Source organism: Schistocerca americana, chromosome 3, assembly GCF_021461395.2.
Source record: "Schistocerca americana isolate TAMUIC-IGC-003095 chromosome 3, iqSchAmer2.1, whole genome shotgun sequence".
In the NCBI taxonomy this organism is placed as follows: domain Eukaryota; kingdom Metazoa; phylum Arthropoda; class Insecta; order Orthoptera; family Acrididae; genus Schistocerca; species Schistocerca americana.
This window is the reverse complement of record NC_060121.1, coordinates 162534885-162823242: the sequence shown is the minus strand read 5'-3', so window position 1 is coordinate 162823242 and position 288358 is coordinate 162534885. Positions and strand designations below refer to the sequence as shown.

General features: G+C 41.4%; 1 protein-coding gene across 1 annotated transcript; it reads right to left on the bottom strand.

The window, feature by feature from the left end:
• Positions 1-77712: 77712 nt before the first annotated feature.
• On the bottom strand, positions 77713-92737 carry LOC124606823 (S-phase kinase-associated protein 1). The gene is made up of 4 exons (XM_047138892.1): positions 92613-92737; positions 92396-92498; positions 83816-84024; positions 77713-78311 (listed from the first exon to the last, which is right to left on the bottom strand). The coding sequence occupies exons 2-4, from the start codon at positions 92496-92498 to the stop codon at positions 78135-78137; spliced, it is 489 nt and encodes a 162-aa protein (XP_046994848.1). The 5' UTR covers positions 92613-92737; the 3' UTR covers positions 77713-78134.
• Positions 92738-288358: the final 195621 nt, after the last annotated feature.

Below are 288358 nucleotides of genomic sequence, written 5' to 3'. Positions count from 1 at the left end.
GCACCAGAGAGAGATTTTTCCGTTCACAGTGCATATCACCTTTCTGCCTTGTGTTATAATGATGGTATACCTCATTTGTTTCATATTCAGAGGAGTTGAGAAGAGTGTAAGTCATGAGTGAGAGGAGATATTGTGAGGTAGTGGTTAATATACCTAACTGTTTAAAGAGATTTCAACATGAGGTTCTTGGAGGGACACTACAAATAATTTGGACTACTTTTTTCTGGCTTCCAAAAAATTTTTTTGAAAGTGGTGAGTTGCCCCAAAAGATTATTCCATAGCACATCACTGAATGAAAGTAGCTAAAATACGCAGACTTTGATACGTTGATGCCTCCAATTTTGGAGATTATTCATATGGCAAATGTTGCTGAGCTAAGCTTTTTTAGTGTTTGCTGTATGTGGAATTCCCAGTTGAGACAGTTATCTATGTGAACGCCTAGGAACTTTGTGTACTGAACGCTCTGCAACTGTTGGCTCTCGTGTGCAGTGTTAATCCCTTCTGGGCTTATGTAACTGGATTGGAACTGCATGTAATTTGTTTTGCTGAGGTTTATTGCTAGAGAATTTGCCGTGAACCAGTTCAGAGCATTTGTAAGTGCTTGGTTGGCATTTAACTCTACGTCAGTGGAGGTTTTGCTGGCTGTCACTATACTTGTGTCATCGGCAAACATTGTGAAGTTGCTACCACCATTTGAGGACAGGAGTAGGTCATTAATATATATAATAAATAGGAGGGGACCAAGGACTGACCCTTGTGGAACTCCATGATGTACTGTTCCCCAGTCAGACTCTACCTCTCCTACTTGTAGATTGTTAACACCTAATACTATTTTTTGTTGTCTGTCTTCTAGATATGATCTGAGCCAGTTACCCATTTGTCCACGGATTCCATATTGGGCTGCTTTTCCTAAAAGTACTGTGTGATTGACGCAGTCGAAAGCCTTAGTCAGGTCACAGAATATGCCAACGGGTAATTTTTTCTTGTCAAGGCATTCTAAAACATTATTTGTAAGTGCGTAAATTGCTTCAGTTGTAGATACGCCTAATCTGAAACCAAATTGTTGTTTACTAATTAGTGCAAATTTTTCAAGGTGACTCACAATCCTGACATATATTAATTTTTCAAAGACTTTAGAAACTGCTGTTACAAGAGAGATAGGATGATAGTTGGAAACATCTGTGGGATCACCTTTTTTGTAGAGGGGCTTCACAGTAACATACTTCATTATGTCAAGGAAGGTACCTTGATTTAGAGAGGAATTGAATATATGAGCTAGAACTTTAGAGAGTTGATTACAGCTGGCTTTTAGCAGTTTGCTGGAAATATTGTCTACACCCGACGAATTTTTACTTTTTAGAGACATTATGGTTTTTTTTTACTTCTTGCACGGTTATAGGGGCCATATCTATCATGTCTATAGAGTTAGGGAAAAGTTCTTTCAGAGTTTTTATTGCCTTTTCTGAAGAGCCTTTGCATTCTGTTTTCTTAGCAACAGTTAAAAAGTGCTCATTAAAGATTTTAGCTACAATACCTTGATTTTGAACTAGCTTACCTTCATTGTTAAGAGCAATATTTTGGGTCTTGTTGGGATAATTTGCACCAGTCTCATTTCGTATCACTTCCCATATAGTTTTGGTTTTATTAGTGGAGTTATTAATTTTTGAGCACAGATACATACTTTTTGATTTCAGAATGACTTTGTTCAATATTTTACAGTATTTTTTATAGTTATTTAAAAGGTTAGGGTCATCTGATTTTTTTGAGCCAATGTACAACTCTCGCTCTCTTTTGCAAGAAATCCTAATTCCAGTGGTAATCCAAGGCTTGTTGGTGGATTTTTTAGTATGGGTTTTATATATTCTTTTGGGAAGGTACTTTCAAATATTAGAGCCACTTCATTACTGAAAAGGTTGTTTTTGGAATTGGCATTTTCTACATTACATACTGGACTCCAGTCTACGTTTTGGAGATGTGATTTAAAGATCTCAATAGTTTCATCAGTAGATTTCCTAGTAATTTTCCAGTTGGGACCACTATTAATCTCACAAATACTTGAATTGTTAATGGTGAGTCTTTGTCCATCATGATCAGAGAGACCATTCAGAACTTGCCTGAGAGCTATATCATCAATCTTGGTTATGTCAATAAATACATTATCAATTAATGATTTTGTTCGTGAAGTCATTCTGGTGGGAAAATTTACAACAGAAGCAAGATTATATGAGGACATCAAGTTCTCAATATCTACTCTGTCTCTGGAGTTTGTTAGGAAATTTGCATTGAAGTCTCCAACAACTATGACATCTCTATTGAGTTTAAATACGTGTATTAAGAGTGTTTCTAACTGTTTCAAAAAAATGGTTAAGTTACCTGAAGGTGCCCTGTATAAAGCTACTACTGCTATATAAGAGTTATTTAAAGCCAGCTCTATGGCACACGCTTCAAACTGTTGATCTGTACAAAAATTCAGCACATTAGTTACACTACATGTGATGCTGTTTCTGACATAGATCGCTACTCCACCTTTCTCTATAAGTTTCCTACAGTAAGATGTTGCTAAGCAGTAATTATCTATAGCAAGTTTTTCAATATCTGACATAACATGGTGCTCACTAAAGCACAGAACATGGGCACAATCTATACCTTGTGGCTCCTGGATATTAATTAAGAGTTCATTAATCTTGTTGCTCAGGCTACATATGTTTTGATGGTAAATAGTCAGATTTTGATTTCCAGAACCACTTATACATTTATCCCTGTTTGTGTTGTCCTCATCATTTCATCATCGTCATGAAAGTGGCGAAACTGGGCTGAGAAAAGGTTAGGAATTTGTACGGGCGCTGATACCCACACAGTTGAGCACCCCACAAACCAAACATCATCATCATCATCATCATCATCAGTAGCCATGCCATCCATATACCACATCTGCTGCAATCATTGCACTGTTTTTTGTGTTGTTATGATAACCAGACAGCTGTCCACCAGAATGAATAGCAACCAACCAACAGTGGCCAAGAATAAAGTTGACTACCCAGTGGCACAACATGCAGCTAAGCACAAAATTCTCAACATAAATGGTGGCTTCACACCCCGGGCCATCTGGATCCTTCCCTCCACCACCATCTTTTCTGTAATACACAGATGTGAGCTATCTTTGCAAGACATCCTCCGCTCCTGCAACCCTCCTGGCACACTAATGTTCTAATGTTCAACCTATGTTAGCACACTGTCTCCACTCTCTCCATCCAACATTCTCGCCTTCCTCTGTCCAGTTATGCCTCCCAATCCATGTCTCCACATCACCTTCAGTGTGTACTGTACCCACCAGCTCCAGTACTCATTATCATATGCCTAGCATGTGCATTTGCCACCCCTCCCTCCTGTATTCATAGCCAGAAAACTTGCTGCTCCATCCACCATTCGCTATGCAACCCCAACCCCTCTCCCTGCCTTCTGCATATCTCTCCCCTTTACTTACCCCACCAGACACATCCCCCACCAACCCTAGACCACCTGCTGAAATGTAATCCCAGCATGTGCACACTAGCTCAATAAAGGGTTTATTCTTGAAGGGTATATTCTTTCTCTTTTTGTGTGTGTGTGTGTGTGTGTGTGTGTGTGTGTGTGTGTGTGTGTGTGTGTTGATGAATCAATGCTTCTGCTATTCAGTGAGTGGTCTTCTTGACTCCTAAATTATTTACATAAGAATAGAGCACTGGAGAGCATTTTCAAGTGTGAAATGCAAATGTTTTCATGATTTCTTTTAATGTTCATTTTTACTGTGTTCTTTATTGATCTGGAATATCCTCAGAAAACAGACAAAAATAAAGACCAAGCGGAGCAGGTCTTGGTCAGTTAGTTAAATATAATATAAAGTACATAAAAAGGTAGAAAGATTTGTCATTGTCTGACTAAGCAGTTGTCTGTGCAACATCTAAGGAAGTGTAATTCACCCATGAAAGAGGTAACTTACAAAACCCTCATCCTACCTATTTCTTAATACTGTTCATCAGACAGGGACACATACTTAGTGGTATCAGCAAAAGAGATAGAAAAGGACTCAAAGAAGACCTGCATGACTCATTACGGGCACGTTAATTTGTTGAGAAAGTGTCACAGAAATGATCAACGGGCTGCAGTGGGAGACATTACAGCAGTGATGTTGTGTGCTAAAAATACCAAGAGCCCACACTCAAAAAGAGTCAAGAAACAAATTACTTCTTCTGACACGCGCCTTGTGTAATGACCAAAAACAGTAAAATTACAGGAACACAAACTTATGTAGATGGGTACTGGTAATCTTTGTCTGCTTACCACTTGCAAGTGAAACAGGATAGAAGAGAATGGAAAGGATGTGATACTGGGACATTATGTATTTTCTGCCAAATCATGTGTGCAGGCTTATGGAGCACAAATTAGATGTAGCAGGTTGCAGGTATCGATGTAATCGATATTGATTATTATTCTTCACACTAACTGCAACATTGTTTGATGAGGATGAGGACCCCACTCATATCCGTGTGTAAAGAACAAATATGGCCAGCTGCTCAGACTGCAAAGGCTGATGCCACTATGAATTTCTGGGAGAAACCTTATTATATCTAAGTGAGAGCTGATGGAAGCAAGCAGGATAAATTACTAGGTCCATTCCATATGTCCATACCATACAGCTGCCATCTGCATCGATAAGGCAACCAACTTGATCGTTTGCTTGTGTTGAAATACTATATCTTCCATTAAGGGCTGCAACTGCATGTACAATTTCTTGTTTAATGTTCCTCTCCTTGCCACACAGTAAAAATTTTATACCAAATTGCCATATTAACAAGATTATTTTAAAGGAGTAATGTTATGTATAGGTTTTGTTGCAATTCATAATATTAGGAACATATTTTAAGGAGCAACAATGTTAATTATTAATCATTATGCAAAGTTCTGGCAAGTTAGATAATGGAATATCTAATAGGTCTTCCTAGAGAAAAGTGAGGTTTCAACAGTATATCGTGTAAATGCCCGAAGTGACCATTTAATCACATAAATATAGCAGATTATTGTTCTATTTTTAACAGTGTTTATGTGACATTGCCTTTTCAATAAAGACTTTAAAATTGTGAAGTTACATGCCATAACCAAAATGTTAATGTACAAGATTTTTGTTTGCCAGTTTATATCCTTGGTTATATTATAAATGTATGAATTGTTTCTGAAAAAAATATTAAATATTTTACTGAGAATTACAAATTTTTCGTATGAAACAAATTTCTGTCTATGTTAGCAACATGTGTTGTGATGTAAAAATAATTATAATTGTTGTGGCCAAAGAGGACACACACACAGAGTTGTTATTATTATTATTATTATTATTATTATTATTATTATATGTATGGATATAAATTAGTAGCGCCTGCCTGAAACTGTTTATACATTAAAATTATAGAAACTGTCCAACAGAATAGAAGGAACAGTCAAGAAGAAAAATTAAGATTCCCAGCCAATACTGTACAACCAATTCTTTATTCAAACTCAGAATACATTAATGACTTTCATGGGAATCATAGTCCACATGAATCTGAACGATACACAAAATTAATTAGTTCCTGAACAAGTTCCATAAGGGAAACTGTGAAATCACTAACACATATGCACTTTCTCAATTGTAATTTTTTTAACAATATAAAGAATGATAGATTGCTGTTTACATGTTATGTTGCAAACACTCACAACAAAAAGACTGTTACACATTTAGCTTTTAGCTAAAGCCTTCTTCAGAAAAGGGAACACATGCATATTCATTCATGCAAGCAAGCACACCTCATGCACACAACTTCCATGCCAGGCAGCACAGATGGAATGTGTTTCCATTGTTTGTAATTTTTTAACATTCACATGAATTTTACATAACTCTGTATTTATAAGATGATAAATTATTTTATATCTGAACAATGTTATGTTCATGATAGATTCTTCTATTTACGAATAGGTGAATTTCTTAAAATATTAATGTTATATGATAATTACGATTTGATTTCAGAAATTACACAAAAGTTTACAGTTTATTCTAAAATGGCAAACAAAAATATTCCTCCCTTCCCCAAATTTATCATTTCAATAGTTAAATAAAACAACATTTCATAATAAAACTATCTGTTCCTTGCCGGCTGGAGTGGCCGTGCGGTCCTCGGCGCTACAGTTTGGAACCGAGCGACCGCTACGGTCACAGGTTCGAATCCTGCCTCGGGCATGGATGTGTGTGATGTCCTTAGGTTAGTTAGGTTTAAATAGTTCTAAGTTCTAGGCAACTGATGACCTCAGAAGTTAAGTCGCATAGTGCTCAGAGCCATTTGATTTATCTGTTCCTTGACAATAACTGAGTTTAATTGTGCAAATAATTTGATAACACAGTTATGATGCATAACAATGATAGTCAAAGTCCTGTAGGACATATGTCAATGATTGTAATTATTGAGAGTTCTGCCTAATAAGCTCACTAGTTAGGCTGCACAGGCAGTGACATTCCAGGTGTTCCAGGATGAGTCTCATTAACTGCAATTAATTGAAGTTAGCACATGTTCTACGTTCAACTGGTGGTATACTGTCACTGAATCACACAGTCCAGTTAGGCCACAGTATGAGTGCTTGGCTGCTCATAGTGGTGCCTCCACGTTGCAAATAGTACATCCTGGAGTGACTCCATGACTGGAAATGGTTGCTCTGGCACCAGACAGTCACTTAAGTACAGACCTGGCAGATGGACACTCACTCGGTGCTTGGTGGACGTGTGACCAGTGCAAGTACAGTAATATGTTGAATGTAGTGCTACCGGCAGTGCTGTGTTCACCAAGGGTGGCAATGCTGGTGCCAAAGGTTCTCATGAAGCCAGTCAAAGGCAGCTTGCAAATACTTTGTCTGGTCGGTGTGTGTTAACCGACCGCTGTACTCTGAAGGGGAAAAAATATATATATATATATATGACAACACCAAAAACTAATTGATGTCAAGTAATGATATTTTTGGAACACATTTGTCCATTTGTCTAGGTATCATATTTAGGTGATCAACATTGCAAGATCACAGGCTAAGTGTGAGATAATCCATTGCAAATGTGAAATGCTGGACATTAATAACTAGTGTAATTGCCAGAATGTTGAATGTAAACATGCATGTGTTTACAGATGTCGGATGTCAGTTTGTGGGATGGATTTCCATGCCTGTTGCATTGGATCGGTCAATACAGGGACAGTTAATGCTGCTAGTGGATGACACTGGAGTTGTTGTTCAACAAAGTCCCATATATTCGATTGGAGACAGATTTGGTATCGAGAAGGTCAAGGCAACATGTCGATACACTGTGGAGCATGGTGGGTTACAACAGCAGTATGTGGGAGAGCGTTATCCTGCTGGAAACACCCCCTGGAATTCTGTTAATGAGTGGCAGCACAACTAGTTGAATTACCAGACTGATTACAAATTTGCAGTCAGGGTGCACAGGATAATCATGAGAGTCCTCTTGCTGTCACACAAAATCATACCCCAGACCATAACTCCAGGTCGTGTGTCTAGGCCACTGACAGGCTGTTTGCAGGTGCTCACCTGACCTCCTTCTAACCAAGGCATGGCCATCACTGGCACAAACCAGCTTTCAACAGAAAATACATCAGACCTCCAACCTGTCCTCCAATGATCTTTTGCTTGACACCACTTAACTTGTAAATTGTGGCAGTTTGCAGTCAGTGGAATGCATGCGCTATAGGGCATTTGTCTCACAACTGTCCTTTAAGTAACCTGTTTGTAACAGTTTGTTGTGTCAATGTTGTATCAACTGCTGTCCATACTGCTGCTGCAGAAGCAGTACGATGTACCAGAGCCATCCACTGAAGACGATGGCCTTCCCTCTCAGTAGTGCTACGTTCTTGTCGGAGCCCAGTATTCTAATGACTCTACATTCTCATGACCACCATTGCCAGTAATCATGTACAGCGGCTACATTCCTGCTAAGTCTTTCTGCAGTATCACAGAAGAAACATCCAGCTTCTCATAGCCCTATTACATGACCTCATTTAAACTCACTGAGGTGTTAATAATGGCATCTTTGTAGCCTTAAAAGCATTATTGACTAACATCAACTCATGACATCTATTCTCTAAGGTAATTAATGCTCACAACCATTACAATGAGTATTTAAAGAAAACTCGACTTTCACCCTCATAGTGGTATGATGAGGCATGAAATTAGAACACACTTCATCTTTCAGATGTAGAAATGCCTACCAACTTTAATTTATGGTGCACAACTCCTTCTTGGTATTGTGATTTAGTTTTCCATCAGTGTATTTATTGACATGCAGCATATGCCAGTTCGTCTTACGAGGTCTCTCAGTAGACACCTGTTACTACAGCATTCAGTCCACAGTGGCCGTCTGCTGGGTAATGGTTATCCTAGGATGGCATGGAAATAACACACTTATGGGTTTTTGGAGGACACCAGTATTATCAAATTATTTGTGCCATTAAAACTGGGTATTATCAAGGAACAGATAGTTTTATTATGAAATGTTTTTATTAAAGTATTTAAATGACAAATTTGTATCTGGAGAGAACGCTTTCTGTTTTATCATTTTAGAATAAACTGTAATACTTTCGTGCAAAGTGTAACACCAAATCATAATTTTGAATGTTACATTATAAGAAATAAGTAGAAGGATCTATCACGGACATAATATTGTTCAGATATAAAATCACTCTTGCTCCTTCTGCAGTCTGCACACATCTCACTACCCTACGGCTCCTACCCTGTGACCGTCCCCACTGCAAGACTTACCCTATGCGCCCTCCTACCACCACCTATAATAGCCCTGTAACTGGCAAAACATACACTATCAAAGGGAGAGCCACCTGCGAAATGACACATCATATACCAGCTGTTATGTAAACGCTCGTTTGGCCTTCTACATCAGCATGAGTACCACCAAATTATCAATTATGATGAATGGGCATAGGCAGACAGTGTATACTGGCAACTCACAATATCCTGTTGCAGAGCACATTCTACAACATGACATTCATGACCTCAGCGCCTGTTGCATCACATGCGCCATGTGGATTCTTTCCCCAGACACCAGTTTCTCAGAATTCCGCAGATAGCAACCAGCACTACAACATGTCCTTGGCTCTTGCCACGCACCTGGCCTTATTTTATGTTAATTTCTTCCATATCAGCATTTCTTCACGGTGACTATTCTTTGCTTCACTACATTTTAGTTTTCTACATCTTTCATTGTCTTTGCAACCCATTTTTCATGGCCCCTCTCCCACCTCTGTTACGTACAATGTGCATAGCTTTTCACTCTTATTAACTCGTACATGATGTTTAAGCAGTAATTTCTGTCTGCATGTTACCCTGTCTTCCACCTTTAAGCTCTCAGGTTTTCAAATCTCGTTCAATATCCGATGCAGTCCCCAACAATCAGTCTTTCCTTCTCATCCTGTATGGTAAGTCTCCCCTGAACTGCGGATCTGGGTGACTTTCCCGAAATCTACCCTTTTCATAGACCTCTCCAGTCCTTTTCCTTCGCCCTTCTTCCTTCCCCTTCTGCCTGAAGAAGGAGCCATTGGCTCCAAAAGCTTACCGCATCTGGCTGCAATAACTATGACTCACTTAAGGTAGCCATATGCCTCGTCATCCGGCGAAGTACATTTGCTTACTCGAGAAACTCGTAGTGGGAGTAACTGTGACGACGTTAAGGTGGACTTACAGTGGCATATCGGTTCTGTAGGACTGGCCAGAGCAAGAATGATAAACTGCTAAAGACATGGGAGCAGCCGACAGGAGTAACTATGACTCTCTTTAACAGTCTTCAAGTGCGTGTCCTGCTGCCATTTGGTGAGCAGATTTTTTATGTATCTAATTAAATAATTTTGTCAATAATTGATTGTTTTTCGTTTTATATTAGCCCACGTGGCCACCATTCCTTCTTATTTAACCTCTTGTAAGTTTCTGTTGTCGTCTGTATTGTTCAAACTGTCGTCTGTTTTCTACCTTATGTGCTAATCCATTCCCCGATAACTGAATGGTTAGTGTGACAGACCCTTAGCCCGGGTTCGATTCCCAGCTGGGTCGGGGATTTTCTCCGCTCAGGGGCTGGGTGTTGTGTTGTCTTAATCATCATTTCATCCCCATCCAGCGCGCAAGTCACCCAATGTCGTGTCGTGTCGTGTGTAATAAGACCTGCACCAAGGCGACCGGACCTGCCCCGTAAGGGGCCTCCCGGCCAATGATGCCAAACTCTCATTTCCATTTCCATTCGTTCATTTACATGTATCACCAAGATTAATCAACACTTTGCCCCTACATCTTTTCTAATACTGATTGTAGTGCTTGTAGATGGGTCCATTTTTACTTGCATGTAACAATTCCATTGTTATTTACGATTTAGCATACAATAATTTACGGTTCACTACACTGCGTGGCCTTCTCCCGATCGTCTTTTGCCGATTTATTCGCAAATTTGACAGCTATTTTTTTCCCACCATCCACTTATCTTGTTTATACGTAATTATTTCACGTTTTTCTGCGTTTGTTTTTCGGCAAACCGTTCTGATCAACTTTTATTGTCGTCTCTTACATCATTTTAATTGCCAAGGTTAGTAGTTTACATTTTCTCCTATGACTTTCGCTTTCTGTTTACCCAGTTTCTCAAATTTCGCCTGTTTTCACGACTTTCCCGATCTCTTATTAACGACTTTCGCACACATTTTTCCGAATTTTCTCCTTGTTCTTCTACCGTTTTTCTATCTTTTCCACCCTCTGCTTATTTATGTTTTATATTTTTGCTAGTCCCACGATTTCTAACTCTCCAAACTGTCCTCTCTTGCCATGATGAATCCCATCTCATATTACATCCGTTCTTTTCGAAAACATGCTTTTGCGCTATCAAAATTAAGGTCCCATATTCTGTTTCTTGAAACCTGCTTGTCCCTTGGAGTTACTCCAAAAGGCCTAACACTGAGAGTCCCTGTTGCTAGATGCAATCATACCCCACGCGAGGCTCTTTTACAGTTTCAAATACAGCAATCTCTTGCTCTTACATGGCTGGTCTGTGACCTATATGCCTCATCAGCAAATTTCCACTCTACCAGACTTCTCTCCTTCTATAAAATCCTGCAATTATCTGCCCCTCATGTTTCTTTGAATGGTATCAACTGCCAGGCCAACTTCAATCTGCAACAACATGCCAGACTTCACACCAAAAAGCTACCCCATCTTCTCCTAAACTACCTGAACAGTTGTATTTGCCTTCCTGTCCCTCTGCAGCTCCCTAAACAGCCACACCATCAACCACCACCTCTCTCCTACACACCGAGCTTGGCCAACCTCCTTAAAATCCCGTGGCCTTGCCTTCACCATTGCCTCCCAGTCCACAAATAACCCATAATCCCAAGAACCAGTCACAACAGTACAGTGTCCTTAACCTATCATCTAAAGTACTCTCCCCTCCTGCATTATTTGTATTATCAAAGGGCCTCACTTTCAGCCCTAAACCTGCATTTGATCATGCTGCCTTGGTGAAGGACCTACTTTCTTTCACACGTAATATCCATTGGAAATATCACTTTGCAACCCAATCCCAAAACTTTTCCAACAACAAACTTGACACAGAACCCTGCCATGAACAGTTCAGACTACAAGCCCAACTTGATCCACCACCACTACCTCAAAATCATCCCTTGCAAGCTTTCCAAGAATTCCTCATATGCAGCATTGCTTCACAACCCTTTCTCAAGTTTCTACAGCATGACCCTAACCTGTCCTTTGCAGAACTGCAGGCTCTACATTCCCTAAAAGCTGATGACTCCATCATTATCCTCCCAGCAGACAAAGGACCTATCATTGTAGCGCTTGACTGAAAGGAGTATGTTAGTGAAGGTCCACACCAGCTGCCTGACACCTCTACATACAGCGTCTGCCATCAGGATCCCATCCCTGTGTTTCAAACTACCCTCCCTCCTTAAAATCTCAGGCCCCTCACAAGGACAAACACCTCAATCCATATATCTTCTCACCCCACCTGAAACACACATCCCCATCCCCACCTTTTACCTTCTTCCTAAGATCCACAAACCCAATCATCCTGGCCATCCTATAGTTGCTGGCTTCAAAGCTCCCACTGACTGATACCTGCTTTAGTTGCTCAACACCTGCAACCCATAGTACAAAGACTCCCCTCCTACATCAAAGATACCAATCATCGTCTAAAATCCTTGCTTGTCACCATTGATGCCTCTATACCAGCATCCCCCACATACATGGTCTATCTGCTTCTGAACATTTCCTCAGTCAGTGCCCACATCCTTCATACTCACCTTAATCAACTTTATGCTTACCGACAACTACTTCACCTTTGAGGGGAAGACATACAAATAGATCATGAGTACAACCGTGGGAACGAGCATGACTCATTCCTATGTCAATCTTTTGATGGGTCACTTGGAGGGGGCTTTCCTGTGATCCATAAGTCTTCAGCTACTGTTTTGGGTTAGATACGTTGATGATGTCATGGTGAGGCTGACCTGCTAAAATTAGAGGAATCTCTGAATACCTTCTCCCAATTAAATTTCACATGGTCTTGTTCCAAATCCCAAGCCACTTTCCTTTATGTTGATCTTGTCCTCACCAAAGGCCAGCTACACACTTCTGCCCACATTAAACCTACCAACAATCAACAGCACTTACATTTTGACACTTGCCACCCTTTCCATGTCAAACATTCCCTCCCATACAGCCTTGGTATCCGAGGCAGACATATTTGTTCAAATGCAGACTCTTTACAGCTATACACCACCATTCTCACTGCAGCCTTCAATGCACATAATTACCCCACCAGCCTAGTTAAAAAGCAGATTTCCTGGCTATCACATCCAATCCTGGTACTGCTGATCCCTCCACAAAACTTCAGAGCACACCATTGGTGACTCAGTATTATCATGGTCTGGAATGCGCTAATCAGCTACTTTGACAGGGCCATAACTTCCTAAAATCATGCCTTGAAATGAGGTCCATTCTTTTCTGTTGCCCTCTCAATCTCCGCAATATTCTTGTCAGACCCTATGCTCCTTCTGCACCCATCTCCCTATCCTATGACTCCTACCCCTGTGACAGTCCCCCCTGCAAGACATCCTATGCACCCTCCTACCACCACTTACAATAGCCCTGTAACTGGCAAAACATATACTATCAAAGGGAGAGTCATATGTGAAATGGCACATGTCATATACCAGCTATTGTGTAAACACTGTTTGGCCTACCAAATTATCAATTAGGATGAACTGGCATTGGCAGAGGGTGTATACTGGCAACTCGCAATATTCTGTTGCAGAGCACACTCCACAACATGACATTCATAACCTCTGCACCTCTTTCATCACATGCGCCATGTGGATTCTTCCCCAACCAGTTTCTCAGAACTCTGTTGGTGGAAACTAGCACTACAATATGTTCTCGGTTCTCGCCACCCCCCTGGCCTTCATTTATGTTAATTTCTCCCATCTCATCATTTTTTCACTGTAACTACTCTTTGCTTCACTCTGTTTTAGCTCTCTGCATCTTTCATTGTCTTTCCAATCTATTTTTTACTGCCCACCTCTGTCACATACAATACGCATAGCTTTTAACTCTTATTAACTCATGCATGGTGTTTAAGCAGTATTTTCTGTCTGCATATTACACTGTCCTCCACATTTATGATCTCAGGTTTTCAAATCTCATCTAATGCAGTCCCCAACAATCAGGCTTTCCCTCTCATTATGTACGGTAAGTCTCCCCTGACCCATGGTTCCTGAAATCTACCATTTTTCCTAGATCCCTCCAGTCCTTTTCCTTCACCCTTCTTCCTTCCCCTTCAACCCATCTGCCTGAAGAAGGAGTGACTCCGAAAGCTTGCCAATTAGAACAGTCTTGTATGTATATGTTCTGCCGCCAATCTGTTTAATACTTCATTATGTACACCTTGATGCACACCTTGGTGTAGAACCTGTTGCCAGTGATGTGGAAGGTGTAGTATACCGTTAGCAGAGCCTGTTCTGTTGATGGTGTGAATGGAGCAGTCTAAAGTTATTGTGATTCTCATGTACGACTGTGATGGTGTTATCCTAACGCATTATGTTCCTCCATGGCAGACCATCAATGCACAGTATTACTGTTCATTTTTGGAGCATCACCTGCAACCAGCTTTGCAAAACAAGTGGCAACACTTTCTGTGCAACCCACCCATCATTTTGCAAGACAATGTGTGGGCGCATACAGCGCAAGCTGTGGCTGCTCTGTTCAGTTGATGGGACTGGGAAGTACTTGTACCATCCACCATACTCCCCGGACTTAAGTCCTTATGTTTTTTTTTTATTCTGAAGATGAAGTAACCTCTTCATAGCAACTGTTCCAGAGATTCGACAGGCAGTAGACCGCGCCCTTCGCACCATCAACATAAGAGGCTCTGCTAACAGTATACTACGCCTTCCACATTGCTGGCAACAGTTTCTACACAGTGCTGGTGATTTCTTTGAAGGACAGTAACAGATGCAAAAATGTAACTCTTTTGTATTGGTTGTGCATAAATAGTTGCCAATATTTAAGTTTCAACCCTCATATTTGAGGTGTGTATCTCTTCATTGCTACTTGTTTCCACCTGGAAGAAAACCTGGGCTCTTCATATCTCAGGAGTTAATCATCAGATTAATCAAACCTAATAAATGATGCCAAAATGAACATGTACTTACTAACTTGTTCATTTGTACCCCAAAGTTGACACTGTTGCTTATATAGCTTTTTAACAATTGAATTATGGAATCATTCATTGTTTCAAACAGTAACTTTTAATTTTACAATTAAAATTTGCCACGCATGTAGCTGTGTGTTCTAAGGCGCCTTGCCACGGTTCATGCGGCTACCCAGTCGGAGGTTCAAGTCCTCCATCTGACATGTGTGTGTGTGTGTGTGTGTGTGTGTGTGTGTGTGTGTGTGTGTGTGTGTGTGTGTGTGTGTGTTGCCTGCGAAAGGTAAAGGTTCCGAGTTCGAGTCTCGGTCTGGCACACAGTTTTAATCTGCAAGGAGTTTCAAAGTATAAGATGGTTACTGTTGAAATTTGATCAATTTGTTCACTAACACATCCACCACATTCAAATATTATTTGTTAGGAGCTAAAACAATAAGTATCTATTATGTTATACTGGAGCTCGTTTGATGCCTTAGTACTAAACATTCATGCAAACACCAGTTTTCTCTCCCAACAGATGCGAGTGTACAGTAGTGTATAAACTTCCCATGTGACTAGTATTTGTCATTATAGTTAATCTTTGAAGTTAGTCATATAGACGATTCCATGCCTCTCTTGACAGTTAACTTTTCAGCCTTCCACACTTGTAGGCTATCCTGTATAGATTTGTTTTATGCGGAAATAAATGTTCAGTTCTGCCAGATACCACATAATTGGTGACCCCAATGTGATCATGAGTTATAAGATTTGTTGAAACAACTGGGGCGACTGCAGTTACAATGTGTTGCAATGCCAGAAGCAAATATTGAATTGTATTGTGACCTATCTGGAGTGAAAGCACATCCATTCGTGCCACAACACTTTCAAGCACAAGCAATTGCATCAGTAGATATTCTGGTATATCCAGGAGTACAAGCTACTATTAGATTGGTCAAACAAAGTTTCATCTGCCCTGGAATGCATGCAGACTGCAAAACATTTGTCAAGCAGTGCATTGCATGTCAGAGGAACAAGATCACACAGCATATCAGAGCACTGCTAGGTGCATTTCTGCTGCCGAATCAACATTTTGAACATGTGCACATTGGTATCATAGGCCCGCTGACGTTGTAGAAGGCTACAATTATTGTCTTACAATTGTGAGCCAATTTACCAGGTGACCTGAAGCATTCCCCCATGAAGGACATCACGGCTGAAACCATGGCACAGATATTTTTTCACAGTTTGATCACCTGTTTTGGCATATCACTATGGATTACCGCAGACAGGAACAACAATTCAAAGCCTAACTTTTCAGAGCATTAGCTACATTATTAGGCATGAAGAGTATACACACCACAGTCTATCATCCTGCATCAAATGATATAGCTGAATGCCTGCATCGCCAACTGAAAGCAGTTCTGTGATGTCACGGGACACAGAATTGGATGGAGGCAGTATCTATCTTACCTCTCATGAGATAAGCCTCTACATCCTTACATTTGTCCTCCAGCCATCCCTGCTCAGCCATTCTGCACTTCCTGTTGATCTAATTTTTGATATGTTTGTATTCCTTTTTGCCTGCTTCACTTACTGCATTTTTATATTTTCTCCTTCCATCAATTAAATTCAATATTTCTTCTGTTACCCTAAGATTTCTACTAGCCCTTGTCTTTTTACCCACCTGATCCTCTGCTGCCTTCACTATTTCATTCCTCAAAGCTACTCATTCTTCTTCTACTGTATCTCTTCCCCCCGTCCGCCCCTGGTAGCTGAGTGGTCAGCGCGACGGAATGTCATACCTAATGGCCCACTCAATTCCCGGCTGGGTCGGAGATTTTCTCCGCTCAGGGACTGGGTGTTGTGTTGTCCTTATCATCATCATTTCATCCCCATCGACACGCATGTAGCCAAAGTGGCATCAACTCGAAAAACTTGCACCAGGATAAAGGTCTACCCTACGGGAGGCCCTAGCCACACGGCATTTCCATTTTTTTCTTTCCCCCACTCCTGTCAATTGTTCCCTTATGCTCTCCCTGAAACTCTGTACAACCTCTGGTCCTTTCAGTTTATTCAGGTCCCATCTCCTTAAATTCCCACCTTTTTGCAGTTTCTTCAGTTTTAATCTACAGTTCATAACCAATAGATTGTGGTCAGAGTCCACATCTGCCCCTGGAAATGTCTTACAATTTAAAATCTGATTCCTAAATCTCTGTCTTACCATTATATAATCTATCTGAAACCTTTTAGTATCTCCAGGGTTCTTCCATGGATACAACCTTCTTTCATGATTCTTGAACCAAGTGTTAGCTATGATTAAGTTATGCTCTGTGCAAAATTCTACCAGGCGGCTTCCTCTTTCATTTCTTAGCCCCAATCCATATTCACCTATTATGTTTCCTTCTCTTCCTTTTCCTACTGTCGAATTCCAGTCACCCATGACTATTAAATTTTCGTCTCCCTTCACTACCTGAATAATTTCTTTTATCTCATCATACATTTCATCAATTTCTTCATCATCTGCAGAGCTAGTTGGCATATAAACTTGTACTAATGTAGTAGGCGTGGGCTTCGTGTCTATCTTGGCCACAATAATGCGTTCACTATGCTGTTTGTAGTAGCTTAACCGCACTCCTATTTTTTTATTCATTATTAAACCTACTCCTGCATTACCCCTATTTGATTTTGTATTTATAACCCTGTATTCACCTGACCAAAAGTCTTGTTCCTCCTGCCACTGAACTTCACTAATTCCCACTATATCTAACTTTAACCTATCCATTTACCTTTTTAAATTTTCTAACCTACCTGCCCGATTAAGGGATCTGACATTCCACGCTCCGATCCGTAGAACGCCAGTTTTCTTTCTCTTGATAACCACGTCCTCTTGAGTAGTCCCTGCCCGGAGATCCGAATGGCGGACTATTTTACCTCCGGAATATTTTACCCAAGAGGACGCCATCATCATTTAATCATACAGTAAAGCTGCATGCCCTCGGGAAAAATTACGGCTGTAGTTTCCCCTTGCTTTCAGCCATTCGCAGTACCAGCACAGCAAGGCCGTTTTGGTTAGTGTTGCAAGGCAAGATCAGTCAATCATCCAGACCGTTACCCCTGCAACTACTGAAAAGGCTGCTGCCCCTCTTCAGGAACCACATGTTTGTCTAGACTCTCAACAGATACCCCTCTGTTGTGGTTGCACCTACGGTACGGCTATCTGTATCGTTGAGGCACGCAAGCCTCCCCACCAACGGCAAGGTCCATGGTTCATGGGGGGTTCATGGTTAATCAAAACGAAAGTCATTTGGAAGGACATTTTATATACATTAAATTTAATAAAAACTGATTCCTCAGTAAAATGCAGTAAAACTCTATTTTTTGTGAAAATTGTGCCAGATAATTTTCTAATGAAAAACAATGTTTATACTCCTTGGATTATGGACATAATTCAAAATCAATCTAAAAGCTATGGCAGCAGAGCTAGTGTACGGGCAAACATTACGTCTGCCAGGAGGATTCTTGCACAGCATGGCAGACGATACTGTCGATGCATCAGATTTTGCTGCTTGATTACCAAAGAACATACGCCAGCTTAGACCAACAGCACACAGAAGTCAGGCTGGGAGATGGTCATTTGTGTCTGCAGAACTTGAGAACAGCACACATGTTTTCTGACACAATGATGCAGTATGTAAGCTGTTGCAGCCACCATACAGCAGACCTTATCCAGTGATTAGCAGAGGTGGTCACACATTCCACATTAGAATAGATGGTATGCCTGCCAGCATCACACTAGACCAATTCAAGCCTGCATTTTTCAATGTATTGGACGCAGCAAGGACTACAGGAAGCAAGTGAGAAGATAAGAATGTAGCACCAGATAATGTCCCCGTACTCCACAGCCAACATTAGACACTATGGTCACCAGGCACCTCGGAGAAGAAACTGATGCTTAAGACTGGTACCTCACATCCTGCTGGAACCACTGGCTCGAGTGGCACAATGCCAGGTTTCAGGAAAGCAGTGATAAAGTGTGCAGGGCGACAGATGAAGTTTAATCTGCAATATTATTAACACTAGGGGAGAGACATGTAGCATCTTATTTTGTTCCTGCAGACACGAGTGTACAGTGGTGTATAAACATTCTATGTGACTAGTATTTGTCATTATAGTTACTCTTTGGAGTTAGTGATATAGACAATTCCATGTCTCTCTTGATAGTTAACTGTTCAGCCTTCCACTCTTGTAAGCTATCCTGTATAGACGTGTTTTATGTGGAAATAAATGTTTAATTCTGACAGATACCACAAATCTAATTAAAAAAGGTCTGCGAAATATCCAATACTTTCACTTTTTCAAATATTTTACGGACAGTTTCTATTTCCTTACTAGATTTGTATTATATGTGACATGTAATATATGTGCTAAGAGTGCTCTTTCCGACACATTTGACCAAAAATTGAGGTTGTATATGCTTGACATCATCAAATTAGGGCTGATCTATGTTAATGTAGAAACAGAAGTACAACTTCAAACAGCCAAAGTCACTGTTGTACAACATTTATTGTAATGACCGATTTCAGCAAACTACATTGCCCTCATAAGAGCTGTAAATCACAGATTAACATATTCAAGCACACTGGGATCAAGTTGTAAAGGGGCATAAGACAATTTTGCATAAACATGGACTATACCATGGAATGTAACATACCTTCTGCAGTACATTTCACTGAATCTCTATCAACTGCATATTTGTATTCATAGAACAATACTTCATGAACATGAGAACAATAGTATATCAGCAAGCCAAACATAAAATAACTATTACATAAAACAATGTACATATTGCAATGATTATACAAGCTCATGTTCATACATTAGCAGAATGAGATTCTAAAGTAAACATCACAGACATTTACAACAATTATAATTTTTGGGACAATGCTGTTTGTTCCATTTGTCCTTGTCAGTTCCTATTACATACTTAGACCTTGAGCACTATGCTAGCATATAATAGCATATGATAGCTTAATACTGAGTGAAGTGTGTATAGCATTGTTAGCTGCAACAGACGGAAGATGTGCTTTGTTGGTGCTGCACATTTTAGTGATTTTTATCAAGGTAAACTCATGCTGGAGTGTTCTTCAGCAGGCCTGTGCTGGAGTGTGCACAGAATCAGCTAAGTCAAAAATCTGTGCAATGGGCGTGATTATTTATATATAGAAGCTGACTTAGGGATTTTTATTTGTACGAGACCATCATGTACAAGATTGTATGCCAATTTAAAGTTCTTGTTTCACATATTTTACTGTTCACATCATTTCTGCATAAAGTTTCATTGACTGTGTCAGTACTCATTTGTATTCTGTTATACTGTGAATTTTTGAACATTCACAAGTGCTGTGGTAAACTCGTACTTTTCTCATCAATTGCAGGTGTAAACTTAATTGTGCTCTTTTAAAATTTTTGAGAACAGTAAGCCTGTCCTCATTCAGAAGAGTCATTCTCTAATTTCATTGTACAATTACATGAGAAATAGGTTATTTTGAGAATTTTCAGACACTTAGAAAACTATATTTTCATAAGTTATCGGTACAAGTGTTTTGGATATGTACTTTTGTTTTGTAGGAAACAAGCGCTTGTGGATCACAGTTCTACCAAAACATATATCACCCCTAAACTTCACTGTATATCAATGAAAATAAATGTGCATTTCTGAGAATTTTTGGAAGCTACCATTGTCCTCTGCATAATCTATGAGCAATTTGTAACAAATCAGCATTTGTGATTTCGTTACTTTAGCAGATTTTCTAACTAACACATTGTGTTACATCTAATCTTCTCTTAAAGCAGCCCTATATATTATCTGTATTTATCATAAATTAACTCTGTTTCTGAGTATGCTAACAACTGTAATTAACCTCAAAATGTTTTAAGAAACTAGAATTTTTACCACAGGTTTTTGTGTTGCATTAAAAGAAATCTCATTTTGTGTATTTGCATCAATTGTTATATGGAATTAGCAACTTTCTAGCTCAAGATATCAAAAGATAATCATCAGGATTAATTTGATGTTATTTGTTCACTGCCTTATAATACATTGCACCAACCAAAATGCAGCCCTACTGTGAATGCCGTTCTCAAACATGGGATGAGTTGGTTGATGTTCATAAGCAACTAGAAATTGTCAAACTATTGGCAGCTGCTGCAAACATGGGATGAGTTGGTTGACATTCATAAGCAACTGGAAATTGCCCTGACTACTGTCAAACGATTGAGGGCTGCTGCAAATCTGTATGCTGGAAGAGCTACTAAGAGTCGTGTACATCCTGTACCAGGGGTACCTTAAGTACTATCCTCTCCATGAATACTGTCTCCTCTGCAGAAAGTACAGGATCTATCATTACTCATCCACTTGACTGCGAGTGGTGTGTCAATGGTAGATCTAGGCATTCTGTACAGGGTGGACAGTGAGATTCACTTCACCCATTTAGGGGAAACCTGTTTTGTCTGGTGTCAGAAGGAGGCAGACACAAAAAGGTAGGGGTCTATTAATTGTCGGTAGTTCAGATGTATTGCGAATAATGGTACCCCTTAGGGAAATGGCAGCAAGAAACAGGAAATGCCATCAGGTGCACTGTTTGTGTATGCCTGAGACTCTCATTCAAAATGAAGAGACTTATTCTGGCAGCCATTGAGGGAACAGGGTGGAACCAACTGCAGGTTGCCTGCTGTCTGGGGTCAGAAATCATTCTTGGGTCATTCCAGTGACTGGCAAAAAAGGTTGAGTACACCAGCCTTGTGCATGGAGTTTCAACGAAGCTCACAATTTGCAGCATTGTCCACAGAACTGATCATGGCTGTTCGGTTCAGAGTCAAGTGGAAGGACTGAACCAAAGACTTCGAAAGTTCTGTTACAAGCTAGGCTGCAACTTCCTGGACTTGCAACATAGGGTTGAGAACTGTAGCGTCCCCCCAAATGGGTCAGGTGTGCACTACACATCACAGGCTGCTACTCAGGTAGCTGGCTGTATGTGGTGTGCACACAAAGGTTTTTTTAGAGTAGGTGGTTCTCCATTCAATCCAGATAACAAAAGCTATCAGAAACCCAGAAGAGTCAGTGTAAGATGAAAAGAAATGCCTCCCACAGGTGAGATTATTAAAATCCTAATGGTAAACTGACGAAGCATTCATCACAGAGTGCTAGTGTTTAAAGTGCTCATGAAAAGCAATGAAGTTCACATGATACTATACAGGAAACTTGTTGAAACCTATAACTGATAGTAGTGAGCTTTTTGGGGAAATTTTAAGTATATATCAAAAGGAAAGGCTAATGGGAAATGGAGATGGTATATTTGTCACAGTTGACAAGAAACTCAAATCCACCCATGAAGAAATTGCAGCTGCATGTGAGATTGTTTGAGCAAGACTCAATATCAAAGGTGGTCAAAAACTGGTAACTGGATCCTTCTATCACAAACGAGACTCATCTCCTGATGTAGGTAAAAACTTTAGAGAAAACCTCAGTCTACTTGTGCGTAGGCTCCCCAATTGTACTGTGATCATTGGTGAAGACTTTAATCATCCAACAATTAAATGAAAAAATTACAGTTTTGGTAGTAGTGGGTGTGATTAGACATCCTCTGAAACTTCACTAATGCCTTCTCTGAAAATAACCTAAAATATATAGTTAGGAACCATGCTGATGATGGAAATATATTGGGTCTAATGGCAACAAATGGACCTGATCTCTCTGAAGACATGAATATCAAAACTGATATCAGTGACCATGACATGGTTGTGGCAACAATGATTATCAAAGTCGAAAGGACAGCTAAAACAAGCAGAAAGATATATATGGTCAGTGAACTAGATAAAAAAAAACAGTAGTGTCATATCTCAATGAGGAACTTGAAACTTTCAGCACAGATCAGGAGCATGTAGAGGAACTCTGGCTTAATTTTAAATTAATAGTTGACCATGCACTGAATAGATATGTACTCAGTAGAACAGTTCATAATGGGAGGGAGCCTCCATAATATACAGTCACTGTAAAGAAACTTCTAAAGAAACAGAGATTACTGCATAACAGATGTAAAACAAAGTGTAGGGCTACAGATAGAGAGATGCTGAATGAAAAGCATTTTGCTTTCAGGCGAGAAATGCGTGATGAGTTTAATGACTACTGTAGCAGAATATTGTCAAGTGATCTTTCACAGAACCCAAAGAAATTTTGGTTGTATGTAAAGGCTGCTAGTGGCACCAAAGTTAGTGTCCAGTCTCTAGTGAATGAGACAGGAACTGAAACTGATGGTAGCAAAGCAAAAGCTGAAATGCTTAACTCCATTTTCAAATGTTCCTTTACAAAGGAAAACAAAGGAGAACTGTCCCAGTTTAATCACTGTAGCACTGAAAAGATGAATGAAATAAGTATTAGTGTCAGTGGTGTTAAGAAACAGCTAAAATGGTTAAAATTGAACAAAGCTGCAGGGTCCGACAGAATCCCTGTCAGGTTCTATACTGAATCTGCAGCAGAGTTAGCCCATCTTCTAGTTATAATCTATTGTAGAGCCCTCAAACAAAAAACTATGCCCAGGTCTTTGAAAAAAGGCACAGGTCACATCCATCTAAAAGAAGGGTAGTAAAAGCGATCCACAAAACTATTGTTCCAATATCCTTGATATTGATTTGTTGTAGAATCTTAGAGCATATTCTGAGCTCAAACATAATCAGGTATCTTGAACAGCATGACCTCCCCAATGCCAGCCAGCATGGATTTTGAAAACATCAATCATGTGAAACCCAACTCGCACTTTTATCACACAATCAAGGCATTCAGACAATCATTTTTCCTGCACTCCATACATGAATGGAACAAGAAGTTCTAGTAACTGGTACAATGGGACATACCTCTTCCTTGCACCTCATGGTGATTTGCAGAGTACAGATGTAGATGTAGCAAACTACATGTCCCTGTTTGTATGGCTGTTATGACTGTAACATCTTGTTCATGGTTTTTGTGAGTAGAATAATTGATTATATTACATAGTATGTTTTTTTTGTATTACATAGCAAGTTACAGGATTATGCTGTTTACTACTGTGCTCTTGTCATCTGTGTCTTTCACACCAAGACCTCGAGCATCTTGCTAGTAACTAAATGTCGAGTTATATGTTGATAGTGTAAATATTGTGAGCCAGCTAAGTGATTTCACTGTATGGCTCCTGTAATTATGAGGATGTTTTTGTTGTAGCTATGAGTGGAACACTTGATGTTCCCTTTGTAGTTTCCTTCATCTTTATTCAACTACACTAAGGTACCAAAAAACAGTGTATGGTTGTCAATGTCTTACACTTCCTGCATATTATAACATGTACATTTCTCCAGAATGAGATTTTCACTCTGCAGTGGAGTGTGCACTGATATGAAACTTCCTAGCAGATTAAAACTGTGTGCCCGACCGAGACTCGAACTCGGGACCTTTGCCTTTCGCGGGCAAGTGCTCTACCATCTGAGCTACCAAAGCACGACTCACGCCCGGTACTCACAGCTTCTGTAAAGTTTGGAATGTTCCCGACCGAGACTCGAACTCGGGACCTTTGCCTTTCGCGGGCAAGTGCTCTACCATCTGAGCTACCGAAGCACGACTCACGCCCGGTACTCACAGCTTCTGTAAAGTTTGGAATGTAGGAGGCGAGGTACTGGCAGAAGTAAAGCTGTGAGTACCGGGCGTGAGTCGTGCTTCGGTAACTCAGATGGTAGAGCACTTGCCCGCGAAAGGCAAAGGTCCCGAGTTCGAGTCTCGGTCGGGCACACAGTTTTAATCTGCCAGGAAGTTTCATGTACATTTCTATTGTATCTGTTTTTATAATATGCCATATGGCTGGCTTCACTATTTGTGTATTAAATGATATATTGAAGGTACAATGCTTCCTGTTCTGTTTCTAAGGTGGTTTTAAATGTTATATAAGTTAATTTAAAATTATTACACCCAAATAATTGTAGCATACTCTGATTTGGACTGTGTAACATTCTTGGATCATTGGTTTGCCTTTATTCTTTATATGACATGATGTATTTTTTTGTTTGCAACTACTGCCACAGTGCCACCTGGTGACTAGTTGTAATATCTGTTTGTTTACTTGAGAATCTCAGTCTTCTTTCTGTTAATGTACAAACATGAGCTATGTGCATTGTTTTATGTAACAGTTATTTTACACTTGATTTGCTGATATACTATTGTCCTCATGTTCATGAAGTGACACAATATAATATGCACATGATCAAGATTCAGTGAAATGTACTGCATAATGTATGTTATATTCCATGGTATAGTCCACGTTTATGTAAACCTGTATTACACACCTTTACATTCCAGAGTGTCACATACCAAGTTTTTTTTTATAACTGCAAAATAATTCTTCCATAATATAAAATGGGGTGTCCAGGACATGCTTCTTTAAATTGGTTTTAAACAATGATTCACAATTTTGCAAAGTAATGCACTATTTTGGGTGCTTCTTTATACCAGACATATTCGTTGCATGAATCAGAATGATTTGCAGACTTCAGTTATGCTGATACAGAAAATTTCATTCAAAGTTATCAAACTTCATGTAGTCAAGAGCAAATTCTATCATGCTTAGCTGTGAAATTTGCAAAATGTGACTTTTACTGCTGTATTTCCTAAAATACTATAAATGATTGTGCATATAACTCAAACAATGGAAAATCTGTGATGCAGTAACAACAGCATGAATTAGGATAGATTGCTACTCGACATGTGGAGGAAAGATTGAGGATAAGGTAGGCACATTTAAAAGTAGACTGTGAATATTATTCAGCTTGGACAAAGTCCTTCACCAGATGTAGAAAGACACATGTTCAAACAGGCACAACTCGCATACACATGGGAACTGCCATTTTCAGGCACTGAAATCCCACTGTCTAGCTGAATAATATCCAACACTCTGCTGTTGAATATGCGTATCTGCTGCTCAATGTCTCCTCTGTGCAATTCCTACAGTTAACTATATCCTGCTAGCTGTTTTAAAGCACACATGTTACGTCTTACTGAAGCAGGCAAAGTGCTGACACCATAATTAGGGACCAAGTGATCTTCATTCTTCACCTCTAGTATCATGGAATGATTCATCAGTCACTTAAATACCTAACCCAGTTTCTTTTACAGCCATTATGTAGCTTTGTGTCCACTGCATTCGAAAAACGAAGTGATAAAAGGTACTTTTTATTGCTGCCAATAAATAACAGAAGACTGATTCCCAATTTTGATATACCAAAGTGAATTTCAATAATAATAATAATAATAATAATAATAATAAAATCTTGTACTGAAGTTCCTTTGTTATGTCTACTTTTAAATGAGCCTGCCTGCCTATTGCTCAATGCCTCGTCTATGTGATGAGCAGCAGTCTATCATAATTCATATTGTTGTTATTTAATTATAGACAGGTAGTCTATTATTTGATTTAGGAGAATCCTTGACAGCTCTTCAGGAAATACATCAATAAGTCAGTTTTTGCAAATTTTGCAACAAAGAAGAAGAAAGAGAGAGAGAGAGAGAGAGAGAGAGAGAGAGAGAGAGAGAGAGAGAATGTGATGTCATCTTTTTTATTCCCTGTGGAGCACGTTTCCAGCTTCTTTTTCTGTCTGATGGAGCATTCTCATTCTTCTTATAAACTGTCATTTGCCTTCTGTGAGTATCATCTTCTGTTATGTTTATAAACCTCTCCCCCTCTCCAGATTCTAACAACCTCACTGCTCAACTTACTGCAGTTCTCTGGTTACTAATTTTGATGATTCTGTTCCATTGATTCATTGAGATGCTTAAGATCTTCCATCCTGCTAACAATTAAGTCAATGTGATACAACCATATACACCACAGATAAAAGACACCAATGGCTCTAAGCCTTCACAAGTACAATGGTGTTTTTCCATGATGTTCAGCATCATTATTGAGGGGCCTGAAGATTATGAATTGTACCATGGAAACCAGTTGTAATTAACAAATAACTAGTACATAAAGCGGAAAGTATTATCATTATTGCATTTAAGATAAGTGTCTTGCTTTTTTTATAACTTTACATAATTCTGGTGTCCACATTTTAAACCATTTCTTACTTCTTATTTTTTCTTTTTTCTTAAATTGTCATCAGCTGCTTTCTTAAGTGCAGTTTATATATTTTCCCACTCCTCCTCTATATCTTCCACTTGTTCTTTGTGCTCTAGTTCTTGATTAAGTTTCCTCCGATACAGATCTCACATGCTGTATTCACTTAGTAGATATACTTTGTAGATTTCTTACTTCATCTTTTCTTCTGTCAACTTTTTGCTCTTTCCCCATTTGGTGTACATATCTATTTGAGATATCAAAAAGAAACTGTGAGAGCCTATGTCATACACTATTTAAGGATATAATTTCTCAATCACTACCAATAACACTATGGTTAAAATACATGGAAATAATCTGCATAAAGAAATTTTTGTAATTTAAGGCATTTCAAGAACATGTGGAGAACTAACAGGCAGCTGTGACTGAAGTGTTACAACCTCAGTTTAAAGCCATCATTCCCCCTTTTCTTAGTAAACATATTATAAACATATTACCTTTTTCTAAACCTCACTGTTTGAAAAGTTATTTGTAGTTAAAGTCTTTGTATTCCAGATTGTTCCATTACTTAACCAGTGATTATTTTCAAAATTCGGTCCCATGGTTTCCTCTCCCTCATTTTTATGATTTCAAAAATGCCCACTCTCACAAGAAAAACTTGTTACATTGCTATTTACTTTATCTAGAAAATTTTACAAGGTGTACAACTTTGCTTCCACGGTTTTTTCCCCAACATTTGAGGCTTTAATGGAACTAATTGGTTACACATGTATCATTCAAAGTATTTTACATCGCTGACCACTACTTTCTCCCATCTTTTGGGCAGTGTACGAATCCCGTGTCGAAAAAATTGTTAATCTTTTGAAGCGATCCACAAATCGATCCAATTTGGGACTTCTTCTTGACATCAGAAGTGTTGGTCAGCCAGGCCATGCACCATTGATCTAAACAGGTGATAGTCAGAGGCAGTAATGTCTGGAGAATACGATGGGTGGGGTAGGACTTCCCATTTTAACGTTTCCAAGTACGTTTTGACCTCTTTTGCAATGTGGGGTTGAGCATTGTCATGGTGTAAAATCACTTTATTGTACCTCTTGCTGTATTGTGGCCATTTTTCTCTTAATTCTCTACTCAAACACATTAATTGCATTTGATAATGAGCACTTGTGTTTGTTTCACTTGGTTTTAACACCTCATAGGACACGACGCTGAGTTGGTCCCACCAAATGCAGAGCACGATCTTGGAGCCATGAATATCCAGTTCAGCTGTCGATGTGGAAGCATGGCTGGGATATCCCCATGATTTTTTGTGTTTAGGGTTATCGTAATGAATCCATTTTTCGTCCCTGCTCACAATGTGTTGCAGAAATCCCTTCTGTTTTTGCCTCTGAATCGACTGTTCACAAACACACGAACGCCGTTCAACGTCTCTTGGTTTAAGCTCACATGGGACCCAAGTTCCTTCTTTCTGAATCACGCCCATAGCCTTGAAACATTTTGAAAATCCTTGCTGTGTCACTCCCACTAATCATGGCAATTCTTCTTGAGTTTGTCGCAAGTCTCACTCAGCAATGTCTCCATTTCTGCATCTTCAAAAACTTATCTCTTCCACCACTATGCTGGTCTACGATGTTAAAATCACCATTCTTCAAGGGTTGAAACCACTCACAACACATTCTTTCACTAATAGCGTCCTTACCACATGTATATGAGAGCATTTGATGAGACTCAGCCACTGTTTTCTTCATATTGAAACAAAACAGTGAAACCTCCCACAAATGACAAGAATTGGGCTCATAATTTGACATTTTCAATCAAGAACAAATTTATGATGCAGACACAAATCAACTAATGTTTGAATGAGGTTACGTTGACCAAGGTCCAAGCTAACTGCCTGATGTCTGCAATCTGTTTCTTTCAACTGCTACTTACCATTGTCACCACCTATCGGCAAATGGCGGAAGCAAAGTTGTACACCTTGTATATTTTAGTCATTTTTGGTGGTATTTATGAATTCCCACAAGAGCATACATACAATCACATTATAGTTCCTATAATTCTGTCAAATTCCCCATTACCCAACCCATAGTTACACAGGCTTACTCCTTTGCTCAAAAAAGGCAAACAAGATGAATTGGGCAACTATAGGCCAATCTCACTGTTACCAATTTTCTCAAAAATATTTGAAAGAGCTGCATGTGATCAGATTGAAAATCACAATTCATCTAACAGCATTATCTTAGGCAATCAATATGGTTTCAGAAAAGGCCGCAGCACAATCCATGCAATAAATGAATTAGTCACAAAAGTCAGCAGATGTCTTGATGATAGAATGTGTGTGTCAGGCATCTTTTGTGACCTGTCTAAAGCCTTCGACACAGTAAATCATGACCTGCTTCTCCAAAAATTGGCACACTATGGTTTTCAAGGCAAATCTCTTAGCTGGATGTCATCATACTTGGCAAACAGAAAACAAAGAGTACTTATTAACATCAATGGCAAGAAATTTCTCTCTGGCTGGAAAAACACTCAATTAGGTGTTCCACAAGGCTCAATATTAGGGCCACTGCTTTTTCTATATTATATTAATGATATGCCATGTCAGGTCCAGTCTGATACTATCCTCTATGCAGATGACTCAACAGCTGTAGTCTGTTGTAAAAGTGAGGTAGACCTAATTCGTCATATTGAACAAACACTTGGGGAAGTGGAGGCATGGGTCAAAAACAATAACTTGACATTAAATTTTACGAAAACAGAAATTGTTCATTTTACCACAAAACAATCTGCACAGTCTATAAGTGAAATAAGGTATATGGACAAAAAATTAGAGACTGCAGACTGTGTCAAATTCCTTGGCGTGTTAGTCAATAAAAACCTGTTATGGAGTCGCCATGTGGATAACATACTGGGTCGACTGAATAGCCTTGTATATATTATGAATATCTTGTATAGTATTACTGATTTAGCTGTAAGAAAAACTGTATATAATGCATATTTTGTTTCAGTCATTAGGTATAGTATAATTTTCTGGGGGTCTGAAAAAACAAATTTACTTAGAGCTTTTAGACTACAAAAAAGAATCATCCGAGCAATGGTGGGAGCAAAACCAAAGCAACACTGCAAACCTTTATTTGTAAAACTGGATCTAATGAGCATTCCAAGCATATACATCTATGAAACTCTCACTTTCACGAAAAGAAACCCACAACTTTTTGAGGGCAACTTCTTCTTGCATCAATATGATACAAGACATAAAACGAGCTACATGTTACCTACCCACCGTTTAAAATCATATGAAAAAACCCCATACTATATGGGCATGAAATTTGTAAATAAAATATGGAAAGATATGGATGACCCAAATATAAAAGGCACCAAAAGAGACCTGGAAAAATATCTGAAAGATAAATGTTACTATAGTGTAGAAGATTTCATGAATGGTAACAATGCATTATAATTGTAATTAAAATACCTCTTTGAAGATGTTACACCATGTATATTATTAGTTTATTGTCTATTTTTAGTATTGTTATATATAGTGTAAAAACTGACAAGTCACCTATGTCACAATCTTTGATTGTATAAGGCATGTTATGTGATAATAAAAATTGAATTGAATTGAATTGAATTGCTCATTATAATTTCATGTCCACTAATTTTGCTTTCTTTTAAGATAATATCCATAAGATTAAAACAGATTTCGAGTTTTTTTACTATGCAGTTCTATAATTAGATGTGAATTCTATAAGTAGATGTGCAAGATAATGATTCAAGCAGCTGCCTTTTATTTATCAAAACATGAACATTGAAGTGTCAAAACCAGTCAATGCCAGATGTTAAATTGCAAACATCTATTTAAATACCTTTTGTGAGCTTCCTTCAGTCTTTCGTATCCTATAGCAAAATGGTTAACATCTTACACTCACTTCCAATGAAAAACTTCTTATAGGTCAGCTAAAGTGTATTATTGTGTTGTGATTCACTCTGCAATTAATTAGCAATCTGCAAACAACATATAAATTGTATGTGTGAATATCTACTACATGCAGTTACAATGTTCCCAAATTTGAAGATGAAATTTGTCAGGTGGCATGTAGTACATACTGTTAAGATGTGTGAAGTGTATGTACTGGCCAGTGATATGTCAACTATATAAATCCACTGTAGAAGCTGATCACCATAACATTTCAGGCAAGCAAGAAAAGATTTCAAGTTGATCTCTACAGTCTTGTATTCATCATTTAACAATCAGGTTACTACACCAAAGAATACTTACTTGAATATCGGAGAGCAATACAGAGTTATTGAGTAGGAGTAAGGAACCTACCTACAGGAACAGAAAAAGAAAAGAAGTAACTGACATAGCATTTGGGTCCATCTCAGTGGATACTTATCTCTAAAAAAAAATGGTTCAAATGGCTCTGAGTACTATGGGACTCAACTGCTGAGGTCATTAGTCCCCTAGAACTTAGAACTAGTTAAACCTAACTAACCTAAGGTCATCACAAACATCCATGCCCAAGGCAGGATTCAAACCTGCGACCGTAGCGGTCTTGCGGTTCCAGACTGCAGCGCCTTTAACCGCACGGCCACTTCGGCCGGCCAATACTTATCTCTAACAATGGCAAATGGCAATAGAGCCATCCTTATCTGGTCACATGTATATTAAGTTTGGAGTGAAATGGGTGCTAAACAGACCATTACCTATAAACATCCTAGGAAGACTGACTGGGACTTGTATAGAAACATCTAAACTCATTGTTGTTGTTGTTGTTGTGGTCTTCAGTCCTGAGACTGGTTTGATGCAGCTCTCCATGCTACTCTATCCTGTGCAAGCTTTTTCATCTCCCAGTACCTACTGCAACCTACATCCTTCTGAATCTGCTTAGTGTATTCATCTCTTGGTCTCCCTCTACGATTTTTACCCTCCACGCTGCCCTCCAATACTAAATTGGTGATCCCTTGATGCCTCAGAACATGTCCTATCAACTGATCCCTTCTTCTGGTCAAGTTGTGCCACAAACTTCTCTTCTCTCCAATCCTATTCAATACTTCCTCATTAGTTATGTGATCTACCCATCTAATCTTCAGCATTCTTCTGTGGCACCACATTTCGAAAGCTTCTATTCTCTTCTTGTCCAAATTATTTATCGTCCATGTTTCACTTCCATACATGGCTACACTCCATAGAAATACTTTCAGAAATGACTTCCTGACACTTAAATCAATACTGGATGTTAACAAATTTCTCTTCTTCAGAAACGCTTTCCTTGCCATTGCCAGCCTACATTTTATATCCTCTCTACTTCGACCATCATTAGTTATTTTGCTCCCCAAATAGCAAAACTCCTTTACTACTTTAAGTGCCTCATTTCCTAATCTAATTCCCTCAGCATCACCCGACTTAATTACACTACATTCAATTACTCTAAACTCATACTTATCTGAATTTAAATTTTCAGTAAGAAAAGCAGCAGATTTAGAGGAATGGCAGATGAAGTGATGTCTGCCATCATGATCTTATACTAAGAAAACTGCCCATCACCAAGAAATGCACAAACAGGAATGTAGTTTTGTGGAACATTTAACCATAGTGCCAGTAGTGCTAGTGTTTGTTTTCAATACAGTCCAGAGACAGGTAGTGCTATTTTCATTGTTTTCTACAAGAAGTGGCTAGCAACCACAGTTTATTCGACAATCAGCCGCCTTTAGTGAATTAGCAGTCTAGTTGAAAGTTGATTAACTCTCTACAGTAAATTGATTTCTTAGGATGGATAGGATGTGTGACTGCTGTGTACGGACGCAGGAGGAGCTGGCCACTGTTCGCGAACAGCTGAACGTGTTGATGGTTGTGGTCAGCCGTCTTCAGGCTGCTGTCTTGGAGTGTAGCGGCAGTGGGGAGTCTGGTGCGTCGCATGGTACACCCCAGGTGTTACGTGCTTCACCCACTGTCCCTGCTGTCAAGACATCTTCGCAGGTACCAGGCGCAGTTGGGCCACCCTCTCCCCAAGGGGAGTGGCGGGTTCAGCGGCGTTCGCGGCGCACGAGGCGGAGGGTCAATGTGAAGGCTGGCTCTGTGGCATTGCCCATTGGGAGCTCCAACGTTAGGCGGGTGATGGAGCCCCTTAGGGAAATAGCGGAAAGGTCGGGGAAGAAGGCCAGTGTTCACTCTGTCTGGTTGCCGGGGGGTCTCTTCAGACATGTGGAGGAGGCCCTGCCGGCGGCGATAGAGAGCACTGGGTGCACCCGACTGCAAATTGTTGCTCATGTCGGCACCAATGACTCCTGCTGTCTGGGTTCAGAGGTCATCCTCAGTTCATACAGGTGATTGGCGGAATTGGTGAAGGCGGAAAGCCTTGTTCACGGGGTGGAATCAGAGCTAACTATTTGTAGTATCGTTCCCAGAACCGATCGCGGTCCTCTGGTTTGGAGCCGAGTGGAAGGCTTAAACCAGAGGCTCAGACGATTCTGCGGAGATCTGGGGTACAAATTTCTCGACCTCCGCTGTTAGGTGGAGAAATGTAGGGTCTCCCTGAATAGGTCAGGCGTGCACTACACGCCAGAAGTGGCTACAAGTGTAGCGGAGTACATGTGGAGTGCACATGTGGGTTTTTTAGGTTAGAGAATTCCCTCCCTTGGCCCGAAAAGACGCCTCCTGAGACGCAGCAAGGTAGGAGTAGGCATAATGCAACAGGGAATAACAATATTAATGTGCTAATAGTAAACTGCAGGAGCGTCTATAGAAAGGTCCCAGAACTGCTCTCATTAATATACGGTCACAACGCCCATATAGTACTAGGGACAGAAAGTTGGCTGAAACCAGATGTAAACAGTAATGAAATCCTAAACTCAGATTGGAATGTATACTGCAGAGACGGGCTGGACAGTGAAGGGGGAGGCGTGTTTATAGCGATAAGAAGTGCAATAGTATCGAAGGAAATTGACGGAGATCCGAAATGTGAAATAATTTGGGTGAAGGTCATGGTTAAAGCAGGCTCAGACATGGTAATTGGATGTCTCTATAGGCCCCCTGGCTCAGCAGCTGTTGTGGCTGAGCACCTGAAGGATAATTTGGAAAATATTTCGAGTAGATTTCCCCACCATTTTATAGTTTTGGGTGGAGATTTTAATTTGCCGGATATAGACTGGGAGACTCAAAAGTTCATAATGGGTGGCAGGGACAAAGAATCCAGTGAAATTTTTTAAAATGCTTTATCTGAAAACTACCTTGATCAGTTAAACAGAGAACCAACTCATGGCGATAACATATTAGACCTTCTGGTGACTAACAGACCCGAACTATTTGAAACAGTTAACGCAGAACAGGGAATCAGTGATCATAAAGCGGTTACTGCATCGATGATTTCAGCTGTAAATAGAAATATTAAAAAAGGTAGGAAGATTTTTCTGTTTAGCAAAAGTGACAAAAAGCAGATTTCAGAGTACTTGACGGCTCAACACAAAAGTTTTGTCTCAAGTACAGATAGTGTTGAGGATCAGTGGATAAAGTTCAAAACCATCGTACAATATGCGTTAGATGAGTATGTGCCAAGCAAGATCGTGAGAGATGGAAAAGAGCCACCGTGGTACAACAACCGAGTTAGAAAACTGCTGTGGAAGCAAAGGGAACTTCACAGCAAACATATACATAGCCAAAACCTTGCAGACAAACAAATAGTATGCGAAGCGAAATGTAGTGTGAGGAGGGCTATGCGAGAGGCGTTCAATGAATTCGAAAGTAAAGTTCTATGTACTGACTTGGCAGAAAACCCTAAGAAATTTTGGTCTTATGTCAAAGCGGTAGGTGGATCAAAACAGAATGTCCAGACACTCTTTGACCAAAATGGTACTGAAACAGAGGATGTCAGACTAAAGGCCGAAATACTAAATGTCTTTTTCTGAAGCTGTTTCACAGAGGAAGACTGCACTGTAGTTCCTTCTCTAGATTGTCGCACAGATGACAAAATGGTAGATATCGAAATAGACAACAGAGGGATAGAGATACAATTAAAATTGCTCAAAAGAGGAAAGGCCGCTGGACCTGATGGGATACCAGTTCGATTTTACACAGAGTACGCGAAAGAACTTGCCCCCCTTCTTGCAGCGGTGTACTGTAGGTCTCTAGAAGAGCGTAGCATTCCAAAGGATTGGAAAAGGGCACAGGTAATCCCCATTTTCAAGAAGGGATGTCGAACAGATGTGCAGAACTATAGACCTATATCTCTAACGTCGTTCAGTTGTAGAATTTTGGAACACATATTATGTTCGAGTATAATGACTTTTCTGGAGACTAGAAATCTACTCTGTAGGAATCAGCATGGGTTTAGAAAAAGACGGTCATGTGAAACCCAGCTCGCACTATTCGTCCACGAGACTCAGAGGGCCATAGACACGGGTTCACAGGTAGGTGCCGTGTTTCTTGACTTCTGCAAGGCGTTCGATACAGTTCCCCACAGTCGTTTAATGAACAAAGTAAGAGCACATGGACTATCAGACCAATTATGTGATTGGATTGAAGAGTTCCTAGATATCAGAACACAGCATGTCATTCTCAATGGAGAGAAGTCTTCCGAAGTAAGAGTGATTTCAGGTGTGCCGCAGGGGAGTGTCATAGGACCATTGCTATTCACAATATACATAAATGACCTTGTGGATGACAGAAGTTCACTGAGGCTTTTTGCAGATGATGCTGTGGTGTATCGAGAGGTTGTAACAATGGAAAATTGTACTGAAATGCAGGAGGATCTGCAGCGAATTGACGCATGGTGCAGAGAATGGCAATTGAATCTCAATGTAGACAAGTGTAATGTGCTGCGAATACATAGAAAGATAGATCCCTTATCATTTAGCTACAAAATAGCAGGTCAGCAACTGGAAGCAGTTAATTCCATAAATTATCTGGGAGTACGCATTAGGAGTGATTTAAAATTGAATGATCATATAAAGCTAATCGTCGGTAAAGCAGATGCCAGACTGAGATTCATTGGAAGAATCCTAAGGAAATGCAATCCGAAAACAAAGGAAGTAGGTTACAGTACGCTTGTTCGCCCACTGCTTGAATACTGCTCAGCAGTGTGGGATCCGTACCAGATAGGGTTGATAGAAGGGATAGAGAAGATCCAACAGAGAGCAGTGCACTTCGTTACAGGATCATTTAGTAATTGCGAAAGCATTACGGAGATGATAGATAAACTCCAGTGGAAGACTCTGCAGGAGAGACGCTCAGTAGCTCGGTACGGGCTTTTGTTGAAGTTTCGAGAACATACCTTCACCGAAGAGTCAAACAGTATATTGCTCCCTCCTACGTATATCTCGCGAAGAGACTATGAGGATAAAATCAGAGAGATTAGAGCCCACACAGAAGCATACCGACAATCCTTCTTTCCACGATCAATATGAGACTGGAATAGAAGGGAGAACCGATAGAGGTACTCAGGGTACCCTCCGCCACACACCGTCAGGTGGCTTGCGGAGTATGGATGTAGATGTAGATGTAGATGTAGAACATTTATCTCGAACTGCAAACAAAGCAAGTAAGGAGAATGTTTAATACTGTAAGAAGGAATAGACAATGGGTAAAATATGGGGAGATACTTGCAGAATACAATCTTGTTCTTAAGTAAGCAAAACAATCATTTTGGAAGCTATTCTGTCAGGAGGTGGAAGGTTCAGCTGTCAGGGCCAGACTTCATAAAACTCTCACAAACGTACCAACAAATCCAGGAGTAAGGAGGACTGTGAATATACAAGGACAGTGCATGAGACCTTGGGTGTGCTCTCCAAGACTCACTTCCCTCAACACACTCAAACAGATGATACAGACCAAGATTCAGTCCCTGTGAAGTGCTGGTGTACAGATCACAAATGGGAGAACTCAGAACCTACCAGAATATGTGTTGACTTCAAGAAAATCCAGTGGGCAGTGGGAACATTTCAACTGTTCAAGTCATGAGGTCCAAACAGAATTTTTCTGGCTCTACTGCAACAAGCAAGAGTGAGATTAATCAGACTCATATGCCAACTGTTTGGAGTCAACCTAGCAACAGGAGTCATTGCTATTGCTAGGAGGAGGAAGAAGTTTGTTTTCACTCTTAAGTTGGGGAGAACTGATCATACCAGTGCCAAGGTTAAGGATATGAGACCAATCAGTCTGTCTTCCTTTCTTTTAAAGACGTTAGGAAAATTGGTTAATATGTATGTTATGGGAAGGAGGGTAAGTCAGGTTCCTCTACATGAAAAATAACATGCAGATCAACCAGGAAAATCATGCGAAACAGCACTTCACTTTACCATCTTTCTGGGAAGGTAGAAAAAGCTCCACCCTTTCAGGAAACTGCTTTCTGCATCTTCCTGGGTATGAGGTGGCTTTTAGCAATACATGCTTTGATTTCATGGTTAGAGTTGGAGAAGACCAGGACATTAAGATCGCTATATGTAGGTGGATTAAGACAATGATGAATGGACAAAAGGTAAAAGCCACCCTTATGGATGTGATAGTGGTGATCAACACTATCAGAGGGTGTATGCAAGGTGGGGTTTTGTCCCCAATACTGTGGAACCTAGTGATGAATGAACTGATTAAGAATTTAAATGCTAGGTGTTACTTTGGCCAAGGATACAGAGACAACTTAGTCATGGTAATACATGACAAACTAGAACAATGGCACATTGCACTCTGAACATTGTACAAAGCTGCTCTAGGAAACAGGATCTGAGGGGCAGTCCTGCTAAAGCTGTTGTAGTGCCATACACAAGGAAGGACATCCAGGACACACATTGGAACCTTAACCTCTTCAAAGAATTTCTACCAGTGGAGGGGTTCGTAAAGTACCTAGGGGTAGGGTGACCAGACGTCCGGGTTAATCCGAACATGTCCTCCTTTTTAGCTCTTTGTCCGGGGTCCAGGAGGATTTTTACAGTGTCTGGCTTTTTTGCAAAGTTGAGCGTAATACAGCTAAATTTACAATTTGTCCTGTTCTATTGCTCTTTTCTTAAGTACTTTAACTATTGGCACAGCCTTCATGATAAACGCGTACGAAGGCGGTGTTAGTAGGTAGCACCAGGATCGTCGATGTTATCATTGATCTACCTATGAGCGAATGCAAATATCGATTATTTAAAATTTTCATTGGGTATCTTCACTTTGTATTGCCTTGGCTTCCTGTCATGCACGTGTGATTTGTGAGTGTAATTCTTAACCGAGTGAGTTACGTAAAATATTTGGCTATGCCTAAACAAAAGTGTACATTTTCTGATGTCCTTTCTTGCAAATATCTGGCTTTAAGAAAGGGGGAAATGAATTTGAAGTGGAATGTAAGATATGTGGAGCTGGAACATACATCTCAGTGGCCAATAAAGGTAAGAAATAACTCAACAGATTAACTGTCATGGTTTTATTTCATTGTTTCATAGTCATTCAATTTATTTGTATTTGGAAGGTTAAAGTGGAGTTTACATGTCATCAGCTGCTGCTTGAATTGTAGATGTTGGTAGCGGTGCATCGAATGAAGGGAGGTGAATGGTCTTACGTTTTTCGCTTTGTAAGCAATTCCGTGTTGTTGACATAACAAAACAATTGATGCCACACTGTCACCACACTCAATGTTTTTAATTTTTTTTATATTGCTCAGTTAACCACCACCTGACCATCAGTAACCATCAACTACTAGTTTTACCGGTAATTCCCAGCAGTCACGTGACTTGTCCAAAGCTGACGGGTGGTATCCTCATCTGCAGTTGACCCGTTTGATGTGTCCTCTTTTTTCTTCCTTTGTCCTCCTTTTTGAAGCTGTTTGTCCTCCTTTTTAAACAATTGCATCTGGTCACCCTGCCTAGGGGTAAGCCTGGATGTGAAACTAACATAGCCCCTTACATATTGAATAAAAGTTCTAAGGCATCTACATCTACATGATTACTCTGCAATTCACACTTAAGTGCCTGGCGGATAATTCATTGAATCATTTTCATACTACTTCTCTACCATTCCACTCTTGAATGGTGCATGGTGAAAAGGAACACCTAAATCTTTCCGTTCGAGCTCTGATTTCTCTTATTTTATTATGATGTTCAATTCTCCCTACGTAAGTGTGTGTCAACAAAATATTTTCGCATTCGGAAGAGAAAGTTAGTGATTGAAAATTTGTAAATACACTCCTGGAAATTGAAATAAGAACACCGTGAATTCATTGTCCCAGGAAGGGGAAACTTTATTGACACATTCCTATGGTCAGATACATCACATGATCACACTGACAGAACCACAGGCACATAGACACAGGCAACAGAGCATGCACAATGTCGGCACTAGTACAGTGTATATCCACCTTTCGCAGCAATGCAGGCTGCTATTCTCCCATGGAGACGATCGTAGAGATGCTGGATGTAGTCCTGTGGAACAGCTTGCCATGCCATTTCCACCTGGCGCCTCAGTTGGACCAGCGTTCGTGCTGGACGTGCAGACCGCGTGAGATGACGCTTCATCCAGTCCCAAACATGCTCAATGGGGGACAGATCCGGAGATCTTGCTGGCCAGGGTAGTTGACTTACACCTTCTAGAGCACGTTGGGTGGCACGGGATACATGCGGACGTGCATTGTCCTATTGGAACAGCAAGTTCCCTTGCCGGTCTAGGAATGGTAGAACGATGGGTTCGATGACGGTTTGGATGTACCGTGCACTATTCAGTGTCCCCTCGATGATCACCAGTGGTGTACGGCCAGTGTAGGAGATCGCTCCCCACACCATGATGCCGAGTGTTGGCCCTGTGTGCCTCGGTCGCATGCAGTCCTGATTGTGGCGCTCACCTGCACGGCGCCAAACACGCATACGACCATCATTGGCACCAAGGCAGAAGCGACTCTCATCGCTGAAGACGACACGTCTCCATTCGTCCCTCCATTCACGCCTGTCGTGACACCACTGGAGGCGGGCTGCACGATGTTGGGGCGTGAGCGGAAGACGGCCTAACGGTGTGCGGGACCGTAGCCCAGCTTCATGGAGACGGTTGCGAATGGTCCTCGGCGATACCCCAGGAGCAACAGTGTCCCTAATTTGCTGGGAAGTGGCGGTGCGGTCCCCTATGGCACTGCGTAGGATCCTACGGTCTTGGCGTGCATCCGTGCGTCGCTGCGGTCCGGTCCCAGGTCGACAGGCACGTGCACCTTCCGCCGACCACTGGCGACAACATCGATGTACTGTGGAGACCTCACGCCCCACGTGTTGAGCAATTCGGCGGTACGTCCACCTCCCGCCTCCCGCATGCCCACTATACGCCCTCGCTCAAAGTCCGTCAACTGCACATACGGTTCACGTCCACGCTGTCGCGGCATGCTACCAGTGTTAAAGACTGCGATGGAGCTCCGTCTGCCACGGCAAACTGGCTGACACTGACGGCGGCGGTGCACAAATGCTGCGCAGCTAGCGCCATTCGACGGCCAACACCGCGGTTCCTGGTGTGTCCGCTGTGCCGTGCGTGTGATCATTGCTTGTACAGCCCTCTCGCAGTGTCCGGAGCAAGTATGGTGGGTCTGACACACCGGTGTCAATGTGTTCTTTTTTCCATTTCCAGGAGTGTAAATCTCACCTCAAAGAAAACTGCCTTTGTTTCAGTGACTCCCACCCCAACTCACGTATCATATCAGTGACACTCTCAACCCTATTGCTAGATAATACGAAATGAGCTGCCCTTCTTTGTACTTTTTCAGTATCCTCTGTCAATCCTACCTGGTAAGGATCCCACACTGAGCAGCAATATTCCAGCAGAGGGTGGACAAGTGCTCTGTAGGCTGTCTCTTCAGTGGGTTTGTCCCATCTTCTAAGGGTTCTGCCAACAAAGTACAATGTTTGTTTCGTCTTCCCCACAATATTAGTGGTCTTTCCAATTTAAGTTGCTCGTAATGTTAATTCCTGGGTATTTAGTCGAATTGACAGCCCTTAGATTTGTGGGATTTATTCTATACCCAAAATTTATTGGATTTCTTTAGTACCCATGTGGATGACCTCACACTTTTCTTCATTTAGTGCCAATTGCCACTTTTCGCACTATACAGAAATTCTCTCTAGATCATTTTGTAATTGGAAATGATCATCTGATGATTTTACTAGATGGTAAATCACAGTGTCATCTGCAAACAATCTAAGGGGGCTGCTCAGATTATCACCTAGATTGTTTATGTAAATCACGAACAGCAGAGAGCCTACGACACTACCTTGTGGAACGCCAGATATCATTTCTGTTCTACTCAGTGATTTACTGTCTATCACTATGAAGTGTGACCTCTCTGAGAGGAAATCATGAATCCAATCACACAACTGAGATGATACTACATAAGCACGGAATTTGATTAATAGTCACTTGTGAGGAATGGTATCAAAAGCCTTCTGGAAATCTAGGAATATGGGAATCCGTGTTGGTTATGTATCAATAAGTCATTTTCTTCAAGGTGATTCATAATGTTCGAGTACAGTATATGCTCCACAATCCTACTGCAAATTGAGGCCAGTGATATGGGTCTGTAATTCAATGGGTTACTCCTATTTCCTTTCTTGAATATTCGTGCAACCTGTGCTATTGTCCAGTCTTTAGGAACAGACCTTTCGTTGAGTGAGTGGTTGTATATGATTGCTAAGAAAGGTGCTATTGTGTCTACATACTCTGAAAGGAACCTGACTGGTATACCATCTGGACCGGAAGACTTGCCTTTCTTACGGGATTTGAGTTGCTTTGCAACACCTAAGATATCTACTTTTGTGTCACTCATGCTAACAGCTGTTCTGGTTTCAAATTCTGTTCTGGTTTCAAATTCTGGAATATTTACTTTGTCTTCTTTCATGAAGGAATGATGGAAAACTGTATTTAGTAACTCTGGTTTAGTGGCACCATCATTGGTAACATTTCCATTGATATCGTGCAGTGACAGTATTGACTGTTTTTTGCCACTGATGTACTTTGCATATGACCAGAATCTCTTTCTGGTTTTCTACCGTATTTTGAGACAATGTTTCATTGTGGAAACTATTAAAAGCATCTCGCATTGACATCTGCCCTAAATTTCGAGCTTCCGTGAAACTTAGCCAGTCTTGGGGTTTTGCCTTCTTCCTAATTTGGCATGCTTTTTTTGTTGCTTCTGCAACAGTGTTCTGACGTGTTTTGTGTACCGTGGTGGATCAGTCCCATCTCTTATTAACTTGTGTGGTATGAATCTACCTATTGCTGTCGATACTGTATCGTTGAATTTGAGCCATATCTGGTCTACACTTACATAATTAGCTTGGAAGAAATGGAGACTCTCTCTTAGGAAGGCATCATGTGAATTTTTATCTGCTGTTTTAAATAGATATATTTTGCATTTATTTCTAGTGGTTCTGGTTGATATGGTTTTGAGCATCGCTACAATGACCTTGTGTTCACTGATGCCTGTATCCATCATGACACTCTCTATTAGATCAGGATTATTTGTGGCTAAGGGGTCAAGTGTGTTTTTGCAACAATTTACAATTCACGAGGGCTCATGAACTAATTGTTCAAAGTAATTATCAGAGGAAGCATTTAGTACAATTTTGGAAGATGTTTTCTGTCTACCACCAGCTTTGAACATGTATTTTCGCCAAAAAATCGAGGGTAAACTGAAGTCTCCACCAATTATAACTGTATGAGTGGGGTACTTATTTGTAATGAGATTCAAGTTGCTCTCATGTGCACTAGAAGGGCCTGTGGTAGAAGCTGTGGTCTAAACCCCAGGAGCATGTACTGGACACACACCTCTGTAATAAGACTCATGATAATTTATGGGGCTACAGTATGGTGTAATAAAGTAGAACAGAAGGAGTCTGTTAAAGAGCTGGGGGAGGTGCAGAGATTGGCCTGCCTAGCCATAAGAGCAGAATTAATGGCACAGCTCAGAAGGAGTTCAAGCTGGATATGCATGCACTACATTTTTGGTTTACAACAATGGAGGCAGCAGCAAGGACATGAGGATTAAAAACTGGAAACCTTTAGGAGGTCCAGAATCCCAAACTAACTATAATGAATGTGGTAAATATAGAAATTATTGAGGAAATGTTCAATGACTTTGCAGTAGCTTCAAGCTTTCAGTGCAACAATGGGAAGTATGGAGCAGTGGAAGAAGGAAACATGATACTGTTCTGGAGACATGGTCTGGTTTACTGACATATGGGAAACAGATAAAGGTAATGGAGCCAGTGTATACATGGTACAGCCTGGACTAGAAAGCATAATCTCTGTAGGGAAGCTGGCGACCGTATTGTGGTTGGAGATTTTCACTGTCATAGTGTGCATGAAGGAGAATCTAAATAGAAAATTCAGAATGGACTGTAGCAATATTATGAAAAGGATAGTCCCCACTCACCATATGGTGGAGATGCTGAGTTGCACACAGGTACAACAAAAAGACAGTCGGAAAGTGAGCTTTCGGCCAACAAGGCCTTCATAAAAAATTAAAACTTGACAAATCCCCCTCTCCCCTCCCGACTGCACCTATCTGTCCTATCCTCCTCCCACCTTGTCCCTGTACACTCACACAAGCAACGCTTTACAGTATTCCACCCCTACCCTACTATCTGCTTGATAACTGTAGGCGGAACGTTTACTTAATTTGCAGAATTATTTTCTGGGTTTGTGGAGCTAAAGTCAATGCAGTATTAAGCGCTTCCCAGATGGTCAATAATACTGATAATATTTCCCAGTTGCACAATAATATTGACTGTCTAGGAGTCGGACATTCATTGAGAATGGAGTGCTTGCTAGCAGATGCTTTGGAAGGATTGGTTTGTGGGGGAAGGCTGAGAGGAAGAAGGAGATACAAGATGATAGATGACATGAAGGGAAGAGGAACTTATGCAGACCTGAAGAGGATGGCAGAAGACTGGACAGCCTGGAGGGCTACCGTGTGAAAACCTGCCTTTTGGTAGAACACTGATGATGATGATGATGATTATGTCTAGGAGTGAGATTGAGATGTTGCATAGTAATATTGAGAACATCAAAACTTTGGAAATATATTGCACAGCCTGAAAATATTGTGCAGTCTGTGGGCTGTACTGACAATCTCCTCAACAGTCTCTCACATGCTATACAGACCAAGAAGATTACGTTTGTCATTACTGTGTGACAAATGAGTTCAAAGCAAGATGAAAGAGCATTGTTATTAGAGAGCATCATATTATATACATCACTGCCAGCACTGTGGGATGTTAAGGCAGATGACTACAAAAACAAAAAATATAGGAAATGGCCATGAAGGAAATTTAAAAAAAATTAATTAATGAAAAGTTATATATATAGCTATTTATCTCTGTGTCTAGGTTACTTACCCAACTATAATACTTCTGTGCACATATTATTGCACAACACATTTCCATAAATCAATCTGAAATACTGTAAGATGGAACTGCACTTGCAAATTTCAAGTCTTTGAAATAATTGGCCGTACAACTTACTGAAGTGTAATACATAAGCACAGACTTGGTGAAACTGCATCTCACTGCAGTATTTTGTTTTTTGATGATGGGGATATGGATGTCTGCAAAAATTTATCTGGCAAAATGAAAGGGAGTTGGTTAAGTGCCTATGTATGGGGCTGCCAATTTATGAAGAGAATCATTTCCAGCAATGTATCAAATCTTGAACCATCAGCACACAAAAAGTTATGACAACTTTTGTTTTCATTCAACCTCAATTTTCTCCAAAGGCATCCTCAAGTGATCTTTGATGTTTCTTGAACAAATATTTCATCCACCTTCTTTTCTGCTTGCAACAAAGCAGCAGTGTCTTTATCGTCCAACATTCTGACCCACGTATACTGTACAATATAACTGACAGTGTTACTGAGCAGTCTAGGGAGAACATACTGTGCAATATTATTGACTGTCCCAGGACCACTTTATTGTGAAAACTTCTTCAAAGATTTTGAAATTGTTAATTACTTTCCCAGAAAATTTGTTGCTTAATGCTACTTGTGAGGGAAAAATATTCCAAAGTGAATGCAATGTACACAGCCATAAATATCACTCAATGCAGATTCTATCCCTGGCTAAGATTCTGAGTGGGACTGCATACCTGGTGTGCATGGCCACTAACTTTCCAACCTGTATTTAACAGTTCATCAAGTGACCCACAAGCCATGCTAAGTATGAAATTAAAAATCACTGCCCATTTTCATAAAAACAGTCTCATAAATATTTAATAACCAGTAGTCCATTTCACATCCTATGATATTGTTACATCCAGGTATTTGTATTAGTTGACCAACTCCAATTCTGATTTGTTGATGTTGTAGTCATGGAGTATTACTTTTTTGTGTTTTGTGAAGTGTACAATTTCAAATTTCAAGATATTTAAAAAAAGTTGCCAATCTTTGCACCACTTTAAAATTTTATCAGGCTCTGACTGTTAAGCTGTGCAGCTTTTTTTAGATAGCACTTCATTATAAATTTCTGTGAGTTTTACTAATACTTTTTGCCAGGTCATTAAAAAAACCACAATGAACACCAAAAGGTCCCAAAACATTTCCCGCAGGACAAGCTTGAAATTTTTTCTACTTCTGTTGATGACTCTCCATACAAGATAACTTCCAGCATCATTACAACCAAGAAATCCTCTATCCGGTCTCAAGTTTTATTTGACAATCCATGTAATTTTTCTTCTTTTAACAAACATTGATGTGATATCAAGTAAAATGCTTTCTAGAAATAATAATAATATAAAAATACTGCATCCACATGACTGCTTTGATCCACAGCTTTCAGGATGAGCAGGAATAGAGTGAGTTGGGTTTGACGTTAGTGATGTTTTTGAAATCTATCCTGGTTAGCTTGGAGGAGGTCATGTGTTTCAGGTATCTCATTATATTTTAGCTCAGACAATCTACGTAACTATGACAAAGGGCAGGTTGTTATAGCCTGATGTCTGAAAATGAGCATCTCAGAAACAGTGAAGCTAGTCAGCTGTTTGTATGCTACAATCCTGAGCATCTATGGAAAGTGGTTGCAGGGAAGTGAAACCACAAGTCAGTTGCAAGTTGCTGGACATCTGTGCCTCAATGAAACTTGTCCAGGAAATAGGGTTCTGTAGTTAGACCTATGGTAATTTATGGGGCTACATTATGGTGTAATAAAGTAGAACGAAGGTGTCTGATAAGGAGCTTGGGGAGATGCAGAGATAGATCTGCGTAACCATAAGAAGAGGAATTAGCAGCACACCCACTGCTGGCTACAAGAGCTTGCACACTCTGCAGAGATAGATGCAGGCCATTTGTGACAGATTACAATGGAAATGCATGCACAAGCATTTTGAAGCACACAGTTTAATGCACATTGTTGAACAACGAGATCTTCAGCAGATGATCATCATTATGACTGCATAGGATCATTGAAACTAGCCCACAGATCAATGAAAAAATGTCACCTGATGGAATGAATCATGTTATTTTTACATCAGGTCAGTGGTAATCTCTGGATATGCCATCATCCAGGTGAACAGCTGCTTGAAACATGCGACTCATCACAGATGCAGGCCAATGGGGACAGTATTACGTAACAAGGGACAATCTCCTGAGCATCTTGATCAGCAACTACACATTTTAACCATTTCTTAACTTCCCCTTCCTATGCTCTGGGCCTGGTCTATTAAAAAATATAATATATGTATATACAGGGTGTTACAAAAAGGTACGGCCAAACTTTCAAAAAACATTCCTCACACTCAAATAAAGAAAAGATGTTATGTGGACATGTGTCCGGAAACGCTTAATTTCCATGTTAGAGCTCATTTTAGTTTCGTCAGTATGTACTGTACTTCCTCGATTCACCGCCAGTTGGCCCAATTGAAGGAAGGTAATGTTGACTTCGGTGCTTGTGTTGACATGCGACTCATTGCTCTTCGGTACTAGCATCAAGCACATCAGTACATAGCATCAACAGGTTAGTGTTCATCTCGAACAAATGCGGAGTTGACAGATGCCCATTTGATGTGTGGATTAGCATGGGGCAATAGCCGTGGCGTGGTACATTTGTATCGAGACAGATTTCCAGAATGAAGGCGTCCCGACAGGAAGACGTTCGAAGCAATTGATCAGCATCTTAGGGAGCATGGAACATTCCAGCCTATGACTCGTGACTGGGGAAGACCTAGAACGATGAGGACACCTGCAATGGATGAGGCAATTCTTCGTGCAGTTGACGATAACCCTAATGTCAGCGTCAGAGAAGTTGCTGCTGTACAAGGTAACATTGACCACATCACTGTATGGAGAGTGCTACGAGAGAACCAGTTGTTTCCGTACCATGTACAGCGTGTGCAGGCACTATCAGCAGCTGATTGGCCTCCACGGGTACACTTCTGCGAATGGTTCATCCAACAATGTGTCAATCCTCATTTCAGTGCAAGTGTTCTCTTTACAGATGAGGCTTCATTCCAATGTGATCAAATTGTAAATTTTCACAATCAACATGTGTGGGCTGACGAGAATCTGCACGCAATTGTGCAAGCACGTCACTAACACAGATTTTCTGTGAACGTTTGGGCAGGCATTGTTGGTGATGTCTTGATTGCGCCCCATGTTCTTCCACCTACGCTCAGTGGAGCACGTTATCATGATTTCATACGGGACACTCTACCTGTGTTGCTAGAACATGTGCCTTTACAAGTATGACACAACATGTGGTTCATGCACGATGGAGCTCCTGCACATTTCAGTCGAAGTGTTCGTACGCTTCTCAACAACAGATTCGGTGACCGATGGATTGGTAGAGGCGGACCAATTCCATGGCCTCCACGCTCTCCTGACCTCAACCTTCTTGACTTTCATTTATGGGGGCATTTGAAAGCTCTTGTCTACGCAACCTCAGTACCAAATGTAGAGACTCTTTGTGCTCGTATTGTGGATGGCTGTGATACAATACGCCATTCTCCATGGCTCCATCAGCGCATCAGGGATTCCATGCGACGGGGGGTGGATGCATGTATCCTCGCTAACGGAGGACATTTTGAACATTTCCTGTAACATAATGTTTGAAGTTACGCTGGTACATTCTGTTGCTGTGTGTTTCCATTCCATGATTAATGTGATTTGAAGAGAAGTAATAAAATGAGCTCTAACATGGAAAGTAAGCATTTCCGGACACATGTCCACATAACATATTTTCTTTCTTTGTGTGTGAGGAATGTTTCCTGAAAGTTTGGCCGTACCTTTTTGTAACACCCTGTATATTGCCCGCTGCTGTCATTTTTTTACTAAAAAAATATGCGGCCTCACTTAAGGTGTTAGCTACCTACTTCACTCACTAACTTTCCAACCTGTATTTAACAGTTCATCAAGTGATCCACAAGTCACCAGTTGTGGACTGTGAAGTTGCTATTTGCCTCCAGCTCTTCCTGAGGTACTACTGGAAAACTGTCATCAGTCAAATACTACTTACTTCTTGCTTAGAACTAAGGATAGGGGAGGAATCAATATTAATGGTTTCCCTACTACTGATTAACATCACAAATTTGCAATGTGACTGGATCAGTTCACATCAGTCCAACTTTCCTACAGTTACAAATTCCACTTCTCTGTGGATCCAGGCACTGCATGTAATTTCTTCATCAATAGTTAGTTTTGCATTAGTAAAGTTTTCGAAATCTATGCTGGCTGGCTTGGAGGAGGTCATGCTGTTTCAGATGGCCATACTGTTTGAGATATCTCATTATATCTCTAGGAAATAGGATCTAAGGGTCATTCCTATGAAAGCTGATTGTGTACTGTTCACAAGGAAGCATACCCAGGATACACTATGGCATCTTATGCTCTTCAGTGAATTTCTACCCATAGAAATGTCAGTTAAGTACCTAGGGGTAGCCCTGGATGTGAAACTAACACAGCCCCTCACATAACACAGAGGCAAAAGGTGCTCTTATGTGCATTAGAAGGGCTGCAGTAGAAACTGTGGTCTAAACTCCAGGAGCATGTACCTATACACACCTCTGTAATAAGACCTATGATAATTTATGGGGCTACAGTATGGTGTAATAAAGGAGGACAGAAGGTGTCGGGTAAGGAGCTTGGGGAGGTGCAGAGATGGATCTGTGTAACCATAACAGGCAGAATTAGCAGCACAGAGAGAGATGTGGACGATTTGTGATAGATTATGATGGCATTGAATGCCTAGCATTTTAGAGCACACAGTTTAATGCACATTGTTGCACATGAAGACCCAGTAACATCATCATTATGACTGCACAGGATCTTCAAAATTGACCCATAGATCAATGAGAACATGTCACCTGATGGAATGAATCATGTTATTTTTATATCCAGACAAAGAGCTACTCGAAACATGCACCTCATCACGGATGCAGACCGATGGGGACAGTATTATGTGACGAGGGACATCTACAGGGCGTGTGGTAGTAACCAAAAGCAGGGTGACAGCTGTGGCAGATGTTAACATTATTGCTGACCACTAGTATCCCTTTGTGCTTGATGCCATTACTGACTGCAGTGGCATCTTCCAGCAGGATAACTGTCCATGCCGCTAGGTCAGAATCATTACACAGTGATTTGAGGCGCACAACAACAAACTTGTGTTGATGTCTTGTCCATCAAATATGCCTGATCTGGACTGCACGGAACACAGACAGGGCGCTATCAGTTGCCAGCTCCCCACCTACAAAACGACGGTCCACACCTTATAAAAACTGCATGACTTCTGCATAGACTTCTGGTGACACACACCTTAGGAACCCCGCCATGAACCTGTCAAGTCCATGCTGTAGTCCCTCCCAATGGAAGATCAACACACTATTAAGGAGGTTGTTCAGTTGTTTTATCTTGCTAAGTAAAGGAACGTTTGAAAATATTTGCATTTCTGCTTCCACTGAGGGTATGGGCACTAGCTTTGTGCCACTGACAACCTTTACACGTGAAAGAGATTTTTTGAGTTTTGTTACTTTCATGCTCCATGGATCACTTACACAGTTAATCATATTGATGTGGATTGAGTCATTTTTTCACATTCCTATTACATATCCACAATTGGCTACATGCTGACTATTTACAAGATTTTTTTAAAATATAGATATGAGTTTTTAATTCATACTACCGTGTTTTTCAGAATAGGAGTTTTCCAGGAGAAACTTTTTCACTTTGTTATAAAAATTAACTTTCCTGTCTGTCAGACATCTTGTATCATTACCTAAGTAACCAAAAATTTTGATTGCACTATTGCACCTCCCTTTTTGAGCAAAGATGAGTTGTGATATTGCAGTTAGATACATCATTGATTCTTTTCAACTGCAACAGATTTACAACAAACTTCATGAGCAAATAAATATAGTGTGAGACAATAGTATCCAGTGAGGCATTAGGAGATTTTTCATTGAGATTCTGCAACAATATATGTTAAAGGCTTAATGATGGCCAAACACATTTCACTAAGCATCACTACTTCTTAATATAGCCAGAAACCTAATACTTAATATAACCATAAACCTAATTCTTAATTAAACTAATTTTTAATTAATTGATTAATGTTTTTCAAAGCAAACATGTCACAGGTGATTTATTCCAGGCAATGTAATCTACAAAAAATTTTTCACAACAGCTGCTTCTGGTAACTCAGACACTCCATGTGTGATGGCCCAAAATTTTCTGGGATATTACACTGTCCTCTGTACATAATTACACTGTCCTCTGTACATAATGAAGAATTATGCAATGTCATAACTTTATATCATGTGCTGTAATAATTGTATTGTTTTAGTATGTTGATATGTGGGAGGGAAGGCACAGCCTTTGTGGTCAGACAGATGACCTGTAAAGTAATGAAAAAAATACATTTGGTGCTTGGAGCCACGGAGAAGTGGCACCAAAGAAATTTGTAACTGAAGGAATGTCAGACTGACATGAATTGAACCAGTCACATTCCAAATTTATGATGTTAATCAGCAGTGGGCAAACCATTAATGATCGATTCCTCCCTTGTCCTTAGTTCTAAGCAGGAAGTAAATAGTGTTTCACTGAAGATGGTTTTCCAGTAGTACCTCTGGAAGTGCTGGGAATGAACAGCAATTTCACAGTCCACAATTGCTGGCCTGTGGATCCCTGGATGAACTGTTAAATACAGATAGGTAAGTTAGTGAGTGAAGCACAGAGTATAGGAAGGGGAATTTAACAAATGGTTCAAATGTCTAGATGCCGATCAAGGAAGGAAAAGAAAATCATATTTTCATTACAGGCATACTATCATTACAGTGTGGAAACGCTGTAACAAATATGTATGAAAATGCTGCTAGCAGAATTGGGGTTTGAGGGGGTTTTGCTGCTCAGTTCCTATTTAAGCTAGGAACGTGTAGTAAAAAGTTTTTAGTTTTATCTGGATCAGTGGCCATTTGTGTAGCCATTCAAGCATCTGTCTTACTGTAGCTATGTTGCAGTATATTAAGCAAAGTCTGAATGACAAACGGGAGCTGGCATCCAGGCCAGTTGTGTGGATTGATTAATGCCTATTGCAAAAGATTTTAATTGGACTGAAACTAATGCTCAGCTAATGGCACTATTTGTGTGTACACTGTCCAATTTTACATGCAAAAACAGTCACCCTTAAATAACTTCAGGCTGGAGTGAGATTCACGGGTCAAATTTAGTCTTCCAGTGTATCAGACCTCCATTGAAGATGAGTTGTATCCATCTGAAAAAATCTTGTTTTTTTTTATGGTCAAAAAACATGTTTTTGTGTGTATTTTATATGGACTACTTCTATGTTTCAAACTAGTCAAATTGGTGCAAATTTTGTAACAAAGTAGACAAAAACATGTAATTAATGATCTTCCTGTTTTGTGAAATCTTTATCCATTGCCATGATATAGCAATCTAAAACCGCACAAAAAATCCAGTTTTATACAAAGCGCACATACCAAGACAGTTTAAAGTGATACAGATGATAATAAAAAATATATTCTTGTTGTAATCATAAGAAGCTTTTGCAAAAATCTTTCATAATTTAGATTTTACATGCAAAAAATCAAGCATTTGCACATGAAACAGTATCTTATAGAAATGCATTGCATTTTAAGCACTACATTTGGATATGATAAAAAAAGCTGGTTAGTACAGTTGATTAAAATTGCATTGTTTATATGTTAAAGATTTTATTGACCAGTGGCTTGAAATCATAAAAAAATCTTTGGACATACAAAATAATGCATGAACCAAACCAGAGTTATATCCAGCCATGTACAAAATGATATACTGTTTGAGTGAACATTTAAAACTTTATCAATGACCATGCAGAAAATTTAACAAACCCAAATATTGCTACAAAAATATATATCAGAAAAAAGGTCATCTTATTTCATAGAATAGAAAATGTTTTACTGCATTTTCTTCAAAAACTACTATGCTATCTAGTAGAAAATTTATTTTCAGACATAATACACTTAAGTTTGTCCATTTTTGTACAGGATTGAATAAATTGATAGTATTTTGTCATGCCTATGTTGTTTCACAGTTGTTCTGCAAATTTCAGCCAATCACACCCATACTCAATCCAGCTCGATGTTGCAACACTTCACACCTACATTATTCACGAGTTTTTCTAGCAGTGCTTTCTTAACTTTCAATTTTTATTACTACGTAAATGATGATAAAAATTTTAAGTTAAGCGATAATAAGAAGATGTATGCTTTTAATCGTTTATTATTTGTTGCACAAATTGTTCAGCTTGCAATGCAGAACACTTTTAAGTAAGTTTTTCTATGTAAAAAGATCATATCGTGAATTTACCTATTTTATATAAACCATTTACGTACATTACTGCCATAAGCTTTGCACAGTATTTAATATTTCTTTCAGTATTGTTATTTGTATTAAGTATTTATTGTTATTAATCATACATCAGTGTATACAGTCTCATGCATTAAAATTTCTGGCATGGATAGGTTCTAAGGGTGTGGTGGGGAGGGGAGGATGCTAAAATTTTTTTTTTTTTAATTTCTGGGAGGGGGGGGGGATGACTTTTCCCTAAGGGCACCATCTCTTCGCCAAACCCATCCCTTGTTACATGTACAGTGAGAGGTGTAAGAACAAATAAGACACAAATATATGTGTTTCTGGAAAGTGGTTGCATTCCTACAATAGGAAGTATCCAAGAGTGGGGGTGCTTGCATTCTAAACTTTAATGACCTATTGTTTCATCTTGCACAACACGAAAAATGCCATGTTGGATGACATGATGGCACAGTTCATGTTATACAACATGACATCACATTACTTTATTTGAGATGTTGCATTAAATTACGCAACACAGGTACTAATACCAACAAGTAACAAAAGGGGAATATGTCTTGAAGTTTTGATTTAAATGTCTTTGAAGCTGCCATGTAAGCCATGTAAGTTGAAAAGCCAGTTCCTTTCTTTTACATCCCTAACTCAGCCAAGGATATATTCATCTATTTGTGCTATGACAGGAGCATTTTAATTCTTGTTTTAGTGTGCCCCATTTGTAGTGTAGTTTAAGTAATGTGAAGATATTTTAACGACACTTATCATGCAGACCACATGCATGTGCAGGGAGCCAGAAGGAAGGCAGATAAAACACAAAATGTTACAATGGGCAATCTTCCAGATCGGACTTGTGCTATGAGTGGAAGAGCTGGAAGAGGACGTTTTCTCACACTGTAGCGAGGAATATAACAAAACAATCAGAAAACAAAAACAAAAGGCTGCCCTACGATACCTCAGTAATACCAACACATATTTATCTCACAACACTGAAAAACAAGGAACAGATAGAAATATTGACGCACCAGTACAAAAAACACAAAAAGATACAACACCTGTTAACAGTTAACTAGGTCAGAACACATTACTAAAATTACATTCAGAATATGACTCTAGCAAATGCCCATCATTCATAAAGCCAATATGTTTTACATATGGTGGGAGTACACACAGCACTGACACACAGGGAAATAGCCACAAACAAAACACTCAGTAGCCAAATAACCTCCAGATAGGCAAACAGTATTACAAAAAGAGATACTGAAAGTCTAACGCTAAATCTAGCAAATAATATAGTTAAAAGTACTTCATCCACATGCAATTCCCAGCGTACACAAACAATAGAGGAAGACAAAAATAATGTAATTTATAATGATAATCTTGAGAGTAACTTACACATAAATAGGATAGAAACTAGAGAAAGTTTACAGACTCCTCTGCGTCTGGTGATATGCCTCAATCAACCAGAAGCGAAATAATATATTTTGCTACAACCGAGCAGACTGACAGATGTGAAGATCTTACAACTAGACTGCAATAGGAGCTCAATGGTTGGAATGGAACTGAGTAATTTTCCAAACAAATACAGGCAGATATAATCTGTCTCCAATAGCCATCTATCCATAGCAGGACACTTCCAGGCCTTCCCAAAAATGTCATAATTATCAGGACCCAAATTGCCAAGGCTGAAACTGTAATGGTGAACACAAATTTAAATTGTACAATCACAAAAATAACACAACTTTGCTCTGAACATCTAGCCACAGCTGAAATTATGCAAGGACAAGATTCTTGGATTATCATATCCATGTATCCACAGTATTCATATGACATAAAGCCTTATGCTGACCAAATAAGAGATATAGCACAATTGTCAGGGACAAAAGGTTACTCATACTTAGTGACATCAATGCACTGTTGACTCTATGGCACGCAGACAGGAAAAATAGGGGACAAATCATAGTTGACTCAATAAATGAATCCAGCCTCACTGTTCAAAACAAAGCAGAACAATCGCCTACATACTGCAATAACACAGGAGGAACCAGTAATATTGACATCTCACAAGCAAATGCAGTCATATATGTCAACAAATGGAACTTAACAGAAAATGCCACACACAGTGACCACACACCATACTCATACACACAAACATGAACACACAAACTTCACATCAACAAAAATTATGACTTCTTCTAAACAAGGGATATGGTTGAAGAATTTTCCCTCCATACAGTCAATGGCAGCATAAAGAGCATGTTCTGACAGACCTGCTTCAAAAATCACAACTGTAAGCTATGTCAAAGTTCAACCATTCACCAAAACAGAAACTCCTCTGGTCCACTGAATTAACAAAACTAATGAAAGACACTGGAGACAAAAGGAAACATTAACAAAAAGCAAAAACAGCACAAGAGAGGGAGGTAAGATTGAAATTATATCACAGCAAAAATACAAAAACAAATTATACAAGACCATATAGGATCGCTGGAAAACATTTTGTCACAAATTAGCTACAAAACAATACATTAGGGAAACTATTTAAACCTCAAACAGATAAGGTAAAGACACTGACAGTACTGGCAACTCACATGGCACTACTATAAGGAGCTGGAGATGTTCAGCAGAGTATCTTCTGAGCAATCCTCTCCCTGATGATCAAAAGGCAAATAACCAGCAACATCACACAGACTTACGAAGACAGATGGATGACACCTACACAAATGGGCCCCTTACAGTCCCATTTGCCCAAGAAGAGGTACCGTTAGCAATAAAACAATTAAAGAATAAGAAGACTCCCAGCCCAGATAGCATACACTCAGAAACACTAAAAAATACTGTTACACAGGTCATCCCATTTCTAATGGAGCTACTGAATGAAGCACTGCTGCAAGGTAGGGTCCATCCATGCCATGTGGAAAACAGCAAACATAGTAATTATCAAAAAGTCAGTGGATCAGAATCCAACAGACCCAATGACTTCCAAGGCCCATCTTCCTCTTGACAACTTTGGCTAAGGTGCAAGAGAGGTTCCTGTGTAATTGCTTACAGTCACAGAGGATGCTCTTTGGTCTTAGTCCACATCAGTATGTTTTTTGACTAAAATTTCCAATAGACAATGCAGTTAACTGCACATTGGAAATAATACAGGACACACAAGAAAAATACACAGTAGCAATAACAATAGTTACAGCAGGCACCTTGGACAATCTCTGGTGGCCTGCCTTGTCTGCAAGGCTACGAGAGATGCAGGCACAACAGTATTATACAATAGCTTACTTGACCACTGCAAAGATAGGGTTGTGCAATGGCAAGCACAAACACATAAAGTTATTTAGAAAATAACAAAAGGATGTCCACAAGGCTCAACCTGTGGGCCAATTTTCTGGGATATTGCCACAGAACTACTCTTAAACGATAGCAGTCTATGCTGATGACTTGTTGGCAGTAATAACTGCAAACTCAGGTATGCAATTTGAAAGCAAGGCTACACAACTCCTTATAAAAATAAGTGAATGTGCAGCCATAACAAGCTCACAATCGTGGCAAACAAGCCAGTACATTTGCTCAATGGCAGAAGACCAGACAGCCTGGAGAACTACCATGTGAAAACCTGCCTTTTGACAGAACACTGATGATGAGTGATATATTGTGTGTGTTTTCGCAAGTCAATTTTTTTTTCAATATTTGACATTTCTTGGTAAAAGATTGTTTGGGGTAGTTAGCAGTGCATTTAAGAATTATGATTTGTGTCTTGATATTTGTATTTAAGTTTTAATTAGGAAATGGAAGGTGATCAAAAAAGATGTTTGCCCAGCTAATGGCAGGATAGGAACAGTTAAAACAGGAACTGAATCGAAGACAGGAACAATTAAAAAGAGACAAAATAAATGAAATACTGAAAAGTAACCAGGAAAAGCTCAGTGCTCAAACTGAAGGTTTATGAGAGGGTACACAAACTGAGTTCCCCTCCAGCAGAATCACATGATGGACTCTCAGGATATTGCAATACGGTTATTTTTAAATGATGTAATGGAACAGAAATATGATAAATGTGATAAGATGATCAGTAATTTTAAAATCTGTAAGGAGAACAAACATTTTCACAAATAGCGAAGTATAGAAATCAACTGAATTGCAAGAACAAATTAAAGGCTTAGGGTTTGTTGTCAATACAAAACTGGAAAAAAAACCTCTCAAAAATGGGTAAGCGAGAAGGTTAAACAGGCTACTATTCCTTTAAAAGAAGTTAGTTTTATGAGCAGGGTGAAACACACAATAATTAATTGAATTCAGTTAGTGCGTGCTTTGTAGCTGCAACTCCATGCAGTAAATATACGAGTAAACATAATAGTAATAATAATAATAACAATAATAATAATAATGGGAGGGCCTATTTTGGGGTCCTCAGCACCCATCTGGCACATACCCAGGTGGCAGATAGGGAAATGCCCGGCAGATATGCAGGGAATGTGAGAAATAAAATACCACCCATGGACTGAAATGACAACCAAAATCCATGCTACGTCTGATTTGGAGCAAGTGGCAGTATGGTCAGCGTCTGTTCACCAAGAGGTGTGGCTGCAACATGTGCTCCAAGAACTGACAATCCCTGGTTCTAACAAACCTAGTGGGCAACCACTGGACACCACTGCTTACAAGCAACCACAGCTCGTGCAAGTAATAACAGCAATACCCCAGGTGGTAACCAATCCATCCGCGCAGTCTAGGGGACCCGAGCTTCAAAGAATACAGAGTAAATTGGAGTTCTCTGACAAACTCCCACTCAAGACAACAACATACTTAGGGACTCTCAACTCCCATACATCCTGTAAAGCTGTACAACCTAGTGATAGAACTCGACAGACAGAAGATTCTAATCCTTGTGCTCCAGGAGACACATATCACAGATGAAGACACCATGGATTATGGCAAATACCGCATCTTCAAAAGCAAAACTGACAAGCGCATTGCCAAAGGTGCTCCACTACTGGGGATGGCCTTCATGGTTCACAAGACCATAGTCGAATCCATACAAGAAGTTACACCAGTAAACAACCAACTGATGACTATGCAGGTTCAGTGCGTCAACAAAAAGTACACACTGATCAACGTCCATGCCCCCACTAACCAGAGTAACAAGAAAGACCCACAGGACACAGAAAAATTCAGGTTGACCCTTGAGAAAGTGATGTCCATAGTCCCCAGAGATGATGTCAAACTCCTCCTGGGCGACTTTAATGCACAGATAGACAGAGAAAAATGACACAGGAAAACAGTCAGAAATTATCCACTGCATAAATTTACTAACAAAAATGGCACATGACTCATAGAACTCTGCCAACAGAACAACCTCAAGCTTATGCCAATATCCCTCAGAAAAGACCCTAGAAAACAGAAAACCTGGCACTCACCAGTTTAGCAGTTAGGTGAGTTCCAAATCGACCATGTGCCAGTCTCGTACCCACTACAGAAAGAGATCCACAATATGCAGGTACGCAGGGGAGCCAACATCGATTCGGATCATTACCTCACATGTGTCACAGTCAAATTTGCCCCAAAGAGAAGTCTCAGTAAGAAAACCCCCTTACCAAAATTTCACACAAAGAAGATCACAGAATATGGAGTGAAAGAAACCTGGGAAAAAGAACATGTAAATGACTGGCAAAATTTCCACTGAAAAATCACAGAAAAAAGCACAAGCCCTCATTCTCCTGAAGAAGAACACCAAACACCCTTGGTGGGACACCAACTGTGAGAATGCACTCATCACTAGGAAAGTTGCATACCAGAAATAAAATAGCAAAAAATACCCAGGAAATGAGAAGGTATTGAATAGAATTGGCGATAAGAGGAGTTTGTGGCATAACTTGACTAGAAGAAGGGATCGGTTGGTAGGACATATTCTGAGGCATCAAGGGATCACCAATTTAGTATTGGAGGGGAGCATGGACGGTAAAAATTTTAGAGGGAGACCAAGAGATGAATACACTAAGCAGATTCAGAAAGATGTAGGTTGCAGTAGTTACTGCAAGATGAAGAATCTTGTACAGGATATAATAGCATGGAGAGCTGGATCAAACCAGTCTCAGGACTGAAGACCACAACAACAACTCAGGATATTTACAGGCTTTCAACGAAACACGAAAAACAACCACAAAAATTATCAGACAACCCAAGAGAAAATTCATGAAAGAACATTTGGACTCCATAGAGGACAACTTTGGTAACTACAACATAAGACTTCTACAGGGCATTTGCAGGACAAATCCAAGGATACACGCCCCCAAACCCCTGCTTCAGGAAAAGTGATGGAAAATTGGCACTGACAAATAAGGATAACTGCAAGGTGCTGGCACAGTATTTCTCAGAACTTCTAAATTGCCCGGAACCCACAGAGAGATTCATAAAGGAAGAACCGACAGAAAAGCACACAGATTCATAACCCCCGACACAAGAGGAGGTCTACAGACACGTTCTCAAACTCAAAAACAACAGAACATCTGGCTGAACTACCAAAAACCATCGGACCTAACTCACACAGATTATCACAGACATCTGGACATCAGAAAAGCTGCCAGACGACTGGAAATGCATCGTGATTCATCCAACACATAAACAAGGTGACTGCACAGATGTGAACAATTACAGGGGCATTTCTCTGCTACAAGTCACATACAAGATCCTTTCAGTATGCCACAGGACCAGCTGGAACACAAAATTGGCGAGTACCAGATGGACTTCTGACCTGGTCGCTCCCGCACAGAAAAAAATCTTAAATTTGAAAACTATGCTGAAAATCAAAGCCCTCAGAAATACACCAGTCATATGAACTTCCATTGACTATAAGAAAGTGTATGACTCTGTTGACTGCCAGTCATTATTTAACATCCTATATGAACAAGCTTTGGACAACAAGACACTGTGACAAATCAAAAATACACATACTACATCAAAAGTGAAATTTAGGGGGGAAATCTCTGAACCCTTTGAGATCACGACAGGTGTGCATCAAAGTGATTGTCTCTCACCTCTCATCTTCAACCTAATGTTGGACAAAGTCATTAAGGAATATGAAAAAAAGCTTAAATTACAAGGATAATGGAAGCCAGTGCGACTAGGATGAACTGGAAGTTGGCTGTTTAGCATTCACGGACAACCTGGCACTACTTGCAGACAATGAAACCACAGCAATGAGGAAGGTAGAAGAGTGTGTAGAAAAAGTAGGGCTACAGATCTCCTTCCAAGAAACAGAGTTCTTCTGCACGAAATTCAACATACTGAATTTAAACACAAAATATGGCAAGATCAACAGAGTAACACATTTTAAATACCTAGGGGAAGTGCTCAAACCGACAGGAAAGGAGAAAATCATGCAGAACACCAGGTTACTGGAGGTGAAGAGAGCCTTATACAACACACAACAAAAAATGTGTGTCCACCTCCATCAAAATTCGTCACTACAATACTGTAATCTAACCTGGGATGCTATATGCCTGTGAGACACTGACACTACACACAAAGGGTGACCTAAGAAGATCCTCACACAGGAAAGAAAAATTATAAGGAAAGTTATTGGATCAAAACTCACTCCACAGACACCACAGAGAAGCTGTCCAACCTTGCAGCGGACATCAGAGGAAGGCAACTAAAATTTTACAGCCTCATCAGCAGACTCTCTCAGATCAGACTCACCAACAGAATCCTCAGATATATACAGAGGCTGAAAATCACTATACCTCGGATAGCACAAGTCAAAATTGAAATGGAAGAAGCACAGGTAGATTCAGTGGACATCACAGACGAAAGCATCTATAGACACAAAATGCACAATTGGGAAGTATGTCAGAGAAGACAGCACCTAAAGCTCAGAGACCAAAGTAGACCAAAGAAAGGAAAACAGCCTTTAGCGAACGAATGAAAGAGTACTGGAAGAACAGGAAGAACAAGTAGCCAAATGCTTTGTGTGGTCTGATAATGGCCTGTAATGTGTGTAATAAATAATAATAATAATAACAATAATGGGAGGGCCCATACCACAATCCATAGATCACAAGACTCCTATGATAATACAGAAATCATTACAGCCCATAGCAAAAAACTTGACTGGGTACAGAATATAGTTTGGAATAAAGAATGGCATAAACCATTTTCCTCATTTTACACCAAAAAGAGAAACACAAACTGTAATATATTTTAGTTATTTCAGGGAACTTTATATACAATTTGAAATAACCACTGGAGAATTAGCATTGTAATCACTCTAAAGAACGAGATGCAGCTCAATTGAAAAGTTTAAAAAAATTATAGAAGATTTTTCCAGATCTCTCAAGGCTAAATATTGGTCTAAGAATGCTCAAAGGGAACTTAGAATTATTTATTCCACAAAGATATAATGACTGTTTGGGGTGGTTACCACAGCTTCATGGAGTACCAACTTAATCCGGCTTTTTATTTAGGTGAACTCGTTAGTTTCCTTAATTTAATAGACGTATTTACAAGATTAACAGATTGATTTAGGAAACAGCTTGTAGGTGAAAAGTGAACCATTATTAGAGTTGTTTTATTGATTAAACCAAAAAAGAATTCCAGAGAGAGAAAAGAAACACCCCATTCAAAGGATATTCAGAATTATAGAAGTACATGGCCCAGTCAGAATAATGTGACCACTGCCTACGTTTGACATCAATGTAAAATAACCACACACAAATGGCAGGTGGCAGCACTAGCAGTGAAGGGTCCATAAAGTGCGTTCGGGAGGGAAAGAGGCAGGTGACACGGTAAACTATGCAGTCATCATAACGTAGAAACTGAGCGATTTATCTGACGTCCTAAAGGGCATGATCACAGGCTTTCAGGCAAAGGTTAGATACCTTTCTGAAATGGCTAACTTAGTAAACTGTTTGCATGCCACTGTGCATAAAGTACACAAGGCATGGCAAAATGAAGATATCCAAAACAAGTGCTGAGGCAACTAAGGTGGGCCATAGATGGTGGGGGTGAATGACAGCTATGGAGATGTGGGTGGGCAAACAGACTTGCAACTTCTGACTAACCAGACAAAGCTAGGAGCTACCAGCAGTGTCTCCTCAATGACTGACTCAATGACTGCTCAGTGAATGTTGTTGCATGTGGGCCTCCGCAGCAGATGCCTGGTTCATGCACCCATGTTGGCTGCTGTTAATTACTGACAAAGGCTGGAATTTGCACACCAAAGCTGCAACTGGATGTCCACTTAGTAGTGGCTAGTGGGCTTTCCATGTGAATCATATTTTACACTCTATTGGACAGATTGCCATGTATGGCGTGAGACACTTGAAAGTAAACAACCTGCAACCATGAGAGAGCATTATGGTCTAGAGAATGTTTGCATGGAATTCCCTGCGTGATCTCATCATTCTGGAAGGCAAAATGGATCAACACAAGTATGCATCTGCCCTTGGGGACCATGTCCACCCCTACATGCAGATTGTTTCTCCTTGGCATGATGGCATCTATCAGCAGGACAATGCAACATGTCACACAGCTTGCAGTGTACGTGCGTATTTTGAGTAGCACCAGGATGAGATTACTGTAATCCCCTGGCCACCAAACTAACTGGATTAAAACCCAGTTGAGAATTTGTGGTACCACCTCGATCGCACTGTCTGTGCCATAGATCCTCAGTCAAGAAACTTAGCGCAGCTTGCCATGGCATGGGGACGGAGCACATGTTTAAAGATCACACTTATTTTTTCTTGAATACCTTGAAAACCACAGCTTCTAGTGAAAATGTTCCCTAGCACAAAATTAAACTATTCTAAATTTCCTACAAAAAAGTCCTGTTCACTTTTACTCTAGGATTAGCAGTTTCCACATTGCTAGGGATGGGAAAGATGGTAAATTATTAAAAATTGGGTTCTAAAAGCAAAAAATTATTGTTTGTTGCTAAATAATGTGGGTGAAGAACAAATATTAAACGTGTATACTAGTTCTAAGTAGAACCATAATAAATGGGTTAAATTGTGTTTTGGGGGTGAAAGGCAGGGGTAGATATCAGCATGAAGGTACCAGATTCAGGTCATACACTTAACCCTCCTTCATACATCTGCAAAGTAAAGAGAAAACAGACAATTCTTTCTCTTGCACTGTGCCAAAAAAAAGTAACTACACAGTATTTCACAAAGTTATACCAACTATTGCACAGCTCGCCTAATGAATCACTGGCAACATAATGCCTAAACACTCCCTGAGGAGTGTGTGTTAACACTACGGTGAATACAGATATATGAGATGCTGATAGTACAAACACAAGGAAAGCATATAGACAGATTCTATGGAAATCTATGCACACTGTTGTGCACTGCTGCTGGAGAAATTGATTCTTAGTTATCCAGTTGTATCTGTCTTCCATAAAAGGTGACTTCCTCCAACACAAGTTCTAATCACTTTTTAGTTTACAGACAACACTGTATCTGCTCAGCAAATCCTGTCCAGTTCTCTTAGAGAAGTAGACATAATAACTTCACAGCTCTTGTAGTGTTGTGGAAAATAAACATGATGGCCCCCTCCCCTGAATGGTCTGCGCACTATGTCACCAGTAATTCATAAGGTGAGCTGAGGAAGGGTCATATAACTTTGTGGAATACCATGCAGCTGTTTTTTCATGATGTAGTGCAGAAGAGGGGCTGAGAATTGCCTGCTTGCATTTTGTTCTGCAGACCAATGAAGGAGGGGAATGCATGATCACAATCTGGCACCCTACCTTCCCTCACATTTCAAACCTCCTCCCCCACCTTTCCACCCTGTTACATACCCACAACACAATTAATTCATTAACACCATTCTACTGCACTTAGATGTGGTACACAGATTTAATATTATTGCAGCCTACATTAAAACTTTGGCTGAGTTGTCTCGTGCCCTTCTTGACAAACACCACAATATTAATTCTGACACTGTCAAACTTCATGTCAATGCTCGCCCCTATGTTACTTTATCTGTTAGTGAGAACATCGCCACATTTTTTTGGGACATGACCCAGTATCTTGCACAATCAGACTTTCATCTGTTTGGTCCCATGAAGAAATTTCTGGCCAGCCAATGCTTTGTGACAGATGCAGAAGTGAACTCATCAGCCCAAAGATGGATGTACGCCATACAAATGGACTTCTACAAAGAGGACATATTGAAACTGGTGCCACAATGAGAAAAATGTCTTCAGAACGTCATTGACTATGTAGAAAAGTAGCTAAAAGATATAAGTTCATTTGGTGATTTTTTTTTGTTGCCTATTAAACTTTTTGGCAATAAGGTTATTGTCCATTAGTTTATGATCTTCCCTCATAACATATTAGATATATATTCATAGTAGTAGGAAAAACTCATTGCACGGAATAGTCATCACTAAGACAAGAAATTGGTTAAGAATGTAACCAACTTCATTTAACAATCAACATTAATTTCATACCATCAAAACATTACTTTTAATGATCTGTGATTCTTCCATTACTCGTGACACAGAAAGTATTAATAAGAGAGACAAAATGAATATGACCTTTTTTGTAAGAAATCCAGTGTAGTTTAACTTTATACTGGGAAACATTTTTATTAGATGCTGTGGTTTTTCAAGATTGTCAAGCAAAGCATAAAAAAGTGCTTGCACCCCATCTGCACACTCACACCCTACTGGCCAGACTTCTTAATATGTTGTTCATGACACTCCCATCTACCACTGCACAAAGATTTGTGACTACATGAATTTTTCCCCCCAGTTGACATTTTCTGGTCTTCATTAACTGAGCTAATAGTTTACACTTTGAGGAGACATGTAACATCACGCATATGTAGGCAAACTAATCTATCACTGAGAACTAGTACAAGGTAAGGTGATTTGCTTGCAAAGCTGTCTGGCCTCAGCATGAACAGAACAATGTGGCCTGGCAGGCCACCACAGCCGCTCCAGGCAAGCCATGTGCATTAGCATAGGACCAGATGTGGGGAAAATCCTGAAACAGGGAATTTGGATGGCTGTTACTCACATGTCCTTTGCACAGGAGATGCTCCGGAAAAGGGCAGAGTGTCAGAAAATCTTAAAGAGGCTCAGTTACAGCTCTCTGACATTCGACAATGACTCACAGTTATATATTAGCACAAATCAGAATACATCTGCAATCTCCGAAAACTGAGGCACGTTCGAAGACACAACAAACCTTTGAAATAACAATTTTTAATTGCTTCATGTGATTTCAACAAACAGTACCTCAGATGATAGAACATTGAATTCTCCTCATTTATACAGAAAATGAATGTAGCATAAATACCTCATATTTTTTTTATACTTCTGTTTCTATTAACAAATACTTTACTAGTTCCCCAGTAACATGATTTAAATGTTGATTACAAGTGCTATTAAAAATAAACTGTACTAATTAAAAAGTGGTCAGTCGCTTGTGCTAGCCGACATGACTATTGTAAAGGGTGTGAAAAGACTCTTCTGTCAAGCAGGCATAAACAATTGTTTAAACAATGCTTACCAGTAATCTGTAGTCATTTAATACGAGCACACATGTGCAAGAATACTGGCTGGCTTATTTATTTATGAACCAACTATTACTTATACATTGAAGCACCAAAGAAGTTGGTACAGGCATGCGTGTTCAAATACAGAAATATGTAAACAGGCAGAATACGGTGCTGTGGACATCAGCACCTATATAAGATAACAAGTGTCTGGCACAGTTGTTAGTCGGTTACTGATGCTACAATGGCAGATTATCAAGATGCAAGTGAGTTTGAACATGGCATTATATTTGGCACACGAGCAATGGGACATGGCATTCCGATGTAACGATGAAGTGGGGATTTCCTCCAAGACCATTTCACGAATGTACCGTGTTTATCAGGAATCCGGAAAAACATCAAATCTCCGACATTGCTGTTGCTGGAAAAACATCCTGCAAGAATGGGGCCAATAACAACTGCAGAGAATCGTTCAACATGACAGAAGTGCAACCCTTTCGTAAATTCCTGCAGACTTCAATGCTGAGCCGTCAACAAGTGCCAGCATGCGAACCATTCAATAAAACATCATTGATATGGAGACAGCCTTATGGATCCATAGACCCTGGATGTCAGCAGCAGACTGTCCAAGCTAGTAGAGGCTCTGTAATTGTGTGGGGTGTGTGCTGTTGGAGTCATATGGGTCCCTGATAGGTCTCTAGATATGACTGTCAGGTAACATGTACATAAGCATCCTGTCTTATCCCCTGCATCCATTCATGTCCATTACACATTCCAATGGACTTTCATAATTCCAGCAGGACAATGTGACACCCCACACGTCCAAAATTACTACAGAGCGGCTCCAGGAACACTCTTCTGAGTTTAAACACTTCCACTGGCCACCAAACACCCCAGACATGAACATTATTGAGCATGTCTGGAATGCCTTGCAATGTACTGTTCCGGAGAGATCGCCACTCCCTCGTACTTTTAATGATTTATGGGCAATCCTGCAGGATTCATGCTGTTAATTCCCTCCGCACTACATCAGACATTAGTCGAGTCCTTGCCATGTCGTGTTGTAGCACTTCTGCATGCTTGCGGGGGCTCCACACGATTGGCAGGAGTACCACTTTCTTTGGCTCTTCAGTGTATTTATTGTAAAAGATATGAGTGTAACATATTGTTTACATTTCTTTATTTAAATATTGTCGTAATATATTAGTTTAGTCTGAGAAGTGGTCAACTGGAAACACATCACGCCTGTAGAGCTTGAGAACTATGTATTCTTGGTGGGAATGGCCTTCACCCAATGAGAGTTGGTCAGTGGTGGAACACTGCTGGAGTCAAGTGGAGATTGGGATTTCTCAAGTGAAGAGCTCAAGGGTACTATTCTAGACACCTTATGTTGAGTGCTGGAAGGAGCCAGACCCTACCTGTGGTAACGAGTGCGATTTGATTGTGGAGGTGTTTGATTCTTGGCAGTGAATGGGCTGCTGTCCTACTTCTGAAGGGACTTTATTATTCGAGAGGTCTGAATGTACTCTAGAGTAGGACTACCTTTTTCTACTTGCAATACAGAACTGCACATAGAAAAAGAGTATGAGTTACTGTTCTTTGTACCGTATGGGGTAATTTGTGTATTGTCATAAACTCTGAACTATTTTGAACTGGTAAATCTTTCATGTATTGCGATCATCAAATAGAACTAGTTTTTGTGAGTCTTTGATGACTATTTAGTTTGGGGAATTTGTTACCATTATCGTAATGCCCTCAACGTAACTTTACTGCATTTCATAAGGGTATTTTCTATCTGTATTTTGATTGATTATTGTAGAACCACTTCCCATTTATTTTTTACGATGTTAGAATGGAACCCTTTTTCTTAAATTATGCACTTAATTTTATTTTGTTTTTGTTAACTCACAATTCTAGCCAATGCATAGACTATTTTGACTGCAGGATTACAGCTAAATGTTATTATTTGCAAGCCACGAAAGCAGATATGCGTGGCTCAACCCTATGACAACATCGAGCTATTCTTTTAAACAGAGCCATGCATAGCCCAAATACTTAAAGTATGAGCAACTACAGGAAAAGAAATAGAAGGTTTGCTCATATGGGATGCTGCTTAGGAATAGCAGCTACTCCTTCAGGATCTGAATCTAATCCCTTTTAGAATTACAATTGTAATTCTAACACTTCACAATATTCGGTGATCCAGGTCACAGGCACCTGGAGGAACATAATTTTCAGCAGGAGAATTTAAGTTAGGCAGTGACTGTTTAGTGCGAATTATTGTAGGAGCAAAATTGTCTAATTTCTGTAAGGCAAAATAAAATTTCTGTAAGTGGCAATCTGATCATTATGAATGATTCTAAAAGTAGATAAAAGTGTGTCATTGTGGACTAGAAAAGAAGAGGGTACTGAACAATGAAACATGCCCTGTTGCAACAGTGGTTGGTAAACAAGTGAAAATCCTGCTATAATATGGCGCAATCACAAACAAAGAAATTGGGCCTGACAGTTGTAGCAGCAATGGATAAGAGACATTCCTGGCTCCAGTTTGTATTTGTTTAAGAATGGTAAGCAGTGAGTCTTTCGTGTCAAATGGCTCCAACAATTAATTATACTTTTGCTTACAAGTTGATCATAGGAGAAGATTGCCATTTGGAAATTTGTGGGAAGTTCCTATGGGACCAACCTGCTGAAGTAATCAGTCCCTAGGCTTACACACTACTTAATCTAACTACACTAAGGACAATACACGCACCTTTGCCTGAGGGAGGACTCGAACCTTCGACGGGGGGAGCTGCGCAAACTGTGCCAGGCGCCTTAGACCGCGCAAGAAGATTGCCATGATAAAGTTCCTAAATGGATGTATTTGCACATCAACAGGGGACTTGTTTTAATGCTTGTAAGTGAAGTGCAATGCATTTGCTCACAAGTTCAGTTATCTGGTAGGAAGCTGATAATGAAAATGGGATAGCCGTAGTAACTTTCCAAAGACTATTCCATGGAATGAATTTTCTTACTACTAGATACAGAAATGTAATATGGGATTATAGTAAGTGGTGGAATGCCTTTTTACAAGACTAATAGAACAATACAAAAGATGAATACTGAAAGAAATTAGAATTGTTATTTTACCCACAAAAATCAGTAAAAGAGCCCAAGTGTTATCCATACAGTAACCAGAAGAAACTTAATAAATATATCCTCAATGAAGATGAAAACTATATGAAAATACGTAGACTGTTAAAGGAGGATATAATGTGACGGTCCAAATTTTTTTGGGACATCAAGACTTCTGAATCATACCGTCTCCCATACATAATTATGAACAATGTCACAACTTTGTACCTTCTGTTTAGTAATTGTTATAGAAGGAGGAAGGACACAACCTTTGTGATCAGGCAGACGACCTGTGAAATGTTGAAGAAGGTACAGGCAATGCTCAGATCCACAGAGCAGCAGCTCTAGCCTCAAAATAAACAAGACGGAGCCCAGCCACCAGGAGTCTTGATTTTCTTGTTGGAAATTACATAATGTTATTGGACAGTGGAAACACTGTTTACTTTATCAAGGAATAGAAATTGTTGGGTTGGTGAATGTTAACAGTTCACGTAGAGCAATCTGAAGTAGAACCAGACAAAATAACTGTTATGGCAGAAAATACTGGACCTGTCAATGAACTTAGAACTGAAAGATACTATAAAAATTTTGTCAGTTTCGATGACATTTGTAGCTGTAGAAAAATTGGATTTACATGATTTGAACCACTCACATTCTAAATGTGTAAAGTTGGAGGTAATCAACTTATTCCATGTTCATAGTTCTAAACAGGAAGTGAACAGTTTAGTTAGCGTAAGTGCTTCATTTCTTATAGGGAATTAGTACGTTTTTGCTCAACAGATTAAAAGATCGTTATTTGTTCACTGTCCTGTAATACATTTCACCAACTAGAATGCAGCCCCACTGTGAATGCTGTTCTCGAACATGGAATGAGTTGGTCAACATTCGTAAGCAGCTGTGGTACCAGTACCAAAGGTACATCAAGTACTGTCCTCTCCTGGAACCCTGTCTCCTCTGCAGAAAGTATGAGATCTGTCATTACTTGTCCACTTGACCACAAATGGCACTTCAATGGTAGAACAAGACATCCTGCACAGGGTGGATTGAGACCAGGGAGGACCGTTATACCAATCCCCCTAACCAACAAATTTGAGTTGCTGCCTCTCACTCAAACTGCAAACGAGCCAGTTTTGGGAAAACTTTTTTCCAGTGTCAAGAGGATGCAAATGGAAAAAGGTGGGTGACTATCAATCGTCGGTAGTCAAACATACAACAAATGGTAGTACCCCTTAAGGAAATGGCAACAAGGGCCAGAAAAGACACTAGGTGCACTCATTATGTATGCCTGTCAGCCTCATTAAACATGTTTAAGAGGCTATTTCAGCAGTCATTGAGGACACAGGGTGCAATCAACTGCAGATTTTGGCACACGTTGGAACAAATGATGCCTATCATCTGGAATCCATGGTCATACTTTGATCATTTCAGTGACTGGCAGTGAAGGTTGAGAAGACCAGCCTCGTGCACGGAGTTTCAGCAAAGCTCACAATTTGTAATGTTGTCCCCAGAACTGATCGCGGCCCCTTGGTTCTGAGTCTAGTAGAAGGACTAAACCAGGGACTTCAAACCTGTGACAAGCTAGGCTGCTGCTAGTTACTGAACTTGTACCATAGGATTGAGAACTGTAGGGCCCCCAAATGGGGTCAGGTGTGCATTACACATCAGAGGCAGCTAGTCAGATAGCTGATGGTAAGGGGTCCACACAAGATCTTTTTAGATTAGATGACTCTCCACTCAGTCCAGATAATGATAGCTGTAGTAAACCCAGACATATCAGTGTAATACCAAAACAAATGCTTTCCTGAGCAGTAAAATCCTAGTGTTTGGTTGCCAAAACATTTGTAACAAAGAGCCAGAGCTTTCTTGAAAAGCAATGGACCTGTTTGAAACCTGAAATTGATAGTGAGATTTTTGGGAAAACTAAGTGTATATCAAAAGGATAGGCTAGTGGGAAATGGAGGTAGTTTATTCATCACAGTAGACCAAAACTCATGTCCACCAAGGTGGAAATTGAAGCTGCTTGTGATACGGTCTGGGCAAGACTCAGTATCAGGGGTGGTCATACAAAGACAACTGGATCCTACCACCCACCACTCATCTCTGATGTAACCAAAAATTTCAATGACAACCTCAGTTTGCTTGTACTTAAGTTCTCAAATCATATTATAATCATCAGTGGAGACTTTAATCATCCAACAATCAATTGAGAAAAGTACAGCTTTGTTAGTGGTGGGTGTGATAAGGCATCCTGTGAAGCATTACTAGATGCCTTCTCCTGAAACTGGCTTGAACAGGTAAGTTTGAAACCCCACTCATGATGGGAATACATTGGATCTACTGGCAACAAACAGACCTGACCTCCTTGAGGATGTCCACATCAAAATTGGTATTAATGATCATGTCACTGCTGAGGCAACAATGAATACCAAAGTACAAAAGTTAACTAAAACAAGCAGGAAGATATACGCATACAGCGAACTATGTTAATGTCATCTCTCAATGAAGAACTTTAAAGTTTCAGCACAGAGCAGGAGCATGTAGAGGAACTCCAGCTGAAGTTCAAAAGAATAGTTGACCATAACTGGACAGATATGTATCCAGTAGAACAGTTTGTAACAGGAAGCATCCTCCATGGTATACAGGAACTGTAAAAGAAACTTCGAAAGAAACAGATTACTGCATAGTAGGTGTAAAACAAAGTGTAGGGTATAGATAGAGATGCTGAGTGAAATGTGTTTGGCCATCAAGAGAGTAACATGTGATGCCTTCATGACTACCATAGCAGAATATTGTCAAATAATATTTCACAAAACTGAAAGATATTTTGGTCATATGTGAAGTCTGTTAGGGACACCAAAGTTAGTGTCCAGTCTGTAATGCAAGAGACAGGAACTGAATTTGACAGTAGCAAAGCAAAAGCTGAAATGCTTCATTCCATTTTTAAATGTTCCTTTACAAAGGAAAACAAAGAGAATTGCCCCATTTTTTAACCCTCACTCTAGTGATAAAATGAGTGAAATAAGTATTTCTGTCACTGATGTTAAGAAACAGCTGAGAGTGTTAAAACTGAACAAAGCTCCAGGCTCTAATGTAATCCTTATCAGCTTCTATACTGTAATCATTATAGATCCCTTGAACAAAAAAACACCCAGTAGTTGGAAGAAAGCACAGGTCACACCCATCTATGATGACAGTAGAAGTAATCCAAAAAAAACTACTGCACAATATCATTGACATCAATTTGTTGTAGAATCTTAGACCATGTTTTGAGCTCACACATAATGATGTACCTTGAACATAATGGTCTCATTCGTAACAACCAGCATAAATTCCACAAACATTGGTAATGTGAAACCCACCTCACTTTTCTCACATGACATGTAGGCTCTGTATCAACACAGTTCCGAAAAGCATTTTACTGTACCAAAACTATGCTTATTGTCAAAAGTGAAGCCATATGTTGTATCAAGTGAAATTAGTGACTGGATTGAAGACTGGTAGGAAGGACACACTATGTTATCTTGGATAGAGAGTTATAGTCAGAGTGCATCCCCCCCCCCCCCCCCCCCCCCCCAGGTAAGTGTGTTGGGACCCTTGCTGCTGATAGATATTTAAGACCTTGCAGACAATAGTAACCTAGCCTTTTTGCAGGTGATGCAGTTATAGTGAAGTACTACCTGAAAGAAGCTGCATAAATATGGAGTGATTTAAAAGTGGTGCAAAGATTGGCATTTTGCTTTAATGTTCAAAAATGTAAAATTTTGCACTTCACAAAATGAAAAAAATAGTAGTTTATGACTATAATATCAATGACTCATTTTTGGAATCAGCCAACTCATACAAGTACCTGCATGTAACAATTTATAGGGATATGAAACGGGATGACCACATAGGTCAGTCATGGGTAAAGCAGGTGGAAGACTTCATTTTATTGGTAGAATACTGGGGAAGTGCTATCAGGAGATTGCAAACAAATCACTCGTGTGGCCTGTTTTACAATACCACTCAAGTTAGTAGACAAGTACCAAAAAGGACTAACAGGATAAATGACGCCGTGGCTATATAAAGCCCACCCTGCTGTCCGATTCATTCAGTGTGAATAGTTTCATTCAGTGCATGCTGCAGATATGTTTAGTGTTCCCGACTTTAGTGTCTAGTGGACTATTTTACATGACTATATTTTCTTCGTTTACTTTAGTCTCTTAATGTACTGTGAATTAAGTTTGCAATGAATAAATTTGTTACCAAAAAGGCACACTTGGAAGTTGTTGATATTGTGATATTTTAAGTCAACCTCCAACAATTACTGTGTCGCCAATTGCTTCGTCGTCTTCAGGCAAGAACTGTTCACAGCCGAAACCTGGACAATCCAGTAAGGGAAGATCATTTCAGAAGTCTTGGTTGATCAAATACACACGGCTAGAATATCAAGCATCTACCGAAAAAAAAAGGAGGATGCATTTGCTTCTGTAGGTTTTCTAACTTGAAAAGGGCTTTGGAAAAATTCCGTCTTCATGAAAATACACTTACGCATAAAGAAGGTGTTCTGAAACTAAATTCTATCACTAACCAAACTGTGGCCTACCAATTGAATGAACAGTTAGATAGTGATATGAAGAAAGGCCATTTAGCTCTTGAGGCAATTTTTACTATCGTGCAATTTCTATGTCGATAAGGACTATCAATTAGAGGGCACAAAGATGTAAACTCAATTTTTTTCCAATTGTTGGAACTCCAAAAGAATGACATACCTGAGTTTAAAGATTGTTTAGGGCATTCAGGGTAAAAGTGGACGTCCCACTATATTCAAAACAAGATCACGGTTCTACTAGGAAAGTCTGTGTTGAGAGAGGTGTTGGCTTCAATCAAGAAGACTGAACATTTTTCTATTATGGTTGCCAAAACATGGTGATTCTTTGATTCACGAACAAGTGTCATTTTGTATTCGTACTGTTGATGACTCCTTAATCATCAATGACTTTATTGGCTTATACGAGACCCCCACACTGTATCGCAAACTCTGATTAGTATTTTAAAAGACATTTTTGCTCGTCTTGATTTGTCAATGGATAACTTAAAGAGGACAGTGGTGCCTCGAATATAAGATTTTAAGTTCAAAGGACTACAAAGTTTTGGATATACAACCAAAAGCACGTTACGTGCACTGCACTGCTCACAGTTTAAACTTGCCAGTTGTAGACAGTCTCCACCACCTTATGTCTATGACGGATATTACAGCTTTAGCCAAGGGCTTAATAAATACTAAGGAAATCCAACAAAAGGACGGGACTTTTCAGAACCATACGCTGTGAGAGAGCCAATGATCAAGCTGGTCTACAACCCTTTTGCCCAACTCGATGGACTATGTGAGCTTCTAATATCTTGGGAACATTGAAAAACTTTGAAGAAGTTTATGAAACATTTTCTGCGGCGAACAAAACAGAGGCAGGTTAGAAATGTGCAGGCTACCTTGAGTCAATGTTAGAATTCAAGACTTACTTTTTTTTATGTCTTTATTGCCATGCAATGAACCCAGTAGAGGATGTCGATGAAAACATTAAATGCCCTCATCTAAGTGTTGCTGATCTGGAAAAAATATGTGAGGGCTTGATTTGTATATTGAATGGCTGGCGTGATAATTTTGAACACTTTTGGGAATCGTGTTTAAAAGAAAAACATCCACAAGTTGATGATCCTTCGCTTCTTCGGAATCGAAGTATACCAAATAAGTATGAAAACAAGGAAGCCAGCTCACCATGAACTTTCAAAACCCCAAAGGAATACTACAAAGCTATTTACATTGAAGTTTGTGAAATGGTGCACTCTTGCATTACCGAGCAATTTGCTTCAACTGGACTCACACAGGTCACTCCAGTTGAACAAGTGCGCTTGCTTTTAGTAAATAGAGGTGAAACAAATTTGGAAAAATCAACAAGTTTTCAAAAATGAATTGAGACATTGAGAGACTGCACTTACACTTTAATATGTTAGCTGATATCGCTAATAAAAAACAACTGGTCGTAAAAAAATGTGTGATGTAAGAAAGTACATTACACAAGAGCCTGCAGTTGTAGAAATGTTATGCGAAGTAGTGAAGTGCATTAAGCTTCTCCAAGTAGTTCCAATCATAACAGCAACAGCAGAACGGTCATTTAGTGCCATTAGATGCCTGACGTCATATCTCCAATCAACAATGGGACGGAAGCAATTGAACAACTTGGCTGTTCTCCATGCCCACAGAGATGTTTCGGATGAATTGGATATCCGACCAGTCGTCAACGATTTCATATTCAGTAATTCAGACAGACCGTCGACATTTGCATCTTTCTAAAGACACTCTAGCCCTAATAATGGCATTTAGAGCAATATTAAAAATATTTATAAAATAGAGAATTAAATACATACATAATGTTAATTTTCAGTTTTGAAATATTACTAGTTTAGTAGTGCATTACTATAGTACTATATTAGTTATTTTCAAATACTCAAATATTTTTAGGGTGTAAGACCCAATTAAAATAGACTGTTTACACAGTTTTCGACAAAGTATTAGTCATACTGTATTAAAGCATTAACTTTGAGATATTGTTTTTATTTAATGAACCCTGAGCCTTATTCAAAGTAAGCTTAAATTAGCTATTTCACTTATTAATTGAACTGTTATAATTGTGCAACGGCAATATTTTACGTTTTATTCTTTTAATGATAGTTTAGGATTTATGTAAACATAATTTCAGTCTTTTCCGAGCTATATATTCACTGCTCTGTAATAGTCTATTAGTATGATTATTACTGTAAATTAAATTAGCTTTCTACAAAATTACCGTGTGTATTTATGTTTTGTTTCCCTTTTTTTTCTCCAAAGCCAAAAAATGTCAGGCTTGTTGAGTTTCCCAGAGTGTAGAGTTACCAAAGAGTCCAGTTTTCAGGGTTCTAATGTTGATCATATGACTTAAATGCTTAAAACTCCCTATTTTTCCATCTAAAATTTAGCAAATTTCCTGGGGCAAGACACCCGTAAGGGTCCCTGTATTCCTGCACTGATTGAATCTTAGCAGCATGCCTTTGTATAGCTTCAAGCGTCTTCCTTTAATCTGACCTGGTAGATATCCCAAGCACCATTAGTTATAAAGACTGGGTCAGAAGTATTGTATATGTGGCCTGCTTTGTAGACTCACTTTCCTAAAACTCTCCCAATAAACGAAAGTAAATCATTCACCTTACCTACCATTGTCCCTTTACACTCATACGATTTCATAATGCTTTGCCACAGTGTAGCTAAATAATATAGGTTATTGAATCGGCACACCACTAGTACTGTGTTCAAACATTACAAGACTCTTTTTCCCCCTACTGATCTACATTTAATCATATTTTTCTACATTTACAGCATGCTGCCATTCATCACACAAAGTAGTTTACTGTTGCGCATGTTTCAGTATTTCAATATGCAGCCTCATCTGCTCCCTTTTGGAAAGCAATGGCCAACATTCATAAAATTAACATTTTCCAGTACCTCCTCAGAAAGAGCTCTGCATTTTTTGGGTTCCAGAACTTTTTGGCATGTAATCTGGTTTTCCCTACAATTATTGATCCCAGAAGTGTGCTAACTAGTTGATATTTGAATTCAGCAGCAGTGGTGGTGGTGGTGTATGTATGTACATATAGAACACTCAGTTTATCGGTGCTCTTACTCAACTAAAATAGTACATACAAATTTGAAATTGCTAGTATCTTTTGTGTTAATATTTTCTGATATAAAATGTAGCCATTGACAATAGTTTTAACGAAATTACCATCTTCACAATTTCCAAACAACTATACAAAGAAGTACTGATCAAATTTATTAACTCCACCCATGTATTCCTTCAGATAGTCCAGGCATTTGAACAGGGCACACCCCTAAACAAACATTGCCACCTTTGGGATTTTGGCACACTATACTAGTCACTTCTTATAAGGTGTAGTACTTGCAACAGCTATTTCCTTCACATCAAATCCCAACTACGACATTCCCACACTTCCCAAATGTCCTATCTGTAGCTGGCTTCAAACAATTATTTGCAGGAAAAGGGGTGGGGTGGGGAGAATGGATTTAAAAATGCAAACCCCCCTTTAAATTAATAGATGCTCTCAATTTTTCCACTGGTTAAGCTTCGACCATAATTTTAGTTTTCACTTAAGGATTGAAAATGGTTAAGTTCAATAAAACAAATGTACAGTAATAATGCACTGCCATCATGAAAGTGGGAAGCAATTACCTGTGCAATTGTCAGCCACCATCATGAAGTTCTTTGCCATACAATAGATCATGTGTTTCTCTAAGGCTATAATTTGCACCATAGGGGGAAAAAAAAAATACTTTTGACATGTTTAAAAGCATAGAAGATCTGGATTTGCTTAAAGTAGAAGAAACTTCCAACAAAAAGAAAGTATTGTCATTTCTAGCACGCCAAATTAATGGAAATCAATATGCTTAGTTAAAAGCATGCCAGTATTAACATTGTAGGGATTTTTTCCCCCCAATGATATTTTATGATTTTATCTAGACATTGCTCTTCTATTTGTGTATCAATAATTCACTATTTAAGAATTGAATTATGATTAGACTTTTCCACCACCAATTTACAAGAATGAATTGGGCAGTGTTCTGCATTGAGACCAAGATGTTTCTAGTGTAACTGTCACCCCACAAATGAAGAAATAGACTAAAGAAATCCAGATTTCATTATATGCATCAGTGTTTTCACTATGCTAACTATGGAAGTTATCAGTATAACTCAATTTTGGAGACTTGGCAAAAGCACCTTCATTCTAGATATTTTATGAAACCCAAAATTTGTAAGCCACTGCAAATTCACAGAATACAAACCAGAATACATCAAATCAACATGCATGTATTTAATACATTTTTATGCAGTACATGCATTTTTTTTATTACTAAACACAGTTTTAAAGGAAGAAATTTATTTCACATAAATTTAACTTACATTCTCTCACCACAATGGTTTATTTTAATATGTCAATAGTATACATTAATAAATAGTAAACAAAACACACAGAATACACCACATAGAAGTTTTATATCCACAATAGAACCTCCCTTCACTACGACAAACATGTAGCAAGTAAACTGAAGATTTCCTTAGAGCTAAATACACAAACTTGCCTTTAATGTGCTTCTATTACACAACCCTTAGTAATATTCTCAGGTAAGTTTGAAGATGTTGGAATTTCTTTTCGAGAGAGCAACCTGATTAAAACAGATCATTAAATTATGACAAGCTTAGTCTACACAAACTTTCTAAGATCAACTATTGAACTATACTTTTCAGTTTAAATTAAACTGTGGCAAGTAAGTCCAGATGCACTGTCCTGGTTATTACATTTAAAATAAAATTTGCTCACACCAAGTACCAAAGAAAATGCAGAGTTGGTTTTATGTAAGGTTTTATTAAAATGCAGTCTATAACAGATTTCTCTCTAATCTACTTCACATATGTTTTACAACTGACAATAAATACTGAGGTCATACACTTAAAGGAACTTTTATTTTGCAATAACCAAAATAAAGAGGAAAAACCCTGGATTTGCGTAAGTGTACTTAAATGTACAACTGCCAAAGCCTTTTCTAATTTGCTTTATACATTTGCATCATCAGCTTTATATGACGACTTGGCAGCACATCTGTGTTAAGATACACTATGTCATTAACAATAAATGTATGCACGAAGTTTATGTGGTTGGACAATCAGAAGCATATGATTAGGTACAATTAACAGAAGGGAGAAGATGGAGATTACAATTGTGTATACATAAATTCAAATAAAATTTTAAGTGACTTGAGCAATCTTTTTACTTCTCCTCACACCACTCATTTTCTTTGCGGACTTGCTCTTCTTCGCTAGCAGTAAAATCATTCTTTATGTTGAAGGTTTTGCGTATCTCCTCTGGAGTTTTGCCCTTTATCATGTTAGCAACAGTCTTGCATGTGACATCAAGCAAACCCTTTATGTCGAGATAATTTGCTGCCTAGATAAGTTAAAAAAAAAATTAATGCATTATTACTATCCAGCACTGTACACACTTTACAGTAAGGATAAAAAGCTGAACAAGGGAGGGGAGGGGGGGGGGGGGGGGGAAATGGCGTAAACTAACATTCAGAATTAAGTTATCTTCAAAACCAGCAACTGTTCCTAATTTAGTTCACAGTTCTTTAATAAGGCAGTAAGCATTTTTTCCCCAGAAGTGTCTTGTTTTTAAATATTTAAAAAGTGCATCAAAAAATGCATGTTATCAATATTTCTTTGTTTCATGAGGAAGTCTAATATGGCAGAAGTAACATTTATGACCATCCAAACTCAGTTTTCAACACCAAGAATTTATAGCAAATTAGTTATACACAAAATAAATTCTACACAAATTATATGGTAAATATTACAAAATTGGCGGCTACTCAAGAACTAGCTGTCCAAACCTACACAACAGAAGGTCTACTACTAAAATATCTGGTCAAGATGAGCGGTCCTTTGTAATTACACAGCAATGCATGAAAAGCTAAAATACAACCTTCTTTAATTTAAATGCAAAATTACGTTGGGGTTAATCCATACCTAACAGTCCAGGACTGGTTTCTCAATCACCCCAGAGAAAAATTTTTTATAAGTCATTTGAAAACTTAGACCATTTTGTTTCAGACCACAAGCATTTTTTGCATTTACAAGTGTGTGTGTGTGTTTTTTTTTTTAATTATTCTGTAGGGGGTTGCCTCATATCTTCCAAATGATAAGCATTTAGTTCCACAAAGTGGACTATAAATTATAACCATGATCACATAGCTGATTGAGCCATTAACAATATATTAGTGAAAAGTATTTACTTTTTGTATAGTATGAATGGTGATAAGCTTACACATACACTATTTTAAAAATAGTTTTCGAATTTTTTCATTCTTTGGCCTGCAATATCTTTGTTAGGAAAACATAAAATCTACATACTTTATAGACCTTTCTGATACCAAACTTCAGCATGAATTTAATGTTTGAAATTCGATGGGAAGTAAAAAAATTACCAATACGAGTTAATATGTGCTAACGTATTACATTATCTTGTTTGCTTTTATTATGCTGCTCATGGAACATAAATTTATTCACTCAGTCTGGGTATTACATTGTAAGTTCATCCAGATGCAGCTGAAAATTCCAGGGAAGACTGCTTCAGCACACCAACATGCATCCAGACAGGATCCTTTTCAATTTTTTAAAAATTAGGTCCTTCGTCCAGGTGGGTGGAAAATTTAACATGCACATCTGTTTTGACAAAGAATGTTAGCTTCAGCAATCCACCATTGTTCACAGTACACACAAGCCACTATGTCCTCATTTTGATGTCCGAGTGGTACAAGTTATACACACTGATGAAATTAACTATCAGGGAAGTTCATGTGAACTTACACTTGAGCAAGCTGTGTGGCTGAGGTATGAAACAATGTAACGTCAGGTACCTTTAATCTGTAACAAATATTGAATCCTTCCTCAAAGACACCAGCAGAAAGTACTTTTATTTCCTCTATTTTTTAAACATGTCGGTAATTCCTTTTAGGTGTTCTTTACAGAATTTAAAGATTTCTCAAGATGTCAAGATCTGGATGTCATAGGTTCGCCGCAGACAGCTTACTTGGTTGTATTCCAAACACCATCACATGCATTGTTTCCATGGCATGATTTAAGTAAGTGGCACTCTGAAGTCCACATCTTTTGGTTTGTTTTGGCTCACAGCATCACAGAAGTTTTATCAGTTTATGGAAGGGTAGTGCAGTTTTATGTAGTCAATTGCAGTTGAAAAGCATGTACTGCCATAGCATTGTGTTCAAGGTGGTCAGTCACCTATGACTAACTGTGACTATTATAGTAACAATATTGTCAGAAGGAAAGTTTGTACTCGCCATACAGCGGAGGGATGGAGTCGCAGATACGCACAGCAAAAAAAGACAGCGCTATCGGCCATTAAAGCCTTCGTCAACAATAGACACACATACGGATGCATGCAAACTCACACTCAACTGCAGTATCAGGAAACAAACCTTAGACTGCCCGAGACTGTAGCTTTGTGTGTGGGTATGTGTGCGTGTGCGTTTTGACGAAGACCTTAATGGCCAAAAGCTTCAATTATCAGTTTTGTCTATCTGCGACTCAGCATCTCCGCTATATGGTGAGTAGCAATTTTCCTCATAACATTTAGACATTCCACCCAGGATTTTCCATTGTCTGACTATTATAGAACACAAATGGATGCACTATGGCCTGTGTTTACCCAATGGTGCTCTTTTACTTCACCTTGAACAAACAGTTTTCAGGATAGTCAGCAAGAATTAAGCATTTATCAGCTGCCAAGGTTTGGTTTTCAGCTTTCAAAAATTTACCCTGTGCTTTGGCAATAAAATTATGCATTTTCAGGTTTTCACAGTTAGTTACCAACAGCTCACAAAATTCTTCTTCTGGTTATGTGATTAACATTTGTGTCATCCATTATTTGTATTCTATACTAGAAGGCATCAAATCATCGTCTTCAGATTACTCAAACATTGGAAGTAAAGTTAGTTTGCCTGGACAGTTCTGACATTTTCCCCGTGATCATGCAACTGGAACTGTCAATATTGTACACCCAAACTTCCGAAGGTTTACAGTCAACTGAGATAGGATCCCTTTTTATTTTCAAAATTATATTCCGATGATATAAATGCAAACATTGTGGGTGCCAAATACCCCTGCAACAATACACCATTTTGGTCTCAACTCATGAAAATTCAACCTTCCAATTTTAATATTTGAATTTTCTAAGTCTGTTAATAGTTCATTTAAGCCACACAATATTAATCTTTTTGTCTCTGGACCTTATTACTATTTTCTTTCGCTGGAACAATCCTTTTGCCAGGCATCAAATGTTATGCAGATAACAGCCTAATAACTTTTTCTAGTGTTTTTCATTTAATGAAGTTAGAGGCACTTCATTTTTTTAAATACAGATAGCACTTCTTTTACCAACTGCCTTGTTAATTTAAATATTCAGACATTAAATTCATCACTAATTTTGCTTGACTCCAAGATCTGATAGTAAACTGATAACTTGATCCTCTTTGACACACAATGTTTCATTTTCAGCTTTCCTATCAAATCATATTTGGGTGGAAAATTTTTAGAACTATGTAGTTTGTATCACCTTTTCTTTTGAAATGAAAGTTCCAAATTCTGACAGTAGTTGCCAGTTTCAATATTTGCAATAACTGTAAAAGGTCTCTTCTTCACTTGGTTTTCCAATACACCCAGGATTTCATTAACTAAATCCACATTTTATAGTTTTTTGGTAAGTCAAATTCTTATCTGAACTATAACCACCAATTTCTCCGTTAATGGCAAATATCTTAGAAAAACATGTTTTACAGAACGACTTTCCTGGTATTATATTGATAAAAGGATTATCTTTTTACACTGATCAAACATTATTTCTCTCAGGCCTTTTGGTATAGGCTGCTCATGTTTTTTTTTTTGTTAAGAAAGACTTCAAGGAATACTGAGAGCCAGAAACAGATGAAGCTTCTTTAAGTTCTTTATTTCATGGTACTTTCAAGCTTAACCTGCGAGTTAACTCTGAAGTAAAACTTTCTTCTTCACTGATCATTAATTAATGTCTTTAGGAAACAATTACACTTACAGCAAGCTTAATTAATAATAAAAATGAAAAACAGACTTATTTAACTGCACACTTCAAGAGCTCACCTTCAACTGAGCAAGTTAACAAGTTGGTGGTAAGGGAGGGAGGGGGGGGGGGGGGGGGGGAGACTGACAGGCTTGTCTGTGAGCCTGTCGTGCATACTTGCAGATGCCGTCTGCTACCCTGCTGAAACTTTCTGCAGATGATTGTTAAAACAATCAATCACATAATTTACATATGAAATTAAATTTATGTACTTTATTCCATTAGTATAGACAGTGCAGATATTAAGAAGTGTATTTTGACTCTTTTGTAATTGTTTCCCAACATACAATTTAATCTCCAAGTTGAAAATCATACTTAAGTTTGATATCAAATGTATTTTCAGAGTAATTTTCAGATCCATATCTGTTCCCTTGATGAAGATGTTGCATGCCAAAGAATGAAAAATACAAGAATCTTATTCTTGTATTTTTAAACATAAGCTCACCTCTTATACTCTAAAAATTCCCTGTAGCATGTAATATACAAGCACAAAGTATTAAGGCTCAGAAATTAATCCTCTGAAAAATTACTGTTCAAAAACTGATTTTTTCAATTTGCAACCAACAACTTTGAGCTATTAAAAATGTACTAAGGAGCATATTCAGCTAGGAGATCATGGTTTTACTTTATAGTTTAGGGTATGGTGAACTAAATGCTTCTCATTTGGAAGGTCCAAGACAACCCATTATCAAATAATTTAAGAAACCACACGTACTTGTGAATATGAAATAATGCTTGTTGCCTGAAACAAAAAATGGCCGTTGTTTCTAAATGATAAACAACTTTTTAAAAATGTTTTAGCCCATTTAACATTAGGAAATTCACTAAGCAACTATGGAATTTTCTGGTAAGGTCAAGCAACCAACTATTTTTTTCCTGGGCCACTTGGTATGGAATGAGCCCTTTATTCTTTCCAACTTAATAAGTAATCAATTATAACCATTGCACGTAACAAGGAAGTGAGTTGATAACTAAGTGTGTTATTACATCAGGTCAATTTACATTTATTTAACATGCACACACTGATTGCTGCACAAGTCCCCACTCAGCTACCTGCATCCTTCACACCCCCCCCCCCCCCAACCAAACCACCATAGAAAGTGGAAGATGGTTTAACATCCCACAGCCTGTGTGCTGGAATTTGTCAGTGACTAGTCCAAGTAATCCGTTACCAAGAACAATCCAAGGAAAAGAGACTGCTACATACTGTAAAAGATGACATGTTAAATTGCAGACAGACAAGACACTAATTACCAGAATGAGATTTTCACTCTGCAGCGGAGTGTGCTGCGATATGAAACTTCCTGGCAGATTAAAACTGTGGGCCGGAGCGAGACTAACTCGTGACCTCTGCCTTTTTCACGAGCACGTACTCTACCACTTGCCCGGTAAAGGCAAAGGTCCAGAGTTCAAGTCTCAGTCCGGCACACAGTTTTAATCTGCCAGGAAGTTTCAAGACACTAATAAGTTTTCAACAACAGCCTTAACCAGCAAAGGCAACACACAGACCAGAAGATACTAGTCTGAGCTACTGGAAATGCTGTTCATGCCCCCATATGCACACAGTGTGTCTTTTCTGACTAGGGGTATGGCTGCCAATGTGTAGCTGCTGGTTGTGCCTGCAACTTAATATGCAATCTCTGTGGTAAACAGATCTATATTTTCTTTAGATTGCTGACATTCCAACCTGTAATTTCCATTGTTTCATTACAAGCAGTAACATGACCACTAATACACTGCAACAGTTCGCAGGAATATGTGCCAGTAGACAGTATACGTACCAGTATCAATTCAAACAGTGTTCCTTGATCAACTTTCAAGAAATCTGCATCCCATGAACTGATATCATCTGTTCTCTTTTCCTTATTTTCATCATCTTCTGGTGGAGGAGGGTCATCCTTATGGTAAGTAGCCCACTGAATCACTTTTTTCAAAATTGCAGAGTTCACATTTGGCAGAGGAACAACTTCTTCATCATCTTCATCCATTCCTGTTAAAAATTGCAACTGGAGTTGTGAAAACAATCAGCATAATATTACACAGGGATCAGAAACATACTTTACAGAACTCTGAAAAGGCAAGAGATTCAGTGCTTATTTGAGCATCACCTGTAAACAATTGGATCCTACAAATTGACTTTAGTAACTAACAGGTGCAAACAAACAACATGACCCAAATTGATGCTTTCTTTAGGGAAGCTCAAAGAAAAAACAATTAAGTGACATGCTCTGTCTGACCATGATGGACAGTTAGGATAAATAACAGTTCCTTACAGTAATCCTCAGCACATATCAGAATAATGATTCAAAGACAAATGTTCTTAACAAGGCAAACTACTTTTGCTTGTTTTCCTTCACAGTTCAGTACACTTTATTCCTGTTTTCATGCTTAATCTGCTTTCAGTTTTTGACAGACTGTCTACCGGACCCTCGTATCAGTAAATCTGATGAGAAGGCGGAGGAGTAGTAGTTCCATGGGGGCATTCCCTTTTAAGGACAATCTACAAGAGATGACCGAGGTGAAATTATATTGAACCAAACACTAACACAAAATTCAACTTATTTTTAAATAAGTCATGTAAGCTACTCAGAACATTAAACAGCCACGTAAAAAACCAAGAATCACTAGGATTAAAGTATATTGTAAAACGAAAATGGAAATGTGTGTGATACAAGGCAGGGCAACTAGCCATAGAACAGGCTAATATCACTACCAAACTGAATGGAAGTACCCTAAATGATTAGTCAGATAGCAAATATTTAATAGTTATTTCTTAAACATAATGGGAAGCATAAAGGCACAGTTCTAAACAAAAATCACAGCAGTATGTCGAACTTCAATTATATGGAAGCATCACCAATTTCCCTTCTGAAATTAAGGAAATTTTACATTCTTGAAAATGTTTGTGTTGTTTTGACGGTGTTTCCAATTGAGTACTGAAGATTTGTTCCATATAATCCTAGTCTTACCTGAAAGCTGTAATACATCAGAAACTCAAATGCATCTTTCCAGATTGATTGAAGTATGCTGTTAAACATCTCTAAGTAAGGTGATAGAAGGGTCAACACTCACCGATCTGTTTCACTGCTGAAATTTTCCAGAATTTGAGGTGCCGGGGTATTCTACTGTAGCATCTCAGCTTAGCAACAATAATCTCCTCAGTAAATTACAATATTGTTTCAGAAGAGTTGCTATACCACAACCATTAAATAAAATAGTGCCAGTGAATTTTCTGCAACTTATCAAAGGCATTTGATTTTGCAAATCACAGTATTCTACACATAACTAGGTTTCACGAGAGTTATACAGACAACCAGCGGATTATGATATGTATCAACAAAATGACAGGAAAATGTACTTAGCAATTCAACCTATATAGGCCAAGTGAAAATCATGAGGTTCCTCAAAGCTCAATGTTATGTCCCTATTGTTTCTAATATGTAAACCACCATCGGCCCAATATACAAGCATAATTAGTTCTTTTTGCAGATGACACTAGTAATAAAGCATACACAGAACAGAAGAAATTGCAAACAATGTCAGGTTACCTTCCATTAGGAACATAAGTGCACTAACGAGTATGATAGACCACAGCACTCAGTTGCCCTTTTCTTGCAGGTTTTATTTGGCAAATCAACATTTCAGCTAATGCGTAGCCATTATCAACGCACCATTTCACAGTATCAATGCATGTTCTAGTACGTCAGTGCTTCCTTGTTCGGACTTGTTGAAGCAAGAACAGGGGACTGATGTAGCCTACTAGAATATGCATTGATAATGGCTATGCACTAGCCAAATCTAGATTTGCCAAATAAAATCTCCAAGGAGAGGATGACCAATTGCTGTTGCCTACGATTTGAATGTAAACAACATCATTCGAGGTATCATCAACTTTCTTCCTGTTAAAGATCTCATTCTCCATTTAAAAAACTTCCTCTTTTGCATGTTAACACATTGATTGGCATAGTCTATTTGTGTTACCGACCCCTTGGGGCCATTTACTTTTTTTTCAATATCCTGCTTTACTTTACTCCAAGTAAACTTGTCAAGTGCAAATAAAGTGAAAATGTGGCACTTTAGTACCTTTTTAAATTTTTTGTGCAATTTACATATGAATCATATGGCCCTAGAGTAAAGGTACCAGGTTTGTCATTTGCTGTGTCGCTAATAATTTTAGGCTTGTACTCCTGTCAGTTTTTCATTCCACAGCATTATTTGTGTACAGTTGCATTATTGATTTCCTGCATTGTTGCTATGGTCTTTATTCAGTGTTGTTTGCTCCATAACAAAGTGATACTGTGGCAGAAGAAAATGTCTCTCAGAAGTTATGAAGATGAACAAAGGTATGTACAGCAATTAGATGAAGTTATGGACATAAGTGATGAAGATTCTGTGTCTATTTGGTGATGGCTCAGATGAATTTTTACCAGAGGAGACCGGAAGTGAACAGGACGTTCTGATGTTGGAATCAGATCAGTGATGGTAGGAATAAGAGTTCTATGTCCACATTCAGTCAAAGAATCAGACTTCACTGCAAGAACCAGGCAGCAAAGCACCTCTAACCGTGCTAGTACCATAACTACTGCAGTTGATTCAGGTTCAATTGAAGTATGTGTAATAACAGAAAGATGAAGATAACACACTCAGAACAAATTCCAATGGGATTGTCTGGAGGCCAGTTACAGGTAAAAAATGTGAAAACTTTACATTTCTTCATTCCAGTTCTGGTGTCAATGCTTCTGTTGCACTAACTCTCAAAGGCAAGACACCACATGATTTCTTCAAATATTTTGTAACTGATGAAATTTTAGAATATGTGACTCAAACTAATTTGCATCCAAAAAATTTTTTAGAAAGTCATTCAGTAACTTAATTCATGTCTAAAAAGTGCACTTATGTCAGCAATACCGAAATTTAACAATTTTTAGAATTTTTCTCATGGATGTCACTAAATGTAAAACTGACGATTCCAAATTATTGGTCAAAAAATATGCTCTATTACAACAATGCAAAAAATGTTACGTCACGCAATTACTTTGAACTGCTTTTATGTATGTGGCGTTTTTCAGATAAAAAGTGCCCGCTGTGAAACCGTTTATTCAAAATTCAACCTCTTATCACTAAATTACTGCAGATATTTCAAAGTGCAGTTGTGCCGGAGAAAAGTTTGCATTGACGAAATACTTGAGCCATTTGGAGGAAGACAGTGTCATTCAGTATAAAGAGAATAAGCGCCATAAATTCGGAATTAAATTGTTCAAATTTTGTCTTAACAGTTGTTACATCTGGAATATGAAAGTTTACTGTGGGAAGAATGCAAATCCTGGTTTTCCTCTTGCCACTTCTGTGGTTATGAAGCTTACAAGTAGATTACTAAATGAGGGCAGACTCTTATATACAGACAATTTTTACGCAAGTGGTCATCTAGCACACCAGCTTCTTGAACAATCAACACATTTAGTTGGTACTCTAAGATCATACAGGAAACTGAATCCACAAGATGTTGTAGAGGCAAAACTGAGGAACGGGGAACAAAGTGAAGGAAAGTACCAGAGGCGTAGTAGTACTGAAATGGAAAGATAAGAGGGATGTTCTGATGCTGAGTAATGTCCATGGAGAAGAAGCAGAAGTTCAAACCAGGAAGGGCACAAATAAAAAACCAGCAATGATAACTGACTATAATCAAAGTCTTTTATAGATCTTTCTGACCAAATGAGGTCTTACTCGCACTGTCTAAGGCGGGGTGTGAAATTGTACAGGGAGCTTGCAACTTAATTGTTGACAGGGTCAACACTGGTAAATGCTCATGTGATTTACTGACAAGATCTCAATCACAGAATTCAAAGAGGAAGTGACTTGAGACTACTCCATACAGAAGATGCCGATGAGCCCGAGACATCTCTCACCAAAGCCTCCGCGTTACCTGCAGATTGAACATGGGAGCAGCCAGACGTAGGTATACAGTGTGCTACGAAAAAAAATGAATTCTGACGAGAGCAAGCTGTCAAGAAATGCAAACTAACTGCATAAAGCACCATGCATACAGGTCTTGGAGAAAAAGTGTAATGACCCAAATTATTTCAGTTTCATTGTTGTTGCAATTACAGTGGAAGAATTGTAATAAAACTGTATGCGATTTGCATCTACTGTGTAAGTAATATGCCAAACCAAATAATAAATAAATAATGAAAAGCTGTAAAGTCTAATATGACTGAGCCATGTGAGATATATATAACTCACGAATTCAAATGTCAGTAACTACTCTTGAGCTCTTGAAAACTGTATGCCACGAACATGCTTTGTTACTGGGGTCATAACCTACTACAACACAGAGTCACAGCACGTTCCTGCGAGTTACAACTGCACCATGGAGCTGTAAACGGAAAAATGTCCGCGAGTTGTATTTATATCATGTGGCCCGAAGAAAAAACTTCCTGTGAGTTATATTTAACTCAGGTGGTAGTACAATCATGACGAGGATAAAAATAAGGTGTCCATGTTTTTGAAAGTAAACTGGAAAAACTTTTGCGAAGCCATGTCCTAAAACAACTTAGTTCTTCAGACACATTTGCACAATTATTGGAATTCTTCGGAAGACAAATCAGTATGTTGATACTATGCACATTCTCATTCAATAATGTCATGTTTAATGATTATCTGGTGACTATCTTTAAAGAAATACAATTTTTGTCACAAATTCTTTGAGACTAATAAGTAGTGCTCACCCACAATCTTCCTGTACATAACTAAATAGTTGAGCAATCTGACTACTGCTTCACATTATATTTGTCCCCTCAAGATGTTTGTTGTAAGTAAACTGCCACAGTTCGAAAGGAACAATGATATATATTATTTAAATACCAGAAGGAGAAATGTTCATTACTCTACATCACGGTTTTCTATAGCACACACAAAAATTGTACTTCCTGCATTGTATCACATACCCAGTGATATAATGGCTGAGACAGCAAAGCAAAATTTGAAAACTTGAAGTTCTGTCTTGACAACTATTCTGTTGAATCATTTCTTAATTACTGTAATGTGCAAAAGGCAGCACGTAAGAATTACTAACTTACATTTGCACATTTTAAAAATTACTTAAAATTGTCCAGCATGCAACAATATTTATGAACTAATTAATTTGTTGTGTGAATGGAAAGTGACTATCACTGCAATTTATCATGCAAAGCTTTCCCTGGACTAGGAAACTTAGTAAAATAATACTCTGATGACTAAGGCCTACCCACAACTGCAACAAAATTACAAAAAATTTAAACAATGGAAATGTAATCCAATTTACTTTTGGCGTGCATAGCCAAAGCCATCTCACATAAGGTCCAATATTAAAATAATTATATTATCCACAATTTAAGAAAATTGTCGCATTAAATGCTGCCTAGGGCGTAGGTAAGAGACATTTGACCAGATGGGTAGATCAAAATGTAAAATACTGTAATTTATCACAACAAACACAGTCCTATTTAAGAGGAAGGAAATCCCCAGCACACTTCCTTTGGATGAATTTATCTTTCATCTTTTGTCTTCACTCTTACTTGCCTTAAATATATTGAAAAATTTCATAGGAACAAAACCTTTTATTTGGATTCTTAAAACTGATTTTAAGTGTATTTTGGTCTGGGGTTGGAAGGTTACCCAACTCTTCACAAGGAAGTTCTTCTGAACTTTATTTTTCCTAATAGAAGATTCAACAAGTGTAACTTCTCTTGCAGCTTTTCATTGAATTCATTTTTGCATATTTTCTTTAAAAACTTATGTCTTTTCCACTCAAAGGTTTCCTACTCAAGTCTCTCTGGAGTCCGAGCTAATGTGTGCTGTTTCCACGTCATTCCTTCAATTTTCCTGTACCAGTTTCACATTGAGATAACTGAAACACCCCGACATTTGTAATTTTATTCTGTGAGAAAAGAATGTTTGCATAAATTAACAAAATTTTAGGACACTGCTTTATTAGAGTCTTATTTGAACAGCTACTATTTTCAGCTTTATGCCAGCTATCAAAACCCACAATCCAAACAACTATTATACCTACACCAATTACACTGTTGGAGTCCAGGTATTTCACTTATACAAAAATGAAAGCTGTTACATTTTTAAGTCAGCCCATTAGATATAGTTTTAATGTAATAAAACTCTGAAGTTAACATTTTTCCATCTGCAGTGAAATCTTGAGGTTGTATATTGTGAATGCAGCAGCTGCAGCTTAATATAGCTATGTTATTAACAGCATGCTAGAAGACATGTAATAATGTACAGCTTTCACTGCCTCTGCAATTTATTCCTGAATGCTAATTTAGTATGCTACTTCCTGTAAGCTCACACCACATTAGCCAACTCAATTTGGTTTCCACCTGCCATCCTGTACAGTAACATTAATGCTCGAATTATGTGGCTGGGCTTGCAGGTGAGGCAGCATATTTTAATAGTATTGAACTAGACTTTCACTGACTAATTGGAACCTGCCCTACGTACTAGCATTAAGACAAACACTTTTAGAAAATAAATAAAAGTGGAGAAGTCCAGGATAGGACAACAATATGGAAATGACATTACTAGTTACCACATAGGAGCCACTGCATTGCCAATGGACATAAAGAGCAATGATGTTGGAAATATTTAGGCTTTTGGATGAAGTTCTCCTTCAAAATAGTAATAGGAAAAACCATCACTCAACGATAACAGCCACTGTCTCCTAACCGTAATGCCTTAACTGCCACACTGGCATAAACAGGCATAATTTACTTGTGGTTTACATGCCACATCAACCAACAGAACCTAGAACACTGGCTGCAGTACAGATTAGTTTTGCCACTTTACACATCGACGTGAAACAAGTATCGGCAGTCTTCTGTTCAATCTTTGTTTGCAAACTTATGCAGCCACATCACTAATCAGGATCAGGAGGCTCAATTAACATTTAAAAATTATTTTCCTTCACCACCAGCCTTTCCCACAAGATCTTGCAACAAATTAAAAATTTGTAATATTACAAAGTTTACAACAATGCTGATACACTTCTGACCAAATCATGGATACCATTTGCCTACATGACACAAGTAGTGCAGATGGTAGCTTAGGTACTATCAGAAATTTGTCAGTGGAAGCTTTCCTAAAAAAGTATGTAGGCCCTATATTTTGTTTAGAGCTAGATTTGCTCTGTTACCGTATTGCTGCTACTCTAAAGTGGAAGGAAAACACTCAACTTGCGATGGAAACTTCATAACTATTATCAGCTTCTTACACATTGTCGCCACAAAAGAAATTCTCACAGAGACAAGTCAGTCTCACTACAATCTTGACAATACTAACAAACAGTATCTTAATTACCGTGGAATAAGGTTCCCAAATGTCTTAATATAATGAACTGATAGCTATTATTTTAATTTAACAATTGACATGAATATCATATTTAAGAAACTTAATAACCTGGAACATTTTCAGCTCTGGCATACCCTAATTCTGAATGGGTCGAATGATGTAGTCTCAACTCCAGATAGCAACCTTTATCTTGTCCTAACCCCATGACAGAAAAAGGCGTCTGTAGCACACAAATTACGGTGCTGTTTATTGGAATATAACGGCGGGGAAAAAAGAGAAGCCGAATCAAAGCGTCGAATGAACTACGCGACGGAATGCTCTATGTCAACATTTTCTTAAATCAAGAACAGAGCTCAATAAATTTAATGTATATGCATAGATCATACCACATTCACGAAAATCGATTACATCACCAAATTTCTAAACCGCTATAACTACAATTCAAAATAACGGCGTAGGCAGAAGACAGTCCTAACCTTCGATTTAGCAAGAATTAGTCTTTCGCCGATCGTTTCCATTGCACACTTAATACGCTTGCATTAGCAATAAAGACTATAGATTAAACTGTAACGCTGAGATTTATGTCAATTGGATGAAGTTATACAGGGTGGCGCAATCCGATCACACAGTATAGCGTCACCCTTACAATTAATCGAGAGATGATTTAGAGCCATCTAGGGACATGGTGGCTTAACACGAGACTGAAGCACAACCGGATTCCACAATACACTGATACTGGGCGTGAAGAACTTGACACTAGCTCGTGTTTAAAGCAGTAAGCCACAATTCAAGGCCATTATAGTTTGCAGGACGCTCAATAGCTATCTTGATCTGTCATCGACTCACAACATTCTACACTGATACTGTAACTATTTCATAACTAACTGCTACGCGTTACGGATTGATTTTTCCTCTGTCAATTACTACTACTTAATACTGTCGGTAAGTTCACAATGACGTTAAGCGGACATTTTTGATATGGGAAGCACCGTACGTTAATGGACGAAGTAACTATTTCTACTTACCAAGATCTTCCAACATGGTTTTAATTGTCACTGAACACTTCGCTATTTCAACGTCAACCTCAAAAACTTCGCCATCAGAGCTTTGCAGTTTTATATTCGGCATCTGAAATTGAATTATTCGGTTGAGAAATGCTACAACAGTAACGAAATATCTACTGGCGACAGAATAAAATACAGTTTCTTAAATAATAACAACGCAATACATTGAAATACATACTTCGAAAAGAAACGATTATTTGCTCCTAAACAAGAAAACACGACACAACTCCGCCTTAGCTGGAACTATTTCCTCCCTAACAAAAGGTACCACAGAGTTATATAGATTCATCCGCGATCAGAGACATTTAAACGAACAAACTGTTGCATGGATATTAGAAATAGTATCGATATAATAATTGTCCTAACGTTGTAATTTTACACCAATAGCTTCACAACCGGGAAATATTATTGTTTTCAGTGCAGTAGAAAAGTTTCTTCTTCGTACATCTTGTGAATTTTTGAACGAAGACTTTTGGTTAACATACAGTTTCTTGCTATCTCTTATGCGATCCATATTTATTATTATTTTCATTTAAGATCTAATAGTAAAATATTGTTTACACAGTATTCGCCTGAAAGTCGCTTATCTGCATTTGTATTATACATGATATCGTAATGCTTCTCGATTTTGTAATAAGTTTAAATGATTGGTAGTTTCTAGAAGTATAGGCTACTTTTACGTTTTGTAAGACATGAGTTCGAAAGAAGTTTGACAATGAACTGATCGATCTAATTCCTAAATAAACTGTGACTCCAACACTGTACTTCAGTTTGGTTCTTACGCCAGACGAGATGTTCATAAAAGTTATCTTCTTATGATCAGTTAATTCTGTCAGTGTTTCGTAATGAGTATTCCAGTTCATATAACAAAAGATTTTATTTTTGTAGTGGTATTATACATAAAAAGTGAAAAGTAAGATGAGACCTCACATACTTGGGCTTAAATTTGTTGATGACAAACACAGTAAAATCATCATCAGGGTAACATTTTTTGCGTTTCCTTTTCGTTTAAAACAATAAATGTCAAAATACTTAGAGCTTACGCGTAGCAAATAACTGAGGTTAGATTTCCAATAAATGTTAATGTAGTATTCTGTATTAGAAATCACAAACATTTTAAGCATATCCAAAAAATTTTTACTCTTTGTTGGCCATTCAGCCCCAGCAGATGCAATTCGCTCCATCAGTACATTTTACATTATAAATTTTACAACAATACATTTTAAAGTGGCATCTTCATACTGCGTATTTATAAAATTCTTCTAGTTAATATACTGGGTTGTTAACAAGAATATGTGCAGCTTTTCCTTAAATAATTTTATTGGCATGCTTGAGGCGTATTTAACGAATTTGTTATACTTTTTAACTGCCATGTACACATGACTGTTATTAAGCTTTGGCTGATCTGTTTTGTGGTAAGATCAGAGAATTACAGATTCTTGTAGTGTAATCATGTCTTTGAATTGTTGCAATTAAATAAAGTAGTTCAGTAAGTATGCAGTTAACACTATCAATAATATATAAATTCATCACTGTTAAAATCCTATATTTAACAATACCCCTTTAACTAAATCAAAGAAAAATACATTGAAGTGCCAAAAAAACTGGTATAGACATGCATATTCAAATACAGAGATATGTAAACAGGCAAAATACGGCGCTGCTGTCAGCAACGCCCATAAAAAATGTAAATGTCGTGTTACTAGGGCCTCCCGTCAGGTAGACCATTCGCCGGGTGCAAGTCTTTCGATTTGATGCCACTGATGATGATAAGGACAACACAACACCCAGTCCCTGAGTGAAGAAAATCTCTGACCCAGCCGGGAATCGAGCCCAGGCGCTTAGGATTGATAGTCTGTCGCACTAACCACTCAACTACCGAAGCAACACCCATATAAAGCAAGAAGTGTCTGGCATAATTGTTAGAACTGTTACTGCTGCTAGAATGTCAGATTTTCAACATCTAAGTGAATTTGAACATGGTGTTATAGTCGGCGCACAAGCAGTGGGACACTTCATCTCCGAGGTAGAGATGACGTGGGGATTTTTTGGTACGACCATTTCACAAGTGTACTGTGAATACTAGGAATCTGCTTAAACATCAATTTTCCGACATCGTTGCAGCTGGAAAAAAATCCTGCAAAAACGGGATCAATGACAGCTGAAGAGAATCGTTCAACGCGACAGAAGTGTAACTCTTCTGCAGATTGCTGCAGACTTCAATGCTGGACCATCAACAAGTGTCAGCGTGTGAACCATTCAACGAAACATCATCGATATAGGCTTTTGCAGCCAAAGGCCCACTCATATACCATTGATGACAGCATGACTTTACGTCTCGCCTGGCCCCATCAAAACTGGCATTACACTATTGATGACTGGAAACATATTGCCTGATCAAACAAGTCTTGTTTCAAATTGTATCTAGCAGATGGACGTTGGAACACGTATGTAACGTAGCAGCGATGGTGAGGCATGATAAAATCTTTGACCAGAGTGCCTTTTATCGTGGTTAGTCTGCGCTTGACCGCGCGAGAGTTGCGAGCAGCATTCTGTTGGTAGCAGTAGCTCAGTTCAGTTGCGTCCAGTAGTCGGTCAGTAGTAGTCGTGCAGTATAGTTGCGAGCAGTCTGTCAGTGGGCAGTCTGTGAGCAGTGCAGTATGTCGGTAGTAGCAGTCGAGTGCAGTTGTGTGTGAGGAGTCGGCGGGCGTCGACACGGCATTCTGGTCAAGATTCAGGATGAGGTATATTATTTTTAAATGCGCTCAGCTAATAATGCAAATCAACTGTAACTAATTTGTGCAATAATCGCCCCAATAATAATTTTGATTTCAAAGCAATTTTTTTTATAAAAGAACCATTTAATTGAACCAATGATTTCCTTCCATTTCCCTTAAAGTAAAGTTTCAGTTAAATTTCAAAAAAAAAAAAATATATTATTTGCAATGCATTTCCTCCAAGCCGTGGCCAACAATGAGAGCAGAAATTTGACATTCAGTTTCAATGAGGTAAGAAATTAATTATGATTTTTTTTCGCACAGGGCCAAAGACCGATATTTCGGTTTAATTGAGTTATCATTATCACTGAAGTTTCATTAGCATTAAATTGTCTCTCATTATTTTCGTGAGAGTTTACACCTTGAGTCAGATTGCGATTCTCATTTTTATTGTCATTAAATTTAATTGCTAGGGAGGTTACGTTTGGCTACCATTCATTTATTATTTCAAACTTTCAAAATTATGGTGAGGAGGTTACACTTAGCTCAATGTGCATTAGTATTTAAAAAATAATATCTTATAAATTTTTTGTGGAAAGGTTACACTTGGCGACACCCAGTCCAGGATCGAATTTTGTTGAGAGTCTTTTGAAAAACAGTCAGATATCTGCTCTTATTTGCTTAGATATAATTAGAATTTGGCGCAACGCTTTTGCTAATCTTGTGACTTTCTTTCTACAGGTCAACGGCAATTCGTTGCTCTGTTGTATTTGTGTGTTGCTTTTGCATTGTGCTTATTTATTTTGTGAATAATTTTGACTATTGTAAAAATGCCGCGAAAGACTGTGAATAGTGTATCGCGAGGTATTATGAACGAAATTACCGACTTAAACAACGTGACCGATAGTAATTGTGACACACAGTGTAATGATGACAATCAGTGCGTTACAACCATTAATAATGATGTAGACCTTAATGATGAACAAACGAACTCGATTGTGGCTTGTGTTGATTTGACGACAATTGATGACGCGGGGCGCACTATTGTAATGAGCGCTGCCCAGCTTAACACAACCGGTTTACTAAATTCACGTGACGAACAGACAAATTTGTCTAATGAAAATGGACAGTGTTCTGAAAGTACGATGAATCCATTTAATTCAGAAATAGTGACTGACAGTGTACGTTTGACTGACAAATCTTTTTGCAAATTACAGAATGACCAAATGGTCACACAGAACGTGACAACTGCATGTACTCCATCACAGAGCACTGAGAATGCAGCAGCTACTTTTGGTTTGGAACAATTTATGGCAGTAATGCTACAGTTTAAGAACGAATTTAGTGTAAATTCCAAACAACAGAGTGAAGATTTCAGACAATGCAGGGAAGATAACAAACAAGATAACGAAAATCTCAAACAGCACTTAAATGAAAAACTTGACAATAATGACGAAAATCTCAAACAACTTAGTGAACAGGTCAAACAAGATAACGAAAAACTCAAACAACACTTAAATGAAAAATTAGACGACAATTCCAGACAGTTAAATGAAAAATTAGACGACAATTCCAGACAGCTTAGTGAACAAATTAGAGCCGTTGCCGCGCAGTGCCATGACACTAAGGAACAGTTGCGCGCGGAAATTGAGGTTTGTTCAAAGAAAAGTAGCGAAGAAATTAGGTCTGTTGCTCAAGAATTAAGGGAAATGCAAACAGCCGCAACAGAAACACTTAGAGCAGAAATTAGTACAGTCGCTAAACAATGCTCTGAAAAAGCTACACAATTACGCGACGAGTTTAAAGCAATGACAGCAGAACTTTCGCGCACAATGGATGAAAAGATTGACGCGAAATTTGAGCAGCAGAACACTCAAATTGACGAGCGATTTAGTCACCACATACAAAACAGTGATACGCGTTTCCGCAAATTTATTCAGGATCAAAATAAAGCCAAACGTCAAGTCATGGAAACAATCACTGCTCAAAGACAAGAAGACAAACGTAAAATGTTTGCGAAGGCAAAGACGTATGTAGACAATAATATTACTGCAGTGTCCGACAAAATTAATACCATAGAACAGTTGAACGCGGAATTACGTGATGAAATTTCTGACCTTAAATCGAAAACACACACACACACACACAACAGATTTTCAAACAGTAACCGACAGACTCGAACAATTAGAACTAACACAGGATTCCGATGTCGTCAAAGCTGACGTTAAAAAACTGAACGAAACTACACGTAAGTTGCAAAAACAGATTAATGCGTCTGATTCTAAAACTGATGATCAGGTTAAAATACTGACTGAAAAATGTGATGAATTGGCCAGTCGTATTGACGTTATTGAAAGTAATAATGACAGCAAATCAGACGATACTGCACCGATTTCATTTAACCAAACACCTGAATTTCAAAATTTACAGCAGACAATTAATGAGATCGATTCGTCTAATAACACGTTGCGTAGAAAATTGTCGAGTTTACAACAAGAAGTAACAGAGATGAAAAACATTTCAGTTAATAACATACCACAACAGACGCCACTTTATGAACATTTGTCAGACTCACGCAGCGCGTGTAATTTGGGTAATCTACAGAGAGTACGGGACTTAGATTCCGAACAACCACAGTTCAATAGATTCTCTTACAATCCTGAACCTGTTCCATCACACAGAGACGATAATTTCGATTACAAACATTTTCTGTCGATAAGAAAATTTAAAGTGTTTAAGAATGACAGAACACAGATTCACCCACTGGATTGGATTCAACAATTTAGCTTTGCTTTTCCACCGAATTGGCCCGTAATGCACAAACTTGAATTTATTTGCAGTTTTTTGGAAGGCGAACCGGCAACTCGTATGAGACCGATCGCGAGGCAATGTTACTCGGTAGAAGAATTTCAGAATGCTTTTCTATCAGCGTACTGGTCGAAGACGACACAGCGCGGAATTAAAGATCAACTAATTAGCTTACCGAATTATGAGAACTCCAATTTCCCCAGTGTGACGCAATTTTTTGAGCACATGGTGCAACAAAACCAGTACCTAAGTGAACCGTACAGTGAATCTGCACTCATTCAATTATGTATCTCTAAATTACCACGGTCATCACGAGTGTCACTTCTAACGGGGCAGCAAAAAGAAAACATTTCAGCATTCAGAGATCTTTTACAGCTCTTGGAAGTGCAGCAATCAGACTATTCTTTCGTAAACAAAAACTTCACATATAACAACCAAGGCCAACAAACTTACAGTAATTATGATCAGGGACGTAATTTCAATAGAAAAAGTAACAGACGCTTTAGGAACGACAACTACCAGAACTTAAATCACAGACAAAATTTAGATTATCAATATCGTCAAAATTTTCAGCAACAGGAAACACATTTTGGTAACAATAGACGTTTTCCACCACAACAGCATGAAAGTCAGCCGGTTGGAATACATAACCAACAATGTAATGCACAAGGTCAACCAGGCTTTAATGTTCCACCGCGTGCACGTATAGTCCAAGATCCAACAAATAGTAACGCACGGCAGCAAGGAAACAACTACGTACAGAGAAGACAGTATTTCAATTCCTATCGCAATGCACCGTATAGGAATGACTTTCACGACAGACGTAAAAACAATGAGCATAATTACCAACATACGTTTAATAACAGTCGGTCTTACCAGCAACAAAGTAATCAACAAGAACATATTCTCATGAATGAACCCGACAGTAGGTATCATCCAGAGCGTAACACTTCTGGAAGAAGTAATAGAACAGTTCAAATAGTAGAAATGCCACAGAATCTTCCTAATAATAATAACACGTCAGATAGAATCTGACTAGATACTGCACAGGACGCATCTTCCAATAACACAAGCACTACCTTTGACACGCAAAATGTTGTTCACGAAAATGTAATTACTTTTGACGATATCAGAGACACTCTCTTGCAGGAAAGACCATTTGTTCAGAAAACTATTTCACATCCTGTCATCGAAATTAAAATTGGTTCATCGAAATTCTCATCAGTAATTGATTCCGGATCACCAATATCAGTAATAAATGAGGAGACTTTCAACGATTGCAACAAAGAGAATACGTATCCTACATTACCATTAGGCAAAATGAAAGTAAAAGGAGCAGTATCGAGTAAAGGAGTAGACGTTAAATTACAGATGCATTTATCATTTTGTATTGGAGGTAATACTTTTCACTCAAATTTTTGGATTGTTCCTTTATTGACAAGAGACGTAATTTTAGGTACTAATTTTCTCGTACAACACGATGCAGTGGTTGATTTTCAAAATTCCTACTTAATGCTAAAGGACGAAAATGTACAATTGGCTTTAGAGTTTCAGCGTTCATTGTCTGCGGAAGAACAAACAATTAACCGCACAGAGGTCATTTCCGCAACACGTAACATAGACTGTAATCTCACATTGTTCACGGATACGTACGTACATAACTACGAGGGCCGTTCAGAAAGTAACCTCCGGTTGATTTAAAAAAATACACCAAGTTAAATAAAAATATTTTAATATATACATCTTACAACTACATCTTTGCACTATTTTTCTACATAGTCTCCATAGCGATTGAGGCACTTATCGTATCTCTTCACAAGCTTTGAAATTCCTTCTGCATAAAAATCACCCGCTTGTGCCTGGAGCCAGCCTGTGACCGCATCTTTGAGCTCTTCGTCGCCATCAAACCGCTGTGACCCGAGCCATTTCTTCAAATGCATGAAGAGGTGATAATCACTTGGCGCCAGGTCTGGGCTGTAAGGTGGATGGTTGATAACGTCCCACTTGAAGGACTCAAGAAGGGCCGTTGTTCTGCGAGCAGAGTGAGGACGGGCGTTATCGTGCAAAGAAACGATACCGGAAGTCAGCATACCACGGCGTTTGTTCTGTATAGCCCGTCGTAACTTTTTTATTGTTTCACAGTACACGTCTTGATTAATGGTTGTACCACGTTCCATGAATTCAACCAACAACACCCCTTTGGCATCCCAAAACACCGTTGCCATCAGTTTTCTGGCAGAAAAATCTTGCAAGGCTTTTCTTGGTTTGGTACGCGAATTTGAATATGCCCACATCTTTGATTGTTCTTTTGTCTCAGGGTTCACGTACTTAATCCAGGTTTCGTCACCGGTCACGATTCTGTTTAACAATGGTTCTCCTTCGTCCTCATAACGTGACAGAAAGTCTAATGCAGAGGCCATTCTTTGAGTTTTGTGGTGGTCGGTAAGAATTTTGGGCACCCATCGTGCACAGAACTTATGGTAACCCAATCTTGCTGTCACTATCTCGTACAAGAGAGTCTTAGAAATCTGTGGAAAACCAGTAGACAACTCCGACATTGAGAAACGTCGATTTTCACGAACTTTTGCATCAACTGTCTGAACGAGGTCGTCAGTATGGTCTACCACTCCTCTCTTCATCATGAACGTTTTATCGTCCACTTTCAAATAAACGTACCCATTCACGGACAACTCCTTCACTCATAACTCTTGGTCCGTACACGGCACAAAGCTCACAATGAATAGCTGCTGCAGAATATCCTTTGGCTGTAAAAAACCTTATGACAGCACGCACTTCACATTTGGCGGGGTTTTCTATTGCAGCACACATTTCAAACTGCCACAAAAACTAAACTAGCGCAGGTACGACGTTCACTCGACCACGGCTTGATGCCGACTGACCTGTTGAGTGCGTGAACGCACAGATGGCGTCGCTACTCCCCACACAACCCGCACTGTGACCAATCGGAGGTTACATTCTGAACCGCCCTCGTATAATACTCCAGACGAAGCTGACTACGACGTAATACAGATGATTTCTGATAAGGTTAAAGAGAGCAGTGCAAATACAGACGATGAACGCACGCAGTTACACAAAATTCTTTTACAGCAAGCTCCAGTTTTTGACAACATTCCTGGTACTATGTCCGGTTTTATGTATGAATTTCAAGTCAAACAGCACGACACATTTAAAGCAAAGCATTATCCCATTCCATATATTCACAGAGAACAAGTTAAAAAAGAATTGCAGGATATGCTTGATCAAGGAATTATTGAACCGGCAGTTAGTCCGTACATAAACCCGCTACATATTGTTAAGAAAAAAGATGGCTCACTTCGCCTTGTACTTGATTCACGTCACATTAATGACATTATTATTAATGAAACAGACCGACCACAGACATTAGAGGAACTTTTACAGAAATTTCACGGCACTGCTATTTATTCCACATTAGATTTGAAATCGGGATTTTGGCAAATTCAACTTCATCCGAATTGTAGAAAATATACAGCTTTTCTCTGTTTTGGCGACTGTTATCAATTTTGCAAATTACCATTCGGCTTAACTATTTCTTCTGCAGCTTTTATTCGCGGTTTGAACACAATACTTCCGACAGAACTTAAAGACAGAATTACGACGTATGTAGACGACATTCTTATCGCAGAAGCTAACTGGTCTGAACACAATCTGATTCTTGAACAACTGTTACAAACTTTCCATGCACAAGGACTTACAGTTAACCTCAGTAAATCGCATTTTGGCAAAACTTCTATAAAATTTCTTGGACACGTGATTTCAGCAGAAGGCATTGTGCCTGATCCAGAAAAACTTCAGGCTATACGTGACATTAGTGTTCCTACGACGAAGAAACAATTACGCAGTTTTTTGGGCTTAATTAACTTTTTTCGTAAATTTATTCATCATTCTGCTTTAGACACGCCTAGACTATGCCAATTAACAGGTAAAAACAGTATTTGGTCTTGGGATAAGCAAGCACACTCTGAATTCATGAACCTGAAACATGCTTTGTTGAATGCACCACTTTTATCGCATCCAGATCTTACTAGAAATTTTTCCATTGCTACCGACAGTTCCAACACCGCTTTAGGCGTACACATTTTCCAGGAAATTGAAGAAGATGGTTCTACTATAATTAAAAACATCGCATTTGCAAGTCGCATTTTGTCACCTGCTGAACGAAATTATTCCGTCACAGAACTTGAAACATTATGTGTTGTATGGGCTTTTACGAGATTTCGGCACTTTCTTTATGGCAGACATACCACCGTTTACACAGACCACAGAGCAATACAATTTTTACTTTCGGCTAAATTCACTCACGACAGATTAAGCAGATGGAAACTTTATTTGCAAGAATTTAATTTTACAATAGTTCACATTCCCGGCACACAAAATGTTATAGCAGACGCACTATCGCGTTCCCTGAGCAACAATCAGCAAGACGTAGCAACCAACTTCTGCAAAGCAAATTTCAGTGTCATGTACATTCAACAAGCTGCATTTGAAAATTTTATTTCATCGTCATTACAGGACATAGCAAAGGAGCAAAATAAAGACAACGTGTGGAAAGAAATTAAACACCTTTGGCAAGATAAGAATAATGTTACGATTAGAAACCATTACACTGTACGCAATAGCATTCTGTTTCGCCGCTCTCATCCTGACAGCAACAATTGGTTATTATGCATTCCTGACGAACTGGTTAACAAATTAATCTGGTACACTCATTTAAGTTACGCACATTACGGAGCAAGAAAATGTTTTCTTATACTGAGACAGAACTGTTATTTTACCAACATGGAAAAACGTATACGACGAGTTTTAGCGTCTTGTAAAATTTGCCAGAAAGCTAAATCAGACACCACTTCACATATTCCTCCTTTATATCCCATTGTACCTGTTAAATTAAGACATATGGCCGCAGTAGACATTTTTGGTCCAATTCCGAGAACTAACAGAGGTTTTTGCTACATCTTTGTCGCTGTTGAGCTCACTTCAAAATTTGTTACTTTCACTCCGTTACGCAAAGCTACTGCTAAAACTGTTTCGAAAGCATTTGTAAAACATTTTCTATTTCATGTAGGGCATGTGATGAAAGTAATTTCTGACAATGGATCTCAATTTCGTTCTGCCATATGGACACGCATGTTACGAGCTAGAAACATTTCTCCGATTTATATATCCAAGTACCATGCTTCTTCGAACCCTTGTGAACGGTTAATGAAAGAAATTGGTAAGCTGTGCCGAATATACTGCCACAAAAGACATATTGATTGGGATACACACATACTCTCATTCCAAGATGTAATTAATTCCATTCCAAATGAGTCCACTATGCTATCTCCGTCTGTTATACTGAAAAACGTTGAACCACCAAACAAAATTAAAGAATTAGTAAACTTCCCTAAATGTCGTCGACTAAGACACCACGAAATAATTGACATTGCGCTGAACAACATCAAACGTGCCGCAAAGCGCCGGAGAAGACAGCAAAAACAGGTTTGTACACGCCGCGACTTTCACGTTGGACAGAAGATATTAGTACGTACACACTGTTTATCCAGCAAATTAAAAGGTAAGTGCAGTAAATTTGAACTTCTATACGCAGGTCCATATCGGATTCGCAGCATTCCTCATCCCAATGTTGTACACGTCGAAACTTTGAGAACCAGAAAATCGAAAGGCAACCACCATTGGTCAAATATTAAACCCTTTATTGAATTAAGACACTGTATGATTCGACACACTATGATGCCATTTACTAATTTTTTTATGACCACTTATGCAATTATATTCACATGACTAATTACTGATGATTATCGTATTTTTTCTTGGCAAGTGCCTGACAAGGTAAGGTTAGCAGGTCGCTTTTCTTGTCGTTACACATCAGACCGTGCACATTTTCCATTTCTTTTTGTGTATATGATTGTATTCCAGTTTTGTTTGTATGCACTGTCAAATAGTTAAGATATAACACACACCAGTTGACTTTGACATTTTTGTTGCCCTATGATATCTCAACATCGTGACTGTTTTACATTTTTCTTTTTGCTGCTGCATTGTGATATTCTCTGTACATTTTGCCTCTGAACACTGTCAATGTCTTTGACATATTACGTTTTCTGTCATGTTATGCTGTATGGTTAATTATGTCACCATAAACCAGTCATTATTTAGTGAGTATATGATTTAAATGCAAGACATTAATCTTTGTTCATCAATTTCAGAAAGAAATGATGCGTGTAAGAAATAAATTCAACAGAAGTGGGAATTTCACCTACGGAATAAACGAAAGAAGATGCAATAACTTTATGAGGAAGAGTAAATGGATCAGGATTAACAAGCATTAACAAGAATATACTATACTCATCGTAGAATAGCAGTCTTAACTAATTTTTTCTTTCAGAATACAAGGTGATTGATGCAGGCTGTCAGACAGAACTACACATCTTAGTTTTAGTGATGAAATGTGCTAGAGATAAGGAATAGTTGTGTAATGAGTAATGAAGTGATTTTTTTTGCAGATGATAATGAATGCTGATGCATAATGATGAAGGATATGCTACTATGAATAATGAAGTTTTTCTTTATAGGTGATGATAATAATGAAGTTATGATAATATGGATAATGAAGTGATTGATAATGAAGTTTTTTCTTTACAGATGAGGATAATGTTGAAGTTATGTATTTATGCTATGTAGTTATTTAAGTATTTGTTGCAGTTTGCTTTGACAGCAGGTGTTATATTGCATAGTAGGATGATGGAAAGTTTTGGAAAGGACAGCTATGGAACACTTTTATACACATTTCACTACCTGTTAATTCGAAGTTCACTGCTTTTCAGCATAGTATGCGTTTCTTCTTTCAGCTCAATAATCCATTTTGTATTTTTTTTCCAGGAAAAGCTTTTCATGATACTTACTAAACCTGTTACTTATTATACCTGTTCTAGTACTTGCATTTTTATTTTTTTTCCCATTTGTGTCTATCGTTTATAAATGTGATCAGATATACTGCCTTGTTACATAACATTGCTACAGCTGACTCATGACGAATGACGTTACCTATCCTCATTTGCAGCAATAGGTCAATAGCAAATAGTGTTATGCCTCAGCAATTAATTATCGATCCCAACGCAATGCATTGCTAACAAAAAAAAATGTATTACCAGTCCCACATAATGTCACTAGTTTATGATAATTCTGAATAATACTGATTAGCTCTGAATAGTATGTCACTTGAGTAATGACTTCTTAATAAGACAAAAAAAAAAAATATATATATATAAAATAATGCTTTGTAACTGGCTAATAACTGCCACTGTTTATTGTAATGAGACTACTTATAATGCCCATGATTATTAATGCTATGATTGTAATTAGCTGATTTTTAATAATGACTTCTTAATGATCTGAATAATACTGAATGAGGAACAATGTTTTATTGTAATGAGACTACTTATAATGCTCATGATTATTAACGCTGTGATTGTAATTAGCTGATTTTTAATAATGACTTCTTAATGATCTGAATAATACTGAATGAGGAACAATGTTTTATTGTAATGACACTACTTATAATGCCTGTGATTATTAATGCTATGATTGTAATTAGCTGATTTTTAATAATGACTTCTTAATGATCTGAATAATACTGAATGAGGAACAATGTTTTATACTATTCGATACTTGATGGCCACTGAGTGCCAATAATTAATGTCACTAAATGAATTACGTTATTAATTATGCCATTAATTAGCTCCTTTTTTCAATGATGATTTTTCATGTTCTATTACTGGCCACTGAGTGCCAATACTTAATGTCACTAAATGAATTATGTTATTAGTTATGCCATTAATTAGCTCCTGTTTTCAATGATGATTTTTCGTGTTCTATTACTGGCCACTGAGTGCCAATAATTAAAGCCACTAAATGAATTGTGTTATTAATTATGCCATTAATTAGCTCTTGTTTTCAATGTTGACTTTTCATGTTTTGGTAAATGGCCAATGAGTGCCAATAATTTGTATCACTCAATGTATTATGTTAATGCTAGGCCAATAATTGACTCTCCTGTTCAATTAAGACGTCTGATGAACATTATTCTGTCATACTAAATATGCTTTGTAACTGGCCACGGACTGCCACTATTTATTGTAATACGATTACCCATGATGCCAATAATTTAATTTTATGAATGTTATTCTGTAATACTAAATACATGGTACAGAAATGTTCAATAACTAGGCTATGAATGCCGCAAACTACTACTGTAATTCTCAATATTATGTGACTTAATGTCCTTCACCTTATGAGCTAACTACCCTGAACTACTGCAGTATCCATTTGTCCTGTCCATCCTCATGATCATGGAGCACTATATTTGGTTTTTGCACTAATTCTACGTTGGTGTGCCTTGTAAGAGAGTGGTGTTGACACGACATGCTGTCCACCACCGTGAGCGATGAATACGTTTTTATGGTCGCACTGTTTGGTGTACCTAGTGTACTGCCAAAATGAAAACATGGAACATTACTACGACAGTTCAGTGTCTTGGCTACGCTGATAAATTCTGATGGGAAAAGAACTTCAAATTGTGTCACTTGGTGTTGTACTTCTGTGGAAAGATATGGACTTTCAGAACAGCTGTGTGCAATCTAAAGTGCTACAACCATGATGCAATCCTTCCCTTTCCTATCCTAATAGTGAAAATCATTTTTTTGCTAACATCATTTATGTTCATGGGTTATACATTTTTTTCGATTCGCTGAACTGCAGTGCATGTGCACTCATGTCACTTGTCAACATGATTTTTTTGCCATTCTGTTTATTTGTTCTGAAAATGCTAAAGAATTTTTTCAGTGCGTGTGCACTTTGTTATCTGTCGAAAAATTTGTATATACAGTTTTCTGATTTGCTACTATGTTTTGTACTCATATCTTGTCTTTGTCTGGAATGTTTTGTACTCGGTGCATGTGCACAACATTTAATTCATGTACTACATCTAAATATTCTGTAAATTGTAAAAGTTCATTCATTAAAGAAAAAATTTTGCCGCGCTTGGCAAGTCCAAATGACTCACCATTGCTGCCAAATTTTTGCCCCCCCCCCCCCCCCCCCCCAGTGGAGGGTTATGAAACACGTATGTAACGTAGCAGCGATGGTGAGGCATGATAAAATCTTTGACCAGAGAGCCTTTTATCGTGGTTAGTCTGCGCTTGACCGCGCGAGAGTTGCGAGCAGCATTCTGTTGGTAGCAGTAGCTCAGTTCAGTTGCGTCCAGTAGTTGGTCAGTAGTAGTCGTGCAGTATAGTTGCGAGCAGTCTTTCAGTGGGCAGTCTGTGAGCAGTGCAGTATGTCGGTAGTAGCAGTCGAGTGCAGTTGTGTGTGAGGAGTCGGCGGGCGTCGACACGGCATTCTGGTCAAGATTCAGGATGAGGTATATTATTTTTAAATGCGCTCAGCTAATAATGCAAATCAACTGTAACTAATTTGTGCAATAATCGCCCCAATAATAATTTTGATTTCAAAGCAATTTTGTTACAAAAAAAACCATTTAATTGAACCAATGATTTCCTTCCATTTCCCTTAAAGTAAAGTTTCAGTTAAATTTCAAAAAAAAAAAAATTATTTGCAATGCATTTCCTCCAAGCCGTGGCCAACAATGAGAGCAGAAATTTGACATGCAGTTTCAATGAGGTAAGAAATTAATTATGATTTTTTTTTGCACAGGGCCAAAGACCGATATTTCGGTTTAATTGAGTTATCATTATCACTGAAGTTTCATTAGCATTAAATTGTCTCTCATTATTTTCGTGAGAGTTTACACCTTGAGTCAGATTGCGATTCTCATTTTTATTGTCATTAAATTTAATTGCTAGGGAGGTTACGTTTGGCTACCATTCATTTATTATTTCAAACTTTAAAAATTACGGTGGAGAGGTTACACTTAGCTCAATGTGCATTAGTTTTTAAAAAATAATATCTTATAATTTTTTTGTGGAAAGGTTACAACGTGTACAGGTATTGAGACAACATCATGAATTCATGGACCCTGCATGACAACAGGGGACTGTTCAAATTGGTGGAGGCTCTGTAATGGTGTAAGGAGCGTGCAGTTGGAATGATATGGGACCCCTGATACGTCTAGATATGACTCTGACATGTGACATGTAAGTTAGCGTCCTGTCTGATCACCTGCATCCATTCATGTCCATTGTGCATTCCGACGGCCTTGGGCAATTCCAGCAGGACAATGCGACAGCCCACATCTCCAGAATTGCTACATAGTGGCTCCAGGAATACTGCTCTGAGTTTAAACACTTGCGCTGCCCACCAAACTCCCCAGACATGAACATTATTGAACATATCTGGGATTCCTTCCAACCTGCTGTTCAGAAGAGATCTGCACCACCTCATTTATGGACAGACCTGCAGGATTCATGGTGTCAGTTCCCTCCAGCATTACTTCAGACATTATTTGAGTCCATGCAATGTCTTGCAGCAGAACTACATGATTGGTAGGTGTACCAGTTTCTTTGGCTCTTCAGTGTATATCATTATACAAGAAAGCAGTTAGTAGCTGTATTTGTGGGCTGCCATTAGCTAAGAAAGCTGAAAAATCTCGTAGGGATCATTGTCATCTAACTGACAAATTACGTAGTACAGCACATAACACATGCAATCTAAACTACCACGACACATATAATTTCTTCTGCTGAGATAGTATGATGTTCACTTCCTTGTTGAGAACATGGTTGATTTCAGTTCGTGCGACAATGTAACACAGATAAATGTATTTCACTTTCCAAGCCATCGCCAAAATATTACGTCATGCTTCCTGGACTCACTACATTTTATGCACACATCACTTCAGAAAGTTAGTGAAATCATGTATCAGGAGAATATGTTCTTCATTTGAGTTGCACATCTAGATGACGCTAAGCTTCAACTCTTGACAAAGGTAAGGGTCATCCCATACAAATACCTGGATTCGATGGAGAAACTCAACAAAACCTCATTGTCTGACATAACCACATTTTCCAGTGTTGTTATAGGCATTTACAAAATGGATGAGAAGTGAGTGTTTGGAAGGAGATTAACATCTCATATTTATGTGGTTATGCAAGGCCTTATATTGACACTATGTATGCTCGCTTGCAGAAGGTGGGCCTGGAAACATACACAGTGGACCTTGCATTGCACTGAACTCCATGTTTTCGTGGGATGCCATGCTCATATTCTGAGGCCAATGTTGAACTCTAAGCCAATCGTGACATGCTAATGTATTTTTAACACAGGATTTGCGGGCAACTCAGCCAAAGTGTCCATAGGTATGCCAAGGCAAATAACCGATGAATGAGTGAAACGTTCAATAAAACATTCAGCGATTTAAGTTACATCATGTACTTAGAAGTAAACAGTCTATACAGACATGCCATTCAATAATTTCTGGCAGTTGGAGGTTTTTGATGGCTGTTCAATGAATAAATTGTTAGACTGGGTAATTTATCAAATGTGGCAGTGTAGGATAGGTAGTGGAGATGGACATGGGATACCCTAATAGTTTGCATGATGCGAACAATGATTTTCCACTATGCCCAGAGGACCGAGTTGCATGAAACGGTTCCCTCGTCACGTTGATGACGACACTGTTCGTTTAAAATGATATGTATATTATTGTAGAAGCCGCCAGCAATGTCACAGTTTGAGGATGAAACTGATTAGTGTCAAATATACTATTAAATTCCACCAGTCACACTGGTTGAAAAAAATACGTCGATATAACTACTAAAAGATGTCTTCCTTCTGCGACATACGATTTCTGAGAAAGAATAAGATTTGAGAAAGAATAATGCAATCATTCTCAGCAAAACAATCTAGGATGTTAGAAACCATTGTGAATTTCGCTTAACAGTGAAATTGTATAGGCATTAAAGTGCAAAAAATTATATCGCTAGGTCATATTTTAAATGAACTACAATCTTCAATGAACAGTTCATCACTCTGGAGAAGGTGCTAAGGTTTCGGCAGACTTCACAAAGCCTGTTTATGTCAGAATGTATATACTGGACCTGTCCAAACTCAACATACAGAGGTGATTCTCTGATGATGTTACAAACTTTCAGGGATGATGGAGAAGGCTACATGTGTCAATTTGGGGTAAGGGACCCAGGTCTGGAAACGGCTGAGTGGAAAGTTATGGATAAAAATCATTTTGTTATCTCTGACAGTGGACTGCAACTCTTTGCTCCTCATATTTTGGCAGGAGGTAGTATGGACCGAAACAAAAAAAAAGAAATATGGTAACATGAGTTCTAATTCACATACCTTAAGCCAGGGTTATGAGGACTTGTTCATCTTTGCTACTGTGAAACATATCTCATCTACTGAACAAGCGCTCATAACTCTTAAGGTATGATGTTTACTTGACGTTTATGCTTGGTACTGTTAATATAGCAGTTGGTTGGGCCCAGTTGGCCCTCCTAGGGTCAGAATGTGGTATTTCACCTTACCTCTTCCTTATTCCCTATATTCTCCACGTTTCCTATCTACTCAATCAATTGCATAAAAAAGGCATCAAATTAGCATAGTCAGAGGCATGCCACAAGACTTTCTTGTGGTTTAGCAGGTGTCCTAAGTCAGCCCCTTGTTTATCAACTTTCCTACCCAGCAAGCTTTTAACACTTCCCACTGATGCATTGGATTGTGGTATTCCTGCTATACTGTCCCACAAATGGCACAGCATAGGCCATTGCATTTGTATCTAAAGCATTAAATGCAGTGCAGAAGAATTATTTGCAGATTCAAGAAGAAGTGTTGGCTTACAGCATCCAGAAGTTACAGATTTATCTCTATGGTACTAAGTTTCAGCTACTCACCTATAATGAGAACCTTATTTTGCAATTTGGCCACCATTCAAAACTTCCTGATAAAGCAGCACAACAGCTGCAACGGTGTGCATTGTTCCTAGGTAAAAGTATACCTAGGAAAGTATCCATTATTTGCCCACCATGGAGCGCTCCAACACTGATACACTCTCCTGCTTGCCATGTAAATAGGCACCGCTTTTGATACACATTAAGTTCTGTGTGTTGCCTTAGGCGCAAATCAGAGAAGCACCCATGGCGATTTTCTGATTAGGGCATGTGAAGTAGCTGCAGTGATGTGCCAAGATCTATTCCTTCACAGGATGTTGTCTGCTGTACAGTTCGGTTCGCTGGAGGACTTGACTAACTGCACAACATGGAATGGCGCACCTGTTTTTGCTTGCAACACTGTGGGGGTTATTTTGTTAGCTATGGACAATGCTCCTGAATGTCAAGTGGCAGTTCCTCTTAACACTTCGTCCTGGCACCCTGAAACTCCTCCATGCTGCACATTGGGGAATGTGCAGAATGAAGCAACGATGCATATTGGCCTGGGGTTGATGTCATCATTGAACACACCATCTGAACCTGCCATGCCTCCGCCTGCCACCAGCTGGCCCCAGAATATCATTTCAACCATTGGTCACGCCCCAACCACCCTGGCAATGAGTGAACGTCGGTTTTGCCAGTCCATTCAGGGGAGCAATTTGGTTGCTAGTTGTTGGCATCCTCTCCTCATTCCATATGTTGCATGGATCCTGTACACCATATCTGCAATAGAAGGGGCACCTTCCATTCTGTATCGTAACAACAGCCCTCAGTTCACAGCATCTGGTTTCCTGATTTCCACAATGGCACTGAACCCCTGACCAATGCTCCTTTTCACTTTGTATCTAGTTCAGAAGCCGAGCGGATGATCAGGACAGTTAAGATACAGATATACAAAATAATGACGACAGCTGACTCCGGGGAAGCTCTCACCAGCTTTCTCGCTAACTACTGGTAACCCCCCCCCCCTAACCGGACATACCTTGGCCGAAATTTTACATGGACACTGGCACTGCACCCTGTTTGACCTGCTGCACCTGAGAGAACAGGATCACCACCTCTGTGCACAGTCATACATGTGATCTCACATGTCTGGGTTTGTACTTTTGGCAAGGAAGCTGGATGGGCTTAGTGCATGGCCATTGGAAATCGGTGGTGGCAGATGTCTGTAGTTACAACCAGTAGGGAGTAGCTGGTCTGACAATGGAATCAAATCAGTTCCAGCCAAAATGTGACATACCATCACCGCTTTCCTACACCAACTCTAGGATCTAGCCAGTCCACCAGCCTGCCTCATGCCACTATAACCTCTTCCCCCATGTTAGGTGTCAACAGGAAATCGACAATGACCGTCAGTGGAAGCTGATAGAGATGGTCCTCCTCTTACACTGCTTCCGGTTTCCAACCCTACCACTGGTTGCCCCCTCCCCTCACCATCAATGAAGGTGGAGTAATTTTGGCCTGTGATGCCTCTGGGGGCTGAACTGCTGGTTCCACTAGCGCTCTGTCCAGCACCCATTCCCCAGCAAGCTGGCCAAAGCCGCACACCACAACCAGGCAATCGTCTGGGACTCCCACAGATATAGTCGCCTTACAACTCACCAATACACATTGAGGACCTACCGTGAGAGCCTTTGGAAGGAATTCCTGCATCTCTCTCTCTCTCTCTCTCTCTCTTTCCCTTTCCTCAGGAAATTCGGCATAAGTTGGGCCATTTTTGGTCTTACATGCTGATTAAATGGGGGATGGGTATAGTAACCTATGGTGAATCAGAGTACCTGCGTAGCCAAAGTATCGATAGGGAGAACATGTTGGAGATGCTCGGGCTCCAGAATACAGTACCAGGTGGTGCACATGTGACGTGCAGCAGTTACAGCAAGTGTGTGAGATAGTGCCACCCTCTGATGAGTGTTTACTGCTAAATAATGTGGGCTGACTGGCTAGCCGGTCTCTTGCCAGTCTCTGAAGCCGTAAGTTACGTGCTATCGAATAGTAGAATCATGACCTTGCCTGTTCTAGTTCGTGATTTGGGTAGCTTCCTGGACAGTTGTGTAGGCTTAAGACGATTTTGCTATGCTCTGGACTTGTTTTGGTTATCTGTTCATTTTGTCACCTCTGCTGTCATTGACCTCAGGAACCGCCTAGTTTCGTTTTGCCGATCGTTGCATTACCACCAGTGCGACTGGACATAAAGTGTTTTCTACCTATGCAGAGTAGGATAGAAAGACTTGTGTGACATTGTGCCTTTACTACATATTTTTTGTACAGTGAAACAATTGAAAATGTGTATTTACTATTAAACTTTATAGTTCTCACCCTTTCTTTCTACATCACCTCCATTCCCTATGCAAAAACATAGTTTAAAAGTCATTTGTTTATTTATAGTAAACTCCATCAGTATAACATTCTGTCCAGTTGGTGAATAAGTATCCAAATCTACAGGAACATACGAGGGTTGACTGAAAAGTAATGCCTCCACCTTCGTAATTCTTCAACAGTTGGCAGCATTGGTATGTGGCAGGCAGTGTCTTGTTTCGTAGCCTCTTCTCTACAGCTCTAGTTGGCGGGAAGCCTTAGCATTGAACGGTTGTGTTGTTACAGTGTATAGTATGGAACCCTGAGCAGATGGTCGGTCAATGCGATTTAAGCATTGTGCAGTCATTGAATTCATGACAGTAGAAGGTGTCACCCCAAAGGAGATTAATCAGAGAATGAAAGCAGTTTATGGTGAATGGATTGATGTGAGTACTGTGCGTCGTTGGGCGAGTAAGTTTAAAAATGTTGAAGCAGGAACATCTGACCTGCGTGACTAGCAAAGAGTTGGACGTTCTGTGACAGCAACCACGGAGTTTCCCAAGCAAAATGTTGACAGATTGATTCAGGACGATCGTCGAATCACTCAGATAGAAACTGCAAGGACAATCGTCATTTCACAAGAATGTGTGAGTCACATTATTTCTATGCTTGGCTATCAAAAGATCTGTGCACGATGGGTATCCTGGATGCTGACTCCTGAAATGAAAGTGCACAGACTTCAAATTTGCCAGGAGCTCCTCTCGCTTTACAAGAATGAAGAAGACGCCTTTCTCCATTCAATTGTGACAGGAGACGAAACGTTGGTACACCATTACGACCCGGAGTCGAAACGTCAGTCTATTGAATGTCGACACAAAGACTCGCCCAGAAAAAGATATTCAAGACACTATCCTTCGCTGGAAAAATCGTGGCCACAGTGTTCTGGGACGCAGATGGTGTTTATCCATGTTGATTTCCTTGATCGTGGAACAACAATAAGTTCAGAGTGTTATATCACAACACTGTGAACTCTGAAACGACAGCTAACAAGGGTCTGAAAGGAAAAGGGAAATGTTTTCCTGCAGCATTACAATGCCAAACCACACACTTCGCGCGCCACCATAGCAAAACTTCAGAGGCTGAATCTCACCACCATATGGCATCTTCCATACAGTCCAGATTTAGCACTGTCTGACTTCCATCTGTTCCTGATAATCAAAGACGATCTGCGGGGACATCATTATGCTTCTTATGAAAACGTTGAGAGAACTGTGAGACTGTGGCTGCGAAAACAGAATGTTGACTTCTTCCGTGACGGCTTCAGAAAACGTGTTCATCGTTGGCAGAAATGTATCCAGTTGGCTGGTGATTATGCAGAAAAGTGAATATTTTTAATTAAAGACCACATTCTAAGGATTATTTCTGCGTTTGATTTATTGAAATATTCCCATCAAAACCCACTTAACGAAGGTGGAGGCATTACTTTTCATTCAACTGTCGTACATACAAGCATTAATACATTTATCTACTGATTCAACTTCACTATCAAACCCTTTTTGTTCATTTAAGTAGCTTATAACATGGTTGAAGAGTGTTTTAACATATGGTCACTACTGGTTAAGTCTCTCAACGGCTAGACTTACAGCACAGTATACAATTCACAAGAAATTACACTTAAGACACACACGGTGTATCTATTTGGATGCTGATAAGTCTAGCGTAGTACCTCCATGTAAGTTGACTACTGATGCACTTATGCTACAAATACTGATATCTTAAGGAACTAAGTTGCACTCTGCTGATGTCATCAGAACTTCAATGTCTTTTAGGTTGTCCTACCATTACTCCCACTCCATCTCAGTGAACTGCAGTAATACTATGCCAACTCGACCATTTTCGATTTTTATGGTTCCGTCACAGTCTCTGTCAGCTGGTATACCAATATCAAATCTTTTGAGTCCACTTGAAGTCAAGAAATCAAAATTAATAAACAATATTCTGAAACTGTCTACATGGGTTAACTGGTAGGGTTTATGTACACAAGTACAGCTGCCTCCAAGCTGATGACCATGGTGGCAATGGTGGCGGTGCTGGGGCTGGCATCAGTGGTGAAAGAAGAGTAGGTGTGATGAAATAGTTTAAAAACAGTAAGTACGTTAAAATATTAAGAAAATTACACGTGATGCAAGTTGAACATAAAACCTCGTGGCTATAATGGTAGGCCAATCAAATTACATTGCCAGAAAAAAATGCAACATCCTCATGGACAAGGTCATTTTATTTACAAGTGAGGTGACACATAGCTCATTATAGTAGGAGTGTTTGATAACACATTCAGGCCAAATGAACCACACATGTAACAGTAAAGGATGCCCAAACAGTCCATTCAGTACACAGTGTACAGGGGACAACACGAGCATGTACTCTTGCATGATCATAAAGATTCTGAATGGTATCCTGCGACAGATTATCCCAAGCATCTTGCACCTTCTGTTGCAGTTTGGTAGTGGTTCTTGCAGGCTCTGAATAAAGAGTAAGACCCCACTTCAACATGCCAGAAATTTGTTCAGTTGGTGACCTTGCTCCCTAGGCCAGTTTTTGTACACTGTGAACAGCACATAGCATTGCAGCAGCTGTATGTGAATGTGCATTATCTTGTTGAAAGAGCTCATCACCTTCCTGCTGAAGAAGTGGCAGTAACACGAGGATAACAGTCTGTGCAGTGTAGTGGACACTGGGTACTTCACGTTTTGGAAACATCAAATGAGACTGCGAGTTGTAACTGATGGCACCCCACATCATGGAATTTGGGATGGGAGCTGTGTTGTGGATGAATGCACTCTGAAAGAGGCAGATCATCAGATTTATGCCATACACATATACATCTATCAGTTACTTACAGACAGAACCTATTCTCATCTTCTCTCCAGTCAATTCTTTGATGCATGGTAGTGTCATCTTGTCAGCAGTAGCCTGGCCAAGGCACATGCCATCTCAATTCTGCTGCAAGCAGAGCAATCCCATAGATCCCTGATGACACAGCAGTTGCATCATGTGTCCAGATTTAGTCCATGGGTGATGTTTGGTTGGCCACTGCTGCATGCACAATCCATCAATCTCGACATGTATCTGTGCTATATTGATGTCCAGAATCTGGTCTACAGGTGTGGGAATTTTCCACATAAAACTGCTGAAAGCAGTGGTACACCACCAATAGATTGTGCCCAACTTGTGTGGCAATCCTTCCATATGGCCATCCAGTTACCCACAGGTCCACAATGCGACCCTTTTTAAATGTTTGAAACTGTTTGTCAGAAGTAGTTGTTTGTGGTGGGGCATGGCTGTACCCTACAACAAATGTTGCAAACACTGTCTATCTTTAAACTCAGCACAGTTGCTGCCTGCAGAGTCAAAGCAGAGGGTGTGCAGACAGGCCTCCTGGGTGCCATCAGATCGCTGGTGATCCTAACAAATGAATCACTAACACCTCAAACACTCAGTATGAATATATTACACTTTAGTGCCACTGAACACAGTCCTTTAGGTTGTTCCTTTTTTTATGGCTATGTATCATAATGGGCATTGTTACTGTGAAAATTACTTTCAAATTAGATAAAATTTAGCAAAAATAAACATGGTGAAAGTTGAATAAAGAACCCACTGACGACAAAGATGCTGGCAATTGAGTAATAGTGCGTCGTTTTCAAGTTTCCTAAGACTGTTGGGCTATTAGGATGTTTTTATCTTTGGGCAGTTGAGTAAGCAGTTGGGCTGTTCATGTGGAAAGGGTGACCTTGGGCTGACTCAGAAGATACTTAGCTCCTCCTAGCTACTCCATCTACTCATTTCCTTGATCCATAGCTCCCAAGGTGTTATGTGAGAAAAATGCGAGTTGGATTTCACATGATTGATGTTTTCAGAATCCATTCTGGTTGGCATTGGGCAGGAGGGCATTCTGTTTGAGATAATACCATCTTTATAGTGACTACTAAAGTTACTGTGTCTCCCATTGCACTTGGCAATGTTAAATTTATTTTTAGTAGGATCACAGACATTCTATTTTTCGAAATACATCAGAATTCTGCAATGATTAAGAAGTCTGTACCTCGATTCCAGGAGGAAGAAAGTGCCCCCTCTTGCCTTACCGCCACCCTTTTTCCTCATGGATCATATGTCTTCACTTGGTACAAAGAGGTATAATAATACATTATTTTTTTAAATTCTAAACAGGGGCAGTACAGTTCAGTGGTAATAGCCCCAAGCAAGATTTTTAAAAAAATTTTGGTATTCAGCTTGTAGGCAACATAGTGTTTTAGGAATTTCCTAGGGCTCTACAGGGTAAGCTTACATTTATCTAAAATTTTCATAATTAGTAATAAAATTATTATATTATTTTTGTGAAGGAGACCTGCTACATTCTTTGGTAATATTGGTGAATTCTGATTAATGAAATCACTTTGGTTTTCTGCATACAGTTAATATTGTAAACCATTGTGATTGGTTCTCCATCATATTCATAGTAAGTATTATCTCAAATGTTGTAACAAATATGCCTTTTGGTACCCTTAATCTCTTCATGTATGATCAGTCCTTAGTTCCATTTAAGATTATATGATAATATTTCTCTTACTTGTATTGCTGAGCTTTGTTGGCCCATAAACATTAATTATGCTGAATAAGTCACTTCCAGCTATACAATTATTTCATTTAATTTGCTTGAACACAATTTATTAATATCAAATAACTTTCCATCAACTAAACATTTCAAATACACATTATTTAGCGATATTGTGTTTCATTAAATTAAATGTGAGAAGCATTTTGCTGAATGTCCATCCATAGCTCAGAACAGTCAAATGCCAACTAACCTATTTGCTCTTTCAATTGTGTCAATTTTCAAAATACATATTTGTTATGGGAATCGCCCCTCTGTGTGACTGCTTGTAGCACACCACAGTCCATCACCAACTAACTCTTCGTTTGCTGCACACATTACTGCACTTTTATGGCATCAGAGACATTCTATTCAAATATTTAAGGTTATCATTTCCTTACACACCCTGCCAAAATTAAAACTTTTGACACACAATTTAACTGTGATATAAAATTTGGACTTAGGGTTAAAAAAGAGAAAAATGGATTTCTTAAAAAGTCATTATTTTAATTAGTGATTACTATTAATTACTCACACTTAAGCAATCATTCGAACACAGCTAATAAATAATTAATCTAGGTGAGTGTCATGTTGATATCAGTAACTGCATAATTATACCATGTTGGAGCATGAATCATTACCTTAGATATTTTTAAGAAAAGAAATCATCTTCCTAATATAGCAAAATAGTAGGTCATCTGACAAAAGTAGTGTTAATTATTGAAGAAACCGCATTACCAGAACTATCAGTTTGTTGATGCATATTACATAATTAACGTATATGGTTCATTATAGTGTAGTAAGAAGGCGCAAAGGTACATAAGCATCTCTACAAAACGAATTAAATCACAGAAAAAAATTTAAAAAGTTTGTTCATATCTTACATAACCACATAAGCACTTGTTCTAACCAAAAGTAGAAAAATAAAAAAGAAATAAATGGTACTGTGTAGCTACTGCAGTGCCAGTGGCAATTCAGACACCCTATGTTGCCTTGATTCCCTAAAATGCACTGATTATAGCACACACCATGTTGAAATTGAACATGATATGAGAAATACAGATATTTACACAAATGAAGACATATACATTACTGGCCATTAAAACTGCTACACCAAGAAGAAATGCAGATCATAAATGGGTATTCATTGGACAAATATATTATACTAGAACTGACATGTGATTACATTTTTACACAATTCTGGTGCATAGATCCTGAGAAATCACTACTCAGAACAACAACCTCTGACCGTAATAACGGCCTTGATACGCCTGGGCATTGAGTCAAACAGTGTTCGGATGGCGTGTACAGGTACAGCTGCCCATGCAGCTTCAACACGATACCGCAGTTCATCAAGAGTAGTGACTGGCACATTGTGACGAGCCAGTTGCCCGACCACCATCGACCAAACGTTTTCGATTGGTGGGAGATCTGGAGAATGTGCTGGCCAGGGCAGCAGTCGAACATTTTCTGTATCCAGAAAGGCCCGTACAGGACCTGCAACATGCGGTCGTGCATTATCCTGCTAAAATGTAGGGTTTCGCAGGGATCGAATGAAGGGTAGAGCCACGGGTCGTAACACATCTGAAATATAATGTCCACTGTTCAAAGTGCTGTCAGTGCGAACAAGAGGTGACCGAGACGTGTAACCAATGGCACCCCATACCATCACGCCGGGTGATACGTCAGTATGGCGATGACGAATACACGCTTCCAATGTGCGTTCACCGTGATGTCGCCAAACACGGATGCGAGCATCATGATGCTGTAAACAGAACCTCGAAAAAGTGACATTTGGCATTCGTGCACCCAGGTTCGTCGTTGAGCACACCATCGCAGGCGCTCCAGTCAAGGGTAACCGCAGCCATGGTCTCAGAGCTGATAGTCCATGCTGCTGCAAACGTCGTCGAACTGTTCGTGCAGATGGTTGTTGTCTTGCAAACGTCTCCATCTGTTGACTCAGGGATCGAGACGTGGCTGCACGATCCGTTACGGCCATGCGGATAAGATGCCTGTCATCTCGACTGCTAGTGATACGAGGCCGTTGGGATCCAGCACGGCGTTCCGTATTACCCTCCTGAAGCCACTGATTCCATATTCTGCTAACAGTCATTGGATCTCGACCAACGCGAGCAGCAATGTCGCGATAGGATAAACCGCAATCGCGATAGGCTACAATCTGACCTTTATCGAAGTCGGAAACGTTATGGTACGCATTTCTCCTCCTTACACGAGGCATCACAAGAACGTTTCACCAGTCGACGCCGTCAACTGCTGTTTGTGTATGAGAAATCGGTTGGAAACTTTCCTCATGTCAGCACGTTGTAGGTGTCGCCACCGGCGCCAACCTTGTATGAATGCTCTGAAAAGCTAATCATTTGCATATCACAGCATCGTCTTCCTGCCAGTTAAATTCCGCGTCTGTAGCACGTCATCTTCGTGGTGTAGCAATTTTAATGGCCAGTAGTGTACATTGGAAACAACTCAGGTATATACAAGTCTACACATTAACAGTCAATTGATATGAGTGAAATATTTACATGATGTGTGTACTGAATTGGTGTCATAAGTGTAACAGTGCTAAAACCTTAGATTTCGTAGTAAGTAGGAAGATTGTTTTGAACTGCATAAGAATAAACCGTTTGTGACAAATGCATTGTAGCAAACAGGTAGTTCTATTTATGAATCATAGTTAATTACGTTACTGTACAATCTACAAAATATTTTGGTGTCATAAATAGTTGTATAAGATTTTGAAAATTGTTATGAAAAAAAGAAAGTAATTATTATGGTGCACAGTTTAAAGTCTGCTTACACAACAATATTTACAGATTTGTAAGTATCTTCATATAATCTACCTATAAACATGACAAAAAACCTTTTAACACATCATGAAACAGATAATTATTGCACTGCAATGAGTAACCGTAAATGTTTCGTTTGAGACTCTGTTTTCAGTACCCCATCTGTGTGATTCACACGCTATCACGCAATTTATCGATGCACTGTGCTGTTACATTGTAGCAACTGGTGGCTAAAAAACATGTGAGATGTAAACCTGCCGCATCACTAGTAAGTCTGAACCCATTTCCTATATGTTAAGCTGCAATACTCACATAATTACGTAGTTTCTTGAAGTAAAATGGCTGTGACATTGTTGCCACTGTGGACTAGAAACGTATTGCTATGGACATGGATATCTCAAATGGCACTGTAGCATCGCAACAGCTGCTTCTTGGGCGCCTCAGTGTGTTGATAAGCACAGCAGTTGAGTCAACTCTATAAGACACCCTCCCATGGTCTGTGCACCGAACCTTCGCATTCCACTGGAGGTCTTGCCAAGAAGTAAATACAAAAAGCTAGGGCAATGAAACAATCCACCACACATAAGGTCTTGCCTGCATCATCTACTTGCATATATGTCAACTGATAGACAAAATACACGCTACGGGCACTACTATTATTGTACTGCTGTAGCTCTTGGCAAAATACTCTGTCTTAAAGGTGTTATGATAATACTAAACTGCATATTGATTATTAACTCTCTATAATTAAATACTTCATTTCCTTAAACTGTCAAATCATCTTCCTATTACTATCTTTTAATTAAATGACATAGTAGTTTGTAACGTCACTCTTGTTTTCTGAAGATTATGACATATTAATCTGCTAGTGGGTCTCCATGGTCTTTCATTTAATACGATTTGTGGTGCCTTTCCCATGAGGTTACACACAGTTCTGGTTCTACACTTCGCTGTGTGACTTCTTCACACATACGTTTTCAAACAAAAACTGTTCAGTGCTTGTACAGTGAAAAACATAACTCTGCTTTCATACACTACAGTTACATCTTTCTATAATGAAATCAAAATATTAAATTGTCGCAACTCCTTGTTACAGCTGCGGATTTCAGACAGTCAGTGTTATTTGCTATGTTACCATAAAGTTTCTAATAATTGTTTTTAAATTGCTTGCAGAACTCGTTGAAGGATGTCTTCCACCAGTTCAATTGCATTTGATGTTCAGTATTGTGTCCTATACGATATTAGTAATTTCAGTTTCGAATCCACCGCGTTTTTTGTTAAATTATTTTCAGGATTCCTCACTCTTTTAACTAGATTTATGAATAAGCTCTATTTGAACACAAACAAGTTCACCACACAATTTGTTGAAACTGTTCTTCATTTACTTCTGAGAACTTTCTAATTTTTTCCTTGATTAGATTTTTCAGTTTTCTGAAGAGACTTTTCAATTTTCAATTTTTTGTTCAGATTTTTTAGTCATTTCCTGAAGGGAACTTCAATTTTTTTTGTAAAGTCTTAGCAGTAAATAAATGCTAACAGTACCAATTTCCGTTTTCTGATTAGGTACCAGTGTTGCACTATGCATTGTCCAACCTAAGCGACCAGTACTATAATCTTCTGTTATACAGTTCACACAATTAACTAGTTCAGAATTCTTTTCTATGTTAACTGAAACGTTCAACTGTTCTTTTTCACTAACCATATCACTACCATTTCTGCTCCATATCAGCAATTGTAATTATATTCACACTAATCACGATTCATTATACTGATGTCTCTATGTAGTTTAGAAGTTCCTTCACAAAATTAAAATTATTAATGCAATTCAAGTTTCTTTCCTATTGACTCCTAAACAGAATTGTATCCAGTTCAACACGCAGTGGTGCTGTGACAAATAGTTGATGCACCCACCGTGTTGCTATTTTGCCTTCTCTGACATGTCCGAAGATTGTGTTGATATCAGGATTCTGCAGCTGCTCGTCATTAATGCAATTAATATAAGCTCATTAATACCGTTAATTCTTTCAAGTACGTTAAGGCCTTCGTTTCATTTAGGATGATATGACGATATTTTTCAAAATTGTGATGAAGTGCTTTGTTAACCAATAAACACTAACAAAGCAATGATGAATATGGATCTTCCAACTGTAAAATTATTTCATTCAATTCGCTTTAAGATAATTTATTAATATCAGATGACATTCCACTGTATAAACATTTCAAATTAAACATTGTTTGGCGACACTGTGTGCTATTAACTCAAGTGGGAGAACTGTCTTCTGTGTGGCCACCCATGGCTCGTTGTGGTCAAACACCCACCAACTGATTAGGACTTCTCTTTTCATGATATAAATTTTACAAAATACATACTCGTTATGGGGACCATTCCTCTACGTAGCTGCCCATGGCTCATTATTGTCCGTCACTAACTATACGCTCCGAGCGCCACGGTGCGCTGTTGGCGCCAGCGATATTATATTGAAACATATAAGAGTCTATTACCTTACAATATGTTTTCGGGAAGATGTCTGTGGAATGATCCATGATTAAATCTCATACGAATTAGAGAACACCATAATTTGCCTTAATTGTGTGGAAACAGGGCTTCTAGCCAATGTTTGGTTACATTCGCCTTTAGTATTTCCCTTTACTGCATATCTATGTTTGATGTTCGTCTTTCCATTGGCGTCACGGTCTTCTGCATAATGTATCCTTCAGGTCTGCTGACGGTAATAAGATTTTAAAAGTGCCGTTTTGAGCAGAAGTCTTCGCTGAGTCATCGCCTATTTAATTCTGTTCCATGCTAGCATGTCTTGATGCTTTAAATTTTACTTTTCCCCCAGATTTTCGTGTTCTTTGGTGATTTTCATAACATCCAGTATCAATGGATTGGTTTTCTTGACAAAGGCTGGCGACTGCATAACTTGGAGCAAGCTTCTACAATTCGTTAATTTTTTTTGATTTATTTACTTTTTACTGTCAGGTTCAGCAACTAATATAGAGTTGTAAGTATAGCTAAGCTTGTGAAGAGAAACTAGAAGTCTCACTGGGATGCGAAATCAATTTCTCGCAGACAGTGCTTGGACATGGGAACGCACAGTGTATGTCGTGAGCAGTGATGTCTCGTATATAGGCATTGCGGAGTTATTGATAACATTCAATATAAGAGCTGTTCTTTCAGTGATTCTTTCTTTATACTTGCACGAGATACGCTCTAAGAGACAAAAAAAAAAAAAAACGACGCACCACTAAGATATTACGTGAATGCGAAGGAAATAGCTCGATGTTGTGTGCATATACAGACAAACATATGATTACAGTTTCAGAAAAATTGGATAATTAACTCATGAGAGAAAGCTTCACAAATTGAACACGTCAGTAATGAATTGGTGTACCTGCAGCCCTTACACAAAAAAAGTTATTCGGCTTGGCATTGATTGACAGAATTGTTGGATGTTCTCCTGAAAGATTTTGTGCCAAATTCTGTGTAACTGGAGCGTTAGTTCGTTTAAACACCGAGTGTGTGTGTGTTTGAGGTTTACGGGCGCTAAACAGCGAGGTCATCAGCGCCCATGAAACACCGAGCTGGTTGGAAAGCGCTGTCCACAATGCTACAAAGGTTCTCAACTGGGGAGAGATCTGGCGGCCTTGCCAGCCAAGGTAGTGTTTAGCAAGCACGAAGGCAAGCTGGAATTATCTTGCTGAAATGTAAGACCAGGATGGCTACCCACGAAGGACAGCAAAACGGGACATTGAAAATCGTCGACGTGCCACTGTGCTGTAAGAGTACCACGGATGACAAGAAAAAAGGTCCCGGCATGAAAAGACATGGCACCCCACACCATCACTCATGGTTGTCGGGCTGTATAGGGGTCACAGTCAGGTTGATATCCCACCCTGTCCACAATGTCTCCAGACACGTCTTCTGCCTGGAATCTCATTAACTGGAGTAAGATTGTCTTCAGTGATGAGTCCCACTTCGAATTGAGCACTGGTGAATAGCGGAGACGTGTCTTTAGACGCCCCAGGTAGTGGTGGGGTACCAACTAGACTGTCACCCACCATACGGCCCGACACCGAGGACTGATGGTGCGGGGTGCTATTTCATTATTATTGTACATTCTGTTGCCATTCATGACAAGTCATCATGGGCTTACATTGCAGCAAGGTAATTACCGCCGGCACACAGTGAGAGTTTCTAGTACATGTCTTCGTGCTTGCCAAATCCTACTTTAGCTTGCAACATCGCCCGATCTCTTCCCAATTGAGAACGTTTATGTCAGAGCCCTCCAACCGGCTCGTGATTTTGACGATCTAACGCGGAAGTTAGACAGAATTTGGCGTGATATCCCTCAGGAGTAGATCCAACTATTCTGTCAACCAGTACGAAGCCGAATAACTGCTTGTCTAAGAGCCAGTGGTGTGCCAATCTGGTTCAGTCTGTGACGATCTTTCTCTTGAATAAATCATCCAATTTTTCTGAAACTGTAAAAATTTGTTTATCTGTACATGTATACGACTACCGATTTCCATCCAATTCGGATAATTCCTTCGTGGTGCTTCGTCCTTTTTTTTCTTAGTGTGTTTAAACCTTAAGCTTAACGTCAGCAATTGTAGTCTGTGGAAAAATTAGAAATGTATGTGTATGGAACTGTGCGCTTCATTGTTCCAGTAATGTTATTTCTGGCTGTTGTGAACATGCACATATGAAAGCGCACACGAGAGTGTGAGGGAGAGAAAGGGCACTGTTGCTCCCGCCCTGGCATGCTGGTGGATTCTTCTTTTGTTCCCTGCTTGTTTGTGACTGAAAGCTAAGCTATGCGCTATATTTTTGAATGTGATAAAACTGTAAAATCAGATCGTTATCCTGCTTCCAGTTATTCCATTTTATTTATTTTGTGCAGTTCTTTAATTTCACAAGAAACCTTAACTACATGGTCATCCCAAAGAAATAAGTTCTGTGACTGTAGATTAGATTAGATTAGTACTTGTTCCATAGATCATGAATACGACACTTAGTAATGATGTGGAACGTGTCAGGTTAATAAAAGGTGTCTATACAAGATAGTACATTACACAAAATATTACATGACAATATTTTTTGTCAGGGGTGGGGAAATTACCCAAAATTCATCTAATGAGTAGAAGGAGTTGCCATTCAGAAATTCTTTTAATTTCCTTTTAAATGATATAGGGCTATCTGTCAGACTTTTGATACTATTAGGTTAAGTGACCAAGGACTTTTGCGGCAGCATAATTTACCCCCTTCTGAGACAGATTTAACCTTGAGTAGTCAAGGTCATCCTTTGTCCTAGTGTTGTAGCCATGTACACTGCTATTACTTTTGGATTCTTTCGGTTTGTTAATAACAAATTTCATAAGTGAGGCTACAGTGAAGATCCCTAGCTCTTTAAATAAGTGTCTGCAGGATGATCTTGGATGAGCTCCAACAAGTATTCTGATTACACGCTTTTGTGCAATGAACACTCTTTTACTCAATGATGAGTTACACCAGAATATGATGCCATACGAAAGCAGAGAATGAAAATGGGTGTGGTAAGGTAATTTACTGAGATGTATATCGCCAAAATTTGCAATGGCCCTAATAGCATAAGTAGCTGAACTCAAACGTTTCAGCAGATCTTCAGCGTGTTTTCTCCAGTTCAACCCCTCATCAATGCATACACCTGTAAATGAACTTCAACAGTTTCAGCTTCCACAACTGTCTCTCCACGAAAAGTTGAAAGGAAAAAAATAAGTTCGCTCAATACCAAATATCCTAACATCTCAGCTGGCCATAAGCAACAACAAGAAATGTATTGGCAGCTTTAATTCTGTATGGTACCAACGGGAAAGGTGCTTTTCCGACAGTGAAGTAAAAAATGCAATTTTTGGTCTCAGTATTTGCTGTCTGGAAGTTCGCTCAATACCAGATATTCCAACATCTCAGCTGGCCATAAGCAACAACAAGAAGTATATTGGCAGCTTTAATTCCGTATTGTACCAACGGGAAAGATGCCTTTCCGGCTGTGAAGTAAAAAAATGCAATTTTTGCTCTCAGTATTTGCTGTCTGGAAGTGTAACGTGGACAAAATATGGCTTTAGAAACACAAACAAAATCAAAGAGAAAAATGAAAGCATGAGAAAGCAAGGAAGAGCGTTGATTACGTACATGATGGGGCATATAAAAGTGGCCCGGACGAGTCGACACGACTGGATGTGAATGTATGCATCCCAACAGGATAAAGCAACTGCCCGTACAGCTGGCCAAATCTTGAAGCACATTTACACAGTCTTCACGCCTGACAGAGTTGTTAGCAGGGGTCAGTTTGGTCGCTGCCCTAGCTAGCCACCCAGGTCACCTGATCTGTCAGTGTGAGATTACTTTGTGTGGGAAGCCCTCAAGTCTAAGGTACATCGCAACAACCCTCGTAGTCTACAGGAAATGCAGCAGAACATTTCAGATGGCACTGCACCAATTCCAACAGTCCAGCATCGATCCTCCTTCAGCAGCTTGCTGACCAGGACCCAAAAGAGCTAAGAGATGAACGGTGGTCACTTTCAAGATCTGCTATAGTTATATTAGTACTGTATTTTCTTTCGACTACTGTGTTTCTTCGTACCCTGGAACTCTGTTCTCCAGGCCACTGTTATTTGCCCCACCAAGTGGTTTCGCTGTCACTTTTAGGAACCTTAAGTATTAATGAGAAACTTAGAGAGGTATACTGACTTTCAATCAATAAGAATAATATGAAGGTTAAAAAGAACTCAAATTTAGTCCTAAGTAGTAGACTGCATTTTCTTTTGTGAAAATTTTGAAGTTTCCTCAGTGAACATAATAAAAAGGACGGTTCAGTAAATCCAGGTGTATTATGCATCTAAATATGATTCGGATTTGAAGATCACTTAGAAACCATTGAAATCTTCAAAGGTGCTTCTAATACCATTCATCATGAGATATGTGACTGCCTGCTCCAAATATACCATGCTGGAATAAGGACGAAGGTTAGAAAAGCTTCCTTTAAAGCTGTCACGACTGTTCACACTCAAATGTTCCTATTTTTTTTTTTACTGTACGTATTGAATGGAAAGTATTTGAGCGTTTTCTGGGCATTCTTTATCCCAGAAAATCAAATGACAGAGGACATATCAAAATGCCTGGTCAGAATCCTTCAAAGAAATAGAGAAAAATTGATAGAAACGGGAATTTCAAAGTACCTGGACAATGATGATTTCAAGCTTTGATAAGAACTTTTTCATCATATTATGCCTCATGTCGAAATAATTTACGATGAAATGCAACCTCGAAAAATAAGTGTGTTAAAAGCTAGTGAATACATAACAAAAAATTCAAAAATGCTATTTTAGAATTAAGAAATTGGAAGTACTAGAAGAATCCTTCACAGACACTCTTGGTAAAATAAAAAGAAGTATATGAGTACATTTATTGATATAATGGACATATATTCTTCCTGTAAACACTTAGCAGGTGCTAAACTGTACAACAAGAAATGTTTCACTGGTTTTAAGAACGAACATTACACAGAAGAGATAGTACTGACAACTGAAGAAATTCCCTTGATTTACAAAGAAAAACTAGAAACTGACATAAAAGTATTCTAGTGTAGGTCTGATATTTACAAATATTGCAAAACACTTAGCTGTCGATATTTATCTTGGAAAATAATCTAGATGACGTTCATAACGAAATTACGTGAGTGATAAAAATCCTTTTGACTTTCCCATGACTTTATCAGGTGGAGAACGCTGCTTTTCAACACTGAGAAAAATAAACACTTTTCTAAGAAACTCTATTGGTTCGGAAAGATAAATGCACTTGCAGTATTTCCGGTGGAGAAAAATTTCTTCAGTTTTCATCCAGAAATCGACGAGAAATATTACCTACCTTTTCACAGAAATTAAAAAGAGAAGAATGGATTTCATTTTTAAGTGAATAGATGAAGCTTTAACTGTAACAGTTTGGGTTAAACCAAGTAAAATGTATTTGGTTTTGTTCTTTTATGATTTTATAAAGTTTGTGAATAAATTTTCCTTTTATAAATATTCGTTTTCTTTTACACAGTTTTGGAACAAAGGCTACATGTTTTCTCATTTTTGCTACTAGCTGCCTCTGGATGCGAGATGCCCCGTTTCTTTCCCAGGATGTGTAGACTGTGAGGGGTGTCGCGACACGTCCCAAAGTCTTATGCAGGACGCGAAATGTTCCGACATTTAGCTGCTGCTAACATTTCTCAAGTAATGGGTACTCACATCAAAAATAGTCGACTATACGGAAGTTACGAACTGACTTCCTGAATGCGCCGATGGCGCTAACAAAGGAAGTCAGAATACCGTGTGCCAGGTGGTCGATGAGCTAAGGGGACGCCTCGGCGCATGCCCCAACTGTACAGTACGTTTCGAGAATATTCGCCGCGTGGCTTCCGTCGTTGTATTATTACTGACAAGCTGGTGTTTTCTGAACGGTGTTTATGTTTAACCCCCGCCCCATCGCCAGATGACTGGCCACGACTTCTCTTTGCGCGAGAGTTCCATACTCCCATTCCATCTCGGTGCCCATCCACTTGCACATAACCAGTGGCGTAGCATGGATTTCTACCACCCGGTGTCAGCCCTATGTTTGCCGCCCGACCCGTTTTTCGCAATAACGCATCAAATCATTGAGACCTTTGACAATCCGTAGCAATATTTGGTTAATACTTACAAAATGATTCAAATGGCTCTGAGCACTATGGGACTTAACTTCTGAGGTCATCAGTCCCCTAGAACTTAGAACTACTTAAACCTAACTAACCTAAGGACATCACACACATCCACGCCCGAGGTAGGATTCGAACCTGCGACTGTAGCGGCCGCGCGGTTCCAGACTGTAGCGCCTAGAACCGCTCTGCCACCCCAGCCGGCGTAAATACTTATAATCAGAAGATAGAGACGTTACAATTTATTTAACTACACAATTTTTTGAGTGTCTTCAATGCTTTCCATTATGGTGGACAAATCGTTTTCCAAGATTATTTATAGGACCTTTTCGTGTGAGTTGTACATAACAGCAAAGAATAACATCATGTATTTATGACTGTTTCATCAAAAAAGTTTATATACATTCATGCACTGAGATGTACGTAATTTGCTACATCCAAACATAGATGGAATGATGTTTCATAGATGTAAATTATGCTCTTCTGATTTAAGTTTGGGGAGTACTTATAAGAATATTAAATCTATAATAATTCCTTGGCAACAGATCCTCAGTAGGCATTTCCACTGTCCATCACACAAGATGGATCCAGCCTTTCTCCGATTCGTCGGGTTACAACAAGGTGACGAAATGAATCCAGGTAACCCTAGAGCACAAGAGCGGGGAAAAACGCTACACTGCTATTAAACCTGTGCCAGCAAGCGGCTGGAGTCAGGCAATAAATAATTCAGCCATCGTTAACAACAGTGTTTGCAATCAGTGTACCTAAGAGCATGTGTCGCCCACACGTCCAGCTGCTGGGAAGTGTAAAGAGATACCAACTGCAATCGTAAATTTTACGAGGTTTTGGTAATCTAGAGTTAAACCAGGCTTTGTTATGTTCACGAGAGTTTCATCAGTCACAGGAGCATACTTTGACGTTTAAACTTTTCGTCATGTTAGAACGAAAGTAATAGTAACTAGCAGTCACGCCAGGAAACTAAACCAAGGAGGAACCTGCTTAGATTAGATTAGATTAGATTTACTCGCATTCCAATTGATCCGTAATGAGGAGGTCCTCCAGCATGTAGAACATGTCAGAAACACAACAATACATGACAAATATTTGCAACTAAAACAAATAAGCTAATGTACCATTCCACAGGTCCCAAGAGGAATGATCGACATTTTTTAATCAACACTATATGAAAGAGTCATTTTACAAATACTAATGCACTGAATTTAAAATAAAAAAGTTTTTTATTTATTTATAAGGTAATAAACGTGTAATACAACTAATTTACAATGAATGCATTACTGCACTGAAATGGTGCAGAAGTTAGATTGTACTTACACATACACACATACACACACACACTCACAGGCATTACTGCACTGAAATTGTGCAGAAGTTATATATATATATATATATATATATATATATATATATATATATATATATATATATATATCAGTTGGTTTCACTGAGAAATTCATCAATGGAGTAGAAGGAGTTGGCCACCAATAAATCCTTTAGGCTTCTCTTAAACTGAATTTCATTGGTTGTTAAGCTTTTTATGGCTGCTGGCAAGTTATTGAAAATGTGTGTTCCTGAATGATGGACACCTTTCTGTACAAGAATAAGTGACTTTAAATCCTTGTGAAGATTATTCTTATTTCTAGTATTGATTCCATGAATTGAGCTGTTGGTTTGAAAGAGTGATATATTATTAATGACAAATTTCATTAAGGAATAAATATATTGGGAAGCAGTAGTTAGTATCCCTAGTTCCCTAAACAGGCTTCTGCAGGATGTTCTTGAGCTCACACCACATATAGCTCTTACTGCACGTTTTTGTGCCCGGAAAACTTTAGCTTGGCTTGATGAATTACCCTCAAAAATAATCCCATATGACATTATGGAATGAAAGTAAGCATAGTATGCCAGATTTTTCATTTTTATATCCCCTATGTCTGACACAATTCGCATTGCAAATAGAGATTTGTTAAAACTCTTCAACAGTTCTGTGGTGTGCTTCTCCCAGTTGAATTTATTATCAAGCTGTAAACCCAACTAAAAGAGAGGAAAGTATTAGTAGCAGAGTACAATGGGAATGCTCATACTGCGGCGGAAGCCACCACGGCACTTGTTGGCTGAAACGTGTAATCTAAAATGAACTTCCCGACTAAAGATTTAGAGGACCTAATAAGAAACTTATATGGAATCTGCAGCACAGGAATACATCCCGTGGGATGTGGGAAATAATTGGTAAATTTCTTATTTTGCAGTTCTCATTTTCGAGGGTAAGTGATTTATAGTTCGGTGGCAGCCATATGTTAGGTTGTAGGAAGTGACAGTTGAAGATGGGTTTTCGTTGAGAAAACAGACATATCTGTAGCTAGCGCTAAGATCAGTGGCATAGTGGTTGTGACCGAATATCTTTGTCCAACTAGTTAAAACGAATCTTTAAGTATTTGTTGAACCGTCGATAAAAATGTCATGATGTAGTTAACATTATTTTGCGTAACAAAACAAGAGTGTGGCTCACGTTGCAGGGAGCACAGGGACGAGGGCAGCGGACGTTCTCACGGACTTTGCGAAACAAAAAAATGGGAACGTCACAACGTCACTATATTTTCCATTCGTTCGCCTCTAATGTTCCAGATACCTTGTCAAACAAAATACAATGACATCAAACAAAGTTGTGCTGTTGACATCAAAATTATGAACATTGCATGTATAAGTACCTACTGCGATTGTTTTATTATTTAGTAATAAACAAAATGAAATTTATTAAACTTATGTTTGAAAGCTTTTGCAGGGAACTATAGGCTGTCTCATAAAATACAATACAATTTTTCACTGACGCCAAGTGTTTTATGTACATTTTTTCAGTCAGCATTTCGCAAATACATTTTAAAGTCAGGAAACCTCCTACTCCTTTTCTGAACAAAACTGAGTTCATAACCGATATGATCTCAGTCAAAATGCCCTGAAAAACTTTTCCTTCTTATATCAAATTTTGACCAAAGAATGAATATTACGTGATACGATTTCGACCTCACTGATATAGTCACATGTAGGAAATGTTTTCACAGACCAACAAAAAATATAAGGGGAGCCTGAACATAACTTTAACAGAATGCAACATCATAATGACACCTTTTAGTTTCCTGGCAACTCTATAAGTGTTTTTGTGTTCTCACTTGTGGAAAGTACACGTGACACGAGGATGTAAGACCTCACTTTGTAAACCTTAGAATGTATTTACAAATGAACCTGAAATTTACAGTAATCACTCCAAACTTATTGAGGAGCAGCAAGAAGTCTTGAAGTTACAGAAGCACTGACTTACCTTATACTGACTGTTAAATGCCTGCGAAGAACTGGAAACAGAAAAAGTGGTACTCTTTCGCTGTTTCAAATGGGTTCAATATGAAACGCCTTCCATAAATTAAAATTTTATTCTGAGCGCTTTTTGCAACGCAAAATCTCTAATATATTTGTCATGTCAGTTTGTACCTCTTGTTCGATTGCTAAAATAGCTAGATTCGTTAATCTCAACATTGGGCATTGCAGATCTTAAATAATTTTTAATCGGTTTCATTTAGAGAAGCTTCTCTCACGAGTAACATAATTTATGACAGCCCTGAGGAATGTTATCTACGTTATAACTATATCAAGTAACCCTTGTTCAAATTTGGACTCGAAGTTTAGTAAGCCCAGTGGGCCGGAATCAATGTTCTTTCTTATAGGCTGTGGAAGCTACGAAAGCTCGTAATCGCATGCACTCCACCCAAGCTTAAACTCTTCTCCGTCAGCATCTTGAGAAGCTTGGTCGAGGTTGCACTCCTCATCTATTTTATTTCAGATCTTAAGGGAGGTGTATTTTTCGACCAAATTCTGAAGCTGTTGGAACTTTTCTTGAATTTCGACAGTTTCTCTATCTAACGAAGCTAACATCTTTCATTTCAAATCGTCTTCATGCGAAAAGCCGGCATCTCTAGCTTCATCACTAGAAATGTGCCTCTCCCTAATTAGTCTTGGTGGTTCAATGGGAATGGCAAGTTCTTCACACTAGTTTCTAGCATAGCTTAAGGCCTCGTCTACGAATTCGAATCGCTTCTTTTCCAACACCATCTGTAAGGCGCTTATGTTCCGAGCGCACTGACCAGTGATCACCGTGAAGTCCCTTCGTTCGCAAATAATTTTGGGTGTCATTCTCTTCATTCAGTGCCGGTTGCCAGAGGCTCAAGAAACGTAGAAACGAAAATGGTTGCATCCTGACTAACAAAGTTTGTGTGTCCATTTGTGTGTTGAATCTTTGATCTATTTCTGTTAGCTTCTCTAGCATTGTCAAAATTTCTTTGTAATAATTTTTCGTCAAGTTTATTGCATCGTCTCTTGCACTACAGCATGTGTCCTCAATACTCTTCAACCACTGGGGGGGGGGGGGGGGGGGGGAAGCTAGTCAATCCGACTAGAGGTTTAGAAAACTTAATAAGAAACTCTTGCGGGGTGTAGAGCACAGGTAGACATTTTGCAGGGTGTGGGGAACAGATGGTAGATCTTTTTATTGCTTTTCCAGCTCTGATTTTCGTGTGTGAATGATTATGTATTATCTTAAGCTTGACGAAATTGGGTGCAAAAGTGATCTAGGTGTTGCTGATCTTGAACAACCTGAATTTCTGGGTCAGCACAAAATTGCAAAACGTCTCGATCAAGGAAATACAGAATACATCAAATTCAAAACACTTCAATCATATTTTGAAGTTACAACCAGCTGATTGCGTCACTCACGCGGAGATTCGACAAGCATTCCGCCAAGCTGTTTAAAAAGTTGAAAAAATTTACTCTTGGACATACTACATGCGTCGACAAAATTTTAAAATTTTACAAAAAATGATTTGCAACTTTCGAGGAGATGAAATATGCAGGAAAAGAACTTGGAGGAAGTTCTGGAGTTCTTAAAAAAAATATGAACGGACAAGAAGTCTAATTGTAACTGTTTGGGCACCTTGTTCGCTTGCTTATTAAAGTTCCTTTATCATCTAACTCTGATGAACGAAGCTTTGCTGTTTTAAGTCCATCCAGATCTTATTTAAGATCAGTAATGTTGCATGATCGCATCAATCACATTGTTATTTTACATATTTACTGAAACATTACCAATAAACTAGATTTAGATGATTTGTTAACTACATTTATTTCGTGACACGCAAAGTGCAATAAAGTTTTTACATTATGCAAGTGACTTTTTGTACTGAACGTCATTTAATAAAATTATATTTAAAAGGGAGACTTGTTTTTGGACACCTACTGATTCACACAAAACGTGAACCGCCAGACCTGATACGTTGTGTTTGAAAGTGACTGAAAAAAGAATTTTATTCAAAAGTTTCTGAGATTTAATTTTTCCAACAACGTGTCACATTTGTGGACCAAAATATTCTTCGATGTTGGCCATACCAGACCTAGTTGATGGTCTTCATCCATTCGACAGGAGCATCAGCGCCTTCTATATGGTAATTACCCGATAGCCCTTGAATAAACATAATTTTACAATGAGCAAACAAATTTTGAAAATGAATGTATTTCATGGACAACTTTAGCCTACAATAATATCACATTTGATGGTCAGAAATGTGATTCATTGTCACTTGAGTCCAAATCATATGAAAAAACAATGGGCTAAAGTACGCCACTTTTGCTTATTACGTTGATAAATTTTACTTTATGAAAACATTAAAATGAATACGCATAATGTTGTAAAAGGTATGACATTTGAGAAAAAAATCACTTTCCAGCAATCTGTGTCCTCTGATAGTTGGGGAGACGAAAGTTGAAGAGCAAAGGAAACAATAATTTTTCATTGTGACAATCGAGCCAGAACAAAGCCTCTGGTGCCCAATATGTATATGAACTAACAAATCTATCAGTACTAAAGACACTACTGCTACCTACTGGAAAATCATCGTTCTAATACTCTCATCGGTAACTGTTGCCTCTGGCAACAGACTGCAACTTTTTTCCTTTTTGGGCTGATGATTCAAGTAAAAGTATTTTATGCTATAATAATTTGTGTAGATCAGATCTCACAACGCCATTTTGGACCACTTCGATTTGTCTAATTGCCCTTAAATTCTGCATAAATACCTATTTAGTCCCGATGACAAAGTATTAACTGATTAATGACCTTGCGGACAGGATTATCCGGCTTCTTCGCTCCCTGCCGCCTCCTGCCCCACTCACACAACTGCTTCTGCTATTCTGTGGCCATGCCCCCTTCCCCCCCTGGCCGCTCCCCCCCCCCCCCCCCCCACCTTCCGTACACTACATCACTTTCCGTACCATGTTTTCCTTTGAACTGTTGAAGTGAGAAAGAGAACGCAGGAGGCAGGAAGCATTTAGGAGTGTATACAAAGCCTACCGACGCGACTTTCAGTTTATATAGTCAATAGGAATATGATTAGTAAGTAATTTATAGGACACTAGCGACCCGACCAGGCATTGCACGGGTAACGTTCAGTATCTACGCCCAGACGATTTGACTGGCGTAAAGTATTTTGTTTGGGTGTCAAGAATAAAAATCAGAGAACAACATTAAGTATGTGAATATCATCTCTTTCATACAACTTACGTGATGTAAACAGCACGTGCCACGAAAGTTGTCTGCAGGTACGAATGTAATGTGTTCCATACTGAATTGGCGTTTTGAAGAACATACATGTATCGCGGCAATGGTGGGAGCACATTGCGATGTAAGTAGTACGTACAACCAATGTAAATACTTGAAGAGCATTTTCAACTTTCCGCAGAGTAATGAATAGTCCATTAGATTTTGGGCTTGCAGCCGCGAAAATAAAATTTCTTCCACTGACGCGTGTCGTCCGGCCATCCTCAGAGTGAGTCGCTATGTATCGGAGGCTGGTTGTCATAGCACAGATAAAAGCAAAAAATAAGAAAAAAAGCATGTTTAACTCGTGTTACAGCACGGAAGATACGGGACCGAAATACCAATGGAAGAAATTTTATTTGCGCGGCTGCATGCCTCAAATTTAATGGATTACCAAATGTAAATACTGTATGCGAATCGTAGATATTTATGTGCGTGAGTGATTCGCTATGTATCGGAGGCTGGTTGTCATAGCACAGATAAAAGTAAAACATAGGAAAAAAGCATGTTTTAACTCGTGTTACAGCACTCCTCTTGTGAAGCACTGTGATGCGTAGTTGAGACTCATTGCCGCAATTCTTCGTCGTGGACTTCTTCTAAGGCAGAGTTCTTCACCGTTCCAAGCAAATAATCGTGTCCCTATTGTAACCGCTCTGTAGAGAGTGAGTATTCAGAAACGAATATTAGATTAAATTCTGTAATACGAAATGACACAAGAGCCAAAAACGGTAGTTGTATTTCGAAGTAATAGTTAGTTAAAATTTTACAAAGGGTAGACGTTTGAAATAGAGTAACGCAAAGTAGTACAAAGGAAATCCAGGGAAGACATAACAGAGCTGCGTTTTGTTTTGCATATAATATACAAACGAATGCCCAGCATTGTTAGCTTTCTTGAGTCTTTGTTTTCATTGGTGCATGTTCGCAGTCTTCCGTGGTAGTCGGAAGTTAGGGATTATAAGCCTAATTAAATATTTTGATAAATGGATTAGACACTGGAGTGGTGGATAATAGATTATTTTGAGATACTGGGACAGGAAATAGTTGGATCTAATCATACTAATATCTTTGCCGATCGTTGTCAAGGCGATGCTGCTAATAAACGAGACGTGAAAAGACTAAATTTGTGCTGAACAGTCATTGAAAGAACTCGAACTTATAATTAATATCGTGTCGTGAGAATTAAGAAGCTTAGACATTGTAAAGCCAGAGACATATTTATGATTTATCAGATATTAATGGTAAAGGACAATTCATGGGAAATCATATCTTTGGTGACAGCAACGCGAAGGAATGTGGTACGGAGTGACTGTTATTATACCGAAACGAAACACACTAGGATCAACTATTTCTTCATTGATTGCCCAGTGCCATCTCTCATTAATTTAAGAAGTGAATTGTGTCAATAAAACAGAATATATAAGAGACTTTCTCCGTGTTTTCTAAATCCCAAAAATCAGCTAGTTGTTGTTGTTGTTGTGGTCTTCAGTCCTGAGACTGGTTTGATGCAGCTCTCCATGCTACTCTATCCTGTGCAAGCTTCTTCATCTCCCAGTACCTACTGCAACCTACATCCTTCTGAATCTGCTTAGTGTATTGATCTCTTGGTCTCCCTCTACGATTTTTACCCTCCACGCTGCCCTCCAATGCTAAATTTGTGATCCCTTGATGCCTCAAAACATGTCCTACCAACCGATCCCTTCTTCTAGTCAAGTTGTGCCACAAACTTCTCTTCTCCCCAATCCTATTCAATACCTCCTCATTAGTTACGTGATCTACCCACCTTATCTTCAGCATTCTTCTGTAGCACCACATTTCGAAAGCTTCTATTCTCTTCTTGTCCAAACTGGTTATCGTCCATGTTTCACTTCCATCAGCTAGTACATAGACAATTATATCTGTGAATATTCAAGGATTATGAGAAAAGTTGATCAACCTGTTACAAACAGATAATAGGATTTAACGAAGGCATATTGACTACGAAGGTAACTAAATCAAACTATTTGGGGAACAAAAATTAGAAGTAACAGACTGGAACCCGATTGCTGTGTTATTCCCGAGTAATAAATAAAATCACTGTTTTTGGATCCATCGTGGTTGAAAGTGTATGAAATATCTCTGGAAATAGAAAACGAGATCAATTTTCAACTGCTAGTTCACACAATCAGATTCACAACGTGATGCAAACTTATGAGATCAGCTCCGTTGCCGAAGGGGAGGAACGTCGAAGCGATATCAGCGCAGTTGTAACGACGGTGGGTCAGCGGGCATACTATGTAGGTTTGATTCGAGGAAAGCAGAAAGCTGAAAGTTGAACCATCTGCTGCACTGCTGAAAGAAAGTACTGTACGTAAAGAAAGCAAAGTTAGAGAAGTACTTTTTCGGAAAGCATTTTAATTGAAACATAAAAAATAAATACCACGTATTTTGAATTTGCATATTTTTTTGCTATAGAGTTATTCCCGAATGATTGAAGGGTCCTATTGGTTAAAAATATTTGATTATTTCAAGTTGTAAGTGTCACGTCACAGCCTGATGATGAGCTGATTATATTTCCGTTCTTGGTCATATTTATTACAGTACTTCAGAGTTGAGTAACTCATTACCCTTTGTTCGAAGGATTAGCAGTGAATTGCGACTGCTAATCTGAGGAAGGTAGAAATTGGCAGCCTAAAATTGTCGTCATATTTCGAAATGTGTCACTCAACTAACAGTAGAAGTATTTCGAAATCTTGAGTATTCATCCGCAAGAAATATCTGAATCATATTCATGAAAATCGTACCCATGTCTTTATGATCTTTAAAAGTCATAAATCTTTTTCTCGGCAGTGATGGTTCTTTTACCAGTCTTCTGCGTAATTTGAAAGTCTACAAACAAATAGTATCTTTCGCCCCACCACGAAGAGAATAGTGTTCACATCTCACTCAAGGAAAGCAGATTGCTCCAAGACTTTCTTTATATAAAAGAAGCAAAGCTGTATCCTACACTCCGGTTGCCTCTATGCATAAATAACTGAAAATCATACGTCTTGGACACGCACCTTTTTTTATGCAGAAGTAAAGACCTTCACATATGCTCAGATTAGTCTTATTTTGCATTCTACAGATTAAAATAAGTAACGAAAATCTCAGTTGTGTAAGTGAATTATTTTAAAATACTTGCAGAGGTATTTCCGTAAGTTGGAAGGTAGGATGTGGTCCTCGGATGTAAAACTTGGTGAATGACTAAGATTTTGAGACGACACATCGTTAATGTCTAGCTCGCTACACTAGTATAATCAATGCTTTGTAATATTTACGATTCCTATCTTTATATCGTTTCGGTATCTATATTGGATTAAGCAAAAGTCAGAAAACATACGTGCTTATTTTGTGTAAATATCTGACATTATGAACATAAACGAATTTTCTTTCTTACAAAAGCTTACTAAAGCATTTCACACATATTCTTGTGGAATCGTTAGAAATCTAATGCTGCGTTCGAAATTGTTATTTTGTCTTCTGTAGAAGCGGCGAACTACAATAATTAACATTGAAAAAAAGTTTCACTAAAGAACAGTCATTCTGGGGCTTGTTAAAATAACTGTCAATACGTTTCAACTTGAGCACATGAGCACAAGGTCCTGAGTTCGAGTCTCGGTCCGGCACACAGTTATAATCTGCCAGGAAGTTTCATATCAGCGCACACTCCGCTGCAGAGTGAAAATCTCCTTCTGGAAACATCCCCCAGGCTGTGGCTAAGCCATGTCTCCGTAGTATCCTTTCTTTCAGGAGTGCTAGTTCTGCAGGTTCGCAGGAGAGCTTCTGTAAAGTTTGGAAGGTAGGAGACGAGGTACTGGCAGAAGTAAAGCTGTGAGGACGGGGCGTGAGTCGTGCTTGGGTAGCTCGGTTGGTAGAGCACTTGCCCGTGAAAGGCAAAGGTCCCGAGTTCGAGTCCCGGTCCGGCACACAGTTTTAATCTGCCAGGAAGTTTCATATCAGCACACACTCCGCTGCAGAGTGAAAATCTCGTTCTGGAGATCTGAATGTGCTGCAGAGTACTTTTACCGCTTGATCTACGGGACACGGGACAGAGGATAGACAGAGTATGAATTTCTATTCTTTGTATCGCGTGTGTCGATTTGTGAATCATCATGTTGAACTCTGAACTATTTTGAGCTGGTGAGTCTTTCATGTATTGTGATTACGAAATGGACTTAGTTTTCGCGAGTCTTTGATGACTATTTAGTTTGGGGATTTTGCTACCATTCTCGTAACGCTCGCAACTTTACTGCATTTAATAAGGGCATTTTCTGTCTGTATTTTAACTGAATATCGTAGGATCACTTCCCATTTATTTGAGATACCAATTCTTGAATAAAAATTATTCAGCGTAGTTCTCTGTCGTCTACATCAGCTACAGACTTTAGAATAGAACCATTTTTATGAAATTATTTACCTTTTATTTTTCTGTTTATTTTATTAATTCGCAATTCTAGCCCAAGCATAGATTGCAGGATCACAGCTTCAGCGAATTAGCCGCGTGGCATGAAAGCAGACGTGCGCTGCTCGACTCTGTGACTACATGGAGCTGCTCTTTTTTAAACAGAGCTTTTCACATCCCAGATACCTAAGGTACGAGCAACATCAAGGCAAAGACACAACTGGTTTGTTCGTATGGACTGCTGTTGGGAAGTGCCACTACACCAGCAATAACGATTAGGTATTGTCTCAACGTTCCCACCTATTTATCCAACCAGGAAAAAAAGAGGTAAATGTACATGGAATCTAAGCCACGTTTCGTTTTTGGAGAGTTTCCACGTCACTGAGAGGTGAATGCCAGGTTAAAAAGCAGAATGAAAAATGTGACCCAGCCGTGATTCGAACCGCCAACCTTTCGGTTTTCACCCAAACGCTGCAGTAGTTTTCTTTATCTCATTTTGTTCGTTATTGTTCGTTGCATTTTTTCTGGGGGGACGTCCCATGACAGCTGTTCAAGTTCATCGTTGATCTGTTCACTCCGTTTTTTTTATTACAGAGGGCAGCTAATTCTCTGGCCGAACACGCTTAGTATGAAACCATCACACGACATGCAAATTTTGTACACGTAGTGCTGCCCCAAGGCACTGCTGCTATCTCGGATTATGGCGGTCGTTCGTTAGATGGCAATGGGATCGTTTCCACAATTTAATTTTCATTACTCGTAATTCAGACAATTTGTGCGAAATGTTTATAAATTATGTACAAAAACCTTCTTAGTGAATCAGTGCACCTATTAGTGAAAACTAGATCAAAATCCCTGCAGCTGTACCTGAGATTAGCCTGGATATACAGACAGACGTGAGGAGTCAACTAAAATGTGTGTGTAAACAGGATGAGCATGAAAGAACTCTACATTTTGAAAAGTCATACCAACAAAACGATGTAACTTATTCGTTTCAAACCTTATCCTATTAATATGGTATTTCTGGAAGTTTTTTTACAGGTTTCATGGACTCGATATATGTTCCTCAAGGCACACAGCCAACGTTGAGACGATATTCATGCTCTTCCCAAACCTTGTGCAACGTTTCAGTGGTGGTGGACTCTACCGTAGGTCCTCTTCAATAAAATTCTTCAGGGTATCAGACCGCATCGTCATAATTTAAAATGCGCCAACGTTTCGGCCAGCGTTGCAGCTAGCCTTCATCAGGGCCTGACCGAAACGTTGGCGCATTTTAAATTATGACGATGCGGTCTGATACCCTGAAGAATTTTATTGAAGAAGACAACGGCCGCGGAAGCCTACGCTTACATCTACCGTAGGTGTCATTCGCCGTCGTATCGGTGGCAAGGTATGCGGCAGGGGTGGGGCAAACACTTTGTCTTTCACATTACCCCATAAAAACAGTCACAAGGGATTGAGTCTGGTAATCACTTACATCACACATCAGCATCAGCATCCGTACGGCCGATCTATCGTCCTGGCAGCCGTGTGTTTAGCTGTTCCCGTACAGCCAAGTACAAGTGAGAGGGTGCACCAGCTTCTTGTAAGAGTCTTCCAACAATTGAGGCAGAATCAAAAGTTATTTACGTAGCACTTTTCCAGCCTGTAGTGAATCTCGTTCATGTTCGATGAAGATGATTCTATTGGCTCTAAGCATAATGGGACTTAACATCTGACGTCATCAGTCCCCTAGACTTAGAACTACTTAAACCTAACTAACCTAAGGACATCACACACATCTATGCCCGAGGCAGGATTCGAACCTGCGACCGTAGCAGCAGCGCGGATACTGACTGAATTGCCTAGAGCCGTTCGGCCACAGCGGCCGGCCTCGATGAAGAAATGAGGATTTTCTGTTCCCCAAAAACGAACATTGTGCCACTTAACTAAACCATTACCCTTGAAAGATTTCAGCCAGAGGATAGTATTACCTCTGCAGTTGATTTGACAGTTCTGTGCCAATCTCTTTGGCGGTTTGTTTTGCCGTCTCCGTGAGTAGCTTGCGGCACTCGGTATGCAGACGGCAGTTTGGGTGCTGTTCGGCTCGTGGCTGGCGTGTTTACTACCTGTGCTGCCTGTCGAGAGAGAGGTTGTTTGCTATGACGGTGCCTGCCACAGACTTCGTCTCCGCTGGGGCTGCAATACATGGGAGATATTCTGCTGGCGAGTGGAAGAGCGAGAATTTACCTCATACTTAGTTTTCACATCCCTTGATTTCCGTCATCGCTATCAATTTTGGAAATTTGACAAATTGCCGCTGGTTGAAACTTTTTCACTGTTTAATGTCGCGTACACCAAAATATTACTAATTTCGATTTGCAAACCATATGGTGGCTAGAGACCTTAAGGTGTTTTGTTTGATCTAATTGAAAAGGGTAGGATTTATCTTTAGAGAGATAGGACTGTTTTACCTGCTAATGTGATAGCTATTTTAGTTTCGAGAAGCTTGAGTTTTCATTTTAATTCTGCAAAACCATCGCCTTCGTGGCAAATGTATGTAAGACTTTCTATCCTTGTTTTCTGTATTATTTGTGGTATAAACGGTTACTTGAAAATGTAACTTACTTGAGTTTAGATTTCGTTAATTTTGATTAGTTATTTCTTCATTGCTGATTGTCCTACTTCAGCAAGAACCACGTGATGAACACGTGGTCCTTCAGTTGTACTTTGAGATTGAAATTTCCCAGATATAAACAGTGCATTCCTATTTTTTTGATTGCTAAACTCTAGAGATTTGTTGGCACTCTTGTTAACCTGTCGCCAGTGTTAAAATATCCAGAAGGTGGTTGACCAGAGCGTGGATATTAGCATTATCTCATATAGTCACAAAATATTTAAGTGCACATCTATAAATAAATATATTAAAATTCCGCTGCGTTTACAAAAATGGTTCAAATGGCTCTGAGTACTATGGGACTCAACTGCTGTGGTCATAAGTCCCCTAGAACTTAGAACTACTTAAACCTAACTAACCTAAGGACATCACTCACATCCATGCCCGAGGCAGGATTCGAACCTGCGACCGTAGCGGTAGTGCGGTTCCAGACTGTAGCGCCTTTAACCGCTCGGCCCCTCCGGCCGGCCCTGCGTTTACACATCCTACATCTACATCGTACATCTACATGGATACTCTGCAAATCACATTTAAATGCCTGGCAGAGGGCTCATCGAATCACCTTCACAATCCTCTATTATTCCAATCTCGTATAGCGCGCGGAAAGAACGAGCACCTATATCTTTCCGTACGAGCTCTGATTTCCCTTATTTTATCGTGGTGATCGTTTCTCCCCATGTAGGTCGGTGTCAACAAAATATTTTCGCATTCGAAGGAGAAAGTTGGTGATTGGAATTTCGTGAAAAGATTCCGTCGCAACGAAAAACGCCTTCAGTCCGGAACCGTGCTGCTGCTACGGTCGCAGGTTCGAATCCTGCCTCGGGCATGGATGTGTGTGATGTCCGTATGTTAGTTAGGTTTAAGTAGTTCTAAGTCTAGGGGTCTGATGACCTCAGATGTTAAATTCCACAGTGCTTAGAGCCATTTGAACCATTCGAACGAAAAACGCCTTTCTTTTAATGATGTCCAGCCCAAATCCTGTATCATTTCTGTGACACTTCCTCCCATAGCCGGCCAGAGTGGCCCTGCGGTTCTAGGCGCTTCAGTCTGGAACCGCGCGACCGCTACGGTCGCAGGTTCGAATCCTGCCTCGGGCATGGATGTGTGTGACGTCCTTAGGTTAGTTAGGTTTAATTAGTTCTAATTCTAGGCGACTGATGACCTAAGAAGTTAAGTCGCATAGTGCTCAGAGCCAACCATTTTTTCTCTCCCATATTTCGCGATAATGCAAAACGTGCTGCCGTCCTTTGAACTTTCTCGATGAACTCCGTCAATCCTATCTGGTAAGGATCCCACACCGCGCACAGCATTCTAAAAGAGGACGGGCAAATGTAGTCTATTCAGCCTCCTTAATAGACCTGTTACATTTTCCAAGTGTCCTGCCAATAAAACGCAGTCTTTGATTAGCCTTCCCCACATTTTCAATGTGTTTCTTCCAATTTAAGTTGTTCGTAATTGTAATACCTAGGTATTTAGTTGAATTTACGGTTTTTAGGTTAAACTGATTTATCGTGTAACCGAAGTTTAACGAATTCCTTTTAGCACTCATGTGGATGACCTCACAATTTTCGTTATTTAGTGTCAACTATCAATTTTCGCACCATTCACATATCTTTACTAAATCGTTTTGCAATTTGCTATGATCTTCTGATGACTTTATTAGTCCATAAACGACAGCGTCATCTGCAAACAACCTAAGACGGCTGCTCAGATTGTCTCCCAAATCGTTTATATACATAAGGAAGAGCAAAGGCCCTATAACACTACCTTGCTGAACGTCAGAAATCATTTCTGTTTTATTCGATGACTTTCCGTCAATTACTACGAACTGTGAGCTCTCTGACAGGAAATCACAAATCCAGTCACATAACTGAGACGATATTCCATAAGCACGCTATTTCACTACAAGCCGCTTGTATGGTACAGTGTCAAAAGCCTTCCGTAAATCCAGAAATACTGAATCGATCTGAAATCCCTTGTCAATAGCACTCAACACTTCATGTGAATAAAGAACTAGTTGTTTCACACGACCGATATTTTCTAAACCCATGTTGACTGTGTGTCAATAGACAGTTTTCTTCGAGATAATTCATAATGTCTGAACACAATATACTTTCCAAAATCCTGCTGCATATCGACGTTAACGATATGGGCCTAAAATTTAGGGGAGTACTCCTACTACCTTTCTTGACTATTGGTGTGACCTGTGCAACTTTCCAGTCTTTGGGTACGGATCTTTCGTCGAGCGAACGGTTGTATATGATTGTTAAGTATGGAGCTAATGCATCAGCATACTCCGAAAGGAGCCTAATTGATATACAGTCTGGACCAGAAGACTTGCTTTTATTAAGTGACTACCAACATTAATAAACATACTCTATAATAACTTCTGATATGAATTTTATTTACTTTGCAAGTGTGTAAAATTAAGCTGGACAGTTCTTGCTTAAAGGTTATCGTCCTTATTCGTTGATTAACCCATCAAAGTTAGAAAAGTACTACGAAACATTCAGTTCCACTACGAATCCTGTTTTACAACGAATTTTAAAGACGATAAATCGTAGCGTCTTCTTGCGAAAAAAATTAACAATTACCACGTCCTGAGATCAAAAGGAACCAATATTAACGAAGACTATCCTCTCCCAACTAGCCAAGAAATATAGAGATTACGAAAGCCGCCACATCAAGAAAACTGTTGATGCAGTCCGTTCCTTCCTTTAAGACTGGAAACTTGGTAGCGCGTTCCCCTCTGTTTACAAAACGAAATTCTTCCCACCAATCCTCCGCTGAAGACTCTGTACTTTCTTTTTCCACTACTATTCCACCACAGGTTTTCTTTATTATTTACTTTTGATCTCACCCCCAGAATTGTTAGTAGAGCTACCACTGAAAATTCGTTTAAATATTACTTATTGTTTCTACTCCATTGTTAGATGATTGTTCCCTCGGCTTCACAGTACTGTACTCTCCGTGAAGACTGCAAATCGTACTAAAGCTTTTAACTTTACAATTCCTTATGCTCTTATATCTGGATCCCATTGTTCTTTTATAATCTGTGCTGCATCCAATAAACACTCTACATCGCTTTTTTACGCTTCTAAGCCCTTTTCAGGCAATCCAGACCCGTCAGGTTTCACTTCACTTGAAGCTTGAGACTTGCTCCCTCAGGGTACCAATTTCGCCAGTTACTTGTTTTTGTACGATCGTTAACTTATCGCCCATTTCTTTGCTAGGTTTAAAATGTATTTTACTAAATTCGCTAGCTAGCACAAATTGCAAATCGAAGTACACTCCTGGAAATTGAAATAAGAACACCGTGAATTCATTGTCCCAGGAAATGGAAACTTTATTGACACATTCCTGGGGTCAGATACATCACATGATCACACTGACAGAACCACAGGCACATAGACACAGGCAATAGAGCATGCACAATGTCGGCACTAGTACAGTGTATATCCACCTTTCGCAGCAATGCAGGCTGCTATTCTCCCATGGAGACGATCGTAGAGATGCTGGATGTAGTCCTGTGGAACGGCTTGCCATGCCATTTCCACCTGGCGCCTCAGTTGGACCAGCGTTCGTGCTGGACGTGCAGATCGCGTGAGACGACGCTTCATCCAGTCCCAAACATGCTCAATGGGGGACAGATCCGGAGATCTTGCTGGCCAGGGTAGTTGACTTACACCTTCTAGAGCACGTTGGGTGGCACGGGATACATGCGGACGTGCATTGTCCTGTTGGAACAGCAAGTTCCCTTGCCGGTCTAGGAATGGTAGAACGATGGGTTCGATGACGGTTTGGATGTACCGTGCACTATTCAGTGTCCCCTCGACGATCACCAGTGGTGTACGGCCAGTGTAGGAGATCGCTCCCCACACCATGATGCCGGGTGTTGGCCCTGTGTGCCTCGGTCGTATGCAGTCCTGATTGTGGCGCTCACCTGCACGGCGCCAAACACGCATACGACCATCATTGGCACCAAGGCAGAAGCGACTCTCATCGCTGAAGACGACACGTCTCCATTCGTCCCTCCATTCACGCCTGTCGCGACCCCACTGGAGGCGGGCTGCACGATGTTAGGGTGTGAGCGGAAGACGGCCTAACGGTGTGCGGGACCGTAGCCCAGCTTCATGGAGCCGGTTGCGAATGGTCCTCGCCGATACCCCAGGAGCAACAGTGTCCCTAATTTGCTGGGAAGTGGCGGTGCGGTCCCCTACGGCACTGCGTAGGATCCTACGGTCTTGGCGTGCATCCGTGTGTCGCTGCGGTCCGGTCCCAGGTCGACGGGCACGTGCACCTTCCGCCGACCACAGGCGACAACATCGATGTACTGTGGAGACCTCACGCCCCACGTGTTGAGCAATTCGGCGGTACGTCCACCCGGCCTCCCGCATGCTCACTATACGCCCTCGCTCAAAGTCCGTCAACTGCACATACGGTTCACGTCCACGCTGTCGCGGCATGCTACCAGTGTTAAAGAGAGACTGCGATGGAGCTCCGTATGCCACGGCAAACTGGCTGACACTGACGGCGGCGGTGCACAAATGCTGCGCAGCTAGCGCCATTCGACGGCCAACACCGCGGTTCCTGGTGTGTCCGTTGTGCCGTGCGTGTGATCATTGCTTGTACAGCCCTCTCGCAGTGTCCGGAGCAAGTATGGTGGGTCTGACACACCGGTGTCAATGTGTTCTTTTTTCCATTTCCAGGAGTGTATTATCTCGTGTCTAGTTACTTTAATATCGGTACTAACCTATGGTCTATCGTTTCTAATTTCGTACCGCTGCCTCCTCTCTGCCTCCCCATATCTCGCAACGGTTTTATTTCTAATTTTAATTCTTCCGTATTATTATCTATCTTAATGGACAATTTGGTATTGACACCTATTTTAGCAGACAATTCGTTGTTACATCTAATTTACCACTTAAATCTTCTGTTTCTACATATACAGCCATACTCTGCAAACCACTGCGAAATGCATGGCAAAGGGTACGCTCCATTGTACCAGTTATTACGGTTTCTTCTCGTTCCATTCACATGTGGAGCGCAGGAAGAAAGGTTGTTTGCATGTATCTATGCGTGCCGCAGTTGTTTCTTGTAATCAAAATTCCTATGTGACATATACGTAGGGCGTTGTAGTATGTTACTAGTCATCATTTTAAAGCCGGTTTTTGAAACTTTGTTGGCAGACTTTCTCGGGGTAACTTCAACAGTCTGCCAGTTCAGTTTCTTCAGCATCTCTGTGACTGTCTCCGACGGGTCAAACCAACCTGTGACCCATTCGTGCTGCCCTTCTCTGCATATGTTCAATACCGTCTGTTAGTCCTATTTGGCACGGGTCCCACACATTTAAGCAGTATTCAAGAACCAGTCACCCCAGACATTTGTAAGCAATCTCCTTCCATAGTAGTCTGCCAATAAATCAAAGTCTACCGCCCATCTGAGGCTGGCCATTCCATTACATATGCCTACAAAATGCACCCAGGTATTCGTAAGAGTTGGCAGCTTCCAACTGCGACTCATTGATATTATACTCGCAGACAACAACGTTTTTTTGTGAAGTGCACAATTTTATATTTTTGAACACTGAAGCAAGTTGCCCATCTTTGTACCGCTCCGAAATCTTCACAAGATCTGATTGAATATTTATACAGCTTCTTTCAGACAGTATTTCATTACTCCAGCAAGTTTTGTCTAAAATAATGTTAGTTGCAATCACTATGCCCCTTAAACAGGAACAGTCACAAGTAAGTGTAATAGCTGTTAGTGTTACTATTAGCCTCATTTCACTACGTGTATATTCCACCTCCCCATCACTCAAGTCTGCTTTACCTACAACAGTCAGTGGATCCGAGTCAATAGAATTTTTATTTTACAGGCAATGGTTGCTCTTGTTGTGCGAGGTCCCTGCACTGTACCGTCGGCTCTGCGATGTTATTACAACAGCTCAAACTGCACCTCTGCTGCACGGGAAACCTACAGTTCACAAGAACTCGTGCAAACGTGAGATCATTTTGACACCACACTTTGTACTGAAGTTAGAGCTGTCTGTATACTTTCGTGATCGTTCGGTTCACAACATGTAGTTCAAAACAATAGCATTCGTCTCGCTCGAGTGGACAGAACTTGAGGTTACGCTTTTTCTTTACTGCAGAGTACGTTACCATCGAAGTTACGTTTATAAATATGTGAAGTTCTGCATTCATGTGGACTGGGCTGTGGATAAGGGAGGAATTAGTGTTGGTAAGAATTAATTCCGAAACATACTGAAAATGTTGTACTTTTTCCCTAATATACCTTCATCAATGCCGAAAGTGAGCCGACTTTTTGATTTCCAAGCAAAAAAGAAGCTGAAGCCAGCTAGCATAGCATCCAGTAACGTATATATTCAACAGTGTTCATTAAGGTGTCTCGACAAAAATGCTTATTTTCAGAAATTCTGAAAACTATCTTCAGGTGTTGGGCTGTAATTAGAAAGTACGGGAATCCATTCTAGCAGACGAATTAAAATAGCAGCTCATTTATCTTATGCCCGATGTATAAACGCTGTTTCAAAACACTAGCACACTGAGGATCTCTCGAAAACGCGTCGCTATTGGTAAATTTTTTTAACAAAATTACGAAAAACGTCATATTGGTGGTTAAAGATGTACTTTCATTGAAGAGATTTTTATCTGTCGAAGAAGTGTCCTAAAGGAAATAGCTCGTAAATCTTCTTTTATACTTCATACTTGGCTGAACCTAAGGTAACTTTTAATTCCTTTGCAATTGTCAGTCTTTCCTGTGCTTTTTATTTCAAGTGGTAATTACTTTTAGCAGATGATCAATGTTTTGAATATTTATTAAGTATTACAGAATATACTTCTTTTAACTTAGTAGGGTAGTTCCAGAACCTTTCAGAGACGTGAAAGTGGAAAAAAACATTCTTTCAGATACAACAGGACGCAAACCTGCGATTACGCTATTCCACACACCGTGACCCAACGCTTATACCCACTACACCACGATGAACTAGCTTAGTTTTGTACTGTAGCTTACAGATTATGAAGGCCTTAACCGCCAATAGTCACTTTAGCGTTTAATATTGACACATCGTATCAAGAATGACTTGTTTTAATAAATCTTCAATGTGCCATTGCCTTGAAACCGAACACTTTCATAACAAGCAAGCTGATACGAAATCACGGAATCCAATATGGTGTTTACCAACCATCTAGCATCTAATCTTAACGCAAGTCGATAGGAGTTTCTATGATCTTAGGTGAGTGTAGGTTACCCTGCTGTCACGCCAGTGTACTGCAAACTCCGACTGAGTTGCCTATCGTGTCACCTGGACAGAATAAAACCCTGTCTCTTACCTTACTTCGTTGTACTGCTGCTGCCCCTGGGCCACGTCCTCTCATGTCTGCCAGATTCAGTGCCTCGCCGTTCTTACTGGTCAACGAAATGTCACGAGTCAGGTATGATGTGCTGTTGCAATAATGTGAAATTCGCACCACAGCCACACACTGCTGAATAGTTTCGAATATAAATTTTAATCAATTTGCAGGTTTAATTTAGGCGCTCAATCATCGAGGGTGTAGCCTTGTTGTAGCTTTTCAAATATTTATTTATAAAATCGCCTTATCACGGCAGTCTAATAAATAGCGACGAGACCCTCTGGTGCGAAAGTTGTTACCGTTTGACAACTGGAGCTACACTAACGCTCCATGTGGTGAGAAAGCAGACACTCACATGCGTCGAAAAAAACTTTTAGGTTCCATGCGTTAGTAAATTGCCAGGAGACATGAATTATCGTGAAGTATATGTAAAAATGGCTGAATCAGTGATTCAATGACTTAAGCCACAACTTATTCATGAAGAAATTCCCCCAATATATGTGTCTTTACAGCTTTTTCTGCTAAAAGCAAGAGAATATAAACACATTTAATGCATGAGAAGCGTATATTTCGGTTGTTTTATTATCATAGGCACTTCCCTTGACACTTAAAAAAGTTACGTAGTCTAATGATTCTCCTATTCTTACACTTCATTCGACTTTCCAACACAAGAATATTTCAGTAAATGTAATAATTTTTGCTTCGAAAGCGAATGGTGTTGAAGATTCTTACCGTTTGCGGCTCAGATTGAAATAATTTTGGGACTGGTTTCTTCTGTCTTGGGAAACAGTTTCATTGCTTTTAACCATCATCACGTGTGTGTGGTTTTCCCTTAAGCTAATTGTGGTGGCTTACTTGGTACGGTAAATGTAGGTATTACATTCCATACAGATTTCCTATGTTCCAGTTACTGATGTGGCTGAAAGTGTAGCGAACAAAACCCTGCTTCGTTCGATACATACGGCGTGTTTCAGCAAAAGGTCAGGCTTTCTGGTGTTTAATAGCAATTACTTTTTGTTATGAAAGGAAAATATTATTCAGTAAATGACTGTTTGTTAAAAGAGAACAGTAAATAAGCTGTCCTGTAATGTGCTGTTTCGTACCTCCCCGGGTCCTTACGAAACTAAATGACAAATTTGGTGTCATACTTTATTAATGTCGACTGTTATGGCACTAAATACATTCCCTACTGTAAAAACTACTTTGCAAATCATTATAAACGCTAGTAATCGCACTCATCCGGTATCGTATTCAGAAGTGACGCTTGACGGCCGCTTGGGGCGCTGCTATCGCTGTGAGTAAGAAAAACAAGCCGAGTGTCGCTGTTATGACGGTCCTGTTGATATCGTGACGGTACAGTAACCCACAGACTTTCACTTCATGTGAAGATACACCGTAAATAATGTGGAGAAGTCCGTAATTAATCCACTAATATCAGTCTAGGGTATCCGTCTTACTGAATGCTTTAACTTCTGAATATTACTAATCAATGTTTTCTTAATACGGTGCCCTTTTTACACTATTCTATGCAGCGTACGTTATGACACTCATAGATTCTGTTATTGTCGCTGGTGTATGTTTTGCATTCGCAGCAAAGATTCTGTTTTGCAATTAAGAAATTATTATCATTCGGAAACTGATTTTAACATTTAATTTATAATTCTTCACAACAGACGGAGCGTAGTTAGTTTACCCTAGATCTTAAGCAGTCCACTTTGGTTCAAACTGACGTGAAAATAGTTCACAAATCTCATACACGTAATTTCTACAAATTAGAGATCTTATTCTATCGGATCTAGGCTTCAAGTGCGTAATAAGTGAAACTGCAATACCTACCAAAGTTCATTCGACTTATACAGAAGAGGCTCTTCAGATCATGGTCACAAATTTTCGAAGATCTTCAAAATTGTTCGTTTTAAAAACTTTATTACAATAACAGCAACACCACAGTAATTTTGACACGGACTAAACATTAACTCGTACGTACAGATGCTGTCTGCTCGTGACTGAATCGGAACATTAACTGGTTACATATTTATTTCGTTACAATTTACAGCTATTTCATTTGTTTCACTTGATAATGCAGGGTCGGACGCGTCGCTTCGGATGGTCGTCTTTGGAAACCGGCCATAGTTTTAACGCCAACATTGAGCAGCAAAGAGGGCAGCTTGACGACAGGAAGACTGGTCCTTCTGCTACTGCAACGTCCCACACTCGAACCATGAAACAGAAAGCAGAACGAACATATTACTGTATCATGTTACAAAACATTTCGACATCATTAGAAAACTTAATGCCTTCAATACGTGTGATTTCTTATTGTATCGTCACAGTACTCTCGTGGAGTGTGTGTCTGGACCAACTTCAGTCTGTACGGTTACATGCACAGGCGTTAACGCAGGATTTTGAAGACGTTTGTTTGTCGCATCTGAAGCTCTTGGCTTGCAAGACGTGTTGAGATGCCACTCGAACAATTTCAACATTTTGCTTCGACACAGGAGGCCAACTAAGACTTCTGCCTTCCCAGCTGTACCGATTCTCTTCAAACAGTTTGTACCAGACACAAGTGGACTTTGCTGGGTGGCGCACTTTAAAGTATGTTCGAAATACTTATTGAACAGCAGATACCGTCTTCCTTTTTGTTAGTGGAAGAACACGTCAGCTCTTCCTGTTGTCGTGCGGTTGCAAGGGAGACAGGTTCACAGCAGTGATACCTCTCCGTGACGTCACTATGACGTACCCCGGGGCTCGGACGTATCCGTGGACAGTTTCTACCGTTATGGAGTCTGTCGACATCCGTGGTCCTATCGACGAGGAGCAAGGTGTCTCCCAGAGCACAAAGCTCACATCTGGTATTCTTGCCGCCGTAACTTAACGATTCTTATAAGTAATGTGACTGGTTGTGTTATCAATACCTAATTACTTCAAAGCACGAAAGTAATGTGTGGCTAACGAGTTAGGTTCATTTCAGAATTGCTGTCTGCAAATCCACAATATTTATGTGACTCAGAAATATTAATAAATGAAAATGTGTAGAGTCACACCAAGACTCAATTTCCTCCACTTGACCTGTTAATTGCATTCGTTTTAGTCGATGTGTCTATTCATATGAGGAATATACAGGGTGGTCCATTGATCGTGACCGGCCAAATATCTCACGAAATAAGCGTCAAATGAAAAAACTACAAAGAACGAAACTTGTCTAGCTTGAAGGAGAAAACCAGATGGCGCTATGGTTAGCCCGCTAGATGGCGCTGCCATAGGTCAGACTGATAGCAACTGCGTTTTTTTAAAATAGGAACCCCCCATTTTTATTACATATTCGTGTAGTACGTAAAGAAATATGAATGTTTTAGTTGGATGACTTTTTTCGGTTTGTGATAGATGGCTCTGTAATAGTCACAAATATATGGCTCACAATTTTAGACGAACAGTTGGTAACAGGTAGGTTTTTTAAATTAAAATACAGAACGTAGGTACGTTTGAACATTTTATTTCGGTTGTTCTAATGTGGTACATGTGCCTTTGTGAACTTATCATTTCTGAGAACGCATGCTGTTACAACGTGATTACCTGTAAATACCACATTAATGCAATAAATGATCAAAATGATGTCCGTCAACCTCAATGCATGTGGCAATACGTGTAACGACATTCCTCTCAACAGCGAGTAGTTCGCCTTCCGTAATGTTCGCACATGCATTGACAATGCGCTGACGCATGTTAGGTGTTGTCGGTGGATCACGATAGAAAATATCCAACTTTCCCCACATAAAGAAATCCGGGGACGTCAGATCCGGTGAACGTGCGGGCCACGGTATGGTGCTTCGACGACCAATCCACCTGTCATGAAACGTGCTATACAATACCGCTTCAACGACACGCGAACTACGTGCCGGACATCCATCATGTTGTAAGTACATCACCATTCTGTCATGCAGTGAAACATCTTATAGTAACATCGGTAGAACATTACGTAGGAAATCAGCATACATTGCACCATTTAGATTGCCATCGATAAAATGGGGGCCAATTATCCTTCCTCCCATAATGCCGCACCATCCATTAACCCGCCAAGGTCGCTGATGTTCCACTTGTCACAGCCATCGTGGACTTTCTGTTGCCCAGTTGTGCATATTATGCTGGTTTACGTTACCGCTGTTGGTGAGTGACGCTTCGTCGCTAAATAGAATGCATGCAAAAAATCTATCATCGTCCCGTAACTTCTCTTGTGCCCAGTGGCAGATCTGTACACGACGTTCAAAGTCGTCGCCATGCAATTACTGGTGCATAGAAATATGGTACGGGTGCAATCGATGTTGACGTAGCATTCTCAACACCGACGTTTTTGAGATTCCCGATTCTCGCGCAGTTTGTCTGCTACTGATGTGCGGATTAGCCGCGACAGCAGCTAAAACACCTACTTGGGCATCATCATTTGTTGCAGGTCGTGGTTAACGTTTCACATGTGGCTGAACACTTCCTGTTTCCTTAAATAACGTAACTATCCGGCGAACAGTCTGGACACTTGGATGAAGTCGTCCAGGATATGGAGCAGCATACATAGCACACTCCCATTGGGCATTTTTATCACAATAGCCATATATCAACAAGATATCGACCTTTTCCGCAGTTGGTAAACGGTCCATTCTAACACAGGTAATGTACGACGAAGCAAATGCCGTCCGCACTGGCGGCATGTTACGAGATACCACGAACTTATACGTTTGTGACTATTACAGCGCCATATATCACAAAGCGAAAAGTGGTCCAACTAAAACATTCATATTTTCTAACGTACTACACGAATATGTCTTGAAAAATGGGGGTTCCTATTTTTAAAAAAACGCAGATGATATCAGTTTGACCTATGGCAGCGCCATTTAGCGGGCCAGCCATAGCGCCATCTGGTTTCCCCCTTTAACACTTTCGCTGCGACTGACGATTATAAGCGTCCGCACTCACTGTCATATTATTTGTCATTCGACGGTTGGATTCCCTCACTTCTTCATCGAGGACTTGCACTGCCTGGGCTACTCTCAGGCTGTATCTTCGACGTAGAAGAGCCGCACCGTTTCCTTGCCGTGCCGTTTGCTCGCCATCACTACTGCTCGCCGTCCGGTCCTCCTCCTCCTCGCCGCCGCCTGGTCGCCGCCGCCGCCGCCGCCGCCTCCTGTTCGCCGCCTGCCGGTGTTCGTCGCCGCCGCCGCCTCCTGTTCGCCGCCTGCCGGTGTTCGTCGCCGCCGCCGCCTCCTGTTCGCCGCCTGCCGGTGCTCGCCGCCGCCGCCTGGTCGCCGCCTGCCGGTGCTCGCCGCCGCCGCCGCCGCCGCCGCCGCCTGGTCGCTGCCTGCCGGTGCTCGCCGCCGCCGCCGCCGCCGCCGCCGCCTGGTCGCTGCCTGCCGGTGCTCGCCGCCGCCGCCGCCGCCGCCGCCGTTCGGTCGCTGCCTGCTGCCGCCGCCTGGTCGCCGCCTGCCGGTGCTCGCCGCCTGCCGGTGCTCGCCGCCGCCTGGTCGCCGTCTGCCGGTGCCCGCCGCCGCCGCCGCCGCCTCCTGTTCGCCGCCTGCCGGTGCTCGCCGCCGCCGCCGCTGCCGCCTGGTCGCCGCCTGCCGGTGCTCGCCGCCGCCGCCGCCGCCGCCGCCGCCTGGTCGCCGCCTGCCGGTGTTCGCCGCCGCCCCCGCCTCCTGTTCGCCGCCTGCCGGTGCTCGCCGCCGCCGCATGGTCGCCGCCTGCCGGTGCTCGCCGCCGCCGCCGCCGCCGCCGCCTGGTCGCTGCCTGCCGGTGCTCGCCGCCGCCGCCGCCGCCGCCGCCGCCGCCGCCGCCGCCGCCGTTCGGTCGCTGCCTGTTGCCGCCGCCTGGTCGCCGCCTGCCGGTGCTCGCCGCCTGCCGGTGCTCGCCGCCTGCCGGTGCTCGCCGCCGCCTGGTCGCCGTCTGCCGGTGCTCGCCGCCGCCTGGTCGCCGTCTTTTCCGGTGCTCGCCGCCGCCGCCGCCTCCTGTTCGCCGCCTGCCGGTGCTCGCCGCCGCCGCCGCCACTGCCGCCTGTTCGCCGCCTGCCGGTGCTCGCCGCCGCCGCCGCCGCCGCCGCCTGGTCGCCGCCTGCCGGTGCTCGCCGCCGCCGCCGCCTCCTGTTCGCCGCCTGCCGGTGCTCGCCGCCGCCGCCGCCTCCTGTTCGCCGCCTGCCGGTGCTCGCCGCCGCCGCCGCCTCCTGTTCGCCGCCTGCCGGTGCTCGCCGCCGCCGCCGCCGCCGCCGCCGCCGCCGCCGCCGCCGCCGTTTGGTCGCTGCCTGCTGCCGCCGCCGCCGCCTGGTCGCCGCTTGCCAGTGCTCGCCGCTGCCACCACCGCCGTCGCCTGGTCGCCGCCGCCGCCGCCGCCGCCGCACTTCTCGCGCGCCACCACCATGTCCCAACCCACCACCACTATCATTTTCACCTCTCCCTCCGCTGCTCCAACCACCATCACATGGAACTCATCCTCTGCCCCCCTTCCCGTCCTCCTTTCTCTCCCTGTCCGCTCCACCCCTGCGCCACTTTCGGCTGTAACCACCCCCAACTCCCCCTCCCCTATCACTGTCGCCCCATCGACAGCTACTGACTTTCCGCCACTCCCTGCACCGCCTCCGACGGGCTCCAAGCCAGCACAGATTTCGGCTCGACGTTCCACAGTCTCTGTGACACCCACGCCCCTCCATCTGCATCATCCGCTGCTCAGGGTGGTCCTGCCCCCCGCCATCTCCCCCTGCAACCCGTCCCCCAGCCCCCTCTCCACCCGGTCGTGACCACGAAACCTTCAAAGTGCCCGAATATTGACCCTTCCCCCAAAATCTCCTCCAAAAAAACCCCCAATCCCCTTGACCCACCCACCCCCATGGATGCGATCCCGACCCCCGCCCCCACCATACCTGCCACCCACACCTTTGTCCTCTCCAATCCTGATCCTCAATTCTTTGATGCCTGCTCCCTCACCCTCGCCATCTGGAAATACTACCCCAATGCCCCCTTCTCACTTCTGATTCCTCGCAAGGACTGGGTACTCATTAAATCACCCAATGCTTTCTTCCACACTGATCTCCTCTCCCGCATCCCCCGTATCCAATTTGGCCAACATGCAACCCTCACCCCCTACCACACCCCGACCTCTCCCCATCAGCCACAACCTCCCCAACGTCCGCCGACCTTCACTGCTGTGATCACGAAGCTTAGCCCCGTGATAACAGAGGCTGAGGCGTTGGCGGAACTCAACTCTTGGCCCGTCGCATCTTCAATGATGCCGGGCCGACTTTTCTCATGTGGATATTCTCCAAATCCTCCTCCTCCATTGACCACCTCCTCACCGAGGGAGCCCTCATCTACAATCGCCATCATAAGGTGGACCCCTCCCGCTCCCCCGTCCAATCCTACCGCTGCCAACGCTGTCTCACATACAACGACCATGTTACCTCTGCCTGCAAGAACCCCCCTACTTGTCCCCACTGCAAAGCTTCACACTTCCTCAAGAATTGCCCAAACCTCACCTCTCCCCCCTCCTACAACACTTGCAACGAACCACATCCTACCTACTCCTCGAAGTGTAAAGCGAAACCTCCCCCAGTCACCCCTGAGCTCACCGTCCCTGTCTGTCCTGTTGATGACCCCATCCACCCCAACAATTCACTCCACCCTCCACCTACTGCCGAGAACATCACCTGTTTCATCACCATTGTGCTCCAAAACATCCACCCCTTCCAGCACTCCCGCACCCTTTCCCAAATCGCCCTTGCTGCCCGTTCCATATTCCATCTTACCACCTATGCTACATACTCCCACAGCCAGGCCCACTTCACCTTCACCCCCCTCACCACCCTCGTCTAACTCTCCCTCCCAAGGTACAACAACCCTACCGTATCCTGTACCACAACATTCACTCCCTGCCCACCCACAAACTCCTCTTCCTCCACACCCTCCATCAGCACTGCGTGGATGCCTTCGTCCTACATGAAACCTTCCTTCAACCCCGTATCTCGATCTCCACGGCTCCTTACACCCTTCACTGCACTGATAATCCGTACCCTCTGGCGTGTGGCAGAGTTGCTATAGGCCACCTCAAGCACCTCCCTATCTGGCCCCAACCTCTCCTTAACAATCCTGCTGAGCATCTCACCCTCAGCCTCTTCTTCCCCACCCTTACCATCACCTGTGCCACCATTTATGTCCGTCCTCGCACCCCCATCCCGTACGATTTCCTGGCCCACATTGACCGCACCTTCTCCACCTACGTGATTGCCGCCGACCTCAATATCCATAGCCGCGATTCTGCCGAGCTCCAGTGGTGGCATCAGTTTCTCATCACCCTCCAGGGAGACCTGGTTCCCCTGCCTCAGCACACCTGACCCGAATCCAACACCACTCCTGATGTGGTCCTTGCCTCTCCCAACCTCCTTGGGCACATCACCGCAGATGTCCTTGACCTCATTGGCAGTGACCATACTCCTGTTCTCCTCACTATCTCTAATGGTCGCCATCCCCACAATGCTCCTCACCCTGATGTCCCTCCTAAACTTGTCCATGATTACTCCTGTGCCAACTGGGATGCCTACCGGGACTCCATTCACACCCAGGTTGATGGCCATGACCTTACCCTCCAATCTCCTGATGACATCTCTCGCACTGCTGCCTTCCTGCACCAGACCTTGTCTGAAGCCGTCGCCACCCATATCCCCACCAAAGCCATCCACCCTCACCACCCCGCCCTGCCTCCACAGGCTGTCCTTCAACTTCGAGAGTCCCGCCGCCTCTACCGCTCTTTTCTCTGCATTTGTGACCAGGATACACTTACCCACCACCGGCAATTACAACGACACATCCGCAACCTGCTTACTGCGAAGAAACGCCGTGCCTGGCGCCAGACATGTACACAACTCAACACCACGCTCCCCATAAACTCTTCCAAGTATTGGTCTGCTTTCCACCGCCTTACTGGGAACCACCCCACCCCCCAGTACCCTCTCCTCCTTAATGACCCTTTCCTGACAACCTCAGTAAGGCCAACCACTTTGTCTCTCACCTCTCTGATGTTTTTTCCATCCCAGATGGTCCCCACTTTGATTATTCCCTCTTCCCTGACGTCATGGACCATACGAATATCTCTGTTCCTCCCCTTGCTCCTAGCTTCCAGTACTTGGGCCACACACCACCCTGTGAACTTAACACTTCCATCACTACACAGGACATTAGCCTCATACTCCACACTAAGCGCAACACTGCTCCCGGCCATGACTGCATTACCTACCGCCACCTCAAACACTGCCCTCCCGGCTTCCTTTCAATCCTTACCACCCTCTACAGTGTCATCGTTGCCACTGGCTTCTATCCTGACCTGTGGAAAACCTCCCGTATCCAGATGTTCTCCAAACCCAACAAGCCTCCATCTGATGCCTCTTCCTATCGTCCTATCTGTCTCACATAGGTGTTCAGCAAGCTCTTGGAATCCATCCTTTCCCGGCGCATCCATCACCACCTCCGCCAAAACCACCTCCTCCCCAACACTCAATGTGGCTTTTGACCTTCCTTCTCTGCTGATGACCAACTCCTCCGCCTCACTCATCTCCTCTCCCTCCAGCTTAACTCCCGTCGCTCAGCCATTTTTGTCTCCCTTGACCTCAAAAAGACCTACGACCGTGTCTGGCATCCCGGTCTCCTGTTTAAACTCCAAACCTATGCCCTTCCTATCAACCACATCCGTCTGATGGCCTCCTTCCTCTGCCACTGCCCCTCCTATGTTACCATCCATAATGCCAATTCCCACACCTTCTACCCCTCTGCAGGTGTGCCCCAGGGCTCTGTCCTCTCCCCTCCCCTCTCCTCTACCTCCTGTACATGGCAGATGTAACCCCCCCCCCTCCAGCACACCTCTTGCAATATGCTGATGACATCGCATTCCCCGCCCTCGCTCCTACTCTACAACGGTCCCAACGAATTTTCCAGAATCACCTTGACCTTTTTGCTGCATGGTGTAACAAGTGGCTCCTGAAAATCAATCCTTCCAAGACCAGGCAATAATCGTAGGTCGTACCACTCGCTCCTTCCGGCTCCTGAATTTCTCCCTTACTGTCTGCGCCCGTCCTGTCTTCCTCACCCCCATCCTCACCTACCTTGGCCTCACCATTGACCGTCACCTCACCTGGATCCCTCATCTCTGCTCCATCCAATCCAAAGCCCACAACCGCCTCCGACTCCTCAAACTCCTCTCTGGCTGGACATGGGGGTTGCACCCCTCTACCATCCTCCACACCTACAAATCCTTAATCCATCCCATCCTCTGTTATGCCAGTCCTGCCTGGATATCTGCCCCCCCCCCCCAAATTCTATAAGTCCCTCCACATCGTTGAGCATCATGCACTCCACCTCGCCTTCTGTATACGCCTCCCGTCCCCCGCGCAGATCCTCTATGATCTCATTCCTTTCCCCCATCTGCTCCTATTCCTCGAACATATCCGCATCCTCTACACCTCCCGCCGCATTGAACCCCCTCACTGCCTGGTTGCTCCTCTCCTCTCCCATCCCTGCCCCCTGCCACGTCCTCACTGTTGTGTCCCCCCTACCCTCCATCTCTACACCCTACCTTTCATTTCCCAAGGTGGCTTCCATCAACTCCCCCTCCCGGATGATGCCCTCTCTCCCTCCATTTATCCCTCCTATCAACTCTGATCCTCACTCCCCCTCCTTTCCTCTGTCCTTTTCCCAGGCTCCCTCTCCCCCCCTTCCATCCTCTTTCTTCCCCACCTCCCCTCTCTTTGCCCCCTTCTCTCCCCCGAGTCCTTTTACATTTCCCTCCTCTGCCTCCTCTCATTCCCTCTCGCATCTGCCCTTCTCCCCCTTTATTAGTCCTCTCCCTCCTTGGTTCACCCCCCCCCCCCTTTTTCGTTTTTTTTCTTCCTCCCTCCTTGTTTTTCCCCCTCCTCCAGGTCCCCCCCCCCCCCCCCCCATCTGCCTTTGGCTCGGGAGTGTCATCTTTGTGCCGCCACTTTCGTGCAGTGTTCTACATTGAGTGTTCTACAGTGAGTGTCTTACAGTGGGTGTTCCGTGTTGTGTATTTTGGGAAGTGTTGCGAACGGCCATCATACTGTCGCTGAGTGTGCCTTTTATCTCTTGCGAACAGAAACCAGACTGTCGCCGTGTTTTTTTAATTGTGTGTGTGCTATGTTACTTGTCTGAGTCCTGTGTCTTTTATTAACGTTGCCAACCCCTTTTGCTTTCTGTTTTAACTTTCCGCATTTTTCCGCAATTTTACACTTGACGTCTCCGTTTTGTCGCCTGTTTTTCTTGTTTCTTTTCTTCTTCCGTTTTTTAAAATAAAAGACTGTAGGCTGTAGAGCAGCGTACTAAGCTGCTGCCAGCCCGCCCCCCTTCGGGGGGAATTGAAAACCAATAAAAGGAAAAAAAGTCATATTATTCAGTCTAGTTGCAGCGTCTAAGCTAGCATCAAAGCGTTAAAATTTTGTTTTGTGTGGTCAGTTATCGAACGTAAATTGTTCGTAATGACGGCTAATGAACCTATACCTGGACCTTCCAATGCGAAAAGGAGCAGGAAAAGTCTTAATTTGACAGAGGATCAGTTACTTAGTGTACTAGACGACAGTGATTTTCTGTGTAGTGAGGACGAGGCATACCACGGAGATTGTCATTTACGGGTTGCAAAAGAATTGCACAGTGATGATAGCGAGGAAGCACAGCTTTCGAATCTGTTTCGTGACAGTTCCGAATCTGACGATACGGATCACGACGATTGTGTGGAAATAGACGACGAAAAAGAGCCCGATCTGTCACACGGAGATAATCCAGGTGAGTCCTGGCATAAAGAACCACATAATATGCAGTATCACCCATTTACGAAGGAAGAAGTTTTGCAAATTCATGCTGCTGGCAATTCTCCTATGGATGTCTTCAGATTATTGGTAACAGACGAATTGTTATAACTTGTAGTTGACGAAACGAACGATAACGCAGTCAACATATTGCTGAGCGAAAATACAAAAGAGGGATCTAGGATCTGTAAATGGAAACTTCTAAGTACAGGCGAATTACTAGTTTTCCTGGGTGTTTAGTTACATATGGGTAACATTAAATATCCACGATTACAAGACTACTGGAAGAAAGAACCACTGTTTGAGAATAGAGGAGTAGCGATGAGTATAAGCAGAGACCGGTATTTGATCATATTACGCTCTCCGCATTTTGCAAAAAATCCACTTCCAGGAAAGATATATAAGATACGACCTATATTGGATTACTTTAACACGAGAAAGTCTCAACTGTATTACCCGGGAAGAGATTTATCAATAGATGAATCAGTGATTCTTTGGAGGGAAGATTGTCATTTAGACAATACATAAAAAGCAAACGTAATAAGTATGGCATTAAGATGTACATGCTCAACAATCCAGACGGTTTCATAAATAAGTGCGCTGTGTACACGAGAAGCGGTGGAGATATGGGGAGAAAAGGTCACGCTGAACAGGTCGTTTTGCATTTGGTGGCAGAAAAGCTGCATGTTGGTCATCACATTTACTTGGACAATTATTATAACAGTTTCCATTTAGCTACAACTCTGTTGAACCTAAAAACACTTTCCACAGGTACTCTGAAGTTAAATAGGAAATATACCCCTGAAGACGTTGTATCGGCAAAACTTGGGAAAGGAGAGACAATTGCGCGGTATTTTAATGGAGTTATGATTGGAAAATGGAAGAATCGACGAGAGGTTTCCTACATTTCCACAGAACATCTATATGTTATGGAGCAAGTGACGAATGCGCGCCAGCAAATAGTCACGAAACCTTTGCCTATTATTACGTACAATGCGCGTATGTCTGGGACTGATAAACAAGATCAGATGTTATCGTATTATTTGTGTGAACGAAAGACTGTCCGCTGGCCGAAAAAACTATTCTTTCATTCATTGACTTGCTTGTTTTCAATTCTCTAGATCTGTGAAACAAGTACTCAGGAAATAAAATGACGTTGTACGATTACAGAGTGAACGTTATAAAGGGCTTCCTTCTACCAATGGTCGTTCCACGAAATGTGAGCAAGAAACATCACAAGCAAATACACGTTGTGCAAAAGCGGGAAGCTACTGCAGGGAAGAAGCAAGTTACGAGGAAGCGGTGTAAGAAATGCGCGGAACAAGGCAAGCGCACTGATACAGCGTACGAGTGTACAACCTGCCCAGACAAAACTGGATACTGTTTGAACTGCTGTATAATTTCCCATAAGTAGCAAAAACGCGATAATATCGGGGAAATTCCAATTATCAAAGACAACTTCTTTTATTTCTTTTGACATTGCATGGTTTCTTTTTATGACTTGAAGGGTTAGAACTTTTTTTCACGAGTTCTCTGAAAATGATGTTTTCTTTTGTGTTAAGTCGACTTATTTCTTATTGCGTTATAAAGCGTTCAATTCAGTTTTCTGCGAAAGAATTTGTTTTAGTAGCACCGCAATTGAAGTGATGGGGGACACGAGAGAAGCCTCCACGTAGGGTGTGTTTCGGTTACTAATTTCTACACATCCGGGCGTCCCCTAGGCGTCTATGATAAATGTAGACGTCTAATTCTCTCATACCTGGAGCAAACATGCTACTAAATTGACGACCTCTATCAGAGTCCATCTTAAAAATGCGCATTTGAAGTAAATATAATTTCAAATGACTCCAGTTTTCTTTTTCCTTTTTTTCCTTCTTAAGAATTTGCGTCTTGGAATCCACATTTTTCCTGAATGCACTGGATTTGTTGCTTGTTTGAATTGTATTTTTGTCACATTATCAACAAATCACGAGCATTTGAATGACACATGTGACCCCTATAGGTGTCAGACAGCAAAAACAGACTTTAAAACATGACCATAATACAGTCGAAGCTTATTTGAAGTAATGGATCCAAGGTGTCATCATTAAGTCAGTATAGAACATGATCCTACAGATCTTACAAGGTCTTGACGTCAGCCTGTAGCTTAGGTGTGCTTATTGTTAGGAGCGTCGGCTACGAGCGGTATCCGCCGTTTCAGAGTGTTAACCGGCCCGCACTCGCACTTTGCCAGGCCGCACTGGAGAGCTGCGCGCCTGCACCGATGCCGCAGCGAAAGTGTTAAGCTAGACGAGTTTCGTTCTTTGTAGTTTTTTCGTTTGATGCTTATTTCGTGAGATATTTGGCCCGGTCACTATCAATAGACCACCCTGTATACAACTATAGTTCAATTCTTTTATCTTGGCGGTTCGCGCATGCCCGCCCAGACGCGGGAGATTGCTGCGTTGCCAGTTGCACACGACGCACGCGCCAAGAGAAGCAGCACCATAGTATATTTCGCAAACTTACGTTTAGGGGGGAGCGCGCAGTTTATGAAGTAAAGCCACCACGGCCGCATTAACCCTTTCGCTGCTAGAGACGTGCTCCCCGCATTCCGCGCTGTGCGCGATTTTGTCATCATTGCGCTACTCGCCTGTGCAGACACATGGTGTTTCCGACTGCTTTGACACACTTTATCATTCGATTCCACAAAAACTATTTGGCCAAAAAATTTGATTTTTACGCATCTTCTTGACTGATACCTTCCCCCCATAAATGACTTGATTTTGTTTCGATGTTCAACGCAGTTATTCTGCAGCATTAGATGTAGTAAACCATTGCACGAAATTTTGAAGAGTTTGCAGAGGTAAAAGTCCATAGCGTATACTTTCCTTATGGGCGATTTTAGTTGCCACTAGAAATTTCAAAAAATTACATTCAAACGAATAAAATTCAAATTCATGAAGTAAGACACTTCGATATTGTTTTTAAATAAAAAAATATGAAGCACTGAATGAGGATTGAACTCAGAACCTTATGCTTAGCGGCCCTAAACTTTAACCATTACACTAACGCAGCTCATCATTCAATATAACTCGAGGAGGACTTTAAAATATCACGCAAAATGCCGACAACACTGTTGGTATGACTATGAATTACTCACGTTTCGTCGAAGTACAATAGGAAATAAACAATTACCGCTGTTCTTTATTGCGAAAAAGCGGTTAGTGAGAATTATATAAACACCTTTCCTTGCTATAGCCTGAATTAGGAGGCTTATTGCTTGTTTGGTTTAATTAATTAATAGAATATGAAGTAATTGGTATAAAGACTGCTTTTTCCAAACTTCCTCTAAAAGAAAGTCTGCTATCAAGACATTGCTTTTGTCCAATTACTTTATTTATGACTGAACGTTTCTAAAACTGGAGACACTCGTCCGTGCTGTGCACTGCAGTCGAGCTCTGGCAACGTCGTTCTCTGTTCATTGGCTGACTGTGTTTTGTGACGTCAGATACGCAGAACGAACCTAAACTCGGCCGCCGTCATAAATGACGCGCACTTTAGTGTCGTGTAACATGAATAGGATTGTGTTGCTTGAGGCTTTCTCGACGGACTATTTGCAAATGCCGTTCTCGGACGAACGTCGGATGTCGTTGTGAAAACTCCACAACATTTCGTCGGCGCAAATGACCGACATTTTCACGTGCGAACACTATGCTGACGCTATGATCGAAGCCTCCTGGTTATAACATAATGAACAGCGTAGGCATGAACGCTCCAAATTTCGGTGACCAATAGCGCCGATCGGTAGAGAGAGAGAGAGAGAGAGAGAGAGAGAGAGAGAGAGCTACGCCACCTGTCGGACGATGAACGCATGCGCAGAAGCGTGTCACACGCTGTGCGCTGCCTTCGGGCGCCCCACGGCCCTCCATCGGGAGCCGCTTCCCGGAAATACGTGACCGCGCCGGTGTGTATCCGCCCTCGTCGTTGTCAACCTAATATCTATGTCGCCATTGCAGCGTCATCCACCGTACGACCAATAGTTCTTTTCTTCTGTTCGCCGTCATTTTAACACGGCCAGCGCTGGATCCCATGCCGTGCTGGGTTGGCAGCCTGTATCCCTGTTAAGCAAATTAGTCGAGCTGCGAGTTCCACTGCTTCTTTAATAATGCTGTTCCAGTACGGAGACGTCGACGACAGAATTTCGGTGTTTTTGTATTAAATACTGTGTCCTCTACCGAGTTAATGCTCGGCCACTGCAGATTTCTCTGGATAGTCCAGAAGTGTTTTTCGCCGATGTTCGACACATCTATCCTCTGCGACAATTTTGTCCTACGTATGTCTCGCATCTGCAGGAAATCTGTACACTCATGCTCATAAATTAAGGATAATTGCAGAATGTGGTGCCACACAACGTGGCACAACACAAAACTGGCGCTAATAGCATAGGCACATAGGGAACACACACGACACAGATCTGTAAGTCCACGGTATTGGTAATAAGTTGAGAAAACCGTCCCGAAACACATGTGCTACAAAACGCCACTGTTTCCTGCGCACGTACCCCGACATCAAAATGGGATATGATCACCATGCACACGTACACAGGCCACACAACGGGTTGGCATACTCTGGATCAGGTAGTCGATCAGGTGGTAGAGCAGCTGCTGGAGTATAGCCTCCCATTCTTGCACCATTGCCTGTCGGAGCTCCTGAAGTGTTCTAAGGGTTTGAAGACGTGCAGCGATACGTCGACCGAGAGCATCCCAGACGTGCTTGATGGAGAACAGGCATGCCACTCCATTAGCCTGATACCTTCTGTTTCAAGGTACTCCTCTACGATGGCAGCTCGGTGGGGCCGAGCGTTATCATCCATCAGGAGGAAGGTGGGACCCACTGCACCCCTGAAAAGACGGACATACTGGTGCAAAATGACGTCCCGTAACACCTGACCTGTTACATTTCCTCTGTCAAAGACACGCAGGGGTGTACGTACAACAGTCATAATCCCACCCCACACCATCAGACCACGACCTCCATACAGGTCCCTTTCAAGGACATTAAGGGGTTGGTATCTGGTTCCTGGTTCACGTCAGATGAAAACCCGGCAAGAATCACTGTTCAGACTATACCTGGACTCGTCCGTGAACATAACCTGAGACCACTGTTCCAATGACCATGTACTGTGTTTTTGACACCAGGCTTTACGGGATTTCCTGTGACCAGGGGTCAGTGGAATGCACCTCGCAGGTCTCCGGGCGAATAAACCTTGTCTGTAGACTGTGTGTCTGGAGACAACTGTTGCAGTGGCTGCGATAAGTTCCCGAACAAGGCTACCTGCAGTACTCCGTGGCCGTCTGCGGGCACTGATGGTGAGATATCGGTCTTCTTGTGGTGTTGTGCACTGTGGACGTCCCGTACTGTAGCGCCTGGACACGTCTCTTGTCTGCTGGTATCGTTGCCATAATCTTGAGATCACACTTTGTGGCACACGGAGGGCCCGTGTTACGACCTGCTGTGTTCGACCAGCCTCCAGTCGCCCTAGTATTCTACCCCTCATAACGTCATCAATATGTGTTCTTTGAATCATTTTCGACACACAATCACCATTAGCACGTCTGAAAGCGTCTGCACACTTACTCGCTGCACCGTACTCTGACATGCACCAACATACCTCTGCGTATGTGGACTGCTCCCAGCGCCACCGTGCGACGACCGCAGGTCAAATGCACCGCATGGTCATACCCCGAGGTGATTTAAACCCGCAAACCGCCCACCAGAGCGTTGTTTCACGATGTATCAGCATTATCCTTAATTTATGAGCATGAGTGTAGATACCAGGCCTTCTTAAACCAAGATCATTTTTCACTGAGTCTAAAAGAGCTCCGAGTTTCTTTGGCGGACGAAAGACCCCTTTGATTTTGTTTCTCCCATAATCTTCCTACTTACGAAGAAACATCGCCGACATATGGCAAAACGACCATTTCTCGTTGTTCATCTTTTTTCCAGCTCCTCACTTTCTCTTACAAACGCCGGACGTAAGGGACGGCAAATCTACCGTTCATAATATCCATGCTCTAAAAATATAGGCGTATCTTACAGGACAAGTTGTCAGTCTGATATGGCTCTTGCTCTGTGGACCAACGTCCCAAGCGCGCCTCTTCGTTTTGCAGGATGGTGACAGCTGGTGGCCTGTAAGTATAAGTAAGTGGAGTAGGTTTGTGGTACACAGTGTGATCCAAGCTGCCATCCTCTTTCCTACGCACCAGCGCGTCCAGGAACGGTAGTTCGCCGTTTTCCTCCATCTCCATCGTGAACCTGGTGTTTGAATGAAGAGAATTTAGGTGTCGCAAAAATGAATCTAACGACGCAGTGCCGTGGTGCCAGATGACAAAGGTGTCATCCACATATCGCCAAAAACTCCGCTGACTGGAATGCTCTCTCCTCGAAATCTTCCATAAAAAGATAGACAATAATGGGTGACAAGGGACTACCCATTGCGACACTGTCAGTCTGTTCAGAGCGTTAGTTATTGAATAAAAAGTCGGAAGCAAAGTTGCTTAAGCAAATATACAAGATCTCCTTCGAGCTTCTGGCCAACGAGCAATAGTGATTCCTGCAATACTACTAGAGCAAAAAGTGAGACCACACGAAATTAACGAGAATTTCTTATGGTGCAAGTCGCACTGCCCAAGATTCACTGCGTCTTCGACCAATAGTTAGCGATATTGGGGTCCCAACATACAAGCTGGCTAAACATCTAGCAGCGCAACTGAGTTCTTTAGGGGGAAAATGCGAGCACCACATCACAACTCAGATTTTCTCCGTCGGGTTAAGAGCGTGCGACTTGTACGGTACGCGTCAAGATGACAGAACACAGGTGCATGTTGTAGCTGCGAAGCGACCACTGGGCATCGCAGAAGGCGGCTCCCGCTCGTGTACCGAAGGCCGCTGCCAATAATCCACTAACTGTCGAAGGCAGATGTGTCGTTACGTGTTAGTTCATCGTTAATGGTTCCCACGTGATTTTCATGAGGTATTTCACGTATATGTCTCAAAGTCCAGCTGTAGGTCTTACTCTGTCTACTTATAGACATGTGCGAGTTGTATCGTTGCAAGGCTATTGGGTTAGGAAGGCTTGAGCGTGGGTGAAGTAATTGTCCTGCGCGACTAGATGATTGTCTGTATAGTGGGCTTACGGGTGAGATTGTCAGATTTTTGAAAATTGCTGTAGCTGCGAGAATTGACTCCCCTCCCCCTCCCCCTCTTCCAAAGCCTATCTTGGAGTATTTAGGTTCTTGTGAGTTTTCATGGTAGCATTTCAGCCACCGAGTTGACGATAATCTGGCAGGATAATATTTTCCTAGAATTTTAGTGCTGTGGCCAATTATGGTGAATCGTTGTAAATTTAGGCACAGCTGGAACAAAGTGTTGATGCAATAACAGTCACTGAATTTTGTGCTGATATCGGTTGTATCAGATTTTCTGGTGCGCGACGTGTTGTTAGCAGCTTACAGCTCGCCCAGAGGTAACTGGGTTGTTGGCTGGTGTCTGTGGTGGGTTAGGTCGTTTGAAATGCATAGGGCAAGATAGCGACTCGAGTGCTTTTTTGTGGAATTTTGGTCCCTGACATAAAGGGCGGACGTTATTTGGCTCGTTACTTTGAATTGGCCCGCAAACAGTTTAATAGATCGTACCCTTAGTCGATGTTAGAGTGCGAAGTAGTAAAGTGGAACCGTTAACGACCGCACGTAATTAAACTGTGACCTGAAAAGTGACGAGTGGCCTTTTTAACTAGCGGGTAGCGTCACGCCAGCGTCTGGAGGCAGAGCTTTGCTTTAATTGTAAACTGTCAAGGTCAGAAGCGGTGGCGTGTGAATTTGTTGATTTTTTACTACTGATTTGTGGGGTATTATTTTGTTGCTGGCTTTCGATAACTTGCATCAAGGAAACTGTATTGAAATCCGGTAAAGGGTTCATAGAAGACTGTTGTTGTTGTTGTTGTTGTTGTTGTTGTTGTTGTCTTCATTCCAAAGGCTGGTTTGATGCAGCTCTCCATGCTACTCTATCCTGTCCAAGATTCTTCATCTCCCAGTACCTATTGCAACCTACATCCTTCTGAAACTTTTTAGTGTATTCATCTCTTGGTCTCCCTCTACGATTTTTACCCTCCACGCTGCCCTCCAATACTAAATTTGTGATCCCTTGATGCCTCAGAACATGTCCCACCAACCGGTTCCTTCTTCTTGTCAAGTTGTGCCACAAACTCCTCTTCTCCCCAATCCTATACAATACCTTCTCATTAATTATGTGATCTACCCATCTAATCTCCAGCATTCTTCTGTAGCACCACATTTCGAAAGCTTCTATTCTCTCCTTGTCTAAACTATTTATCGTCCGCGTGTTTCACTTCCATACGTGGCTACACTATACTTTCAGAAACGACTTCCTGACACTTAAATCTATACTCGATGCTAACAAATTTCTCTTCTTCAGAAACGCTTTTCTTGCCACTGCCAGTTCACATTTTATATCCTCTCTACTTCGACCATCATCAGTTATTTTACTCCGCAAACAGCGAAACTCATTTACTACTTTAAGCGTCTCAGTTACTAATCTAATTCCCTCAGCATCACCCGATTTAATTCGACTACATTCCATCATCCTCGTTTTGCTTTTCTTGATGTTCATCTTATATCCTCCTTACAAGCTGCTCTTCCAAGTCCTTTGCTGTGTCTGACAGAATTACATTGCCATCGGCGAACCTCAAAAGTTATCTTTCTTCTCCATGGATTTTAATTCCCACTCCGAATTTTTCTTTTGTTTCCTTTACTGCTTGCTCAATATACAGATTGAATAACATCGGGGAGAGGCTACAACCCTGTCTCACTCCCTTCCCAACCACTGCTTCCCCTTCATGCCCCTCGACTCTTATAACTGCCATCTGTACAAATTGTAAATAGCCTTTCGCTCCCTGTATAGAAGACTACGTGATTGAAATATTAAAGAAAGGTTGTTTTTAATTATGGTTATGTAGATATATGTTGTGCTCCCGAATTCAGCATCATGGAATTTGCATTAAATGCGCTAGGTTGACGTAGTCAGTCAGTTAATATTTGTAGGACTTACCTAAATTGGTTATTATAATGGGTATCAGCAACTGAATTTGCTGAAAGATAAAGGTTCCGATAAAGAACACAGAATCTGAAAGTGCTAAATAAAGCAAAGTCTCCAATTTCATTTCTAACGTGAAATAGCAATCGCTCGTTGATCGTAAATTTATGTTTTAATAAAACTAAATACGTAGTTGGGAATCTGTTTGGTATTCTCGAATGGTTAACAAAAAAGATAGGGAAAAGGTAACAGAAAATAAACCAAATTGGTATTTTGACCAAATAACAGTTGGTAACGAGGTTTAATACTAATTACGCGTTGTCATTGACATTTAAAGATCGTGTTTTCTTTGCTATGCATTACGACCAAGTGACAAGCTATCTAACGTTCTGATTACGACGTAGTATTGAAACGGGAAAGGAATTAGAAAGCAAAATATGTCTATTAAGTTTTACTGCTATTCAGATTGCTATACTTTGTTACGGACGAGCAATATCCCCGTACCAACATTCAAAGATATTTCTATTTGATGTGAGGAAATGTATGGCTTTCTTAAAGGCATCGTTTTATTTTCGGCCTAAGCTAAGTCGAGGTTTAGATTCTTAATTAGAATTTTTCAGGACTCGTTAATTGCAAGCAACATTTTTCTCAGCTGAGGTTCCATTAGGAGGCATTAAGCTGTAATATTTCTCACTGAGCGATGTAAAATTTTGAGTTTCCGAAAGCCTCTTGTTATATACTACACAGAAACTGTACTTAGCCTTATTGTTTGTGGAGGTGAGTAAGAAATATGTCGTTGAGTAGGTTGGCGTCCCCCCCCCCCCCTTCTTCCACTCATTCGACTTTGAATAATATTTAGGCTCGAAACACCGCTGGAACGTTCTGAAACTAATTTCTCGTTACGAATAAATAATATCTAGTCCAGTATAAACACTGTACGATTCCTGAATGGCAATGGAATCGGGTGTTAGCGCAGCAGGAAGCCCAGTAGAAGGCATTGTGACGTTAGTACAGATATTCTCCACCTTTGCTATCCAAAAGTAGTGTACTCGGTTAACATGCCGCTAAGGTACAATTTTTATTACGAACAATACTTAGTAGTAAGCTCCACCCCCCTCCCCCTCCAGCCCCAATGGTAAAAGTGCCCTGGTTATGTGAAACATGTTGTAATTTGTGCGAAAAATTACAATACACTGCGAGAAAAACGAGCTTCATCCTTTGCACTTGAGACGCGCAGCGTAACCGCGCTGTCTCGGGCACCTTGCCACGGTACGCGGGGTCTCCCTGTCGGAGGTTCGAGTCCTCCCTCGGGCATGAGTGTGTGTATTGTCCTTAGCATAAGTTAATTTAAGTTAGATTCAATAGTTTGTAAGACAAGGGACCGATGGCCTTAGCAGTTTGGTCCCATAGGAACTTACCACCACCTTTGCATTTGAAAGTAACCAAAACAATGAGAAAAAATTAGGAGCAGGAACGTTCCTGCACCAGCACTAGATCGTTTCGTCTGCATATGTAGGCCTACTTCAATTAAAGACGTTCTTGTTTGAAAAGTCTACTGAAATAAATAGCTTTCGGAGTTTCTTGTGTTTTATAGATGACTGAAACTGTTACCTCTTAATTCATTTTCAAAAATGTCTTTCGTATGCTTTTTATTCTGAGCGGTCTAGTTTTTCTACCAGATGATCAAGGTGCCTTCAATATTTACTGTCATTTGCGTGTTTCATCCGTAATTTGTAAACTGTTGACAATGGCAGCTCACTCCTGGGAGAGCGCTCTAGATGTACACTAATGGCCATTAAAATTGCTACACCACGAAGATGACGTGCTACAGACGCGAAATTTAACCGGCAGGAAGAAGATGCTGTGATATGAAAATGATTAGCTTTTCAGAGCATTCACACAAGGTTGGCGCCGGTGGCGTACCTACAACATGCTGACACGAGGAAAGTTTCTAATCAATTTCTCATACTCAAACAGTAGTTGACCAGCGTTGCCTGGTGAAACGTTGTTGTGATGCCTCGTGTAAGGAGGAGAAATGCGTACCATCACGTTTCCGACTTTGATCAAGGTCGGATTGTAGCCTATCGAGATTGCGGTTTATCGTATCGCGACATTGCTGCTCGCGTTGGTCGAGATCCAATGACTGTTAGCAGAATATGGAATCGGTGGGTGCCATGACTTGGAAGCATTGATTTGTGAGGAATGGCGTCGCTTTGTTCTCAGCGATGAGACACTGCTTTACACCTCCCCCCCCCCCCCCACAAGACCATCGTCAAAGAGTATGGCGGCAGCCTGCGGAGAGGTCCCATTCTTCTAATGTTGTCAAGAGGCACAGGGGCGTTACTCCTGGCGGCATCCTGTGCTGAGCTGTAGGATTTGGTTTCATATCATGGCTGATAGTGACTGAAGGAACTTTGACGGCACAACGGTACGTCACGGATGTCTCAAGTCTTTGTGTTGCCTCTCGTGTGACAGTATCATGGTGTATGATGTTGGCAGCCCTGGCGCATATCGCACACATTGAATATTTAGCTTGTGCAGATAAGTAATTAATTCTATAATACCTGTCAATTAAGTTAATATAACACTGTAAGTCTGTTTCATATTATCTATTGAAGGTTTCATTCGTTTCAAACTATTTCTTGAAAAAAACAAAACATGAAACCTAAGGGCCAGTTTCAGCGAACTTTAGACATAGGTTTACATAAAAATTTAAGATATTTAAGTATTATGTGAAGAATTTAGGTTTTTTTCATTACACATATATTTAGTAGCGCCGTATCTACTAGGGGAATTAAAAGTTTTAAGTTCTATCTTTTATTTCCTTTCAAAATGTGTAAAGTACTTATCATGTGTACACCATCTTAGGCCTAATTTTTTCGGGTATACAAGTTTTGATCTTAACGTCAGCTTAAGTGCATTACGTTACTATATTAATAGTATATTTCTTGTTTGTTTATGTTCCACATTTATTTATTTAGCGTATGGCTAATACAGACATATCATGAAATTACATATACATATGTACATATTGACACACAAGAAACTTAAGTTTGTCTTTACAACTGAATATCCAGTCCTTCAATCCAGCGCACTGCATCTGGAGTTGCTAGCAGGAAGTCCTCTTTGGCGCCGTGATAGGCTCGAATCCTGCATTCACTGACAATGTGGTGAACAGTCTGGTATGGAGCCCCGCAGTCACAAGCTGGAACAGGCAGCTTGTTCCACTTAAAGAGAGCATCCCTGCATTGCCCATGGCTGGTACGGATTCTGTTGAGAGTAGACCACGTCTTGCGTGGTAAGTCGAATCCACTTGGAAGTTTAGCACCTGAGAAGATGTTATGCAGGTGCACATCTGTCACTGCTTCCCACCGACCTTTCCATTCTTCAAGAGGTTTGAAATTCTTAGCAACCATGTCAGCAACATCGCACAGAGTTGGATGACGTGATTTCAGTCTCTTGCGATTTAAAAGTGGCAGGTCGCTATGCACGGGTAGGTTAGAATTCCTGGAGATCTTGTGGAATTCTCTCATAAGGGCAGTACATCTGCGTAGATCAGGAGGCATTATACCGGTTAACAGTGGAAGCCAATAAACTGGAGTAGATCTGATTGTGCCAGATATTATGCGCATTGTCGTATTCAGCTGGGTATCAACAAGCCTTGTATGATGACTATTCATCCAAACAGGTGCACAATACTCAGCACTTGAGTATACCAAGCCCAGAGGTGAAGTTCGCAGAGTGGTTGCTGAAGATCCCCAGGTAGTTCCGCATAGCTTATGGAGGATGTTGTTTCGAGTCCTCAGCTTTTGAGCTAAGTTAAGAAGGTGTTGTTTGAAGCATAGTGTACGATCCAGGATGACACCAAGATATTTTGGGTTACAGTTGTGATGAAGAATTCTGCCTCTGAAACTTACCTCCAGTTTTACGTTCGCCAACTGGTTATTTAGATGGAAGCAACACACTTCTGTTTTACTCACACTGGGTTGGAGTCTCCAGATTTTGAAGTAATTGTCTAATGCAGACAGGTCATTGGCTAAAATCTCTTCTGTTGTCTTCATTTCCTTGTGTTTGACAGCTAGAGCCAGGTCATCGGCATAGCAGTATTTTCTGGACGAAGTGTCAGGTAGATCAAATAGATATAGGTTGAACAGTAAGGGTGAGAGAACTGATCCTTGAGGCAATCCGTTGTTCAGCTTCCTCTCCTTACTTATGTTGCTTCCAGTGATTACCTGGAACTTCCGATCACTTAGCATGCTGTTAATCAGTCGAGCCATTGTTCTGCAGGGTATGATGCGGAGAAATTTGTAGATAAGGCCTTCCCTCCACACAGTGTCGAAGGCGGCAGTTAGATCAACAAATGCCACAGATGTTTTCTGCTTCATTTGGTATCCTGACTCTATGAAGGATGTGAGAGACAATACTTGGTCGCAGCAGCTACGCCCTGGTCTGAAGCCTGCCTGATCAACTGGAACGTTCTCTAGTTGATCAGGCAGGCTTCAGACCAGGGCGTAGCTGCTGCGACCAAGTATTGTGTCTCACATCCTTCATAGAGTTATGTTCCACATAACTTTAGTGACTCTTGTGATGTGTAGTGAATAGAATATTACTGTTATTGCCTGGATAAATTTTGTGAAAATATTGTAAGCAACCATGAACGAGAAGTGTTTGTGCTGCCATATGAAAGTCAGTTATGGGCTTCTGTGCAGCTGTTGTGGCAGATGGTTACTGTTAGGGAGGAACTGATGAGGTTAAGGGAGGAGAAGGGTGAAGGCAGGTGGGAAGTGGTAACAGGGGCAACAGAAAGAGAACAGCATCTGACAGTTTTTATCATTGGTACAAAAAACAGATTTGCCTTACTAACTCAGTCAACTAAGGAAGAGGCTCAAGTAGATAGAAATGTAGTCAGCACACAACAGACTTTCACTAGGAAACCAACTGTTTCAAAAAAAGTAGAAAGTAGCAGGAAAGTTCTATTGTTGGGTAGCAGCCGTGAAGAGGTGTGGGCCAGATTTTGCATGAAAAATTGAGGTACCAGATCACAAGTATTTTCAAACCCAGTGTATGTCTTACCAAAGTGATAGAGGGTGTAGGATCACTATGCAGGGGATTTAGAAAGCAGGATCATGTTGTGGTAGTGGGTGGAGGAGGAAACAGTATTGAGAGGGATCAGGGCTACAATATTGAGTGTGACCTGGTAAAAGCAGCATCTCCAACGAACCATACAAATGTTGACTTGGTTCCTGCTTTCATGCAGTATGGTCGGCCCCAACTGAACAGCTGTGTCAAGAGGGCCAATATGGAGCTAGATCAGCTGCTTCTGGCAGCTACTTCATCAGGCATAGGTTTAGTTCCTGTTGATGTCATTACTAGGTGGGACTTCACAGGACATGGCCTGTATTTCAATAGAAGAGAGAAGGGTAAACTGGCTGGGATGATGGCAAAATATTTTTAGGCTAGGATCAGTTTCTAATCATTCATCATTGATTGAAATTAAGCTTAATGAGAAGCTCATTCAGGCAGGTACTAGAGATGTTAAAATATTACAAGATTCTCATTACATTACAGTGAAAAATAATGTTAGTATGTCACAAGACTCTCGTAAAAGCACAGTGAAAAATAATGTTTGCATATTGCATCAGAATATCAGAGGATTAAAAAACAAAGTAGATGAGCTTCTTGTTTGTTTAGAAGATTTAGAAACTGAGGGTGGAGTAGATGTACAAAGTACTATACCTGACGGAACATCATATAGTCACAGGGATGGAAATGGTAAATGTAGGTGGAAATAAGCTTTTGGCACATGCAAGTAGAGACAGTATGGAGAGAGGTGGAGTTGCCATATATGTTAAAATTATCATAGAGTAAAAAAATTGGAAACTAAAAACATTTGTGTAGAACAACATATAGAAGCATCTGTGTGTGAGCTTAAACTAAATAATGGCACTTTTATGATTATAGCTGTGCATAGGTCCCAAAAGGGTGAAATTTACAACTTTCTTGAAAAACTTGGATTCTTCGTTGTGCTATCTGTCAGACAGAAAGAGGCAAATTATTGTTTGTGGGGATTTCAATGCAAATTTTCTGATAGACCATGAAGTATTACTTGGTTCTTTCAACTTGATGTTAGTTATTGATCTTCCTACTTGGGTGGTAAAGGAAAGCAGCCCACTGGTAGATAATGTTTTCATAGACAAAGATAAATTTAAACAAATGAAAATTTTTCTGTTAAGAATGGCCTGTCAACAACTGAAAATTTTAGGGAAAGCTTGCAACAGTTAGACTGGGTTGAGGTGTACATGGAACCTGATACTAATTTAAAACTTAACCTATTTCATGATACCTTCATGAATTTATTTGAAAAGAGTTTCCCTAAGAAAACAGTGAAATATAATTGTAAGAAACCATGTAAAAAGCGCTTACTAAAGGGATAAAAATATATTGTAAACAGAAAAGGGAAATTTATCTTATAGCTAGAAGGAGTAATGATTCCAAAACAGTAAAATATTGTAGCAACTACTGCACTGTAGTATGAAAAGTTATTAAAAAGTCCAGAAGTATGTGCATTATGTCTAAGATTAGCACATCTGATAATAAAATTAAAACAATTTGGAACATTGTTAAAAGGGAAACATGGTAACCGAGAGCACAGGAAGACTGTATTTCTATCGAACTCAATGAAAAGTTTGTTAACAAGATGTAAGAAGCCGAAAACATTCTTAATGATCATTTTTTAAATGTTGTAGAGAAAATACGATCCAGCTATTCATTAGAAAATGTAAGGCAGTGTATGGAAGAGGCAACACCTATGCAATTTGATAAAATTGAATTTCAACTCACCTCCCCTACTGAAATTAGGAAAATAGTAAATTCAATCAAAAGTAAAAGCTCACATGGAATTGATGGCATTTCCACCATAGTACTAAAAGCCTGTTCCTAACAAATAAGTAGGATTCTCAGCCACATATGTACTAGCTCACTGAAACAGGGCATTTTTCCAGATAGACTGAAATACACTATGGTTAAACAATTGCACAAAAAAGGGGATAGGTTTTATGCCAGCAATTACTGCCCAATCTCACTTCTGACAGCTTTATCCAAAATTCTTGAAAAAGTCATGTATTCAAGAGTAGTATCACTTACTTGTAAAAATGAAGTACTAACAAAATGTCAGTTTGGTTTTCAGAAAGGCTTTTCAACAGAAAATGCGATATATGCTTTCACTCATAAAACATTAAATGTTTTGAATAACTGAACATCACCCATTGGGATATTTTGTGATCTCTCAAAGACTTTTGATTGTGTGAATCATGTAATTCTTCTAGATAAGCTTAAGTATTGTGGTATAAGTGGGACAGTGCACCAACAGTTTAGTTCATATTTAACTGGAATCAACAGTACGGATAGTCTGTAAAAATCAGCAGTGTCCTCTAACTGGGGAAGTATCAAGAATGGTGTCCCACAGGGTTCAGTCTTGGGTCCTTTATTATTCTTAGTATATGTTAATGACTTGCCTCTCTATATTCATGAAGATGCAATGGTAGTTCTTTCTGCTCATAATGCAAGTATAGTAATCATGCCCAATAAACAAGAATCAGCTGAGGGAATTGTAAATAATGTCTTTCAGAAAATTATTAAGTAGTTCTCTGCAATAAGTGGTTCTCTGGAAATGAACTCACTAAATTTTGAGAAAACATAGTTTATACAATTCTGTACAATAAATGGCATAACACCATTGATAAATATAGACTATGAATAGAAGTCTGTTGCTAAGGCACAATATTCGAAATTTCTGGGTGTGTACATTGACAAGAAATCGAATTGGAAGAAGCACATCAATGATCTGCTGAAATGGTTAGGTTCAGCTACTTATGCTATTAGGGTTATTGCAAATTTTGGTGATAAACATATCAGTAAATTAGCATACTGTGCCTATTCTGATTGACTGCTTTCAAATGCCATCATATTTTGGGGCAATTCATCGTTAAGAGAAAGTATTCATTGCACAGAATCGTGTAATCAGAATAATAGCTGGAGCCCACCCAAGATCACATTGCAGACATTTATTTAAGAAACTCGGGATATTCAGAGTACCTTCGCAATACATATATTCACTTCTGGAATTTATTAATAACCCACCCCAATTAAAAAGTAAGAGCGGCGTGCATAGCTACAACACTAGAAGAAAGGGGGAGCTTCATTATTCTGGATTAAATCTCACTTTAGCACAGAAAAGGGTGAATTATGCTGCCACAAAAATCTTTAGTCATTTGCGAAATAGCATTAAAGGTCTGACAGATAGCCAACCAACATTTAAAAGCAAATTAAAAGAATTACTGAATGACAATTCCTTCTACTCAGTAGACGAGCTTTTAGATATGAAGTAGTAACTGTAAAAACAAAACAAAAAAATAAAATAATTAATTATGGGTCCAGTTCGGACATCAGCTTCGTCCTATTGCCAGCACGTAGGATATGAACGACCAGTTAAAACAGTTATGCGGCAAGTTGTTTGAAGAGAGGATAGAACCACTTTGACACCCTTCCCAACCAAATCAGCGCAAGTACCCGGGCCAGATAGGGTGCGACGCTCCATTGATAAATGGGGCTCCAGTTGCCAAGTTACTTTAAAACTCGACTGAAATAACATCACGTACCCTATCAACCCGTGAAGTTTCATGTCATTTCCCCCTTCGCTTCAGGGTGCTTCAAATTTTTTGTCAGGAAGTGTACAATGGGTGTATTACTGATGCAGGGTCGCTTTTAGTTTGCGTAGTGTGTGTGTTTAAACGTTACACAGCGCTGTTCTCCAGCACTCGCTTTTGGCGTCATTCCTCAGGGACGGAAGTGGCAGCCGAGGACGGAGCTCACACATCCCATCACCAGGTCATTTACGAGGCAAATATCCAAGGCTACAAACATAACAGACCACCAGCCACTACCTTTTATGATCATGCTTACACAGATCCTGACAGACTGCAAAACAGGCCCTCCAGCGTTGCTTTCTTCCAAACTTTATTTGCAGTCCTTTACGTTCCATATTTTTATTCCTTCCTTTTATTTCGACTAATTTCTTGAGACTTAACAATTTCCATGACAGAGGAAGAGTTGAACAATTCTCAGAAAGGTAGTAAAATACTGTTTTTTTCGGTTAAGATACGCTTATTGTACCATGCTGCCTCTTTTTGTGCCAATTTAAGTTGTCCACTATACTTCCACAACCTTCCCCGTAAAGAGATTCCATATCTGAACTGAGGTTGTGGAAACTCTGAAAAACACCTGTTTACAATTGCCGCCTCTTCGTTGGATTCAGACAGTTTTCCAGCCACAAATATCTCGAGTAAGCTGAAATCGAAAGGAAGCAAATTTCAAGTCTAAAAGCTTCAACAAATTACTCCTCCAAATCCTTTCTCATTACAAAAGTATCTTTGAGGGCACATATTTTCAGTTGTTTTTCAGTTTCCTGTTAAGGACTCTCTGACAGAGTATCTTTCTTTCATTTGCTCTAGAAAGCATGTGAAGAGACCGCCGTTTGTCATAGCAGTTAGACGACAATAGAAAAAATCCGCTTTTGCATGGTAAGAAACCTTTCCGGCAGATGAAATCGACTTTGCCAAGTTGGAGGGCCACAGATAATCAAATATTAGATTGCAGATAATTAAATATTAGATTGCTTAAACATACAGAAAGATGAACTGCCGTTGGCAATCAACTCTCCAAAACAAAGAATGTTTTGAGAAGTCTTTCAGTTCGATTGAAACAAGGTACAAATGCTTTTGACGAAGCCACGCAGACAAATGTACTCCATACTTCATGGTGTGACATTCGTCCGCTGATCAATCAACACAACAAAAACAAAACTTCTCTGATATAAACACAATCTTTGTGTTAACCCGATCGTGTTCCATCTCGACCTTGAAGAGTCATCCATACCACAGTGTTCATGTAAAAAGGTAATTCACTGGAGAGCATGGTTTGGCTGAGGCTGTCCTACTCAACTATTGGAATCGCCGAGAAAAAATAAATTTCCTCAGTATGGCTTCACCAAAATTGATGGATTCGTTCCAGTATATAGTATGGTACGCTGTATGTTTCTTTATCGTTCTAAAATCAATTCGCAGCGAAGGTATTAAAAGATAAAATCTTCCAATCAACAATTAATACAGTAAGCACACTGTTGCACTCGCAGTACGTTCATTGTTGTTTATGGTGCCCGTCATTCAGTGTGGCCTGCATCGCTATGTCGTGACCTTAACGTGTACCCTACGGTTGCCAGATTAAATTGAGAAAATTAGGGAACATTGCCTGGCGAAAGGCTTTTCTGGGCTCAGGGCTGAGAGCGAACATAATAAAGCATTTGTTGTTGTGGTCTTCAGTCCTGAGACTGGTTTGATGCAGCTCTCCGTGCTACTCTATCCTGTGCAAGCTTCTTCATCTCCCAGTAACTACTGTAACCTACATCCTTCTGAATGTGCTTAGTGTATTCATCTCTTGGTCTCCCTCTACGATTTTTACCCTCCACGCTGCCCTAAAATACTAAATTAGTGATTCCTTGATGCCTCAGAACATGTCCTACCAACCGATCCCTTCTTCTAGTCAAGTTGTGCCACAAATTTCTCTTCTCCCCAATCCTATTCAATGCCTCCTCATTAGTTATGTGATCTACCCATCTAATCTTCAGCATTCTCCTGTAGCACCACATTTCAAAAGCTTCTATTCTCTTCTTGTCCAAACTATTTATCGTCCATATTTCACTTCCATACATGGCTACACTCCATACAAATACTTTCAGAAGCATTTAGTAAACATTAAAAATTATCATTACTTATTACTATTAATTACAGCTTTCAACAATCTTTTGTTACCTTCAGTTTTTTTTGCTAAATATCGTTGGATGCTGCAAACCCTAAATAGCAACGAATAAATAATTCTTCTTTTACCATACCAAAACTTTTTCAACCGTCTGATCAAAAATGATTACTGTGGCTGAAGCTTTTTTCCACATAAGTGTTACTCCACTGAACCGCTATTATACTTTTCATAATTTTTTCTCATGTTAAACATTCCTTCGCCGTTTAAAAACGTTTTTCATGAAAATGAGGTCATGGACATAGATGTTTGGCTTTGGAACAATAACAGTGTTTTATTTAGTACACGGATCTCCCCCTAAACTAACTTTAGCAATGTCTTCAGTAACTACCACATTTACTAATTTAGCATATTTTTCGTGTGTAGGAGTTACTTTTCCTGCGTCCATGTAACTGAAAATATCGAGAGCTTTCTTAGTCAAACAACTTTTTAAGATACTCTTCGGTTGGCTAGTGGAGTTTTCTTGTCTTTGTTTTGTTCAGCCAAATTTAATTTCAACATTTCTTTTTTGCTCCAAAGAAACAATCGATGTTGAGTCATTAAATATCTTCTTTTAATTTTACCGTAATGTTATTCCACAGGATCTAGGTATTCGGATTCCAGAACTTCAATACCTTTCTGAAATAAATGTATTAAAATATGTACAAAACAAATGAAGCCCTCCAGCAATCCACCTCTTCATAAGCGACAAAAGACCAAATACGCTTATTGCACGCATCCTCACCCTCTTGCTGGAAATAAATTTTGATCACATTCTAATCAAACAAAAGCCTTTTTACAGATGGCAGTAAAGCTAACTGTTATAAGGCGAAGCACGGCATGGTAATCTTGATTATCAAAAACAAGACATTCTTTTAGCACTGATACAGAATTCACCAAAAAGCTAATAATTTCATACAATGCTTTGCTGCATTATGCAAGACATGGCAATCGCAGTTTGCTTTAAGGATATTTGGGTTCAGGTATTGTAACTGCTGGAACACCGAGCAGGTGCGAAGACTATTGACTAAAGCATTGTCAGCACTATTGGTAACACTAGTAAGCTCCAAATTAAGTTCTTCTAATGCTTTGATAATTGTATTTGCAGTAGACTCTGACTTCTCAACTTGTTCTTCGTAAAAATCTAATACCTAATTTACAATTTCGTCTTCGTCACAGGAAGCTGCTACAGCTGGGAAAATTTTCTATTATCTTGATTGGAACCATCAATAATGGATAAAACTTGCAAACCCAGCAATGTTCGCAGTTGCTAAATATGCAAGGTATTTGCATATCCATTCTAAATTCCTTGCTCCTCCTGCCTCTGCCCATTTTCCCATCCCCTCCCCCCCCCTCATCACCCCGTACATTCCCCCTTCTCCTCTCTCTCTGTCCACTTCAGTCTGAATGCTCGGTAGAGCGGTAGAGTATCGTGTAAAAATTTGAAGTAAATCAGTCAAGAACTTTCAGAGATTTGTGGTAACAATACTTCCCCTTCATATATATATATATATATATATATATATATATATATATATATATATATACTCATCAATGTCGAGTAAAAATTTTGTAGAAAATCTGCTACGAACTATTCGTGATTTTCGGTAACAGCGTTTCCCCTTCATATATAAAACCGTCACACCGATTTTTTTGTTATGAAAGCATGTGACAGAACTGTCTAGCTGAAAGCAAAATTTTCGTTTTCATAGTAAAAATACCATTACCATCCACAATCACGAACACAACCAAAAAATCAACCAAATCGGCCGAGCTGTTAATGTCAAGACCTTTCACAATTGAATGTCGTTTGGGTTTTCCGGTGGATTTTATAAAAATATTCATTCATACAAACCTTGTCCTTACAATAACGAACACAACAAAGACAAGAATCAACTACTTAGGTTGGAACTTAAATAGTGGCAACACTGCTGTGGAGACGCTATGCAATGGAATCTACTATTGTCACTGATAGCAGACGTTGTTTACATACCTACCTCACCTCCGAGGAAATGGACTCGCCCGTCCCACGTCACCGCCGTGCGCACAATCTGGGGAAACACAGTCACTTGTGAGTTAGCAGTCTAACGTAACGGTGTCACTATGTTTTCGAAACAGAACAACGGAGTTGGATCAAGATCTAATGTGCCAGAGGTCGTACATCACGACAGTGTCATCAAAGTCTTCAAGAGGCGTGCGGGGAATCGGCATTGCCATACAGAACAGTGGCACGTTGGGTAAAAGCCTTCAAGGAAGGTCGGCAAACTGTGGCAGACATGCATCGGTCAGGTCGTCATAGCGTCTCTGAAGAAGAAGTGCATGCTGTTGCCGCGTTAGTGGACAGTGATCGACGCCATACAATTCGTGAGCTCGCCCACGAAATCGGATTAGCGCATACGACTGTGCTTCACAACTGAAGGAACGCCTGAGCATGAGAAAAATTGCATCACGATGGGTTCCGCATGACTTGACGGAAATGCAGAAATGGATGCGTTACGACGCTGCTCAGATGCACTTGCAGTGCTATGAGCGCGAAGGAGAGGCTTTCTTACGCCGTATCGCAACACTGGATGAGAGATGGGCCTCATCGTACGAACTGAAACGCCAATCCAAAGAATGGTGTCATTATGGGTCGCCGAGAAAGTCTAAAGCGCGTCAGAGCCCCAGTATGGTGAAAGTTAAGGTGATTCTCGTGTACGACTATGATGGTGTTATCTTAGTGCATTACGTTCCTCCACGGCAGAGCGCCAACGCGCAGTATTACTGTTCGTTTTTGGAGCATCACCTGCGACCAGCTTTGCGAAAGAAGCGGCGACGCTTTCTGCGCAACCCACCCATCATTTTGCACGACAAAGCGCAGGCGCATACAGCGCAAGCTGTGGCTGCCCTGTTCGGTCGATGGGATCGGAAAGTACTGTACCATCCTCCATACTCCCCGGACTTAAGTCCCTGTGACTTTGATTTGATTCCGAAGATGAAGGAACCACTTCGTGGCATTCGCTTCATAACTGTTCCAGAGATTCGACAGGCAGTAGACCGCTCCATTTGCACCATCGATAGAACAGGCTCTGCCAGCGGTATACTACTCCTTCCACATCGCTGGCAACGGGTTCTACACAACGCTGGTGACTACTTTGAAGGACAGTAACAGGTGCAAACATGTAACTCTTTTGTATCGGTTGTGAATAAATAGTTGCCACTATTTAAGTTCCAACCCTCGTATATCTGTTGAGCGGTTCTTAATTGATATTATTTCATACATGTGACAATTGATTTTTATTTATGTAGGTGACTGTTTTAATCTTCTAGTTTTTTACAATTTCTGTACAACATGGCACCAGAACATTACTTTTGAGAGCCGCCTCTAACTGCACCTTTGAGCTACCTCCGTCATTATAGAGTACAGAATGTAATTTATTACTATAGTTGGAGGAATTGAAACTATGTCGATGTTTTGCAGCGTAATAGGTTTTAGTAAGTTACAATGAAGCTGTTTTCTCTACTAAATCTCCAGAAGGTAGGCCAATACTGCTTGAAACATTTATTGGATGCACCGATAAAAGATGTTTCATGCCATTACAGGGTTGAACAAGAACCTTCAGTCCGTCATTCTGTACACTGAAGATGAACAAACCTGGCGTTTGTCGTCCGCTAGACTAATCCTTTTTAAAAGAGCAAGAGCCGTGAAGAATTATTTCCTGGGCAGAGAATCTGTATTTTCTGTTATGTACATAATACTCCTCCCACCCCCACGAACCGTGTACCTTGCCGTTGGTGAGGTGGCCTGCATGCCTCAGCGATATAGATGGCCGTACTGTAGGTGCAACCACAACGGAGAGGCCAGACGAACGTGTGGTTTCAGGAGACGGGCAGCAGCCTTTCCAGTCTAGATGACTGACTGATTTGGCCCTGTAACATAAGCCAAAACGGCCATACTGTGCTGGTACTGCGAACAGCAAGAAAAACTACAGCCGTAATTTTTCCCGAGGGCATGCAGCTCTATTGTATGATTAAATGATGGCATCCTCTTGGGTAACATATTTTGGAGGTAAAGTAGTCTCTCGTTGGGATCTCCGGGCGGGGACTACTTACGATGTCGTCGGGAGAAACAAAACCGGCGCTACACGGAACGTAGCGCAGAATGCAAGATAGGTAGGTTAGAAAATCTGAAAAGAGGAATGGATAGGTTGGATTTACGTATAGTGGGAATTAGTGATGGTCTGTGGCAGGAGGAACAGGAATTTTGGCCAGGTGAATACAGGATTGTAATTACAAAATGGAATAGTGGTAATGCAGAAGTGTTTGATAACGAACAAGAAAATAGAAATACGGGTAAGCTACTATGAACAACACAGCGAACGTATCACCGTAGGGAGGATAGACACGAAGCCCACGCCTACCACAGTAGTAAAAGTTTATATGCCAATCAGTGATGAGATAAAAGAAAATTTTCAGATAGTTAAGGCAGACCAAAATTTGTGATTGTAACTGGAATTCTAAAGTAGCAAAAGGAAGAGAAGGAAAAATAATAGGTGAATATGGACTGGGGGAGAGGAATGAAAGAGGTAGCCGCCTCGTGGAATTTTGCACACAGCATAATTTAATCATCGCAAACACTTTAACAATCATGGAGACACCAGATGACAGATTTGAGTACGCAATGTTAAGACAGAGATTTCGGAACCAGATTTTAAACTGTGAGACATTTCTAGGGGCAGACGTGGACCCTGACTAGAATTTATTGGTTATGAACTGTAGATTAAAACTGAAAAAATTGCAAAAACATAGTAAATTTAGCAGATGGACGCAGATAAGTTAAAAAAAACAGAGGTAAAGTTTCGGAGGCAGTATTAGGCAGCGATTGACTGGAGCAGGGGGAAGGAATACAGTATGCGTGTGGGTAGCTTTGTGAGACGATACAATGAAGGCAGTAGAGGGTCCAATAGGTCAAAAGACAAGGGGTGGCACGAATCCTTGGATAACACAGGAGATACTATATTTAATTGATGAAAGGAGAACATACAAAAAGGCAGTAAATGAAGCAAGTGAATGAGAGTACAAACGTTTAAAAAATGAGATTGATGGAAAGCGCAAATTGGCTAAGCAGGAATGGCTAGAGGACAAATGTAACGACCTACAAGCATGTTTCACTAGGGGAAACAATAATATCGCCTACAGGAAGAAGAGAGGCCTCTGGAGAAAAGAGAAGCAGATGCATGAATGTCAAGACCTCAGATGGAAAACCAAAACTAAGCAAAGAAAGGAAAGCTGAAGGGGGAAGGACTGTTAGAGAGTCTATACAAGAGAGATGAACCTGAAGGCAATATTGCAGAAATGGAAGGGATGTAGATGTGAGGTAAGATACTACGAGAAGAATTCGACAGAGCCCTAAAAGACCTAAGTCGAAACATGGCCCTGGGAGCAGACGACATTCCTTCAGAACTACTGATAGCCTTGGGAGAGCCAGCCATGACAAAAGCCTACCATCTGGTGTCCAAGATGTAGGAGACAGACGAAATACCCTAAGACTTCAAGAAGAATTCCAAAGAAAGCAGTCAGAAGAATGGAAAAAATGGTAGAAGCTGACCTCGGGGAAGATGAGTTTGGATTCCGGAGAAATGTAGGATGACACAAGGCAATACTGCCAATACGAGTAAAGTTAGAAGAGAGTTTAAGGAAAGGCAAACCTACGTTTACACTGTTTCTAGACTTAGAGAAGAATTTTGACAATGTTGACTGGAATACTCGTGGAAATTGTGAAGGTAGCAGGGATAAAACGCAAGGAGTGAAAGGCTGTTAAAACTTGTACAGAAACCAGAGAACAGTTACGAGTCGTGGGGCATGAAAGGAAAGCAGTGGTTGAGAAGGGAGTGAGACAGGTTTGTAGCTTATATCCGATGTTATTCAATCTGTACGTTCAGCAAGCAATAAAGAAAACTCAAGAAATTTGGGAGAAGGAATTGTCTCAGGAAGAAGAAATAAAAACTTCAAGGTTTGCCAATGATATCGTAACTGTCAGAGATGGAACGGACAGTGTCTTGAAAGGACCATGTAAGGTGAACACGAACAAAAGCAAAACAAAGATAATGAAATGTAGTCGATTTGAAGCTCATGATGTGGGAATTAGATGAGTTTTGCTGTCTGGTCTGCAGAATAACTGATAATGGCCGTAGTAGAAGTGATAAGAAATGTAGATTAACAATGGCAAGAAAATCTTTCCTGAAGAGAAATTTAACATCGTATATATATATGTATATAGGTACAATAATGGAGAAAAGAAATTTATGGCACAACTTGACTAGGAGGATCAATTAGGACACAGTCTGGGACAGAGAGGGACGAGATATAATTTAGCATCGGAGGGAAGTGTGCAGGGTAAAAATCGTAGAGGGAGGCCAAGAGCTGCATATAGTAAGCAGATTCGGAAAGACGTAGGTTGCAGTAGTTGTTCTGTGATGAAGAGGTTTGCAAAGGATGAAACAGTGGAGAGTTGCATGAAACCAGTCTTTGGACTGAAGACGACAACATCAAGATATTCTTTGCAGTATTTCTGTAACACTCAAAAAAATAAAACATAATGCACCATAAAAATAGGTTTTAGGAGAGGGTAGGTATACCCGCAGAAATTGTTGGCCATAAGACATGGAGTATATACGATTAAAATATTGTAACGCACTAATATAAAGGTAACAAAAAGGTGGGATCTTCCTTTCTGCTATGTTCTGTTAATACTGTTAATATAGTGATAGATTAGATACACATACGAAGCTCTACACTCAATAAAATCAAAACGTAACAGTGTTGAACTCTGAGGTTCAACTGAGTAACAGGTGTTCGGCGTAGGTTGGCGTACCTGGAGGGCTCCAGCCGAATACACAGAGAGAGAGAGAGAGAGAGAGAGAGAGAGAGAGAGAGACGGACTACAATCAATCAATAACACGAACACAGGACGCGCTGGCTGGCAACAGCGCAACAAATGTTTATTGACTTGATCTTTGCAAGTCAGTACATAAATCAGTGATATGAAGGAAGTTCTAAAAATACTGAACCACTCGTACTTCGGTATCGAACTCGGACGTAAAATACGGAACAGTTCGGTAAAAAAAACCGAACACCTGGGAGACCAAGTATATATAGATTTGTCACTATACGCAGCAAGACAACCGCTACTGCTCTTGCCGCCCGACCTAACTTTCGCAGAGGTTTTTTCCCTTGGCTCTTGCTTTGGCACTTTTTTTTCCTCTGCCCTTCAAACCGCTACCCTTCGTCAGATTTCGACCAATCTATCTCCAGATGAGCACGTATTAATGGTTAATCCTAACCAGACGTACGCAGACATCGCAGTACCCACATCCTGCGACACCTCACTTTAGTGAATACTAACCCTTATGCAGAGATGGCAGTAGACCTTTTGTGTTGGCCATCATGCCGGTGTGGGCGTGGAGGGGCTCCACCTCTAAAAAAAACGTTCCGTCTTCCGTGTCCTCTGTTTCAATTTACTGTGCGGCTTGTCTTCTAAAAGGCAATGCGCTGTCTTATCACTGACAGACAAAATAAGTCCTTGGAGAATTAGACAAAGGCGTGAGAGGTAACCAGTTAGCTGAGATGTTTACCGTGAGAATATAAAAAAATTCAAACAGTTCCTCAGTTCTCAACTCTGACCTTGAGAATGACGGTAAGAGTTCGTCGAGAAACGTGATGAAAACAGCTGAAAACAGAGCTTGAGGACGCCATATCTAATGGTTTTTGCAGGAGCGAGCGTTGGGAAACCCTCTTACAGGCCGATCGTTGCGAAAAAATAAAACTTTTAGCCGAGAAGATCTACTGTTTGTCTCCATTTAAAATTCGCAAGTGAAAAACTATCAGCACACCCAAAATCTGTATAATATTTTCCTGAAAAAATCAAAATTGAGGCAGAATCTTTTGACGCTGAATTTTTATGCAACGCAGATGAGACAGGCCATATTCGGAAGGCTTTGCCTGAAACAAATCTAGCTTCTAAAAGGGAAACTAGTGCCCTTGGCTGTAAGGTTAGGCAAGAGTATGTTACTGTGCTTACTTTACGGGAAACCACAAAATACCTGTTTTGATAATAGGAAAATAGAAAACCACCGGGCTTTCAAGAAGGTGAGACCTCCCATATTTTAAAAGAATCACAGGCCTGGATGTCTGCTGCCTTGTTTCGTGAATGGTACTATTAAATTTTCATACATGAAGTAAAGAACTACGAAAGAGCCATAGGAAAAGGAGGCAGTAAGGTGATTTTAATTCTGGACAGTGCACCCGTCACTCCCACAAAGACTTCTTGATAGAGATGGATGTTTCAAAAGACACTTCATGCCACCAACCGTAACTAGTTTGATACAGCCAGTGGACCAATCGGTTATCGAAATTATGAAGCGACATTACAGAAGACAACTATTGAGGAAGCTTTTTATGGAAGACGGAAATGATGAAGGCAGTATGGCTTATCAAAACCTGAATTTAAAAGCTTGCTCTTACAGACTGTCGGAAGCATTAAATTTGGCTAATTGTAAGACTATCACATGAAAAAGAGTTTGGAATGAATTGAAAGGATTTCAACCAAAGATGAGGCACAGAAAGACGATGATGAAAAGAAGCGTGAAAAGGTAGAGGAGGAAAGAGAAGCGACAAAGGACGAAATATCATTTCAGGACTTAAAACATTCTTCTGAAAATTCTTGAACGTTTCGATTGCAGTGCAGAGGATGTAGGCGATGGGACTGCTTGTGATTCTTCCGACTCTAGATTCCAAATTCTGTGTCGATAAAATCATTCAGAGTGAGGGAGAAGAAACTGATGACCAGGAAGATGACATTGTCACTGAACCAGATGCGGGACCGTCAGCTGGCGAGGCGTTTGCGTGTCTATATACTACAGTAACATGGAACAGCAGCCTGAGAGTGACCATATACAGCTGCTCAGTCAAGCTGATGCGAGACGTGGTTGCACCAAAACAATTGAAAACAGCAAAAAAAACTTACTATGACCGATATTTTGAAGAGCTGACCTAGTAAGTAAGTAAGTACAGTACCGTAAAATATCCAAACGTTCTTCTGTAGTCATTAAATAAATACTAGAGTAGTATGAACACAAAAACTTAGATTTTTTAAATTAATGACCTGTTTCCATGATTTATCCAATTATACGGATATTTGATTATCCAGATCGACTCCGGTCACGAGTCAACTGGATAGTTATGTGCGTGTGTCTACATAATCAGATAGTGTGTGCACTAACAGAACTCATGACTCTGGAGAATGTCCAAAATACACAAGTGCTGCTGCGAAATGGACCACACAACGCACATTACTTTCCAATATCCATGTTGACCTATACCAAGATTCATGGTTAACAAGACCCCTCATTAAATAACCTTTATTTTATTTTATTTTATTTTATTTTTTTAAACTTAGCCTACTGAGATACCAGAAAACGATTTGTGTTGTGTCCTCAATTTGAGAATTGGTGGTTGACAATGGATTTGGACGTGCTTTAGCATTTTCTTTTTATTTAAGAGATCACGTTGATCTGCAGTTGACACATATATGTGATCGCAAGTGCACGAAATAAAATAATTACAGTCTAATCGAAAGCCGGCCAGGGTGGCCGAGCGGTTCTAGACGCTACAGTCTGGAACCGCCCGACAGTTACGGTCGCAGGTTCGAATCCTGCCATCGGCATGGATGTGTGTGACGTCCTTAGGTTAGTTAGGTTTAAGTAGTTCTAAGTTCTAGGGGACTGATAACCTCAGAAATTAAGTCCCATAGTGCTCAGAGCCATTTGAACCACTTTTTCTAATCGAAATTGGCCAACGACGACAAACCAATCAGTTTATTCAGATAGGACAGTCACAGGGTAGCCATGTCATCTTCTCACTAGGATTTCAGATATAGGTTCAGATATTAGGAGAAATCCTGGAATGTTTGAATCGAGGTGGAGTAAGAGAAATACTGAAGTTAGTAGCAAAATGTATCAGTAGTGAACGGCTAGAGGACTTTCTGACAAGAGTAATGATTCCAATACCAAGGAAAGAAGGAACCAAGAAATGCAATGAGCACAGGCTTCTTTCACACTCAACTAAAGGTTTGTTAAGAATCATTAATAAATGGCTGCAAGAGGTAATGAAGGAGAATCTGGTGAAAAGCAATTTGGTTTTAGATGGAACACAGGCACAAAAGATGTAACAGGACTCTTGCGAGTTCTGGGCGAGAGGTTTATTGAAGACACATGCATATGTCTTCTAGTCTTAGAAAAGACGTTTGATAATGGGACTAGGCATGACTTGCAACTATTAGGGAAAAGAGAATGGACTGGAAAAGCAAACTACTTATAGACCATCTACATTTAAGTCAAAAAGCGTCAGTGAAAGTGAGAGGAGAATATACTTGTAGGATAGAAATAGAAAAAGGAGTAAGACAAGGCTGATATGCCTCCTACGCGTTTCAATCTATACTTATAAAATGTGACTGACCACTGACCACTAAATTACATGGGGATAAATATTAGATGTTTGAGGTTTGCAGATGACATGATCCTCTTAGCAACAGCTGAAAAGGAGTTACAGGATATAGTTGATAGCACTGAAGCTAAGGGTTAAAGTTCATGGAATGACAACCAATAGCAAGAAAACAGAAATAATGGCACTAGGAGGAAATAAAAGGATAAATATAATGCTGAATGGAGAAGCATTACAACACGTTCAAGGCTTTTATCTCGGAAACAGGATAGAAACCGACTGGAAGAACATCACAGACATTAAAACCAAGATATCATAGCGAAAGAGGCAATATGGACGAAGAGTTAAGAAAAAGACCAATAAAATGTTTTGTACGGAGTGTCCTCCTGTATATTGCTAAGACGTGGACAGCGCGGAAAAAAGATAGAACGAAGCTGGAGGCATTTAGATGCGCACATGGTGGAGAATGGAAAGAGTAAATTGAATTGATAGTGAAAAAATGTACTGAGAAGAGTGGGAAAGCAAAGACAATTACTGAATGTAATAAAAAGAAGAAAACGAAACTGCATTGGACATTGTTAACAAAGGAGGTGGGGGGGGGGGGGGGTTTATAAAAGGCAGTAGAGGGATACATGGAAGGGAAGAGGCGGGGAAGAAGTTTCAGGTCATGGGTGATGTAATGGACGACAGTATATACAGAAACATTCAGAGAGAAGCAACGGATCGCAGGAAATGGAGACGCAAAGGACCTGCTGACATAGCACAAAACTGATGTCAAAATATAGCACAGCAAGTCTGGCAGTTCAAACTGTAATTCTTAGATCTCCAGCGCAGCTGAAAGTCAAGCGCCGACGCAGTGTCATTATACGTATTTTGTTTTGAATGTTAGTGCAATAATCCCATTTGTTAATGTGTCTGTGAGAGAGAGAATGAGAATGAGTTCCTTATTACTGGAAACAGTGTTTATGTTTCCTGACAAACTTAAACAGCTACGTAGGAACACAAGACAAACGATCGACTTCGCAGTTCTGTGCCTTTAACTGCGACAACCAATCAACCAACAAAAGATCATTATAAAGTTTTTAGGACATAGTTTTTAAAGAATATATAATAATATTTTATTTTATTTTTATTTTACACGTCTAGTTCCGTAGGACCAAATAGAGGAGCAAATCTCGAAGGTCATGGAACGTGCCGGTACTTGAAATTACAACATAACAGTAATAACAGATAAAATAAAATGTTTATGAACATAAAAAAGACAGGCCATTAGTTTATGTAAACGCAATCCTCAATATAACACGGGAATCAGCTTAATTTTTCAAGGAACTCCTCGACAGAATAGGTAGAGTAACCCATAAGGAAACTCTTCAGCTTCGATTTGAAAGCGCCTGTAATACTTCTAAGATTTTTGAATTCTTGTGGTAGCTTATTGAAAATGAATGCACCAGGATACTGCAAATCTTTCTGCACAAGTGTCATAGACAGCATCGAATTTTATTAAAAAAAAAAAAAAGACGGGTTTTAGTGTTAGACAGTCTTGAGACGGTTACTCTGTAAACAGAGCAACATGGAAGCTGACTCAAAAAATATACAGTAAAAATGATATAACTAAAATACAAGTACAAGAGATAGCCTTAGTAACTACTGGAAATGGCAGCATGGGGCATAAACTGCTCCAAGAGCAGCTGCGGCATTACGTCAGTGGCAACAAATGGCCGTGAAATAACAGTAAAATCAGAATAAATAGTTGTAGAATGAAATATTAAGGTGACGAATAGTCTCCTGCTTATAAGATCCTTTGCATTTAAATGACCTAATGTTCCACGCCAGTCTCAGGACTGAAGACCACAACAACAACAACAACAACAACAACAACGAATGCTCTACGCCAACTGAACACAATAACCATTCCCAAAGAGTTACTTTTCCTGTCTGTGTCCAGCTTAGAAACATCATTAATATCTTCAATTGCATCTAATTTTTGATTCTTGTGTAAAAATATTATAGTGATCACTATTAAATTCAGCTGAGTTTGCTTTTTCAGTCAACATTGTTATAGACGATCAATTTCTTGCCAATTCTGGAGAGGACACGTTTTTATTGTCATAACATAGCAAGTTTCTCCAACTACTGTTGCTAAACAAACTTCTCCAGAGCATAATCCTGCAATATGCTGTCCCAATTTTATGCATGCTAACTTTGTTCGCCACCCTATGAACCTCGCAGTCGGTAGGATGGCCTGCGTGCCTCAGAGGTACATACAGCTGTACCATAGGTGCAACCGGAATGGAGTGGTATCTGTTGAGAGGTAAATTTCGTTCCTGCAAAATGGCGGCAGCATTTTCAATAGCTGCAGGGCAACAGTCTGGATAATTAACTGCTGTGACTTCGTAACACCAACCAAAACAGACTTGCTATGGCGGTACTGCAAGCGCCTGAAAGCAAGGGGAAATTACAGCCGTTATTTTTGCTGAAGGCATGCGGCTCTACTATATGGTTAACAAACTAGCATTTTACGGATCGGAGCGTGGGATTTTACATCTCGTAATCGGGTAGGTAGGTTTGAAAATTTAAAACGGGAAATAAATAGGTTGAAGTCCGATGTATTGGGAATTGAAGTTTGGTGGCAGGAGGAACAGGACTTCTGGTCAGGTAAATACAGTGTTATAAATACAAAGTCAAATAGGGATAATCCAGGAATAATAATGAATAAGAAAATAGAAATGCGGGTAAGATACTATGAACAGCATAGTGAATGCATTTTCGTAACCAAGATAGACACAAAGCCCACACCTACCATAGCAGTGCAAGTTTATACCCCAAATAGCTCTGCAGGTGAAGTGATTGAGTTAAATGTATGATAGAAAAGAAATAATTCATGTAGTTAGGGGATACGAAAATTTGTAACCAGGTACTGAGTTAGATAGCCGGAAATCGAAGATATGGAAAAATAATAGGTGAATATGGACAGGGAGAAGGGAGTGAAAGATGAAACTGCCTGGTAGAATTTTACACACAGTATAATTTAATCATAGCTAACACTTTGGTTAAGAATTAAGAAGGTTGGACACACAAAAACAATGGAAGGTCTCAGATTGATTATATAATGGCAGGACAGAGATTTCGGCGCAAGCTTTAAAAATTGTAAGATATTTCCATGGGCAGCTGTGGACTCTGGTCACAATTTATGGGCTATGAACTGTAGATTAAAAATGAAAAAAATTGCAAAAATATAGGAAATTAAGATGAGACCTGGATAAGTTGAAAGAACCAGAGGTTGTTGAGGTTTTCAGAGGAGCATTACGCAACAATTGAGAAGAATAGGGGGAAGATACTGTATAAGAGGAATGAATAGTTCTGAGGATGAAACAGTGAAAACAGAGGATCAAATAGATAAAAAGACAAGGCCAGGTAGAAACCTTATAACACAGGCCATACTCAGTTTAATTAATGAAAGGAGAAAATATAAAAATATAGTAAATGGAGCAGGCGAAAGGGAATATAAACGTCTACACGAGATTCTCAGGAAGCGCAAAATGGCTAAGCACGAATTGCTAAAGGACAAATGCAATGATTTAAAAGTACGTTTCACTAGGGGAAAAATATACTGCCTATAGGAAAATTATACTTTTAAAGAAAAGAGAAGCAGCTGTATGAATATCAAGAACTCAGATGATAAACCAGTCCTAGGCAAAAAGGGAAAGATGGAAAGAGTATACAGATGGAGACTATACAAGGGAGATGAAGTTGAATGCTATAATATAGAAGTGTATAGGACATAGATGAGAGATACGACACTGCTAGAAGAATTTGACATAGCACTGAAAGATGTTAATTGAAACGAGGTCCCGGAGTAATATACATTCCGTCAGAAATACTGATAGCCTTGAGAAGACAGCCATGACAAAACGCTTCCATCTGGTGTGTAAGATGTATGAGACAGGCGAAATACCCTCATACTTCAAGAAGAATTTAATAATTCCAGAGAACGCAGACGCGGTGTGAAAATTAACGAACTATCAGATAATAAATCATAGGTTCAAAATACTAAAACGAATTCTTTTCAGAACAATAGAGAAACTGGTAGAAGCCGACCTCGGAGAAGATCAGTTTGGATTTCGGAAATATGTAGGGACAAGTCAGGCAATAAGACATATCTTAGCAGACGGATTAAGGAAAGGCTAACCTGCGTTTATAGGACTTGTAGACGTAGATAAAGCTTTTGACAACGTTAAATGGAATATTATCTTTGAAGTTATAAAGGTAGCAGTGGTAACATACAGGGAACGAAAGGCTAGATGGCACTTAAAGAGTCTAGAGGCACGAAAGGGAGGCAGTGGTTGAGAAGAGAGTGAGACAGGGTTGTAGCTTATCCCAGATGTTCCTTAATTTGTACATTGAGCAAGCAGCAAAGGAAACAAAAGAAAAATTTCCAGTAGGAATTAAAGTTCAGGGAGACGAAATAAAAACTCTTGGAGGTTCGTTGATGACATTGTAATTATGTCAGACAGCAAAGGACTTGGAAATACAGTTAAATGGAGTGGACAGCGTCTTGAAAGGAGGATATAAGATGAACATCAACAAAAGCAAACCAAGAATAATGGAATGTAGTTGAATTAAATGAAGTGATGCTGAGGGAATTAAATTAGGAAATGAGACACAGTAGATGAGTTTTGCTATTTGGGCAGATAAATAATTGATGATGGTGGTAGTAGAGAGAATAAAAAATGTAGACTGGCAATGGCGAGAAAAGCGTTTCTGATGAAAAGAAATTTAATGAGACATTAATGGATCACCAATTTAGCATTTGAGGGAAGTGTGTGGGTTAAAATTGTAGTGGGAGACAGAGATGAACACAGTAAGCAGTTTCAGAAGGATGTAGGTTGCTGTAGTTATTGGGAGATGGAGGCTTGCCGAGGATAGATTAGCATGAAGAGCTAAATCAAACCATTCTTCAGACTGAAGACCACAATACTGCTAACTATTTTCATCCAAATTTTTTTCGCTGTAGGATTCACACTAGCGTCTGAACAAACATATGAATCACTTCCATTAAAATAACTGCTAAAAGCGCTGCACTCAAGGCATCTGAGATTGCCATTAACCTCACTGTTCGAGCACTTACTTCTAAAACGTCCTGGCACTTAGCATTTATAGCAGATAAATTGTTTCTTGCTAGAATGATCAATCACTAATTTTAAATTGTGCCACAACCATTGTCGTTTTTGTTTCATTTGCATGCTTGTACAAAGACAGATCAATAGGAAGAATTATTTCCGCCTTAGCCTTGTCATTTTTGGTTACGACTACTTCTGACACACTTTGCCAGTCATTCGAGAATAAGCACTTTCTTGATTGCAAAAGCCAAGTATACGTTGTTATCGCGTCCTTTCAGCTTTGCCTCATCAGTGAAACTAATTCGTAGCCATTAATGCGTGGCACACACAGAGCCCTGAGCTATTGGGGCCCATTGTTCCTTTCCAGGTTGCATTTCCTTCCCTGAGCCCTTCCCTCCCTGTCCTTGCCCCTTCCCGTCTGCCCCTTCCTTCCTCTCTCTCGGTGTTCCTACTCATGTCGACTGACTATCCGACTTGTTTATTGTATTCCATCCGGTTCTTGTTGCCCTTGCCTATTCATCCTTCCTATTTGGCGTTTCTGGTCCCCCTTCAGGGTTTAACCTCCACTCTCTGTAGTGATATCCATTTGGGGAGGCACTCCCTCCCAGGATCTATGGTGTGGATTCCTCTCCCCTCTTCTTTTCCCTCTTCCTTCCCACCATAGTGTGCGCCCTCCCCCCTTCGTCCCACTAAGTCACTAGCACGTGTAGCCAGTCCATGTGGTGGGGCTATTATGAATCCATCTGGCTTAGCCCCCTGACAACACACGGATCACACTTCTGACACTTGAATTGTTGACTCCCCATGTGTGCCTAAGAGTGGTTGCTTTCATTCTGGAATATTGGAACTCCCAGCAATAGTCGCTGTGCTGACAGCCATCGCTGGGTCTAGATGGTGCCCATGGTGAGAGCTCCTGATTAGAGTGGGTGGTATCAGGGCGGTGGATTTGCATATGAAATATATTAAGATCCAAAAAAACTGGCCGTTCTTCTACTGACTGCTTTCTGATTGGTGATGGTTCATTTAATGCTGCTTCTTGTGGCCTTCTCTTTAGCAACACCCTGGGAGGATGGTGAGACTCACCAGTTTGGGGTAAAAAACTTTCTCCGCTACCTGATCTGCATTAGAACTGATTGGGACACTTTCATCGCTGCCAAGCCACTACTTTTTGTAAAAATGTAGAAGACAAGTTTGACGAAGTGTAGTCTCTCAGTAAGATGCAGTTGGGTTCCTTGTTGATCAGAGCTGCTTTTGCCACCCAATCTGCAGCTCTTCATGCTTGTGATCATCTTGGTGATATTGCGGTATCCATTACTTCTCACCAGTCTTTGAATATGGTTCAGGGAGTCATTTTCATAGATATCTCATTCTTTAAATTTATGGGGAACTCCAGGCCAATCTGGGACAATGGGGAGTTCATCTTTCTCAGCATGTCAGAAGGATTGTAAAGACAATTGCGTAGATGCCAGCGCTTATATTCTAGTATTTAGGGGACATAACCTCCCAGAGAAGGTCAAGGTTGTGTGTTTTTGTGAAATATTTTCTTCTTTACCCTTTGTTGATGACTTGTAAATTTGCTTCTGTTACGTCCTTTCCACCCTCCTCACCCAAGTCCCGCCTCCCTCTCGCCTCCCCCGCCCCCCGCCCCACTGCACTTCCTATGCTCTCCCCTCTGGTGCCACTCCCTCACTCTGGTCAGAGAAATGTCCCCCTTCTTCACCAGCAGGTGATGGGGTTCCTTCCTGGGAACTCTCCGTGCAGTGTCTCCGTTTCTCCCAGGATGGATGCATCCTGGCACAGTTTGGGTTCAAGATCCTCATTCTGTGCACCAGAAAGTCGCCTGCCCTCTCCGTCCTGGATCTTGTAGAAGCATGGTCTCTCTCCGTGTCCTGCCCTCCACGACCTGTGAAAGAGAAGAAGAAACAAGATAAGTTTCAGGACAATGCCCGCCACTGATACCCCTTGGAGGTGCCATCTCCCCCCCTCACAAACTGACTTACTATTACTTATGGATATCACTCTGCCCTCATTAGTGGTGGTGACCTGGTGAGGTGGCTGGAGTGGCTGTGCGGTTCTAGGCGCTACAGTCTGGAACCGAGCGACCGCTACGATCGCAGGTTCGAATCCTGCCTCTGGCATGGATGTGTGTGATGTTCTTAGGTTAGTTAGATTTAATTAATTCTAAGTTCTAGGTGACTGATGACCTCAGAAGTTAAGTCGCTTAGTGCTCAGAGCCATTTGAACAATTTTTTTTGACCCAGTGACATGATAGGCTCCAACCCATTCACCACCTACTTGGATCCTCGTTCCATGTTTACTCAATGTAACAGTAATGGGTACTACTGTCACGACCTGCAGTTGTAATCCTTATTTCCTTTTACTTGGCAGCTCGTGTCTTTCTCATGGAATCTCATTTTACTGATGCACATTCACTGACTCCTTGTGGGTTTCATGCTTTGTCAGAACCATATTGCTCCTTTGAGGGTTTTAGTGGCATTTGGACATTGGTCCCCATGTACTTTGAAAATGCAGTTTGCAACATCTATCTCCCTCCTAACAGGTCACCTGCACCCACTGCCCTAAATGCCCTTCTTCAGCAACTCCCCTCTCCCCTCCTCTTCCTTGAGGATTTTAATGCTCATCATCATTTTGCAGTAGTGCTTTTTCACCTAGTCGGGGGCTTCTCATTGACCAATATCTTGTGGACCACGACCTGTGCCTTCTCAATAATATTTCCCCTATTCATTTTAGTGCCATCTATGGCAGTTTTTCTGCCATTGATGTTTTCCTCACTTCCCTTCCACTTCTTCCTTCCTTACACTGGTCGCCACACAGTGACCTCTGCAACAATGACCACTTCCCATTGATTCTCCTGTTACCCTCCTGCCTACCAATGGCCAGGTTACAATGCTGCACTTTCCATCGTGCTGATTGGCCTCTATATACCTCCTGGGTCTTGTTTGCGCCTTCTTTGTCAGGTTGTACTGATGAAGTCGTTCTTGATCTGTCCGATATGATAATTTGCGCTGTTAGCGTTGCCATTACCCTCTATATGGTCCCTGTTTACCACCAGTCAGTTCCATGGTGGAATATGGCCATTGCTACAGCCATCTGTGATCACCATCGCAACTTATAACATCTTAAGTGGCAGCCATTCTCTGCTGGTCTTATTACCTTTAAACGTCTTCGCGCCAAAGGTCATTACTTAATCAAACAGGGCAAGCACTTGTACTGGGAACACTTTGTCTGCTCCCTAGCTTCTTCTGTTACTTTGTCATGGGCATGGGATACACTCCGCACCCTCCAGAGTTGTCAGTAGCAGTCATCTGTTCCAGGATTTTCCCTTCCAGGTGACCTTGTATGGATCCATCGGTTCTCACAGATCACCTCACGAACCATTTTGCAGTGGCATCAGCTTCCTATCCAGCCGCCTTCATCCTCTGGAAACAGTGGGGTGAAACTTCCCACTTACGTTTTACCCCTTATCAGGTGGAATCCTACAATGAATCTTTTACTGAATGGGAACTTTTTTGGCTTTCTTTTCTTTCCACGATTCTGCCCTTGGTCCTATCCATAACCAATTGGTTCAACACTTCAGTCCTTCACAACGACAGTCTCTCCCCCAGGTGTTTCCTCATATTTGGCTCCAAGGCATCTTCACCTGTCAATATTGTGGTTCCTGTCCTTAAGCCTGCAAAGGTTCCATCGTCCCTTGGTAGTTACTGGCCAGTCAGTCTGCAAGTTACTTGAATGTATGGTGGCTCATCACACTCTCTGAGTCCTCGAATCTTGGTACCTTTTTTCCTTAATAGTGCGGCTTTTAGGAGGGACGATCTCTGATCATCTGCTTCGATTGGAAACCGCAGTTCAGTAAGTCTTTTCTCAGCACCGCCATCGTGTCACAGTTTTCTTCAATCTTCGTAAGATCTACTACACACCTTGGCGCCATCACATTCTCCTTGTGGCCCCTGAATGTGGTTTTGGGGCCCGCTCACAATTTTTATTCGCCAATTGCTGTCTCAGTGGTCATTCGGAGTTCACCTTGGCACTGGCCTTAGATCTCCACGTACCCAGGAGAATGGCGTTCCACAGGGCTCCTTACTAAGCGCCCTACTTTTTCTCATCCCTATTAATGGACTTGTGGCCTCCGCTAGACCACTGGTCACCCACGCTCTGTGTATGGATTTCTGTATTCATGCTAGCTCCCTCTTGGTGGCTTCTGTGGAGTGACAGCTCGAAGGTGCCATTCAGTGCGCTTCTGTATAGACACCCATACATGGTTTTAAATTCTCTCCTCTTAAGTCGAGGATGTTGCGTTTTTGTAGCCGTTCTATAGTCCATCCAGGACCAGAGCTCTACCTCAATGCCCAAATCTGACAATGGCCTCCCATTTCTATTTCTTGGGTCTTCTTTTAACAACAAGCTTACTTGGTTGCCCCTTACCTGCCTTCTATAGATTGGTTGTTTCCGTAAATCCAATGGCCTTCGCTTCCTTGCCCACGCGTTTTTGGTTGTGGATCGTTTGAGCCTTCTCCACCTTTATCAAGCATTAGGTCTGTCTCGTCTGGACTATGGATGTCAAGTTTATGGATCAGCTGCCCCTTCCATACTCATACTCTTCACCACTGTGGTATCGGTTTAACCACCAGTGCCTTTCACAGTAGCCCTGTCAATAGTCTTCTTGTTGATTCTGAGATCCCTCCCCTTTCAGTTTGGCAGTCCCAGCTCCTTGTTTCCTGTGCCATCACTATCCACTCTTCCTCTGCTCATCCCTCTATTCTATTCTTTTCACAGTTTCGATGTATCACCTGCCCGCTGCCTGCCCTCAGGTGTGTTTACCAGTTAGGCTCCACCTCGCTTGTCTGCCACAATTTCCATTGGCTCTGTTTGTCCGAGTTCTCTCCCATACACCCCATCCCCCTTGATTAGTTCCTCAGCCCTGGATTTGGATGAATCTCTTCTGGGATCCGAAAGCCTCCTTTGTGCCAATAGTGTTCCATTGTTTATTCCGCCCACTCTTACAGGAATTTCAGGATGTCATTATTTTTTACACTGATGGCTCTAAATCCGTCAGTCATGAGATATGCCTTCACGTCTATTGTTGGCATGGATCACCATCCACGCAGGAGAGCTTCTGTAAAGTTTGGAAGGTAGGAGACGAGGGACTGGCAGAAGTAAGGCTGTGAGGACGGGGCGTGAGTCGTGCTTGGTCAGTTGCTAGAGCACTTGCCCGCGAAAGGCAAATGTCCCAAGTTCGAGTCTCGGTCCGGCACACAGTTTTAATCTGCCAGGAAGTTTCATATCAGCGCACACTCCTCTGCAGAGTAAAAATCTCATTCAACTTACCAATCGTTTGGCTAGGAGGGGTGGCCACCTTCCTCCCCATTCTCCAAGACCGCTCCAAGGGCTGATATATGTGACTTTACGTCAGATCCCTTTTTGTTCACTTGTGGACCGACCCTCTAATAAAATTTGTGCGATCAAGGAGACTCCCACCACATAGTGTTCCTCCCTCCTCGTCCCCCAACGGGAATCTACCATCCTCTGCCGTCTTTTTATCAGCCATAATATGTTGTCTCATGCTTTTTTATTCCGCAATGAGCTGACCCCCCCACCTTTCCCTTCGTATGTGTGAGGACTCCTCACAGTGACTCACATTTTACTGAACTGCTCCCATCTTTTTGCCCTTTGCATTAAATAAGGCCTCCCACCTTGCTGGGTGTTAGCAGACGACCCTCACATGGTCACATCTGTCCTCAGTTTTCTTCACGAAATTGGTTTGTCCTCTCAAGTTTAAGTACCTGAATCTCCCTCTGAAGCTGGAGTCCCTTGGTTAGCACTGGCGCTGGTTATGGAGGCCTTGGCTTTGCCTCCACGCCAGCCAGGTTCTCCTCCCTCTTTTCCCTATGTTTTGTCTGGTTTTCTGTGCCGTTTTGTTTCCCCTTTTCTTGTCTTCTTCCTCTGGTGTTGCCCCCATCGCCATGATCGTGGTATGCTGTGGGGATCGGGAAGGATCGGTGACAGTGCTGGTGCCCCATCATGCATAGCATTTCTGGGCGTCCCTGTTATCGCTGTTTCCCTTCTCCCCGGTGTTCTTTACTCTTCCTGCTGCTCCGATGTTACTATTCCTCTTTGTTTGCCCGTGTTCCCTTCCCCTTGACTGGACTGAGCTCTTAGTGTTGTTCCTCCCCTGGTTTGTGCCACCTCACTGCTTGTTCCTGTCCCCCAGTCAACTAACCAACCAGCCAATCAATTCGTCGCCATCTATGTTGAGTAAAACAATTCTTCTTATGAAGCAGTATCCTGGACATCAAATAAAGCCAGGTTATTCCCAATCTCTTAACCTTTTTTAACAGACAGTTGTCTGGATACCTGGGTACAACAACCTACAAACCTAGGAACCTCGGAACCTGGTCCATAACCTCCTGAGATTTGTAAACATGTGAATACTGGCGGTAAACTTCTGTTGAGAACACTAGCGAAAGTACCACTATACCCTTTAGTAGACCACTTCATGTAAAATAATGTCGCACATTATACTACACTCAGGGCTGCGTAACATAGTATACGACGAACATAACAGGACCCACATGACACAGTGGCAGGTACACACTGGTAAGCAGACAGATACTGAAGTAGACTCATAGTGAGAGCACAGAATAGTGTATGCAGAGCGGAAACTGCAGTCCATGCGCCAAAATTAAGTGTGCATGCGCGAAGCCTGCCATATTCAAAAAGAGTAAACAGCTGTGTCTGAAGCCAAAGAGGAACGGATACGTTTTCTGTTTTATTAATTCTGCATTTCAGCTGCTGGGTTTACCTACAAGTAAACAATTGTTTGATGTACTGATAGAAATAATGAGCAGTGGCAAGAGAAAACTAACGAGCAGTTCCCACGAAACGGCTGACAGCGGTACGTCTAAGTGAACAAAATGTTTTTCGATTTTCTTGCTGTAAACAATAAAACCTCAATAAAATCTATAAAAAAATCCTGCATGTAAATTAAGAAAAGCTAAATCAACTCTTGGAGATAGTTTTTCGTTTAAAAAAATTAAAAACATGCACTTTTATTGGCAACTGTACACAATACGGCTCATTCGATTCTGAGGAAAGCAACTGGTGTACAAAATTGATGTCTTTCGTACCTGATAGAGCCATATCACAGCTCGATGAAATAGTGTCTGTTTTTCGATATTGATCATAGTTTCTGTGGTACTTAATTCCCAAGTATTTTGTAGCATAAAATTCGAAGGGTGTGCAGTGAAAAATGGGTCGCTGGCTATTTTACGTTTGGTTCACTTGGTTAAGTTGCTGTGTACTAAAAGTAGCAAATAATATCGAAATTGTTTTTAAAATTGAAAGAAAAGCCACATCCAGGAGCGCGCCGCCCATGTGTACTATGTGTGTACAGCACACACAGAAGCTGGGAGTGCAGGGACGATGCGCCCTCCCCCCCCCCCCCCCACACACACACACACCTTTTTCCCTTCGACTGTGGCTAGGTAAGACTGCACGCAGCTGTTAATGAAATATTGAGATAGGCATAATTCGCGCATTATCAGTCATTATTCAAATGTATATGACATGAAGATGAGGAAAATGCACTATTGCAATGCATCAATACATACGTACATTTACCTGAAGAACAATTGTCCAATGGGCCTGTAGTTCGGTTTTGTTGCACATCGGATCCTGACAGACAACTTCACGTCGACTGCCCGTTTTTTTCTGATTGCTGCCAACGCCAGGGACTTACCAGTTGTAGCATCATTCCTCCGTGGCGAACCTAATTGTAACGCTGTGGTGTAGTGTTGGTTTCCTTGCTACTAATGAGTAACGCGTCTGGATAGGAACATCTCTTGTAATAAGTGCTCACAACTTTGTTACTTCCACGTAGAATCTATACCGTAGCAGTCGATCGCTGCAAGACGCGCTGGGCGTCAAACAGTTACGTATTGTGGGTTGACAGCGCCGAGCCTGGATTACGTCAGCATATCGTCATGCACGTCATTACTTTCAGGTCGCCGGCTCTAGTTACTCCACTATAATTGGACGTCTTCTCTTGCGTCACCTATACTGACATCTGAGGAAACCCAATGCTTTTCAAAATACTATTATACCACAGTGATTGTGGTATACATCATGTCACGTATCAGAAAAACAAGCTATGGATGTCGATATGATGTACTTAGGCGCGACAAAGCGAAAATTGAAATCAAAGTTCAGGACTGAGGCGAGAATTCATCACCCAATTCCTTTCAGTGAGCTACAGGAGATGATGATCGTCCATTCATTGGGGATGCTTCTTTTTTCTCCCAGTGCTGATAAATCATGGGTGTATGCACCTTGAACTGCTGTGCTAGAAATTTCACTACGTAGTAATAATGTGATCATGCATGTTAGAGCCAATGAGCTGCATCTGCTAGGAATGGCTGGTGAATTGAGACAGTCACCCTCAAATGAGGCTCTTTGTAACAAGGAATATGAAATTAAACCACCCAAGGGGCCATATCTCTTTTCTGGGTATGTATGTGGCACACAAGGGGCCTGAGCTACTGCCGCCTCTCTTCTCTCCTCAGCTGTAGTCCCTTCCCCATACGCACATCTTCCCATTCAGGCTCCTCCCCCCTCCTCCCCCCATCCTGCCCAGATCACATTTAAGGTATGTGACCTGTCACGACCTCATGTATGTCTAGGAGTGGTTGCTTGTCCTTTTGGGCCACTGGCAGCTGGGATGTGCCCACAGGGTGAGCCTCTGATTGGAGTGAGCGGTAACAGGGTGGATGCTTTGCACATGAAGTATGCTAAGTTCTATACTCCAGCTTTTCCCTGGACGTCTCTTCAGGTAGGAACGATTCTCGCTCTGTTCCTATTTCTCCATCCTTGGCCTTCCCTCGCTGGCCACTCAGGGGGAAAAGGGTCATACCCACCGACTTGGAGCAAAACTCTTTCCCCATTACTTGGTAGATTCCTGGTCGGATGGGGAAACTTTAGACACTACCAAACAGTTCTCTTCTGTAGAACCTATCAAAGGTATGTTTCATGAGGTTGACTTAGTAAGATGGAATCTTGTTCCCTACTGATTAAAACCTCATCTGCCAGAGATTCTGCCAGAGATTCGTCTTCTTTTTGAGCTTGTGAGCACTCAGGAGACATTATGGTGAGCATTACTCCTCACCAGTCTCCCCCCCCCCCCCCCTCCGAGGAGGCTCGCAGATCTTCTGTGACTTTGTGCATGGCGCATATGGGGCCCCGAGCTATTACCGTCCATTCTTCCTTCCTTTGGTTGCATTTCCTTCACTGTGCCACTCCCTCCCCATCCTCATTCCTTCACCACTGTCCCTCTTTCTCCTCTCTTGGCGTGCTGATCTATGTCGATCTGCATATCCCCCTGGTTCCCTGTATTCTTTTCTATTTTCTCTTGCCTGTTTTCTTTCATCCTTTCTGGTGTTTTGGTCCCCCTTGGCGTTCGACCTCCGCTTCTAAATTTTCTGTTTCTAGTGTGAGCCATTTGGGGAAGAACTCCCTCTGTAGCATCAATGGCGTGGATTCCTCACCCCAGCCCTTCCTTCACCACCAAGCCCCCCACCCCCTCTACACCACTAGATCACCACCAACTGAAGCCAATCCGTGTGGTGGGACTGTTGTGTACCCACCTGCCTGAATCCCCTGAAACAGAGGGATCACGCTACTGATACCTGAGTTGTTGCCTCCCCAAATGCACCAAGGAGTGGTTGCTTGTCATCATGGAGCATCAGAACTCCTGGCAATGGCTGCTGTGCCAGGTGGCCCTTGCTGTTGCTGGGTGGTGCTCGTGCGGACTCCCTGATTGGACTGGGTGCGATCAGGGCGAATGCTTGGCACATGAGTGTATCAAGCTGCAAAAATCTGGTCTTTTTGAAACAGCCGACTTTCCAAGTGGTACATGTTTATTGAAAGCTGCTTTGTATCACCCTGCAGCCTTCCCTTCCCTGTCTACATCCTGGGAGAAGAGCCAGGGCCGGCCGAAGTGGCCGTGCGGTTAAAGGCGCTGCAGTCTGGAACCGCAAGACCGCTACGGTCGCAGGTTCGAATCCTGCCTCGGGCATGGATGTTTGTGATGTCCTTAGGTTAGTTAGGTTTAACTAGTTCTAAGTTCTAGGGGACTAATGACCTCAGCAGTTGAGTCCCATAGTGCTCAGAGCCATTTGAACCATTTTTGAGAAGAGCCAGGATCGCTATCTTGGGATGAAACAAATTTCCCACCATCTGATCTGCACTGGGATGAAAGAAACACATTCACTGCCACATAGTGGTTGTTTCTTGTGGAGAATATTGAGAACAAGTCTCTCATATGCGGTCGGGCTCCCTGTTGATCAAATTTACTTCTGCCGTCCGATCTGTAGCTCTTTGTGCTTGTGATCGTCTCGGCGACGTCCCAGTGTCTATTACTCATCGGTAGTCACTGAATATCGTCCAGGGAGTGATTTTTCATTGGGACCTCATCCTGCAAACTGATGAAACTCTGGGCTAATCTGGACTGACATGGCATTCACTTTGTTTGAGATGTGCAGAAGGGTCATAAAGACAACTGGACCCATACTGGTGCATTTATTCTGTCCTTTGAGGGAGACACCCTCCGGTTCTTGCGTTTTGGGAATAAGTATTCCCACTGTATGGTGGACCCTCTGTGTGGTACTGTGGACATGCATTCCATGAGGGAAGCACCTGTGTTCTGCCACCTGTGTGTGTAAATTGTCATGACTGTCACTCTCCACACTCACCGCACTGCTCAACTTACAAAGAAGATTCAGCAGTACAAGTCCCTGAATGACCTATCTTCTGCTGAGGCTCGCCAAAAATGACAGACTCCAGCCATTGTCACTTTTTTCAACTTCCACCTCTGTTACATCCTTTCCCTTTCCTCCCTCTTCCTTACCCCAGCCTCATCCCCATCTCTCCTCCCCTACCCTGCAGTTACAATGCCCTTCCCTCTGGATGCCACTCTCCCTCTCCTCCCCAGCTGAAGAGGTGGCCCCCTTCTTTGGCACCCACCAGTAATGGGGCTCCTCTGAAGAACCCCTCCTCCCTGATGTCTCTCAGGTGGGAAGCCTGCTCTCCAACTCGGCCACAAGATCCACTGTGTGTGTGCCCCAAGGTCACTCACACTATTTTGGTCCCAGATTTTGCAGAAGCATGCTGTCCATGTGTGCCCTGGCCTCGTCTTCTGAAAGAGGAACAGGGAGGAGGAGAAGAAGAAGAACCACAAGTCCCAAGATAAGGCCCTCCGGTGCCCCCAGAGGTTAAATCTCCCCACTCACAACCTGAGTCTGACCTCTTATTTATGAATGTCACGCCATCCTCGTTGGTGACGACCACTCGCCTGGTGACATGACATACCCTCGGCTTCTTCATGTCTAATCTGGACTAGCCACACGCTAATACAGTGTAATTGCAACGGATGTTATCGTCACCTACTGGAGATACCCACCTCGTTTCCCTTTAATCTGCATTCTTTCTTGCTCTTTAACAAACGCACTTTCATGATGACCACTGTCCAACATTTCGTGGTTATCGGTTGTTCTGTTGGAATCATGCCTGCCCCAGGATACCATCTGGTGGGGTTAAACTTTGGTTTGTACCAATGTCATTAGTGACTGGATATCTCTTAACACCAACCTGGAAGCAATAGCGGTAAGAGTGCAAATGACCCCAGCAATCGTCATTTGCAGTGTCTACCTCCCTCCACGTAAGCCACTTCGTTATGTTGAACTGCCAACCTTAATACAACAACTTCCTCCTTGGGGACTTCAATGCACACCAGCTCCTGTGAGGGAGTGCATCTTTGACAGGTAGGGGTGTCCTAATTGACCAATTGCAGACTTTGATTTGCCTCCTCTATGACAGTTCCCCTACTCACTTCAGTGCTGCTCATGGCACCTTTCCTGCTATCGATCTCACGATCTCCCTTGCTCTCATGACTTCCCTACATTGGTCACCCCATGATATTTGTGACAGTGACCTCTTTCAGGTGATTCTATCGTTCCTCTGCCGCGGCCAGGTAGACAGCCTCCCCCATTGGAAATTCTGTGGAGCCAATTCGCCTTGACATACATCTGCTGTGCATTTCAACACCTCTCTCTCGGAATGCAAACATGCAGTCTTCCAAGACACCTCTGCCGTTACCCTTCATGCAACTGGCATTGCTATCCCCCTATTCACAGGTCCTCCTCCTCATCAACCAATACTGCTGTGGACCAAGGACGTAGCAGTCACTATCCAGCACTGCCGACGGGCGCTGCAACGACATCCTTTGCAGATCAACCATATCACGTTTAACCATCTCCATGCTAAGGCTCATTGCCTTATCAAACAGAGTAAAAAGAGATGCTTGGCACGCTATGTTTACTTCCTGGGTACGTATGCCTCTTCATCGCATGTTTGGTCCAAGCTGTGTAGCCTTCTGAGCCGCCAGCGACAATCAGCTCTTCAAGGTCTTATTCTACTGACCCATCAGTCCTTGCAGAACACCTCGTGACATGCTTTGTGACAGTGTTGGTGTCCTCTTCCTGTCCTGCTACCTTTCAGAAACGAGGAGTTGAAGAAACCCCCCTCTGTTTCAACCTACACAGAGCTGAAGCCTATAATGAACCCTTCACTGAATGGGAATTCATATAGTCTCTTACCTCTTCACAACATGACCGCAGGCCCAGATTCCATCCAGAAGCAGATGATCCAACACTTGGTTGTTACCCACAGGCAACATCTACATTTGTCCTTAAGTCTGGGAAGAAACCAACGTCTCCCGACAGCTACCAGCCGATTAGCCTGACCAACGTACTTCGTAAAATGCTCGAGATATGGTCTGCTTTCAATTGCGGTGGGTACTCGGATGTCGGGGCCTTTTGTCCCCGTATCAGTACTGCTTCTGAGAAGGACGATCCACAACTGACCATTTTCTCAGATTGGAAATTGCAATTCGACAGGCTTTTAGTAACTGCTGACACCTAGTCACGGTCTTCTTTGACGTACTTAAGGCATAAGATATGGCTTTGTACTGTCACATTTTAGATACCCTCCTTGACTGGGACTTTCGCGGTCCTCTCCAGTTTTTACCCCCGAGTTTCTATCCCATCGTCTCTTCTGGGTTAGAGTTGGCACTTCACTCAGCACCTCTCAGAACCAGGAGAATGGTACCACACAGGGTTCTGTGTTAGAAGTCACACTCTTCTTGATTGCTATCAATTGGCTTGTATCTTCTGTTGGGCCTCTGGTTATCCTGGCGTTGCATGTCGACAATTTTTGCATATGGTGCAGCTCCCACTCTGTAACGTCTGCTGAACGTCAGCTCCAAGGTGCCATTCAATGGGCCTTTGCGTGGGCCATTTCCTATGGTTTCGAGTTTTCTCCCTCCAAGACGCGAGTTACGCATTTTTGCCATAGACCTTCAGTACATCCTGATCAAGGACTATTTAGGCGACCAATGCCTAGATGTTGTAGTGCAGTTCCGCTTCTTGGACCTCCGTTTTGATAAAAAGCTGGTGTGACTACCCATATTCGTCACCTGAAGACTTCAGGCATGCAGAAGCTTAATCCTCTCCAACTCCTGCCCCACACATCTTGGGGAACAGACTGTGCTACTCTTCTCCATCTTTACCATGCTCTGATTATGTCCAGATTATATTATGGTTGTCAGGTTTATTGCTCATCGGCTCCTTCCACTCTAAAACTCCTTACCCTGTTCATCATTATGGGGTGCGTCTGGCTGTTGGTTTCTTTTGCACTAGTCCTGTTGACAGCCTCCTCACAGAAGTAGGTATTCCTGCTCTAAAAATACAATGGAGCCAGCTCCCCGTTTCTTACGCCTTTCAGTGATTTCCTGACCATCCCGTGTATCCTATCCTCTTTGAAAATGAGCAATGTCTCCCTCCTGACATCTGCTATCAGGTGGGATTTCCAGTTGGAATGCATCACACTTCACTCTGTGGGGATCTCCATCTCCAGTCACTGGAAAGTGCCCTGTGTATTTCCTCCTGCACCCCTCCTCCCTTGGATGGTGCCTCGACCACAGATTAGGACCGGCCTATTCCAGGGTCATAAGGTCTCTGTCGTCCCTATGATACACCAGCGTCTTGTATGTTCCATCCTTTAGGAGTTCCATAGTGCTATCATCTTCTACAATGATGGTTCTAAAATGATAGATAAGATGGGATGCACTATTATGTATCCTACTGGTATGGAACACCATTTACTGCCAGGATCACGTATAGTGTCCACAGCTGACCTGCTATCCATTAACAGGGCCCTCCATTTTGTTACTCAGGCCTCCCTCCACAGTGTTTTAAAATGTACTGACTCAACGAGCAGTCTGCAGGCTATAGACAGATGCTACTCTCATCACCCTTTGCTCTCTACCCATGCCTTTCTCTCTGCCCTTGGCTATACCGCCTGCTCAGTTGTTTTTCTCTGGGTTCGAAGTCATGTTGTCATTCCAGGGAACAAACTGGCTGTTTCGCTAGAGAAGCAGATATTATCACCCCATTCCCTTTCATGGTTCCAGGTGCAGATATGGGATCTACATCAAATCTCTCTTTGCCCAAACGCGGAATGACATCTGGTACACTACTGCTCTCAGTAATAAACTTCGTGCAATCGAGGAGACTACCGCAGTTTGGCGCTCTTCCTTCCACTCCTCTCGGAAGGAGTCCACTGCCTTATGCTGTCTATGCGTCAGCCATGTCAGCTCACCCACTGTTTCCTCTTCCGTAACGAGCTACCCTCACAAGGTGGTTTTGTAGCCAGACTGATGCCATCCCATATATTGGTGGAATTGGTGGAATGTCCCCTTATTTTGGCCCTTCATACTAAGTATGGCCTTCCTAATTCCTTGTCTCTAATATTAGCGGACGATTTACGAATGATTGAACTGGCCCTCAGTTTCCTTTGTGAAAGTGGTTTTCATTTTCAATTGTAAGATTTCGCTTTCCTCCTGCAGCAGGATCAGGGTGGTTGTGGTTGGGGCCTCTCTTCATGTTTTCTGGGTCTGGGACCCATGACCATTCTCCTGTGCAAAAACCTCTCTTTTATCCCTTAGTTTTTCCAGTTTTTAGGATTGATCTACCCTTTTATGCCTTCTACTCTGTGTTTTTAGCTTCCTCGCTTTATAGTTTGACCCCTTTGACTGGATCCACCCACTTTTTGCAGGCGCCTCCATCTTATGCACGTAACTTTCAAATTGTGGGTCTGATGACCTCTCTGTTTCGTCCTGCAACCCCCTCCCCTCAATCAATCATTCCTCACCAGTCCTTAAATATGATCCATGACAGTATCTTCCACAGGGAGCTCCTTCCTTCTCACAAGGAAATCAGAACTAACCTAGCACAGTCTGGCATGGCGTTCATTTCGTCCGGCGTGACCAGATAGGTCTTAAGCACATTCGCATTATTACTGCCACTTTCATCTGACTTTTGAGGAGCATACCCTTACGGCAAAAGTCGGTTATGGTTTACTGTTGTGACGTGAAGCCCTATATCTACCTCTCATGCGCTCTTTCCAGTGTCTCTGTTTTGGTCACACGTCTTCACGAGGGGAGGCGAACCCTATTTGCAGTGATTGAGGGCGACCTCTCCATGTGGGGAGTCCTTGCGCCACACTGCCAAAGTGCGTGAACTGTTCAGGCCCACATTCTCCTCACTTGCGTAATTGCCTGATCTATAAAAGGGAAAGGAAGATTCAGGAATTCAAAATTCTCGACTGTCTTTCCTGGTATTTGGCCCAACCGAAATTACTGTCTACACCTGGTATCTTCAATATCAACCTTTGCTTCCTTTGCCTCATCCTCATCCTCATCTCTGTTCTGTCCCGATTCCCTCTCCTCCTCACTGGTGGTATCCATTCTTTCCCGTCAAGGAATCACCCCATCTCCTCGGCCAGAGAAGAAACCCTCCTTTCTGGCACCTTCTGAGTATGAAGCTCTCTCTAGGACAGTGGTTCCCAACCTGGGGGTAATTACCTCCTCGGGTGTAAAACGAAATTTTCGGGGGGGCAAATACTAAAATATTCGATTCTGTTTGTCATTAAACTAAATTATTTTCAAAAGATCATTATTAGTATTATCATCACAATTTTGTAAGTCTCTAATATGGGTTATACAAGTTGTCAATTACTTTTTCTGAACTAATTCAGTGGAGGTTGCAGGTTCCTCACGTAGTCCACCCACTACACACATGCTGTGCACCCATACATCACTGATGATAAAAGTGAAACATATACGTAAAAATGCTAAATATCTCGAAAATGTCGTCTCCAAGATATAGAAAGTACCTGCAGTAGTCCAGAAATTGCTTCATTACTCGCTTTAAAACATAAATTAATTGACAGCATTGTTATTGGAGTGGTTAGGCACAAAGTATTAACAGCCTGCAGTCAACAATTCATGACAGTTCAGAAGTAAGGAGTGCAGCAATGAAGTGATTTAAGAACAGTAGATGTAGTGCACATGTCTGAACGTGTTTGATTTTAAAAGGGGTTGCAGTGTGCAGGTCAAAAAGTGCCACAATGGAGAGAAGTAATGCAGGGGAAGCATGTTTTATAACGTATCTGCCCTCACTGTGAATACTTAGCTTCCTTTTCTGAGGAGAAGTTGTGTGTAGCACTTGGGATGCATCACAAAATCTTTCGCCATACACACACGCACACACACCCAGAAACAAAATATCATTCATCTTTCGTCATTTAAAAAACAATTGTTCCAAAAAAAGTTTTCTTTCTACAGTTTAGGTACTAAAGTTGGTTGATAATATGGGGAAGGGGAGGGGGAGCAACATACGGCAGTGGGGAGAGGGTGGGAGTGCTAGATAATGTCTGATTGCACTCAGAGGTAGTGGTCTAAGAAAGGTTGGGAACCACTGCCCTAGGCAGCCCCTTCTTCGGCATCTCCAGGACAAGAAGCCTATTACTTAGTCTGATGTGCAACCAGCACTCTGCAGGCCCAAGGCCGCTTGTTCTCTCAGATCCAGATATTGCTGAGACTTGGTCTTTTCCCAATCGCACTTCCCTTCGTCCCCTGATGAAGCGGAACAAGATAATGGATCCTCTCTCCCTACATCCCAGGGTCTGTCACCCTCTCCCTCTCAATACGTGTCCGAACTTACATTCATGGATGTCACTCCATCTTTACTGGTGATGGACACTGACTCGCTACAATGACCGATTCTCGCCCATTCGATGTCCACTGAGCCTCCAGCACTACTCTCCTCCAACGGTATTCTAATGGTTATTGTCACCTTCCAGAATTGCAGTCTCATCCTTCTCTCTATTTTTTAGCTTTTGTTGCAGGAAAATTGTTTCGTGGATACTCATTTGCCAACTCTTCATGGTTTCCAAGCTTTCTGCCAGAACAAGGTCAACATTTTGCAAGCCTCTGGTGTCCACATGGACATACTTAGTTCATGGGTTACTCTTCATACTGCACTGGAAACGTTAGCCATACAGATCCACTTAAATTCTGCGGTGATGATATGTAATCTTTCTCTCTCCCTGGACTACTCTCCACTTCCCGCCCTTCTTAACACCTCCCTACCCCTACTGCTTCCTTTCTCTTGAAGATTTCAATGCCCATAACCTTATGTTGGGGTGCTACTGTGACCATGGACCAGGATAGGACTGTTAAAGACCTCCTGGCAGGGCTTGATCTCTGCCACCTCAACACTTTAGTTCCCACACACTTAAGCGTGGCACACAGCGTTTTCTCAGTCATTGATCTGTTCACCTGTAGCCTTGGGTTCCTCCTCTTCCCCCCCCCCCCCACCCCCATTCAATGGGAAGTTCATGATGATTTGTGTGACACTGATCATTTTCCAATCACCTTATCTTTCCTTCAGCATCACTCATCTGGATGTCCTGCCAGGTGTGTCACTACTAATGCAGACTGGGATGCCTTGTCCTTGGCTGCCATCCCAACAGCTCCACCACATGAAGGCATACGGATTTGGAGCGAAACCATCCTTTCAGCAGCTGCTCTAGCAGTTCCTTCTTCCTAGGGTTTTCCCCAAGAGAAGACTATCCCTTGGTAGACCCTTGAAATTGCTGTGGCTATTAAAGACTGCTGTCGTCTTCACCAATACTATAGACTGCATCCATCTCTCGACCATCTCCTGGCCTTTAAATGGCTTTGTACGTGGTCTCACTATCTTCTTAAACGCCAGAAAGTGATTTGTTAGGAACAATATGTTGCTGCCATAAGTCTGTGCGTACTTCCTCTTCGCAGGGATGGACACCGACCAGCGCATTTTTGGCTGTTGTTCTTCTAAACGTGTCCCTGGAATTTCCCTGAATGGTGTTATCCTCACCAGCCAGGACTCTATCACCGAGCCTTTAGTTCGGTATTTCTCCCCAGGCCTTAGCGTTGGTCCACTTTGCCCATGTTAAGTCTTCTCGAACACCGTCTGGAACGACTCCCTTTATCGTTTGTTGCTTACCGCCTGGAGCCTTATAAAGCCCCGCTTAGCGAGTGGGAATTAGCCAGAGCCCTTACTCTCCGCACCAACATGCCTCCTGCACTGGACTGGGTGCACAAGGAAATGCTTAAACAGTTATTGATGGCTAGCCAACGTCATATACTTGCCCTTTCTAACCATCTCTGGTGCGAGAGGCAATTCCCTTCCCAGTGGCGAGAAAGTGTCGTTATTCCAGTTTTGAAATCGGGTAAAGTGTCTCTTCAGATGGACAGCTATCGTCCAATCACTTTAACCAACGTCCTCTGAAAGTTACTTGAATGTATGGTGAGTCAAAGGCCGTACTGGGTCCTTGACTCCCAGGATCTCTGACATCGACCCAGGGTGCTTTTCGCTGAGGCCACTCTACCACAGATAACTTAGTCCACCTGGAGCCTGCTGTCCGAACGGCTTTTGCTTGGTATCTTCACCCTGGTGCAGTCTTCTTCATTGCGCATAAAGATTATGGTAGCACATGACGCCACCACATCCTCGCCACCTTACATGAGTGGGGTCTTTATGGCCTGCTCGTGATTTTTTTAATGCAGAATTTTCTCAAGTTGCGCTTTTCGGTTACAGGTTGGCACCTCCCATAGCATCTCCCTTCTGCGGGATAGTCGGGTTCCCCATGGTTCTGTTGAGATGGTGCCTCTCGAGTGACTATCAATGGTGTGGTAGCAGCTGCAGTGCTATGGTGTCACTGTCTTTTTACGCTGATTATTTTCGTATTTATTTTTGTTTGTTCATGATGGGCGTTGTTGAATGAAGGCCGCAGTGATCAACACAGAGTGCAGCCATAGGCTCTCACTCATGGCTCATTTTTCAGCTGCCAAGATCTGCATTATGCCTTTGTCGCTGCCATACGGTCCATCCCTTTCCATATCTGTACCTTGATGACCAGTCACTCAATGTGGTGGACTCTCATTCTTTGGAACTGCTCTTTGACGCATGGTTGACATAGTTTCCTAACCTTCAACTGGAGTAGACATGCTGGTCACACCTCAATGCTCTTCAATGCGTCAGCAACATTGAGGCACGGACTGTTCTATTCTGATAACTCTACACAGCATTGGTCCAGTCCCATCTCGATTAGGCAGTTTCTCTTATAGCTTGACATTACTTTCAACATTACAGATAATGTATCATATTCACAACTCTGGGGTACAACTGGAAACTGGTGCCTTTTGGACTAGCCCTGTGATAAGTCTCCTAGTGGAGGCAGGGGTTCCATCATTGTGGGTTCTGTGCCAACACCTGATAACTTATGCATTAAGCATCTGCTGCTCCCCAGGGAGGGAATCAGTGACCACCAGCATTTAGCTCTGCATTGAAACACCGATAAAAGTTCTGTACAGTTCAGTAATTATAAAAATACTGTGAGTGTTAAAAAAGCCGAACAATCGTTGACAGCTCGCATCAAAAACTTCAGACGCTGAAAAAGGACGCTGGTACAATGTTATTGAAAATATTACATGTGCTATTCAATTTTTGAGTTCAAAAAACAAGGCATTTCGTGAAAGAAGCGGAAAATTGCTTGATCAGAACAACAGCAAATTTCTGAAATGCATTGAAATGTTAGAAAAATTCGATCCAAGTATTACTGAACACATAAGATACATGATGAATGATAAGTCTCACGAAAATGCCGACATGTCTCAGAGAGAAAATCCAAAATCAATAATTTCTGTACTTGCAACCCAAATCTAAACTCACATTTTTAATTTATGCCGAGCTGATAAATATTTTTAACTTATACTTGCCTGTACTCCAGATTATTCTCGTGTAGAACAGTATTATTAGATCCATTAGTTTCGACACATTTAAGATAGTTGGAAGTAAGAGATCACTCCTTAGCTTTGTCCAATTTTTTAGTTGACTGCTGTAATACAAAGACGAGCCACCAAAACGTAATATGAATATAAATTAGTCAAGAGGACAGGACTATGGTAATGGGTCAAACATGCGCAGTGAAAACAGAGGGATTGTTGGAGCTAAATCCACGAGCTTTTTATGTACCATGTATCGCCCATAACTCAAATTTGTTAATGATGCAGTTAATTCAAATTACTACACTACAGGTCTTTTTCAGCAAAGTGGCAAAGTTTTAAAATTATTTTTCATTGTCTACAAAAATGGGATTTATTTTAAGAAAACTTCACATGTTAACTTTAAAACCATTGTCTGGGACAAGATCGACAAGTTTGTTGCCGTAAGACCTTTGCATAATAATTTACCAGAGATTTATGATGCCTTATACGAAATAAGCAACAGTTCTTCTTTTGACGAAAAAGCAAAATGGTGTGCAATGTCTAGCTTACAAAATAGGAAAGATTTCATTTATTTGATTAGTTTATACATGGCATGATATATTGACAATAGCAAACTTTGTTAGTAAAATTCGTCAATCTAACAATGTGAATATGCAAGTTGCTTTAGATACTTTAGCAGATTAAAAAAACTGAAGAAAAATTTAAAATCGCTGTAAATAATAGCAAAGAAATTGCTGAAAAACTAGAAATAGAAACTGAGTTTGAAACTTACAGACCCCTAAGGCGCCGAAAAACTCCGAATACTTATGGTTAAGAACAAGACTAGCTCCCTCTTTCAAGGTTAATGTCAACTTTTACATTTTAGACCAGACGATAACGTCCGTAAACATAGTTGATATGTTATTAAGCACAACAACGTACTGTTTTTTTTTTTGTGTAAACTCAGCAATGTCAAAGATAAAAGACAGTTTACGATTAACTGTCATCATTTAAAAGAGACTTTCCGTGAACGATAGCTTGTCAGATATAGATGTTGAAGATTTGTGGGAACAAGTCATATCAGCGCCTTTTTAAAGATTTAGGCAATGATGTAGCAAAAATCCTGGAATTCATGTTTTTAAATAATTTAAGAGAGGTATCTCCTAAACTCACAATTTCATTCCGAATTTTAATAACGATGTCAGTGATAGTAGCAAGTGCAGAAAAGTCCTTTCCAGGATTAAAATTAGTAAATTGCTTGGGCTCAACAATGAGTCAGGAAAGGTTGTCCCACTTGGCCGTAATCTCGATAGAACATTTTAGATAACATAATATTATGAAGGACTTCGCAAATAGAGAAACTAGAAGAGTTGATATTGTATTACTGTGTTCAGATTTTCTAATAGCATGAGATTTTTCAGTTTCACTTTTTGCTTATGTTAAATATTAAAATTTAGATATACTTCGACAACCCAAAAGAATAAAAATAACAAGAAACATTTTCTTATTTACACGTAAGAATATCCTTTTTATTTTCGTGTTGAAATGCAGGTGCAATTTTGCAAAATGGTAGCAAACTGGTTAACCCGTTTGAAAAACGGTAGGTGCGACTCGTTTTCGCACCCACGCGCGGACCTTGGCTGGTACGCCTCTGGCCACATCTCACTACAGCAGGGGGAGACCAGGAATTATTGATCGCGCTGGCGCCGAGCGCGCTGCCTGGCGGCGCCACGCGCAATTGGCTAGCAGCTTAGCTGTTAACAGGTCTTGTTAGTAGACGCACAAGGAAGAAATTCCACACAATCACATAATGGAAAAGCTGAAACACGTCTCATATTTAGGACAAAGCTTGAAAAGTTTCTCTGCGAAACTTCCCAATCGTAATTTATTAAACACATATGAGCTACGTTACATAATATGTCACTGGTCTTATTTGTTTCAGCCCACCTTCTTCATTTAAAGTAATACCTATGTGTTACTTTCGGGTTGAAGACGTGAACGAAACTTTCAGCACTGACAGAAACACTAAAACTCCTGCAGTGTGTTCCTCTCACAACAGCTGTTTGCTGGAAGTACAGTTGATTAATCAGTCGAAGTCCCAGAAAAGAGAATTTGAAGCTACTTTATTTTGTAAATACCGTTTCATTTTTTCCTCGCGGCAATTTTATTTTAGTTCTTATTGTCATGTGAAGCTAAAAGCAGTAGCAGTTCACGGATGCACGTGTGAACAATAACGAATTTAAAAGCCTATGCGATAAGTTTTTAACTAACAGTTTATCGGATGTTATTTCTTTAACTTTTCCTGTAATAAAAGTTTCCATGTAGTCGGTTGGAGTACTTCAATTTCGTAAATGTCCCATTCGAGCCGTAACAGTAAGCAGGTCTCGCCTCGCATTTACTCAGACTGGAGTGGCAGTAGCGGGAAGAAAGTAGTGCGGAGTGGGTCGAAATTACGTTTCACACTTTGCTTGAAACAACTTATTATACAGAAATTCGAACTTAATATCAAAACTCAAACATCGTGTTTTCAACTTCACAGAAAAAAAAACACAGCGTCTGTAGTTAATATTTCAGTTTCTGATATCAAGCTACAAGAGGCAAGTATAACAGTCTGATGACAATCCACATGAAACCAGGCTGTCGCCACAGATTTTACACACTGACTATAGCTCAGGAAAAGGTGTCAGAACTCAAATCAGTATAAAAGATTTTGGATACCAAGAATAAAATGACAGTTCCACTTGAATACAAATTAACACTGATTTGACCAACGTAACTGTGCTTACGAAACTTTGACGTGATTCAGTTACAATATTTCCAACTTATCAAGATGATACGAACTTGCAAGTATAATATAAATTACTTAACCTTGTAAATGTCACTATGCCAAAGTTGAATGCAGTGAACAAATTAAAAAAAACAGTAGTTACATAACTTAAAGCCTAAGTACACAAATACGAAAAAACACAAATCACAGACACACAGCCTTTTCAAAATGGTATCAACCTATAGGAGCCGTAAGTTCAGTTACGCCTCAAAAAACAAGTCATGAGAGCTTAGAACTAAACAGCAAATTTCGATAACTAAGAGTCCCCCACAGTAGACAAAACCTGAAGAGCGAAGCAATAATTACAATTTACTAGCGTAAAACAGGGCAAGCGATCTAGTTTTTTTAATTTAAGAGCCTGGCTACGAATTACACACAGGTACAAGCGACGCTGTCAAATGGCTCCTTCATGAATTTTTAAATAATGTCATCACAGCATTAAATAGAACGAAATATTTGTATAGAAATAGTCGAAACATAAATTTGTTGCCACAAGCAATCCACTCACATAAACCACAAGGGAACGCACTTTCACGCTAAACAAGGATCGAATTAATGGTTCACAACATATTGTTGTTGTTGTGGTCTTCAGTCCAGAGACTGGTTTGACGCAGCTCTCCATGCTACTCTATCCTGTGCAAGCTTCATCATCTCCCAGAACCTACTGCAACCTACATCCTTCTGAATCTGTTTAGTGTATTCATCTCTTGGTCTCCCTCTACGATTTTTACCCTTCACGCTGCCCTCCAATACTTAATTGGTGATCCCTTGATGCCTCAGAATATGTCCCACTAAGTGACCCCTTCTTCTAGTCAAGTTGTGCCACAACTTTCTCTTCTCCCCAATTCTATTCAATATCTCCTCATTAGTTATGTGATCTATCCATCTAATCTTGAGCATTCTTCAGTAGCACGATATTTCAAAGGCTTCTTGTCTAAACTATTTGTCGTCCACGTTTCACTTCCATACATGGCTTCACTCCGTACAAATACTTTCAGAAACGACTTCCTGACACTTAAATCTATACTTGATGTTAACAAATTTCTCTTCTTGAGAAACGCTTTCCTTGCCATTGCCAGTCTACATTTTATATTCTCTCTACTTCGACCATTAGCAGTTATTTTGCTCCCCAAATAGCAAAACTCAAAAATCAAAAGTGTCACATTTGCTAATCTAATTCCCTCAGCATCACCTGATTTAATTCGACTACATTCCATTATCCTCGTTTTGCTTTTGTTGATGTTCATCTTATATCCTCCTTTCAAGACACCGTCCATTCCGTTCAGCTGCTCTTCCAGGTCCTTTGCTGTCTCTGACAGAATTACAATGTCATCGGCGAACCTCAAAGTTTTTATTTCTTCTCCATGGATTTTAATTCCTACTCCGATTTTTTCTTTTGTTTCCTTTTCTGCTTGCTCAATATACAGATTGAATAACAGCGGGGATAGGCTACAACTCTGTCTCACTCCCTTCCCAACCACTGCTTCCCTTTCATGCCCCTCGACTCTTATAACTGCCACCTGGTTTCTGTGCAAATTGTAAATAGCCTTTCGCTCCCTGTATGTGATCCCTGCCACTTTCAGAATTCGAAAGAGAGTATTCCAGTCAACATTGTCAAAAGCTTTCTCTAAGTCATCAAATGCTAGAAACGTAGGTTTGCCTTTTCTTAATCTAGCTTCTAAAATAAGTCTTAGGGTCATTATTGCCTCACATGTTCCCATATTTCTACAGAATCCAAACTGATCTTCCTCAAGGTTGGCTTCTACCAGTTTTTCCATTCTTCTGTAAAGAATTCGTGTTAGTATTTTGTAGCCGTGGCTTATTAAACTGATAGTTCGGTAATTTTCACATCTGTCAACACCTGCTTTCTTTGGGACTGCAATTGTTATGTTCTTCTTGACGTCTGAGGGAATTTCGCCTGTCTCATACATCTTGCTCACCAGATGGTAGAGTTTTGTCAGGGCTGGCTCTCCCAAGGCTATCAGTAGTTCTAATGGAATGTTGTCTACTCCCGAGGCCTTGTTTCGACTGAGGTCTTTCAGTACTCTGTCAAACTCTTCACAACATAGCTACTGATTTAAAACTTAACAAAACGCGACCAGATGGAGGTCACGAAACTGTTCAGAACTCGAGAGGAGAGCTAAACCATAGCTTTGATTTCGGATGTAATCAGGACGCGGGAGCAGTATACTGAGGTGACAAGTCGTGGGATGGCTACGTGCACGTATACAGATGGCGGTAGTATCGCGTACACGAGGTACACAGCGCATTGGTAGAGCTGTCATTTGTACTCTGGTGATTCGTGTCATAACTGTAGCTGCACGACGGAAATTAAGACTATGAACTCGGAATGGTAGTTCGAGCTAGACGCATGAGACATTTCGGAAAAGTTAGTGTGCTCAGTATTGCGAAATCCGGTGTCAAGAGTGTGCCGAGAATACCGAATTCCGGGCATTACCTCTCACCACGGGCAACAGTGGCCGACGGCTTTCGCTTAATGACCGAGAACAGCGGCGGTTGCGTAGAGTTGTCAGTGTCAACAGGTTAGCAACACTGCGTTAAATAACCGTTGCAACCAATGTGGGAGGTACGACGAACGTATGCGTTAGGACAGCCGACGAAATTTAACGGTAATGGACTATGGCAGCAGACGAACAACGCGAGTGCCTTGGCTAACAGTACATCGCCAGTAGCGCCTCTCCCGGGATCTTGGTCATGTCGGTTGGATCCCAGACGACTGGAAAACCGTGGCCTAGTAAGATGAGCTCTTAGTAATAGCTGATGATAGGGTTAGTATGGCGCAGAACCCACAAATCCATGAATCCAGGTTGTCAATAAGGCGCTGTGCACCTTGGTGGTCGCTCCATAACGGTATGGGCTGTGTTTACATGGAATGGACTGGGTCCTCCGATCTCACTGAACAAATCATTCACTGGAAATGGCTATTTGCGGCTACTGGGAGACCGTTTGAAGCCATTCACTGATTTCTTGTTACCAAGACAATGCGCCATGTCACCGGACCACTGTAGTTTGTGTGGTCCCGGGTTGGATTGCCGGCGGGGTCAGGGATTTTCACCTACCTCGAGATGACTGGGTGTGTGTGTTGTCCTCATCATTTCATCATCATTCACGAAAGTGTCGAGTTTGGACCGAGCAAAGGTTGGGAATTTGTACGGGCGCTGATAACCACGCAGTTGAAGGCCCCACGAACCAAATATCATCATCACTGTTGTTTGTGATTGGTTTGAAGAACTTTCTGCAAAATTAAAGGGAATGATTTGGTCACGTAGATCGCCCGACATGAATCCTATCGGACATTTGTGGTACATAATCGAGAGGTCATTTCGTGCACAAGTCCTGCACCAGCACGGCTTTCGCAGTTATTGAAGACTGTAGTGTAGAGGCAAGATGGTTCAGTATTTCTGCAGGGACTTACAGTGATTTGATGAGTCCATGTCACATCGAGCTGCTGCACTATGTCGGGCAAAAGGAGGTCCAACAAGATATTAGGAGGCATCCCACGACTTTTGTAGCCTAATTATATAACAAGCACAATATTTTTCACCAGCTTTTGCAGAACCTGGAAGAAAAGAGCCACCACACCATAACTTTCAAGATCGACTAGGAACTATATTGTGGCCACAGGCTACTAGAGTGAAAAAATGACAGGACTCCCACAAAGTCCACCACAATGTCACCAACTCATTGCAGGCTCCAAAAGACTCTGCGCCACAGGATTCCAAATACCAATACAGCACCTCGACTTGTTCTTCAGGATGCTGACAGAGCCCCTACACACAGGTGCCTCTAACAATCACAAAGCAGCCCAAGCTATTACTCAGGTATCGGCCACATTGAATACCATACAGCCAACTGTTATGGCCCCTCTGAACACACTATCACCACTTGCGGGGAGCCACTTTACAATTCAGGCGCCAAAAGCACACATACCTGGGACACAGGCGAGGGAGGGCGGCGTCCCCCCACTAGCTCTCATGAATAGGAAAAAAACATGGACAGGCGTTTTTCATTCAAGTGTAGTGGATGAGTGCCAGGAGGTACAACGTGCGTTATTAAAACTCGGCGAGAACTTTCCAAATGATGTATTGTTTCGAACTACAGCGTCCTCATTCACCTCGGTCTGTGTCATGAGACCCTGCAATGCTGAGGGAGCACCACATCGGCCTGTGCAGTGCAATGCTGTGTCACGCCAGCCTTGGCCGGCCCGCTTAGTTCCGACGATGTCAGAATGGCTGCGCCAGCAGCCGACTCAGCAGCCACCGTCCTCATTGTCCCAGCGCTGCTCCGCCGGGAGCCATAGGCTGGCCCCATTGCTATTTCTTCCTCACTGGCATAGCTGAGATCGCGGGCAACAAGCGTCTGTGATCCGGTGTCCGAATGTGTGGCCCTCACCTTGGGATGTCCCCGGCGTGTGTCAGAAGCCGAAACGACTGCCCATGGTAGCAAGCCGAAGAGTGGTCCGCCGCTGGCTGGCTGCTGACCCCGCATTGGCCTCAGAGGGTCGAACCAACGACCCGCCGTGGACTGGGATGCTGGCGCCCCATCTGTTACTGCGTGTAGCCTGGTGATGTGACACGCCCCGCCGTCCAGGAGAGCTGCCACACTTGAATGAATCTCGTTAGAAAGCAGCACCTATTTATACTCGGCTGTGCGCCTCTGTTTTGCTAACGCGCCGCTTCGCGTCACATACACATATCATGCTAGGTTGGCCAGTAGCCCCCTTCTGCCTGTGACTTGCACCATGAAAACTGCTGTGTGTGCCCTCTCCGGCAGTTCTACACCCCTGTGGCCTCTATTTGTCTTCACAACTGCTGGTATGCGTAACTCACTGCAATCCGGCCCGCAGCTGGCTGTAACTTGTGCTCAGAATATCGCATAAAACTAACTTTCCCTATCCTAAATGGTGGTGCCGCTACACAAGAAAATGCTTTAAAAGTCGGTCTTACGCAGGTTTATAACAGGGTCCTAACTTGGACGTTTTACGGCTACTTACAAGTCGCCATTCGTCTTCCAGAACGTTAGAAATACGCCATAACTCCTGGCCTAGCGCCGCCCCCCCCCCCCCTCCTCCCGCCTATAGACTTCGGTATAGACACTCTTGCCAGGCGCTGCAATCAGTCCTTCCAACAGCAACGTACACAAACAGCCTTCGCTCTCTGCACGAGACACACTCTAACTGGAAGATTCGAGACAACATTCGAACCAACAAAGAAGGCACAAGGCACAGCAAAACCGCTGCGAAAACGATTTCCTAGAAGTTAGCCGCAGACGGCTCAAATACACTACTGGCCATTAAAATTGCTACACCACGAAGATGACGTGCTACATACGCGAAATTTAACCAACAGGAAGAAGATGCTGTGATATGCAAATGATTAGCTTTTCAGAGCATGCACACAAGATTGGCGCCGGTGGCGACACCTACAACGTGCTGACATGAGGAAAGTTTCCAACCGATTTCTCATACACAAACAGCGTTAACCGGCGTTGCCTGGTGAAACGTTGTTGTGATGCCTCGTGTAAGGAGGAGAATGCCTACCATCACGTTTCCGACTTTGATAAAAGTCGGGTTGTAGCCTATCGTGATTGCAGTTTATCGTATCGCGACATTGCTACTCGCGTTGGTCGAGATGCAATGACTGTTAGCGGAATATGGAATCGGACGGTTCAGGAGGGTAATACGGAACACCGTGCTAGATCCCAACGGCCTCGTATCACTAGCAGTCGAGATGACAGGCATCTTATCCGCATGGCTGTAACGGATCGTGCAGCCACGTCACGATCCCTGAGTCAACAGATGGGGATGTATGCAAGACAACAACCATCTGCACGAACAGTTCGACGACGTTTGCAGCAGCATGGACTATCAGCTTGGAGACCATAGCTGTGGTTACCGTTGACGCTGCATTACAGACAGGAGCGCCTGCGATGGTGTACTCCGCGACGAAAGTGGGTGCACGAATGGCGAAACGTCATATTTTCGGATGAATCCAGGTTCTGTTTACAGCATTATGATGGTCGCACCCATGTTTTTCTACATTGCGGTGAACGCACATTGGAAGCGTGTATTCGTCATCGCGATACTGGCGTATCACCCGGCTTGATGTTATGTGGTGCCATTGGTTATAGGTCTCAGTCACCTCTTGTTCGCATTGACGGCACTTTGAACAGTGGCCGTTAGATTTCAGATGTGTTACGACCCGTGGCTCTACACTTCATTCGATCCCTGGGAAACCCTACATTTCAGCAGGATAATGCACGACCGCATGTTGCAGGTCCTGTACGGGCCTTTCTGGATACAGAAAATGTTCGACTGCTGCCCTGGCCAGCACATTCTTCAGATCTCTCACCAATTGAAAACGTCTGGTGAATGGTGGCCGAGCAACTGGCTCGTCACAACACGCCAGTCACTACCCTTGATGAACTGTGGTATCGTGTTGAAGCTGCATGGGCAGCTGTACCTGTACACGCCATCCAAGCTCTGTTTGAGTTATTGCCCAGGTGCATCAAGGCCTTTATTACGGGCAGAGGTGGTTGTTTTGGGTACTGATTTGTCAGGATCTATGCACTCAAATTGCGTCAAAACGTAATCACATGTCAGTTCTCGTATAATATATTTGTCCGATAAATACCCGTTTATCATCTGCATTTCTTCTTGGTGTAGCGATTTTAATAGCCAGTAGTGTATGTCGTCGTGCGCAATGCTTAATATTTTGGTTGGTGCAAAAGTTCGTAGCATTTTTCCAGAAGTTTATAAAACGAGATGCAGATAAGACTTCAGTTATGAATTACATATTCTCGTTCGGTTTTTAGAAGTCTGCCAACGCTGAGGTGACTTTCCAAATCCTCGACAGTAGAACTCATGTGTCCTTCAGGCAAAGGACTCATCGAGCCATGTTCGGAGTGCACATTCATCCGGACAGGGAGTTCCTTGAAGGTTGTTCGATAGAGAGCGAAAAAGGTGAAAATCTGAGGGCGCAAGATCAATTGAATAAGGTGAGTGTGGAATGACTCCCCAGCAGAATGCGGACGGCCGTTACTTCAGTGCCTCCGTGGTCGTTGTTCTTGGACTGTGTCTGCAAGACGTTGCAGTTGTTTACAATGAACGTCAGCAGTGATGGTTACACCTCGGTGAAGCAATTCGAAGTACAGGGTTATTACAAATGATTGAAGCGATTTCACAGCTCTACAATAACTTTATTATTTGAGATATTTTCACAATGCTTTGCACACACATACAAAAACACAAAAAGTTTTTTTAGGCATTCACAAATGTTCGATATGTGCCCCTTTAGTGATTCGGCAGACATCAAGCCGATAATCAAGTTCCTCCCACACTCGGCGCAGCATGTCCCCATCAATGAGTTCGAAAGGATCGTTGATGTGAGCTCGCAGTTCTGGCACGTTTCTTGGTAGAGGAGGTTTAAACACTGAATCTTTCACATAACCCCACAGAAAGAAATCACATGGGGTTAAGTCGGGAGAGCGTGGAGGCCATGTCATGAATTGCCGATCATGATCTCCACCACGACCGATCCATCGGTTTTCCAATCTCCTGTTTAAGAAATGCCGAACATCATGATGGAAGTGCGGTGGAGCACCATCCTGTTGAAAGGTGAGGTCGGCGCTGTCGGTCTCCAGTTGTGGCATGAGCCAATTTTCCAGCATGTCCAGATACACGTGTCCTGTAACGTTTTTTTCGCAGAAGAAAAAGGGGCCGTAAACTTTAAACCATGAGATTGCACAAAACATGTTAACTTTTGGTGAATTGCGAATTTTCTGCACGAATGCATGAGGATTCTCTACCGCCCAGATTCGCACATTGTGTCTGTTCACTTCACCATTAAGAAAAAATGTTGCTTCATCACTGAAAACAAGTTTCACACTGAACGCATCCTCTTCCATGAACTGTTGCAACCGCGCCGAAAATTCAAAGCGTTTGATTTTGTCATCGGGTGTCAGGGCTTGTAGCAATTGTAAACGGTAAGGCTTCTGCTTTAGCCTTTTCCGTAAGATTTTCCAAACCGTTGGCTGTGGTACGTTTAGCTCCCTGCTTGCTTTATTTGTCGACTTCCGCGGGCTACGCGTGAAACTTGCCCACACGCGTTCAACCGTTTCTTCGCTCACTGCAGGCTGACCCGTTGATTTCCCCTTACAGAGGCATCCAGAAGCTTTAAACTACGCATACCATTGCTGAATGGAGTTAGCAGTTGGTGGATCTTTGTAGAACTTCATCCTGAAGTGTCGTTGCACTGTTATGACTGACTGATGTGAGTGCATTTCAAGCACGACATACGCTTTCTCGGCTCCTGTCGCCATTTTGTCCCACTGCGCTCTCGAGCGCTCTGGCGGCAGAAACCTGAAGTGTGGCTTCAGCCGAACAAAACTTTATGAGTTTTTCTACGTATCTGTAGTGTGTCGTGACCATATGTCAATGAATGGAGCTACAGTGAATTTATGAAATCGCTTCAATCATTTGTAATAGCCCTGTACAGGACACCGTTCGCTGTTCCACCAAACACACATTTTCTTTCGTGGATGTACGGGGAGCTGCTGCTTTGGTTGGGCTCAACCATTTCTTTATCCGTCGTAGCATCGTGGCGAAGGACATTTAATCTTTGGTTATAGACTTCCACTGTCTCTACAGCGTATTTTACGGACCTTTCTCCAAGGGAAGTCCTTGTTTTAGCTCTTTCCCTTCGTCGACTGGGCTTAATGTATAGTCGCTTTTAACTTTTTACTTGTGGTTTCTAAGGCTATGGCTTGGGCGCTTATGACCTCAGTTGTTATTGCGCCCTAAAACAAAACCATTAAATCAACCTTTCCTTTACTTATGTTTGCATAAAGACACTATTTCTCGTCACCAGTAACGATACAGAATAGGAATGGTCGGTGTTGTTCGCGATCCAGTTGATGATGAGCAGAGCTGCACATGTCACCACCAGCAGATTTTTATGAGTTTGGCTTAGAACATGCCGTTCACAATCACCTGTTTCTTAACCTTCTCCACTGCACGCAAATGCCGCACGATAGTGGAGATGAAAGTTAATTACATTTGCCAATTCACGAGTACACTGACGTGGTTCGTTGCTGTGCTCTGTCCATTGCCATTAGCCCCATAAAAGGCACATACGGTTTGTGGCTGCCTCCGTTGCTGTTACTCCTCTATTGAACTCAAACAGAAGAATGTGTCGGAAATGTTCAGATTTCTCCACGTAGCACTCCATTTTTTAGCGGCCACAGCTCTATTCACCATCTCCAAATCACAAAACAAAATATGCAAACTCAAATAGCAACAGCGAACTACAAATAAGAAATGACAATCGATAAACTCATAGCAGCTGGAATACCAACATGCAAAACAAAAGCGCTACGAACTTATGCTCCACCCATTCTTTATGCTATCTGTTCTGCGAGCAAGGCAAATACCCTAGTCTATTAAAGCAAAGGCATATGAAGTCTCACACGAGTCCACAGACACTCGTTTCAATGTTTCTGACTAAACTCAACAGAAATAGTCGTACGGCATTGTTGGCCGAGAGACTGTTGTTTGTTGCGCCTGCTAGTGCAAGTCTCTATTTGACTCCATTTCGGTGACTTATGCGCGTTTGTGATATTGGGACAACGCGACACCCAGTCTCCGAGCGAAGAAAATCTGCGACCCTGCGGGAAATCTTATACCTGGAACCGTGCGAGCTAGAGGTAGCGACACTTTATACTTTTAGAAGTTAACAGGAAACTTATACGTCTTACACTGAAACGAAACAGCCCATTTTTCATAAGATTTCGAAGCTAATTTGGACTGCTTAACTGTAAAATCATGAGGTACAACCTATACAGGTAACTTCGCCTTTTGAGCTCTGCAATGTGATTTTCAACAGCTTCATGGGAAATTATTGGCTAATATTACGTCCCTTCATAGGTGGGGATAACTATCAGCCGCGCGGAATTAGCCCAGCGATTTGGGGCGCTGCTGGACTGTGCGGCTGGTCCCGGCGGAGGTTCGAGTCCTCCCTTGGGCATGGCTGTGTGTGTTTGTCCTTAGGATAATTTAGGTTAAGTAGTGTGTAAGCTCAGGGACTGATGACCTTAGCAGTTAAATCCCGTAAGATTTCACACTCATTTGAACTTTTTTTGATAAGTATCATATATTAGTTTACTGTAATTAGAACTTTTCACTTACAAACAATTGGATAGCAAGAGAAGCAACCAATATACTGTATTTTATGTTAGTAACCTGTAACAACTGTTTGTCATACTGTATGCTTGCAGTACTATTAATATAACGGCATTCGTAATTACTGTAATTTACAATACAAAGCTAACTGGCAATCCAACAGTATTTATTTAGGATACTCAATTACACATTGAAATTTCGTCTACTCCAAAAAGTAGTTTACTCATATTTGAAGCAGGAAAAGTGGTACGATACGCAATTTAGAAAAATGTAATTAATATTGTTTATTTGAATCATTTCACTTACTTTTCCATGAAAACGACATATATGTACGCTATATGACTTTGTATCTACATCTATATCTACGTGATTACTCAGCTATTCACATTAAAGTGCCTGGCAGAGGGTTCAATGAACCACCTTCATGCTGTCTCTCTACCATTCCACTCTCGAACGGCACGCGGGAAATACGAGCACTTAAATTTTTCCATGCGAGCCCTGATTTCTCTTATTTTATCGTGATGACCATTTCTCCCCATGTAGGTTGGTGCTAACAGAAGGTTTTCGCAATCGGAGGAGAAAACTGGTGATTGAAATTTCATGAGAAGATCCCGTCGCAACGAAAAACGCCTTTGTTTTAATGATTGCCACTCCAATTCAAGTATCATGTCTGTGACACTATCTCCCCTATTTGGCGATAATACAAAACGAGCTGCCCTTCTTTACACTTTCTCGATGTCATCCGTCAGTCCCACCTGATGCGGATCCCACACCGCACAGCAGTACTCCAGAATAGGGCGGACAAGCGTAGTGTAAGCAGTCTCTTTGGTAGACCTGTTGTACCTTCTAAGTGTTCTGCCAATGAATCACAGTCTTTGGTTTGCTTTACCCACAATATTATCTATGTGATCGTTCCAATTTAGGTTATTTGTAATGGTAATCCTTAAGTATTTAGCTGAATTTACAGCCCTCAGATTTGTGTGAGTTATCGCTTAATCGAAATGTAGCTGATTTCTTTTAGTACTCATGTGAATAACTTCTCACTTTTCTTTACTCAGGGTCAATTGCCACTTTTCGCACCATACAGATATCTTATCTAAATCATTTTGCAAGTCGTTTTGATCATCTGATGACTTTACAAGACAGTAAATAAAAGCATAATCTGCAAACAATCTAAGACGGCTACTCAGATTGTCTTCTATGTCGTTAATATAGGCCTAGATCAGGAACAATAGAGGGCCTGTAACACTTCCTTGGGGGACGCCGGATATTACTTCTGTTTTACTCGATGACTTTCCGTCTATTACTACGAACTGTGACCTTTCTGACAGGAAATCACGAATCCAGTCGCACAACTGAGGCGATACTCCGTAGGCACGCAGTTTGATTAGAAGACGCTTGTGAGGAACGGTGTCGAAAGCCTTCTGGAAATCTAAAAATATGGGATCAATTTGACATCCCCTGTCGATAGCACTTATTACTTCATGAGTATAAAGAGTTAGTTGTGTTTCGCAATAACGATATTTTCTGAAACTGTGCTGACTATGTGTCAATAAATCGTTTTCTTCGGGGTGCTTCATAATGTTCGAATACAGTATATGTTCTAAAACCCTACTGCAAATCGATGTATCCTGTTTCACGTGTTTCTATTGAAATCTCCGAATGTTTAGATTATCTGTAATTTTGAACAGCTTCTGTGATTGTAATGAACGAAATCATTATACGCAACAATGTTAGGATTGCTTGCGATAGTGTAAAAGACCCGCGATGAACTGCGTGATGGAACGTCTAATTTGTGTGCCTGAAGCTTTCGCTTCTCACGTTATTAGAGAATCAAGGTGATGTTATTCCCAGCAAGGCGGTCACACCACAATACTTAACAAAAGTTTGAACCAGTCTAGCGGAACCGAAGTTGATGATTAGTTTTCAGGAAAGCAGGCCGTTTTGAAAACCGCGCTTCTTATCTGATTATATATCATGGTAATTTTATGAAGGTAGCTATCTTGTGGATTCCTTAAGTTTTCAGTTTCAAGGTGAGATTGTCACCACTAGTGGCCGTTGACGTTCTGTAAATAGTTCCACAGGATTTGCAGATGCAAAATCTGGCACCATTTTTGCATTGTTTTGTATCACTAATTCTCTCTATTTACTCTCAGTCAATAGATGGAATCGTTAATCGAGCATTTGAAAAATTCAGGTGTTTTGAGGTAAATAAGTGTTATTGGCTTGAAAGTACTTAGAATTGACTTTAATATCTCAGCACTCTAGTGAACATGCAAAGGGCAAGTGAAACTTCAAGTACAGCGTTTGCTCAGTAAAGTGCTGCTAACGCAAGAATACTCCATATGATGAACAGGTTCAAAGATCTGAGAGTTACAAAAGAAGTATAATGTTCATCTGATTTTGTCCATCAAAAGAAACGAGAGCTGACAACGTCTGTCGAACAATAAGACATTGCAGCGCCTAACATCTGTTATGAAAGATTTCCTGAAACATGTTGTTGTTGTGGTCTTCAGTCCAAAGACTGGTTTGATGCAGCTCACCATGCTACCCTATCCTATGCAAGTCTCTTCATCTCCCAGTACCTACTGCAACCTACATCCTTCTGAATCTGCTTAGTGTATTCATCTCTTGGTCTCCCTCTACGATTTTTACTCCCCACACTGCCCTAGAATGCTAAATTTGTGATCCCTTGATGCCTCAGAACATGTCCTACCAACCGGTCCCTTCTTCTCGTCAAGTTGTGCCACAAACTCCTCTTCTCCCCAATTCTGTTCAATGCCTCCTCATTAGTTATGTAATCTACCCATCAAATCTTCAGCATTATTCTGTAGCACCACATTTCGAAAGCTTCTATTCTCTTCCTGTCCAAACTATTTATCGTCCATGTTTCACTTCCATACATGGCTACACTCCATACAAATACTTTCAGAGACGACTTCCTGACACTTAAATCTATATTCGGCGTTAACAAATTTCTCTTCTTCAGAAACACTTTCCTTTTCATTGCCATTCTACATTTTATATCTTTTCTACTTCGGCCATCATCAGTTATTTTGCCCCCCAAATAGCAAAACTCCTTTACTACTTTAAGTGTCTCATTTCCTAATCCAATTCCCTCAGCATCACCCGACTTAATACGACTACATTCCATCATCCTCGTTTTGCTTTTGTTGATGTTCATCTTATATCCTCCTTTCAAGACACTGTCCATTCCGTTCAACTGCTCTTCCAAGTCCTTTGCTGTCTCTGACAGAATTACAATGTCATCGGCGAACCTCAAAGTTTTTATTTCTTCTCCATGGATATTAAATACCTATCCCGAATTTTTCTTTTGTTTCCTTTACTGCTTGCTCAATATACAGATTGAATAACAGCGGGGATAGGCTACAACCCTGTCTCACTCCCTCCCCAACCACTGCTTCCCTTTCATGCCCCTCAACTCTAATAACTGGTTTCTGTACAAATTGTAAATAGCCTTTCGCTCCCTGTATTTTACCCCTGCCACCTTTAGAATTTGAAAGAGAATATTCCAGTCAACATTGTCAAAAGCTTTCTCTAAGTCTACAAATACTAGAAACGTAGGTCTGCCTTTCCTTAATCTTTCTTCTAAGATAAGTCTTAAGGTCAGTATTGCCTCACGTGTTCCAATATTTCTACGGAATCCGAACTGATCTTCCCCGTGGTCGGCTTCTTCCAGTTTTTCCATTCGTCTGTAAAGAATTCGCGTCAGTATTTTGCAGTTGTGACTTATTAAACTGATAGTTCGGTAATTTTCATATCTGTCAACACCTGCTTTCTTTGGTATTGGAATTATTATATTCTTCTTGAAGTCTGAGGGTACTTCGCCTGTCTCATACATCTTGCTCACCAGATGGTAGAGTTTTGTCATGACTGGCTCTCCCAAGGCCATCAGTAGTTCTAATGGAATGTTGTCTACTCCCGGGGCCTTGTTTAGACTCAGTTCTTTCAGTGCTCTGTCAAACTCTTCACGCAGTATCGTATCTCCCATTTCATCTTCATCTACATTCTCTTCCATTTCTATAATATTGTCCTCAAGTACATCGCCCTTGTATAGACCCTCTATATACTCCTTCCACCTTTCTGCTTTCCCTTCTTTGGTTAGGACTGGGTTTCCATCTGAGCTCTTGATATTCATACAAGTGGTTCTCTTTTCTCAAAAGGTCTCTTTAATTTTCCTGTAGCCAGTATCTATCTTACCCCTAGTGAGATAAGCCTCTACATCCTTACATTTGTCCTCTAGCCATTCCTGCTTAGCCATTTTGCCTTTCCTGTCGATCTCATTTTTGAGTCGTCTGTATTCCTTTTTGCCTGCTTCATTTACTGCATTTTTATATTTTCTCCTTTCATCAATTAAATTCAATATTTCATCTGTTACCCAAGGATTTCTACTAGCCCCCGTCTTTTTACCTTCTTGATCCTCTGCTGCCTTCACTACTTCATCCCTCAGAGCTACCCATTCTTCTTCTACTGTATTTCTTTCCCCCATTTGTGACAATTGTTCCCTTACGCTCTCCCTGAAACTCTGTACAACGTCTGGTTTAATCAGTTTGTCCAGATCCCACTTCCTTAAATTCCCACCTTTTTGCAGTTTCTTCATTTTTAATCTACAGCTCATAACCGATAGATTGTGGTCAGAGTCCACATCTGCCCCTGGAAATGTCTTACAATTTAATACCTGGTTCCTAAATCTCTGTCTTACCATTGTATAATCTATCTGATACCTTGTAGAATTTTCAGGATTCTTCCACGTGTGCAACCTTCTTTTATGATTCTTGAGCCAAGTGTTAGCTATGATTAAGTTATGCTCTGTGCAAAATTCTAACAGACGGCTTCCTCTTTCATTTCTTACCCCCAATCGATATTCACCTATTATGTTTCCTTCTCTCCCTTTTCCTACACTCGAATTCCAGTCACCCATGACTATTAAATTTTCGTCTCCGTTCACTATCTGAATAATTTCTTTTATCTCCTCATACATTTCATCAATTTCTTCATCATCTGCAGAGCTAGTTGGAATATAAACTTGTACTACTGTAGTAGGCGTGGGCTTCGTGTCTATCTTGGCCACAATAATGCGTTCACTATGCTGTTTGTAGTAGCTTACCCGCATTCCTATTTTTTATTCATTATTAATCCTACTCCTGCATTACCCCCATTTGATTTTGAATTTATAACCCTGTATTCACCTGACCAAAAGTCTTGTTCCTCCTGCCACCGAACTTCACTAATTCCCACTATATCTAACTTTAACCTATCCATTTCCCTTTTTAAATTTTCTAACCTACCTGCCCGGTTAAGGGATTTGACATTCCACGCTCCGATCCGTAGAATGCCAGTTTTCTTTTTCCTGATAACGACGCCCTCTTGAGTAGTCCCCGCCCGGAGATCCGAATGGGGGACTATTTTACCTCCGGAATATTTTACCCAAGAGGACGCCATCACCATTTAACCATACAGTAAAGCTGCATGCCCTCGGAAAAAATTACGGCTGTAATTTCCCTTTGCTTTCAGCCGTCGCACTACCAGCACAGCAAGGCCGTTTTGGTTATTGTTACAAGGCCAGATCACTCAATCATCCAGACTGTTGTCCCTGCAACTACTGAAAAGGCTGCTGCCCCTCTTCAGGAACCACACGTTTGTCTGGCCTCTCAACAGATACCCCTCTGTTGTGGTTGCACCTACGGTACGGCCATCTGTATCGTTGAGGCACGCAAGCCTCCCCACCAGCGGCAAGGTCCATGGTTCATGGGGAAGTCCTGAAACATAAATTCCTAAATAATTTGAATGCAGATGTGCTTCTTCATTGTGCATCTTCATTGTGCATCTCTCTAACTATTCCTTCATTTATTATGAACACTCGTTCTGCTAGAATACTGTGTCTGTCACCAATGGCTATATTCAGAATACTGAGGATCGTATAGAATACATTTTGTAGATTAGAAAAACTTCAGTGCCTCGGAGCATTGCCATATCAGGCATGGCAGAAGCTTGACCTGATCTGAAATAGCCTTCAGCTTCCGATATTAGATATGAGCAGATCAGTGTAAAGTCAAAATTACTTTAAATAATGGTATCGTCAATCCTTTCAAGTAAGGCGCAAAAAGCGTGAGTTAATAGTCAAGGAAAAAGTGAGGCAGACCCCTCTTTCTTCTCGCTGCATTAATAACTTTGTGTGGGAGGAGGTGTAATTCAAACAGTATGTTCTTCTTGGTGTTCTTTTTCTCTGTGCGCTGTTATATTTTATAATACACCCGTAGGAAGAATGTTGTAGTACTTTTGTAGACAGATTAAAAAAATTTCTTTTTTTAAAAAAAAAGCCTGAAAACACTTGACTAGTGCTATGAAGGACTGCCACTATTTCTGAGGTTGGGTTGGTGTCAGCTGTTGGTCCTATTTATTGTTTAAAGAAAAGACGGACCATGTTTTTTTTTAAGTAGCCCTTTTCAGATACTCTCTTTAACTGTTCTTGGAGAATGCCGCTTTGGGAAGATGGAATTCTTTTTTTCCAATTTGGGTGTTATAATTTTTCGAAGGATGCACTGTCTAAGCTCAAAATTTTGCTGTCCGTACTAATCCCATGTTACTGGCACTGTTATGGAGTGTTTTTCAAATCTAATTTGCGTCCGCAAATTGGGCACATCTGTTATTTCACAGGTGTTCTCTTTACTATACACCTAAAGATAATACACTTCAAATCAAATGCATCACGGAATCTTGTACGATTCGTGGCTACAAGTTTCGTGCATCCGTTTAGTAGGCCACACACGTGTTTGAAAACTTGTGAAACTCTTACGATTTAAGAGACAATATGAGCAGTCATCTTAGATTGTTTGCAGATGATGCCGCCATTTACCGTCTTGTAAAATCATCAGATAGTCAAAACGAATAGCAAAATAATTTGGACAAGGTATTTGTAGGATGCGAAAAGTGACAACTAACTAAATAATGAAAAGTATGAAATCATCCACATGACGATTAAAAGGAATCCATTAGATTTCTGTTACACTATAAATCACACAAATCTAAAGACCGTGAAGTCAGATAAACACTTAGGGACTATAAATAACTTACATTCGAATGATTACATAGGTAATATTGTGGGGAAAGCAAACCAAAGACTGGGATTTATTGGCAGAACAGATAGAAAATGCAACAGGTCTACTAATGAGACTGCTTGCACTTTGCTTGTCTGCCCTCTTGTGGACTGTTGCTGTGCTGTGGGGGATCTGCTTCTGATAGGACTGACTGAGGAGGGCAGTTCATTTGGTGCCACTCATCAAAACAAAGGCTGGCGCCCATCTACATAGGGATAAATTGTCATTACAATAAAATAAGTCAGAGCTCGCGCAGGAAAGATTTAATTGTTCGTTTCTCCCGCGCGCTGTTCGAGAGTAGAAAGGTAGAGAAGTACATTGACAGTGGTTCGATGAACCCTCTGCCCGCACTTAATTGTGAACTGCAGAGTAATTATTTGGATGTAGATGAACCAGTAAGAGCACTCGATGACTGGCTGCCCCGAACGGTAAGTTATAGTAACAATACCCCGATCTGCCAACAACAGCCGTCATCAAAGGAATTTTTCGCGGGCAACAGCGTGTTGAAGACAGGCGTAGCGGACGACCTTCGCTGATAGTGGCGGGCGATAGGCGAGCTACGTTGTGGTTTCCAGTCTGAAGACTGGTTTGATGCGGCTCTCCATGTTAGTCTCCTGTGCAAGGCACTTCGTCTCTATACAGGGTATTTCAGAAGTGACGGTCAATATTTAGGGATATGACAAAAATGATCATTCGAAACAAAATAGTCAATTAAACGTGGGCCCTAAAACACATACCTGAAGAGCTATGAGCAAGTCGTGGTCTTCGACACTGTGAAACAAATCTCTTCTACTGCAAGCTCTTTGCTTTCCATATTTTCGGAAGTGGTAGCATGAACCAAAACAAGAAAAAATTCCCAGTAAACATGTGATCTAAAATGCATACCTTAAAAGTTATGAGCACTTGTTCATTAGAGTCGTGTTTCTAAACAGCAAAGATGAACAAGTGCCCATAGTTGCTAAGGTATGTATTTAAGAGCACATGTTTACTGAACTTTTTTCCTCCTTTTGGTCCATTCTACTACTTCCAAAAATACACTACTGGCCATTAAAATTGCTACACCAAGAAGAAATGCAGGTGATAAACAGGTATTCATTGGACAAATATATTATACTAGAACTAACATGTGATTACATTTTCACGCAATTTGGGTGCATAGATCCTGAGAAATCAGTACCCAGAACAACCACCTCTGCCCGTGATAACGGCCTTGATACGCCTGGACATTGAGTCAAACAGAGCTTGGATTGCGTGTACAGATACAGCTGCCCATACAGCTTCAACACGATACCACAGTTCATCAAGAGTAGTGACTGGCGTATTGTGAGGAGCCAGTTGCTCGGCCTTCATTGACCAGCCGTTTTCAATTGGTGAGAAATCTGGAGAATGTGCTGGCTAGGGCAGCAGTCGAACATTTTCTGTATCCAGAAAGGCCCATACAGGACCTGCTGAAATGTAGAGTTTCGCAGGGATCGAATGAAGGGTAGAGCCACGGGTCGTAACACATCTGAAATGTAACGTCCACTGTTCAAAGTGCCGTCAATGCGAACAAGGGGTTACCGAGACGTGTAACCAATGGCACCCCATACCATCACGCCGGGTGATACGCCAGTATGGCGATGACGAATACACGCTTCCAATGTGCGTTCACCGCGATGGCGTCAAACACGGATGCGACCATCATGATGCTGTAAACAGAATCTGGGTTCATCCGAAAAAAGGAAGTTTTGTCATTCGTGCACCCAGGTTCGTCGTTGAGTACACCATCGCAGTCGCTCCTGTCTGTGATGCAGCGTCAAGGGTCTCCGAGCCAATACTCCATGCTGCTGCGAACGTCGTCGAACTGTTCGTGCAGATGGTTGTTGTCTTGCAAACGTCCCCATATGTTGACTCAGGGATCGAGACTTGGCTTCACGATCCGTTACAGCCATGCGGATAAGATGCCTGTCATCTCGACTGCTAGTGATACGAGGCCGTTGGGATCCAGCACGGCGTTCCGTATTACCCTCCTGAACCCACCGATTCCATATTCTGCTAACAGTCATTGGATCTCGACCAACGCGAGCAGCAATGTCGCGATACGATAAACCGCAATCGCGATGGGCTACAATCCGACCTTTATCAAAGTCGGAAAAGTGATGGTACGCATTTCTCCTCCTTACACGAGGCATCACAACAACGTTTGACCAGGCGACGCCGGTTAACTGCTGTTTGTGTATGAGAAATCGGTTGGAAACTTTCCTCATGCCAGCACGTTGTAGGTGTCGCCACCGGCGCCAACCTTGTGTGAATGCTCTGAAAAGCTAATCATTTGCATATCACAGCATCTTCTTCCTGTCGGTTAAATTTGGCGTCTATAGCACATCATCTTCGTGGTGTAGCAATTTTAATGGCCAGTAGTGTATGTAAAGCAAAGAGCTTGCAGTAGAAGAGATTTATTTCACGCTATCGAAGATTAAGAATTGCTCATAGCCCATGAGGTTATGCGTTTTAGAGCCCATGTCTACTTGACTTTTTTGTCTCGAATGATCATTCCTGTCATATCCCTGAATATTGATCATCACTTCTGAAACACTGCTGCTGCAACCTACACCCACTTGAACCTACAATTCATGATCTCCTTCTACAATTTTTGCTTCCCATTACCAAACTGAAGATGCCACTACAGTTTTGTCATTCGTGTTTATTCCCTTTTTTTTAAAAAAATGTGTCTGGTGTATTACGCCCTCCAGCCAAACGTCTGGTACTCTTTAAAGTTCTCCAGCATTCATTCAATAAGTCCAGTAATGTAAACCTAACTTCCCTCGTTCCATACCCTAATGGAAAAGGACGTCGTCTTTGATATTGGTACAAAGTACTCTCCGTCATGCACTGAACAGCGCTTCGCGGAGCGTGTACGTAGAAGGGATGTCAGCCCGAATCTTCCTTCCGTCGTCCTTCGTTTTGCGTACGTCGGCCGCTCTGTCGCACGTCGTCTTGGCGGCGCGCCATTTGGCAACTACAGCATTGGACATTGCTGGTTTCCTCGCCTTTGCTACGAGATGTTCTGCCGCAGCTGCAGAACGAGTCTTTGTGTGCCGCTATGTAGCTTTGTAACTGACGGGTGGGTGGAGGGGGGGGGGGGGGGGAGGAAGAGGAGCAGCAACATACCCAGCTTCACTGAATGTCTCCACTCCTTGTAGCCATCTCGACTTCCCATTGTGCGTAGAGTTGCCGTCTAGCAAAACGACGGCTCGGCAGTTTTGGTACAGTACATAAATGACGCACTACCGGTTGTATTGGTAGCATTGGGAGGAAAGAAACATAAATGAATGTGTGAGAGACAAACTGTGAGCCATGACTTCCCTGTTCCTTTGTTTTGCACATAATCAGAGCCGGACGTCGTTCAGCATTAATCCATGGTGTATTTTATACCCTTATAAAAAAAATTGCGTTTTGTAAGTAACAAAAATCAGTGGCGCTCATAACTCCTTTGCTTGTACATAACAAAAGCAAGTAGTTAACATACACAAACCCAAAAATATTTTTATAACTATTGTTATTTTGTACTCAATTGAACGTTCTTCATGATCAAGGCAAGAGTGTCCTGTTGTTATTATTAAATGCAAAGTTATTTAGCAATAACAGAAACATGTTTTATGTAAACTTGACGAAGTACTGAAGCAATGTTTGATAAGTTTTTGTTTTGTGTTTTTTAAATTTTACCTTTTTTGAACAAATTGTTTTCTAGCACTATGATGAATCTCTATTTTTTAAATTTTTACTAAAACATCCCTCTGTTTCACCTTACAAATCAACAGTTTTCCAATGAAACCTCCATTAAACATTAAAAATTCAATGCAGTTTATTTTCAAGTAATAGACTGGAATAAATCTATGTAGGATAAAAATGTTTCGTAGCTTACTTGGCACTATATACGTATATAATCAGTTTCTAGGCGGTTCAGCGCTCCCACTGTCCAGGGAAATCCAATAACACACTGATTGCTTGCTCAGACAAAGCGATCGAAATGACACAACGCCCAATAAGTATGTTACACGCTCAACATACAGGTAATGCGTGTGCGATCTTAACTGACCAAAGCTGCTAGGAAAACTATCATAGTCTACCCTTACTTACTACAGCCTACAGTAGCCTACAGCAATTTCACAACTCTAATAATGAGTAATGGACTGGCTGCTACACCAGCAAACGCGTTTCTGATCAAGCATTAAATTATAACATAAAGACGCCTTTTGATAAGTCGAAGGTCAAGGGACGCGAGAAAAAGTTTGAACAACTGAGAGTTCAGTGTAACAAGTCACGCCAATCAATGAAAAGTCAAGTAAGGGTATCCTTTAAAACAATATATGCGGCCACTTCAGTAATATTTGCATTTATTTACAAAACAACGACATTCTCCACAACTCTTCTTAAAAACATTGTGTTTTTTTAAACGTGATGAGTCACCCGTCACCACAGATGCGTCCTTCAACCCCGAGATTTAACTTCGAATGTCTTAACCTTTTCTGTCATGTAAAGTCTGTTAAGTATTTTTCGTCCCCTACGCTGAGCTAATTCAATGAACATTCTCTAATACACGGGAACTCACCTCGTCGGTTTTCCCTCCTGCCACAATGTATTTTCAGCAGTTCGATCTTTTTGCTTCGTGGTGAATAGCAGAAAAAAATGGCTCCGAGCACTATGGGACTTAACATCTATGGTCATCAGTCCCTAGAACTTAGAACTACTTAAACCTAACTAACCTAAGGACATCACACAACACCCAGTCATCACGAGGCAGAGAAAATCCCTGACCCCGCCGGGAATCGAACCCGGGAACCCGTGTGAATAGCAGAATCGCGAATGTTTTTCTTACATATTTATTCCACTCCACCTCCCACTACCTCCATAAATTACTTCATTTCCGTAAGAGTCAAACATTTGTACGTGTTTGATATCATTCTCACCAGTGACTTACTTGCTACAGTACGTTATGCATCGTTCCGTAAACAAACGAGCGTCGCGAAGATTTCAATGACGGAACAGCTAAGGAAACAACTGACGATACACTAGAAATTACCGACTGTTTTTCAAGAGTCTGGACACCTGTTCCGATTTATCTAGAAATTTGATTTATCGAGGATCAGATTAGCAGACGTTCACTGTATGGTTCTTTGGATGTTCGGGTAAGCTATCTTACCTTACATAAAAATTCAAGTCTGCGTGAAAAGTAATCAGCCACCTGGTCTGTTCTTTGAGAATGAAGCAGGGCAATTAGGAGAGAACAACAAACAAAACAGGAAAAATCGTATCCAGGCTCTTGAGTACTGTAGTTACTTAGGCAATGGGAGATTAAAGAACAACAATATCTCCACTAGAAGTCACCTAACGAAGAAGACAACCATTAAGGAAATGAAAAATAACCAGGTTATAGGCTGCGATGACATAGAGGCAGAACTCCTGAAAATGGTATATTTGAGCGCATTGTGCTGCTGGTGATGCCATCGTGCTGAGGAAAAACAAAAGGCATGTATGAGTGGACATGGCCCTCAAGAATAGATGGATACTTGCGTTGACACAGTGTTCCTTCAAGAATGACGGCATCACTCAGGAAATGCCAAGAAAACATTCACCACACAATAATGCTCTCTCCTCCAGCCTGGATCCTTCCGATGATTGCTGCAGGCTGTTTGCTTACAGATGTTTCACACACCAACGCCATTTGTCCGATGGATCATAAACGTGATTCATCTGAAAAAGCCATCTGATGGCACCCAGTGGGCGTCCAGTTCCGATACTGGCATGCAAATTCCAGCCTACGTCGCCTGTGAGCAGCAGTCGGCATGGTTGCACGAACCAAGTGCCTGCTGCGAAGGTCTATACTCAAGAACAGAAAAATTTAAGTGCTCGTTTTTCCCGCGTGCCGTTGGAGAGTGGAACAGTAGAGAGACAGCTTGAAGGTGGTTTATTGAACACTCAGCCAGGCACTTTATTGTGAATAGCAGAGTAATCACGTAGATGTAGTTGTCCCTGAATTGATAAATACAGGTCCTGTATGTTTTTCACAGGGATGTTCTACCACTCTTCCTGCATAACAGTGCCAAGTACGCGTAACGATGTTTCATGTGGATACCCATCATGCAGTCTTCTCTCCAAAGTAGACCACAAAGGCTCAAACGTGTTGAGATCTGGTGACAATATTGGCCGGGAGAGATACAAGAATTCACCCTTGTACTCGCAACACCAGTCCTGGACGATGTGAGCAGGGGCCCTGTCCACAGCAGTAGGTTGACTGGGTGGGTTCTGGTGTACCCCGCGTTGTTGCCAGGGTCCCCTTGTCCTTCTATAACATCATACACTTTTGCCAGATTTCTGACAAAGGACAAATCCCCTATGTACAAAATGCCAGGAAATTCAAAGTTTGGTGGGAAATTCAAAAATAACTCAATTGTGCAACACGATTAGCCTCTGTGGTCTACTTTGGAGAGAAGACTGCATGATGGGTATCCACATGAAACATCGTTACGTGTACTTGGCGCTGTTATGCAGGAAGAGTGGTAGAACATCCCTGTGAAAAACATACAGGACCTGTATTTATCAATTCATCTACATCTACATCTACGTGATTACTCTGCTATTCACAATAAAATGCCTGGCAGAGTGTTCAATGAACCACCTTGCAGCTGTCTCTCTACTGTTTCACTCTCGAACGCCACGCGGGAAAAACGAGAACTTAAATTTTTCTGTGCGAGCCCTGATTTCTCTTATTTCATCGTGATGATCATTTCTCCCTATGTAGGTGGGTGCCAGCAGAATGTTTTCGAAATCGGAGGAGAAAACTGGTGATTGAAATTTCATGAGAAAATCCTGTCGCAACGAAAAACGCCTTTGTTTAAATGATTGCCACTCCACGTATCATGTCTGTGACACTATCTCCCCTGTTTGGCGATAGTACAAAACGAGCTCCCCTTCTTTGTACTTTTTAGATGTTAGCCGTCAGTCCCACCTGATGCGGATTAAGTTATTTGTAATTGTAACCCCTAAGTATTTAGTTGAATTTACAGCCTTCAGATTTGTGTGTCTTATCTCGTAATGGAAATTTGTCTGATTTCTTTTAGTACTCATGTGAATAACTCCACACTTTTCCTTATTCAGGGTCAATTGCCACTTTTCCCACCATACAGATATCTTATCTAAATCATTTTGCAAGTCGTTTTGATCATCTAATGACTTTACAGGACGGTAAATGACAGCATCATCTGCAAACAATCTAAGACGGCTACTCAGATTGTCTCCTATGTCGTTAATATAGATCAGGAACAATAGAGGGCCTATAACACTTTCTTGGGGAACGCCGGATATTACTTCTGTTTTACTCGATGACTTTCCGTCTATTACTACGAACTGTGACCTTTCCTACTGGAAATCACGAATCCAGTCGCACAACTGCGGCGATACTCCGTAGGCAAGCAGTTTGGTTAGAAGACGCTTGTGAGGAGCGGTGACGAAAGCGTCTGGAAATCTAAAAATATGGAATCAGTTTGACATCCCCTGTCGATAGCACTTATTACTTCATGAGTATAAAGAGCTAGTTGTGTTTCGCAATAACGATATTTTCTGAAACTGTGCTGACTATGTGTCAATAAATTGTTTTCTTCGAGGTACTTCATAATGTTCGAATACAGTATATGTTCCAAACCCCTACTGCAAATCGACGTTAGTGGATAGGCCTGTAATTCAGCGGATTACTCCTACTTCCCTTTTTGGGTATTGGTCTGGCTTGAACAATTTTCCAGTCTTTCTGTGAGCGAGTGGTTGTATATAATTGCTAAATATGGAGCTATTTTATCAGCATACTCTGAGAGGAACCTGACTGGTATACAATCTGGACCGGAGGCCTTGCCTTTATTAAGTGATTTAGGCTGCGTTCACACTGCCGGCCGGGCCGGGCCGGGCTGACGCGTACTGGCTCGGCTCGTGCCTAGCCAGCTCAGGCCGACGAGTAGTGCGTTCACATTGCGCGCCGCGCCGAGCCGGGACGGCGAAATGGGGGAAAATCCACTTCTCCGATTTTCATGTTTTAAAAATTCTTAGCGGTACATAAGACTTCGCCACATCGTTTTATGAACTTATTTTTTCCTTAAAAGCGTTACTTACGTCGTGAAAAAAGAAAAAGTCTACTTTTCGTTTCGCGTGATTTCTTAGTTTCGTAACGCTTCCCAACCGATTTTGAAGAAAGTATGCGGCTAAAGAATCTGATTTTTGTACATGTGGTAGTGCAACATCTTAGCTTCGTATTGAATCATTTATCTTTCCATGTTTCTTAACAGTCATTGTGAAATGATGCTATTTGTCAACGTTCTGCACTTGATTCACAAATCTTGTAGTGAAAAAGTTATGTAGCGGGTAGCTTACTGTTAGATCCGTTTTAGACCATACATTGTTGCGAATGAAATGTAGCTAAAAGTACCAAAAAGTTTTTGAAATGATAATGACACTGATATCTGTCTCTGGTCACAAGTAATGCGAGATATTCAGTGGCGTCAGTGCCGCGTCCGCAAGCCACGGAGTTCGAGCGGTTACAGCTTGGTTTAATGTAGTCATATAATGCAGGACAGAAAAAAACTAATTACTAGTGATCAGTGGTGTAAAACTAATCACAAAAACAAACTGGAGATTTGTGATACGTTTACTGCAGAAACTGAAGCGCAATTCTGTAGTCTCGTTGTCTACTTTGACAGAAAAAAAAATAATGGAGAGTTAATGAAACTACTGTAGATCGACACAGATGTCCGTTTCATTGTTCTTCATTATTTTTTTCCTTCCTTGGCGGGCTGCGCTGCACCGTCAAGGTAATCCCTACTCTTTGGCTAAATGGCTGCTAGTTGCCGAAGGCCAAATAAATAAATTAAAAAAATCCCCACCCTTCGACAGCTGACAAGCAAGTCACTAGAAAACGCAGCTGCAGTCAACAGTTGCTCGCCTTTGGCTAGTGTGTGCTGTCGTGTAGAACAATGTCTTCACTCTTTTATTGGTATTGTTTTGACTCTGCAGTTACTCGTCGAGTTTTGAAGTACAGAAGAACTAGGAGGTTATGGATTCATCCCATAAATAGCGACAGACATTTAGGAGAGTTTTTTTCTTTACATGAAGAACTTAAAAACTATCCTGAAAAATTTTATTCATATTACAGAATGAATCATAATACATTTCAGTATGTGCTGCAGAACATTCAAGACAAAATTTCGAAACAGAACACAAATTTTCGCAGAAGTATAACAGCAGAAGAAAAATTGTGTATAACGATAAGGTAAGATTCGTTAGTACACACTTTTTGGTTTGCAGTAGAACTTTGTGCAGCATTCACTACCTCCAATTAATTGTAGTCATGCTTTTGTATTTTAAATTTCACAAACGCTTACCTCTGAGGGGAAGAGAGTTTATGGGACTCCTGAGAATCATCAGTAAGTAATTAGCTTCGTCATTTTGGGTAATGTCTTGCTGTGCCTTCAACGAAGAATCGCAGATACACTCCTTCAGAATTTTCCAACTTTTTCTTCGTTTTTCTTCATGATGCAGCGCTTGGCAGTGGTGATAGTTCATCATGTGGAGCCACTGATGACCTCACAGAATTCTTTTCATTTCCTTGTAAGATAGACAGACTGATATGCCCTTTGACTCAGTGGTTCTATTTCCACTGGTAAGGAACTGTGCATAGCTCTTGGAACTTAGGAAAATCATATGACAGAACAAAGCCCGAGTGGAATTGCATTTTAATATACTATTCCCTGGATCACATGACCTTATTTTGCCAAGTTATACAAGTTATTCTCTGCAACTGTCTCTCAGGTCTTTGCATTTCGATTTCATTATTTTAATTGAAAGAATATAGAAGGATGCAAGAAAATGTCTCTTTAATTATTTATTGTTGTATAACTATGAAATGACATGGACTAAGTAAATATCTACTGTGCAAACAAAACTGTAAAAACTTCGCCCAACACCACACTTGAGTAACACATTTTACGATTTTTTTTCTCAGGTATCTGTCCACTAGCATCGTCATTCCGATTAGGAGTGTCCACCGTATCAGTGTTGGTGAAAGACGTTTGTATGGCCATATGGGAGTCACTTGCTCCCATTCATTTACCAACGCCAACTGTTTCTCGATTTAAAGAAATTGCCAGTGAAATGCATACGAGATGGGGATTTCCAAACTGTGTTGGATGTATAGACGGGAAGCACATACGTGTCCAATGTCCTAAACTTTCTGGCAGCATGTTTTACAATTACAAACAGTATTATTCGATTGTACTCCAAGCAGTTGCTGACGCAAATTACAAATTTATAGCTGTGGATGTTGGTGCCTACGGTAAACAGTCTGATGCAGGCGTTTTTAAAGAAAGTATGTTATATAAGAAACTTACAAATGGGGAGCTGTTATTACCGCCACCAACAAGACTTGAAGGAATGTGTCAGGAACTACCGTACGTCATTTTGGGAGATGAAGCTTACCCCTTATTAGAGAATTTGATGAGACCTTTTCCTCGCAGAAATTTGGACAACGAGAAGATTCTATACAATGATATGCATTCCAGAGGAAGAAAAGTTGTTGAATGTGCATTTGGTATAATGACCAATAAATGGAGACTACTGAGGAAGGAAATTGAAACATCCGTTGACGTAGCTGATCACATAGTCAAGTGCATTTGTCTACTCCATAATATTGTCATTGACAGAGAAGGATGCAATGTTGAAGCTGAAAAGTTTTGTAACAATGCTGATATGCAGACAGCTGGTGCCACATTCAACAGAAATTCCACATTACGTTCGAAAACTGTCAGGAACACTTTTGTTGAATATTTCGTTAAAAATGCAACTTAAAATAATTAAAAAACCTCTCAAATAAATTTTGGAATTGAAAGTACTTTGCTATTTACTGTATTTTTTTGTATCTCATTTCACTGTAAATAAAACAAATAAAATTATAAAGGAAAATAATTTATATTTGTGCGTACTATCTGAAACACACTCCTTGGTTACTTCGTTCCATAATCTGGAAACTGCATCATTACTGTCATACTAGCCGAAATTCTGATACCAAATTGATAGACACAAGTTAATGTCATGTATATGTTATTCTGCATCCATTAAAGTAAGAACATCGCAAAAAGATGTCACAGACAACAGCTTATAGTAACGTGCCACAACATGACTTTACAATGCATTGTCATCTGGTAGGGACACATTTCCGTCCCTCAGTGACACTCATATCTGCCTCCGTTTACAAGTAAATGCGAACTATTCAGTGGCAGCAATGCCGCGATCGCTGGCAAGCTATTGTTGTAAATGCATGTAGATTAAATAAATGAAATAAAAGTAATTTCGCATGTATCATTATAATAAACGTAATTTTTCCTCACTTATTGTGAAATGTGAGGTAACATCTTAAAATAAAAGACGTGTGCAGTCACACTTGTGATGAAAGCAGAAGGGAGACGTGTGATGCGTGTACTGCAGAAGCTGTAGTGCTGCTCCACAGGCTCGCGCCTGCGGTCGGCTCGCGCCGGCAATATTAAACACTCGGGTTGTCGCCGGCTCGGCTCCGGGAGGCTCACGCCGTGTCGGCGCGGCCCGGCCGCCAGTGTGAACACTGCAATTCAAAACCATGTGTTTGATATCGAAGCGGGCGGCGGCCCGGCCAGGCTCGGCTCGGCCCGGCCGGCAGTGTGAACGCAGCCAAGTTGCTTCGTTACTCCGAGGGTATCTACATCTATGTTTCTGATCTTGGCAGTTGTTCTTGATTGGAATTCAGGAATATTTACTTCGTCATCTTTGGTGAAGGAGTTTCGGAAAACCTGTTTAATGACTCTGCCTTAGTGGCACTGTCATCAGTGACTTCACCGTTGTTATCGTGCAATGAAGGTATTGATTGCGTGTTGCCACTGGTGTGCTTTATGTATGACCAGAATCTCTTTGGGTTTTCTGCCAGATTTCGAGACAGAATTTCGTTGTGGAAATTATTAAAATCATTGAAGTACGCGCCATATTTCGAACTTCTGTAAAATTTTGCCAATCTTGGGGATTTTGCGTTCTTTTAAGTTTGGCATGCTTTTTTCGTTGCTTCTGCAACAACGATCTGAACCGTTTTGTGTACCATGGGGGATCAGTACCATCACTTATTAATTTATGTGGTATATGTCTCTCAATTGCTGTCGATACTGTCTCTTTGAAAACATTTCACAACTTTTCTACAGTTACATGATCAGATCGGAAGGAGTGAAGACTGTCTCTTAAAAAGGCGTTAAGAGCATTTTTATCAGCTTTTTTAAATAGATATACTTTGCGTTTCTTTTTGGCGGTTGTAGGTGTTACGGTATTCGGCCTAGCAGCAACTGCCTTGTGGTCGCTAATCCCTGTATTCGTCACAATACTCACTATTTGTCCAGGATTATTTGTTGCTAAAAGGTCAAGTACGCTTTCGCAACCATTTACGCTTCGAGTGGGCTCCTGAACTAATTGTTCAAAATAATTTTCTGAGAAAGCATTCAGAACAATTCCGGATGACGTTTTGTGCCTGCCGCCGGCTTCAAACGTATAATTTTTCCAGCATATCGAGGGTAGATTAAAGTTGCCACCGACTATAATCGTATGAGCGGAGTACAACTGGTTTTTCGAATGCCAAAGGGGGTCCTGCACCATATTAGGCACAGTAAAATTGTGTTTTTGGAATTTCCATATTTTTGTCTAACTCCTGTAGTAAATTACCCGGCGGATGGCAGAACTAACAAATTAAGGGCTGCGTGAAGATTTCTACGGTATCGACTTTTTGACGGCGTACTGCCACAGTGAAATTTCATACAGGCTGTATCATATCTTCAGCAACATGGTAGCGTCAGATTGAAGATGGACCCAGTATCCTTGACCAGTAATCCCCTGCATAGCTATTCCGCGATGTTCTTTTTATTTATGTCGTAAGCACTAGCAAACATTGACAGTGAAAAATTTTACTAGAATATTGTTCAATAAACAAGACAGTTTGTCGTGAATGACTATCATACTAAGCTCCTGGATGTCCCGATTAGAAATCAGGAACTTTTACTGAATAGCCACCACTGACAATTCCAAAGTACATATTCAGATCGATATCAAATTTCCTGCACCTATATTCAGAAATAGGCCAACGGCCTTGCCGCAGTGGTAACACCGGTTCCCGTCAGATAACCGAAGTTAAGCGCTGTCGAGCGCTGCTGAGCGCTATTGGCAAACGGTGTGCACTCAGCCCTTGTGAGGCAAACTGAGGAGCTACTTGATTGAGAAGTAGCGGCTCCGGTCTCATAAACTGACATACGGCCGGGAGAGCGGTATGCTGACCACATTCCCTCCATATCCGAATCCAGTGACGCCTGTGGGCTGAAGATGACATGGCGGCCGGTCGGTACGGTTGGGCCTTCATGGCCTGTACGGGTGAAGTTTAGTTTTGTATTGAAATATAAAAGTTAGCGTAGAGGACTGAAAAGACTAGTAGCAGCCACTTCTGGATGTATCAGTTTGGATTCTGGTGAAAAGTAGGAACATGCAAAGCAATATTGATCTTACAATGTGTCTTAGGGTACAGGTAAAAAACTGACTAACTGACTTATAAAGCATTTGTAGATCGACAGAAAGCTTTTGACAACGTTAATGATAGTAGCACTGAGAAAATATGGGAGATGAAAAGTTATTTCCAATTTTCGCTTGATGATGAAATGTCTACGTCTAATTGGTCGAAAACTGACATCTTGAGACCGTGGAATGCAGTATGATCCTTGCAGAGAAGAAAAACAACCACCAGCCGCTTTTGATTACGCTATTTATTCACATAAACAGCGCCGTTAGTGGTTTCGAACCAACAGATTCCTCATTAGACGGCTGTCCACGTTAAGATACACATTTTTGTTGCCTGCATTAGCTTTTTCTTTTTATTCCCGCTTTGTGGGGAAAATTAATGCAATAGCGACGACTATATGGACCACTTTTTAGATGTTTATTTACGCATATGGTGTAAAGATAGAACGCGCGCTCGACCACACACACACACACACACACACACACACACACATACAAACACACAAGTTTTGTCACATGGGTGTGTGGGTTCCTTATACTATTGCGTACATTTGTCTTAAAACTGCTTCATATCGTCTTCACTATCACATGAATACAAGCAGTTGGCATTGCAATGGAACGGTGCACAATTTTCTATAGCACCACCACCCAAGGAATGTTCATCACAAGAACGAAAACTAATGTGAACAACTACAAATATGTATGTTAACATGAACAGCCGTCTAATGATAAACCTGTCGGCTCGAAATGGATAACAGCGCTATTTACGTGTTAAATATCATTACTAAAAGTAGCTGGTTTCTGTTTTCTTCACTGCAACAATCAACCTCTATTTCGTCATAGTTATTGTGACACTTCGAAATGAAAGTAATCCATTGCATAAAATGTGAAGCCTTTGCCGTGAAAAATGCGGTCGCTGGCTACTTTACATTTAATTCACTTCAGGTCGTACACTGCTGTATATGCCGTGTAGCTACCATACCAGAATTGTTTTTAAAGGTGGAATGAAAGCAATATGTCTCTACAGCATTGAGAAAATAGGATCTGAAGCCTTTCGTTTGACGATGCTGCTTGTTCATTCCTCGTGCAAGTAGCGTAGACACAACGTCTCTCCTTGAACATGGTTCCACTACGTGAAACTAAGAAATCGACATGTAACAAATTATAGTACATTTGAGGTTCCACGGATGTTATTCTCCATATTTATATGGAATAAAAGTTCTAGTTTCTAGACACTGTTCCAGGATGAAACTGATGTGGCAGATGAATCATGTAATACTGACATGCCCAAAATACAAGAAAGCACTAGCCGTATTGTACAGGAAACTGAGGTCATGGCATTTTCCATTGCAAATAATTGTTCTCCCTACTCTGCCGATTCGAATTAAATAAGTACAATTCGATAGCGAAATATTTAAAAGAACCTGATATACTGATTTAAATTGGTATCTGGAGGGAATTTACAACACGAATCCTGCTGGGCTGTCCACAAATCTGTAAGAGTAGGAGGGGGTGGAGACCTTTCCTGAACAGCAAGTTGCAAGGCATCTCAGATATGCTCAACAATGTTCATATCTGAGGAGTTTGTTGGCCAGCGGAAGTGTTTAAACTCAGAAGTGTGTTCCTGGAGCCACTCTGTAGCAATTCTGGACGTGTACCGTGTCGCTTTGCTCTGCTGGAATTGCTAAAGTCCATCGGAATGCATAATCGACATGAATGGATGCAGGTGATGAGACAGGATGCCTCCTACGTGTCACGTGTAAGAGTCGACCTAGACGTATCAGGGGTCCCATACCACTCTAACAGCACACATCCCACACAATTACAGAGCCTCCACCAGCTTGAACTGTCCCCTTCCGACATGCAGGGTCCATGCATTCATGAGAATGTCTCCATACCCATACCCATACAAGTCCATTCGCTCGATACAATTTGAAACGAGACTCCTCAGACCAGGTAACAACTTTCCAGTCATCAACAGTCCAATGTCGGTAGGCGTCAAGGGTACACGAGTGGGCCTTCAGCTCCGAGAGCCCATATCTATGATGTTTCGTTGAACTGTTCGCACGCTGACACTTGCTGATGGCCCAGCATTGAAATCTGCAGTCATTTGCGGAAGGGTTGCACTTCTGTCACGTTGAACGATTCTCTTCAGTCGTCGTTGGTCCTTTTCTTGCAGGACCTATTTCCGGCTGCAGCGATGTCGGAGATTTGTTGTTTTACCGGATTTCTGATATTCACAGTATACTCGTGAAATGGCCGTACGGGTAAATCCCCACTTCATCGCTTCGTCGGAGATACTGTGTCCCATCGCTCGTGCGCCGACTGTAACACACGTTCAAACTCACTTAAATCTTGATAACCTGCCATTGCAGCAGCAGTAACCGCCTAACAACTGCGTCAGACAGTTGTCTTACATAGACGTCTCTGATCGGAGCGCCGTATTCTGTCAGTACACTAATCTTTGCATTTGGGTACGCATGCCTATACCAGTTTCTTTGGATATGCGGGGCGTTACAAAAAGGTACGGCCAAACTTTCAGGAAACATTCCTCACACACAAAGAAAGAAAATATGTTATGTGGACATGTGTCCGGAAACGCTTATTTCCAATGTTAGAGCTCATTTTATTACTTCTCTTCAAATCACATTAATCATGGAATGGAAACACACAGCAACAGAACGTACCAGCGTGACTTCACTTTGTTACAGGAAATGTTCAAAATGTCCTCCGTTAGCGAGGATACATGCATCCACCCTCCGTCGCATGGAATCCATGATGCGCTGATGCAGCCCTGGAGAATGGCGTATTGTATCACAGCCGTCCACAATACGAGCACGAAGAGTCTATACATTTGGTACCGGGGATGCGTAGACAAGAGCTTTCAAATGCCCCCATAAATGAAAGTCAAGAGGGTTGAGGCCAGGAGACCGTGAAGGCCATGGAATTGGTCCGCCTCTACCAATCCATCGGTCACCGAATCTGTTGTTGAGAAGCGTACGGACACTTCGACTGAAATGTGCAGAGCTCCATCGTGCATGAACCACATGTTGTGTCGTACTTGTAAAGGCACATGTTCTAGCAGCACAGGTAGAGTATCCCGTATGAAATCATGATAACGTGCTCCATTGAGCGTAGGTGGAAGGACATGGGGCCCAATCAAAACATCACCAACAATGCCTGCCCAAACGTTCACAGAAAATCTGTGTTGATGACGTAATTGCACAATTGCGTGCGGATTTTAGTCAGCCCACACATGTTGATTGTGAAAATTTACAATTTTATTACGTTGGAATTAAGCCTCATCCGTAAAGAGAACATTTGCACTGAAATGAGGATTGACATATTGTTGGATGAACCATTCGCAGATGCGTACCCGTGGAGGCCAATCAACTGCTGATAGTGCCTGCACACGCTGTACATTGTACGGAAACAACTGGTTCTCCCGTAGCACTCTCCATACAGTGACGTGGTCAACGTTACCTTGTACAACAGCAACTTCTCTGACGCGGACATTAGGGTTAACGTCAACTGCACGAAGAATTGCCTCGTCCATTGCAGGTGTCCTCGTCGTTCTAGGTATTCCCCAGTCGCGAGTCATAGGCTGGAATGTTCCGTGCTCCCTAAGACGCCGATCAATTGCTTCGAACGTCTTCCTGTTGGGACACCTTCGTTCTGGAAATCTGTCTCGATACAAACGTACCGCGCCACGGCTATTGCCCCGTGCTAATCCATACATCAAATGGGCATCTGCCAACTCCGCATTTGTAAACATTGCACTGACTGCAAAACCACGTTCGTGATGAACACTAACCTGTTGATGCTACGTACTGATGTGCTTGATGCTAGTACTGTAGAGGAATGAGTCGCATGTCAACACAAGCACCGAAGTCAACATTACCTTCCTTCAATTGGGCCAACTGGCGGTGAATCGAGGAAGTGCAGTACACACTGACGAAACTAAAATGAGCTCTAACATGGAAATTAAGCGTTTCCGGACACATGTCCACATAACATCTTTTCTTTATTTGTGTGTGAGGAATGTTTCCTGAAAGTTTGGCCGTACCTTTTTTTAACACCCTGTATATGTATATAGTGTGTGTATGTATATACAGCTATCAAAGAGTTTTCACCTGAGGGCGTTTCTGCAGTGTATTTACACTGTAAGAAATACATCTAAACAGCACCAACATGCTGTTACTCTTTTCTTGGTTGCTGAAGGACAGATAGCAGTAGACATCCACCGGAGACAAGAATGTGTACTGCACAGCATTTCTGTCGAAAACCACCATAGTCAATTGGTGTACAAGTTGTTCTTTAATTACTGTGGTCCATTGCTTATTGATTTCAACGAACCAGGTGTCTCCATCTCTGGTGAATGGTACTGCGCAACGTTGAGGAAATTGTGGCATGCAGTTAACGCGAAACTTCCGGGAAAACTGCAACCAGCGTTGCTGCTGCTGCTTCATTATAACGCACGTCCCCGTATCGCTTGTGTCGTAACGCAGAAGTTAAGCCAACTGAGGCAGGAGGCACTGGTGCACCCGACGTATGGTCATGACCCTCCGTACGATTATCATGTTTTCGATCTCTTAAAAAAGCCTTGAGGGGTCGACGGTTCCTGTCGGATAAGGAGCTACAGCAGGCAGGTACGAACTTCGTCACGCAGCAGGACACGGTGTTTCGCCAAATGGGTATCTTCAAACTGGTGCCTCTGTGGGATGATTGCCTCATTGTTCACGGCGATTTTGCCTGATTGGCATACCGATTCTGGACTATAAGGGCTTTGAAGGGATACTTTTCGATCAGCTCTTCCTCCACATGAAAATATGTCTTTCTACAGCAACATTTTCCAGGCCGTCTGATCCCCATGAGGGGAGGTCTGCAGTAGGCAGCAATGACATCTAATCTAACCCCCTGGGTCTCCTTAAAATCATTTGTTTACAACGATAATCATAAGAACCTGGCTCATCTGAAGAACAACATTCGTCAAGTTGCCGTCAACATACCCATTGATATCCTGCAAAGAGTTGAACGAAACTTCAGAGTTCGGTTCACGCAGTGTGTTGAGAATAATGGACGGCATCTGCCTGGCATCGTCTTCAAAACTGTGTAAATATAAAATTTAAATGCCTTACTTGGTGCTGAAGCGCCTAAGAAGCTGGTATAGGCATGCGTATTCAAATACAGAGATATGTAAACAGACAGAATCCTGTGCTGCGGTCAGCAATGTCAGTATAAGACAACAAGAGTCTAGCGCAGTTGTTACATAGGTTACTGCTGCTGCAATGGCAGGTTATCAAGATTTAAGTGAGTTTGAACTCTGAGTTATAGTCGGCTCACGAGCGATGGGACACAGCATAGCGATGAATTGGGGATTTCCCCGTAAGACCTTTTCACGAGTGTACCGTGAATATCAGGAATTCGGTAAAACATTAAATCTCCGACATAGCTGCGGCTGGGAAAAAGTCGTGTAAGAACGGGACCAACGACGACTGAAGAGAATCGTTCAGTGTGACAGAAGTGCAATTCTTCCGCAAATTGCTGCAGATTTCAATGCTGGACCATCAGCAAGTGTCAGCGTGCGAACCATTCAACGCAAATCATTGGTCTATTCGTGTACCCTTGATGACTGCACGATACAAAACTTAACGCCTCGCCTGGGCCCGTCAACACCGACCTTGGACTGTTGGTGAGTGGAAACATGTTGCCTGGCCTGACGACACTCGTTTCAAATTGTATCGAGCGGGTGGACGTGTACGTGTATGGAGACAGCCTCATGAATCCATGGAACCTGCATGTCTACAGGGGACTGTTCAAGCTGGTGGAGGCTCTACAATGGTGTGGGGCGTGTGCAGTTCTAGTGATATGGGGCCTCTCATACGTGTAGATACGACTCTGACATGTGACACGTACGTAAACGTCCTGTGTTATGACCTGCATCCATTCATGTCCATAATCATCCAGACGGACTTGGGCAATTCCAGCAGGACAATGCGACACCGTACACGTCCAGAATTGCTACAGAGTGGCTCGAGGAACATTCTTCTTAGATCAAACACTTCTGCTGGCCACCAAAATCCCCAGACATGAACATTATTGAGCATATCTGGGATGCCTTGCAACGTGCCATTCAGGAAAGATCTCCACCCCCTCGTACTCTAACGGATTTGTGGACAGCCCTGCAGGATTCATACTGTTAATTCCCTCCAGTACTACTTCAGACATTAGTCGAGTGAATTTCACGTCGTGTTGCGGCACTTCTGCGTGCTCGCGGGGGTCCTACACGATTTTAGGCAAGTATATCAAATTGTCTGGCTCTTCAGTGTATGCACAAAAATGTTCAAATGTGTGTGAAATCTTATGGGACTTAACTGCTAAGGTCATCAGTCCCGAAGCTTACACACTACTTAACGTAAATTATCCTAAGGACAAACACACACACACCCATGCCCGAGGGAGGACTCGAACTTCCGCCGGGAGCAGCCGCACAGTCCATGACTGCAGCGCCCCAGACCGCTCGGCTAATCCCGCGCGGCCGAAAAGCGTGTGTGAAATCTTATGGGACTTAACTGCTAAGGTCATCAGTCCCTAAGCTTACCCACTACTTAACCTAAATTATCCTAAGGACAAACACACACACTTATGCCCGAGGAAGGACTCGAACCTTCGCCGGGACCAGCCGCTCAGTCCATGACTGTAGCGCCTCAGTGTATGTATCTGCATATTTTTTTTTCAAATTGAATTTCTAAATAAGGAATTTGCTCTGACCTAGCGTTTATTGTACAACCCCAAAGCTAAGCTTAATCCGTCATTTTACTGTAACTCAGTTTTATATTAAGACTCTACTGCTACAAAATAGCTGACTGTATGGTCAGTGATCCCAAAAGCCAAAATATATCCTTACCTGTTACTCGCGCTCCACATCCCCTCAACCAGTAGGCTGATTTTAAACAAACTTGGTATAAATATCCTTTAGTGTTACGTAACAACCGCTGTGTAGGTAAGAATCGCCTACCTACCAATGTTCAGGAAATCTGACGTCATAAAAACGCAGACGCGTGAGAAAATGCCGCATCATGAGTGAAGTTCTGCTAAATTTGTTCTATACTGCTAAGTCCATCCTATAGTCGAGTCAGCTTAAAGAAATTCCTGACACCTGGCAGCGCTTTTGACAACTTTCAACCGTGAAACGTAAATGGCTGTAGGAGAAAATAGCTGTTTGTAGAGCTATGGAGAGGCTTTGCGATAGACATTTACAAAATCAAGTTGTAGACAGGCGAAGCAGCTACAGTTTCACATTTATACAATATAGATATTTCCTTGTAAAATTGTTTCATAATTTCACATACATTTTCACGAATACATGGAAAAGAAAATTTTTCGGTATTGTAATACACTGTTAAGTTTTTGTTTTCGTTTCTGATAGAAAACCGACTAAATGAAAACTCGGACAACGCCGTAACAATATAAATAAATTTAACGTGCCTTCAGTGTTGTTCTTAGCTTCGGTCACAGAGCAGTTGGGGAAGGTGACAGTACATTGTAACTTCAACATTATTTCCGCTATTTCCATTTTCTCTGTCTTCCGTCGTTCCTCAGTTGTTTCAAAATTCATTGAGGTATGTTCCACTTATGCAACTTAAATCAATGGCAGTTTGTTTATTGCCGTATTCGTTTCGCTTCTTTTAGTTATGAAGCATCTTCAGTGGCCTGTAACACACGTTTCTTTTAATGCATACAAGTGTATTATGCAGCAGTTACCATATGTTGCTATGTTACATTTGTCGTGTTTTTCTCTTATTTTTCAGATTAGAATTAAATTTTGTAGCACAAATTTCGTGAGGTGAAATCATCGTTTGGTGTTTTTTAAGATTTGCAGTGTTGTTAGCCCATATATGTTGTCCTGGAGATGTGTTCATTACTCCCCATACTCCATCTGGCCGCTTTCCGGCGTTTATTCATCCACATTTGTTAAAACACATCACGTACATCACTTGCACTTTTCAATCTTTGATGCCGGCCGGGCTGGCCGAGCGGTTCTAAGCGCTACAGTCTGGAACCGTTCGACCGCTACTGTCGCAGGTTCGAATCCTGCCTCGGGCATGGATGTGTGTGCTGTCCTTAGGTTAGTTAGGTTTAAGTAGTTCCAAGTTCTAGGGGACTGATGATCTCAGAGGTAAAGTCCCATGGTGCTCAGAGCCCTTTGAACCATATCAATCAATCTTTGATAAACGTGAGTGTTTACACGCACAGCGATAGTTGGCAACACTACACACTGTAAACACACACATGTTTATCACAGATTGAAAAGTGCTAATGACGTAAGTGAGATTCGGACGAAAAAACGCCGAAAATTAGCCAGCTGGAGCATGGGGACTAAGGAACACATCTCCAGGACCAGACGTACGGGCTAACAACACTGAAAATCGTAACTAACACCGAACGAAAATTTCACCTCTCGAAATTTGTGCTCCAAAAGTCGATTCTAATCTGAAAAACAAGAGAAAAACATGACAAAATGTAAAGTATTGAGGTATTGTAACTTTTACGTAATACACGTATTGTATGTACGAAAAGAAGCATGTATTAAAGGTCACTGCAGACGGTTCACAAATAAGAGAAGCGAAACGCGTATGGCAGTAGACAAACTGCCTTTCATTTAGTTGCATAGGCGGAACACACTTCCAAGAGTTTCCACTATTTTTCGCCTTCTGCTACTGTAAATGACGCTTGTGTGGCAGACATTATCGGGAAGAGGTTCAGTGACAGCACTGTACTGAATTGTGAGCTGCGGCTTAGGCTGCGGCGGCCGATCTGCTGTCGGAGTGGTGTATCCGCCCGGCCGGTGTGTTCCACCTGTTGCCGCACGCCGCAGGCGCTGCTAACAGTAAAAGGATGGCGCCACACGAGGGGAGTGTTTCCGCAACGGAAGACGTACTGCGGCGAGACGCCGGGACCCGTAGCCATGCCGCTAGCTGTGGAAACGAAATGCGGATGACCGTATCGAATCGTATGCTGTGCCTCTAAAACAATTGTTTTATGTAAAAGAAGCAAAGTTACATCCGTCTACGAGATCTTGAAAGGTAACCCTGTGGGGACTATACAGGGTGGTCCATTGATAGTGACCGGCCCAAATATCCCACGAAATAAGCGTCAAACGAAAAAACTACAAAGGACGAAACTCGTCTAGCATGAAGGGGGAAACGAGATGGCGCTATGATTGGCCCGCTAGATGGCGCTGCCATGGGTCAAACGGATATCAACTGCGTTTTTTTTTAAATAGGAACCTCCATTTTTATTACATATTCGTGTAGTACGTAAAGAAATATGAATGTTTTAGTTGGACCACTTTTTTCACCTTGTGACAGATGGCGCTGTAATAGTCACAAATTTATGGCTCACAATTTTAGACGAACAATTGGTAACAGTTAGGTTCTTTAAATTAAAATACAGAACGTAGGTACGTTTGAACATTTTATTTCGGTTGTTCCAATGTGATACATGTACCTTTGTGAACTTATCATTTCGGAGAACGCATGCTGTTACAGCGTGATTACCTGTAAATACCACATTAATGCAATAAATGCTCAAAATGATGTCCGTCAACCTCAATGCAATTGGCAATACGTGTAACGACATTCCTCTCAACAGCGAGTAGTTCGCTTTCCGTAATGTTCGCATATGCATTGACAATGCGCCGACGCATGTTGTTAGGCGTTGTCGGTGGATCACGATAGCAAATATCCTTCACCTTTCCCCACAGAAAGAAATCCGGGGACGTCAGATCCGGTGAACGTGCGGGCCACGGTATGGTGCTTCGACGACCAATCCACCTGTCTCGGAATATGCTATTCAATACTGCTTCAACCGAACGCGAACTATGTGCCAGACATCCATTATGTTGGAAGTACATCGACATTCTGTCATGCAGTGAAACATCTTGTAGTAACATCGGTAGAACATTACGCAGGAAATCAGTATACATTGCACCATTTAGATTGCCATCGATAAAAGGGGGGCCAATTATCCTTCCTCCCATAATGCCGCACCATACATTAACCCGCCAAGGTCGCTGATGTTCCACTTGTCGCAGCCATCGTGGATTTTCCGTTGCCCTATAGTGCATATTGTACAGGTTTATGTTACCGCTGTTGGTGAATCACGCTTCGTTGCTTAATAGAACGCGTGCAAAAAATCTGTCATCGTCCCGTAATTTCTCTTGTGCCCAGTGGCAGAACTGTACACGACGTTCAGAGTCGTCGCCATGCAATTCCTGGTGTATAGAAATATGATACGGGTGCAATCGATGTTGATGTAGCATTCTCAACACCGACGTTTTTGAGATTCCCGATTCTCGCGCAAATTGTCTGCTACTGATGTGCGGATTAGCCGCGACAGCAGCTAAAACACCTACTTCGGCGTTATCATTTGTTGCAGGTCGTGGTTGACGTTTCACATGAACACTTCCTGTTTCCTTAAATAACGTAACTATCCGGCGAACGGTCCGGACACTTGGATGATGTCGTCCAGGATACCGAGCAGCATACATAGCACATGCCCGTTGGGCATTTCGGTCACAATAGCCATACATCAACACGATATCGGCCCTTCCGCAATTGGTAAACGGTCTATTTTAACACTGGTAATGTATCACGAAGCAAATACCGTCCGCAACTGACGGAATGTTACGTGATACCACGTACTTATACGTTTGTGTCTGTTACAGCGTCATTTGTCGCAAAGCCAAAAAAGTGGTCCAACTAAAACATTCATATTTCTTTACGTATTACACGAATATGTAATAAAAATGGGGGTTCCTATTTAAGAAAACGCAGTTGATATCCGTTTGACCTATGGCAGCGCCATGTAGCGGGCCAACCATAGCGCCATCTGGTTTCCCCCTTCAAGCTAGGCGTTTCGCTCTTTGTAGTTTTTTCGTTTGATGCTTATTTCGTGAGATATTTGGCCCGGTCACGATCAATGGACCACCCTGTATAAATAACTGAAAATATATATAAAATTTAGTTTACTAACAACATTTATTTTCCCAAAACAAAGGCAGATATAAATTATGCTAAACAAGTTATTGATTGAATAACGTTAACAACTAACAGGTGGTGTGTAAGACTACAATGGTCAAGGATCCTGAGAGGCAGAAGTGAGTCAATTACTCTGACCCTAAAAATGTGGATAACGCAAGCTGAATTGATCTGACGGTGAGCAGACTTTGATTGATCAAATCTACTGTAGTTTCACCACATAGGTGCAGCTGAGAGCAAGAGGCTATTGAGATCCGTATGGCCTGACAATGCTGGAGCGGCAGTACGTTACCCTGTTTGCTTCGTGCAGCGATGTAACTTACAGCTGGCGAGACGTGTGCAGTGGAGGAGAGACTTGAAGCAGCACCTGTGAATCGATCGCGGTTACAAAAGAAATGCAAAAATCTCACAGGCTAACGATCAGGCAGACGGTTTGCAATTTACTCTCTACCAGAGCCCTGAAATCACGGTAGATTTCAGCGTGTGACACACCCGTTCGCTGGTCGTACCAAGGACTAATTTGGCTCACTTATACGACAGAACGCACAAGGGTACCAAACATCAAGACTGGTAAATCAAAAACGAATAAATCTGCCCTCGGCAAATGAGTAATCCGAGACGTTTGAAGTCAACTGTCGGTACAGTAACAACTTCACCACAGGCTCCCCAGACTATACTACTCGCAAGTGAAGTCAGTCTCAGGACAGGTTCCAAGCACCAACCACCCATGCCAGAGCATCGACCAGACGATGCTTCCAGTCCAAAGACCAGCACCCGAGTGCTTCGCACCTCTCCAGAAAAAATAAATCCGTTTTCCCGCAAAGTTCACGAACGACACCGCATTCACCCCATCTTGAGCCAATCACAGGGTTCTAGAGGCGCTAAATCTCCCCTCCCACACGACAGCACAAACTCATGTCGAACAAGAGCAAGAGTTAAGAAACCTGCATCTCTGGAAAAAAAGGAAACAGCCAATTACAGGCTTTTTTTAAGTTTTCGTGGAGGGGGAAGATGATTTTTCCCGAAATCATGTTGCTCCCCACAGCAACAAGGGAACAGACACAATCTTAAAGATCTTTATTTAAGTCGCCTGTGCCTTGGAGCTTGTTAGTCCTAGCTATGAGGTATAATAAAGATTCTGTTTCTAAGTGTTTCTCAGGCTCTGGAGTTTCTTATGCAACCGAGGCAGCCAATGGAAGTGGTTCACAGGCCTATTTGCAGTATCGGCAAACATGAAAACTCGTGAATTTTTATTACGCATGGATCTGTAAACATTGCCCAGTTTATGGCTCCACTATGTAGACGTGTTCCTTCAGACAGTTGTCCCCAGCCCAGGCTTCAGCTGGCGCCACAGTAGGTAGCTCGACATTGTTCTGCTGGAGTCCTGTCCTGATGAGGACCTGTCTGCCCTGTATGGCTATGGGCCTGTTTGGCAAGATTTACTGAGGGATGTGCCCACTGACAATTGCTTTTAACTCCCAACATGCCATTTCTACGAGCTAAGGACGATAAAAATACCTCATGATACCAGGCTCCATCAATGTCTGCTGAGGCCATTAACTGTCAAGAGTCTCTCTAAAGGTGTGTCAGGTTGTAACAAAATCTTTAATAATTTTCTGTATACGAAAAATAGGTGAGATAGTAACTTTTCCTCTCTCAGTCTGTTTAAAGAATTCCGGAATTTTGTCCACAATCTTTGTCTGTACATACCTTTTACTTACTGTGCGTGGTCTTCTTCGAAATACTCTCCTCTACAATTGATACACCGTTCCCAACACCATTTTCACTTCCGGAAGCTGTCTTGGGGCGCCTCGTCCTGGATCACAATCTGCGAATTTTTTCTTATTCTCTGTCGTTGCAAATCTTCATCCTTTCAACAGGGTTGCCAACTTTGGAAATAAAGTCCGCAGGGGCCAGGTCTGCAGAGTACAGAGGATGAGGAAGCACAGTGATTTAGTTTTTTGTGCAATAGCCGCACGTCAACAGGGATAAATGTTCAGTTGCATTATCGTGATGCAAGAGCCATGAACTGTTCGTCACATTTCAGGCGGTTTCCTTCCCAATTTCCTCGCAGGCGTCGCAACACGCCCCGATAATATCGTCGATTAAGAGCTATGTGGCACGAATCCATGATGAATTAATCCTTCAAGGGTCAAAGAACGGCATCCTGGACAAGGGTCATCATTAGCTTGTGCCTGTAAAAGCGATTTTTCTCTCCACCCATCACCAGTAGGCACCTGATGGCTGGAGACACAACATCGTTGTTAGAGGAGTAATAGGGAGATGGGGACATGGATGCAGTTTTGATACGAAATTGATATGCAAATTAATTAAGTTGATCACTTAATCACCCCCCCACCCCCACCCGACCATGCTCACCCACACCCTCAGATGACGTAATGTGTTTTTGATAGCCTGCACGTGGGTCCCAGCCCCCTCCCCCTCCCCACCCCTTCCACTCTGCCACCTACACTATTGGCAGGAATTCTGAATTTTGGCGCCAGTTCCGAGTTTGGCGGGAATTTCTTTGACCCAGAGCTGTGCTGACATCCCACCCCACCCGGGAATTAACGGGAAATTAAAAACGGCAGTGCCCTTTCTGGAACTCAAATGCTGCTGCTTCTGGACAGAAAGCCCTAGTGCACCCCCTCCCCCCCCCCCCCCCCCCCCGCACACACACACACACACACACACACACACACACACACTAGGAAACTGCCCAGATACAAGGAAGGAAGGTCAAGTTAGTGTACTTTATTTATTTTGGTTGGGAAACTGATGTAAAGATCTGTCCTAATTATGTAATTAATCATACAGATCAGCCGTAATTGCGCAGCTGTGTGCATAGCGCTACACAAGGTCTACCTAAAACCGTGTCTCTCTCTTCTGATATATCTAAAAAACAAATACGGGCTGCGTGTTGACATTGGACATACAACATTTACACATATCGCTCCATTAGAGCACATGGTCAGTGCTCGAAGTCGCATGTACACATCTGTGTATAGTTTTGTCGACTGTGCTGGAGGAAGACCATATCCAGCAGACTGTCAATCACAAGATAGGATTCGTGTATTGGTCCTTCATAAGCACTTAAATACATTGTTTTTTCGGCTGTAAAACATCCCAGCAGGGTATGACTACAGTTTTGTACACCACCATACTCTTTGTTTTTCTACCATGACTTAGAGATCTGCTAAAACGATATTAACCAGTTTCGATCCTTTGGTTCTCACAGAAGGCTGAACATTGCATGCTGTGAACAGTGCAGATCCCACAACACACGGGTCAGTAGAAATAAAACACAGAGGCGATGTTTCTCATCGACAAAAAAGTGGAAGACATCGCAAGATATGGACACTGGGAGAGTTTGCGGCATTGTAGAGTGTTTCCAACAGCTATATGAAAGTTATAACCTCATCATCCACAGCCATGGGGTAGCGTATGTCCCGGTGTTCCGTTTCGATGAGCATTGTTTACTCATTTTGCAACCATGTACATGGTGCTGACCATCACCCGAAGGTTCCATTCACAACATGCGCGAGATCGTAGAAAATAAAAAGAGGTACTTTTATCTTATTGGTGAAGAAACAATAAAGACATGTTGAGGCCATAGTAGCATATGGAAATAGGACGAGTCTGCAGCATTAAGGAACGCTTCAAAGCAACTGTCTGAAGGTGATGACCTCTACACTTAATCCCATACTCCAGTGACTGGCAGCAGATATCCACTGTTTAGCCAAGGCTCCCTCCTTCTCAACCAAGTGGTATTAATCAGTCATTATGTGGTAATCAACAGCATACCAGTGGATGGATGGGATGGGAAAGACATTGTTGATATAGGGCGGTGTACTGTGATACACACCACAGTTGATAGCACGATCATTTTTAGCAATTTTACCAGCTGTTCCGCAATTTCAACCCCAGCCAATGACATAGGAGACTACTTCCCAGTTTCTGCATCATTGCTAAATCACCCCTCCACTACTTTACAAGTACGCTATACTAGATTCCGAATGCAGCTAAATAACTGTGCAATACTACACTATTATGGTGTCCTATGATTGCATTGTCAGCATATGTCGACCGCTTGAACTGCTTATAAACTAACGAGAGTGAACTCCAGAGACTACTGGTCTGTCTTAGGACATTAATGGATTTTATAGGTCTATTTAAGTCGTAAATGTATGTACCCTGAAACACACTTCTCGCATCAGTCGTAATTATAATTAGCAGTAGTATCAGTTTTGATGGATGCAGCTATGACTCACTAGGAAACAGAGTGAGGAAAAACCAACATGAATATTTTGGACAGCTGATACATTGAGGTACCACCTGCACCCTGATGCACGACAATGCACACAAAGAAGCACCACGACCAGTAGCCAAAGGAGATGTAACAGTCTTGCTGCTGTTTACAGTAACCTCACCTCATCTCTGGTTGCATTCCTCTTGCACAAAGAAGTTCTGGTCTGCTATTAGGTAGTTCTGCTCGTATGTAGGATAATATAGCAATTTCCTCCTAACACCCCATATCTCCAGTGCACCTCCTCACACTAATTAAGGTGATACAATCCACTCTCGTACAGTATCCTCTAGAGAATGGCTTAAGTCTGATAAATGCATTGATTCTTCTCCTTAACACTTGTTGTTGTTGTTGTGGTCTTCAGTCCTGAGACTGGTTTGATGCAGCTCTCCATGCTACTCTATCCTGTGCAAGCTACTTCATCTCCCAGTACCTACTGCAACCTACATCCTTCTGAATCTGCTTAGTGTATTCATCTCTTGGTCTCCCTCTACAATTTTTACCCTCCACGCTGCCCTCCAATACTAAATTGGTGATCCCTTCATGCCTCAGAACATGTCCTACCAACCGATCCCTTCTTCTGGACAAGTTGTGCCACAAACTTCTCTTCTCCCCAATCCTATTCAATACTTCCTGATTAGTCATGTGATCTACCCATCTAATCTTCAGCATTCTTCTGTAGCACCACATTTCAAAGGCTTCTATTCTCTTCTTGTCCAAACTATTTATTGTCCATGTTTCACTTCCATACATGGCTACACTCCATACAAATACTTTCAGAAATGACTTCCTGACACTTAAATCTATACTCGATGTTAACAAACTTCTCTTCTTCAGAAACGCTTTCCTTGCCATTGCCAGTCTACATTTTATATCCTCTCTACTTCGACCATCATCAGTTATTTTGCTCCCCAAATAGCAAAACTGCTTCACTACTTTAAGTGTCTCATTTCCTAATCTAATTCCCTCAGCATCACCCGACTTAATTCGACTACATTCCATTATCCTCGTTTTGCTTTTGTTGATGTTCATCTTATATCCTCCTTTCAAGACACTGTCCATTCCATTCAACTGCCCTTCCAAGTCCTTTGCTGTCTCTGACAGAATTACAATGTCATCGGCGAACCTCAAAGTTTTTATTTCTTCTCCATGAATTTTAATACCTACTCCGAATTTTTCTTTTGTTTCCTTTACTGCTTGCTCAATATACAGATTGAACAACATCGGGGAGAGGCTACAACCCTGTCTTACTCCCTTCCCAACCACTGCTTCCCTTTCATGTCCCTCGACTCTTATAACTGCCATCTGGTTTCTGTACAAATTGTAAATAGCCTTTCGCTCCCTGTATTTTACCCCTGCCACCTTTAGAATTTGAAAGAGAGTATTCCAGTCAACATTGTCAAAAGCTTTCTCTAAGTCTACAAATGCTAGAAACGTAGGTTTGCCTTAACACTTAACGAATAACATTGTTTGTGAGAACTGGCCGTAATTCGGTAATATCTATATTTGACTCTGCCGCTGGGGAAGACGAATTGTACAGGTCATCACCATCGGATAGCTGTTGGAAACATTCTACAATGCCGCAAACCCTTCCAGTTTCCGTAACTTGCGATATCTTCCTCTTTTTTGTCAATGAGAAACATCGCCACTGTGTTTTATTTCTACTGACGCGTGAGTTGTGGGAACTGCACAGTTCACAACATGCAATGTTCAGTTTTCTGTGAGAACCATAGAATAGAACGTGTTAATATCGTTTTAGCATCTGACCTTAGCCATCGTAGAAAAACAAGGGGAGGGGGGGAGGGAGGGAGAGAGGGCTGAGACCCACACGCAGTCTGACAAAAACACATGACGTCATCCGTGGTTGGGGGTGTGCATGATCGTGGGTAATTAATTGATCAATTTAATTAATTTGTGTATCAATTTTATATCAAAATTTCATCCATGCCCCCATCTCACCACTACTTACAGGTAGTCTGCGAAATCTAGTTCATAATTGATGGCCACTTATGGAATTGGGTGTACGATTGGAGTTAACTCCCGGTGCGTCAGTTAAGGTCTGAAGATGGTGTACTGAAGCACTGAAACTGGTAGCCATGTAATAAATAACATCATAAGGACAGCCTTAGATGTTACATTGTATTACGTAAGTGCACGGCCAAAGTTCTTCAAATCTTCAGTCAGAAGGATGGAGATACAAAAAATTATCGTATACAAGTCTGGATCAGAATTCCAGCCGTACAAGTCTGGAACTGCGATCTTTTTCGGTAGTCCTGTTACACGATACAGCTGAAGTCTTAAGTCTGCACGAGCGCCGGGGTATCTGCTCCGGCAGTTTCAGGGGGACGCCTAGCGTACGTGATGTCTCTACCAGGGGAATTCCCGTCGCATCTAGAAATAAAAGAACTTTCCCGGAGACAAAAGGGGACGTGGCTATACGAGCTGAGCCAAATAAACGAGAACGGGTGAATGCCAATCGCTGTTCATGTGGTTGATTGGGTGTGTGAATGGCCAGCGTTGTTAGAATTATTAGCGAAATCCATAGGTTCGGACTACCAGAGTGGAAATAAACGGCTAACAGGAATAACAGGTAAGAAAGATTACATATCATCTTCCCGGTGTATCCAAGAAAATGAAATTTTGACAGAAAACTATTGCCAGATCTCTACACCACTAAGGGCCAGTTGCACAATCCACGGTTAGCAGCCGCTTGAGCTCAGTTCTCGGAAAAGCGCGTAAAACGCGTTGTACGATAGCGTAATAACGCCTAATAGGAGAATAAACGCGGCGTAACTAAACCGGTGGTTCTCGAAGTGTTAGTGAAGTTAACCGCAGAATAAGTTATGACAATGGCAGGAATATTTACAGCATTAGTGGTGGCAAGATTGATTGTTAAAGCGAGGAAGGAGAAGAAACGGGGACATCACACAAATTATATGGAAGAATATAACAATTCCAAATTTATATAAAAATTTCGTACTATTACATTTCGATCTCATAGTTAACAGAACTGGACGTATGAATGAAACGTGAAACTATTTGCTAACATAAGACTTTTTGACTCTAGTAGGCATCTGATATTGGTACTTCGTGAATTATATTCGGGCGTGTTATGCATGTAAATGAGATACATAGGAATGACCATTTGTGCCAAAACAGTCTCGCTTATTTGGCGCGTGTTACAGTTGGTGCAATACTGGAAAGGCCTTTTTTGCCGGCCGGGCCGGCCGAGCGGTTCTAGGCGCTGCAGTCTGGAACCGCGCGACCGCTACGGTCGCAGGTTCGAATCCTGCCTCGGGCATGGATGTGTGTGATGTCCTTAGGTTAGTTAGGTTTAAGTACTTCTAAGTCTAGGGTACTGATGACCTCAGAAGTTAAGTCCCATAGTGCTCAGAGCCGTTTGAACCAAAGGCCTGTTTCCTTTTATCTAATTAACAGTGACAGAATGGACGTATCAAATCGAGAAAGTACGCCAGTCTTGGGTACCGTTCGTATTAACAGCATTTTCAGTAGCTATTAGACAATGACATTTTGAGTTCTCATGTAGCAAAAGTTTGACGAACTTTGACGAGGTAATAGATTCTTTTGCAGAAAGGAGAGTACGCCTTGTAAAGCTGTAGCAAGACTAGAAAGAAAAACATGTTGGGACCTAAGGATTGAAGAAACATGTACTGTCTCGCTTGTCTCTTGTCTTTACTGGTTTTGTGTTTCCTCTATTTAATTTTGTGTCAGAAGAGGAAGTTATTAGCCAATGGGTAACAAAGAGTGCAAATTTTCTGGAGTTCTTATTCTCCTGGTTAAAAATAATTCCATCTAGTATTAATTTTGAGTTTTTGTAAGGGGGTAGGACGTCAAACCGGCCGACTGGGAGAAGGAGAGGCACCACAGAACATTTTAATTTCCACTGTCCTGAATATAGATTTGATGGCTTCCACTACAAAATATACACGTTTGAATTCCACATAGCGAAATACAGTGACATGCGGTAGAGGAATGCTGTATGAAGAGCCATGGCACTGCATTTTGGCACACTTAACACCAAATAACATCTCTTACAGTACCTCGAATATATATGTTTTATATATCAATTTCTTCAGAAATATGTGCGCTATAAAATGGAAATATTTTTGAAAAATCGATTTTTTTAATGTCAAACGATCAAGGGGGGGGGAAGGACACGCCACTAAAGTTTTTGATCCCTTTCGGAAATATTATCGTACATCCGGGTCTGATTACGGTGATCAGAATCAGACAATGCTTATCCCTTGAATAATTCGGACGAATTTTCTCTTAAGCATTAAAGAAGGTTTCGAAATCATTTTTAAAATACCTGCATCAACGTAGCAGAAAGACAAGCTGAGCAATTCAATGCAAAAAGCATGACAGTTTCGTCAAACGTAATGGCAAAATTATTTGCTTATCTGGAGTAAATTGTCTTGAATTACTTCCTTGTGCCCGTCAACCGGGTAACTTGGCGTAATTTTGCTTAAACGTGTGACACTGGAAGAAGCGGTTTCTATATGGTTAGTAAATCTTCGATTCTTAAAAGAACGGGACTCTAGCGTATGAAATAGCTTTAAACGTCTAATTACAAATGAGTTAATGTGTGAAACATTTTATGTTAAGCATGGAAGCAGAAGGAAGTTTAGAATAGGTTTGAAATTATGCTTTGAATTTGTTGGCAGTCTCTGGGTATAGTCATTATCTAACACTGGTTGGCTATACTCGTAGTTCGGGTAATTTACGCTCTGTTTTAAGCAGAGGCTAGCTTTTCACTATTCTCAATGTTCGACGTATGTGTTGTACAATGATATAATTTTGTAGGTAGAATCAACGGTGTCAGTGGATACTGTCTGCAAAATGTGTGGCGAATTCAGTCAGTAGTAGACGCGTAATAAATTAAAATATCATGTCTGAAGTTCTACTGATGGCCAGAGAAAAAGTAGTAAGCAGTAAACGTTTTTCCTTTCGTCTTTTTGTAGGAGGTTTCAGCGAGAAAAAATTACGTGACGGTTTAAACGTCTGCGTAAAATGTGCTCTCATAATGGATGAATAAGGCGTGGTAAAAGCGCGCCCTCAATTACGCTGCCTCAAGAGAGGTACACAGTTTGTAACTGTAAGACTTGTCTTACTGTGCTAAACCTTTAACAAAGATTATAATGCGTTAGTGAGTAGATTATGACAGCGTTTTAAATGCTGTCGGTCATTAAATGAAATCTGGAAAGCAAACACTCGTTGCCACTGGAAGTCTCTAGATAGGCAACCTGCAACAGTCACTGGGTGGCCGTAACGGGCTTTCGCTGAAACAACCGTGCATCGTGTTCCTCCCCCCCCCCCCCCCCCATGCAACGCTAGTTTAACGGGACTGTTACAACCGCTCGAAATAACCGGTTTCTGAAATAACCGATTTTCGGTTTTTGTTCCTATTATTTCCCGTAATAAACATAGAAATCGAACAAAGATTGAAAAATTTATACACTCCTGGAAATGGAAAAAAGAACACATTGACACCGGTGTGTCAGACCCACCATACTTGCTCCGGACACTGCGAGAGGGCTGTACAAGCAATGATCACACGCACGGCACAACGGACACACCAGGAACCGCGGTGTTGGCCGTCGAATGGCGCTAGCTGCGCAGCATTTGTGCACCGCCGCCGTCAGTGTCACCCAGTTTGCCGTGGCATACGGAGCTCCATCGCAGTCTTTAACACTGGTAGCATGCAGCGACAGCGTGGACGTGAACCGTATGTGCAGTTGACGGACTTTGAGCGAGGGCGTATAGTGGGCATGCGGGAGGCCGGGTGGACGTACCGCCGAATTGCTCAACACGTGGGGCGTGAGGTCTCCACAGTACATCGATGTTGTCGCCAGTGGTCGGCGGAAGGTGCACGTGCCCGTCGACCTGGGACCGGACCGCAGCGACGCACGGATGCACGCCAAGACCGTAGGATCCTACGCAGTGCCGTAGGGGACCGCACCGCCACTTCCCAGCAAATTAGGGACACTGTTGCTCCTGGGGTATCGGCGAGGACCATTCGCAACCGTCTCCATGAAGCTGGGCTACGGTCCCGCACACCGTTAGGCCGTCTTCCGCTCACGCCCCAACATCGTGCAGCCCGCCTCCAGTGCTGTCGCGACAGGCGTGAATGGAGGGACGAATGGTGACGTGTCGTCTTCAGCGATGAGAGTCGCTTCTGCCTTGGTGCCAATGATGGTCGTATGCGTGTTTGGCGCCGTGCAGGTGAGCGCCACAATCAGGACTGCATACGACCGAGGCACACAGGGCCAACACCCGGCATCATGGTGTGGGGAGCGATCTCCTACACTGGCCGTACACCACTGGTGATCGTCGAGGGGACACTGAATAGTGCACGGTACATCCAAACCGTCATCGAACCCATCGTTCTACCATTCCTAGACCGGCAAGGGAACTTGCTGTTCCAACAGGACAATGCACGTCCGCATGTATCCCGTGCCACCCAACGTGCTCTAGAAGGTGTAAGTCAACTACCCTGGTCAGCAAGATCTCCGGATCTGTCCCCCATTGAGCATGTTTGGGACTGGATGAAGCGTCGTCTCACGCGGTCTGCACGTCCAGCACGAACGCTGGTCCAACTGAGGCGCCAGGTGGAAATGGCATGGCAAGCCGTTCCACAGGACTACATCCAGCATCTCTACGATCGTCTCCATGGGAGAATAGCAGCCTGCATTGCTGCGAAAGGTGGATATACGCTGTACTAGTGCCGACATTGTGCATGCTCTGTTGCCTTTGTCTATGTGCCTGTGGTTCTGTCAGTGTGATCATGTGATGTATCTGACCCCAGGAATGTGTCAATAAAGTTTCCCCTTCCTGGGACAATGAATTCACGGTGTTCTTATTTCAATTTCCAGGAGTGTATTCCCTCAGTTTCAGGATACATAGAACCAAAATATTAAATTAAATAGGCAAATAAAAGAAAACTTAGTCCGTCCACCATTGACTGCGTTTCTCGGAATGTGCTGAATGACTGGGTACTACAAAAAATCTTTAGTATTCTGCTATTGACTCTAATTTTCTTTTTTGAAACTCTGTTCAAAAATCATGTTGTAAGCGGGGCTCATACCACTGTTTGGATATTTCGAGTAGTCAGTGCTAAAGGGTGAAAGCTGAGGTCGAAGGAGTCTATTTTTCGTATGAATTTGTCCATTTTCAAAGGCTATAAGCAGATACAGGCACGTTATTGTGACACGGGCAGCAGATCAGCGACTTTCTGTTTTTATTGTAACTGTGAATGAACAAGATAGCGCTGATCGCTTTTCCCTTTTACTATAATAACGCAGTATTTCAAAGTAATGGAAATTTTAGGAATAAAAATTACTAGTTCTTTGAAAAAAGGTTTATTTAAGAAAGAAAAATTGTAGCACTGCTGCTATGGCTGATTCATATTTTGCTTTTTTACCCAGTTATTTGCAAAAAAAGATAATGAGACCAAACAAATACCGAGAAATACCGGTTATTCAGAACTAAAAAACCGGACGAAGCGACCACCGCCCAGTTGCTTCAGAATACAGTTTCGCCACCCAACCTCCCCCCCCCCCCCCCCCCCCCCCTCCTGAGGGGCTGTGTACAACTGCTGGACCGTTTGACTGCCGTGTGACATCATAAAGTGGCGTGAGGCAGCTCACTGTGTTAAGCTCTACACGTGGGCCCGGTCTCGGGGCAGTGAAGTCAGGAGTACCTTCGGTCTCCCTCGGGCTGTGTCGGGAGCGTTCGGCTGGTGGCATCCAAACCCCTGCAAGCAAAGGTAATCGATGCAGCGCGGAAGCGCTGGTAGAGCACGCGCCGGATACGGTGGCAAATGCACAGTGACAAATTTTCGTTCGATGCGCTTCGCGAGTTCATTCGTTTGTTCTGGAGGGGAGGTCGACATTGTTTGCCCCCCTTTCGGCAGTTCGGTTGACAGAATCGAGTCGCAGTCCTTACAATCGTTATCAAACGATTTTACAGAAAGTATTCATTAAAAAAATTTTTTTTGCTTTACCTATAGCTTTATATGTCAGCTTCATGATAACGTGCTCATTATTTCTTTAAAGGTCCTAGTTACTGTGATATTTGCGCGCAAGACACTGCGCAAAATTCTAAAGAAATTGCGATGAAAAATAGAGGTCACTATGATTTTTGAATTTGGTGAATATTACACAATATGCTGCAGTGTATCAAATTTAGCTAGCCTATTGAATTTTTCTTTAGACTTGGATTGATGTCGACGTCACTAATCTCGAGAAAACTGATCTGATGTAGCACATCCATTTGCGATTGCGCGCGCTTGCGATAAGGCCAGAGTGAAATACCCACAACATTCCTCATATGTCAGAAACGGTTTGAGATATCGAAATGGGGTTTTGGCAGATGATAACACACAAAGAGGAGTGAACTTTGTCATATGGTTACTATCCAAAACGTCGTTATCTACCGCGTTATTCCACTAACTACAGCCTTTTTCGATGAAAGAATGTAATTTTTAAGGGCCATCGGTGCCTGGTGAAACGAGAAATGCAACGGGTTTCGGAATAAAATAAGTGAAGACATTCCAAATTTATTTTTATACCGAGGTTGTGCTTTTTCCTAAGCTGTTGACCTTATTTTTCCTCAGTTTCTTAATTACTAAACGTAATGAACCATTTTTTCCGAATTCTCTTGCAGTCACTTCTGCACAACCAATTCGTGATATGACACTGTGTAAGCTTTCTTGGGTTTTGGCAAAAGAAAAAAATTTTAACATGGCACAAGAGATTTGTGAAGGTTTTACTGAAAATTTCTCTGAATGACATAGATGATTAACAAGCCAAAATAAATCGCTGCTTTCGTTGGGTTTTCAGCGGACTTCTTTAACTGATTGGTACGGAAGGGCCACGCGCAGAGTTGTGGTTGAGGGAAGGGGAAGGGGGAGGGAGGGACCAGCGACCATTTTTATAACCATTCGAACAATTGTCTTACTGCAGCTGTTACAGTATACTAAACAAGGTTTAAACGATAAAGCAGAGCTGGAGCCCAGGCAAATTGCGTGAATCGGTTAATTCTATTTGCAAAACATTTTAATTGGGCTGAAATTAATGTTTAGTCAATGGCACCATTTGTATGTGCGTCGCTCGTATTTTACGTGCAAAAACAGTTACCCTTAAATAGCCATGGACTGGAGTGAGATCGATGGTTCAAATTTGGTTCAGCGGTGTATAGGATCTTGGTCTATGAAGTTTTAACTGTTCGAAAAACTCTTCCTTCGTTTGGATTTTACGTCCAAAAAAACACGTTTTTGTCAGGTTTTTAATGAGCAATACTTCTATTTTTCAACTTTTGTGAATTGGTTCCAATTTTGTAAGAACAGTGACAAATACATGTAATTACTGATCGTCTTGTTGTTTTGTGAAAACCTTATGCGTTGCCATGATATAGCGAGTAGTAGAACAAACTGAGCCTGTTCTGGGCTGCTGGAGAGGGGATGGAGTGTACTTTATTTATTTTGGAACAGTTCATTTAGGGACGGATTTCACGTAGTTTATTTGTTACACTGATGCAAACCACTCGCTCTGACGTGCTTGGGATCTCAGTAAATAGTCTACAGACCGGAAAATTACTCGTAAATCACCGAAATAATGCAGTACACTGACGTACAGACACGCAAATTGTCAAAATAATGCACGTATAATGCTCTGCAAACAAGCTTGCTAATTGTAAACTCTCGAAATAATGCATTGAACAGCATACAGAACTGCAAACTACTCGTAAATCACCGAAATAATGCCGTTCACTGATGTGCAGACATGCTCACTAATTATAAACTGTCGAAATAATGCATGCAATTTATTTAGGAACGGATTCCACGTAGTTTATTTATTACACAGATACAAAACACTCACCCTGGTCCACTTGAGGTCGCAGTAAATAGTCTACAGACCTGCAAACCACTCGTAAATCACCGAAATAATGCAGTACACTGATGTGCAGAGACGCAAACAACTCGTAAATTGTAAAAATAATGTATGTAAAAGGCTCTGCAAACACGCTTGCTAATCATCAACTGTCAAAATCATGGACTGCACAGCCTGCACACTTGTTCACAAAATAATGCAGCAAACACGAAAACAACTCGTAAATTGCCAAAAGATAATGCATGTGTTATGCTATTCAAAAATGCTCACATCGCTTAAACAGCCGAAAATAATGCAGTGGACAAACACTCATTGCATGTAAAAACGCTTTCGAGCTGTAGTCACCCGTGACGTATCAGCGAAGTGCCCGCCCCCCCCCCCCCCCCTTACAGAACACCAAGGCGTGCACCCCGCACAGTGCACTAACGCTGGTCCCATACCTCTCTACCTGTGGATACTGAGGTCACAGTTCATGCTATAGAAATCTGTTCCAATGCTTCCCAGAATGGCACAGAGTGCATTGTCTCTAGCGATCCTAACAGGACATGCGAGCAGCATCTAGGCATGCAACCGTTTACCTCCCCAGAGTGGCTGATGCATCACTGCAAAATATTCGCATGGCGACTCACCATCTAAAAGGTTCTCAATGTTATACTAATGTCACATGGCTATGTAAAAATAAGAGTCAAGTCGACCTCTCAGAAAGTGGTAAAGTGCTGCAGAAGTAGTTAATTGGTCGCTATTGTAGAAGCTTTCATGATGTCTCAGCAGTCATTAAAGGACTTCTCCATAGGATGCAATGCAGGTATGTGATTGAATGGAAAGACTTGTTTCCAAATCCCAGACTGCATTTCTGCCGGAAAGTGTAACACTAGAGATCTGAAAAGCTAGTATACATTTCTTACAATCTCAATCAGCACACCATCTACTGTTTGTGATCCTTCTCAATCAACCTTCGCCTATAACTCAGTGGATATATTGCAGAACCTCTGGCATGGCATCGAGACAGAATGCTTTACAAATACTGGAGAAATATCTAGCGGCATCATGAGGGAGTTGTAAATACCAGTTTCATGCCATGTTCCTTAGCCGAACCACTTTCAAAATTCAGTGATTTTATCACGAGGTTGCATCGTTGGCTACGTGTAACCGCACTACTGGTCTCATAATATACACTCCTGCAATCACTGTCTATATTCATTGTCAAGGTATTTGTGTGGAAAAACCAATTCATTTGGAGGTAATTCCATATGTCGATTTATAGAGCCAGTATGGCTCTATACCGCTTGTAATAGTAATATGGTCGTGTTTTTTTAACATCTGGCGGTTTGTAAGACGATTATGTCTCTCTTTGTAAGACACAGTGGTAGCACTTGCAAGAAAAACTTATGAGACATGTCCACCCATTGCTGATTTTCGGTCAGTATTATTTCGTATCGCCAGCAAGCAGTTATTGGCCAAGTATTACACTTAGTAGAAGGGGATGTGTGATAGGTTCACCTTTAGCATCAGGCTTATAAAGTACGTGTGTGTGTGCAATGGAAATGACTATGTCCAGTCGTAAGGAAGGTCTGGATTTTACGTGGAATACTGAGACAGCAAAGTAACAAGAATTGTACAGATATTTCTATTTCCAGAGCCACAGCTGTCAGCAGGGTGTATTTCCGATACTTCGCTCGCTGTTGAATGTCATCCAATTGAGACCATGATCGAACTATTTACTTGTAAGTACAAGGATAAAATATATATGTGGCTGGCTTCCTAGGATGATGATACTGCCTATGCGTGCTTGGCATGCAGCGGTGGTGACCTGTCACAAGAATGATTCATGTTTCCAGCTAACAATAGTATGTGTCCTAATGGACAGGCCTGTTGCAGTGCAGAAATGTAGCTGACTTAACCATGTCGTCCTCTAGATGACCGAATAGCGAACTACTACTTAGTATGTGTTGGATAGCTTTCGTGGTCGCGGGGAAATTTGAGAAGATTCAATATTGACGTGTGTTTGCACTGGACCATTATTCCCTCCAATGTAAATTGTCCGCTTGACTGCTTCTACACATTTCGCGCCTTTACTTAGTTGAGGGTAGATGCATCCAGCAGGTGAAAGACAGGTGGACGATACGAATGGTGGTTCTCTAGACATGAGAAACACCTTAGTTGACTTTGTAAATTGTAGGGATGATTTGGAACCTGTTACATCACCGGCATCAGTATTAGCGAGAGGAAATATCAGTTTACTCTATTTTTTTTCGAGCTTTCATGTAAAGGTCAACATAGGCGGGATAAGTTTCTAGTTACTCAGTGGTTTAAAGCACATTCCACATTGCTAAAGTTTCGGATTTCTAGAGAAATAATTTCCAGTCTATATCTTCGGAATTATGTTGCACGAGTGATACTGCTATGCAAGCGATATTGCTGTACGCTTGATATCGAGAAGTAGTGCATAAATTGTATAATATTCTGGCAAACCATGTGAAGATACATATGTTATTGTAATCCCAGAGTCTGGAGATTGGTGTAGAAAGCAAGTTAGCAAGCAAGCAGGTCGGGACCAGAAACGGTGATGCCTTTGTACTCAGGGGAACTGACCCAGCCTTCGTACAACAGTCTTCACAGTATATGTACGAGTGTCTCGCGAAAATAGTATGATAGTATGGTAAACCATGTGATATTACATATGTTCTTGTAATACCAGAGTCTGGAAATGGGTGTAAAAAGCAAGCAAGCAAGCAGGTCGGGGCCAGAAACAGTAACACGTTTGTGCTGAGGGGAGCCGATCCCGACTTTGTACAACAGTTCTGAGAGTGACTTCGGTCTATTGAGTGCGCTCTGGTCACATGTCAGAAGTGGATGACTGCCCGATCTCCCAGGAAAAACGTAGTGCAATGAGGAGTATACCTACGGTGCATGTGCTTATGCTTTCTGTCTTCATGATATATGTACGAGTATCTGGTAGTCGATAGCTTTATGCATGATGCAAAAGGGACGAGTTTGTATGCTGCAGGATACGAACTGTATGTACACTACATCGACACGGTATGGGGTGATATATTGCCAGGTTCAAGATTCGTTTCACACTCTAATATTCAAGCTTCCGATCTCAGTGGCAGAGCAGCGTAATTGAGCATGTGTCTTCCTGTATTTGGCGATCTGTAGTTCACTATTGCAGGGTTTAACTGTCAGTCTAATATGTTGATCTGTACAAAATAGTTTTGCCGTTGAAAGTCTTGTCTGCAGAAAGAGAAAAATGCAGACAGTGCTTACACACCAGTGGCATCAGTAATTTGGTGAGTAAATTCAGTAAGAGCCAATCATAATGCTCCATTCATTCAGGAGACATCCTTTGTGCCTGGACATAGGAGCTTCTACATAGAGGTGAGAACGTTTGCGATTCAGAGATGTTGTTGAAAGCAGTACTTAACCATTTCCAGGAAGGGTAACACGTGATGGATGGGTTGCCATGTGAGGACCATCAGGAGGAATGCATTTGGCGTTATTCTGTGCTATTTTCATAAATAGGTTCTGTTAGGACAAGAATTTGCATGTGGAGAAGCTGAGACATCATGAAAGCTCCTAATAACAACTGTTAACTACTTCTGCAGCACTTTACCAATTTCCGAGAGGTCAACTTAGCTCTTATTTTTACATAGCCTTGTGACATCAATATGACACTATGAACCTTTTAGATGGTGAGTCGTCACGTGAATATCATGCGGTGATGCATCAGCCACACTGGGAAGGTAAACAGGTGTATGGCTAGATGCAGCTCACATGTCCTGTTAGGATTGCTAGGAAGAATGCACCCTGTGCTATTCTGGGAATCATTGGCACTGATTTCTATAGCACAACCTGTGACGTCAGTATCCACAGGTAGAGAAGTATCACGCCAGCAATGGTATACATGCACGCACAGCCCAGGGACGTCTCGCATATGGGACTAGCGCGAGTGCGCCACCCGGCGTGCATGCCTTGGTGTTCTGTAGGGGGGTCAGTTCGCTGATACATCACGGTTGACTATAGTTCGAAAGCATTTTTTACATCCAATGAGTGTTTGTGCACGACTTTATTTTCTGCTGTATAAGCGCTGTGAGTATTTTTGCATAGCATTACATATGCATTACCTTTTGTCTGTAGCATTGTTTTTTGAACAGATGTGCAGGCTGTGCAGTGCATGATTTCAACAGTTGATGATTAGCGAGTTCGTTTGCAGAGACTTATACAGGCATTATTTTGACAATTTAAAAGTTATTTGCGTCCCTGCACATCAGTGTACTGCATTAGACCATTTACTGACACCCCAAGCACCTCAGAGTGAGTGTTTTGCATCAGTGTAACAAATAAACTACATGAATTCTATCCCTAAATAAACTGTCCCAAAATACATAACGTATACTCCTTCCTCTGACCAGCAGTCAAGAACAGGCTCAGTCCTTTTCCTGCCATTTTTCCCCCAGACCACCATCTTGGAATACATCATGCTAGGGACGACAGTACTGTGTACTAAGACAGTTCGACTCTGGACCTTGTGGTGAACACACTGGATGGAGGTACTGCCTCTAATTGTTTAAATAAAGACTGAAAATAAAGACTTATGTCCATCCTATCCAGCACAGGCTGAGTCCTTTCCCAGCCAATTCCTAGGAAGGGGTGGTGGTTGGATGACTTAGGTTAGTGGAGGTAACCCAAGTGACCTATTCTCCTGCCATTTTCTTAGGTTAGTGGAGGTAGCCATGGTGTGTTGCATTGCCCTGCTGGAATTTGAACTTCCTGCCATTTTCTGGGGGGTTAGTGGAGGAAGCCCAAGTGACCTATCTTCCTTCCAAAATTTGAACTTCCCACCATGATGTCATTGTGATGTTGCCATATCTATCGCCGCCATCTTGGATCCACCATCTTCAATAAATTTGGCAACAATAGAGAGTGGGGTGGCGCCTCCCTTTTCTACTGCTATAGCGGTCTAACATTGCACATACAGTGTACAAAAAATCGTTGTAAGTGAATCACACGTGCTGAGACAGTTTAAAGTGGTACAGATGGTGATAAAAAATATATTCCTATAGTAATTATAAGAAGTGTTTGTAAATATCTATCATTATTTGGGTTATGTGCTAAAGTTCATGCACTTGTGCATTAAACTGTGTTTTGTGGAAATGTGTTGAATTTTAGGCACTGGATCAGACATAATTAAAAAATCTGTTTATTAAAGTTGATTATCTTTTCATTGTTTATATGTTAGAGATTTTATCCACCAGTGGCTCAAAATCATCGAAAAAATTTTTGAACACACAAAGCAATACATGTACCAAACCAGAATCATACCCAGCCCTGTATAAAAAAAATACTGTTTTGTTGCACGTTTAAAACTTTATTAATGATCTGGCTGAACATTAAACTACCCCAAAAACTGTTATAAAAATAATTTTCAGAAAGAAAGTCAACTTATTGTCTACCAGGAGAACATGTTTTACTGCATTTTCTTCCAAAACTGCAATGCTATCTCGTAGAAAAATTATTTACACACAAAATAAACTTCAGTTTGTTAATTTTCGTTCAGGACTGAAAAGTTGATAGTGTTTTGTCATGCATCCATTGTTTCTCAGTTCTTCTGTGTATTTCTGCCAAGCATTATCATAATCAATTCAGACTGGTTATTCCATCACTTCACGCCAAAACTATTCATGTGAGTTTTTCCAGTGGCGGATCCTTAATTTTCAATATTTATTATTACATCGTGATGTATGCTTTTCAATGATGTATTATTTGTCACGCTGAATACCCTTTGGATGCAGTACACATTTAAGTAAATGTATCTACAGGATGTTTTCGTAAGAGTGTGCAAAACTGTAACAGGACATAGAGAGTGCTCCACTGAACAATTTGAGGTAGGGAAGGCACAGTTGGAGAAGCCAACTTAAGGAGATATGGAAACAAACTTTTCTACCACTTTGCTAGCATTACTGTTTTCCAGTTTATTTTTAACTAACATGCGTACAAGTTAGTATTGGGGCAAGGGTAATTCTGGCCCATTCTGCATTGTTCCCAGATGTATCCAAGATGGAGGGGATGACATCATCCAAGATGGCGTCTGTGACATCAGTTGATGACATTATCCAAGATGGCTGTGACGTCAGCTAATGATGCAAGTACTGTTATCCAAAATGGCAGGAAAGTGCCATGCCTCCCTGGTGGGAACTTTAAATTCCATCAGGACAATGCAAGCCCTACTAACGTAACAAAAGACAGGAAAGATAGGTCACTTGGGCTACGTCCACTAACCTAACCCCCCTCCCATCCCCTCCCCCAGAAAATTGGTGGGAAGTTCAAATACCAACAGGATAATGCATCACACCACGGTTATCTCTACTAACCTAAGAAAATCATGGGATACCCCCACTAACTTAAGTCACCCAACCACCACTTCCTCCTAGAGATTCGCAGGAAAAGGACTCAACCAATGCTGGGTTGCTGGAGAGAGGAAGGAGTGTACTTTATTTATTTAGGGATGGAGTATGTTTATCACAGTGATATAGAACACATGCTCTGACATACCACGCAGCATACAGACCTGAAAACTACTCGTAAATAATGCAATACGTTTATGTCCAGAGAGGCAAACAACCCATAAATTGTTAAAATAATAATCCGTCTAATAGAATCTGTAAACATGCTTGCTAATCGTCAACTGCCGAAATCATGCACCAGTCCTTATTTAAACAATTAGAGGCAGCACCAGCATCCAGTGTGTTCACCACGAGGTCCAGACTCCAACTGAGCTACTACACAGTACCACCACCAGAGGGCACAGTCGTCCGTTCCGTGACATAATCCAAGATGCTGGGGGGGAAATGGCGGGAAACAGTGTGATAGCTATGGGGTCTGGAGTCCAACTGACCTAGTACACAGTACTGCCACCAGAGGGTGCTGTCATCCATTCTGTGATGTAACCCAAGATGGTGGGGGAAAATGGTGGGATAATGACTCTGTCTGTGCTGGACATAAGTCTTTATTTGGCAGGCAGAAGGAGTGTACTTTATTTATTTTGGAACGGTTTATTTATGGATGGAGTATATTTATCACACTGATATAAAACACATGCTTGGGGTCACGCCACACAGCCCACAGAGCTGTGAACTACTCCTAAATAATGCTCTGCAGACACACAAACAATTCCTAATTTACCAAAATAATTTCAGTACAGACATGCAGACTTCTCCTAAATAATACAGTACACTGATGTGTAGACACACTCAGTACTCGTAAACTGTTCAAATAAGGCATAGCACAGCCTACAGACGTGCTTACAAAATAATGCAACAGACACGCCAACAATGTACGCAGACACTGTCTGCCACCCCCTGTCCATTGGATTGCACAGGAGGCTAACGCACATGTTCCCAGAAGACGGGATGTACCAACACACCCCGTTAGGCTCCCACATGCATGAGGTGGCGACATCCATTTCATACTTGATACCTGAGAAATTCCTCTCGAAATACATGATCACTTGGGCACCATTGACGATGGGACCGGATGGGAGTGAAGACTTATTTACAGAGTGCAGACGCTCCAAGGTGGGCCGTGAGTGTGTGTGTTTGTTGCTACCCTCCCTCTACCTGCAGTCCAGCGAGGAGCTAATTGCTGAGCATCGCTGCAGAAATCTGTTCCAGAATAGCACAAGGTGCTTTCTCTTTAGCAATTCTAACAGACCATGCATGATGTGTGGCTGAGGCATCGCCATGCATAGCTACATACCATCGCAAGTGCATCTAGCAATGTTCTCAATGTTATACTGAAGCTACATGGCTATCTAAAATAATAACCAAGTCGAACTCTAGTAAATTGCATAGTGTCCCAGAAATACTTAACATGCGTCTTTGTAGGAGTTTTCGTGATGTCTCAGCTTACATGCATGGAAATTCTTGCCCTAACAGAAACTGTTTACGAAAATAGCGCAGAATACCTTTGAATGCACTCTTCCTAGCGGTCCTAACGTGGCACCCCATCTATCACATATTACCCCTCCTGCTTTCAACATACACAAACTTTCTCATCACTATGTAGCGACTCCTATATCCTAACTCCCTGCACAAAGGATGTCTTGTCAATGAATGGGGGATTATGATCTGCTCTTATAGAATTGACGCACCTAATTAGTGATGCCGTCAGTGTGGAACTACCATCTGCCTTTCCTTTCTTTCTGCAGATGGGATTTTCAGAGGCAAGAAACTATTTTACACTGATCGCCATGATGCACTGACAACTAAACCTCACAATGTGCCATACATATCGTCAAATATGGAAAGACTGTTACTCAATTACACTGCCTTCCCACTGAGGACAGGAGCTTGAATATTAGAGCATGAAACCGATTTCCAACCCAGCAATATATCACCATGTGCTGTGTCGATGTATAAACATACAAAATCGCCCCTTTTACATCATTCGTACATATACTGCGAAGACAGACAGCACAGTACGTATACTTGTGGCACTATGGTATGCATGCCCAATGGGTGGTCACAGCACCACCAGTGGGCCGAAGTCACTCTCAGAACTGTTCTACAAATTCAGGCTCATTCCGCCTGACACATACGCATGACTGTTTCTGGTCTGGACCAGCTTCCCTGCTCGCTTTTTTCTACACCCATCTCCAGACTCTGGGATTACAAGAACAAATATATTTTCGCATGGTTTGCACACAGCAGTAGCCCACTGAGGAATTGTTGGCAGGAATTGTTGGCAGAAGACTATTGCCTCATCTGCCCACACCGGGGCGTGCTGTCTGGGATTGGTGGTCCCCCTGCCCCTCACCCTATGTGCTCTTTTACTCTTCCTCCCCCATCTCGTGTGGTCTGTCATACTTGTTCCACTTTTGTCTATCTGTGCTTCTCTTTCCCTGCCCATGTTGCTAGTCTTTACTATGTGATTTCTGAGTACCTCTGGTAAATGGCGAGGGGTGGGGAATGTATGTCCCCCCATTGCACTCTGCTTTTGGGGGCTTCCAGCAGCTTACTAGAAAGGGCACCTCACCTTCCTTTCTTCCTACATCTCCCTTTCTTGCTTTTGTCTCTTATCTAGCCTTCGTTGGCATTTGGTACACCATAGAGGTTCCGTCCCATGGCTTTTGTTTGGTAAGCCATCTCTGATGTACAGTCACGTAGACCTCTCTGTTAGAAGAAAAAGCGACTGATGTCCTAGTAGTTTGGTCCCTTTAATCATTCAACCAAGCAACCAGTATTCCAAGTCTTGTGTTGTGACATTACATTGTGTGTCCCAGTGCTCCGAGTCACCCATCTTGTGTTGGCCATACTTTATCCAAGTCGACCGTCTTGCATAGCCATCTTCATAGAGCCTATCTCAGTGTTCCAAGTCTTGGACTGTGACGTCATTGAGCCTGTCCCAGTGTTCAAAGTCAGCCAGATAACAATGTGTCATTTTGAATTTCCCACCAATTCATTCCTAGGGCAACAACCCCAATTACACACTAGCACAATTAGGCTATTTTTAAATTCCCCACCAAATTTTGAATTTCCCATAAAAATTTGAATTCCCATCATTTTATAGATACGGCAATTGGCTTTTGTCAGATGGGGTCGGGAAAACCCATGACTTCATCGATGACGTTGTCGATGACACACTTTGGGCCAAAACTCTCCTTACATACGTTCTTACATTTATATTAATACTGTGCAAACCACTCTGAGGTTACATGGCAGACGGTATGTCCCATTTTACCCATTATTAGAGTTACTCCCTGTTCCATTCACGTATTGAACAGAGGAAGAATGATTGTTTAAATGACTCTGTGTTGTAGTTACTGTAATCTTGTCCTCACGATCGCTATGTGAGCGATAAATGGAGGATTGTAGTGTATTCTTAGATTCTTCCTTTAAAGCTGGTTCTTGAAACTTTGTAAGTTGACTTTCTTGGGTATCTTAACATCCATTTTCAGGAGTCTACCAGTTCATTTCCTTCACCATGTCTGTGATAGTCTCTCATGGGTCAGATAAACCTGTGACCATTCGTGCTGACATTCCCTGTGTATGTTCCAAATCCCCTGTTAGTTCTATTTGGTATGGGTCGCATACACTTGAACAATATTCTAGAAGGGAGTGTATGAATGATTTGCTAGCAATCTCCTTTTGAGACTGATTGTATTTCCCTAATATTCAACCAATGAACCGAAGCCTATTACCTATGCTGTCCACGACTCAGCCTATGCGATCATTCCATTTGAAATCCCTACAAAGTGTTACACTCAGGTATTTGTGGCACATTCCAACAGTGGCTCGTTGATATTATAGTCATAGCATACTTTTTTTTCGTTTTGTGAACTGCACAATTTTACATTTATGAACATTTAAAGCAAGTTGTCAGACTTTGAACCTCTTTGAAACCTTATCGAGGTCTGACTGAACATTTATGCAGCTTCGTTCAGATAGTACTTCACTATAGCTAACAGCATAATCTGTAGAGTGTCTATGGTTATTATTAATTTAGTTCGCAAAGTCGTTAAAGTACAACATGAACAGCAAAGATACCAACACACTTCCCTGGGGAACACCCGAAGTTACTTCTGTATCTAATGATCGCTCACCATCAAAGGTAACTTGCTGCGTCCTCCCTGCCATACAGTCGTCAATACAATCACAAATTTCGCCTGATATCCCATACGATAATACTTCTGACAATAAACGTAGATTTGGTACTAAGTCAGACGCTCATCGGAAATAAAGAAATACCCCATGTAGCTGACAGTATTGATTCAAAGCTTTCAGTATGTCACGTGTGATAAGTGCGAGTTGGGTTTCACATGATCGATGTTTTCGAAATCCACGTTGGAAAGTAAGAACCACTATTGCTATCTCACTCGATACTCTGAACTATGGTAATTGAACCCGAGGACTTATCAGTTCACGATTTTGTGTCGTTGTAATGCTCCGTATATTGATCCATGCTGAGCATCGTTATTCAGTGCTTAGCGCTGTTGTAGGTTCCCGGCCCTTGTGTCTGTGCTTAGGTCGATTTAGGTGCAAAACGCCCTCTTAATTGCTGCAGCGATTGCGCTGTATTTGTAGTGTTCAGTGCCATCATCAGATACGTGAAGCACGGTTGATTATATTTGTGTGTTTTCTACTGCAACATTCAGTGCCAACAGTAACTTACAAAGGCAAATTAATACTACACAAGTACATCTGAATAATGAGAGTTCGAAGTTTACGCGTTGATTTGCGATTATGACAACTTCTGGATGTATAATCTCAAACACTGTTCATCAGGAGATTCCCG

Excerpts from the sequence above, each read along its gene's own strand:
- LOC124606823 (XM_047138892.1), bottom strand. The coding sequence starts at position 92,498 with ATGCCGAATATAAAACTGCAAAGCTCTGATGGCGAAGTTTTTGAGGTT. Across the intron at positions 84,025-92,395 it reads AACCATGTTGGAAGATCTTG|GAATGGATGAAGATGATGAA; the intron begins GTAAGTAGAAAT and ends AATTTTTAACAG. Across the intron at positions 78,312-83,815 it reads CACTGTTTGAATTGATACTG|GCAGCAAATTATCTCGACAT; the intron begins GTACGTATACTG and ends TAACTTATCTAG.